Source organism: Schistocerca cancellata, chromosome 8 (genome assembly GCF_023864275.1).
Source record: "Schistocerca cancellata isolate TAMUIC-IGC-003103 chromosome 8, iqSchCanc2.1, whole genome shotgun sequence".
Taxonomy (NCBI): domain Eukaryota; kingdom Metazoa; phylum Arthropoda; class Insecta; order Orthoptera; family Acrididae; genus Schistocerca; species Schistocerca cancellata.
The window spans coordinates 527,834,328-528,122,685 of record NC_064633.1 but is presented as its reverse complement, the minus strand read 5'-3'; the positions used below and the strand labels follow the sequence as shown (position 1 = coordinate 528,122,685).

The 288,358-nt window shown below is 40.2% G+C and overlaps 3 protein-coding genes and 1 pseudogene across 3 annotated transcripts; 2 read left to right on the top strand and 2 right to left on the bottom strand.

Annotated features, from left to right (window-relative positions):
- Window positions 1-31,283: 31,283 nt before the first annotated feature.
- On the bottom strand, window positions 31,284-62,010 carry LOC126095114 (succinate dehydrogenase assembly factor 4, mitochondrial-like). Its single transcript, XM_049909823.1, has 3 exons — window positions 61,865-62,010; window positions 60,209-60,307; window positions 31,284-31,596 (listed from the first exon to the last, which is right to left on the bottom strand). The coding sequence occupies exons 1-3, from the start codon at window positions 61,938-61,940 to the stop codon at window positions 31,427-31,429; spliced, it is 345 nt and encodes a 114-aa protein (XP_049765780.1). The 5' UTR covers window positions 61,941-62,010; the 3' UTR covers window positions 31,284-31,426.
- Window positions 62,011-64,279: 2,269 nt separating this feature from the next.
- On the top strand, window positions 64,280-64,397 carry LOC126095866 (5S ribosomal RNA; annotated as a pseudogene).
- A 64,948-nt stretch (window positions 64,398-129,345) lies between these two features.
- LOC126094435 (apoptosis inhibitor 5) lies at window positions 129,346-229,448 on the top strand. The gene is made up of 10 exons (XM_049908802.1): window positions 129,346-129,610; window positions 131,460-131,621; window positions 162,624-162,789; window positions 173,500-173,663; window positions 173,742-173,948; window positions 181,401-181,595; window positions 182,062-182,231; window positions 194,648-194,873; window positions 195,084-195,237; window positions 227,809-229,448. The coding sequence occupies exons 1-10, from the start codon at window positions 129,536-129,538 to the stop codon at window positions 227,883-227,885; spliced, it is 1,596 nt and encodes a 531-aa protein (XP_049764759.1). The 5' UTR covers window positions 129,346-129,535; the 3' UTR covers window positions 227,886-229,448.
- Window positions 229,449-230,291: 843 nt separating this feature from the next.
- On the bottom strand, window positions 230,292-263,716 carry LOC126094436 (mediator of RNA polymerase II transcription subunit 7). The gene is made up of 4 exons (XM_049908803.1): window positions 263,582-263,716; window positions 262,940-263,141; window positions 232,873-233,163; window positions 230,292-232,796 (listed from the first exon to the last, which is right to left on the bottom strand). Exons 2-4 carry the CDS (start codon window positions 263,126-263,128, stop codon window positions 232,617-232,619), a joined length of 660 nt encoding a protein of 219 aa, XP_049764760.1. The 5' UTR covers window positions 263,129-263,141; window positions 263,582-263,716; the 3' UTR covers window positions 230,292-232,616.
- Window positions 263,717-288,358: the final 24,642 nt, after the last annotated feature.

The following is a 288,358-nucleotide window of genomic DNA, read 5'->3' as shown; positions in this document are numbered from 1 at the left end:
AGACTGGTTTGATGCAGCTCTCCATGCTACTCTATCCTGTGCAAGCTTCTTCATCTCCCAGTATCTACTGCAACCTACATCCTTCTGAATCTGCTTAGTGTATTCATCTCTTGGTCTCCCTCTACGATTTTTGCCCTCCACACTGCCCTCCAATGCTAAATTTGTGATCCCTTGATGCCTCAAAACATGTCCTACCAACCAATCCCTTCTTCTAGTCAAGTTGTGCCACAAACTTCTCTTCTCCCCAATCCTATTCAATACCTCCTCATTAGTTACGTGATCTACCCACCTTATCTTCAGCATTCTTCTGTAGCACCACATTTCGAAAGCTTCTATTCTCTTCTTGTCCAAACTAGTTATCGTCCATGTTTCACTTCCATACATGGCTACACTCCATACAAATACTTTCAGAAACGACTTCCTGACACTTAAATCTATACTCGATGTTAACAAATTCCTCTTCTTGAGAAACGCTTTCCTTGCCATTGCCAGTCTACATTTTATATCCTCTCTACTTCGACCATTATCGGCTATTTTACTCCCTAAATAGCAAAACTCCTTTACTACTTTAAGTGTCTCATTTCCTAATCTAATTCCCTCAGCATCACCCGACTTGTAGAGTAATGTGAATTATTTCCTCATTTTCAAAAATTCATATCTGTTCACAGATATCAATGTTGAAATTTTTAAAGTATGTTGCTAATATATAGGTATACAAACTGTGCAAAAATCATATTTTTATATTCAGTCCCACTTGAGATAAGTAACCCCAAACTATGCAAAAAATGAAAATTTTTGAATTTCAAAAATTCATAAAAAATTAAGGAAACATTTGTAAGTGTTCTTGCTGTATATGAGGTGAGTAGTGTATGATATCTAACTATAGGAAAAAAATAGACTCTCATAAATCACTCCTTGTTTGTTATTTTTGGGCCTAAAAAGTGAATTTTTGAAAATTTGGATACCAAGCTATGGAGGTAATTTTGACTGCCTATTTTTGAATTTAGGGTATTTTTTGTAATAGACAATGTAGTAGAGGATATTTTTCTAAAAACAATCATGTCAATTGCAGTGTTGTAACTTAAACTAGTGCAGAGATATTCAAATTTTTGCTAATTTCTCCGGACTGAAAAATCATCGCGCACCTACAAATAAAAATGGCCACCATCCAGTGAAGGTGCAAGATAAATTATTTTAAAAACCTGTTTTGAACTTTGCATATATAGGGCAGTCACATATAAAAAATTAAAATATTTAAAAATGGTCAAGCAACCATCACTGGACCACTTCATATGGATTGACCCACGTGTCCAATTTTAATTGATTGGAAAGAATAGCTGCTTACTGCGAATAGTTTTCATTTCATGTGTTGGTAGTATAGTTCTGTAGGTTTAATTATTGATTGTCATATTTGTTTTGAAGTTCTGATTGTAAAATTGTGCTTGGGTTTCCGTAGTTGAATTTTTCAACTGTGATTATGATTTGTTGGCCAATTCTGTGTTGTTTGAGCATGCCACACACATTTACAAATTCTGTGTATGTCAGTATGGTATTTCTGTGTGGGTTTTGTAAGAGAAACCCTGCCACTGCTTTTGGATGATTTCCTAACTGCCAAGTACAAGATTCAGGGGTGTTTACTCGTGTTTTCACTAAACTTTGTGAGACTTGTGTAGTGCCCAGCTGTCATCCTTCATTTGAACATGCAAATGAACATAGTTTGGATGAAGTAGAAGACATTGTTCAGTTAGTTGAAAATATACCTTCAACAAGCACACCCAGAAGTTACACGTGTCTCTGCGTTTCACATATAACAATATGCCTGTGGAAGCTCTCTTCTTATCATCTACAATATATTCAACATCTTCATCAAGGAAATGAAGGTAGCCAATTGGAATTTTATCAGTGGCTAGTAGCTGAGTAATCCCATGAATACTGTTTACTGATTAACCATTTCACTTGTGATGGTATCAGTGACATTCATAATCCTCATCAGTGGTCCAACAAAAACTCACATGTCTTTGTAAATGTGTGTTGTTGTGTTATAGAAAATTAGTTGACTGTGTGTGTTGTGTTGCTGCATCATCTCCCAAGGCTTCGTTATCTAGACATTATTGGATGAAGTTGCTTTGGCTACAAGGATGGGTATATTCTTCCAGAATGATGGGGCTCATGGAAATTTAGCTGTCTCACCTAAAGCTATTATTTCCTGGAAGATGGATCAGCAGAAATGGTCACATTTCTTGACCACCACAGTCCTCTGCCCCTCCAACTTTTAATTTTTGCCTCTGAAGATGGTTAAAATGTGAAGTCTACAAAGAAAAATTAAACACAAGAGGCAAGTTGATTATTCAGATCATGAATAGTGCTGCACTAATAAAAGAATGCCAAGGTGATCTCTGAAGAGCTACGCATAGTGTTGTCAAGAGAATTCAAAAGTTCACTGAAGTTGGATGTAGGATTTATGAAAATTAACTTTGAAATTAATCATTTGCGTTTGGTTCACACCTTTGGTGTGTATTTGTCTGGATTATAGTCTAACAGCTGTAATTTTGGAACAAATTAAAGTTGGACACGTTACATGAAATGTATTCAAATTAGTATATTCCGTCATCCTAAAAATATTTGCTGTTCCTGCTGAAATACTGTGTACATCATTGGTAGCCACCAAATTTCCCATGGGAGGCTGCAAATTTATGGAACTTACTCAACGACTGCCACATTGCTTAGAGAGTAATAGTTTAATAAAGGAATATTTTTGTTTCATTAATGAAGATACATTTTTTTTATTATTTTGTAATAATCCTCATTGGACAATAGCTAATTACATAAAAAGATATAAGTTACTTTTATGAGTGCTCAATTTAGCTGTTAGATGTTTGAAATGTAGTGATAACTAGATGCACAGTTTAGGGTATTTAGATTTAATGAACTTGAGGGCCGAGTACAGTGATCCGCACACAAAGTGATCCCAAAAGTCAGGATATATTGCGTCAGCATTTAAAAGCCCTCACAAGTCATTGTTAGCCGTTGTAGATAGTGCATCTTTGTTAGCAATACTGACAATCCTCTTGATAGGCAATGAATTTTCCCCTAAAACATCATCCAGGGCTTTAATGTCATAGTGTATAGTAGTCAATGTTACCAGGTCTAAGAGCTCTTCCACCACCTCCGAGTCATCCGATACACATCTTATAAATATGGCAAGTTGTGGTTGCCAAGTCCAAGACCAGACTCATCACTGAACACTCACATTTTTGTGGTGCAGATTACTTACAATATTGATATTTGAGGAGAAATACACAGGCTATAGGAATTTTCTGTTTTTGCATCCCATTTAGAGAGACTTTGCTCATTAGTTGGAGTAAACTGCAAAAATGTATTGCCATTTACTTTGGGCACAGAACAAAGAACGTTCCTCACACTAATGTGAAGATTGTCACATCATACTTTGACTGATTTGACAAGGCCATGCTGCAACGGCCAGTTGAACATGGAAATCCAGAGCTTCAGGAATAACTCAACAGATTGGGGCATTTTCTCAGAAGTGTGACTGACACATCACCCTCATACAGTCATACCACACACATGTGGTCTACATCAGTGTGTTTGTGGTAAATGGTTACTTGCATGAATAATATCCAAAAGCATTCAGTGTGACGAGAACAGTCTGTCAAATCTCTGAGTTTTCCTATATTTTAACTGGGCCTTTTTAGAGTAATTGTTTTCAGATGATAGAGTTGCTGAATAACAGACACAGTTCAGTGGACAACGAATAACAGCACAAAAGGGAACAACCATAGTACAACTCGACCTTAACATCAGAGCATAAAATGACTGCTAAACAAAAAAGATGAGCTTCTTGTATGACTACAGGGAACTAAGCAAATTCATACAGATTACCTTTCCATTAATACAGGAATAATGTAAGGAAAGGCCAAGTCACTATATACACAAAAGTGGAATAGTGCCAGGCCACTGACAGGCATGAACACAGCTCCTTGAGCTCTGTACTTTAGTAAAAGCCTTGGATAAAAACAAGATAGCAGTTGTGACAGTATACAGCCCCCCAAACAGGAAATGTTTTAAACTACATTGAGAAATTAGAGGTTACTAACAAGGATTATAAGAAATAATTGTGTAGTCATATAAGTGGAAATTTTGATATTACTTCCATCTTGGACAGTGCTGATTCAGGGGCACTTGAGGCTTAGCTCCCAGCTTTGGTTTACGCCCCTTAGTAACATTCTGAACAATGAAAAAAGAATGTAACACAACAATGACTGATGAATTATTTCTAAAACCAACTGTGTTTTAGGAACCAGATGTGAGCCCAAAATAATAAATGGTTTATCTGATCATGATGTTAAAGTATAAACAATAGAGCATCCTTGCGAATTTAGTTTCGTTAAGAAAACAAAAGCAAAATTTAACAGAATCATAAATGCTCGCCAAACTACGCTATTCAGAAAGCATTTACTGGACAAAAAATGTGAAGAAGTTTACTGGGGACACACAGTAGATGAAAAATATCTCTCCTAAAAATATTTTTACATAATTATGGATTGTGTTCTCCTTTACAACAGGACAAAGACAATCACAAAGGAAGCCAAAGAAAACTGTGGCTGACACTAGTAACAGTAGTCGCTAGTTTTGTTTACGTTTTTTAGGCGTAAATTTCGCGAGTGTACATTTTCGTTTTTGACTAGAGTTATCACTTCAAAGGCAAATGAATTTGTGTCAGTCATACAGAGTTTATGTAGTTAAAACTTTCAGAAGTAAGTTTAAAAGTTTGTTTACATTAGTGTTTATTTACGGATTAGTAGGCTACAGGTTACGAAACTAATGTGGTGGTTGCCGTAGAAATTTGAAAGAGGGGGGTGTTCTGTGTAGACTGTAAGTTATGGTTTCATTGGGATGGATGAAGCAGCGAGGAAACGAGGGTAGAAAATGAGGCTCCTCCATGGCAGTGTAGGTTATGTAGAAAGGACAGGAAAATTGCTGAACAGGAGGCAAAAATTTGTGCTCTTAAGGCTGAATTAGAAAATGTGAACTTGGAATTATATAGGTTAAGGGAGGAAAAAGAGACTGGGAACTGGGAAAAGGTAGCAAGCAAAGGCTGAAAAAGGAAAACACTTGAAAAAACTCCAGAAATTCAATTAGTAAATTAGTTTGGGTTGCTATCTGAAGTGGAGGAAGGGCCTCATCCAGATGTAGTTGAAAGTAGGTTGAAGCAGAACATTAGCTTAAAGAAAAAAAGACAGGTCGGAATCAAACCAGAATAGGAAAAGAAGAATTCTGCTTATAGGCAGCAGTCATGGGAGGGGTGTGGGCAAGCAGCTTCAGGAGAAATTAGGTTCAGGGCACCAGGTCACAAGTTTTGTGAAACCAAGTGCTAGCCTTAGCCAGGTGACAGAAAACTTAGGTCAGCTATGCAGGGACTTTGAGAAGGAAGATCAGGTAATTATAGTTGTGGGAGCAGGAAACAGTCTGGCTATGAATCCAAGATACAGTATTAAGAGTGATCTGGATAAAATAGGAGCAGAAACTGAGCACACAAATGTGGGGTTTGTGGAGGTCTTTCAGCGCCATGATCAGCCCTGGGTAAACACTGCTATACGGTATGTTAACACTGAGCTGAACAGGATGCTCCAGACACTGGCAAAATCTCAGACAAGTGTTGTTCCAGTAAATGCTGTTGGTAGGTGGGGATACACTACACATGGCCTGCACCTGAATAGGATGGGGAAAAATAAGTTAGTTTCTCTATTAGTAGAAACTGTAAGGAGGTTCACAGTCACACAAGGGGTGATCCCTGTGGTTAATGGGTCCAGGCAGACAGGTTTTTTAGGTTAAAGCCGAAGTCCAGACAGATGACAATCAAGATAAATAGAATAAAAGAAATTTCACGTACAGTAAATATGGGTAAAGCTAAGGGCAGTATAACTTACTTCATCAAAATATCAGGGGAATAAAAAATAAAGTAGATGAGGTATTAGTGTGTTTAGATGATCTCAAAAATAAGAATGAAATTGATATACTCTGTCTGTCTGAACACTATGTAACTGTGGGCATGGATATTGTCAGTATAAGCGGGTATAATTTAGCATCTTACACTTGTAGATCTAGGATGGATAAAGGAGGAGTTGCCATTTTCATAAAACAAGGGTATAAATGCAAAACTGTAGAAGTAAGCAAATTTTGTGTTGTCAGCACTTTGAGGTTTGTGCATGTGAACTTCAGCTAGATAATGTAGTATTGATATTAGCAATAGTGTACAGGTCCCCATTAGGAGACTGGGAGCTGTTCACAAAAAAGTTTGACTCCTCATTATATTGTCTGTCAGACAAAAAGAAGTAGTTATTAATCTGTGATGATTTTAATGTAGACTTTCTAAGTAATTCTCATAGGAAAAGTGAACAGTGATCAATTTTCCTACACGTACAGCTCAAGACAGTAGCACGCTAATAGAGGGGGGTTGGGTTGTTTGGGGAAGATCAGACAGCAAGGTCATCGGTCTCATCGGATTAGGGAAGGAAGTCGGCTGTGTCCTTTCAAAGGAACCATCCCGGCATTTGCCTGGAGTGATTTAGGGAAATCACGGAAAACCTAAATCAGGATGGCCGGACATGGGATTGAACTGTCATCCTCCCAAATGCGAGTCCAGTGTGCTAGCCACTGCACCACCTCGCTCGGTAGCACGCTAATAGATAATGTATTTGTACAGAAAGAGGATTTAAAACAAACACGTGCTTTCCCTGTGGTAAATGGATTGTCAGACCATGATGCACAACTGATTAGCTTACAAAACCTTAGAGGGTGTGCAGTTGGGAAACCATTAAGTAAAAGCGTGAGGTCGCTCAACCCAGTCTCTATAGAGCACTTCAGAGAAAGCTTAAGAAATGTTAATTGGGGAGATGTATATAATGAGCCAAATGCTAATGATAAATGCAACATATTTATTGATAAATTTATATCCTTTTTTGAACATTGTAACATTGTTTCCCAAAGAAAATTACGAAATGTAACACCACACACTTTTCAAAGAAACCTTGGATTACTACAGGTATTAAAGTGTCTTCAGAAAGAAAAAGAAAACTGTATGAGACAGCAAGAACTAGTAAAGATCCAGAAGTAGTTTTACACTATAAAAATGATTGTAACAGACTGAGAAAAGTTGTAAGGAAATCAAGAAATATGTATGTTAGGGAAGAAATTAACAACTGCGGCAATAAAATCAAATCAATATGGAATGTTGTTAGAAGGGAGACAGGAAAAGTAACCACTGGAGTAGCTAGTATTACTATTAGAGAGACCAAGACCATCCTAACCAACAGTACACAAGTAACTAAAGTATTCAACAACCATTTCTTAAGTGTAGGAGAAAAAATTGGTGAGAACCATTCAAAAGAAAAAGCCAGGCAGTACATGGAAGAGTCCGTTTTGCAAAAAAAATTAGTCAGATTAAGTTTCACCTAACAACCTCTTGTGAAATAAGTGTAATTATTAAATCTTTGAAAAATAAATGTTCTGTTGGAGTAGATGACATCTCTAATAAGATGTTAAAACAATGTGGAGCAATTACAGCTGATGTTCTGAGTCACATATGTAATGCATCACTAACTCAAGGTATTTTCCCAGACAGGTTAAAATATGCCATTGTCAGGCCTCTCTACAAAAAGAGGGAAACCACAGATGTCAATAATTATCATCCAGTATCCTTGCTTACAGCATTTTCAAAAATCTTCAAGAAAGTAATGTACTCGAATGGTTAGCCGTCTCAACAGTAATGGGATACTTAGTAAATCACAGTTCAGATTTCAAAAATGCTGTTCCACTGAGACAGCAATATACAATTTCACTGCCCACATAAAAGAGTCTTTAAATAGTAAAATACCATGAGTGGTTTAAGTCATACCTACCGAACAGGAAGCAAAAAGTTTCCTGGTATGGGTCAAATGATCTAAATAAGTTGACCAACTGCGACATCGTCGCGTATACAAACAGCAATCCAATACTGTCAAATGTTTTTTATTCCAGTCTTTGATCACAAAATCAATTCTTTAGACAATGACCGGTTTCAGTCTGTAATGACCATCCTCAGATCTACACCTAGTGACCAGTGTGTCTTTCAACATAATATAGCGATATGTATCACAATATACCAGGGCTTCACAACATACGAGATCGCGGAGCAAGCTGCGAGCAGCAGTGCGAGCACGCTACCCCCACTACCAGACCAGAGCGGAGAGTGGGGAAAGTCACGTGGGGCACACAACAGCTGCCGCCAGTCAATGTAAATCCACGGCCACCTGTAGGGATATCACTCACGAATTATTACTGCGACAAATGAAACAAATAAAGGAGAATGTACACATGCCACGTAATTTTATTAGCTTAGTGTATGCCTCTACATTCGCATTAATTTGTGAACTGTTACACAATAAAAGGTGTCACTGAAGTGTGGGATTCTCAGTTATCTTGTACTTTTTGCCCTTTACAATTGCGTTTATGTTCGGAGTAATTGTTCTTGTGCATTTTAGGCGCAGCGTGCAGTTTAAATTTCAATCAGACAATGCGTTTCTCAGGCGCGTCTTGTTACATTTCATTGCAGAGAACAGTTGTTCACAAACATACGTGGAACCGAACATTGATATTACTGTAGCAGCCAGTTTGTGCAAATGAGGAAATCTATCCTGAGGGAAGTGTCTGTAGAATTCCAAAATGTTTTTCTTGTTCTGAAATTTGTCTCTGTATTCTCTGTCACACTGCAGGTCAATAATTTCTTGCTGCAGCTCAGGACGAATCTCTTAAATATTCGCTGAATATGGAGAGAACAGATCAAAATCACTGTCTAGTGCTGTCAGATCTTGAAAGCGCTGATCAACTAAACTATGTGAATAACGTTCACAGTCTTTGTGAACATCTTGCATGGATGATAATTTAGGAAAATGAGCTAGGTTTCCTGTTTCCAGCTGACTCACCCAAAGTGTCAACTTCATTTTAAAAGCTCGTATTCGATCTATGAAATGAGTAATAGCAGATCTTTACCTTGTAGTGAAATGTTCAAAGTATTCAGATGGCTAGTTAAATCTGCTAAGAATGCGAGATCACATTCAAACGTGTGTGCGCATTTCCCCTCCCTCCGTACTCTGCGACCTTGCACCTGCTCGCGAGCTCGTGCCTGAGCAGACGCGAGTACTCGCGCTCAAAACCGGCCAGTTGTTAAGCCCTGCAATATACCATCATACAACCAGGGAAATGTACAGATAAAATATGGTAAAACGTGCCTTTTTTACACCATGTCCTAAAGTGATAAGGCCATGATGGCATCGTCAAAACATATAAGTATAATCAGCACAGCATCGTCACATAGATCTAAAATGAGATGTAGAATAGGCCACATTGTCCACACAGTCATTATTGCAACTGGCTACTGAAGTACAGTAGCCACCAGAAATCTGTTTGCCTGCATCCTCCCTAGATGTCGCTACTGTGGGCTTAGATGTCATCATTTACACAAAAAACATAACCTGATAAAAACACATTAGGTAAAATACATGTAGCAGACTTTTAAAATTGATAACTATCATAGAAACCAATTGTGATACATTTCCCTGGTTGTATGATAGTATATTGTGATACATATTGCTGTATTAGGTTGAATGACAGTATATGTGTATACTGTAGATCTGAGGATGGTCATTACAAACTGAAACCGGTCATCATCTAAAGGATTGATTTTATGATCAAAGACTGGAATAAAAAACATTTAAATAAGTTTGCCATTTCATCTAACTGGGGTGAAATCACATTAGGTGTTCCACAGGGTTCAATCATGAGTCCCCTTCTGTACTTGATACATGTGAACACCCTCACTTCCTATCTGAAAGAGGAAGCTGAACTGACACTGTTTGCTGATGATACGAGCAATCAAGTAAAAGAAACTCCAATTGAAATGATACAAATAAGGTCTTTGGAAAAGTCATTGGTTTTCTGCAAATGGGCTTGCTATGAACTTTGAGAAAACACAGCACATCCAGTTGTGTGTGCAGAAAGTACAGTTCCTTCAATAAATATAACACATCAACAGTAGACAGGGTAGGGCATACAAAGTTTTTGGGTGTACATATAGATGAGAATCTTAATTGGAAAATTCATATTTTGAATCTTCTAAAGCGACTAGGTTCAGCAACTTTTGCAATCAGAATAATTGCCAGTTCTGAGGATAATAAAATTTTGGGGTGACTCTACATTTAGACAAAAAGTTTTCACTGCTCAAAAGAAAGTGGTTAGAATAATATGTGGGGTTCATAGTTTCAAATCTTGTAGGCATCTTTTTTAAAAGATTGGGAATTCTTACACAGCCTCACAGTACATTTACTCACTAATGAAATTTGTTCTCAAAAACACGGACCAGTTTAAAAACAACAGTATATAATACCAGAAAAAAGAAAAACTTACGCTATCCATTACTCAACCTATCTTTGGCACAGAAAGGGGTAAATTATGCTGCTAAAAAAATTTTTGACAAATTTCCAGATGAAATAAAATGTCTGACAGACAGCAGCAATAGCTTCAAAAATAAATTGAAATCATATCACCTTGACAACTCCTCCTATACCACAGATGAATTCTTGAATATGAATAAATAAACTGTGAATATAGTATATGCATTTTGTGCCATTTAAGGGAATGGGGTAAATAATAAAAACATTAATCTTTAACTCTGTATTGTTATAAATCTTGTTTCATATATGCATTTCTTACGTTCCACATCAGAATGGCTACTGTACCATGCGATTGATCAATGGAACACGCAACCAACTAACTAACATCTGTTAGACAGTTCTGAACAAATGAAAATGACTTTACCAGAAGTAGGAATCAGTGGGCACACACTGAATGACACATCATATGTGAAGTTCTTGGCATCCAGGTGGGTAGTAAACTAAAGTGGGATCAGCACATGGACATGTTCACCAAAGAGCTTAGTTCTGCATGGGCAATGCAGCTAAGGTACACATACTATTTTTCAGCAGAAGTGTGCACTAAGAGTATTGTTTACACCAAACTTACTGTAGAAACTTCTTCATGGCCATAGGTATTTTTACACTTAGGTGTCAATACATTTATTTACTAATGGTATTTGTGGTTAGTAACAACAGTGAATTTAAGATGAACTGTGGAGTTAACACACAACCATAATACTGTAAATACAAGTAATTTCTTTGCGAACTATGCATCCTTACCCAGGAATTTTATACTGTTTAACTGGCTGTAGTCATCAGGCATGAATCTCAGTAGCATAGACTTTCAAAACTTAAGTAAAAGAGTACCTTGTTATCTCTCTCTCTCTCTCTCTCTCTCTCTCTCTCTCTCTCTCTCTCTCTCTCTCTCCCCCCCCCCCCCCCCTCCAGTACTAAACTGGTGATCCCTGATATCTTGGAAAGTGTCCTACCAACTGATCCCTTCTTCTAGTCAGGTTTCGCCACAGATTTCTTTTCTCCCCGATTCTTTCAGTACCTCCTCATTAGTTACGTGATCTACCCATCCTATCTTCAGCATTTTCTTCAAAAGATTCTATTCTCTTCTTGCCTAAACTCATTATCGTCCATGTTTCACTTCCATACATGGCTCCACTCTGTACAAATCCTCTCAGAAAAGAGTTCCTAACACTTAAATCTACATTTGATGATAACAAATTTCTCTGCTTCAGAAATACTTTCCTTGCCATTGCCAGTCTACATTTTATGTCCTCTCCATGTCTGCTAGTATCAGTTAGTTTATTGCTCAAATAACAAAATCCATCTACTACTTTAATCTTTTCCTAATCTAATTCCCTGAGCATCGCCTGATTTAATTCAACTACATTCCGTTATCCTTGTTTTGCTTTTGTTGATGTTCATCATATATTCTCCTTTCAAGACACTGTCCATTCCATTCATCTCTCTTCCAAGTTGTCTGCTGTCTCTGACAGAATTACAATGTCACTGGCAAACACAAAAGTTTTCTTCTCTCTGGACTTTAATTTCAACTCCAAATTTCTCTATGGTTTCCATTACTGCTTGCTCAATGTAGAGATTGAATAAGATCGGAGATAGGCTACAACCCGGTCTCACTCCCTTCTCAACCACTGCTTATCTTTCAGGTCCCTTGACTCATACTGCCATCTAGTTTCTGTACAAGCTGTAAATAGCTTCTTGCTACCTATCTTTTACCCCTGACACTTTCAGAATTTTGACAAGTGTATTCCAGGCAACATTGTCAAAAACTTTAAGTCTAAAAATGCTATAAACATAGGTTTGCCTTTCCCTAACCTATCTTCTAAGATAAGTCATTGGGTCAGCATTGCCCCACGTGTTCCTACATTTCTCTGGAATCCAAACTGATCTCTGAGGTTGGCTTCCACCAGTAAGAGTACCTGTTTAAGAGTACCTTATTTAACAGCTTAGGAGTAAAGGAGACCATTGACTGAACAGCAGAAGTGTTGAGTCAGCAACAGGCACAGTGCAGGGGCACATTTTTGTGTGTTTTGATTTTGCCATTGCATAGACAGCTTGTAGTTGTTTATGTAAATGTAAGAAACCTACTCACCATGTGGTGTCATAAGAAAAAACATGTAAAAGTTAAGAAGTTAAGGAAATGTGCAAGCTTTCAGAGCTAGTGGCTCCTCCTCCTGGCAGAAGGGTTGAAAGGAAAGGAAGAGGGATGAAGAAAAAAGACCAGCCAGGTTAATCAAATTGGGAGAATTACGGAAAATTCAGAGAACCCCAGATCAGGGGAGACTTACCAGACAGGATGAGAAGTTTTCCCTTTCCATCTCATCCAATAAGTCACCCATGACCCAGGTTTCAGTGTTACTTTTCCATAATTCTCCCCATTTTCTGCACCTTGCCAGTCCTTTCCATTCATCCCTCTTCCTTCCACTTCAAATCTTCTTCCAGAAGAATGCTGGCTCTGAAAGCTTGCACACTTCTCTACCTTTTATGTTTGTTTTTCTTCTGCTGTCACTGGGTGAGTAGGTTTTTTCATCAGTCCAATTATACAGAGTGCCCAGATTAAACATACAATAACATAAAATGTATAATGTGAGAAGTAATTTAAATATTTATTGATCGTATGATTCTACAAGCATGCTAACTCACCGAATACACCTCTGTATGTGCACCATTAGGGGTGTGATAAACATCTAATCTGTATTCTAGTTCTCTCATGGGGTTTTTTTTTTTTTTTTTTTTTTTTTTTTTTTTTTTTTTTTTTTTTTTTTTTGCAGCATTCAGGCACAACATTTGTAACTGCTGCACAAAAGCCATGGAGCAGATCCAGTAGTACATGAACTGTTGGTACAGTTGATTCCTTACACACTCACAGAAAAAAATCAAGTGGTGTAATGCAAATGATGGACTTTCTCTCCCAATCTAGGGATCTGGAAACTTATGATCCAGGAAATCAGTGTTTCAAAATGGCATGGTGTGCCATCTTGCTGACAGATTACATCACAAGGAATTGTGGCACGGCATACAGCTCCAACATGTTTACATACATTGCTGCATCAATTTTAGGCTCCGTGAACAAGAATGGGTCTATAATTCTGTCTTTCAGCAATCCACACCACACATTCACTTTTGCACTTTTACCTCTAGATACAGTGATTCAGTTCCCCACAGGTGGCAATTGCACAGTTTTACAATGCCATAAGTATGGGTTGTAGTCTTGTCCAAGAAACAGATGAAATTGAGGGATACTGCATTTTCATCCATTTTTGCCAGAATTCTCTCTGTAAATGCACAGATGCAACCTTTCGTGAATAACATCATGTATTGTCGAACAAAGTAACTAACTGCCTCTTTGTTTGTCGGACTGGCTTATGAGGGCTGAACTGGGAAGACATATGAATTAATTCAAAAGAGCCTCTGGAACTGCATGCTCAGCCTGGCGGTCCGACATTGTATGCAAACTCCTAGTTTCCCGAAACTGCTTGTCCCATTTCTTGATTGTTACATTAATGGAAACATCAGTTGCTCCACAGTCCATACTCACAACCAAGTCGATGTTGTACCAGTGTAACACTTTAACTCCATGGGAGAAAGCACAAAGAACACCTTCTGCTATGGAGTCCACATGACTAATTAATTTATGTTAACAAAGCAGTTATGTGCATGTGCACACAGTACTAACTGCCACAAGCACCACAGAAAACATTTTGAGTTATCATACTTGTAGAATCAAACCACCAATAAATATCTCATGTTATTAATTTCATGTTATTATCTGTTTAACCTTGGCACCTTGAATTATATTTTCAAAAAGTGACTATTCTCATTGATGAAGAAATACTACATCTGAAGTATTAGATAAAAAAAGCAGTTGAATAGTGCAAAAGAAGTTGCTGTGGCTATTTCAAGGTTGCTGCTTTTGTCCTACCATACATATAAAAATCCACAGTAATCTTAGAAATAACTCAGTTATCAGTACATGTAGATTAGCATTAATCATAATTTATTGTTAGTAGGGGCCTGCTTTCTAGAAGCAGAGGCTGCTTGTACAAACTAATGTATAATTTTGACTTGTTCGTCCCTGAAGGCTTTCCTGCATGATGGCATCCACATCTACATATGTAGTCAGCAAATCAGAGGATAGCCTGTACCATACTAATCACCTCCTTCACTGTTCCATTTGCAAATGCAGTGAGGGGAAAAAGGACTATCTATATGCCTCTGTATATGCCTTAACTTCTCTTACCTTGTATTTGCAATCCTTACGAGAGGTGTACATTGGCAGCAGTAGAATCGTTCTGCTGTCAGCTACAAACACTGGTTCTCTCTATTTTCTCAATATTGTCTCACGAAAAGAATATCATCTTCCCTATAGGGATTTCCATTTGACTTAATGAAACACCTCTGTAATACTTGTGTGTTGATTTTGAAAATAACAGTTCACCTCTGAATTGCTTCAATGTCTTCCTTTAATCTGTCCTGATGCAGATCCCAAACGCTCAAGCAGTATTCAAAAATGGGTAGCACCAGTGTTCTTTATGCGGTTTTCTTTGTAAATGAGCTACACTGTTGTAGATTTTTTTTTAAACACCAAAGTCAATCATTTGCCTTCCCTACTGCTAACCTCATGTGCTCGTTCCATTTCATATCACTTTGCAACATTAAGTCTAGATATTTAATCAAGGTGACTGTATCAAGCAGCACACCACCGTTTAAGATGGGAAAAGGTTAGCTCTGGTGCAATAATTCGGAGCGTACAAGTTACACCCAGGTGTGGGCCTGTTGACAGTAAGTTACGCTACCAGTGGTTGTGAAGTAGAATGGAGGCCACAGGACTGTAGACCCGCTGAAAAGAGTAACTGCAGCGGTTTGCATGTTACAGGCAGAAGGGACCCGCTGGCCCAACCCAGGTGTTAGAAGTACATGACTTGGAGCAGTGCATTAGCAAAACAAAGGCGCACAGCCATGTATAAATAGGTGCCGGTTCACGAACAAGACATTCAAGTGTGACAGCTTTCCTGGATGGCAGGGCGTGTCACACCACCGGCTACATGCAGCAGCAGCAGCAGACTGGGCACGAGCGTTCCAGTCCATGGCAGGTCACTGGATCGACCCTCTGAGGCCAACGTGGGGTCCGTAGCAAGCCAGTGGCGGGTCATGCCACAGCTTGCTACTGCAGGCAGTCTGGTTGGCTCCCAACACACACCGGAGGCATCCTGAGACGAGGGCCGCAGATTCAGACGCCGGATAGCAGGCACTTGTTGTTGCCGCGATCTTAGCCTCGCTGGCAAAGAAGCACGCAGCAAGCCACCCTGTGGCTCCCCGCAAGCAGCACTGAGGCGGCGGGGGCGAAAACCGCCGAGTCGACTGCCAGCGCATCCTGACATCGTCACAACTCCACGGCCGTACAAGGCCGACACATAGCAGTGTGCTGCACGGGTCACTGAGGCAGCTATCCGCGCCAGCCGTTTTGCAGACAGTGAAGTGGTGTCCTCAGCATTGTGGGACCCAGTGACGCAGACCGAGAGGAATGGGGGCACTGTAGCTGGAAATAATAAATCACTTAAGAAACTCGGACAAGTTTTAATATGGCGCATCCTGACAGCCCATCCTTGTCTAACATTCCTCTACAACTAATACTGTATTCAAACATACCAGGGTTGTTTTTCGTACTCATCTGCATTAACTTATATTTTTCTACAGTTAGGGCAAGTTACCACTCACCACACCAAATGGAAATTCCATCTAAGTCATCATGTGTCCTTCCGCAGTTACTCAATGACGATACTTTCCCGTATAATACAGCATCAACAGCAGAGTCACAGATTGCTGCTCACCCAATCTGTCAAATCATTTATGAATATAGACGAAGAGTGATACTATTACAATTACTTGGGGTACTGGTGACGATATTCTCATCTGTGGTGGACACTTGGCATTGAGGACAACATGCTGGGTTACATACTTATGAAGTCTTCGAGCCATTCACATATCTGGAAACTTATTTTGTGTGCAGGATTTTCATCAACAGTCTGCAGTGAGGCAGTGTATTAAATGCTTTCCAGAAATCTAGGGATATGGATCTACAGGAATGTGTGAAATGAATGAATGAAAAGGTGTTTTACCGTATTTACTCGAATCTAAGCCGCACTCGAATCTAAGCCGCACCTGAAAAATGAGACTCTAAATAAAGGAAAAAAAATATTTCCCGAATCTAAGCCGCACCTGAAATTTGAGACTCGAAATTCAAGGGGAGAGAAAAGTTTTAGGCCGCACCTCCAAATCGAAACAAAGTTGGTCCATCGTAATACGAGACACAATTTAGGTCGAATGAAAGACGATACAGCTACAGTAGTTTGGTTCGAGTCGTAAGCTTAGCAGTTAAGCTTTACCAGGTAGCCATTGCTATGCGTCAGGCGCTCCGTCCGTATTTATACGGGTACCCTTCCTTTTTCACGTGCTTCGTCTGGTTTGAATCGATTGCTTATTTTGCTTTGATCTGATACGTGCCGTTTTCTTTGTTATAGGTGTTTACATCACTCTAAGCTGAGAATGCATTATGTGTCATGCATTGTTTGTCGCATTCTGATAGTGCGTGTGTACAACCTGTCGCCGCTCGCGGCATGACTTGCTTTTGTGCGCGCTACCGCCGCGTTATTAAAAAAAAAAAAAAAAAAAAGAGGAGGAATCGTCTCATTAGCGAAACAATGGCAAGAGACTGCAGTTTGCTGTTACTTACACCTGCTTCCTTTGATAATGATCAACAAGAACAAAATAATAGACTGCGTATGATAGAACATGTTCTGAACGAGAGTTAGGCGCAAATTTTTCTCCGTTTGAAAATCTTTGCGGCCGCTTCTTTAGTACATCAAATTCTGCACAGAAATTAGTCCTCTTACATTTAAAATCTAGTCAGTTGCCGTGCTTCATTTCTGACTATATCACTATTAGGCATAAAATTAATACGAATATAAACATGACACGATACGTATATTCTTCCGCGTTTGCTGTTGTTTCACTCTAGTTTCGTAGTTTATTAGGCAGACAGGATTGAAATGAGAGCAGCAAACACGAAAGAATACATGGCAAAATGTTTATTTTCGTATTATTCTTATGGTGAAGAGAATACTGCATGTGATTCACATTTCATCAGGTTCCTATTAGCAACCATCTCTTCTCACGGGTCGGAAAAAACTCTGAACATAGAGTTGGCCATATTGACAAACATCCCTAACAGTCTTGCCAGTCGGATTTTCGTAGTACATTGAAATTCTGCTACATTCGAAGATGAACAATACGGAATTTGTATTTACTTCGTTGGACAATGTATGAAAATGCAGTGGTCGAAACTCGGGGCGGAGAAAAAAAAAAAAAAAAAAAAGGTTTTGGCGCCAGTATTTATCTTTGTGTCCACAAAGCATGCTTGTGTAGCGCTACATATATTCGACAGCAGAAGTTAGTTGTGGCGGCACCTAGCAACATTTTTCAGAACTTCTGCTTGCTTTGCACTCGATTCTAAGCCACAGGCGGTTTTTTGGATTACAAAAACCGGAAAAAAAGTGCGGCTTAGATTCAAGTAAATACGGTAGTTTTCTAAAAAGCAGAGTTAAATCAAAGGTAGTGTATGTTATGTTCTATGAAGTGAATGTCCTCAATGTGTATCAAGAGTGCTTCATCCTGAGAGATATTGTAAGCTGGGGTTACTTTAGCCAACTGGTCAGAAGTATTAAGTTCGTTTCCCCATGAAAATTACATCATTAGCATGGAATAAACAAGATAGTGTGCATTCACAATGTGCAAAGATCTAGAAGGCTATGAGTTTCACAAAGTGAAATTGTATTGACAGCACTGGGCTTATGTTGTGGTAAAACATTTAGCAGTTGTTACATCTCGAAAACTTCTGCCTGGAGAAATCACATCGGTGAAGCTAAAAATAATGTGAGCGTAATTTTCTATTCTGTTAGTATTAGACAATAAGGTGAGAAACCATCATTTTAAAATTTAGATAAAACATTTAACATTTCTGTAAAATGGTCAAGGGGGTTACTTTAGCCCGAACCAAAGTAACCCCAAAATAAGGATTAAGTGGTGCTAGACTCTGACAGTGATTCTGAAAATTTCTCTGATGTGCAATATTATGTACAGTAACTTAAAATGTTGAAAGATAAATTACCAGTTGAACAATAGGCTACAGTTTTAACAAAAAAGAAGAAGATACCAGAATTCAGACTGTGGTTGTGACAAGGATGCTATAGTGAACTTACGGAAAAGACAAAGTCGTACTTTAAATATCCAGAATAAAAATGTAAATTCTTTTTTCTCTCTCTTGGGAGGATTTGATAAGAATTTCAATACACTGTGACTGGCAAGTGGTGGCTACTTTCAAGTATCACAACTTCAGTTATTTGTGTAATACTGCTCATATCCATATCATACAGTATCCTTGACATATGATGTATGCTCTTTGCAAATAATTACATTAATGTAACATGTAACTTGAAAAACAATTAGTCAGTGGCTGAAATATTGTACAATTGCGTATTTACTCTAAGAGTTTCTGAATAAAGTTCAATATTTCTTGCTCTTGCCTTCAAAATTAGGTATTTTATTTTCCCCATGCTCCTTTTTGTCTCCTCTAGAGATATTCCTTGAGTTTACTTTATCCCAACATTATATTACCCCTTTTTCATGAAGAAATGACAGAGGGTCAAACTATTCCCAAGTGCGAGAAACATTGGCCCACTTTTTAGTGATGAAACATCAACAGATGTAATGTATTTAGTTTAATATCTGTTTTAAATAATAGCACAAGTCTTTGGCAACACCTAAAAGATGTATTTGAAATTTTCTCTCTGCCACTATCCATTGTTTTCTTGCTACATATAAAAAGACAGGCAAAATTGGACCAAAGTAGCACCAGTTTACAGCAGGCGAAGTGGGCAAGTCACCTAACACTGCCTTTTTGCCCGTGCCCAAATGATGTGCTAATGGACCTCCACTTAGACGCACTTGGCATTGTAGGACCCAACTAACTCAAGGGTTGGAGTCCTGCAACACCTACCTGCTTGCCACTTGTAAAAAGCACTAGCATGCAATCCACTCTCCATAACACAGGTAAACAAGGAAAAAATACCTGCTATCATTGAGGAAATGTTTTTATAGATGGGCCAATCAGAACACATTTATCTTTTGACAGGAAACTGTTTACAGTAAAATTTCGATAATTGGGACTGAGTAGAGCTTGAATTTCAGAAAGAAATTACATGAAGAGTGAAAATTTTATTTAGAGTCCTTCAATTTGAAAACAGACTCAGAGCTTGATGTTCACAATATTATTACAGTAAACAAAGTTATTTTAGCAGTTGACATATTATTTACAAGGTACATTCATGAAGTACCTCACAATACTGAAATAAAATTTATTACAATGGAAACATCGGGTGCAGACAATACTTAATGCACGAATTTTAGCTGCCCGTAGTGGTAATTATCCATGTTGGTGAGCCTTACAGACGGTGGTCTAACAATCAACAGGACAGGAAACACAGATGTAATATCATTATTTTAATCTTAGTATTATTGTATGATTGTTACCTGTACGAGATTTTCTAGATTCATAGACAGATACTATTGATGGAGTGAACATAAATCCAGAACCAAATAACACTTTGTCCCAACATCTGGGGAGAGAGTTATCCCGCCATTGTTCAAGAATATGCCTGATTTTGAAGCCGTTATGTTTACATTCGGAGGTCAGTTCACTTTTTTTGCACAAGGGGACCAAATGCACCACTTGGTTCATGGAAGACAATGAGTAGCAGAGAAAGAAGTGTACTTCCAAAGAAATAATTGGCTGAATTGCAAGGGAATCTGATATTCTAGGCAATGGAAAATCCAGTATGGAATAATGACAATATTATGAAAAGGATAGTTGCTATTCACCTTGTAAGGGAGCTGCTGAGTCACAGATAGACACAACAAATAGACTGTCGAAGAAGTAAGCTTTTGGCCAGAACAGCTTTCATTGGCATTAGACAATACATCAAAACAGACACATGGACAGAGAGAGAGAGAAACTAATCTCAGACAGTGATTGCACCCTGACAGTCATGTCTCGTTCCCCCATGCTACACAGTGTGCAGTCTCTTTGTATGTCATAATTAAATCCAGATCTTGTGTTGTCATCTTTCATTGTTTGTTTGAAAGTTTCTGTCACATATGTAAAGAGCACACACGCTCATGAAATTTGGATGTCTACGGAACCAGATACTAATATTGGTGCCTCGTCTTATATGTGGACAAGTGGGGCTTGGTGTCATTCTTGCAACAAGCCTTCAGATGAAGTCATCAGAAAGTAAAAACTGGTTGCCTAATAAAACAATATCAAAATAACTGCTGTTTGTACAGTATTATTACGTTTCATTGACTAGCCACTGTCCCATGCTCCTGAGCCCAAGATCGAGCTACCTTTACTAAATCCAAACTGGTCGGTATTTAGGACTTCAGCTGCTGAATAATTAGGGATGATGGTGTCTGTGAATTCAGCACCAAAAACAATTGCAGAATTCTCTATTTCTTCTTGTTCTTTAGCACATTTGTGTGTTACAAACTGTGTAACATAACTTTCTGACACACAATTTTGTGAACTGTCATGGAACTCCACAGCCAGGTAGATCCAGCTTTGAAATTCATCAGTTGAAGCGCTCTAGCTTTTGTGCATGCCCACTGTCTTATAACAACATTATGCACAGCCATGGAATTTGTCCTTGCCTCTTAAAAAGTAGACTGAACAAACTCCAATAGGACCTGTAGTTTCTGACATTTTGTTTCTTATTGTTCATAATATCTCTGGTAACAAGATAGATAGTGCCTGCCCTTGGCACTATTGAAGAGGTGCATAATTGCTATCAATGACCATCCATTATTTTTTGCTTCAGTTACCTTCTTGACATAATCACAAGTTGCATGTAGTCATTAGCTATGGCACCAGTAAAAGGCTCATAAATTGGTTCAACATCAGTAATGTCCTCAGAAAGCACTTACTCCTACATACAAAACATTATTTTGATGCCCACATGAAACTTTATGACTATACCTTGTTAGAGTTTGTTTCAGAAATAATGTTCTCATAGAAACTCAAACATTTACTGCAAACACAGACGTATTATAGAAACTATTGTACAATCGTTACTACCATCATGTTTTATTATTGGAAAGAATAATTAAAAGTTCCTGTTATTATTATAAACTTGATCCAGTGACACATTTTCCTTATTTACTATACTTTTTCTTTTATCACTTTGACAGCTCTGCTGTCAGTGGATAACTTTTCACCATAGACTTCAAGCTGATGCACCCCCATATCCTCTCTTCCACCTATCCATACATCCAGAACTAGCAGAAAAACTTTCTCCTCCTCCTAATTGTTTTCAAAATACAAGTACCTTCTCTTGAATCAACAGACCACTCATTGGAGTTCTTTTAGCTCACTTGAGTAAACGACAAATAAAGGGCTTCACTAAGCTTTTCATAATCTGACGTTTTCATGGTTTTACAGTCCGTGACACTTAAAAAAAAATGAACAACAAAGAGGTTCTGGCTGAATACCACTACTCTAGTTCGATTCTGTTTCATTGCCAGTACCTTATGTTTCTTCATCTTGCCTAACTCTGCCACTATGTTTTTTAGTCTCCCCACTGTCTGATCTTTTCACTGCTAAGGTACTGTCTTTGTCTCCAAAGAAACAAAATTTCCTCTTCTGTTTTGAAGAGTCATCGCTCACATTGGTAAAAAATGACAGGAACAATAATAAATACATAACACGACCTGACTAATCACTAACACCGCACTGAGTCTGAGCAGGGAGTGGCTGACCGGCTGCAGGTGAAATACTAGCGGCTAAAGTGGCACAACTGTAAACAATGTACGCCCGCACATCTCAGCTGCAAATCACATCTACACACTGCATATTTCTGATTTCATCATTATATTCTTTGAGTTTTTTTAATGTAGTAATCATGTCATCCCCCTTAGATTAAACAAAGGATCAGATTCCAGGGCCCAGATTATTGAGATTTTACTGTACTTTGAAGCACATTGGCTTTCTAGAACAACACAAGGAGCTAAGCACCTTTCCAACTACAACCATGTCTGGCACCAAAGCAGAGATAGTCGCATCAAGGTCCTGCCATGTAGGTCTTACACATTATTTCATGACATGTAAAATTTCACCAAATGGTAAAGCACTTTAGAACAGAACATTATTTATCACAGCCCAGCACTTATCAGTGATTTTAGTACTACCATCAGGAAGATGCAGACATGAAGTGCTAGCACATCAGTCACTTACATGAGGCGTGAAGTAAGTTGCAAAGCTGCATTGCCATCTCTAACACCAACAGATGATGCTACAGCTGCTGCTGGCACCAACATTGAAGCCATTTAGTGACACATGTCAGAGGAAAAATGTTTGTGACAGAGTAGTTGATAAGTGGAGAGTACCCCACTGTTGGGAGTTGTTTTAAATTTTAGGTGCTTATACCAGAGCTAACAATCCAGTACTGTACAGAAGTGGGTAAAAGTCAGATGACTCTACCTGCTGAAGTGGAGACAGGAGTTGCACGGAGTGGGTGGTACAGGAGAAAGAGCTCCATGAAATCTAAGAATGCGAAATGTGAAAGATAATAAATGTATTGCAATTGTTACTTATCAATTTGAACGTCAGATCTATTATGTATGTGGTACAAAGAGCAGTATACAATTTGGTAACTGTCGTCGTTTATCGTCTACCGAGTTGTATGTTTGAAGATAATATAAGAAAGGTGAACTGAATCTCACTTCTTATTTATGCGGTGGAGAGAATGAGAAGTTAATTTTCAGCATCTTTATCTGCAGCCTGTAAGGAGATGAAGTCTGACCCAAGTTGGAGGAAGAAGGCACATGGATTCAGAGCACAGGCTAGCTGGACCCTGATTAATAATACTTAATGGCGACCAAAAATTCGGTAACATTCATTGTACAGGGTGTCCATAAAGTCTGGGAACACTTTCAATTATTTATTGCACAAGAACTAAACATTGTACAGATGTCATAAATATCGCATTTTGAAGAGAAACTCTTAAATTTTTTAAAATTATTTACAAACATTCGATATGCGAACCATGAGTGACCCGGCAGACATCAATACGGTAATCAAATTCTTGCCATACCTGTCCCAGCATGGCATTGCTGACTGTGGCAGTAGCTTCCCGTATTCTCTCCTGGAGCTCTGCTACATCACGTGGTAGACATGGTACATACACCAGATCTTTAATGTGTCCCCACAGAAAAAAGTCACACGGAGTGAGATCTGGTGATCGGGAAGGCCATTTTATGAAACAGCTTTCCTCTTCTGAAACACGGCTGATCCATCAATGCGGCAGCTCTGTGTTCAGATACCCACAAATTTCACTATGAAAATGGGGTGCAGCCCCATCCTGTTGAAAGATGAACGAGGAGTCTGATTGCATTTGAGGCATTAGCCATTGCTGCAACATGAACAGCTATAGCACACTTATTTTTGTCAAATTTCAACACACAGAAAGCTCGCTCCACACCTGAACTTGCCACATTTGCGACTAGCGCTGACTATTGGCAAATTACCAAACTACGCTGTGAACTACGCTGTGGTGGCACATATGAAAAAAAAAAAAACTTTCTGGGTTTCTCATCAAAAGGACATATGTATGATATCTGTACAAATTTTGGTTCTTGTGCAATAAATAATTGAAAGTGTTCTCGGACTTTATGTACACCCTGTATATAAAAGGAGTGTTCAAGTGGCAACTTATGTACATGCAGCCCAAGCCAACCTGAAGCACTTCACTTGGCAATCTTAGCAGCTAAAAAGATACATAAAGTGTAACAAAAATGCCAAATCTTAACAAAATTTTGTAACACAGTGCCACAGAGAAAACACATTGCCAAGGGCAATGGAAAAAAAACAAGACGTACAGGACAGTCATCAAACTGAATCAGAAACAAATAATAAAATTGAATGCAAAACGAAGACCAACTCTTTTGGAGAGAAACAAACCAGTATTCACCAAACAGTACGCATTCTACAAGCAGCCATCAAAAGATTGCAGCGCACATGCAGTTATTGGCAAATTGCAGCCTACACTCAGTTTGCAAGCAGAATGCAGTCATTCGCAGATTGCAGACCACACATAGCACGTCGGCAGCAGGCAGCCATGAACAACTAGTAGTTGACATGCAGCCCATCAGCAGGATGCAGTATAAAGTTAACGGTGTGCTTGTGACCAATTTAAAAAGTTGTATGTGTTGTGAGTAATACAATAAGACAAGAGTAGAATACAATTAATTTTAAAATTAAAAACATCAATATCGAAATCCTTGTCATCCTGCCTGGTAAGTCTCCCCTGACCCAGGATTCTGGGTGACTTTTCTGAACTGTACTCCTTTCCCTAAACCTTTTCCTTCACCCCTCTACCTTCCCTTTTAACTCTTCAGAAGGAGGAGCCACTAGCTCCGAAAGCTTGCAAAAGTTAAACCCTTTTGGGTGTTTGTTCCCCTGCCGCTGCTTGATGAGTAAGATTTTTTATCCATCCTTTTACATTATATTATTAATAATTGATTCTTTTCGTTGTAATATCGACAATAAGCGTGTTGAGATGAGAAGTAAATTATTTGTTTATGTCTGTCATCACAATAAAGAATAAAGATGACCAGGTCAGGACAAATGAATTTAGTAATAATTTTGGAAAACTTTAGAGAGATTAATGATAAATTACAGTCATCCAAGGACGAGGCACTTAACAGTAATAGTCACAGATTTGCTCAATCTGATCAGAAAATTGAGCTTTTCAAGGAGCATTTAGTGAATACATTAGATCATAAATTAATTGTTTTTAAAAAACGAAATTCATTCTGAAATGGTTCAACACTGTGCCTTTGTAAGTAATGAAATTCAAGAACATATTAGGGAAATTCGTACTGATGCAGATAGTTTGTGAGTATCTGCAGTAAATGAGTGTAAACTTAAAGGATCAGATCTCAGATGCACAAAATCGTATTGAACTTTTAGAGTAAAAGGGCAATAACTTAGATTCCATATCTTTACGGGTTTGGAGGAAAAAGTACAGACCTTTGTAGATGAAAATTTCAAGAGAGTGCACAAACTTTAAATAGTGTACAGCTTTCCGGGGAAGAAGTAACTCATCCAAATAATGAATTCAAATTATTGTGGGATGTGTTCTAGCTAAAATGAGACAAGAAATCACAGAAACTCAGTGTAGAGGGAACTGTTTAGATACAAATACTTTATTAGAACAACTACAATTAGGCAGTAGCAAGAGCCTTTACAAGCAGCATTTCCCAAAGTTTAAACCTGATGGAGATATACACCCAACATACTACTTCTTATGAGTCATCCCCCCCCCGGAGATCTTTACTTCAAAAACTGGAGGCAGTGTATGAGTTGGTAGCACAGAACACTATGATAGCTTCTCTGTAGCTCTTGTTTTGATTGACTCCACAATACCTATCTTAGCTACCCTGTCATTTTTACTGAGAACTTCCACAGCCCTATGCAAGTGCCCGATCATACCACCTTCTTCTCGAAAATTAGAAGGTAATCCTACTTACAGCCTCATTTCAGTAAGAAGAACTAGTATTTAGACTACAGCTTTGTCTATAAATACCTAGAGACCTTAATAAAGTTAATTCCTACACCTTGCCTCACATCCTTCTCTCTAACTCTACGAAAAGCACTAGTAATATTTAAAAAAAGCTTCACACTATTTTGCCTTCCACACAAGTAAAACAGATGGTCCCTATTCTTGCAGGGAAGGAGTGTCCCCGCAGGAAATCTGCATCTGATTCTAAGGAGTCAGTGGTAGTATTACTCCACCAATGCCTCTGGAAGCCCTCCTATGGCCATGTATTCCAGAGTGAGCTGATGAACAGGTAGCAGTGTGACTGGAAGCCATAAGTAAATGCCCTTCGACTTCCTCTGAGAGATCGCCTAGACAAAGCCTTTTCTCAAGCTTTCCTTAACATGTTGTTCTGTAATGTATTTTATCTATTCTAGTGGCCACAGGGATACTCCTTTCCATAACAAAAGGGCACCCTAACCTGGAAATTATATATACTGATGGGTCTAGAGTCAGCAACACAGATGGATACAAATGGTGATCTTCACTGGGAAAATGCAGCATTTATGCATAGAAGTTTGTAAGAAGTCAAGTTTTGAAACACAAGCATACTGATCAAGACAATATTCTCCTCCTGTGCAGCTATTTGGTGAGGTATGGGCAATAACTAGAGAAGTGTCACCCTCAGGATATCACATACCCAGGCCAAGCTGGATGTGCTTGACAGCATAACATTAATATATCTTTTCTATGGATACTGAATCATGTATGTATATTAGGAAATGAACTTCAAACAGAAGGTTTAAGGAAGCTATCACAAGGAAATCATCTCAGTGATGATCTACAATTATAACTAAGGTGCCTCAGCCAAAGAATTGGGCATGGAACAACAAATCGCCATAATACACTCAGAGCCACATGTCCATCATACAGTGCAGACTACATGTGGTCCACATGGTGCTCAACCATATTTTTCCCACCTAATTGTGGCATACATGTTTACTGTCTGCTGAAACAGTTATTTTTTGGTGGGAACTGAATTTCAGCACCTCCCTGTACCTCATAGCAGTGAGTGATAAAGCAACCATCAAACCAGCTATGGTATTTGATTGAAATAAGAATATACCCCCTCCCAGTCAGCTTTTGACACCTTATGGTACCATGACTGAACCCCTTCCACTGAAGACCATATTCATAGCACATACATCACACTGCATGACGAGCTTGTGCACTGCTACCAATCCCCTGAATTTTTTGTTTGTATGTATCCTCTCAGGCAGAGTAAGATGGGGTACAACTGGTCATTTCTCCCATTTCCTTTACATTGAGACACTCAGGTTTTTCCAACATCCATGTCTAAGTGTACCACTGCAGTATATTCACCTCTGAAATAGTATGCGTTTACCCTACTTGCACACCTTTTTTGATAGCCTCTGTCACAGATAGTGTTCTGAAAAAAGCCTAAAGTCTCACTTTCACCACTGTTGGACCATTCAAAAGATAAAGGCACAGGTAATCCTGAAGCTTAGTCTCAATTGTTTTCAGTATCTTTGAGTCTTCAGATTATATCAACCGCCTCATGGCCTATTTTCACCACCTTTCAACAAAGTACACTATTATCACTGTGTCTGGGCCAAATAGAGCTGTTTGGTGCATGCACACTTTTGTTTAACAGCAGCAATAAGAGTGCTTCTAAGGTCTTCCAACAATAATCAACATCATCAGCTGCAGATGAATAACAGCTGTTCTGACACAGTGCATGAGCATTGGAAATACAGCTGAACTATGAGATATGTCCATAAAGGGAGTCTCCCACTCATCCTACAGCTAGCAAACCATATGTTTCATGAAGCAACGACATGTATGTGATAGAGTAATGACATGGCATGGTGTATGTGCTGACAGAACTTCTTGGTCTCACAGTAGCTTTACAGCAGCAGTTGAAAATAGAAGCTTGTGTTCCACATCCTGCTGTGTGTGAAGTGTGGTCGGTGATAAATGTTTTGAATCCACAAAACATAACACTGACTGAAATTCACTGTATGCTGTGCCAGGGCTAGGGACCTAACAACACGAGCAAGCAGATAGATAGAGTGTCACTGATGCAGAGACTTTGCAACAAGTCACCAAAATGTTCATGATGAGGAGCACAGCAGGAGACCGTCCATCATTAAAGGTGACTGGAGATCATGCAAGAATGCATTATGGGGAATCATCGCTTCACAGTCAAGGACTCAGCAGCCAGTTCCCACAGATGTATTGGTCCTTATTACATGCAAATGTCAGGGAGCACATGTTGTTCCAAAAACTCTGTGCCACATGGTTACCAAAGCAACTGACTCCAGAACACAAAGAAAAGCACACTGGGGCAGCTTTGAATTTTCTGTGGTGGTGCCATGGAGTGAATCATCACAGGTGATCAGATGTGGGTTGCACACAATACTCCAGAATCCAAGCAGCAGTCAATGCATTGTCATCATAGTGGCTCTCCTTGCAACACGAAATTCAGATCCAGAGATAGCTGTGTTCAGTGTTCTGGGACACACAGGGAGTTCTCCTCATCATATTCCTGACAACAGGTGAGATGGTGAATGCTGAGTGTAACAGGAAAACAAGGTGCAAATTGTGACAGGCCATTCAGTAGTGCGAAATGCTTAGTGATATTGTTGTCTTATTGCACAATAACACTCAGCCACACACAGCTTGATGGACAACAGAGCTGCAAATGTTTGGCTGGGAGATGTTTGATCACCCACCCAAAGCCCAGACCTCACATGGACAAAGTTAAGGAAAAATCCAGAATTTACTAGTACATATCCAAACAAATTATAAAAATGGATGAATGTATGCGTGTATATGTTCCACATCTCCTCCTAAACCACCAGACCAATTTCAACTGAACTTGGTATACATATCCCTTACTGTCAGGCAACAGTCACTGTGCGGGTAAGAACCACCAACTTATCATAATTCAGGAGACATGACATCATAATCACTGAGATGTATGAAAAAATGCCATACCATGAATGAAGTTTTAATACACTTATTCTTTACTGCTAAACACTGCTACAATTGAGTCAAATTAAGGAAATCCTTGACACCTGGCAGCACTTTTAACAGCTTTCAACTGCAAAGCACAAATGGGTCTAAGTGGAAACAACAGCTGTCTATAGAACTATGAAGAGGCATTGCCATTCAAATGTTTACAAAACTGTGTTTTAGACATATGGAGCAGCTGCACCCAGTGTACAGGAACAACACACGACAACCACAGTTCATTTTATTTCCATTTCCAATTTTAAAAAAATGGGCATAACAAATACCTGGGCAATGCCGGGTTCCTCAGATAGTATTATACATGCAGACGGGGGAGGAGTGGCATAGCCAGTGGGTGCGGGAAATACAGCACATTCACAGAAAAAAAGTAATAGAATCTTGTATCTCAGAGATTGTACACTGTCCTAGCAACAATATTTTGTAGAATACACTCACTGTTCAACAGTCTTAAGCAACGTTCACCCCAAAGTTTGCAGCATGTTTTTGTTGCAAACGCATTTCTAACACTGTTCACAACATTGTTTCTGCTTTAAGGTTTATGTCCACACTGGTGGCAAACATTTCTCATGACATCATCTGCATCTTCACTCCTTGTAGAGTACTCACATCATCTAGTACACTATGTCTATTGATGAGGAAACTATACTGATATGTATTGGTGTTCTCTTAACACAAAAAAATAAGCAGGCAAAGAGAAAGGCGTAGTTGTCCTAATGCTCAAAAACATACTACAGAAAAAGTTGCACAAATAACCTGTTACAGGAGCTTTCTGTAACTTCATTTTTTTGGCAACTGGAGATTTGTTTCAGAGTCTAGCACATTTAAATCACATTTTAAAGCAAGTCAAATCTCAAATAGCACGTGAAGTTTGCAGAGCACTGGTTGAAAGTGTGAGAGGTTATGTTAATGTAATAGTAATTGAATTTAAAAAATATCTTGATACACATATTTTATTGAATGATGTCAACTACATTATCAAAAGCAACTTCATTTATTTTGGCACTATTGCTTGTTGTGAATGTGACAGGAGAATTGCCACTTTTTGATGCATCTACCACATCCACAGTCACTGAAGGCACTGCACTTCTGTAATCCTATAATTCTGCTTCAAAAAGAACTCAACTAATTTTGTTCTATTACTGAACTCTAGAGTGATCCTAGTTTCCATAATTTGCATGCAACATACACTGCACAGGCGCCACACTCTTTTGTCCCACTGTTTTGTCCTCTTTGTGCCACATCAGCTTGTAAATTGTTTCAGGGGCTATATCAAACTTCTTACTGTCCTAAATCTTATTTTACTCCCACTGGTATTGCACAACCAGTAATCTAATCTTTTTGTTTACTGAGTTACTGCTGTTGTGAAATGCAGCATAATTTTTCCAGTGAGTCCTGTTTCCTATTTGCATTTCTATAACTGAAACTTCTTACATTCCCCACAATAATTTTAATTCTAACTCTAGCTGCCTCATCCAATATCTTTCAATAATAATAATCAGTGCAACCACAAATGCATCGCACAGAATCAAAACTAACAATCAGGAACACTAGAGCCATATAGTGGCGATATGTGACAGCTGGTTGGAAACAGTTACATTTGACATTCACCGATAGCTGTTACCGTGTTTGAAACATGTTGCAAACATCAATCACTCAGTTGTTTGCAGGAAAACTGTATGAATCATGTTGCAAACTTCAGTGTGAATATAACTTTACAAACTAAGGATCATAGTGTAGTACCACCATCATCTACAATAACCATGATAATCTTCATTGATTTGAATGGACACATTTACAACATCCTTATATAACAAGAGCCAGTCTACATCAAGAGCCAGTGTTACACAAAAGTAGTGTGAATGTCACAAACATGTAATGTGATCTGTAGCAGCAGCCCACTGACTGCTTTAAGAGGTAATAGATTTTGAATTGATGAAAGTATGGTTGGACTGAGGCGTCTTTGGTTTCAGTCATTCCAGTAGGGCATAATACAGAAATGGAAAAATTGTATATGCATATTTGTCTAGATTCGCATAAATATATTTACATATTAATACTATAACACACAATTAACAAATCAACAGGTTTTAATATTTTATTTAACAATGACTTACTCAATGTCCCTTATTTTTATCTACATGTACATAAAGCCAAGCATTCATTCACACAATGAACTTGCTGATGTGTCCAATTATTTAGAACTGAACAGTACTTCAGCACTCAAAAATCTGTCACACGTCCTTTTCTTTCCCAGTCCCCATAACGTGTAGGTTCAGGCCCACGAGGTCCTCCAACTTCCCCTGTGTGAGGGTTAGTATTATCTGGCCAAGGGGGAAGAGGCTCCTTTTCTTGATAAGGGTGTTTTCCAGCGTCCAGTTCATCTAGTTTTCCTGCAGGAAAATTATACACAAGCATATAGTCATAAAATTTTGATAGCCATAAGTGTAAAAAATTTAGAGTCCTTACAGGCTGCGGTAAGGCAGTGTCGATCTGCATGTATGGCTTTCATAAAACGCAAGTTAATTCAGTTATCTGACTAACAATTTACACTCTATGAATAACATGGTTTAATACAGAGTCCAACAGACAAATTTATACACTCTTTAACAGGCTCTATCGAGATATTGATATTGTCATTTGATTTGAATTGTGAGCGTGTTGTAGTACGGTCTTTAGCTCAAGAGGTATTAGTACTTTCATCTCGGTATTGAGAAAAAAAAAAGATGGCTGGAGCACATCTGACATCCGAGCAATGAAAATGTATTGCGAAGTGGTTTTTCAAGTTTGATAATACCGTTGAATTGCAATGTCAGTGGAGGTGGGAGTTTGAAACAGAACCACCAACCCCCCTAACACTTAAACACGTCACTGACAAGTTCGAATTGCATGGAATGATTAGTGATATTTACAAAGGAAGATCAGGAAGACAGTGTACAGCTATAAGTCCTGCTTCGTTGGCTCTCATGCTGGAAATGGTTGTTAATTCTCCACAGAAGTCTGCTACGCAATGTGCACGTGAAGTGAGTGTTCGTAGTACATGTGTATGAAACATTCTGAAAGGTACAAAGTGGAAAGTTTACATTCCACAATTACTGCATGCGATGAATGATGACACTCCTGATCACCAAATGCAACTTTACTGTCACTGGAGAAGCGTACCTGGAAATGTTTGCCAGGTATACGTGCACTTTATGGAGCTGATGAAGAGGTCTTCTACCAACAGGATGGGGCACTACCACCGGAGCATTGAAATGGACAAAGAGGGTGCATTGAGTTCCCTCCACGGACTTTTACTTGTGGGGAACTGTGAAAGAGAATGTCTATCGACATAAGCCACGCATGCTGGAGAAACTTCGCCAAGAGATTACAGCGACATGTTCAGCGATCTCCACTGTAACACTGACTGACGTAGTTGTGGCGACCACTCGTCATTCTGCTTTGTGTATAGCTGCCAACAGTGAACATTTTGGACATTTAAAGAAACAATGTGCTAAACTGAACGTAGTACAACATGTTTTATCAATTATTAACTGTAAAATAAACACATAAGTAATACTTTTCATTCTCTAAAGTGTGTATACCCTTTTTCACTAAAATAAGCTCATAATTAGCAAATGATAATTTACTTGATAAAACCCCAAAATTACACTAGTCAGTATGGCAGACTAATATTTACTATCAGGAGGCGTCAAATAGTAGAACTTAAAATTTCATCTCCTTAAGGTACATGCTTGCCAGCCAGTCTGTTTCCTTGTAATTTTATAATTAACAAATGGCAAAATTTTATTTCAAATGCCAAAAAAATAACTCTTTCTACCATAATGACTTTCATGTGATAAACACTCTGCACCTTTTGAGGTTTTAAATTTTCTGTTACTTGATTACCATGCATTTTGTGACATCTACATCTATTTGGATACTCGGCAAATCACATTTAAGTGCCTGGCAGAGGGTTCATCGAACCACCTTCACAATTCTCTATTATTCCAATCTCGTATAGAGTGCGGAAAGAATGAACACCTATATCTTTCTGTACGAGCTCTAATTTCCCTTATTTTATTGTGGTGATCGTTCCTCCCTCTGTAGGTCAGTGTCAACAATTGGAGGAGAAAGTTGATGATTGGAATTTCGTGAGAAGACTCCGTCGTAACGAAAAACACATTTCTTTTAATGATGTCCACCCCAAATCCTGTATCATTTCTGTGACACACTCTCCCAATTTTCGCAATAATGCAAAATGTGCTGCCTTCCTTTGAACTTTTTTGATGTACTTCGTCAGTCTTATACGGTAAGGATCCCGCATTGCGCAGCAGTATTCTAAAAGAGGACGGACAAGCATAGTGTAGGCAGTCTCCTTAGCAGGTCTGTTACATTTTCTAAGTGTCCTACCAATAAAACGCAGTCTTTGGTTAGCCTTCCCCACAACATTTTCTATGTGTTCCTTCCAATTTAAGTTGTTCGTAATTGTAATTCCTAGGTATTTAGTTGAATTTATGGCCTTTAGATTTGACTGATTTATCGTGTAACCAAAGTTTAAAGGATTTCTTTTCGCAATCATTTGGATGACCTCGTACTTTTGTTAAAATTTAGATTCAACTGCCAATTTTCGCACCATTCAAACATCTTTTCTAAATCGTTTTGCAGTTTGTTTTGATCTTCTGATGACTTTATTAGTTGATAAACAACAGTATCATCTGCAAACAACCGAAGACGGCTGCTCAGATTGTCTCCCAAATCGTTTATATAGATAAGGAACAGCAAAGGGCCTATAACACTACCTTGGGGAACACCAGAGATCTCTTCTGTTTTACTCAATGACTTTCCGTCCATTACTACAAACTGTGACCTCTCTGACAGGAAATCACAATTCCAGTCATATAACTGAGACAATATTCCATAAGCACAAAATTTCACTACGAGCCATTTGTGTGGTACCTTGTAAAAGCCTTCCAGAAATCCAGAAATACGGAATTGATCTGAAACCCCTTGTCAATAGCACTCAACACTTCATGTGAATAAAGAGCTAGTTGTGTTTCACAGGAACGACGTTTTCTAAGCCCATGTTGACCGTGTGTCAATAGACCGTTTTCTTCGAGGTAATTCATTACGTTCAAACACAATATATGTTCTAAAATCCTGCTGCATATCGACGTTAGCGATATGGACCTGTAATTTAGTGGATTACTCCTACTACCTTTCTTGAATATTGGTGTGACCTGTGCAACTTTCCAGTCTTTGGGTACGGATCTTTCGTCAAGTGAATGGTTGTATATGATTGTTAAGTATGGAGCTAATGCATCAGCATACTCCAAAAGGAACCTAACTGGTATACAGTCTCAACCAGAAGACTTGCTTTTATTAAGTGATTTAAGTTGCTTCACTACTCCATGGATATCTATTTCTACGTTACTGATGTTGGCAGCTGTTCTCGATTCGAATTCTGGAATATTTACTTCATTTTCTTTTGTGAAGGCATCTCGGAAGGCTGTGTTTAGTAACTCTGCTTTGGCAGCACTGTCTTTGATAGTATCTCCATTGCTATAGTGCTGAGAAGGCACTGATAGTTTCCTGCCGTTAACATAACTCAGGATTATTTGTTGCTAAGAGGTCAAGTGTGTTTTCATAACCGTTTACTATTCGCGTGGGCTCATGAACTAACTGCTCGAAAAAAATTTTCAAAAAATGCATTTAGAACAATTTCGGATGACATTTTATGCATACCTCCGGAGTTAATAACGAGCATCAAAACCGATTCAGGGATTAGTGAACACAGGGCTGTCGGAGCAAGATTGAATATTGTAATCCCCAAATCCTCGAAAAATAAGCGAAAAATATACCTATTCAAAAAAGCAGATAAGAACTCACTTGACGCCTTCCTGAGAGACAATCTCCACTCATTCCAAATTAATAATATAAGTGTAGATCAGATGTGGCTTAAATTCAAAGAAATAGTATCGGGAGCAATTGAGAGATTTGTACCAAATAAATTAACAAACGACGGAGCTGATCCTCCTTGGTACACAAAACGGGTTAGAACACTATTACAGAAACAACGAAACAAACATGACAAATTGAAACAGACGCACAATCCCCAAGACTGGCGATCTTTTACAGAAGCTCGAAATTCAGCGTGGACTTCTTCAATGCAAGATGCTTATAACAGTTTCCACAACGAAACTTTGTCTCAAAACTTGGGAGAAAATCTAAAGCGATTCTGGTCGTATGTGAAGTACATGAAGTATGTTAGCGGCGAGAAACAATCAATGCCTTCTCTGCGGGATAGCAATGGAGATACTACCGAAGACCGTGCTGCCAAAGCAGAGTTACTAAACATAACCTTCCAAAATGCCTTCACAAAAGAAAATGAAGTAAATATTCCAGAATTCGATTTGAGAACAGCTGCCAACATCAGTAACTTGGAAGTAAATATCCTCGGATTAGTGAAGCAACTTAAATCACTTAATTAAAGCAAGTCTTCTGGTCCAGACTGTATACCAATTAGGTTCCTTTCGGAGTATGCTGATGCATTAGCTCCATACTTAACAATCATATACAACCGTTCACTCGACAAAAGATCCGTACCCAAAGACTGGTAAGTTTCACAGGTCACACCAATATTCAAGAAAGGTAGTAGGAGTAATCCACTAAATTACAGGCCCATATCACTAACGTCGATATGCAGCAGGATTTTAGAACATATATTGTGTTCGTACATAATGAATTACCTTGAAGAAAACTGTCTATTGACACACAGGCAACATGGGTTTAGAAAACATCGTTCTTGTGAAACACAACTAGCTCTTTATTCACATGAAGTGCTGAGTGCTATTGACAAGGGATTTCAGATCGATTCCATATTTCTGGGTTTCTGGAAGGCTTTTGACACTGTACCACACAAGCAGCTCATAGTGAAATTGCTTGCTCATGGAATATTGTCTCGGTTATGTGCCTGGATCTGTGATTTCCTGTCGGAGAGATCACAGTTCATTCTTCATTGTAACTGATGGAAAATCATTGAGTAAAATAGAAGTGATTTCTGGCATTCCCCAAGGTAGTGTTATAGGCCCTTTGCTGTTCCTTATCTATGTAAACAATTTGGGAAACGATCTGAGCAGCCGTCTTCGGTTGTTTGCAGATGATGCTGTCGTTTATCAACTAATAAAGTCATCAGAAGGTCAAAACAAACTGCAAAACGATCTAGAAGAAATATCGAAATGGTGCGAAAAGTGGCAGTTGACCTTAAATAATGAAAAGTATGAGGTCATCCACATGAGTACTAAAAAGAACGCGTTGAACTTCAGTTACACAATAAATTAGTCTAATCTAAAAGCTGTAAATTCAACTAAATACCTAGGAATTACAATTACAAACAATTTAAATTGGAAGGAGCACACAAAAATTTGTGGGGAAGGCTAACCAAAGACTGCGTTTCATTGGCAGGACACTTAGAAAATGTAACAGACCTACTAAGGAGACTGCCTACACTACACTTGTCCATCCTCTTTTAGAATACTGTTGCACGGTGTGGGATCCTTACCAGATAGGACTGACTGAGTACATCGAAAAAGTTCAAAGAAAGGCAGCACGTTTTGTATTATCGCGAAATTGGGAGAGAGTGTCACTGAAATGATACAGGATTTGGGCTGGACATCATTAACAGAAAGGCGTTTTTCGTTGCGACAGAATCTTCTCACAAAATTCCAATCACCAACTTTCTCCTCTGAATGCGAAAATATTTTGTTGACACCGACTTACATAGGGAGGAATGATCACAAAGATAAAATAAGGGAAATAAGAGCTTGTGTGGAAAGATATAGATGTTCATTCTTCCCGCGCGCTATACGAGATTGGAATAATAGAGAATTGTGAAGGTGGTTCGATGAACCCCCTGCCAGGCACTTAAATGTGATTTGCAGAGTATCCTTGTAGATGTAGATGTAGTCTGAACATGTATTTTCTCCAACATATCGAGGGTAAATTAAAGTCACCACCAACCATTATCGTATGAGTCGAGAACGTGTTGGAAATCAAACTCAAGTTTTCTTTTAACCTTTCAGCAACTGTACCATCTGAATTGGGAGGTCAGTAAAAGGATCCAATTATTATTTCACTCCAGTTGCCAACAATGACCTCTGCCCATACTAACTCACAGGAAGTATCTACTTCAATTTCGCGACAAGTTAAACTACTTCTGACAGCAATAAACACGCCACCGCCAATCATGTTTAGCCTATCCTTTCGGAACACCGTTAGGTTCTTCACAACAATTTCGGCTGAGCTTATATCTGGCCTATAAGAATTTGAGCATCAGGGCTTTCTATTAGCGCTTGGAGCTCTGGTAATTTCACAACACAGCTAGCATAATTTACAACTGTTATACCACTGGTTCCCGTATCTACGTTCTTCCTGTGTTCAGCCTGCACCCTTTGTGACTGAAGCCCTTCTTGCGTTTTCTCGAGACCCTCTAACCTAAAAAACCACCCACTCCATGCCACAAAGCCCCTGCTACCCGTGTAGCTGACTCCTGCGTATAGTGGACACCTGACCTATTCAGCAGAACCCGAAATCCAACCACCCTTTGGCGCAAGTCGAGGAATATGCAACCTACACGGTCACACAACCGTCTGAGTCTCTGATTCAGACCCTCCACTCGGCTCTGTACCAGAGGTCTGCAATTGGTCCTGTCGACTATGCTGCAAATGGTCAGCTCTGCCTTCATCTTGCAAGCAAGACTGGCACCCTTTACCACTTCTGCTGCTGCTGCTTCTGCTGCTGCTGTTGTTGTTGTTGTGGTCTTCCGTCCTGAGACTGGTTTTATGCACCTCTCCATGCTACTCTATCCTGTGCAAGCTTCTTCATCTCCCAGTACTTACTGCAACCTACATCCTTCTGAATCTGCTAAGTGTATTCATATCTTGGTCTCCCTCTACGACTTTTAACCTCCACACTGCCCTCCAATGCTAAATTAGTGATCCCTTGAGGCCTCAGAACATGTCCTACTAACCGGTCCATTCTTCTTGTCAAGTTGTGCCACAAACTCCTCTTCTCCCCAATTCTATTCAATACCTCCTCATCAGTTATGTGATCTACCCAACTAATCTTCGGCATTCTTCTGTAGCACCACATTTCGAAAGCTTCTATTCTCTTCTTGTCCAAACTATTTAATGTCCGTGTTCCACTTCCATACATGGCTACACTCCATACAAATACTTTCAGAAACGACTTCCTGACACTTAAATCTATACTCGCTGTTAACAAATTTCTCTTCTTCAGAAATGCTTCCCTTGCCATTGCCAGTCTACATTTTATATCCACTCTACTTCTACCATCATCAGTTATTTTGCTCCCCAAATAGCATAATTCCTTTACTACTTTAAGTGTCTCATTTCCTAATCTAATTCCCTCAGCATCACCCGACTTAATTCGACTACATTCCATTATCCTCGTTTTGCTTTTGTTGATATTCATCTTATATCCTCCTTTCAAGACCATGTCCATTCTGTTCAGCTGCTCTTCCAGGTCCTTTGCTGTCTCTGACAGAATTACAATGTCATCGGCGAACCTCAAAGTTTTTATTTTTTCCCCATCGATTTTAATACCTACTCCGAATTTTTCTTTTGTTAACTTCACTGCTTGCTCAACATACAGATTGAATAGCATCGGGGAGAGGCTACAACCCTGTCTCACTCCCTTCCCAACCACTGTTTCCCTTTCATGCCCCTCGACTCTTATAACTGCCATCTGGTTTCTGTACAAATTGTAAATAGCCTTTCGCTCCCTGTATTTTACCCCTGCCCCCTTTAGAATTTGAAAGAGAGTATTCTAGTCAACATCATCAAAAGCTTTCCCTAAGTCTACAAATGCTAGAAACGTAGGTTTGCCTTTCCTTAATCTTTCTTCTAAGATAAGTCGAAAGGTCAGTATTTCCTCACGTGTTCCAATATTTCTACGGAATCCAAACTGATCTTCCCCGACGTCGGCTTCTACCACTTTTTCCATTCATCTGTAAAGAATTCACGTTAGTATTTTGCAGCTGTGACTTATTAAACTGATTGTTCAGTAATTTTCACATCTGTCAACACCTGCTTTCTTTGGGATTGGAATTATTATATTCTTCTTGAAGTCTGAGGGTATTTCGCCTGTCACATACATCTTGCTCACCAGATGGTAGAGTTTTGTCAGGACTGGCTCTCCCAAGGCCGTCAGTAGTTCTAATGGAATGTTGTCTACTCCCGGGGCCTTGTTTCGGTTCAGGTCTTTCAGTGCTCTGTCAAATTCTTCATGCAGTATCGTACCTCCCATTTCATCTACATTATCTTCCATTTCCATAATATTGTCCCCAAGTACATCACCCTTGTATAGACCCTCTATATACTCCTTCCACCTTTCTCCTTTCCCTTCTTTGCTTAGTACTGGGTTTCTATCTGAGCTCTTGATATTCATACAAGTGGTTCTCTTTTCTGCAAAGGTCTCTTTAATTTTCCTGTAGGCAGTATCTATCTTACCCCTAGTGAGATAAGCCTCTAAATCCTTATATTTGTCCTCTAGCCATCCCTGCTTAGCCATTTTGCACTTTCTGTCGATCTCATTTCTAAGACCTTTGTATTCCTTTTTGCCTGCTTCATTTACTGCATTTTTGTATTTTCTCCTTTCATCAATTTAATTCATTATCTCTTCTGTTACCCAAGGATTTCTACTAGCCCTCGTCTTTTTACCTACTTGATCCTCTGCTCTCTTCACAACTTCATCCCTCAGAGCCACCCATTCTTCTTCTACTGTATTTCTTTCCCCCATCTTGTCAATTGTTCCCTTATGCTCTCCCTGAAACTCTGTACAACCACTGGTTCTTTCAGTTTATCAAGATCCCATCTCCTTAAATTACCAGGTTTTTGCAGTTTCTTCAGTTTCAATCGACAGTTCATAACCAATAGATTGTGGTCAGAGTCCACATCTGCCCCTGGAAATGTCTTACAATTTAAAACCTGGTTCCTAAATCTCTGTCTTACCATTATATAATCTATCTGATACCTTCTGGTATCTCCAGGATTCTTCCATATATACAACCTTCTTTTACGATTCTTGAACCAAGTGTTAGCTATGATTAAGTTATGCTCTGTGCAAAATTCTACCAGATGGCTTCCTCTTTTATTTCTTACCCCCAATCCATATACACCTACTATGTTTCCTTCTGTCCCTTTTCCTACTCTCGAATTCCAGTCACCCATAACTATTAAATTTTTGTCTCCCTTCACTACCTGAATAATTTCTTTTATCTCATCATACATTTCATAAATTTCTTCATCATCTGCAGAGCTAGTTGGCATATAAACTTGTACTACTGTAGTAGGCATGGGCTTCGTGTCTATCTTGGCCACAATAATGTGTTCACTATGCTGTTTGTAGTAGCTTTCCCACGCTCCTCTTTTTTGTTTTTTGTTTTGTTAAACCTACTCCTGCATTACCCCTATTTGCTTTTGTATTTATAGCCCTGTATTCTCCTGACCAAAAGTCTTGTTCCTCCTGCCACCGAACTTCACTAATTCCCACTATATCTAACTTTAACCTATCCATTTCCCTTTTTAAATTTTCTAACCTGCCTGCCCGATTAAGGGATCTGACATTCCACACTCCAATCCATAGAACACCAGTTTTCTTTCTCCTGATAACGACGTCCTCTTGAGTATTCCCCGCCCGGAGATCCGAATGGGGGACTATTTTACACCCAGAATATTTTACCCAAGAGGACGGCATCATCATTTAACCACACAGTAAAGGTGCATGCCCTCAGGAAAAATTACAGCTGTAGTTTCCCCTTGCTTTCAGCCGTTCACAGTACAGCAAGGCCGTTTTGGTTAGTGTTACAAGGCCAGATCAGTCAATCATCCAGACTGTTGCCCCTGCAACTACTGAAAAGGCTACTGCCTCTCTTCAGGAACCACATGTTTGTCTGGCCTCTCAACAGATACCTCTCCATTGTGGTTGCACCTATGGTACGGCCATCTGTGTCGCTGAGGCGTGCAAGCCTCCCCACCAGCGACAAGGTCCATGGTTCATGTTAGCCACTCGAAACCAGAGATAATCTCTTCTGATCCAAAGTGACACACATCATTGGTACCGACGTAAGCAACCGCCTGCAGTTGGCTGCACCCTGTGCCCTTCATGGCATCCGGGAGGACCCTTTCCTCATCTAGAATGACTCCACCTGGTATGCACACAGAGTGCGCATTGGTTTTCTTACCCTCATTGGAGCTCCCAACTACCAATAATCCCACCCTCTGTGATTGCCCGAATCTTGCAGGCTGAGTGGTTTCCTCTGAAACAGGACAGGCAACAGCATCTGGCTCAGCGACAGTGTTAGCCACAGACAGCACCTGGAACCTATTTGTCAGACACACTAGGGCGGCCTTACATGTGGTCACCTGGAAAGTCTTTCGCCGCCTGCTTCGCCCCGGGGCGACCTCCCACTCAACCACAGGTGAGGGATCAACTTCAGTGCGAGCAGCAACTGGGTTGGCCACTGGTGAGGACTGAACGAAGGACTTGGACGTGCTGGATGTCCGTTGAATCCCCATGGCCCAGCTCACAAAGTGGTGCCCATCCACTGCAGCCTCAGCTGTGTAACCAAAGCCATCACAGCCTGAAGCTGAGAGTGAAGCGTCACCAACTCGGCTCACATCCGCATGCAACAATCGCAGTCTCTGTTCATACTAAAGACTGTGGAAAACTAAACTATGCAGCTAAATGGATTATCGGCATGTGCTGCGCGACTCTACTGTAGACCCTGACAAAAACGCAGCAACTGAGTCTAATAATACGCAGATATTCAAAAACCTAACTACCAAACACCACTTTTTATTCAATTTTTAACTTGTCCAGTAGTTAGTTTCATTTGTGTAGCCCAACATTGATTTTTCCATTCCTCTTTAGGCTACTACTAGTTTTCTAACAACAAATTCACTTAATGTCCTTGTCTCACAGCCACTAGTTATTACTGGCAGTATACACTTCTTCAGCTTCTTCTGCAGCTTCGCCAACATCTTAGACTTTGGAACTGTAGAGCATCTTGCATAAGCTTGCTAGCCAAACTTAATATGTCGAAATACTTCTGGTTTTAGAATATCCTCCAAATTTAGCAGTTGTTCCAGATAGGCATATTCTGTGACCCTTTGCAGTTGCATACTTCCAACAGATAATTTTCCTCCACTGTCCATTCATTCCTCATGATCCTTGGTTTTATCACAGTTCATTTTTACACCAACTTCATAGCAGATTAACACAAGTTCACTAACCAATATTTGAAGTTCTTCTATAGTATTTGCAAATTGAACAATATCATCAATGACCCTTGAGTAATTTAATTTGTTTCTCAGAATTTGTATTCCCTTTGTTTCCCAATCCAAAGTAGACACTGCTTTATCGAAGACAGCTGTAACTACTTTTGCACACATAGTCACATTGTTTCACACCATTTTCGATGGGAAATTCATTGGTTTCTTCAACTACATTCACAAACACTGTGGAAGTTTTATACATAGGACTTCAATATAGGTCTGTTCTATTTATTGTTCTGTTGGAGACTCAAAAACAACTGGGTGGCTAATCAAATTGAATGGCTTTTCAAAATCTATAAAGGCAAGGCAGTGAGGTAGAAGGTACACATTTGTTCCAGTAATTGTTTTGCGATGAGTCAGGATATGATCAACTGTTATTAAACCCTGATTGGAACCAGGTTGCTCAATGGGTTTGGCCACATCAAGTGCAGTGCTCAATCTAATAGTCAAAATTCTAGTAAAAACTTTGTACAGTATGGACAGGCTGGTAGGGTGACAGCTTTGTATATCTTTAGTACTACCTTTCTTATGTATTAGGATTATTACGGCTGTATTCCAGTCTCTTGGTAATTTTCGATTGTGCAAACAACTTAAATTTTTTTTAGCTACTTCCTTTATAGATCTGCCATCCATCAGCTTTAAAATATTGACTGATAGGTCATCACTACCTGGAGCAGTTCCTTTTTTGATCTTGTCTATAGCATGTTTTATGTCTGTGGGGAATATTTCCGGTATTTGGGGAACAAAGACAGTCAATTCATCTAGGATTAAAGTATCATCACTGACTTTACTGTACAGGTTACTAGAAAAATTCTCAATATATTCAAGTATTTCTTTCTTATTTGTAATTTGACCCTGATCTGTGTCTAATGCTATTAGCTGATTCTTTCAAATCGTAAGCTTCTGCTTAGTCATATTTAAACTAAATTTATTTAAAAGATTGGCCTTTAGCGCATCTGCTTCACACTTCTTGGTGTCATCTTTCATGTTGTTTTTTTCTTTTTCTTTTTTTTTCTTCTGAGAACCGCATTTTTGTTCTCTTGTCCATCAAACTTATCACTTTATCTGTCAGATTCTTTGGTCGGTCTTGAGATTTGCACAAGCCACCCACTTCTTCAGATGTTGTGATTAGTATCTTTGTTACTGCTTCTGCTTCACATTCTTTTAATTTTCTCTTAATTGTTTCTTGAAATTCCACTTTCCATCTTCAAGGTTTTTGAAATTTTAAAATCTTCATTTTCCTTTAATTTCTTTCAATCTTTCATCTTCTATATTCAGTTCAAATATTGCTCTTATTACTCCTTTTCACTATTTGTATTGAACCCATTCAGCACAGAGACATCTTTAATGTATTGAGGCCTGTTGGTAAGAATAAAGTCTATTTCATTTTTCACTTTAAAGTTAGGATCCCCAGTCCATTTGCGACTAGGGTGCTTCTTGAAGAATGTATTCATAATACGGGGTGTTCAAAAAGTCTCTCCGCAGTGCCATATGATTGTTAGCCACACGTGCCATATAACTGGTTGCCTGCCTGGGTTACTTCCCTGCATCAGTAGTATCGCTGGTGTGTGTTGTTACATGTTGATGTGAATGTTTAAGTTTAGTTCCTTTGTTCGTTTGTTTTGATTTTGTCACTGTTAAAATGCTAACCATTGAAGAATGTGTGTTTTTAGTCGAACAAGTGTTCAAAGCTGGCGGTAAATACATAGTTTCAGCTTGGCAAACATTTAATTCAGTTTTCCCGGAGACAACACTCCCACACTGCGATACTGTGTGAGATCTGATTAACAAATTTCGAAGCACAGGTTCAGTGACAGATGCACTGAGAAGTGGTCATCCTAGCATTTTGTCTGGGGATAAACTACTCGATATTTCCGATAAAATGTCCACGAGTACGAAAAAGTTAGTAAGAAACTCGCCCACGAAATCGATGTAGTGTCGGAATGGCCCACACAGCTGTTAGGAAAAAATTAAAACTTTTCCCATACAAAGTGACAGTTGTGTGAGAACTGAAAAATACTGAATACTGATCATGGCAAGAGACTGCATTATTGTCAATGGTTCAAAAATTTTGCTGAATGAAGTGGAAGGGATATTCTTAATGAAACGTTTTTCATATCCGGGTAAATGAACTCACAAAATTCTCGTATGTGGAGTACTGCAAATCCATTGTGTATTCATGAGGAACTACTTCATTCTGTGAAAATAGGAGTTTGGATTGCAATTTCTAGACGTCGGATTGTGGGTCCCATATTTTTTAATGAAACAATAAATGCACAATGATACTGCAGTGATATTCTGTACCCATTCATAGGAGAACTTGTGTTATGTGAAATAATTTACAACAAGATGGTGCAACCGTGTACACAGCTTGTGTTTCAATGTCACTGCTTGCTGATGTTTTTGGTGATCACATAATTTCACACGGACTTTGGCCTCCATGATTGCCCGACCTAACACCACCTGACTTTTTCTTCTGGGGTGCAGCGAAAGCAACTGTCTATAAAAACCGTCCAAAAGAAATGTTACAGCTTGTGTTTGGAAACATGATTAGACGAACTGAATTGTGTATTAAACAACAGGGGTGACACTTTCCACATTTAATGTGAAAATTTGTAAGTAAAAATGAATATTCAATAAATTAATAACTTGTATTTCACCGACTTTCATTTCGGTATGTTCACTGCGGCATGCAGCACGCACAGCTAACAATCATACGGCACTGTAGAGAGACTTTCTGAACAGCCTGTAGGTGTTTACATATGTTCTGCAAATTGAACTAGTCTCTCATCTCTGTCATTTCTTCCATCTGTTCCACATTTGCCAATAACTGAATCACCTTCCTTGTTTCCAACTTTGGCATTAGTCACCAATGTTACAAATTTATAAAAGCAATCTCTCCATTTTCCACAGGATTCTTGTAGGCACTCACTTTCATACGATGTGAATACAATAATAGCTTCAGTATAGACTCGGAAACACCTCACTGGCAACTTTTCCAACAAGATTAGGCACACCTTCAATTGTGCAATATCAGTGCATATAACTATATGTATGTATCTTAATAATGAGTTGTATTTGTGTGATGTGCCCTTATCAGAAAGGCAGAGGCACTGATTTTGCACAACTGAAGCCATGCCTAAACTTGTTGGAAAAATTTCCAGTGAGGTGTTTCCGAGTCTATATTGAAGCTATTATTGTACTCACATCATATGAAAGTGAGTGCCTACAAGAAACCTGTGGAAAAGGGAGAGATTGCTTTTACAAATTTGTAACATTGGTGACTAATGCCAAAGTTGGAACCAAATCATAATGGTACACAGTGTTTATAATACAGGGTAATTTAGAAGCAATACCACAACCTTGAAAATCTGTATTTGATCAAGGAAACATGATGGAATCTTGGTTAATTAATCAATGTGAAGAGTACTTAAAAGTTTTTTCAGTAGAAAACAAGTTCATAAATGTTCACTATGACTCCCTCCACACACTCAAGTGACATCAACCTCGATACTCGAACTTGTTCCACAGTCTCTGTAGCATCTCTGGTGTAACAGTTTGGATAGCTTCAGTTGTTCCTTTCTTTTAGCTCCTCAATTTTAGCTGGTAGAGGTGGTCGAGACATCATACCTTTAACATTCTCCCACAGACAAAAATCACAGGGACTGAGGTCAGGGCTTCTTGGAGGCCAGTGATGAACAGTGATGAGCCGCCTGGCAGCTGATCCACTGCTGTGGGCACCTTTCATTCAAATAGGCATGGATGGATAAGTGCCAATGAGGTTGTGTCCCATCCTGCTGGAATATGAATTGATGTGCTGCTGCTTCTTCGAGTTGAGGGAACACCCAATTCTGCAACATTTCAAGACAGGTGTGCCCAGGTACAATTGCACCTTCGAAGAAAAAAAGGGCCAAAAACTTTGTTGGCTTAAATAGAACAAAAAATGTTCACCTTAGGTGAATCACGTTCATGCTGAATTTTTTCTCACAGATTCTCGGTGCTCTACATATGGACACTGTGTCACCTGTCTTTTCCTTTTATGTGAAATGTTGCTTCATCACTAAAAACTATCTTTAAAATGAACTGGTCATCTGTTTCCATTTGTTCAAGGACAAACTTGCAGAATTTCATTCTTTTCACCTTATCAGCTTCAGAAAGGGCTTCAACCAATTGTAGACGATAAGGTTTCTTTACTAACCTTTTACTTAGGACTCTCCAAATGGTTAGTTGTGAAATTTGCAGCTCTGCTGGCTTGGTGGTTCAATTTTCCTGCCTGGGAGCAAATGCTTCCTGAATCAGGCCAACATTTTCTTCACTCGTGCGCGGTCGTCCGGATCTTTTCTCTTTGCACAAACACTCTTTTTTTGTGAACTGTTTGTACCCATGCATGATACACCACCTTTCAGGAGGCCAAACACCATACTTGGTTCAAAGTGCACACTGAACAACTGTAGCCGACTCTCTTTTTCCATTCTTGACAGCAAAAAAAGCTTTATGTTGAGCAGTCACCATCTTTGCACTGGCAACAGAAATTAAGGTTACTTGACCAACAGTGCTCTTAGTGAATAAAAATGGGCAACCAAATGAAACTTAAAAGCTTCCTTCAATTGAAGACAGAAAGAGCATAGATCACCTTTTCTTCTTTTCAAAGTTGTGGTATTCTTTTTTAATCGCCCTGTATTTACAGAATCCTGAATACTCAGAATAAAAAATATGGATTTGTAGTAATTTTCCATCTGATTGCAACTTCCACAATAGTAAGTGAGCTAAGTAGAGAGAGAGGAAAAGAGAGTTGTGGAAGGAAGCTAAGGGACAAGAGGTACTGACATACTGTGAATGATGAAGTCCTTAACCCATTCTGGTTGCTGCCCGTAGAAACTATGAGCACATTGTGGTTTCCGTAACAGTTGGCACTTGAAGAATTTCCAAATGAGGCTTTCCTGATTATTACTTTATGATGCATTATTCTGAGCAGTAATGAACTGAAGTCACTAGTTCGTTCTTTTAGTACTCTGGAGAGCCACTAAATGGATGTTCATACTTCGACAAAGTGCTATGTGACTTGAAAAAACATACTGCAGGCATCATAATCACACACATCTGCTGTTGCAGTGAGCTTCTGTAGTTGTCTTGATTGCAAAATTTTGTCATAAAATGGGGGAGAGTTTGACTGATGAAGAAATTCTGTGCCCAGTGAAGAATCTGGTTCTGAAACTGATGGTAATGGTTTGGAATCAATGACAATATTTCTGAAACGTGTGGTAATCTGCTTGAATCCCTCATCTTATAAACACGAGTCATACAAAAAAGCTGAAAAAGTTTACAGCATCTGGCGGACTGCAGCAGCCACTGTGGTCAGTCTAGAATGTGTTAAAGATGAAGCACAAGTTTAAATTGAGGAAGGAACTGGACATGGAAGCACCTCAAAGGAAACGCCTCAACGTCTGACTATAAAACAATTTTGGGAAAGCTAGGAAAGCCTAAATTTGGATGGTGAGATGGGGAACTGAATCCCAGTCATCCTGAATATGTACTCATCACTGCACTGCCTCAACTGATAAGTGGGCAATGCAATGTATCTTATAAATTATTGCAATTTAGCGCAAATCTGCTGACAACAAAAGAGTCACAATTTTTAATTCAGTTAGTGGAAAGGTAGGTAAGATGACCATACAACTTCTGTACCACCAAAGGTTAGTGAAGCTGTAAGATATTTTTTTATTTTACACGTCTAATTTCATAATACCATACTGAGAAGCAAATCCCCAGGGTCATGGAACAAGTCAATATATAAAATTGATATAAATAACATACAATATAGGCAATTCCAATGTACATGACAAGCTGTGAGTAGTATTACCATAATTAACAATGTAACTCTGGAATTTGCTTAATTTTTCCAGGAACTCCTCAATAGTGTAGATGCGAGTGATCCGTGGGGAAATTCTATAGTTAAGACTCGAATGTGCAAGGATTGCTGCTATGATTTTTTTTATTCATGTGACAGCCTACTGAAAACGGATGCAGCAGAATACTGCACACCTTTCTGCACGCGTCAAGAGTGCAATCCAAATGCACATTGGATTTCTGCCTAGTATTAATTGAGCAAAAGCTACTAATTCTTGGAACAAGCTTATATTGCTAACAACAAACTACAGTAAAGAAAAAAAATATTGAAAGGCCAGTGACAGAATCATCAGACTCCTGATCATGGCTCAACATGAAGTTAGAGAACTTATACTGCATACTGCTTGAACTGCCCATTTCTGAGGCAAAATTACACTTTGTTATACTGTTCTAATGGTAAATATAGCAACACTCAGTATTTGACCAATGCCCTGAACACAGGATTTTCATTACTGTTTCTATCTATCTGAACACTTAGAAATATTATGAAAAGAATAGCTGCTACTCACCATATAGCGGAGACGCTGAGTCACAGATAGGCACAACAAAAAGACTGCCAGAAAGTGAGCTTTCGGCCAATGAGGTCTTCTTCAAAATTAGGCACCACACACACACACACACACACACACACACACACACACACACACACACACACACACACACACACACACACAGTTTCTCGCAGCTGAAGCCAAACAGCAAGCAGCAGCGCATGATGCAAGAGGGAATCAGGTGGTGGGTGTAAGGGGGAGGCCAGACCTGGGAGGGGGAGAGACAGTATGGTAGGGATAGGAGATGGAAAGTGCTGCTTGTGGGAGCATGTAAGGACAATGTGGAGAGATGGTAGGGCAGCTAGGTCCAGTCAGGAGTTTATACAGATGGCAGGGGGGGGGGGGGGGTGGAAAAGGAGAGAAGTAAAAACACTGTGAGTATGCTGGTGGAATGGAGGGCTGTGTAGTGTTGGATTGGGAACAGGGCACGGGATAGATGGGTAAAGACAATGATTAACGAAAGTTGAGGCCAGAAGCGTTATGGGAACGTAGGATATATTGCAGGAAGAGTTCCCACCTGAACAGTTCAGAAAAGCTGGTGTTGGTGGGAAGGATCCAGATGGCACAAGATGTGAGGCTGTTTTTTGGCCACAGTTTGTTAGTGACCACTCCACAGTTTGTTAGTGACCACTCATGCGGCCAGACATTTGGTTGTCATGCCCATGTAGAATGAAGCACAGAGGTTGCTGCTCAGCTTTTAGATCACGACTGATTTCACATGTAGCTCTGCCTTTGATGGAATAGGTGGTGTTTGTGACCAGAATGGAGTAGATGGTGGTGGGAGGATGTATGGGGCAGGTCTTGTATCTAGCTCTATAACAGAGATATAGGAAATGAGGCAAGGGTTTGGGAGCAGGGATTGTGTAGGGATGGGCGAGGATATTGTGTGGGTTCTGTGGGTGGCGGAACCTCAATGTGTGAGGGGTGGGAAGGATAGAGGGTAGAGCATTTTTCACTTTAGGGTGCAATGAGAGTAGTCGAAAGCCTGGCGGAGAATGTAACTCAGTTGCTCCAGTTCTGGGCGGTACTGAGTCATGAGGGGAATGCTTCTCTGTGGCCGGACAGTGGGACTTTGGGAGGTGGTGGGTGACTGGAAAGATAAAGTACAGGAGATCTGTTTTTGTACAAGGTTGGGAAGGTAATTGCAGTCTGTGAAGGCCTCAGTGAGACCCTCGGTAAGATGTGACAGCCACAGGTGGCTAGGCTGTATGGTTAGGTTTCTTTGTATGGAGCGGGTGGCAGCTGTCGAAGTGGACATATTGATGGTGGTTGGTGGGTTTGATATGTACAGAGGTACTAATGTAGCTATCTTTGAGGTGGAGGTCAACATCGAGGATGGAGGCTTATTGGGTTCAGTAGGACCAGGTGAAGTGAATGGGGGAGGAGGAGTTGAAGTTCTAGAAGAATGTGGATAGAGTGTCCTCACCGTCAATCCAGATCACGAAGGTGTCACCAATGAATATGAATCAGATGTGGAGTTTAGGATTCTGTGCGCTCACACAAGCAGCACTTTCGTCTCCTACTCCTAACCTGCTATCCCTCCCCCTCCCCAGCCCAGCCTCTTCCTTACCCCCACCACCTGCTTGCCTTTCCCATCATACGCTGCTGCTCGCAGTCTGGCTTCAGCTGCCACAGACTATGGTCATGTGTGTGTGAGTTCTGCTGTATGCTGAGTAGCAAATATCCTTCTCATAACATTGTTACATTCAATCTTGAATTTTCCATTGTTTGAATGCTTAGAAATTTGAATCGTTGAGACACAGGGACTAGTCATATGCCCTTTCTGTGTGATCAAAATGTCAATTTTAGTAGAACAATGTGTTAGAAACTGTAAAAACAAAGTATTACTGTGACTTAGCATCAATTTATTTTCTACAAGCCATGAAATTATGTCTTGAACTGCAGGATGTGATAAACTACTTATGTTTTGTTGCACTCAACACCCTGCACTACCAAGCTAGTGTCGTCAGCAAGCAGAAAAAGAAAAGCCTCTAAATTGTCACATTTTTAAAGTGGTGCTAGGATATAACAATTATGTGAAAGTTAACATGAATAAGCAGTTCAGTAGCTTTATCTCTAATTCCTCTTATAATTTGATGCAATGTGCTAACTGCTCCATTACTCTCCATTACTCAGATGCCTGACCTTCCTCGAAGGTGGTTCCTTTGTTAAAGAAACTGCCCTTGATCGGGGATACCTATCAGCTGACTTCAGTCTAAAAGAGCTGCAGCTCTAAAACTAATTAATACAGGATTTTTTCCATGTGTGATCCCACCACTCCCCACTAAACTGTCACCTATAAGCTTTGCCAACCTCCCTTTCCTACACCTATTAAGACACAGACTTCATCCGGTAAAGACCAATCTATTAATAGACTCAATTGGCACCCCTGTAGTATGAGCCATTTCTTTGGTTATCAGTGCCCTTCCAAGTTTCACGTTAATGCGAGTAACAATAGTATTATGATGATGATGGTTTATTTGTAGAATACTGGGGAAACGTAATCATCCTACAAAGGAGACAGCTTATGAATCACTTGTGTGACCCATTCTAGAACACCACGCAAGTGTGCTGGAGCTGCACCAGATGAACTAACAGGGGATATTGAATGTGTACAGAGAAGGGCAGCACGAATGGTCACAGGTTTGTCTGGACTGTTGGAGAGTGTCACAAAGATGCTGAAGAAGCTTGGTAGATTCTTGAAGATAGACATAAACTGCACTGAGAAAGTCTACTAAAAAAGTTTGAAGAACTTAAAATGATGACTCTAGGAATATACTACAATGCCCAATGTATCACTACAACCCCCTATGTATCACGCATCCAAACAACCATTCTTCCCATCCTTCATACAGGAATGTTTGCCGATGATACAAACATTGCAATAAATAGCAAATGACGTGTAGTCTTAGAAAGATCAGCTAATAAAATATTTGTGGACATTAATCACTGGTTCCTTGCCCATTCTTTGTCATTAAACTTTGAAAAAACGCACTACATGCAGTTCAGAACTTGTAAGGGGTGTCCCACGAGTATATACCTAACATACGATGACAAGCAGATAGAAGAAGTGGAGAGTGTTAAATTCTTGGGATTACAGCTTGATAATAAATTCAACTGGGAGCAGCACACCACAGAACTGCATTTTTTGGGGTAATTCATCAAGCCAAGCTAAAGTTTTCCGGGCACAAAAACGTGCAGTAAGAGTTATATGTGGTGTGAACTGAAGAACGTCCTGCAGAAGCCTCTTTAGGGAACTAGGGATACAAACTACTGCTTCCCAATATATTTATTCTTTAATGAAATTTGTCATTAAAAATACATCACTTTTTCAAACCAACAGCTCAATTCATAGAATCAACACTAGAAATAAGAATGATCTTCACAAGGATTTAAAGTCACTTACTCTTGTACAAAAAGATGTGCATTATTCAGGAACACACATTTTCAATTTAGATTAGATTAGATTAGTACTTGTTCCATGAATAAAACACTTCGTAATGATGTGGAATGTGTCAGGTTAATGAAAGGTGTCTATACAAGATATTAAATTACACAAAATATTACATCCAAAAATTCATCTAATGAGTAGAAGGAGTTACCATTAAGAAATTCTTTTAAATGCTATATGGCTATCTGCAGACTTTGCTATTAGGTAAGTGACCAAAGACTTTAGTGGCAGCATAATTTACCCCCTTCTGAGCCAAAGTTGGATTTAACCTTGAGTAGTGAAGATCATCCTTTATCCTAGTGTTGTAGCCATGTACACTGCTATTATTTTTGAATTCACTCGGATTGTTAACAACAAATTTCATAAATGAATACATATATTGTGAGGCTACAGTGAAGATCTCTAGCTCTTTAAATAAGTGTCTGCAGGATGATCTTGGATGAGCTCCAGCAATTATTCTGATTACACGCTTTTGTGCGATGAACACTCTTTTACTCAATGATGAGTTACCCCAGAATATGATGCCATACGAAAGCAGAGAATGAAAATAGGCTCGGTAAGCTAATTTACTGAGACGTATATCACCAAAATTTGCAATGACCCTAAAAGCATAAGTAGTTGAACTCAAACGTTTCAGCAGATCCTCAGTGTGTTTTTTCCAGTTCAACCCCTCATGAATGCATACAGCTACAAATTTTGAATATTCTACCTTAGCTACCGATTTCTGATCGAAGTCTGTATTTATTACTGGTGCCAATCCATTTACTGTTGGAACTGTATGTACTATGTTTTGTAAAAGTTTAATGAGGGCCTATTTGCAGAGAACCTCTTAATGATTTTCTGAAAAACATCGTTTACAATTTCACCAGTTAATTCTTGTCTGTTGGGTGTGATAGCTATACTTGTATCATCGGCAAAAAGTACCAGCTTTGCATCTCCGTGAATATGGAATGGCAAGTCATTAATATATATTAGGAACAGCTGAGGACCCAAGACCAAACCTTGCGGTTCCCCATTCTTGATTGTCCCCCAGTTTGAGAAATCACCAGTTTTTTGCATATTATGTGAACTGCTTATTTCAACTTTCTGCACTCTTCCAGTTAAGTAGGATTTAAACCATTTGAGCGCTGTCCCATTCATACCACAGTACTTGAGCTTATCTAGAAGTATACCATGATTTACACAATCAAAAGCCTTTGAGAGATCACAAAAAATCACAACAGGTGACTTCCGGTTACGCAGAGCATTTAATATTTTATTAGTGAAAGTATATATAGCATTTTCCATTGAAAAATATTTCTGAAAACCAAACTGATATTTTGTTAAAACTTTATTATTACAAAGGTGTGAAGCTACTCTACAATACATTACTTTTTCAAGGATTTTGGATAAGGCAGTCAGAAGAGAGATTGGGCAGTAGTTGTTGACATCAGACGTATCCCCTTTTTTATGCAGTGGTTTAACAATGGCATACTTCAGTCTATCTGAGGAATTACCCTGCTTCAGAGAGCCATTACATATGTGGCTAAGAATACCACTTATCTCTTGGGAACAAGTTTTTATTATCCTGCTGAAAATGCCATCAATACCATGTGAGCTGTTATTCTTGAGAGAGTTTATTATCTTCGTAATTTCAGAAGGAGAGGTGGGTGGAATTTCAATTGTATCAATTGGTGTGGGTAAGGCCTCTTCCATTAACTGCCTTGCTTCTTCTAATGAACATTTAGATCCTATTTTCTTTACAACATTTAAAAAATGATTATTCAAAATGTTTTCAACTTCCGGCTTCTTGTTTGTCAAGTTTCCATTCGCTTTGATGGTAAGGCCGTCATCCTGTACTCTTGGCTGCCCTGTCTCCCTTGTAATAATATTCCAAATTGTTTTGATTTTGTTATCAGAGGTATTAATCTCAGACATGATGCACATGCTTCTGGACTTTTTCATAACCTTTCTTAATGGAGCACAGTAGTTATAATATTTGGCTGTTTCTGGGTCATTACCCTTTCTTGTTGTTAGATACAGTTCCCTTTTGTGGTTACAAGATATTTTTATTCCTTTAGTAAGCTAAGGTTTTTTTGTGTGGTTTCTTATAATTAGATTTAACTACTTCTTGGGGAAACAGTTTTCAAATGCTCTTACAAGTGTATCATGAAATAAGTTATATTTTAAATTAGCATCGGGTTCCCTGTACACCTCATCCCAGTCTAACTGTTTAAGATTTTCTCTGAAAGTTCTAATTGTTGAGTCATTAATTGAACGCACAGGGGTAGTTTTGAATTACTGAATGGAGCTATGTCATATACTGTAACTAGCTGAGCACCATGATCAGAAAGGCCATTCTCAACACGACAATAATTTATGTTTTTAAACTTATCTTGGTCTATAAAAGTGTTATCTATCAACTTGCTGCTGTCCTTTACTACCAGAGTACGAAAATTAATGACAGATGTCAAATTGAAAGAATTGAGGAAGACTTCCAAGTCATTCTTCCTATTACACACTTTCAGTGAATCAACACTGAAGTCCCCACAAATAATAATTTGCTTTCCCCTATCTGACAGATAGCACAACAAGGCATCCACGTTTTCCAGGAATAAATGAAAGTTTCCTGAAGGGGACCTATATACTGTTACAATTATAAAAGAGCCCTCCTTCAGTTTAAGTTGACAGACACATGCTTCTACATGTTGCTCTAGACAAAACTTTTTTGTATCTAAGCTTTTTACACAGTGAGAACTTTTGACATATATGGCAGCTCCTCCTCTCACCTTATTCTCCCTACTCTTATGTGCAGCTAGTTTATAACCACTGATATTTATCTTTTCCATATCAGACACAATGTGATGCTCAGACAGGCAAAGTATATCTATTACATTATCGGATTCAGTGTCATCTAAACAAACCAGGAGTTCATCTACTTCATTCTTCAATTCCGGAATATTTTGGTGAAAAATGGTAACATTATTTTTGACTTTTAATTTTGTGAGAATCTACTTTTTTCCAGAATGAGATTTTCACTCTGCAGCGGAGTGTGCGCTGATATAAAACTTCTTGGCAGATTAAAACTGTGTGCCGGACCGAGACTCGAACTCGGGACCTTGCCTTTTGCGGGCAAGTGCTCTACCAACTGAGCTACCCAAGCACAACTCACACCCCGTCCTCACAGCTTTACTACTGCCAGTACCTCGTCTCCTACCTTCCAAACTTTACAGAAGCTCTCCTGCGAGCCTAGAAGAACTAGCACTCCTGAAAGAAAGGATATTGCGGAGACATGGCATAGCCACAGCCTGGGGGATGTTTCCAGAATGAGATTTTCACTCTGCAGCGGAGTGTGCGCTGATATGAAACTTCCTGGCAGATTAAAACTGTGTGCCGGAGCAAGACACGATCTCGGAACCTTTGCCTTTCGCGGGCAAGTGCTCTACCAACTGAGCTACACAAGCACGACTCACGCCCTGTCCTCACAGGTTTACTACTGCCTGTACCTCGTCTCTTACCTTCCAAACTTAACAGAAGCTCTCCTGCGAGCCTAGCAGAACTAGCTATCTCATTCTGGAAACATCCCCCAGGCTGTGGCTAAGCCATGTCTCCGCAATATCCTTTCTTTCAGGAGTGCTAGTTCTGCTAGGATCGCAGGAGAGCTTCTGTCAAGTTTGGAAGGTAGGAGACGAGGTACAGGCAGTAGTAAACCTGTGAGGGCAGGGCGTGAGTCGTGCTAGGGTACCTCAGTTGGTAGAGCACTTGCCCGCGAAAGGCAAAGGTCCCGAGTTCGAGTCTCAGTCCGGCACACAGTTTTAATCTGCCAGGAAGTTTTATATCAGTGCACACTCCACTGCAGAATGAAAATCTCATTCTGGAAACATACCCCAGGCTGTGGCAAGCCATGTCTACGCAATAGTCTTTCTTTCAGGAGTGCTAGTTCTGCTAGGCTCGCAGGAGAGCTTCTGTAAAGTTTGGAAGGTAGGAGACGAGGTAATGGCAGTAGTAAAGCTGTGAGGACGGGGTGTGAGTCGTGCTTTGGTAGCTCAGTTGGTAGAGCACTTGCCCGCGAAGGCAAAGGTCCCGTGTTCGAGTCTCGGTCGGGCACACAGTTTTAATCTGCCAGGAAGTTTCAGCTACTTTTTCCTTTAATCCACCAATATTATGGTTAAATATGATAACATTATTATTTACTTTCCTGTTGTGAGAATTTTGTGAGTTTTGGACCTGTTTAGCACCTGCCTGCCTGAACTTCTCATTGGACACTGATATTAGTCCAAAAAAGAGGTGTATCCATGGGTACTAGTGCTCCCCCTTATGGATTTCACTAACAACCCTGCCAGTTTACCCTTCCATTTCCTATTGAGGTGTACACCATGCCTTGTGAAATCCCCCCTATCAATAGCCTCGACAGGAACCACTCCATGTCTGACAGAGTGGCCACCCTACGCAACTGATCCAACTCTATATTTACCCTCCTGACAGAGCGGTTCAACTGGAGCTGATCATGCCGCACGAAAGCAGGCACCAGCACAACATTGGTATGGATCATTGTAGAGGCTATTTTAACCAGGTCACACTCAATACTGTAGCCCTGATCCCTATCAATACTGTTTCCCACTCCACCCACCATCATCACATGATCCTGCTTTGTGAAACCCTTGCACAAGGAACCTATATCCTCTACCACCTTGTTAAGACATGCACTTGGCTTGAAAAAGTTTGTGACCTGGTACCTGTCACCTAATTTTTCCTGCAAAATCTGGCCCACACCTCTTCCATGGCTGCCAGCAGCCATAAAAAGCTTAACAACCAATGAAATTCATTTTAAAAGATGCCTAAAGGATTTATTGGTGGCCAACTCCTTCAACTCCATTAATGAATTTCTCATTAGAACCAACTGATAAATTCTGCACAATTTCAGTGCAGTAATGTGTTCGCTGCAAATAAGAGTGTGTGTGTGTGTGTGTGTGTGTGTGTGTGTGTGTGTGTGTGTGTGTAATTGCAATCTAACTTCAGCATCATGTCAGTGCAGTAATGTGTTCATTATAAATAAGTATTATAGTAGTTCTATTAACATGTTTATTATCTTATAAATAAATAAAACTTTTTTATTTTAAATTCAGTGCATTAGTGTTTGTAAAATGGTGCTTTCATATAGTGTTCATTAAAAAAATCGCAATCATTCCACCTGGGACCTGTGGAAGGTACATTAGTTTATTTGTTTCAGTTGTAAATATTTGTCATGTATTACTGTTTTTCCGACATGTTCTACATCCTGGAGGACCTCCTCACTACAGATCAATTGGAATGAAAGTAAATCTAATCTAATGGGAAGAAACTCTAATAACTGGTACAACAGGACATATCCTCCACCAGGCACTTCACGGTGGTTTGCAGAGTATAGATGTAGATGTAGAAAATCGTAGAACTGCAACAGCTGCACGAGGTGCACATTTGTGCCACCAGTTTGAATAGCTATATTTTCCCGGTCATCACCCATGTCATATTGCCTGTTCCTATCCAGATTATCCCCAGCTCAACCCAAAATAAGTATCTGATCCTCCTTTGTAACATTCCTACAAAACTTCCCTATGTTATCAGTCACCTGAAACAACCCTGCACTAAGCTTTGCAATGCTGATGACGTGGTACTCACTCCTCAACACTTTCTGCAACTGTTGGCTTAGACCGCTGCCATGACAACTATCTAACAGCACCACCACCTTCTTTTTATTTGAAGTTACATCTATCTTAGGTTTCATAACTGTTGAGGCCTGCTGCATCTTTCCTACACCTATAGCTACAAGTGCTTCTCTCCTCTAAACTCTCAGTTGGCCAAATCTATTGGTGGTACACCCAGTGAAACTGTCTGATATACATTTTTCCTAGCTCCCTTTTTACCACTTGCTATTTCCCATTCTCCAGCTCCCTTCTCTCTCATCATCATATTTAGTTCCTCTCTTGTGTTTTCTAACTGCAACTGAAGGGCACAGACTTTACACTTCTGATCCTCTCTTAACTTATTTCTGCTTCAAATCCTGTAGCTCTGGGAGAGGACATCCATAGAATGCCCACTGGCTTCCCCACAGCAATCCTCCCAATGAAAATATTTTCCACAAATTTTGTACCACAACCCACAAAACCTATGACAAAGCCCACACCTCTCACTCATGGTAAAAAAATTACAGTTGTCAAAAAATTGATATACCTACATTACCTAAGTTATGCTACTACAGTAAAATGATTTTATGCACTAACAGCAATTTCAAAATTTTACTCTACAAAAAGTGTAGCTATTGCTATTAACACTGATACTTCACTACTAACGCTATTACCACAAATATTTATTTAGTACGAAAGTTATTGTACATGGAAAAGTATGTTTGTTCCTTAAGTGCAACAAGAATTAATCTGTTAAGTATTTATGTTGTCAGCAACACATATTCAGTACACAGGATGAAAATTTAGTAACTGAAATTTCATATAAGCCTCATACAATAGAGAAGAAACTGACAGCTGGTATGATTTAACAACAAAACTAATAATAATAATAATAATAATAATAATAGCAAGTTGTTAATAAGTCAGAAAGAGCAACGCCAAAGTCATTGCCTCACTGACAGTAAAAGTTTAACAGACTCAAGACAAGCATAAGGTGTAATATTACACTGGCCAAGGTGAGGACAACAAGCTTCCTGTATCAGTCTCTTTTTCCTTATCTTTCAGAAGGAATGTATAAAATTCTTACAGTGGGGCAAAAATCTATGCAGATGGTAGTCATTTAAGTTGCTTCTCAAATAAAAAGATCACGTCATGCTCTCTTCTTGTTCATTGAAACAATTGGACGTCTTCAGTCTGTGTTCTCTCATTGTATTTGATTGGTCATCTTGGTCTTCAGTCTATGTAGTTGATTTTGTTTACAAATAAATTACTTTGAAGCAACAATCCCTTTATGCTGCCAACTAAGGCACATACCTATTTCAAAAGGTAGTTTCAAGAGAAGAGCTCTGTAAATTTGACAGTAAAATTTTCAAGAAATTACATCAAGTTTCAGACCAAAATAATCTGCTTATCAATTTGTTTACCCTACAGATAACACAATCATAGACAGAAGATACAGGCTGACATACTGATAGCTGACTTACAATACTGATAAAAGAATTTCAAGCAATAGTCCCTATTTCTTAGACTGTCACAGGAATGCACAGGGCAGGGCATATCAAGTTCAAATGCTACGCAAAGATGAGGCAACTGGACCAAACGCAGAGTCAGTACTGATTATGCAAGAGAACTAACCCTTTTATATACAGTTGCTGGCACAAGTTAATTACTAAGGGAATGTGTGTCACTGAAATGAATACAGATTTGGAAAACTCTGTTAAGTATGAGTACTTTAGCTCCATATGATGGTGTTACAGTAACTGTACCTTACCAAAGCAAAATGATCAGTTGCTCTACAGTTTACCATTTGTTTTGATGGGGTGTGGAAGACATCAGCAGTATCTGTATCACATTCTGTGATGTCAGAATGCATCTTACCAAAGGATCACCATAACACAGAATCTGATAAATTATAGTGTTGAATATGTAGGTATAACATCCTATTTATGTTATCAGTGTGGGTTGAAACCATATTTTTATTTCCTATTTGTTTTGATCAATGTACTGTACATGCAAAGAAATATATGGTTGCTCTGCTGATATCCACACAGTTTCAACAAAATTTCACTGCTTTCACAGAAACTACAGTTTTAATGGGCTGACATGTACAGATAGAATACCTATTGGAGTTTTCTCCCTCAGCTTCTTTGCCATTCTCTCTGTCTTTGAACATGCTGGCTCCTTCTCAGGTTTTGTCGATGCACTTCTCTGCAGAATACCTGAAAGGATACAGTAAAACTTCAATAATCATATTTTCCCTTAAATTATTACATATGATTGTGCACTACAACAACTTTAATTTAGATGTCTAGAGCAGAATATGACTTAATAAAACATCTGGAATAAGTCACAGTTCTAGTTACAGTGAGAAATTCTGAAGAAACTAAAGACCTTAACTTGAAGTGACTACTGTATGCAAGAAATAATCCAATTATGCTAGCAACTTTAACTTATTTGTTAGTTAATGGAAAAATCATTTACAGAATTGTTTGCATTAACGCTATGTTTCACTTGAGCTGAAATATGGAAACATGTGTAATTTAAAATAAGACATTATTTAATACATGATAACTTGTATTCCATTAGAAATATATTCTCATAATGAAAAATGTTTGCTTAATTTATATGAAATCCATTTTACAATATATATTTTATTTGGTGACAGCCATTTGAAATACCAGTTAACTCTCACAGTACGAACGTACTCTGCACATTTTGTGTCTATACATAGTTTTTTTGTGATGTATAAACATTGTATGAGATACTCATTACAGAATTAGGAATACTATGACAATATGTATATTCTGCTCTATGATCTTCCCACATTCACTAATACACGAAACAGTAAGGGTGTAGCGCAGTAGTGTTTTTGACACAGTACTGTGGGAATCGTGATGCCTTTATAAATCATTACATAGGAGTTTTATGAGACTCTGGAAACGAAGTGATAGTATATTGTCAAGACACAGAATTCTTTCTGTGAGCAACTGAAGACAAACCAATGCTATCCATTTGTGTGCTGTGTATACATTGTCCGGGATAGCCTGCTTACTGCCAATTAACTTTATCCATCACGCATAAGCACCAGTGCCAACAACTAGTGTGCTGTTCTATGTATACTGTGCTGTGTAATTACCCTGTCGTATTGACCCACGAGATCCAAGAATGAAAACATCCCAACCTCAATTACGTAGGACCACATTTCATTTCATATAATTATTCTCCAAAATATTGTGAATTAATTTGCAATTTAAGTTCCGCAACGACTTAATCTTGTTGTGGGGCGATCCTCTCTTTGTCAGTTAAAGCACAGTCTTTTTTCAGCAGCATCAAATTCCAGAATGCTAAGCCTGGGTAGAGTGCTATCACATAATTGAGTTATCTGTAGCCCAGACAGTAAAGATTTGCGAGATGGTAGCTGACGTACTGTAAACTTTTAACTGTTAACTCAATGTGCGTAATGAGTTCTAATTGGTTGTAGTACATTCAAATAAGTGAGGTAACCAATACTTGTGCGGGATGTGATGTGCAAAGCATTTACATTGGTTATCAAAAAAGTTTTCCATAGGCAACTTCCCTACGAGTTCGAACGGTATTTGCACATTACTTATTATATGGGGCAAACTGGTTTTGCAAAATTACATATTCTTGCTCATTGATTTACTGGCAATTACATCACACATTTTTATTCCGTTTCGAAAGTCGTATTACATCCTATGCCTGGTATATTATTTTCATAAAAAAATAATGCGATAAGCTGCTCAATTATAACGTACTGTTGATCCGTAAGCCAGTTGCTACAACAAAAGCGTTCGTCTGCTGAAACAGAAAAACATTCACCCTGAGCGCCATTCTCTAATCACAGCGGTCAGCGAAGTTACATACATACGTTACATAATTACGTCAACCATTGTTTCATAGATCATGAATACGACATTTCGTAATTATGTGGAACGTGTCACTTTAACATAAGTTTTCTTTCACAAAATAATTAATTTTATTCCTTTTTTAATTTTATTTATTTTTTCACAGTTACTACTTCATATCTAAGGATTCACCTATTGAGTAGGCGTAGTTGTCATTCAGAAATTCCTTTAATTTGCTTTTCAATGTTGGTTGGCTATGTGTCAGAGTTTTCATACTATTTGGCAAATGACCAAAGATTTTTGTGGCAGCATAATTCCATTCACCCCTTTGTGTGCCAAAGTGAGATTTAATCCAGAATAGTGAAGATCATCCTTTCTTCTAGTGTTGTAGCTATGCACTTCGCTGTTATTTTTGAATTCGGATAGGTTATTAATGACAAATTTCATAAGTAAATATATGTATTGCGAAGGTACTGTGAATATCCCGAGTTCCTTAAATAAATGTCTGCACAGTGAACTTACGACAAATCCAAAGATAATAATTTTTTACTACTGTGATTTGATTTTATTGGCTTCTAGACTAAAAACTTTGTAGCCACAGCAATTTAAGTGTATTGATACACATACACACACAGCAAGGTTGGTTGGTTGGTTGATTTGGGGGAGGGGACCAAACAGCGAGGCCATCAGTCTCATTGGATTGGGGAAGGATGGGGATGGAAGTCGGCTGTGCCCTTTCAGAGGGACCATCCTGACATTTGCCTGAAGCGATTTAGAGAAATTACGGAAAACCTAAATCACGATAGCCGGATGCGGGTTCGAACCGTCTTCTTCCCGAATGTGAGTCCAGTGTGCTAACTACTGCGCCACCTCGCTCAGTCATAGCAAGGTAACATTTGTTCTCCTTCATGCACGTATGTCTTCATATCGAGATTGTCGTACTCAAATTACAAAGACACAGTTGACAGCTACCCACTTAGTTGTTAATACATTTCTTTAGTTAAGTTCAACTGTCACATTTCTATTTAAATTTTTATGTCTTTTTTAGCTATTAATCTGGATACAGCATCGTAGGTCCTCCTGGTTGTGTCCCTGATAATTGGGATCATGCAAAGTGGTTGGCAGTGACCAAGTCTTAAGAGCACCTTTAAAAAGTTGACTTTGCCTTTCTCTCAGCGTTTACACTCAAATAACATGTGATTTATATCACCAATTGTTTCTTCTTCACACTGACAGTAGGGTGTCTACGATATGCTGATTCTACGTAAAGGCCCATATACAATGGCCATCACGCCACGTCACGCCCCATCCCATCAAAACATTCAGTGCGTTCAAATGATGGCATCCATAATGACCATCCTGTCACAGCGCTGTCAAGGTTACTCGGGCAGAAAGTTTTGATGGCTGACATCATCCATCCTTAGTTGATCACATGAGTCCCAAGCTCATTTCATCTCGATTCACAATGATGCACACATCTCCATATTTCATTTTGTCGTGGTTTTCATGGTTGCTATCAATTGTCTGTTGTTATTTGTTTTTGTTATTTGCTTTGAATTGTTCTGTTTCGTTATTTCTTTTGTTAAAATTTGTAATTTTATGAAAAATACGAAAGATTAATTGCAGCAGTGAGGCAGCAGTCTGAATTGTATGACATCAGCAGCGTACTAAATTACTTGCCATCTACCGCATTTATAAAGCGGATTTTTATGCTTACCAGTACCATATTTAATATTATACAATGAAATGGCTTGCAATATGGCTGCAACTTAAAGTGAAAAAAAGTACTATGGGTGGAATCAGATTGCCGGCCGGGGTAGCCGAGCGGTTCTAGGCGCTACAGTCCAGAACCGCGCGATCGCTGCGGTCCTGCCTCAGGCATGGTTGTGTGTGATGACCTTAGGTTAGTTAGGTTTAAGTAGTTTTAAGTTCTAGGGGACTGATGACCTCAGAAGTTAAGTCCCATAGTGCTCAGAGGCACTTGAACCATTTTTTTGGAATCAAATTGATTAGTGAGTGGAATTTATTTGTATGTTGTCAGGCATTTGTAATGTTTCATAAAGAAATGGACAGAAAACTTCAGACACTGAAACACTGGCAAAATGTATACATCAACTAATGTGTTAGAGTTCTTTGTCTAAATATATGTTAATGGTGGACTTATTTATTTTTAAGTAGCTGTCTGAATTGTGTGTGAAACAATTCTGCAAGCATTATTGGTCAATATTTATGTGGTTTCACTCCCCCCCTCCCGCCACTCACCCACATACAAATAAGGCACTTGAACTATTAAAAGCCAAATATAAGATGGAAAGAAAACCCATAGCCAATGACCTTGCTGCAGTGGTAACATCGGTTCCCGTCAGATCACCGAAGTTATGCACTGTCAGGCTGGGATAGCACTTGGATGGGTGACCATCCGGTCGGCCAAGCGCTGTTGGCAAGCGGGGTGCACTCAGCCCTTGTGAGGTAAACTGAGGAGTTATTTGATTGAGAAGTAGTGGCTCCTGTCTCGGAAACTAATGTACGGCTGGGAGAGCGGTGTGCTGACCACATGCCCCTCCATATCCGCATCCAGTGACGCCTGTGGGTTGAGGATGACACGGCGGCCAGTCGGTTCCGTTGGGCCTTCATGGCCTGTTCAGGAGGAGAGAGAGAGAAAACCCATAAATCCTGAAGGGAGAGATATTGAGGGAGACATGAATTCGATGTCAGCTTGCAACACTGTGTTCCTTTTGGTAAATCTGGGTGAAATGTGATGCAACAAATGAAAAAACTGGTGCTTCCATTTTCTAAAATACTTATAAAATGCATATTCCTCGAGCTCCATGTACAGTGTACGAAATTCTGCTTTTGTATCACACAATGACATTTCCAGACCCACACTCTTTTCTGCATTGTTTTGCACTTCTGTCTTCCTTCTCTAATATACAAGCTATCCCTGCAAGCTACAATTCGCGGGTAAAAACGGTTGAAAATCATCTTGCGAAGATCGCAATTGCAACGAAAAACAGTTGAGGACAGCCATGCGAGTTGAGATCAAGTGACCTGAATTGACTTGACGTGCAGTGACGTGACGGACAATGTAAACACGGTCTGACGTGACGGTCTGTTGACGTGACGGTACCGAGACGGCCAGAGTGAATTGGCCTCAAAAGTACAGGGAAATATTCATGACTGAGACTCATTCTCACAAGCCATGTTGTGGGAACAAGAGACAGACCAGTGAAGTGCATTGTTTATTCCTTGGAAGAGTAGCTTATTCCGATGGTTTGACGTTTATTCTTTGTTTTTTGTTTAGAGCTGTAATTCAGATTGTAATCCAATAAAACAAATGTCTCTCATTGTAAGTATATGTGGGTTTGATTTCTGACATACATAACTGGTGACCCCGAAAACAAGAACAGTTTAAATTGCAATAACATTTTTTTCGGATTACATCCGTTAAACATGGAAGGCGCAAATAATTGTTAACAAATCATTGGTGACGAGATCCTGCAGCTGCAACAAGATACCGAAGTTTTAGAACAGTCGACGTTCATAAACGCCGCGAGCGCACACCCGCACCGAAAATTTTCCGCGTGTCGATTCGTTCGTGCAAAATGCGCCGCGCCTACAATTGTGGGTACCTCCATTTACGTCCGCACAACCGGACATACGGTTTGCGATCTTGGAAAACATTTTCGCACAACGGATCACAGGAGTCCGTGAACGATTTACGCTGGCAATTAGCAATTTGGACCAGAGAGCTACGACAATAGCTTCCGATGTGATTCTACACCCACCCCAAAAACAAGCATATCACTCGCTGCACGAAGTTACCTGAGCAAAGGATTTCAAAAGTGTTTTACCAGGAGAAATGTGAGGATAGAAAGCCGTCCGAATTTTGGAGGCATTTGGGAGTGATAGTGGACTGTAGCGTAATATCTAATGAGTTGCTGCTATGTATCTGGCGACAACGGCTTCCGTTTCAAGTACAATTGACAATAATAGTGCATGACAGACAACCGTTGTATAAATTCCTGCAAGTAGCTGATAAAACATATGCCACATTGGAGTCAACCACTGTGAAATGCGTAGCAGCGACAAATACGAGCGTCACAACAGAAAGTGACAAACACGCATTGCAGTTTTTAGAGGAGCCGATACTGTGCCACCGCATCTTGTCCTCGATCGCCGGACATCGCTGGGGAAGACTGAGAGCTACGGATCACAATGAGAAAAATTATTACGCAGTGACAGAACTTGGAGTTACGGACGGACTCCAATAAAAGGACGCAGTCGTGTCGTTCATCCAACCTACAGACATTAGACACAACTCGAGGTCAAACTACTGCCGATGATATCTGCTGATACCACAGACGTTTCGGCGCCAGTGCTACAAAGTGCACGAAACCATATGAGTACCCAAATGGCAAGGGCAGTCCGAATTAGGCGCCACGGGCTGCGGCATTCACAAACGGCGCCGCTGACGTAAGAAGAGTGATATTGCAGCAACGCGCAGATGGGCACACGTCAGAGGTAAAAGGCCCATGATGGGACGCTTGCTACTTTTCCGACGAGTCGCGGCATGAAATCGCGTTCGTTGCACGCGATTGATAAGATTTTAGGCTTAAGATTTTTAATAGACACTGGTTCGGAAGTCAGCACCCTTCCGTTTACAGGCAGAGTTAAGAGACAATGCAGGGCCCCTTACAGTTGTTAGCCGTGAACAACGCCAGCATCAAAACGTATGGGAGCAAAGATATGACGATAGACATTGGTTCAAATGGCTCTGAGCACTATGGGACTCAACATCTTAGGTCATAAGTCCCCTAGAACTTAGAACTACTTAAACCTAACTAACCTAAGGACATCACACACACCCATGCCCGAAGCAGAATTCGAACCTGCGACCGTAGCAGTTAGACATTGGTTTTCCTACTCAATACAATTGGCGTTTCGTGGTGGCAGACATTACACAACCATGTTAGGTGCTGATTTTCAGTCGCACTTTATACTGGCTGTAGACTTGACAAATGCCTGCCTTAGAAGCGGGACAAATGTGAAAAGGTAAAGGCAATTCAGAGAGGTTCTGTCGACAATGTAATAGGAGTAATTAATGGTGCATGTAAACATTAGATCCCGCATACGTCCGTGCAGCTAAGCAGTGTTAAGCATAATACAGTGTATTATATACGCACGACACCAGGTCCACCAGTTTCACAGCTCGTCGTTGGAATAGCTCCAGAACGATTGGCTGAGACTGTGGCGATATTTGAGGATATGTTCCATGCTGGTGTTATATGAAGGTCAGATAGCCCATAGTGATCCCCATTACACCTATTGCCCAAAAAGGACGGCACATGGCACCCCTATGGCGATTACCGTAGGCTGAACACAAGAACAGTCCCAGATAAGTACCTGGTACTTAATATCCAAGAACTTACCCATTCTCTGTCCGGTCCAAAAGTTTTCACAGTGTTGAATTGTCTGGAAGTTAGCAATCTGATCCCATTGGCACATACCGATGTTGCAAAGACAGCAGTTATTACACGTTTCGGCTTATTTGTGATTTTGTTTATGCCATTTGGTCTTAAAAATACAGCCCAAACCTGGCAGATATTCATTAACGAAGTGTTACAGGGCTTGCTATTTTGCTCCGCATATTCAGACATATTAATATATTCAGATGATGTAAAAGTTCATGACAAACACATACATGTAGTGCAACAGAGGTTGTGTAACTATGGAATGGTACTAAATGAAGACAAGTCAATTACCCGTAAAAGCGAGGTAACTTTCCTAGGCCACAAAGCCTCGGTCGATAGGATCCGAGCTTTGCCTGAAAAGATTGCCACATTGCGTAATCTACCAAAGTTAACTGACTATAAGCAAGACGATTTTTAGGCATGGCAAATTTTTACTGCCGTCATTTGCCGGTAACGGCTGCCACCCAAGTACCACTAACGGACGCGCTAGCTGGTAAGAATGCCATGGGCAAATGACTTTTACAGTGCACACCAGAAATGAGTAACACTTTCAGCCAATTACAAACCAGACTTGAAGATATAGTGTTGCTTGCCCACCCTGTCCCAGGTGCATCATTGAATACTGTGGTCGTCGCCAGCCAGGTCGCAAGTGGAGCAGCACTACACCAAGAAGTGAATGGATATTGGCAGCCTTTGAGTTTTTCTTTTTTTTTTTTCAGAGAAGCTACAGCACAGACAGACAAAATGGAGTGCTTATGATACGGAGTTAGTGGCGATATATGACAGTGTGAGACATTTTCGCCCTTGCATTGAAGCGCGATCAGTGACAATTTTCACAGATCATAAATCTATCGTGTCAGTATTCTACATCAGCGGCAAACTTTCACCACGACAGTTCCGACACATAGAGTTCGTCAGCCAATTCACTATGGACATACCGCATATTAGAGGTGCAGAGAACATAGCTGCCAATTATTTTTCTCGAGTATGCCGCTCAGTCAGCATCTTAAATTACGACAACTTCGCCACAGCACAAGAGAGAGATCAAGAGTTACAAGACTTACTAACAGATCGGCATACAGGTCTGTGGGTGGAACAAACAGAAGTGCCAGGAAACAAGATAAAAATGTGGTGTGACGTATCACAACAGAGGCCACGGCCCTACATTGTGCAGCACTTCTGCAAAGTGTCTTTTGACAGTGTCCACAACTTAGCAACCCAGGTGCAAACGCCACTATCCAGTTGCTAACTGAGTGGTTTGTGTATCCATCGATTCAAAAGGATGCCAGGAATTAGAGTCGCTTGCGTCTTCAGCGCCATCTTTGTAAAGTAGGACGACATGTTCATGCAGAGGTGAGAAATTTTGCAGGCTCGCCGACAAGGTTTGGTCACGTTCACCTTGACATAGTTGGACCACTTCCACCCTCAGAGGGCTATAAATACTTGTTCACGCCATTAGACAGATGCACAAGATGGGCAGAGGCTGTACCAGCGACAGATGTAGCAGCTGAGACAATAGCAAAGGCATTTGTTGAATATTGGTTAACATGTTTCGGATGCCCCCTACATATTACAACAGATCAGGGTCGACTGTGTGGATTCCACCGTCGACTGTGTGGACTCCAATGTCACCACACAACCATTAATCACCCAGTAAGCAACGGGATGGTGGAAAGGTGGCACAGAACACTGAAGGTGGCCCCATGTGTCACTGAGAGTGTTGGACAGAGGCGGTACCACTAGTACGTCTAGGTTTACAGACTGTGTATAAGGTGGATATAGGTGCATCAGTGGCAGGGATGGTTTACAGAGAACCATTGAGAATTCCAGCAGACTATCTCACAATGGCACCACTACAACCACAAATGGAGCTACCACTGTTGGTACAGCGCATTCGTGACCACGTGGCAAGGATGAGAGGGCCACCGGCGTCCCCTCATGGTGAACACCCGGCCGTCTTGCACAAAACATTGGTGGATTGCTCGCATGTCATGTTGCGCACAGGCACCGTATGGGCTATCCTACAACCTCCTTATACTGGGCCCTACCAAGTACTGCGACGTAATGCCCATACTATAGACATCCTGCAAAATGGAAAAACTGTCAGTGAAACCAGCGTGGACCTTACCATCGCCAAAGCACGAAAGCACTGCTCCAGTTCAGGATGATCGAGGGTAAGACGAGCCTACACCCAGTCGAACTGAAGAGACAGTGTCAAGACGCGAGAGGACTATAGAACAACCAGTCACACCTGTGCTCACGACACATTGACCGGTCTTCCGTACAAGAGTTGGACGACAAGTCAAATTCAAGTACCCCTATATCCCAGGTACACTGCACTTCAACGGGGAAGGCTGTGTGGGAACAAGAGACTGACCAGAGAAGTGCATTGTTTATTCCTTGTTTTTTGTTTAGAGCTGTACTTCCGATTGTAATCCAAAAACATAAATGTCTCTAATATATGTGGGTTTGATATCTGATCTACAATGTTATAATTTTCCTTGAATGTTTGGACTTCCCAAACCATGACTGTCTTGGTGTGGTATACGTGCATAGCTTTGTAAGATGGCAAGAACTATGCCCCTTATATGAAGTCATTAAAGATCACCAAACTCACGTTAAGCGAACAGTAGGGCTGAACAAAAATGGCTGAGAAGGGACAATGCATCTTGTAAAGGGTATAGTATGGACGTATTGGAATAATTAATGTTGGGTGATGGTTTTAAAGTAATTCACGAGACATGACAACTTTGTGGAAACGCGTCGATTTACTGGAGGCTAGTTTATTCCAGAGAATTATTCAGAGTTGACCACGGTCGGGTGGGGCGCGCGGCTGGGGAGCGGCGAATGGAAGCAACAATAGGCAGCTTAGGGCGGCTCAAACACTGAGAAAGCGGTAACGGGATGCGGCTTCCAGCTGCCGTAATATGAGTGACAATGAGGGGGTAGTTGACCCCATGCTGGTGTACCGGGAAGTAGACGGAGAACTTGTAAGCCTGTTGATAAATGTCAGTCGTCCCATTTTCAGTGAAACATGCGAGAAAGCTGCGCAAAGCTACAGTGAAGCAGTCAACATAGGCCGAAATATGGGTGTTCGTGACTATAGCAACTTCACACTGAATTCACAGTCCGCAGAGTCTGAAGTATATCAGGTGAAGAACGACAGAATGAAATACGCCGGCCTCCAATGGGATTTGACAGTGTCTAGCAAGAAAATTAGGATTGTGTCAGTATATTTGCACTGTGAAGGGACAGATGAAGATAAGATGGATAGTTTTTATGACACACTCAGTGATGTAGTTGTTAGAGTAAAGGGCAAGGACAGTGTTCTGCTCATGGGTGATTTTAATGCCAGGATTGGAAATCGAACAGAAGGGTATGAAAAGGTTATGGGTAAATTTGGAGAGGATATGGAGGCCAACAGGAACTGGAAACAACTCTTGGATTTCTGTGCCAGTATGGGCTTAGTAATCACAAACTGCTTTTTTAAACATACGAATATTCACCAGTATACTTGGGAAGGCAGGGGAACCAGACCTGCCATTGACTATATAATAACAGATCAGGAATTCAGGAAGGCTGTGAGGGACACACGTGTATTCAGAGGATTCTTTGATGACACTGATCACTATTTAATCTGCAATGAAATTGATATTGTGAGGCTGGAAGTGCAGGAGGTCAGGTCCATATGTAGGAGGATAAGAGTGGAGAAACTTCAGGATAAGGAAATCAGGCACAAGTACATAACAGTGATCTCAGAAAAGTACCAGTTGGTTGAATGTAGTCAATTACAGTCATTGGAAAAGGAATGGACAAGGTACAGGGACACAGTACAAGAAGTGGCTAAAGAATGTCTTGGAACAGTAGTGTATAAAGGTAGGATGAAGGAAACAGCTTGGTGGAATGACACAGTCAAGGCAGCCTGTAAAAGGAAAAAGAAGGAGTATCAAAAATGGCTACCTACTAGAACTCAGGTAGACAGAGAAAGTTATGTTGAAGAAAGAAACAAAGCCAAACAGATAATTGCAGCATCCAAGAAGAAATCTCGGAAAGACTTTGGAAACAGGTTGGAGACTTTGGGTCAAGCTGCTGGAAAACCATTCTGGAGTGTAATTAGCAGTCTTCGAAAGGGAGGTAAGAAGGAAATGACAAGTATTTTTGACAGGTCAGGAAAACTGCTGGTGAATCCTGTTGATGCCTTGGGCAGATGGAGAGAATATTTTAAAGAGTTGCTCAATGTAGGTGAAAATACGATCAGTAATGTTTCAGATTTCGATGTACAATGGGATAGGAATGATGATGGAAATAGGATCACATTTGAGGAAGTGGAGAAAATGGTCAATAGAGTGTAGAGCAATAAAGTGGCTGGGGTGGATGAAATTAAGTCGGAACTCATCAAATACAGTGGAATGTCAGATCTTAAATGGAAACACAGGATAATTGAAATGGCGTGGGAGTCAGGACAGGTTCCATCAGACTGGACGAAAGCAGTAACCACACCAATCTTTAAATTTGGAAACAGAAAAGATTGTAACAACTACAGAGGTATCTCTTTAATCAGTGTTGTGGGTAAAATCTTCTCAGGTATTGTTGAAAGGAAAGTGCGAGTAGTAGTTGAGGACAAAGTGGATGAAAATCAGTGTGGGTTTAGACCTCTGAGAAGCTGTCAGGACCAGATCTTCACCTTACGGCAAATAATGGAGAAGTGTTACGATCCAGAAAAGGCATATGACCGGGTTCCTAGGAGGAAGTTATTGTCTGTTCTACGAGATTGTGGAATAGGAGGCAAACTTTTACAAGAAATTAAAGGTCTTTGCATAGATAGTCAGGCAGCAGTTAGAGTTGACGGTAAATTGAGTTCATGGTTCAGAGTAGTTTCAGGGGTAAGACAAGGCTGCAACCTGTCTCCTCTGTTGTTTATATTATTTATGGATCATATGTTGAAAACAAAAGTTGGCTGGGTGAGATTAGGATATGTGAACACAAAATAAGCAGTTTCGCATATGCGGATGACTTAGTTGTGATGGCAGATTCGATTGAAAGTTTGCAAAGTTATATTTCAGAGCTAGATCAGAAAGGTAAGGACTATGGTACGAAGATTACCATCTCCAAAACGAAAGTAATGTCAGTGGGAAAGAGATATAAATGGATTGAGTGCTAAATAGGAGAACAAAGTTAGAACAGGTGGACGGTTTCAAGTACTTAGGATGCATATTCTCACAGGATGGCAACATAGTGAAAGAACTGGAAGCGAGGTGTAGCAAAGCTAATGCAGTGAGCGCTCAGCTACGATCTACTCTCTTCTGCAAGAAGGAAGTCAGTACCAAGACTAAGTAATCTGTGCACCGTTCCATCTTTCGACCAACTTTGTTGTATGGGCGCGAAAGCTGGGTGGATTCAGGTTACCTTATCAATAAGATTGAGGTTACAGAAATGAAAGTAGCTAGGATGATTGAAGGTACTAGTAGATGGGAACAATGGCAGGAGGGTGTCCACAATGAGGAAATCAAAGAAAAACTGGGAATGAACTCTATAGATGTAGCAGTCAAGGCGATCAGGCTTAGATGGTGGGGTCATGTTACATGCATGGGAGAAGCAAGGTTACCCAAGAGACTCATGGATTCAGCAGTAGAGGATAGGAGGAGTCAGGGCAGACCGAGGAGAAGGTACCTGGATTCGGTTAAGAATGATTTTGAAGTAATAGGTTTAACATCAGAAGAGGCACCAATGTTGGCACTGAATATGGGATCATGGAAGAATTTCATAAGGGGGACTATGCTCCAGACTGAACGCTGAAAGGCATAATCAGTCTTAAATGATGACGATGATGATGATGATGATGATGATGATGACGGCCAAGCCTCGGCTAGCAGTGTCATCCCACTGTCTGGCAATAGCAAGTCAGCACAAAGGAAGGCTAACTCGGTTACGCACTTCCCTTGTGTGCTGACGAAATAACGCCGCCTATGCGACGCTGACAAGGCCATGCTCTCGAAATTTCCATGCCACCCCTGTGGGTTCCTCGGCTTCTGACCAATCAGGGTGGAGGAAGCTGATTGGCCGTGTTGCATGTACCTGGCCACCCACCACCAGGGCTCTCGCTCTTGAAAGCGAGCCATCTCCCGCTTCTCCTGGTGCTGCAGCACTGTGGACTTAGTTTCGCAGCCAGCATGCCACTCTCAATTGCCTGATTGGCAGACACCAACTTTCGTTAGCTTCACGAACTTGTTTCGCCCAACTCTACTCTCTGGCTCACCCTCACTTCCCTAGGCCTGACTGTGTGACCCTTTAGTAGGCAAAAGAACTCAGTAAAAGACCTATTACTTGAACTCTTTTAATGAATCTTTTATGCCCACCACATTCCCATCCAACCCTCTTTGAACATCACTTCTCTCGTGAATATGATATATTTGCAGGACACAATGATGGAATGCGACTTATGGTATGAGAGAAAACTCATCAGTTCAAAAAAACTACGGTTTTGATTACAAACATTTTCTCACAGTATGGAAATTTAAGGTCAATTTAGGAAAATCAGAAGTTGGTAAAACCGAAATTAAATTTATTGGTCAAACTGTCTCTACGAAATGTATATTGCCCAATCCATAAAAGCTGAAAGTTACTGAAGAAATGCCTGTACCTGTAAACAAATGACAGCATAGAGGTTTCTTAGGACTTGTGATTTTTTATCGATGTTTCATCAGCTTAGAGAGCTTATCTATATCTATAATATGTCGACTGACCGGTAAGAATAAAGTTTGGGACTGGGATGACGTCGCCCAGAAAGAACATGATTATCTGAAAACTGCATAGCTTAATGCACCAATGTTATCACATCCTGATTTATCTCATCAGTTTTGCCTTTCGACAGACAGTTCAAAATCTGGTCTTGGTGTACATTTGTTTCAAGAAATTATAGAAAATGGAATTCTTACAGACAAAAGTATAGCCTTTACCAGTCGAGCCTTAACCAAAGCTGAACGTAATAACTATTCTGTCACTGAGCTCAAAGCATTAGCCATAGTTTGAGCATTTGATACATTTCGTTACTTTCTACAAGGTAAACATCCTAAGATATATATCTATCATTGGGGGCTTCATTTCTTATGACAGCTAAACTAAATCATGATCGTTTAAGACATTGGTTTTTGTTCCTTCAGGAATTCAGTTTCACTGTGATTTACATTTCGGGATCAGAAAACAATATTGCTGATGCTCTATCACGTGCACCTGTTGGTTTAGTACAGAGTAATGAGAATGATTGCGAAGAAAGTAATGTTAGTTTGTTGTATAAGCAAAAAGTTGCCTTTGAAAACTTTATTTCACCTTCGTTATGTGATATTGATCATGAACAGGAGAAGGATCCAATCTGGAAAGACAGAAAGGAGAAATGGCAAAACAAATCAAATACTGTGATAATACAGCTCTACCTTGCACATAACAACATTTTATTCAGACATAGATGTCCTGACAGTCCTATTTGCGTATTGTGCATCTCAGACGAACTCGTCAATAAACTCATTTGGTACACACATCTCAGTTACGCACACTTTGGCGCTAATAAATTTTTTCAGAAATTACAGGATGCATGTTACTTCAATAATATGGAAAAGCGAATTTGTACTGTCTTGGCAAAATGCAAACTGTGCCAACAGGCAAAACCACCTATCTTTACGCACAGAACACCACAATTTCCGATCATTCCTCTGAAACTGAGAGAATTAACTGCTGATGATATTTTCGGTCCTATTATGAGATTTAAACATAGTCATTAATTCGTTTTTGTAGCTGTTGAGCTTACCTCTAAGTTTTTGTCATTCACACCTTTACAGGAAGCTACTGGAAAACCTGCTTCTACAGTATTCGTAAAGAATTTTCTGAAAGAAGTAGGGCATGTTGACAAAGTAATTTCTGATAAGGGTCCACAATTTCGTTCTAATACATGGCTAAAAACTTTGAGACGTTGAAGAATGAAATCAATATTTATATCATGTCCTATGCCATCTTGTAACCCTCCATAACACATTATGAAAGACTTAGGTAAACTTCACAGATTGTATTGCTATCATCAACACAGAAACTGGGATTTATACCTATCTGATTTTCAACATATCATTAACAAACTACTGAATGATTCCACAACTTTGCCTCCATTCCTTGAATTAAAGAATAAACCACCACCAGATCGTATAAAACAGATAGCAGCCTTCCCTACACAACGACGTTCAAGAACAATTAAACAATTAATTTAGCATTGTAAAACATGATGATAGCCACAGAGAAAAGGAAGTAGTTATAGAGCCCACTAGTGAACATCAAGAATTTGCAGGTAGGTCAGACAGTGTTGCTCAAATCGTATCGTTTATCTCATAAACGAAAATCTATATATAGTAAGTTTTTCTTGGTGTTTGAAGATTCTTTTCACATATGGCTAATCGCACATGCAAATACTGTGAGACTTGAAACCGTACACACACATAAATCACGAGGTCTTCATCATGTATCGAACATCAAACTGTAGAAAGAATAGTACCCTATGGGGTTTAATGTATTTTGGTAAACATATGCAGTGGCGAGCATAGATGTGTCAGCTGTTGCAGTGAATTTTCTTAACCTACAACACTGCTCCATACTCTTCAACTAATCTCTATGTCTGGTAATGTATCTCTTATTGTCAGCTGCTTTATTGGGAATTTTAATGAATAGTGAGATCTATGATTTCTGTTGTGTGAGAAAAAGTACTTTGAATTTGGTAAGCATAATCTGACAAGGTGACAATACAGTGGAAATAAACCATTTTTTTGCATTTATATTTGCACTATGGCAATATGGAATGGTAAGCCAGCTGTGAACAATCTGTATTGAGCTGGTATTATTCTGAGTATACTGGTGAAGTGTCTGATTGAAATATAATACTGTTATCTTATTTCATGAGTTTGAGACTTTTCTTTTAAAATCTTGGTATAGCAGAATAAACTTGATTTTGAGGTTCTAAGATAATCATTTTTTCTTCAGGAAAATAGTTTGCACATATAATGAAGTATCTTGAGTGTTGTGGTAACTTCTGATGTACACTTTGCTTCACATTTACCAGACAGAGTACTGCCTTATTTTTTGAGGAAAGTGTATGAGATAACTTTTCTGTAGGTACAAATTTTGTGAGGTAGGCCAAGAATTCTAGAGGTATACCTGCTGGCTTTATTTTGAATAAGATGCTGTGTATGATTGGTTCTGAATTTGAGAAAAGTATTTCTGATGGGCAGAACTTTAACCAGGAATATTTCTGACTCATGCTTGTTCCATAATTTAGGTAGTATTTTGAAGAGTGATAATTTCAGAGTTATATGCATAAACATGATGAATCTAGGGAATACTGTGCTATATAGATATGGAATATGTTGAGTAATTTTGCTTTAGGATTGCCATGTGATGCTTATGATGTTATTATGGTTTGTTATGGTGCAGCTATAGTATGTTACATGCAGTGGATTATGATTTGTAAGATATTCTCTGAAGGTTAATGAAATATTCTGAGAAGGACAGACGAGGCGTTATATACAATATAGTGAGGAAGCATTTGTTACAGCTATTTGTGGAACAACACATGGTAAGGAATGTACACTCTTTAATTGAAGCAACCCACAGCTGGACTAGATACACGGAGCTTCTGTTTGTGCACACTTCATTCGAAGGTAGAGTCACAGTGAGAGTTTGAAAAGAGATTTATTTTGTCATGAAATGATTTCTGAGAGGACAGTAGTATTAAAGTATTGTTGCTACTGATGAAACGAATTATGACGTTACAGGCTATCGATTATAGAAAGAACATGAATTACAGTTTGAGATACCAATCATATCTGCTTTACACATTGACAACTCTACAAAACACGAACTTTTACCTGTATGAAAGACCAGCGCTTGCAGATGACGCATTTTCTTTTCAGTTATTTGGAGATAAGAACGCATATGTGGATGTATCTGTCGAGTAATGAACAGGGATAGTTTTACATAGATCTTTTCTCTGCTTCTTAATTACATGAGTTATGTCTGAAATGAATTTTCTAGTTTTGCAATGTTGTAAAATGAAACTGTCTGAGTGAACAATTTTGTTTTTCTACTTGTTACTGTTTACACTTAGAATACTTTATTTTTGCATGTGACATGATCATAATTGAATTTTTCTCTATTGCAGAAGTAATAAAAAGAACATAGGCCTCTATGCATTTGTATGAACTAAACAATATTTTCAGACTGGAGTATAATGGATGTAGCGAGTGAGTTACATTTTAACAACAGAAATGTTGCAGTGGTCTGTTACAGATAATTAGATATACCAGAAGTACCCAGTCTTGTTAAAAACATTGATCCGTGACTTGCATGTAAATATGTTATTCATTTGCACAACCTTTTCTTTTGAACTTGTAGTATTTTCACACCTTGATGTAATTTGATGAGCTACATTTTTATACATGTTGTAAATAATTGTGTAAAGTAAGCTACTTCAATTCTTTAGTGTCTTTCTATTTAAAGAATTTTATTTCAGACTTTCTCTTATGGTTCTGCTACAGTAGTGATGCACTACCAATATACTGAAGCTGAAGAGAAATTATTTGCTTCATTTTCGGTTAATAATCTATTTCTTTCAGCTACTACTGAACAGTTCGAGGCTAAATCTTTTTTGTGTTGCGTCTTAGAGTAATTTATGTCATTATTAGTTGCTTTATAAGATCTTTTTTTGAATGTTGTATTTATTTTCTTGTTTTTTTAACTATGTATGGCCATACTATTCTGACTCCATAAGATTATGAGTCCATGCGATTCTGACTCCATAAGATTATGACTCCATTCAAATCTGACTCCACACAGTTCTGACTCAACACATAGACAAGTCAACATTTAACATCTGACCATATTGACCTTGTGATGCTGCTTACTTTTTCTATTGGGTGATCATCATGTAAACATTATTATGCTTTTATAAATTAAATAATTATTTTGCAATAATAAGAAAGAAACTGTGATGATCACAGACCCATTACTCATTGACTGAATGTGTGATAAGTTATGAGAATTAAACTGAGTATCCAGTTGTAAGAAATGACATTCTTTACTAACTTACGATGACTGGAGCTCAAGTCAGTTGTACTGCATAAGAAGATATTGTATGTATACTCACATATAATTTTTTCTTAAATATCTCCTACAGAAATTGGATTATATAAACTTCATATTTCGATTGTTTACCTGTAATTTTACTGTGTACGTGAATATGTCTTTGAGCAATGCTAATTTTCTATTGTATGGTAATTTAAATCACCTGTAATTACTATGTATATAACAACTTTGGGATCTACAATTGTTTATAACATTTTTTAAACATGTCACCATTAATTTCTTTGGACACATCTGTATGTCATTCAGTGCTGTCATATGTCACACATTTTGCATGTTCTGGTTCAAAACATATACTTTATGGCATGCTGTGTTCTCTAACATCAGAAAATGAATTTATATAGAACAAGTTTGCCACTATGTGGTTGGCCTGAACTTCATATTTACAAGTGTACTTCGAGAAACTTGCCACACTTATGGAATTATCTGTTGTCATATGTACTTCGAGTCATTTACTAAGCACTGAGCTTATCTGCCTATTCACATAATGTTGACTTTTATATTCAAGTGTATATTACTTACTATTATTCATTTATTCACTATGATTTGTTTCTGTTATCGTGTAATAAGAGATTTTTGATCTTCTGTGTCAATTATGAGAACATGTTTTCTCTAAAGGATACAACGTCAATACTTTTATGATCTTAATTAATTCTTTGAGAGTCAACAAGGTATACTTGTGCCTTATACTATTAATAACGATCCTTTGCAGTATCTTTATCTGAATATGAAAAGGAGTGACACATTGAAACGTTTTGATGTGATTGTCAGTGAACATAACGTCTGTAATGAGTCCATGAGTCTGCTTAAACCTCAAACGTATGTGTCATCAGATGCATATGTATATTAACATTATGATATGGTTGCCGGTGGACATAGTATGAGATGTCGTTGAGCCTGCAGCATCTAAAACGTGTGCTTCTTTACCTGGTTTTCTATTGTCAGTTGATTTTTACTCATTTGAAGAATTGCAAATAACTTTTTGTTATCCTGTCAAATGAAGTACTATCAGTTCAGATGGAGATGAGCGCTTACATGCACAAAATGAAACTTATATATTATTTTTTTCTTGACTCCCTCTTACAGCTCATTAATTTCCTATTGTGTACATAAGTTATGTTATCTGATGCCTACGTTTATATACTCTATCACCACTGTAAAACATCTGGTGGTATTTTTCTCAGTTTTGTTATGCAAGAATTTTGTGTTTGCTCCTTGCCAAAATGTTAGGCAAGAATCACTCCACAAAATTCTTAAAAGTAAGGTTAGGGATTATGAAAGTTGGATATTAATACATCTTTGCAAAGTTCACCAATGATTCTGGTGCGGTGTGCATACACAGACTCTCAGTCTGAGATAGTATCATCGTGAGTAGTAACAAGCAAACAGTTGTTGAAAGGAGTTGTTGGACGCAGCCTGCAGTGGAGAGAAGTCATGGGACATGAGAGGTCACAGCCTGCCTTGATCAGGCTAGTAGAGCCAGAGGAGACATCTCTATTAATTGAGGATTTTTTGTAAGAGGCCTTTTTGCTGCATGTAGTTGTTGCTTGCTTGCACACTGAATGGTTTTCTCTGATTTGTGTATGCATAAATTGAGAGTAATATTCATATCTTTATTGTGGCTAGAAACGTTTTTACGGAATACAGACATTGTGGAATACTTATAGTCTGCATAAAGTTCGTAAGCGTTTAAATAATCTATTTTGTGCATGTAGTAAATCAAAGTCTTTATTGGTTTCTTTCATTTTTTACACCGTTTAACTCTAGATCATTTAATTTCTCTATATAAAAAAATTTGGCAGTAGAAATTATTATAACCATGTATTGCACTCTGTATGGATTGCAGCATTGTTTTTGAGATATTTTTAGCATTTACATCTACATCTACATGACTACTCTGCAATTCACATTTAAGTGCTTGGCAGAGGGTTCGTCGAACCACAATCACACTATCTCTCTACCATTCCACTCCCGAACAGCGCGCGGGGAAAACAAACACCTAAACCTTTCTGTTCAGGCTCTGATTTCTTTTATTTTATTTTGATGATCATTCCTACCTATGTAGGTTGGGCTCAACAAAATATTTTCGCATTTGGAAGAGAAAGTTCGTGACTGAAATTTCGTAAATAAATCTCGCCGCGAGGAAAAACGTCTTTGCTGTAATGACTTCCATCCCAATTCGCGTATCATATCTGCCACACTCTCTCCCAAACTACATGGTAATACAAAACGAGCTGCCCTCTTTTGCACCCTTTCGATGTCCTCTGTCAATCCCACCTGGTAAGGATCCCACACCGCACAGCCATATTCTAACAGAGGACGAACGAGTGTAGTGTAAGCTGTCTCTTTAGTGGACTTGTTGCATCTTCTAAGTGTCCTGCCAATGAAACGCAACCTTTGGCTCGCCTTCCCCACAATATTATCTATGTGCTCTTTCCAACTGAAGTTGTTCGTAATTTTAACACCCAGGTACTTAGTTGAATTGACAGCCTTGAGAATTCTACTATTTATGGAGTAATCGAATTCCAAGGGATTTCTTTTGGAACTCATGTGGATCACCTCACACTTTTCGTTATTTAGCGTCAACTGCCACCTGCCACACCATATTGCAATCTTTTCTAAATCGCTTTGCAACTGATACTGGTCTTCGGATGACCTTACTAGACGGTAAATTACAGCATCATCTGCGAAGAACCTAAGAGAACTGCTCAGATTGTCACCCAGGTCATTTATATAGATTAGGAACAGCAGAGGTCCCAGGTCCCAGGACGCTTCCCTGGGGAACACCTGATATCTAGAAATACGGAATCAACTTGAGATCCCCTGTCAGTAGCGGCCATTATTTCGTGCGAATAAAGAGCTAGCTGCGTTGCACAAGAACGATGTTTCCTGAAACCATGCTGATTACGTATCAATAGATCGTTCCCTTCGAGGTGATTCATAATGTTTGAATACAGTATATGCTCCAAAACCCTACTGAAACCGACGTCAATGATATAGGGCTGTAGTTAGATGGATTACTCCTACTACCCTTCTTAAACACTGGTGCGACCTGCGCAATTTTCCAATCTGTAGGTACAGATCTATCGGTGAGCGAGCGGTTGTATATGAGTGCTAAGTAGGGAGCTATTGTATCAGCGTAATCTGAAAGGAACCTAATCGGTGTACAATCTGGACCTGAAGACTTGCCCGTATCAAGCGATTTGAGTTGCTTTGCAACTCCTAAGGTATCTACTTCTAAGAAACTCATGTTAGCAGCTGTTCGTGTTTCAAATTCTGGAATATTCTATTCATCTTCCCTAGTGAAGGAATTTCGGAAAACTGCGTTCAATAACTCCGCTTTAGCGGCACAGCCGTCGGTAACAGTACCACCAGCACTGCGCAGCGAAGGTATTGACTGCGTCTTGCCGCTTGTGTACTTTACATACGACCAGAATTTCTTCGGATTTTCTACTAAATTTCGAAACAATGTTTCGTTGTGGAACCTATTAAACGCATCTCGCATTGAAGTCCGTGCCAAATTTCGTGCGTCTGTAAATTTTAGCCAATCTTCGGGATTACGCGTTCCTCTGAACTTCGCATGCTTTTTCCGTTGCCTCTGCAACAGCGTTCGGACCTGTTTTGTGTACCACGGGGGATCAATTCCATCTCTTACCAATTTATGAGGTATGAATCTCTCAATTGCTGTTGCTACTATATCTTTGAATTTGAGCCACATCTCGTCTACATTTGCATAGTCAGTTCGGAAGGAATGGAGATTGTCTCTTAGGAAGGCTTCTAGTGACACTTTATCCGCTTTTTTAAATTAAAATTATTTTGCGTTTGTTTCAGGTGGATTTGGAAGAAACGGTATTGAGCCTAGCTACAACGACCTTGTGATCACTAATCCCTGTATCAGTCATGATGCTCTCTATCAGCTCTGGATTGTTTGTGGCTAAGAGGTCAAGTGTGTTTTCGCAACCATTTACAATTTGTGTGGGTTCGTGGACTAACTGCTCGAAATAATTTTCGGAGAAAGCATTTAGGACAATCTCGGAAGATGTTTTCTGCCTACCACCGGTTTTGAACAAGTATTTTTGCCAACATATCGAGGGAGGGTTGAAGTCCCCACCAACTATAACCGTATGAGTGGGGTATTTATTTGTTACGAGACTCAAGTTTTCTCTGAACTGTTCCGCAACTATATCATCGGAGTCTGGGGGTCGGTAGAAGGAGCCAATTATTAACTTAGTTCGGCTGTTAAGTATAACCTCCACCCATGCCAATTCGCACTGAGTATCTACTTCGACTTCACTACAAGATAAACCACTACTGACAGACACAAACACTCCACCACCAATTCTGCCTAATCTATCATTCCTGAACACCGTCTGAGACTTCGTAAAAATTTCTGCAGAACTTATTTCAGGCTTTAGCCAACTTTCTGTACCTATATCGATTTCAGCTTCTGTGCTTTCTATTAGCGCTTGAAGCTCAGGGACTTTCCCAGCACAACTACAACAATTTACAACTACAATTCCGACTGTTCCTTGATCCAAGCACGTCCTGTATTTGACATGCACCCTTTGAGATTGCAGCCCACCCCGTACTTTCCCGAGTCCTTCTAACCTAAAAAAAACGCCCAGTCCACGCCACACAGCCTCCGATTCCCGTGTAGCCGCCAGCTGAGTGTAGTGAACTCCTGACCTATTCAGCGGAACCCGAAACCCCACCACCCTATGGCGCAAGTCAAGGAATCTGCAGCCAACACGGCCGTAAAACCGTCTGAGCCTCTGATTCAGACGCTCCACCGGGCTCTGCACCAAAGGTCCGCAGTCGGTTCTGTCAGCGATGCTGCAGATGATGAGCTCTGCCTTCACCTCATAAGCAAGATCGGCAGCCTTCACCAAATCAGATAGCCGCTGGAATCCAGAGAGAATTTCCTCAGATCCAAAGCGACACACGTCATTAGTGCCAACATGTGCCACCACCTGCAGCTGGCTGCACCCTGTGTTCTTCATGGCATTCGGAAGGACCCTTTCCACATCAGGAGTGACTCCACCCGGAATGCACACTGGATTTCTTCCCCTCCTTAGCCGCATGTTGATGATCACGCAGTTGCAGTGGCAAGACGAGGTACGTTGTTTGTTTTTTTACAGGAGCATTGCAGAACAGTTTTTAGGAGTTGTTACAGAATATTTTAAAACTGGAAGTCAGATACTTTAGAGGTGATTTATTTACGATGCATTAGAAGAGTAATTAATTTCTGTTTCTTTTTGTTCTCAGTCAGAATTCTATTATTGTCAGAGATGCAATGTCACATATGTCTTTGATCAGAACAAACAATAATTACAGATATACATGAGTTTAATAAATAATTACGAATCTGTTTCAGGCTGAAATCGGAAATCGGTCACCTGACGTCCTTTGCTCACAGTTTGGTCTTTATCTTGACCGCCAAATTTACAAAAGCACTGTCAAGGGTTTTATCATAGCTAAATATTTGTGATAAGCAGGACAATAAATATCACTGCAGCTAATTTCATTCGCAACAGTTTAAGCTGTGCTCCTAGGCACCTGCCTAACCCCCCCCCCCCCCTTGAAATGACGACATATTCGTAAAAATTGCTAAATATATGTGATAGGTATGAACATTAATGTCACTGTTACTCGTTTCACATACTATAATTTAAGCTGTACTCTTAGATTCCTGCCTAATCAAGCCTTAAGAAATCGCAGTGTATTCGGAAAAAAACAATCAAATAATTGTGACACAAAAGAATATAAATGACATTGCTCATTGTTTCACTCACAGTTATTTCACCTTTTGTTTTTTAATCAGACTAAAGTCATGAATTTGAAGAAACTCGTTACTGAGACAGCACACTATTTTATGTAAATGACAGAATATTACGGAACATACCTCTATTACATGAATAAGAAAGTCCCATAATGTTTTACACACATGAAGATGAAAGAAATTCTATAAGCATGTACCAAGACGCATCCATACTTACTTCATCTCAGTAACTTCAAGAAATTTTACTGTTCATCTTACCAGTCTCCTAAGGAATTCTACAGCTTACGTAGAATTTAATTACAACAAATCGTACCCGGAGTGATGTGTTTGTGATAAATCTTCAATATGCTGTGGCCTTGAAATGGCGTACTGTCACAGCATATAACTAATGATATAGGAACGACGCAGATACGATGAATCCAATATGACATATCAAAAGTAGTGAGTGAGAACCGTCATCTGACCGATTCCAGCCATTCATTCACTATGAGGCCGATTTTTCATGCTCCTATTTCCATTGCGTCTGTATTTCTTCCTACAACTGCAATACTGTCAGTATAAGCACATATCAGGCTGGTTTTCACAAAGTTTGTGCCTTTTTCATTTATCTTCTATACCAGTCTGCTGAGATTCTGTAATGAAGATGAAGCTTTCACTCCTATTAACTATCTTTACTTCTGCTCTTGTCTCTATCTCTATCATTCTGATTAGATATATCAGTTTGGAACTCATACGAACTGCTTTCAGCACTCTACATAGTCCTTGTCAATGTGTGCTGTCAAAAGCTTATTTGAAATCGAGGAACAGGAAGTGCTGATCTATATTGCATTCATAGAACTTTTCCATCATTTTTCTGATCACAGATTTTTGGTCAGTTGTTCCTCTCTCTGGTCAGAAACCACACAGAAATTTCCCAAGTATGCCTCCTGCATACTTTTGCAACGTTTCATTTAGTATACTTGTGAATATCTTATACGTTATGCTTAGTAGTCAGGAATCAAGAATTTTTATTCAGCATTGAACATTTGACAATGAAATAGGCTTCATCATTGTTGTATATTATGGGATGTAGTAATACATATGGGTAAGTAGTAGTAAAATAAACTAATGTCAGTACACTTTAGTACACATATAATACAAACATGTGCAGTAATAATTGGATAAAGTATACAGGACATAATTATACATTATGGGATGTAGTAATACATATGGGTAAGTAGTAGTAAAATAAACTAATGTCAGTAAACTTTAGTATACATATGATGCAAACATGTGCAGTAATAATTGGATAAAGTATACAGGACATAATTATACAAAACATAGAAGCATAATTATACAAAAGCATAAACATACCGCATAATGATACAGCAGACTATAAGAAAATTTGTTCAATGCTAATATGCTCCTCAGGCATCTCAAAGAATTTTTTAACATGGAAAATGAGTATCACTTAATTTTAAAAAGTCTTAGATCAGTAACATGGAAAAATGAGTATCATTTAATTTTAAAAACTCTTAGATCAGTAGGCTGAACATAGATTGCTAATTTGTTGAAAATTCTGAGTGGGTTCACTTTCTATAAACTTCTAGTTCTTGCTAACCTGTGTCTTGGTATATTTAAATTAGTCTTAGCTCTGATGTTGTGTTCATAAGTTTCCCCCTACCAGCAAATTCTAAAATATTATTTTTCACATAGAGCAAAGACACATATTAGTATAAATTTATAATTCCGAGTACTAGCTTGGAAAACAGAGGACGAGAGTGCTCCATGTGCCCTTTCCACACATTATAAGTAGGTCTTTTTTTTTGTATTTTTAAAATATTTTTGATGTGAGGGAAGTGTCTACATACAAACAGACCATACAACATAAATGACTGGAATAGTCCCAAGTATGTCATCCTCAGGTGATCCAAGCTCACTAAATCCCATGGCTTCAAAATGAGATATGACACTCAAGATATTGTTTCACATACAAGATTGATATGTTCCTCCCAATGGAGTCTGGAGTCAGTGTAAATACCCAAAATTTTTATTGAATTATTTTCTATTTCATTAGACATTTCCATTACGAGTTGCTGGATTTTATTTGGATTACACAGGAGTTTACTAGCTGCAAACTCGTCCAAGGCTCTATCAAGAGGTTTTTTTTATCCTATTCAGATCTGAGATTCTCAGATGTGTGGTAAGTAGCGTAGTATTAACTGCTTAACATATGATGGAATGAGTTATGTTATTAGGCAAATCACTGATTGCTGATGGAACACTTGTGCTGATTTCCATTAAGGATGAATTTACGTTTCTGACTGAGATAAAATGTTTTCTGTTGCTTAAATAAGAAAGCATCACAGTTAATGTGCTCCCACCCATCCCACAAAACTCTAGCTTCCTTATTAGTATGCCAACAGGAATAATATTGGATACTTTGCTTAGACCACATAATAGCAACGATACCACGTTTTTCTCTTCAAGAGCCTTTAGAGCTTGATCCACAATTTCAGAAACAGCTTCTGTTCTGTTTCTCTCCCTGCGAAAATCAAACTGTTTGTTATATAGAAGATTGTGTCTTTCAAAGTAGCTGCTCATTTGTGTATGTAGCATTGCTTCAAATATCTTTTAAAACATTGGCACAATTTAGACTGATCTCTAGCTTTGGGGAAGTTGTTTGTCCTCTTTTTAGCCCTTTCAGACCCCCACCCAAACTTGAAATGAAAATTTTGAAATAAATGCATTTTTGTAACTAAAAAAATATAGAATCGTGGACCAATTGAATGGAAATTTTATTTTTTTATTTTGATACAAATTTTGAACCCACACGATTGTGTGGGTCGGGATTATCTTACATATTTATGTCATTTCTTGCAGTGATATTCACGAAAGCAATTACTGTCTTTTGACAAACACAAATAAATATTACACTTCAGACAACTTGTTCTCGTCGTCTTCTTGCAATTTTTTTGCCTGCAGCAACGAGCTGTAGGCAAATCATCAACAGTTGGCCAGTAATGATATCCGTCTAGCCGCTTCTCATCACATGGTGTGTTTGCTGATCTGTACGTTTTATTTGGTGGCTCTTCATCGGATTCACTTTCATGTTGCTGTCCTGAAGAAGAAGAGATTAGTGCTTCCCTAATCACTTGTCGGAATCCAAGAAGATCTAAAGTGTTTTTCTTTTGTACTTTATTGGCTTTGCATTCAACTTTGTATTGTAACCAGGAATTGAAGCAAGCCAGATCAAGTAAATGAATCAAAACTTTTAAAGTCCACTTTTTTGTTTTCAAGAAAGTCCTGTAGGTCTCCAACATTTGATCACAGAGGTCCACTCCTCCCATACACAGGTTGTACTTCACTATGACAGCAGGACATGGCACTAAGATGTACTTATTTTCTGGTTTACTCCATCTCTCAACATTGCTTACAAGTTCACATCCTGTACAAGTAGAGGCAAGGGTCACAGCTTTTGAATCTTTCCGCTGGACAATGACTATTTTATCATTGTCCCTGCAGAATTCTTCCATATCTCCTCTCTTCAGTATTTTTTCTTCTGTCAGGTGAACTGGTTTCACTCTGTTTTTCATTATGGTTCCTGTTCCTTCCAGCCCTAGGTCAAGTAACTGTTGCAATAATGGCAAAGCTGTAAAATATCTATCAAAATATAGTCTTGCACCTTGAGGTAATGTTTGAGCAAAGCGAAGTATTACAGATGGCCCAAGACCAAGGCCAACATCTGACAGAGGAGTTGATTTACCCTGATAAAATTCAAAATCAAGTACTAAGCCTTTCGTTGTTGCCAAAACAAAGTTTTTAATTCCCAAAGGGCACGGTTTGTTTGGAACATACTGAGACAATGTGCAGCGTCCAGTAAATGGTACCATTTGCTCATCAATGGAATAATCAATTTCAGAGGGGTGTGGAAGTCTCAAACAAACACTGCGTACAACATTAATTGCAGGTTGTACTTTCCACAATCTATTAGTTTCTGATTCATGTGGAATGTTGTTAGTGTCCACAACATGCAGTGCTGTTCTGAGAGTGAAGAATCTGTCTCTAGGCATACAATCTGCAATAGTTGGCATACGCAATGACTTCTTCCCGTACATACGTGTACGAGGATATCTAATGCAGCAACTTCCCTTTCTTCGAAAAGTAGTAACTGTTAGTGCAGTCAGATGCTAACTGAAAAAAATCTTCTGGGTAGTACTCGCTGAAATAGCTCAATGGAGTTTTAATTTCCTGTCCTACCTCACTCTCTGAGTGCGCAAAAATTTTAGAGATGAATGGTCTTTTTCTCCAAGTGGAGAAACGATGATGTGTTTCCGCTGTTTTTTTTTTAGAATTCTTTCTACTGTGTTGACTGGGAAAATTGTCCTGAACTTCTCGAGCAACTGGTAGTATTGTTGCAGAAGCATTGTTACAATTTTCCTCCTCGTCAGAAGATTCAGAGCTTTCTCCAAGTCTAGGTTTGATTGTTGAAGAGTCCAAGCTGTATCTAACAATTCGTCATCTCTACTGAAGACTTCCACTTCAGAGTCATCTAATATGGCTAGAATTTCCTCGTCCGTAAGCCCTAAAATGAAACAAACTGTGAAAATAATGCGTAAATACAATAGTAAAATGACTTATCTGTTCTTTAATCTGTTCCGAATTGTATCCACAAACATCGACCGAAAACGACCATACGCCGGTAAAATAGTCTCAACACGCACAATTGTGCATGCGGATGTTACAGTAATTGTAGCTATGAAGTATTCAAATAATTGTGGCGGACATATTTTTATTTACTTCTGTACACCTGTCGGAATCTCAAACATATTTTCCCAACTGTCAAAACGCAATAAATAAAGCACAATAAACATTTACCTCGACAGACATGCTTCCGACTCGCCATCTTGAGAATTACCAAAGATTAAGACACAATATCTCACTTCTGTAACGAGATATCGATATAAATCGAGTTGTAGATGAAACAGCGATTCCTGCACACTCGTGTGACTTGGGATTCAACTGCGTAGCGGAATAATACGATGCTTCAACGCAAATAAACCGCACCCACACAATTGTGCGTAAAAAAACTGGGATAACTTTTAATACCTTGAGCGATCACAGAAATACTCCAAATTTTAACATTTATTAAAAATAAATGTCTATGTAGGCATTCTATGTGTAGCACAGTTATTTGTACAGTATAGGCCTAATGATCATAGCATATTCATAAGTCTATTTCTCACTTGTCCCTCTGTGTTTACCATTTCTATGTTAAAATCGTCACATATAGCACTTCATAACTTATTCCTAAGGATGTTTTTAACAATTAACTCAGATTTTTCAATATACAAGTTTACATCTTATGGGCTTTCAAATAAAAAATTGATGGTGGCCTTCAACTACATATCTCAGACTCAGAGTTGAAATATTAAAAGTTTTGGCTGGTTTAGCTGTCTAGCGGGTGGGATATGTAGTTGCCACATTACATGCCAACTACTGCTGAGTCTACAGTATACAATATAAATACACACATGAATCGAATGATCGACGGTTCCTATCACTCGGTAATTGAGAATTTTGAATGTAACATAAAAATTTATAAATGAAAGACTGCAATTAAATAACATCTGCAGGTACTATTTTAACAACTTTCAATGATGAGTACGATAGCATAAGTACCTTTAAGAATGCCATTTATGACTGTAAAACACTTAGTGGTGTCGATGGTCCAGCAATTACATAGAATATTAGTTGAATAACAGGGAAACAATAGATTCCTACATAATTCCTGCATAATTAGTTATGAGCAACAACATAGCTCGCAAGATATTCACTTCTAAACGCATACTACATCTTCACTGCGGAAGCCATGGAAATCTAACAAGTGCACAAGTCGGCACTACGAAACAATTCTATCTCCCGTGACCACGCACAAACTGCTCAACACCCTCCGTGTATTTCCTGTGACTGTCCGTCGCGCCTGCCCATCCTGCACTCTCCGTGTCCTGTCGACCCAATGCTCCTCCCCCACTTCCATTGACTTCAGTAGTCTCCTACCATAGTAACGAGCACTGTGATTGGCTAGAGCGCTCCCACCATGTCTCCAAGCCAACGCACACTCACAAACATATTGAAACACATACGAAATACTGGATTTACATTTAAATAACCTGAAATTAAATAAATATTCCTACGGCTGGACCATAAACATGCTCTAACACACATTATTAAATGCATAAACAGATTAAATAAACATATATCAAAGGCATAGAAACAAAAGTAGGCCAGTAGCCTAATGCCTCTGTGCTTTCTAAAACACAGTAAATATGTGACCAGTTTCTTCATGAATAGTATATAACGGAAATAAAAAAAGACATAGACGAATAAATATATTCATAAGCATGCTGCTACCATTTTCTCGTGTCACTGTGGAGTAGTTATGGCCTGATGCGATCAATAGTAATTTGCCCTTTTGATCTCCAATAACTCATGTACTATTCAAGATACATGCCTGTAATTTATACCAATTTAGGTTTACACTAATAGCTTTCTAAAGACACATCGATAGACAAAATCGGATGAACCGTTTCGATTTTCGAAATTCCTTGCTGGGTGTTACTTGTGTAATTTACAGTCAGATACTAAACTTCAAACTAATAAAGATATTGAAAAGCTGATTACACCATGCCGGCCAGAGTGGCCGTGCGGTTCTAGGCTCTACAGCCTGGAACCTAGCGACCACTGCTGTCACAGGTTCGAATCCTGCTTTGGGCATGGATGTGTGTGATGTCCTTAGGTTAGTTAGGTTTAATTAGTTCTAAGTTCTAGGCGACTGATGACCTCAGAAGTTAAGTCGCATAGTGCTCAGAGCGATTTGATTACACCATCAGAATCGTCGTGCAAATAATAGCAATGTAAATGTTTCTTTTTAAGGTATCATGAGTCCTCTGGCTATTATTAATTTCTACATGAACTGTGAAATGTCTGCCATTGTGGTATCACAAAGTCCACCTTCTTTGGCTCTCCTGGCATACAAATCTCCTTCATTGACACGAAGTACAGTCTTCTACACAGGATCAACATGGAATTCCCAGCCATGTGGTCGACCTGAACCACAGGCTGGGCCTACCCCTCTCATTCCGGCTAATGTTTGGCACCAAGCGGTTGCTGACGAGCCCCGGCTTGCCGACCGTCCCTTGCGGCCAGGCCAACTCCGAACTTAGAATATTTTCAGGGCGCCACAACTCGCCTGTTACCTCACAATCTCCATCTGGAGACCTATACAGACTAACTGCAACTATATTTCCTTCTCTAGTTTTACACAACTTAACTCGCCATTGAGTTTTGAGCAATGTGTAGATTTATCAATTCTAGTAAATTTTACTTCTTCTTTAGCAAAAATTCCAGACCCACCATTCTTTGCCTACACATTATGTCTGCAACAAAATACTCTTGAGAAACAAATATATTTACTTGCTCTTTTATTGACCATAGCTCAGACACACATATAATATCAGCATGCTGACTGTTACGCAAATGTCCTAATTCTAAAAGCTTATTTCTAGTGGGGCATATATTAATTTGCAGAAAAGTGAGTAGTTTGCCTCCATTTGTATCCCTTTGGAAGCTATTTGTGTCTAAATCTGAACTACATCTCTGAACACCATTTTCATGGCCATTTAGCCTGTGTGAGTACAGGGAGATACTTCGTTTTCTCAGATTGATCGTAGAGGCGTTGGTTGTTTACACAATTGTTGAAAGAGCTAAAGAACTTAATGCATCTGTGTTTACAATTTTGGTGGAATTGGCTGGGTATGATACTTCATAAAAAAATCTTCACTACAGTTCCTCACATACCTGATTCAGGTAGATGAACTAGTGGCAGCACTTTCTTTCCTCTTGACTGCTGATGTGGCTGTATCTGCAGTTCTGTTGCAGTCTGTTGAAGTGGTTACTGCAGTAGGTTCAGTAGCAGCTTCTACATATGGTTCATACCACTCCATTTCACTGACCATCTTTGGGATTTACTTTTAATTGCTTTGCTTATCAACTTTCCTAGCATGCATTTTCCTTTACTATTTAAGTTTTTTTGGTGAAACATGCTGTATCAAGTGAGCCGCTATATATTAATTAACACAACTGAACATTTTGCACGTGTTTTTAAGTTTTTTATTTATTCTGTAGATTTCGTTGTTTACAGGAGAGGATGAAGTTTACAAGTATGATATTTGCATTAGTTGGAAGTAATAGAAGTTTCTAAAGTTGTTTAAACATGTTTGCAGCTTTGTTTTTGTAAATGTCATTTGCACAAATCATTATGTTGTCCTGTTTAATGTAGTCATTTTCCACGATATTTCTAGTCACTCCTTCGAAATCTACACCTGGCTTGATCATACCTGTCAGTGTCAATGTTTTACTGATGCTTCTAAGTTCTTGAGAAAGTCCTTTCGTGTGTTTGTCTTCATATACATCGATTTTGGTTTCTTTTCTTCCCAGTGCATAGTTCACTTTTATTTAGACCTTTTGTATATCTGTTTGGGTCATTTTTCGTAGAGATATTTGTAGTAACGGTAGAGACATTGTTCATTTGTTGTGTTTTCATTCTGTTGTTCGTTTCTCGTGGAGGAAAGCTATTTTTATCATTGTTCATCATTTTTCATAAATGGGGACTATTATTCAAGTTTTTCAGTTATCCGGTGTGGTTTCAGTTTCCTATAGGTCTGATGGTAGTGTCTGAAGTTTCTTTATTACAGCACGTTCAATACTTTTCATTGATTAAGCGCTTATGTCATCTTCACCAGCAGCTTGATTCTTTTTCAGCTAGTGAACTGCCAGAGAACCATTTGTAGTGTTGGCTTCCTTGTATCATTGCCTATTTCCATCTTCTCTGCCTGTGAGGCTATATGTTCTTCTTCTGCGCTGTTACTTACTTTTTCTCTAAAGTAGTCTGCCCACTTTCCCACTGTCTGTTCTTCCTTTATTATTTGTCCATTTCCACTCGACCGTGCCTTTATTTTTGACTGGAATCTATTCCTTATTTTGCCTACAGCATGACAGAATTTTGTTATTTCACCTTTTCTCGTGTAGCTCTTATGGTTCATGGATGCTCCTCTTATTCCTCTCTCTTTTCTTTCTCTTGCACAGGCTACTAGCTCTTCTTCTTAATTCTCTTTATTGCCCCATATTGTTTCTGCCTTCTCTTTGTAACAATCTCATTCTTGCCCTATTCTTTTCCTCTGTTGTAGACCAACTAGCTTCATCAAACCATTCCTGGATTCTTCTGTTTCTTCTCATTCCTGTTACGTCTTATTGCTACTTAGTGTTAGTTTTTATTTCTCTTATTTCATCAGGAATTTTAAATTTGTGTAAATTCTAGTTCATCCTCTTTTCTGTTCTATTATTTCTGACTAATGACAGTTTCTCTCTCAAGACTGATTTTCACAACATGGTCATCTGAGTCACATCTATTATTGAGGCGGAGTGGAGGGCATTAGCTAAAATATGGTCAGTCTGGTTGACTATCATTCCTTGATGTGAACTGGTGTTGTAGAACGCCAGTACCATTCTTTTCTCTGTGCAATGAATGTTTTACAGAGACTCCATGTTGCTGCTCATTTCTGCATTAAAACCTCCTACCACTAAGATCAAATCATACTTAGGTACTGCACAACAACATTTTTCTACATTTTCGTAGAATTGTTCATTTATTATGCCCTTCTATTCTTCCGTTGGTGCTTCTGCATTTGCTATTGAGATATTCCTGCATTTCTCTCTTATACCAGATCTGCACATACTTTCATTTATGAGTTCAAATTCTAATAAGCTTTTTAAAGCTTTCCTGTTTATTATAAACCCTATTTCAAAGTGGCCAGTTCTTTCCTTGGACACACTATATGTTAATGGCTCAAATGGCTCTGAGCACTATGGACTTAACTGCTGTGGTCATCAGTCCCCTAGAACTTAGAACTACTTAAACCTAACTAACCTAAGGACAACACACACATCCACGCCCGAGGCAGGATTCGAACCTGCGACTGTAGCGGTCGCGCGGCTCCAGACCTATGTTAATGAGTACTTGGGTTTGTCAATCACCCATTTCCCTGGTATGTTATTTCCTGTAACTCTACAACATCACTCATAAATTTTAGAATTTTTTTTAAGCCTGAAGTATCGTCCTTGCCATTCTAATTTTTCATGTCCTTTATCCATTTCCTTTGCCAACGCCATGACTTGAACTTTCTGCCCAGTATCTAAGGCTTCTGTTGAGTTTGCAGTTGCCTTTTTTTACAGTATTGGATTATACCCAACCTCCCCTCCCCCCCATGAACCATGGACCTTGCCGTTGGTGGGGAGGCTTGCATGCCTCAGCGACACAGATAGCCGTACCATAGGTACAACTAAAACGGAGGGGTATCTGTTGAGAGGCCACACAAATGTGTGGTTCCTGAAGAGGGGCAGCAGCATTTTAAGTAGTGCAGGGGCAACAGTCTGGATGATTGACTAATCTGGCCTTGTAACACTAACCAAAACGGCCTTGCTGTGCTGGTACTGCCAACGGCTGAAAGCAAGGGGAAACTACAGCCGTAATTTTTCCCAAGGGCATGCAGCTTTACTGTATGGTTAAATGATGATGGCCTCCTCTTGGGTAAAATATTAAGGAGGTAAAATAGTCCCCCATTCGAATCTCCAGGTACGGACTACTCAGGAGAAAGAAAACTGGCGTTCTACGGATCGGAGCGTGGAATGTCAGATCCCTTAATAAGGCAGGTAGGCTAGAAAATTTAAAAAGGGAAATGGATAGGTTAAAATTAGATATAGTGGGAATTAGTGAAGTTCGGTGGCAGGAGGAACAAGACTTCTGGTCAGGTGAATACAGGGTTATAAATACAAAATCAAATAGGGGTAATGCAGGAGTAGGTTTAATAATGAATAGGAAAATAGGAATGCGGGTAAGCTACTACAAACAGCATAGTGAACGCATTATTGTGGCCAAGATAGACACGAAGCCCACGCCTACTACAGTAGTACAAGTTTATATGCCAACTAGCTCTGCAGATGATGAAGAAATTGATGAAATGTATGATGAGATAAAACAAATTATTCAGGTAGTGAAGGGCGACGAAAATTTAATAATCATGGGTGACTGGAATTCGACAGTAGGAAAAGGAAGAGAAGGAAACGTAGAAGGTGAATATGGATTGGGGCCAAGAAATGAAAGAGGAAGCCACCTGGTAGGATTTTGCACAGAGCATAACTTAATCATAGCTAACACTTGGTTCAAGAATCACGAAAGAGGGTTGTATACATGGAAGAACCCTGGAGATACTAGAAGGTTTCAGATACATTATATAATGGTAAGACAGAGATTTAGGAACCAGATTTTAAATTGTAAGACATTTCCAGAAGCAGATGTGGACTCCGACCACTATCTATTGGTTATGAACTATAGATTAAAACTGAAGAAACTGCTAAAAGGTGGGAATTTAAGGAGATGAGACCTGGATAAACTGAAAGAACCAGAGGTTGTACAGAGTTTCAGGGAGAGCATTAGGGAAAATTCACAGGAATGGGGGAAAGAAATACAGAAAGAAATACAGTAGAAGAAGAATGGGTAGCTTTGAGGGATGAAATAGTGAAAACAGCAGAGGATCAAGTAAGTAAAAAGACGAGGGCTAGTAGAAATCCTTGGGTAACAGAAGAGATACTGAATTTAATTGATGAAAGGAGAAAGTACAAAAATGCATTAAGTGAAGCAGGCAAAAAGGAACACAAACGTCTCAAAAATGAGATCGACAGGAAGTGCAAAATGTAAGGATGTAGAGGCACATATCGCTAGGGGTAAGACAGATACAGCCTACAGGAAAATTAGAGAGACCTTTGGAGAAAAGAGAACCACTTGTATGAATAGCAAGAGCTTAGATGGAAACCCAGTTCTAAGCAAAGAAGGGAAAGCAGAAAGGTGGAAGGAGTATATAGAGGCTCTATACAGGGGCGATGTTCTTGAGGACAATATCATGTAAATGGAAGAGGCTGTAGATGAAGATGAAATGGGAGATACGATACTGCGTGAAGAGTTTGAGAGAGCACTGAAAGACCTAGGTCGAAATAAGGCCCTGGGAGTAGACAACAGTCCATTAGAACTACTCACAACCTTGGGAGAGCCAGTCCTGACAAAAATCTACCATCTGGTGAGCAAGTTGTATGAGACAGGCGAAATTCCCTTAGACTTCAAGAAGAATATAATAATTCCAACCGAAAGAAAGCAGGTGTTGACAGATGTGAAAATTACGGGACTATCAGTTTAATAAATCACAGTTGCAATATACTAACGCGAATTCTTTACAGACGAATGGAAAAACTGATAGAAGCCAACCTCGGGGAAAATCAGTTTGGATTCCGTAGAAATGTTGGAACACGTGCGGCAATACTGACCTTACGACTTATCTTAGAAGAAAGATTAAGGAAAGGCAAACCTACGTTTCTAGCATTTGTAGACTTAGAGAAAGCTTTTGACAATGTTGACTGGAATACTCTCTTTCAAATTCTGGGGGTGGCAGGGGTATAATACAGGGAACGAAAGGCTATTTACAATTTGTACAGGAACCAAATGGCAGTTATAAGAGTCGAGGGACATGAAAGGGACGCAGTGGTTGGGATGGAAGTGAGATAGGGTTGTAGCCTCTCCCCGATGCTATTCAATCTGTATATTGAGCAAGCAGTGAAGGTAACAAAAGAAAAGTTTGGAGTAGGTACTAAAATCCATGGAGAAGAAATAAAAACTTTGAGATTCGCCGATGACATTGTAATTCTGTCAGAAACAGCGAAGGACTTGGAAGAGCAGTTGAATGGAATGGACAGTATCTTGAAAGGAGGGTATAAGATGAACATCAACAAAAGCAAAACAAGGATAATGGAATGTAGTCGAATTAAGTCGGGTGATGCTGAGGGAATTAGATTAGGAAATGAGACACTTAAAGTAGTAAAGGAGGTTTCCTATTTGGGGAGCAAAATAACTGATGACGGTCGAAGTAGAGAGGATATAAAATGTAGACTGGCAATGGCAAGGAAAGCGTTACTGAAGAAGAGAAATTTGTTAACATCGAGTATTGATTTAAGTGTTAGGAAGTCGTTTCTGAAAGTATTTGTATGGAGTGTAGCAATGTATGGAAGTGAAATGTGGATGATAAATAGTTTAGACAAGAAGAGATAAGAAGCTTTCGAAATGTGGTGCTACAGAAGAATGCTGAAGATTAGATGGGTAGATCACGTAACTAATGAGGAGGTACTGAATAGAATTGGGGAGAAGAGGAGTTTGTGGCACAACTTGACTAGAGAGACCGGTTGGTAGGACATGTTCTGAGGCATCAAGGGATGATCAATTTAGTACTGGAGTGCAGCGTGGAGGGTAAAAATCGTAGAGGGAGACCAAGAGATGAGTACACTAAGCTGATTCAGAAGGATGTAGGCTCCAGTAGGTACTGGGAGATGAAGAAGCTTGCACAGGATAGAGTAGCATGGAGAGATGCTCTCAACCCAGTCTCAGGACTGAAGACCACAACAACAACAACATTGGACTATCAGCCCCCACCCAACCCCTGGCCTGGAGTACTAGGATTTTAATCAGAATTATTCTTTAGAGAACTGGGTACACCATGCCTCTCAAGCCCTCCCTGTCGTATGTTGTGGGACACACTTCATGTGGCTCCTCTGCCAAGACTACATCAGCTTAGGTGACTCTGCTGTTGGTAAGCACAGCTGTTGACTGTCGGAGCACACAAACCCTCCCGCCTGACGCTGAAGTTGCTTTTGATAATGTGGTGCTCCCCTCGGGGGGGGGGGGGACTTTTACATCAACTGTGCAGTTCAATGCAATATGCTTCACTCTAATGTTGGAATCGTAGTCTCTCTCTCTCTCTGTCTCTCTCTCATACACACATACACCCACCCTCCCACCCACACACACACTCTCACACACACACACACACACACACACACACACACACACACACACACACACACACACATACACACACACACACACACACACACACACACACACACACACACACACACACACACTCTCTCTCTCTCTCTCTCTCTCTCACACATACATGCACACACATACACACACACACACACACACACACACACACACACACGCATCATCTTCGTCTAACGAAGAGAGAGCATAAGAAATTAGAGATGTGTAACTACTTTGATTCTTATCTGCGAATTTATGTAATGTTAGATTGAAGTTGGTCATTAATTATTTCTTAGTGTCTTGCTAAACACTTATGACACAGTTTATACACATGATGGAACACGAAAGACATAAAGGCTTTTACACCAGGGGCGATGTGCACGTATTATCAGACTGCATTTTGCAAATACTGCTTGAATTCATCAATTTCTTTTTCATTTCTAATCCATGTAATTTTATAATTAATTTTTGTGTTGCGCACTATGTTACTGGTCAGAGTAGCCATTAACTAAGGGAATTATGCTATAGCTTTGCAGTCTCAATGCCTCTATAAAATGTTGTCGACAGCAGGTTGCTGTTTTCCATTACTCATGTTGTGGATTGCATGAGAATAGCTAGATAATATGAAACGACATGGGAGTAGTCTAGAATTCGTTGCGATGGTGCACATAAAAATGTTCCACCTATAGAAAACAGTTCAATTGTGACACAACAATTTCAGTTCTGATAATTGTAATGTATGGTGAGGAAATAATAAACATGGTGGAACTACAAAATTCTTATGCATCTATATTGAGAATTTAAACTGTAAAAATCACATATTGGGGGCTCCTAAAACAACCTTGTTCGACCACATTTACACTTAGAATCGTTGCAAAGGTTGGGGAGAGACAAATAAGTAAGATGAGCGATCTTGCATATTTCCACTCAATAGTGTTCAATGGAATATTTTTCTGGCGTAACTCATCTTTAAGAAAAAAAGTCGTCATTGCTCAAAAACGTGCTGTAAGAATAATATGTGCTTCAGCCACAATCATCTTGCACACAAATATATAAATAGTTATGCATTCTCGCCATTACTTCGCAGTATACGTATACCCCTCATGAAATGTGTTGTTAATAATCCTCTATAGTCCATAACGAACAATTATTTACATTACTGCAATATCAGAAGGAAAATAGCTTTCATTACTCCACATTAAGGTTGTCTTTAGTACAAAAAGGAGTGTACAATGCTGCAACATAAATTTCGATCCTTAGTCTATGCTATAAAATGTCTGACAGAAAAGTAAAATTTGAAAACAAACTGAAAAAGTTTGTCCTTGACAACTACTTCTGTTCTATGGAAGAATTTCTATTATAGTAATGTGTAAAAGATGGTGGGTAAGAAATATTAACTCATACCTGTATATTTAAAATAATAATAATAAAGAAACTTCGAAATATTCAGTGTATAACCATATTTAAAAATTTAATTTCGAATGTGAATGTAAAATGATTTGTTCTGCATCACTGTGATTTATCATACAAAATGATCCATGCAACATGAAGCTAACTAATCAACTGACTAACTTGCAGTGATCTTCCCATCTTCTGCAGATCGATCAGATGTCTCCACTGTTAGAAAATTTGTAATATATCTCGACTGGTGAGCTGTTGTAGTACCAGTCGTTTTAACTGTATCTAAAACGGGCATCAAATTTTTCTTGTATCAGCTTAGCTCAGCTATTAAAGGGCAGATAATCTATGAGTGAAAACCTCAATTTCTGTTTCTTGTTTGATGCAAAAACACTGCCAAAACCTGTGCTAGTCTTAAGTTGCAGTTTCGATACTCATACACAAGCACAGTCACTCATAATAGTCAGCTTATTGTATCCAACAGAATCTGTTGCCAAAAAGATCAGAAAACGGATTGTCTGTGACATAATGCGCTCTCTAGTATTACCCCTAAACGGATCTCGTTGTACTTTCAGTTGTCGATCACAACTTTTATAGAACTCACGGAGATTTTAATTGTTTAAGAAGTCACAGTTTATACATAATATCCGGAATTTCGCGTATTCCTCTTCAGCAATGGTTTGTGCTCACTTTTTGGCACTCAACTATTAAGTGTAACACGTAAATCAGAAAAATTACCACATATGTTCAAAGCTCCTAATACACATGATCAAGCATGATGAAGGCTAAGCTCTGAGTTTAACCTGGACTCCACACAGCACTGCTTTATCTCACAAAGTATTCACCAATGGACTCTCGTCTCTTTGCCAAGAAACATCATAGCCAGTATGGCACATTATTAAACTGCACTATTCCATATTTTTTTATTATGAATCAATCAGGACATAATATCTTTTCTAGGGAATTTGTTAAATGAACATATTCAGAAAACCCACAAATCTAAAAGAAGACTCCCAGTTTACATAACTGAATTGTCATAAAGTATTTGTTGTTCCACAGTGCCATAAAGTGGTGAACTGCACTTTACAAAACTTCCCCTGAGCATATGACTCACTCTCAGTATACAGATATATTTCTAACACTGTCATATACACATAACAGTATTCGTTTATTGTATTACTGCACATTCAACATTCATTTGTATCAATAACTAAACATATTACATCAGGAATACTAAACATAAGATATAATATTCACAGAAGATACAGTTTTGTTTCCAAAACATAACTTTTTGACTGCTTATGATTTCATAGTCTATAAGATGCTAACATCGTTTGCCACAGCAGTCACTATAAGGAACTCCTGCTGGATTGGAGTGGACATATGTCACACTAGAATTGTGACTTGTTGCCTGTCTGAAGCTATCTGCTATTGTCTTGTTTCTACAGACACATAAAAATGGGCTATGCCTCACACCCCTACGTTTATAAAACATTTTGCCAGTAAATTTATAACAATATTATAACTTTGTGTCTGTTTCCCAAATGCTAATAGTTCTCCAAAAAGCTAACTTAATAAACTAAAATACACAATGCTTACTTCAAACTTTACTTTTTCAGAACTTCATAGTTCTAGAATAAACATATCCAAGGTTTCTACAAAATCTCTTTTTGCTCAAAATTCTTATGCAATCAAGTTATATACAAACTCCCTTTCCAACAACAAATTTACTTCTGCTTTCAGAACATGTCAAATTATTTAAACCATTTTATTTATACACTGAACATTTTACTTATTTATTTTATTATCTTCACATCCAGGTTGTTCTACACATTTCGCACAGTAATGCATGAGCATATAAGCATAATTCTATTCCAAACTTATAGCTGGAACTTTATTAGTGTCCTTTTACATTTGTAACGTTTTTTCTTGTATCTTCATGACACCTTATTTTTGTGTCACATCCATAACACTCTGCCTTCACTTTAATACATTCAGGCCGGCAGTTACATGACAATTTTCTTGAAAACTTAGTATCATCTAAGGCAGTTTCCTGATAGACTGATATATGCCGCTGATAAACCATTTCATAAAAAGGGGGATAGATCTGATGTAAAAAACTGCCACTCACCCTCACTCCTGATAGCTTTGTTTCAAATTGTTGAAAAGGTAATGTATTCAAGAGTAGTTTCACATATTTCTAAAAATAAAGTACTAAAAAATGTCAATTTGATATCCAGCAAGGCTTTTCAAAAAAATGCCGTAGTCTATGTGCTTTCACTGATCGAATATGAAATGCTTTGAATAACCAAACATCACCCATTTGGATTTTGTGTGATCTCTCAAAAGCTTATGACTGTGTAAACCACAGAATGTTTCTAGATAAGCTTAAGTATCGTAGTATGAGTGGGGCAATGCACAAATGGCTTTAACTGGAAGAATGCAGATGGTTGAAATAAACAGTTTACATAATATGGAAAAAGCAAGAGATACCTTTAATTTGGGAAGTATTAAGAATGGGGTTCCATAGGGTTCGGTCTCGGGTCCCTTATTGTTCTTGATATACTGTATATCAATGACTTGCCACTCTATATTCATGAAGGTGGAAAGCCAGTTCCTTTTGTGACAATATAAGTATAGTGATCACACCCAACAGATAAGAATTAGCTGAGAAAATAGTAAATAATGTCTTTCAGAAAATTATTCAGTGGTTCTTTGCAAATGGACCTTCATAATTTGTTAATCAAACACAATAGATACCGTTCTTCACAGTAAATGTCATAACACAATTAATAAACTTAGAATTTGGACAGAAGTCTTTAGCTAAGGCAGAATATTCCAAATTTTAGGGCGTGTGTATTATAAGCGATTGAATTGGAAGAAGGACACTGATGATCAACAGAAACATTTGTGTTCTGCTACTTATGCTACTAGGTTTATTGCAAAGTTTGGTGATAAACATACAAATAAGTTGGCTTATTATGCCTCTTTTCATTCACAGCTTTCGCACAACATTTGGCATAAATGATCATCAAGCAAAAAGTATTCATTACACGAAAGTGTGTAACGATTGTAATAGTCGGAGCCTACCCAAGATCATCTTGCAGACAATTATTTAAGAAACAAGGGATATTCACAGCAGCTTCACAATATATTTATTCACTTATGAATTTTTTTTATTAATTACGCACACCAATTGAAAAGCAATAGCAATGTACACAGCTAAAAGACAAGGAGAAAGGCTAATCTGCACTATTGTGGGTTAAGTCTAATTTTGGCTGAATTAAGCTGCCACAGAAGTCTTTGGTCACTTACCAAACAGTATAAGAAAACCTGACTGGTAGCCAACTAGCATTTAAAAGTAAAGTAAAGAAATTTCTGAAAGACAACTACTTCTACTCAATAGATTTTAGAATTTTTAGAAGTAAATCAGTAATCACATATTAACTTAAAAAAAGAAAAAAAGGAAAAACTTTTGGCTTATGACATGTAAAGAATCATTTGTTTAACTGGCAGGTGCCACATCATTACAATGCAATGCATTCATGATCTGAGGAACAAGTATTAATCTAATCTAATCTTGTCTACTTCTATTGTACACATCATTTTCCTGAGAAATAAATGTCTGTATATATGTTTTCTCTAAAATTATTCTTTTTCTCTACATAATGAATTATAACATTAATTATAAGATAATTGTTCTTCTCAATGAAAGTAAATTGACAGGGAATTTTCTTTAACTAGTGCACTGAAGTCACACAATTTGAAATATGTCACAACTCCTTATCAGTTTAATAACATTAGCAAAATTGATTGCTAGTGGAAGCAACTTCTAATTTTACTTAAATGATTCAGAATCATGTCGATATTAGGATATCTATTCCATTTTCCCATCGAAACTTCTACATCAACATACAGCTCAGTTTATTTTAATAGCCACGTTTGGTAATTTTTCCCATTCAAAAGATATTACCCACTTTCAATCACAAAAATTCACTCTTTTGTATATATAAGAATGCTGGAGTCATTTGTATGAAAATTACATTTATTGGACTCAAATGATTTGCAGCTTGCAGCGACAGCTTGTATATTAGAGAAATGCTACAAACACTATGGCTCAAAAAAATATCATTACATAGTACAAAAGAAGAAGTTCACACACTGTACAGGGAGTTTAAGGAGGAGGGATCTTCATTTTATATTTCACAAAGTCGAAGCATTAGTTTTTTTTTCAATTGTTGCATAAAATTGCACTCAGAATTACTAAGAGGAACGCCATCACATCCTGTGAGAAACTGGTTTGCTTAAGTTCATGTTTAGTTGCCAGTCAAGTGCAAATATTTGTGCTGTAGTCACATTCTCTCAATACTTCTCCGTTCAGGATTTATAGGTTTTCTTTACATCTTGTATTTGGCTTCTAACAACTCAAGTGCCTTGTTTGTATTGAGGTTAGCTAGTAAAACTACATAAATATTGACATCTTGGGTTGTTGGGTGTTCTGCCGGATATCAGCGTCGTACTTGCACGATATTTCGGTCACGTAGCTCGTGACCTTCATCAGGTCGCATCTGTCTCAGATCGCACCTGATGAAGGTCACGAGCTACGTGACCGAAATATCGTGCAAGTACGACGCTGATATCCGGCAGAACACCCGACAACTCAAGATGTCATTAGATCGCCGGGAAAGCCTGAAGAGTTACATAAATATTGATCACTGATGCTTGCAAAACAGTTCCATGTACAGTCTAGAGAGCTACTAAACAATAAATAAGACTGCCAGAAACATACACTTAAACAAAAAAACTCTAATACATTACTTGATGTACACCTACAGAAAAGGACCAGTCGCAAGAAAAGTTATTGAATTGAGCCCAGAGGTTAGAACAGCTCTCATGAAACGACAAAAAGCATACATTAGATTTAGTTTCAATGTAATGAAAGAATACCTAGCAGTGAAGCGAAAAATTTTATGGTAAACAAGTAGTAATTTATGGATACTTTAGAGAAAAGGCCATATTAGGAAAGACTGCCATAAAATCAAATAAGGCTCAGTTTTTGTACCGTACAAATATACACTCCTGGAAATGGAAAAAAGAACACATTGACACCGGTGTGTCAGACCCACCATACTTGCTCCGGACACTGCGAGAGGGCTGTACAAGCAATGATCACACGCACGGCACAGCGGACACACCAGGAACCGCGGTGTTGGCCGTCGAATGGCGCTAGCTGCGCAGCATTTGTGCACCGCCGCCGTCAGTGTCAGCCAGTTTGCCGTGGCATACGGAGCTCCATCGCAGTCTTTAACACTGGTAGCATGCCGCGACAGCATGGACGTGAACCGTATGTGCAGTTGACGGACTTTGAGCGAGGGCGTATAGTGGGCATGCGGGAGGCCGGGTGGACGTACCGCCGAATTGCTCAACACGTGGGGCGTGAGGTCTCCACAGTACATCGATGTTGTCGCCAGTGGTCGGCGGAAGGTGCACGTGCCCGTCGACCTGGGACCGGACCGCAGCGACGCACGGATGCACGCCAAGACCGTAGGATCCTACGCAGTGCCGTAGGGGACCGCACCGCCACTTCCCAGCAAATTAGGGACACTGTTGCTCCTGGGGTATCGGCGAGGACCATTCGCAACCGTCTCCATGAAGCTGGGCTACGGTCCCGCACACTGTTAGGCCGTCTTCCGCTCACGCCCCAACATCGTGCAGCCCGCCTCCAGTGGTGTCGCGACAGGCGTGAATGGAGGGACGAATGGAGACGTGTCGTCTTCAGCGATGAGAGTCGCTTCTGCCTTGGTGCCAATGATGGTCGTATGCGTGTTTGGCGCCGTGCAGGTGAGCGCCACAATCAGGACTGCATACGACCGAGGTACACAGGGCCAACACCCGGCATCATGGTGTGGGGAGCGATCTCCTACACTGGCCGTACACCACTGGTGATCGTCGAGGGGACACTGAATAGTGCACGGTACATCCAAACCGTCATCGAACCCATCGTTCTACCATTCCTAGACCGGCAAGGGAACTTGCTGTTCCAACAGGACAATGCACGTCCGCATGTATCCCGTGCCACCCAACGTGCTCTAGAAGGTGTAAGTCAACTACCCTGGCCAACAAGATCTCTGGATCTGTCCCCCATTGAGCATGTTTGGGACTGGATGAAGCGTCGTCTCACGCGGTCTGCACGTCCAGCACGAACGCTGGTCCAACTGAGGCGCCAGGTGGAAATGGCATGGCAAGCCGTTCCACAGGATTACATCCAGCATCTCTACGATCGTCTCCATGGGAGAATAGCAGCCTGCATTGCTGCGAAAGGTGGATATACACTGTACTAGTGCCGACATTGTGCATGCTCTGTTGCCTGTGTCTATGTGCCTGTGGTTCTGTCAGTGTGATCATGTGATGTATCTGACCCCAGGAATGTGTCAATAAAGTTTCCCCTTCCTGGGACAATGAATTCACGGTGTTCTTATTTCAATTTCCAGGAGTGTAGGAGTAAAAGTGCAAGGGAGCAGAGATGAATGTCACACATATCAATACCTCCTAACAAGTCAGATTTTAAGAATGAATTGTGGATAGGCGTCCCAAAAACTAGAAAACAATGAGGATTCTAATAACACCATTATGTGGCATCTGCATAAAAAATAGATCGTGATCGAGGAGGAAGAGGAATGCTGAAAGAGTGAGACATTTCCGGAAAAAGTGAGCAGATAATACCATAGACAAAAGCATGTGACACAGGCCGAAGTGCTTTACCTGCCTACAAAAAATCAGGATAGAAATTTTTGGCGAAAATTCAGAACTATATGGTGTAACGGAGAACCAAGATCAACAGCGGAATTAGAACTGACATATGGTGCAGGCGAGCAAAATTTGGTACCAAAAACTAGGCAGTTTATGTAGAATGTGACAGTAACTAACCTGAGGAAATTATAGTTCTGCCTACAAAAGTAAAAGAAGATTTGGCAGTACAGGATATGAATCTGCCACGAAGACACTTCAAAGCTCACAGCCACTTAGTATGCCGCGCGACCGCTACGGTCGAAGGTTCGAATCCTGCCTCGGGAATGGATGTGTGTGATGTCCTTAGGTTAGTTACGTTTAATTAATTCTAAGTTCTAGGGGACTGATGACCTCAGAAGTTAAGTCCCATAGTACTCGGAGGCATTTTGAATTTCGTATGGAAAACAAACACCTACTACAGAGATGTAAACAGTGCAACACAGACTGGGACAGAACTGTGACAGATTTATGAAATCATAGAGAACGTGACGTAATTCACTAAGTTGGAAAAGCCGCTGACGCTTACTAAAGCGTTGAGACATCACGTAAGGAATATGCATCTGGAACGAGAGTATATTACGTTTCCTGTGCCTAATTTCGTAGACAGAATCCACTTCAAAGCGACAAATTTGCCAACAGAAGAGGAAAAACTATAGAAGTTACTGAAACATGGTTCTGGTGGAAGGTCTGAATCGTTCTCATTAGATATGTCATATAAACATTTTGAAGTGATGCATGGTCGTATAGTGTGGAAGATGAGAATATACACCCATAATCTCTAACGATAAAAATGGACAGCTGAATGCCATAAGAGGTGCCAGCATATTGCATAAGACTAGAAAAGTAGCAGAAACGTTGCAATTAGACGTATTGTAACCCAAGGGCAGCGTTCTATGGCAGCAATCATAATAATGTTCAGAACACCTAATCTGTTGGAAAGTGTTAACTAGAAAAGAGAGTTGGATCCTGGTTTCTATGTATTTTCAATTTAGTGATGAGATCGATGAGTAGCAGCTGAAGTTAAAGTATATTAGTCCCTTAAGACGAATTTAGCCTCTTCTGTACACAGCTGATGCAAACGCGAAATCAGGATTGTGGCATAGCTACCTGACTGATGATCATGGAAGACAACTACAAGAAACCATCATGGAACTTAACCTACAAGTATTGAATACGCCTCACAAGGGAAGGTTGGAGAAATGTCAAGCAGATACGTCACTCTAGCAGATATGGAAGCGGCGCGCCTAGTGAAGGGGCTGGGAGGTTGAGAGTGAAATGATATCGACTCATCACAATATCATACACTATGCCATCACAACAAGGGAAATCCAAGTTACTACAGGAGATGTGCTCATAAGGCCCAAATACAACATCAAGCAGGCTAACTGGGAAGAACTCAGAAAAATGTTTTAATGTCCAAGAACTCCACAGCTGGATTATGATGTAGACTTCAAAGTGCAAGAATTGGCGGTGGCCACCCATGCTGCAATGGAAGCATTGAGACCTCCCAGGATAAATCTCCTCCTAGAAGAGTACCTTGCATTTTGACTGAGACACTGCAAAAATTAAGATGTGTAACAAGAACAGCCAGGAACATATACCAGAGCAGCACGACCCAATTAGAAAGAATCTGAAGGTTGCATAGATATAGGCACGTTAAACAACGTTTGAAGCAAGAGTTATGGGGAAAAATGGAACGATGGATATGATTTGTAGAGACTAACTCTGAAACGAATCCATGTAGAATACCATATCAAAATGTCTGCGAGAAAATACGATCACCAACAGTCTTGTCCAGCCTCAAGAGAAATGATGGGACAATAATAGAAAAGTTGGGAACAGTCAGAGCTGCCCCACTAATGGAAATACCACTTATTGACAATGGAGAAGAAGATGGGACAGAAGATCAGTGTAGACTACGAATTATGTTAGGTGAATACTATAGAAGCAATAAGCTTGTGTACACCTTCACACAGAAAGAAATTAGACAAATAATTCTCAGGTCGAAAAAGAAAAAATCTTCATTATCAGATGGGATTCCCATTGAAGTAAAAGAATCCTTATGTGCCCAAATAGATATTTACTTGAGTAAATTGTACAATGAGTATCTCTTGCAAAGAAGGGTCCCTGTACCATGGAAGAATGCTGAAGTTGTAATTATCATTAAAGGGAAAGACAAGGATCCGATTATACCAAAATCCTATCGACTAACTTGTCTTGCGAATGTTCTTGATAAGGTAATTGAAAAAAAATTATGTAAAAGATTATAAGACCACAAATTACTACAAGGGATGAGCCCCACCTGTATAGGTTTAGAAGAGGCAAGTCAATTGAAGACGCAATTAACAAGGTTCTCTCGCTGGCGACAGGTACTGACTTTATGCACACTGTAGCGATGGCGATTAATATTACTGGAGCCTTCGATAACCCATCGTACCCATCTTTCTTTGGTCACTTTGGGAGTTGAAGTGTCTGCAAGTGTTGTACAGCTGCCTGAGGGTCAGTTGCCATGGGATACATGAAACTTTAATATGTGCAGGAAAGGAAATAACGAAGATTGTAACAAAAGGCTTTGTGTGGGAATCAATGTATGGTCTGGCATTTTAGGATATAGCATTGGAAACCATACTATAGAATTCACGTGACAGTGGTAACGAGAGTGGACTGGTAGCATTTTCAGATGATGTGCTGTTCGTTGTAAGCGGTGACTCCAGAAGAATCATACAAAATAAGTGTAATGCAGCAGTCCATGAGCCTGAAAGAGAGTGTGGAAGTGTAAAATAGTAACAAGTGCCTCATAAAACCATGTATCTCTTGCTGAAAGGGAATCCAGCAAGGATTCTTAAGCATAAAATTAAATGATGTAACTATTAGAAGAAGTTCAGTAACGAAGTATCTAGGAGTACTGACGAAGAGATGTCGTAACTTTGCACATCATATAGAGAAGGCAGCCAGAAAAGGTACTAACATGATGAACAAAACGATAATCATCGCCAACAGGCAATCTCGAATTCCCTTGAAGACTATCACAGCATACCACCATCCTATATTATCTCAGTCATAGGACATGGCGTAAGGTCCGAACGATGTATTTTTAGTAACTCTGGGAATATGCCCACTGGATTCGGAAATTGGGAAATGGGGAACACTTTATTGGTTAAAGAAAGGCTGTCAAACAGGAGTACGAAGGACCCTTGGAACTGAGGCCAGTCCAAAAAGGTTAATGCAACTTTGGCAAAATGAGTGTGACTCTGTAGGCACCAGAAGGAGGACATATAGACTGCTCTCTATCATCAGGAAGAGAATGAAAATGAGATTTCTTCAACCATCGAATGGTCTGATACTTTATATGAATGGTCATAGTACATAAATTAAAGCAACAAGAGAAAATTTTGCAAAGTTGCATTTATTTTGTCACTGAACAATATAAACAGGCGATAGTAAAGCAGGAACAATGGAAGGAAACAGAACATAAACAGCTGCAACATGCATAATGGTAGACAAAAATGTTCTTCGTGTTTTACAACTTCACAGATTTTCATACACATTCCGACAACTGGTTAATGTGTTCAGTATGGGGTGTGACCACCTCTGGCAATAATACGACGACGGGGCATGCTGTGAACGATGTTATCAATCTCATGTTGCGGCAATAACGTCCATTATTTCTGCAGAGTTGCTCACAAGTCTTGGAGAATGGTTGGTGAATGCATATGTGATGCAATCCATCTCCTTAGTGAATCCTAGACATGCTCTTTAGGATTCAAATCGGGAGAACGAGCAGGCAGTATCTTCAGTTTCCAAGAAAACATCAATTACCCACGCTCTTTGAGTTCGAGCACTATCGTTCATCTGTACGAAGTCTGGGCCGACAGAACCTCGCAACAACCACGCACAAGGTCCCAAGATCTCGTCACAATACCTGACATCAGTTAAACCTTGCCGATTCACCCATACAATTTCATGAACAGGTGTTCGAATGATCGAAATAATCCTTGCCCACTCCATTAGGAATCCGTCTCGATATTGATCTCTTTCCACATTGTTTTGGTCCTGAAATTGTGTTCCACGTTCCTCTAGATGCGAATCCGTCGAGAATCACTCACCAGACCAAACCGGGACTCTTCTGTGAAAACAACATTGGCCCAGTGTTCGACTGGTCCCGAAATTGTGTTCCACGTTCCTCTAGATGCGAATCCGTAGAGAATCACTCACCAGACCAAACTGGGACTCTTCTGTGAAAAGAACATTGGCCCACTGTTCGACTGTCCAGGCGGAATGTTGATGACTCCACTCTAGACGTTCTCTTCAGTGGAGACGTGCGACAGGTACACACACAGAAAGTCTTCGACAGTAAAGATCACTCTGTCAAAGCCTTGTGTGGACCCTTTGCCGCGATACAAGACGTCGAGTGGATGCTGCGAGGTCAGATGCCTTATGCAATGCAGTACTAAGGCGGCACCATCGTGCCCTCACAGCCAGATAATGGTCCTCTCTGTCTGATGTCACACGCTATCGACCCTGCACTGGTCGTTGGAGTACAAAAAATGGTTCAAATAGCTCTCAGCACTATGGGACTCAACTGCTGTGGTCATCAGTCCCTTAGAACTTAGAACTACTTAAACCTAACTAACCTAAGGACATCACTCACATCCATGCCCGAGGCAGGATTCGAACCTGCGGCCGTAGCGGTCACGCGGTTCCAGACTGTAGCGCCTAGAACCGCACGGCCACTCCGGCCGGCGTTAGAGTACAGTTTCAGACTCTATAAGCTGTCGCCACATTCGTGAAACAACAGAACGATTCACATTCACCCATCGTGCCAGTCTTCCTATGACCCTCCACAGCAGAGAGACTGGTAGGGATCTTCTCTGTGCCATACTACACGGTCTGTAACTGTGCACACAGCATTTGTGGGCATGGAACAACCCAGCAAACACTCCCCCCTTTTATAGGTGCCCTACTTCATCACTGGACTGGAATACTCTGCAATACTCTCTTTCAAATTCTAAAGGTGGCAGGGGTAAAATACAGGGAGCGAAAGGCTATTTACAATTTGTACAGAAACCAGATGGCAGTTATAAGAGTCGAGGGACATGAAAGGGAAGCAGTGGTTGTGAAGGGAGTAAGACAGGGTTGTAGCCTCTCCCTGATGTTATTCAATCTGTATATTGAGCAAGCAGTAAAGGAAACAAAAGAAAAATTCGGAGTAGGTATTAAAATCCATGTAGAAGAAATAAAAACCTTGAGGTTTGCCGATGACATTGTAATTCTGTCAGAGACAGCAAAGGACCTGGAAGAGCAGTTGAACGGAATGGACAGTGTCTTGAAAGGAGGATATAACATGAACATCAACAAAAGCAAAACGACGATTATGGAATGTAGTCGAATTAAGTCGGGTGATGCTGAGGGAATTCGATTAGGAAATGAGACGCTTAAAGTAGTAAAGGAGTTTTGCTATTTGGGGAGCAAAATAACTGATGATGGTCGAAGTAGAGAGGATATAAAATGTAGACTGGCAATGGCAAGGAAAGCGTTTCTGAAGAAGAGAAATTTGTTAACATCGAGTATAGATTTAAGTGTCAGGAAGTCATTTCTGAAAGTATTTTATGGAGTGTAGCCATGTATGGAAGTGAAACATGGACGATAAATAGTTTGGACAAGAAGAGAATAGAAGCTTTCGAAATGTGGCGCTACAGAAGAATGCTGAAGATAAGGTGGGTAGATCACGTAACTAATGAGGAAGTATTGAACAGGATTGGGGAGAAGAGAAGTTTGTGGCACAACTTGACCAGAAGAAGGGACCGGTTGGTAGGACATGTTCTGAGGCATCAAGGGGTCACCAATTTAGTATTGGAGGGCAGCGTGGAGGGTAAAAATCGTAGGGGGAGACCAAGAGATGAATACACTAAGCAGATTCAGAAGGATGTAGGTTGTAGTAGATACTGGGAGATGAAGAAGCTTGCACAGGATAGAGTAGCATGGAGAGCTGCATCAAACCAGTCTCAGGACTGAAGACCACAACAACAAACTTCATCACTGGCATGGTTTACCGTTGAGTGGAATGACACCTTTTGTGCAGGACTCGATTGAAAGGAGTCAGTACAGTTTGACGATTATATCGTGAATTAGACGCAGGATGGCGAAATAACGGTTTGTTGCCAATGTATGTTACATATCTGTACAAAATCAAAAGGGTGATTAACGATAGATGCGCCTGCAGCAGTATGCCCACTCCAGAGCAGATGTTGTGGGGCTGTGTACTCTATGAAGATATAATGGGTAATGGTAGTCAAGCATTAAGGTGGCTGGATTCAAGAACAGCGCTCAGGAACAAGTCAACTTTGCACATCTAGGATTATACTGCAACTATAGTATCCGGATAGGCCAAGGAAGACTTAACAAGGTACTCAGTGGCATGATAGTATGCTGCCATCCCAGTTAGATGAGATACTCTACAGATGAAGAGAAGACATCTCAGATGAGTGACGACTAAAATGAAATTGTTCTTCAAGAATCTGATGCAAGTGATCACAGAAGCGTGAATTCTAAGACATTACAGTGAAATGTGGACTTGTTTGTAAAGTGGGAATGCTGCTAATGTGCTGCCCTAAGTCAAAGGAATCCAGAATCGAACTGCTACTAACCAGGGCAGTCTGAGGGCGGACCAGGCAGTGGAAACATATTAACAGTTTAGATGACCCTAACAAAAGATCATAAACAGTGCAGGATCTGTAGCACTAAAGTAGTATTAAGTGCTGAGTAATTGATTAAGTGTTTTTTAATTGTAGTTTTAGTGGTAGACAATAATTGTGGCATTTTTGTTGAATTAGATTTTTTAAAAGTACCATAAACCGATTATTAATACATATATTTATTAATATCCTCAAAAATTTGACATTATGCCCTCTGTTAGCTATTATACAGGATGGGCGGTTGGGAAGGCGGTGGGCGTTATGGAATGAATAGGATAAAATTTAGACAAAGGCCAATTGTTGACGAAAGAATGTTAGAAAGGGGGGCACATAGCCCGGCCTAAGGAGGCGAGGGTGAGCCAGAGTGTAGAGTTTGGTGAAACATAGTTCGCGAAGCTAACGAAAGTTGGCGTCTGCAAATCGGGCCAGTCCGAGCGGCAGCACCGGGAGAGGCGGGAGACGTTCACTGCTACAGGGCGCGCGTCCAACAGAGCGAGAAGACAAGAGAACGGGCCCAGCGACGGGCGGCCGGGTATATTCGACGCAACACGCGGCTTCCTCCGCTCTGATTGGTCGGGATCGAGAAAACCGTGTGGGTGGCATGGAATTTTCCAGAGCGTCGCCTGCTAAGCGACGCCTGGGGCGGCGTTACCTCGTCAGCTTGTGAGGGAGGCGCATGGCCTAGGTGTCCTTCCTCAGTGCAGAGTTCCTGTTGCTCAACTGTGGGACGAAAGAATTTACAGGGAGCTAACACTGCCAGCTGTGGCTTGGCCGTAATGGAAAAATGAAGTTACCGTTTGAAAGTTCATATAATAAAGTAAAATCTCCTACTGGCCGGCTCATCCTTTACGCTATCTAGGTAATAGAGTGTAATGTGAATAACAAATAAATAATTAAAAATTTGCTCTCATCTAATTTCTATAGGCATGATATGACATTCTGTACATCAATGTACAATCTAAAAAATAAACTTAAATCTCCACCTAACATTACTACACTATGCTTGGAAGGCAAGAAGTTTAATAATGTGTGAAGTTGTCTCACAAATAATTCAGACTTACCAGATGGTGACCTGCATGTTATTACTGTTATTAACTTTTCCCAAAAAATATGCTTCTGTAACAGAAACCACAAGAGACTGACCTATGTAAAACCTATGAGCATTAAACCTTTTGCATATGCATCCATTCTTAATGTAAATAACAGCTCTTTCTTTCTCCATAGGCTACCTGACCTGCAGTAACAGGACTTCCATTAACATGCGTCGTCATAAATTCTATTACTAATGGTTGCCAATTCTTATGCCTACTTATAACTAACATCCACAACTTAAATAAATGTATAGTAATGATGGTGTTTTCCGTCAATTAATTTCCTTACTTCACTCAGGACTTTTCCAGCTGATTAGATGTAATGTTGGACCTAGCAGTGGTGACCGCGCATTTGGTGAGAAAATAGTGACTTTGTGGGGCAAACATTATTGGTATGGCCTACAGTCTGGCAACATTGACCAATAGATCAGCCGACCAGGCACAAGTGCGACCCACATCGCGAATATTCTATAGGAACATAGCGAAATTTTCGTGGGACTTCCCAGAAGAGGTGGGAATGAAATAAGCCGCAGGAAAATTTCTTACAGTCGCCATGTTAGCGGAAATTGTGGCATTTGCATTAGAGACAGGATTAGTGTTAGCTGCCACTGTTTGAGCATTTGTTACAGGCGTGGAGCTAGCCACAGGTATGGAAGTTCACGCACTAGCTTCCAGCGTCTGTTTCGAGACGCGGATTTGTTCACGTAGCTCCTGAATTTCAGCGAATAACTGGCGCATTTGTGCATTTATGGCTTCGAGCGGGTCTTGCGAGGCTGGTGCCTCTGTGGGATTATCCCATTCCGTCACTCGTGTTCCCATCGGCACGTTTACAAATTTTAAGGGGCAGTAGAGACCTAAACAACTGTTACAAAGGAAAAGGTCACTGAATAGCCTATTCCAGATGCGGACAATCGAAGTAGTTAATGTTGGAAGCACCGCGGCGACTTACATAGTAATGGAGTCGGCGCGACGCTTTGGTGGCGGCGACGGCGTGATAGAGCGGCAGCGGCGGGCGGCGGCAGCGTCCGGACCCTCGAGCAGCGGCAAATGTATTGGTGGCGGACGGCGCGGGCTCGGCCCGTTCGCGATGGCGGCAGGCCCCTGGCGCGTCGGGGAGGATGCTAAGTTCACCCAACCCGGATATGATGTGACGTCATTGTGACGTAACACGCTTTAGTCGATTAACACACCTATCGACTTTTACGAACGTTCGAGATTCTAAACTGTCGTCAGCTAGTGGTTTGTTTTGACACGTGCGATTCTGATAACAGCTCAGTGTGGCAGCGTATATGTATTTCGCCAAAATAAAAGTAAAAGAGCTGGATATTAATAGAAATATTCCTGACCGTGGCCTTGAAAACACCACGGACAACACGTTTCGTAAAAAAGTGAAGTCTTCTTATGTCCTGACTAGATTAGATTGTGAGATTGTTGTATTGAACGCTTACGCCGAAAATAATATTTATTTATTATCAATATTTTAGTATGGTTTCATACAATTGGTCTTGTCAGTACATACACTCCTGGAAATGGAAAAAAGAACACATTGACACCGGTGTGTCAGACCCACCATACTTGCTCCGGACACTGCGAGAGGGCTGTACAAGCAATGATCACACGCACGGCACAGCGGACACACCAGGAACCGCGGTGTTGGCCGTCGAATGGCGCTAGCTGCGCAGCATTTGTGCACCGCCGCCGTCAGTGTCAGCCAGTTTGCCGTGGCATACGGAGCTCCATCGCAGTCTTTAACACTGGTAGCATGCCGCGACAGTGTGGACGTGAACCGTATGTGCAGCTGACGGACTTTGAGCGAGGGCGTATAGTGGGCATGCGGGAGGCCGGGTGGACGTACCGCCGAATTGCTCAACACGTGGGGCGTGAGGTCTCCACAGTACATCGATGTTGTCGCCAGTGGTCGGCGGAAGGTGCACGTGCCCGTCGACCTGGGACCGGACCGCAGCGACGCACGGATGCACGCCAAGACCGTAGGATCCTACGCAGTGCCGTAAGGGACCGCACCGCCACTTCCCAGCAAATTAGGGACACTGTTGCTCCTGGGGTATCGGCGAGGACCATTCGCAACCGTCTCCATGAAGCTGGGCTACAGTCCCGCACACCGTTAGGCCGTCTTCCGCTCACGCCCCAACATCGTGCAGCCCGCTTCCAGTGGTGTCGCGACAGGCGTGAATGGAGGGACGAATGGAGACGTGTCGTCTTCAGCGATGAGAGTCGCTTCTGCCTTGGTGCCAATGATGGTCGTATGCGTGTTTGGCGCCGTGCAGGTGAGCGCCACAATCAGGACTGCATATGACCGAGGCACACAGGGCCAACACCCGACATCATGGTGTGGGGAGCGATCTCCTACACTGGCCGTCCACCACTGGTGATCGTCGAGGGGACACTGAATAGTGCACGGTACATCCAAACCGTCATCGAACCCATCGTTCTACCATTCCTAGACCGGCAAGGGAACTTGCTGTTCCAACAGGACAATGCACGTCCGCATGTATCCCGTGCCACCCAACGTGCTCTAGAAGGTGTAAGTCAACTACCCTGGCCAGCAAGATCTCCGGATCTGTCCCCCATTGAGCATGTTTGGGACTGGATGAAGCGTCGTCTCACGCGGTCTGCACGTCCAGCACGAACGCTGGTCCAACTGAGGCGCCAGGTGGAAATGGCATGGCAAGCCGTTCCACAGGACTACATCCAGCATCTCTACGATCGTCTCCATGGGAGAATAGCAGCCTGCATTGCTGCGAAAGGTGGATATACACTGTACTAGTGCCGACATTGTGCATGCTCTGTTGCCTGTGTCTATGTGCCTGTGGTTCTGTCAGTGTGATCATGTGATGTATCTGACCCCAGGAATGTGTCAATAAAGTTTCCCCTTCCTGGGACAATGAATTCACGGTGTTCTTATTTCAATTTCCAGGAGTGTATTAGATTGTAGCAGCATACTCTTGCTGACTTTTTTTCTTAATTTATATAGCTGAAAGAGAACTCGTGCAAGTTTGTTAGCTAAGTAATTTATATGTCCATCCCAAGATTGTCTTTTATCAACCATAATTCCAAGTAATTTTACACTCGGACCGCAGAGACAGGTACCTTAGTGTCCAGTAATGACTGGTGTGTAGAATGATTGAATTTCGAACTTAAAAAGAAAAATATGAGGCATTGTTGAAGAAAAATCGTCGACCGGAGATGAAATACGAGGGGAAGTGGATTTCTCAATGTAATCTTAACGAAAGGTTAGTGTCTTGACGCATCTAAAGATTTTGGCTGCTGAGTGCTTCTTCTCACCGAGTACAAATAACCGACGCACTTCAGCTGGGTCAGAAGTACATCAATTTCTGCTTGAGATTCACAATAACCACGCAATTGCCCGTCGTCATCAATGCTGAACTCTTTCAGATTTTCTCTCATTAGTCTCTCGAATGCTGAACACATAATTAGAGACGAGCAAACGAAAAACAATGCACAGGACACAAACACAGTACAATACACGATTTAAACGCAAGGAACGCAAAACACATTTCAACGAATGGTGCAGAGCACAGCGCTACCCTGTCACAACCTCTCGAAAGTTCACAAAAGTCGAATAGTCGATATACGGTTTCTATCGTTTTCGATGTAGCGTGTATACGTCATAATGACCTCACATCGTATCCAAGTCCGGTGAACTTAGCATCCTCCGCGCGTCGGCGCCAGCGGCGGGCGACGGTGGGCGGAACGCGGCGTCCCGGCGACGGCGGCGGCGGCGGCGGCTGGCCCTGCGACGGATGACGGCGGCTCGGCGGTCGCGCAGCGCAGGCCGCTCGAACTCAGGCAACGGGCAGTGGGCTGGCGTCCGGCTTAACGTGGCTCAGTAGCTTGGGCTGCATCGATGCAGCGCGCGTCCTGTATGTGTTTATTGGCGCAACCACAGTCCTCACGGAGCAAACGTGGCGGCGAGTTGGCGCATTCCGTGCGCGAAGTGCACCGCGTCTTGCCGGAGAAGAATTTAACGTAGCGACAAAGTCACTATTGGAATGGATCCGCACTTCCGACACCAGTTGTACAGGATTGGTGGTTGGGAAGGCGGTGGGCGTTATGGAATGGATAGGATAAAATTTAGACAAAGACCATTTATTGACGAAAGCATGTTAAAAAGGGGTCACATAGCCAGGCCTAAGGAGGCGAGGGTGAGCCAGAGTGTAGAGTTTGGCGAAACATAGTTCGTGAAGCTAACAAAAGTTGGCGTCTGCCAATCGGGTCTGTTCGAGTGGCATGTTGGCTGCGAAAACTAAGTCCCCGGCGCCGCAGTACTGGGAGAAGCGGGAGATGTTCACTGCTACAGGGCGCTCATCCCAGAGAGCGAGAAGACGAGAGAGCAGGCCTAGCGCCAGGCGGCTGGGTATATTTGATGCACCGTGTGGCTTCCTCCACCCTGATTGGTCGGGATCGAGAAAACCGTGCGGGTGACATAGAATTTTCCAGAGCGTCGCCTGCTAAGCGACGCCTGGGACAGCGTAACCTCGTCAGCAGGTGAGGGAGGCGTGTGACCGAGGTGCCCTTCCTCGGTGCTGGCTTCCTGTTGCTAAACCGTGGGACGAAAGAATTTACAGGCAGCTAACACTGCCGGCCGTGGCTTGGCCGTAATGGAAAAATGAAGTTAGTATTTGAAAGCTCATATAATAAAGTAAAATTCCCTACTGTCTGGCTCATCCTTAACACTCCTCCACCTTCTGTGGGAGCGAAGAATGTATGTGAATTCGCTCAATGTAATTATTATTTAAATGTAAACAATTTTAGTTTGCAAAACACAGTAGATGTTATTTGACTATTAATGGTTCTCACAGAGGACGGTACGAGCCTTAACCTATGGGAGAGTACAGAGACTCTAAAGACCTCCTAGGGGTCACAAAGAGACTTACACACGTCAACAATATTATGTGTATACAATAACCTATATAAAACATCAAAACATCATAAAACATCAAAGCAAAATTACATTAACGAAACACATGGATGAAACATATGAGAATAAAACATGATGGCTTGAATGAGGCAAACATGCCAAGTGTGTTTGTTGTTAGGATGAAGTAAAAGTGTCTTTTTTGCTTAAACAAGTTGAAAATGTAAACATATCACCACTGATGTCACACTCAAGGATTCGTGGAGCGAGGCGACGTGTCGTATTGTCCTCAGCGGGCAGTGTGCTGGCTGCCGGCAGGTAGGGGGCGTGGCTGTGGCCAGGCCTGTGCACTGGAACTCAGTGCAGTGGGGTATGAGGGGAGGTCCACACATTTCAAACACATTTAAAAAGGAAGTTATCACTAAGGGAAAACTTCACTACGCTATACTAGTTTTTCCATATTAGTTGATATCACAATTGCACTCTTAAAACTAAGGTAGGGCACATGCCTGATAGGGTTCTCTGCTATAGTTCAATTCTTTTATCTTGGCGGTTCGCTCATGCCCGCCCAGACGCAGGAGATTGCTACGTTGCCAGTTGTACACGCCAATCAAACTTACGTTTAGGGGGGGAGCGCGCAGTTTATGAAGTAAAGCCACCATGGCCGCATTAACGCTTTCGCTGCTACAGAGACGTGCTCCCCGCATTCCGCGCTGTGCACGATTTTGTCAGCACTGTACTGCTCGCCAATGCAGCCACATGGTTTTCCGACTGCTTTGACACACTTATCATTTGATTTCACAAAAACTTTTTGGTCCAAAAATTTGATTTTTACACATCTTCTTGACTGATACCTTCCCCCCATAAATGACTTAATTTTGTTTCGATGTTCAACGCAGTTGTTGTACAGCATTAAATGTAGTAAACCATTGCACGAAATTTTGAAGAGTTTGCAGAGGTAAAAGTCCATAGCGTATACTTTCCGTAGGGTCGATTTTAGTTGCCATTAGAAATTTCAAAAAATTACATTCGAACGAATAAAATTCATGAAGTAAGACATTCGATATTGTTTTTAAATAAAGAAAATATTAAGCACCAGACAAGGTTTGAACTCAGAATCTTTCGCTTATCAGCCATACACTTTAACCATTGCCCCCTATTTGCGGCATTTATATTCATCACTGTTCATTATGAATTCCATAAATCGCTAGTCAAAACCAGAAGTTTTTGTGCATCATTGTGTTGTGCTCATCGATCTTTCCCATTCAGTAACGTTATACCCTTTTTGTGACATTAATATTTGTCACTTCTCACTTTGAAGCACATACATACGATCATCAGGCGCAGGAGCCCAAGAACATGTGAAGAGAGTGTAGAATACAGACAGTGCAGTAAACAGCCTCGGTAAGCTTTATATCCCTCTCGCTCTTAAACCTTACACTTGCTTCCTGCGCCACGCACGTGCGCACTGCATGTGGCATTTGACACTCGCAGATGTCTCAGCTACCATGTGCTGCTCTGAGGTAACGTGGTCCTGAAGTTATCTGCCACGCTCCGTTCTGACTTAAGGCCTGGCCAGACAGAATACGGCCTGGCTGTCCGGCCTGTGGCCTTGAACCACAGCCAGCAGGCTGCACTGTTGAATCGCTCGTTATTGTATGGCAGCAGTCACACAAAGTGCGGCTCTGGCCTACCAGCATGCGGCCTGCCGCACCGGCCGCCGCTGGGTTGTCACAGATTATAGATTCGCCGCAAGCCGGAGCGGCTGCTTGCCTCTGTTGGCGCACTCAGCTGCTCTGTGGTCACACTGGAAGCAGCGGCGTGAGGCGGTTTTTGTCTTGCAGCTCGTAGTGCATGCATCATGGACACAGAAAGACTTATAGAGGAGGTGAGACAATACAGCTCTTTGTATGATACACGCGATCCTGATTTGGAGGTAGAATACTTTTGCCCTCGCTATACTCTTGATAGAAAGCTGAATTCTCAGAAATAGTATTGTCACTGTAACGTCCATAATTTCCAATATCAACTACTGTAAACTCGTAGTATGGATCACCAATCGCCAGGAGAACCAGCAAAAAGAACTGTTTGTAATGAAGAAGAACTGGGATCCACTATCCTTCAGGCATTTTAACCTGATATGCTTTCCGTCTATGCTTCCAAGGCAGTTCAGAATCCCCCTAAGTTCTAGAAATCCTTCTTCAGAATTCTTCCACATCTCTTTTGTAGGAGTAGGTAAATACTTGGGTTGTAGAATAGTCCATATTGCCTGGCACACTTGTTTCACAATTTCTGAGACTGTTGAACGTCCTAACGGAAAAGAAAAAGCTTTGGTCTGGTGACTGTCGCCTGTAGTCAAGTATCTAGAAAAGACTAAAATAAATTATGACGATAGAACGAACAGATAAGTTAACTACCAAAGATACGTTTGTTTAAATTCAATGGAAATGTTATGAATACAATGAAACAAAACAATCTATTAAGTAGAAAGTTCTCTCTAGTGGGACATACGGAACTAGATGTTACTATCGTTTGCTGTATTCGTAAACACTGCAGATAAATTTATCACTCCACTCATAACTACGTTGTGGGATAGCACTTTCTTACGCAGAATCTTTCATATGATACAGCAAAACTGAAATGAAATAAATTATATGACTTCTGTTTGAAGCACAAAGAGGCCACAAATCGTAAAACGTACCTCAAACAAATGGCTAGTCTGTGCCTTGTATCGATTGGCTTTCTCCAGTTCGTTGTGCACTTCTCAGTGCTACCTTTTTATCAGGCGATGCAGTTCCTCGAAACATTCACGCGACATACGAAATTATTTGAAGAACCTATCTTCGTCAGACTCTAGATCAATACACAGACGATGGTATTCTCCTAAGCTTTCTCTCTTGCTATTAATGTCGTGCACCCACTTCTTCGAGCCATTTCGTATCGCTAGTGCGAGCTACTCATTTCTGCAATTAAAAAAAAAAAAAAAAACTCGCACAAAGATAACGTGTCCCGCCTGAAGCTTCCAAATCGTCTAACGCCAAGACAATCGCACTACGCATGCAAGGTTAATAATGGGGTTCGGCCCTTTCCACAGTGTAACAGCTGACGCATCAAGAGTCGCTGCAGCCGGCCGGCCGTTGCCGGTGTGGCGTCCCTGGCTGCTGACTGGCCCGGCCTTCCGCTGCGGCGTCCGTCGCAGCGGCAGGCCCGATTCTCTCTGGCCACGCCTTTAGAGCGAGATTCGGCCTTGCAGCCAGCTGCCGCCCTAACGTGGCGTAGCCCTGAAGTCATCTGTAGCGTTCCGCTCTATCGTAGCCGCCACGCTGACTCCCGCCGCATTACTAGTGCTACCACGATATTAACGCTTCATTCCTATGAACACAATTTCCAGTCACGGACATAACCTTTCATGCCACTATAGCTTTCTCACTTAGTATTCGCGCCCCTTATGTTTTTTATACCTGGAAGCTCATTCGCGATTCCCTTGTCAACCGATTTGCCTGCTTTATCTAATATATCAGTTGATCATCTCTTAACGTCAACTAATGAATTGTTAAAACATGAAAAAGAACAAATTTCTTATGATCGCCTGTTAGTACACTTAAATGAATGGCAAACAGCCACTGAACTACATACCACATTATACCCAGCGCCACAGTAAGCCCAGTCACCGCTACTAAAGTGCACGTCATTTACGACGGCGGCCGAGTTTAGGTTCGTTCTGCGCATCTGACATCACAAAACACAGTCAGACAATGAACAGAGAACGCCGTTGCCAGAGCTCGACTGCAGTGCAGAGCACGGACGAGTGTCTTCAGTTTTAGAAACGTTCAGTCATAAATAAAGCAATTGGACAAAAGCAATGTCTTGATAGCAGAATTTCTTTTATAGAAAGTTTGGAAAAAGCATTCTTTATACCAATTGCTTCATATTCTATGAATTAATTAAACCAAACAAGCAGTAAGCCTCCTAATTCAGGCAAGGAAAGGTGTTTGTATCATTCTCACTGACCGCTTTTTCGCAATAAAGAACAGCGGTAATTGTTTATTTCCTATTATACTTCGACAAAACGTGAGTAATTCATAGTCATACCAACAGTTTTTGTCGGTATTTTGCGTCATATTTTAAAATCCTTCAGGAAGTCTATTTCCATAATGGTCAGATACAGCATTAGTAGTGTCATTTAAATATGTGGGCATAACGTTGCAAAACGATATGGAGCGGAACAAGTAAGTGAGGATTGTGATAGGGAAGGCACATGGTCGACTTGGGCCATGGGACAATTTTTGGAAAGTGTGGTTCACCTACAAAGCAGACTGCGTATAGGACACTAGTGCAACCTGTTCTTGAGTACTCCTCGAGTGCATGGGATTTGTACCAGGTCAGACTAAAGGTAGACATCGAAACAATCTAGAGGTGGGCTGGATGTGTTACCAGTAGGTTTGAACAACATACAAGTATTATGGAGTTGCTTTGGGAACTGAAATTGGAATGCCTGGAGGAAAGGCAATGTTCGTTTTGAGGAACACTATTGACAAAATAAAAAACAGGCATTTGAAGCTGACTACTGAACAATTCTACTACTGCTGCCAACATACATTGCACATATAAAGACCACAAAGATATGGTATGAGACATTAGAGCAAGTACAGAGGCATATAGATAGTCGTTTCTCCCTCACACTCTCTGTGAGTGGAACAGGAAAGGAAACGACTAGTTGCGGTACAGGGTATCCTCCACCACGCACTGTTAGTAGGCTACATATATTGATTTATTTATTTAATTTTGGTTTTGTGACATCTTGTGCAGATACAGGACAAATAAATAAAAAACATGGGGAAGGTAAAAATTACACACACACACACACACACACACAGATATATATATATATATATATATATATATATATATATATATATATATATATATATTGTGATAGGGAAGGCACATATATATATATATATATATATATATATATATATATATATATACATACTAACAGAATTTACCACAGGTGATTTCTTTGGATAAGTTTGATTTAAATGCAATACTAACTAGTGAGATGGAAGCATCTATGAAGGAGATGGAAAGGCAATGGGAATTGATGAGATTCCTGTGGAACTGTTAAAGTCACTAGAGAAAGAAAGGAAAAGGAAGTGGGCTGAATGGTGTAATCAAATATACATGACAGGAAAATGACCAAAGGACTTTGCAGAAAGTATCTTAACACCTATACAGGGTGTTACAAAAAGGTATGGCCAAACTTTCAGGAAACATTCCTCATGCACAAATAAAGAAAAGATGTTATGTGGACATGTGTCCGGAAACGCTTGATTTCCATGTTAGAGCTCATTTTAGTTTCGTCAGTATGTACTATACTTCCTCGATTCACCGCCAGTTGGCCCAATTGAAGGAAGGTAATGTTGACCTCGGTGCTTGTGTTGACATGCGACTCATTGCTCTACAGTACTAGCATCAAGCACATCAGTACATAGCATCAATAGGTTAGTGTTCATCACGAACGTGGTTTTGCAGTCAGTGCAATGTTTACAAAAGCGGAGTTGGCAGATGCCCATTTGATGTATGGATTAGCACGGGGCAATAGCCGTGGCGCGGTACGTTTGTATCGATACAGATTTCCAGAACGAAGGTGTCCCGACAGGAAGACGATCGAAGCAATTGTTCGGCGTCTTAGGGAGCACAGAACATTCCAGCCTATGACTCGCGACTGGGGAAAACCTAGAACGACGAGGACACCTGCAATGGACGAGGCAATTCTTCGTGCAGTTCACGATAACCCTAATGTCAGCGTCAGAGAAGTTGCTGCTGTACAAGGTAACGTTAACCACGCCACTGTATGGAGAGTGCTACGGGAGAACCAGTTGTTTCCATACCATGTACAGCGTGTGCAAGCACTATCAGCAGCTGATTGGCCTCCATGGGTGCACTTCTGCGAATGGTTCATCCAACAATGTGTCAATACTCATTTCGGTGCAAATGTTCTCTTTACGGATGAGGCTTCATTCCAACGTGATCAAGTTGTAAATTTTCACAATCAACATGTGTGGGCCAACGAGATTCCGCACGCAATTGTGCAATCACGTCATCAACACAGATTTTCTGTGAACGTTTGGGCAGGCATTGTTGGTGATGTCTTGATTGGGTCCCATGTTCTTCTACCTACGCTCAATGGAGCACGTTATCATGATTTCATATGGCATACTCCACCTGTGCTGCTAGAACACGTGCCTTTACAAGTACGACACAACATGTGGTTCGTGCACGATGGGAACTCCTGTACATTGCAGTCGAAGTGTTCGTACACTTCTCAACAACAGATTCGGCGACCGATGGATTGGTAGAGTCGGACCTATTCCATGGCCTCCACGCTCTCCTGACCTCAACCCTCTTGACTTTCATTTATGGGGGAATTTGAAAGCTCTTGTCTACGCAACCCCGGTACCAAAAGTAGAGATTCTTCGTGCTTGTATTGTGGACGGCTTTGATACAATACGCCATTCTCCAGGGCTGCATCAGCCCATCAGGGATTCCATGCGACGGAGGGTGGATGCATGTATCCTCGCTAAGGGACGACATTTTGAACATTTCCTGTAACAAAGTCTTTGAAGTCACGCTGGTACGTTCTGTTGCTGTGTGTTTCCATTCCATGATTAATGTGATTTGAAGACAAGTAATAAAATGAGCTCTAACATGGAAAGTAAGCGTTTCCGGAGACATGTCCACTTAACATATTTTCTTTTTTTGTGTGTGAGGAATGTTTCCTGAAAGTTTGGCCGTACCTTTTTGTAACACCCCGTAGAAAAGAAAAAGAACAACAAAAAGTATGAGGAACATAGAACAGTGAGTCTGATATTGCATGCAGCCAAAGTCTTGCTGAGGGTGCTCAACAGAAGACTACATGGAGAGCCAAATTGCATAATAGGAGATGAACAATTTGGTTTCAGGCGAGGAGTGGGAACTAGAGATGCCATTGGGCTACTGGGAGTGATAAGGGAGAGGTACGTGGAGCAGAAAATGAAGGTGTATGTTGTGTTCATTGATCTTGAGAAGGCTTTTGACTGTGTCAGATGGGACAAATTGATGGAAATCCTAAGGAAACATGGAGTTGACTGGAGGGATAGGCGGCTAATTAGAAATTTGTATTTGAACCAGAGAGCAAGAATAAGAACAGGAGGTGTGATAAGTGAAGAAATTGAACTGGGAAGAGGTTGTTGTTTATCACCAGCAGTGTTCAATATCTATCTGGAGGAAATTGTTAATGGAAATTTTGATGGAATTAGAGGAGTTTGTATAGGAAGTCAGAGAGTGGAGTGTATAAGATTTGCAGGCGACATGGTTGTGATGGCAGAGAGTGCAAGAGAGATGGAACAATTGTTAGATGATCTAAACACAAAATTAGGAGAATATGGAATGAAGATTAACAAGAAGAGAACGAAAAGCATAGCAGTTGGAGGAAAGGGGAGAAATGCCATATAAATATAGGGGGAGAGGAAATAGAGCAAGTGAATAACTTTAATTACTTGGGAAGTGTAATAATGGATGATATGCATTGCCCAACAGAAATTAGGAAAAGAATTGCAGTGGCAAAAGAAGGATTAAAGAGGAAACAGTAATTAGTTTGTGCACCACTAAACAAAGATCTGAGGAAAATACTTGTCAAATGTCACATCTGGAGCCTTGCACTGTACGGTGTGGAGATCTGGACGTTGAGGAAGGAAGTGAAAGAAGATTGGAGACACTGGAGATGTGGATATGGAGGAGAATGGAAAAAGTGAAATGGGAAGACCGAGTAAGGGATGAAGAAGTATTAAGACGAGTTGGAGAAGAAAGAAACATGCTGAAAGTCATCAGAAAGAGAAAACAGAATTAGATTGGACATTATTTGAGGAGGGACTGTTTATTGAAGGAAGGAACAGAAGGAATGGTGGAGGGGAAAAGGGGAAGAGGAAGAAGAAGATATCAAATGATGGACAATATCAAAGGAGACAAATATTCAGAAATGAAAAGATTGGCTATGGACAGACAAAAGTGGAAGAGGCTTAATCCACGACAACACCTGCCTTAAGGCAGACTACCACACTACTACTACTACTGCTACTACTACTACATTCAAATTATTGTGCACACACACACACACACACACACACACACACAGATACATATATATATGCAGGTATACAGAAATATATATATATAACAGAATTTATCAGAAGTTTGAGGTACATGCAAGTGACTTTATTAATACAGTATCATACATACAATTACTGTGATTTATCACAAACATGATTGCTACATTAAATCTGATAATTTTATATTATAAGACTCCACTTAATCGGTAAGGAATTCGTTTATAGAGTAGAAGCTGTAATTCACTAGAAATGAATTACTATTTTTTGAACAATATTTCTTCCTTTGATAATCTGATGTTGAAAGGAAGGTGATTATAGAATTGCATATTTCTATAAAGAGCACCTTTCTGAAAGGTTGGTGTGCTGGCATGGGACATGTGGATGTTATTGCCATTTCACTGCGCACAGAGCTAGTTTGCTGATATCCATTGGAGGTTCCTAAATATTCACTTATAAAGACTATAGTTTCAAATACGTGAAGGCATAGAATGTTCAGTATCTGTAATTTCAGGAAAAGAGGGCGACATGAATTCTGTGGTTCTTTACATTGCAGATGATTCTGATTGCTCGTTTTTGGGTCTGAATATTGATTGTCCACAAGTTGCATTCCCCTAAGTATTATTCCATATCTAACTGCTGATTTGAAATATACATGATATGCCTGTAATACTGTTTCTCTGTCACAACTTGTTTTAAGTATCCATAACATGTAACAGATTGATGACAGTTTAGCTGTAACAACTTCAATATGTGTGTTCCATTTTAGTTCATTCTGTACATATAGTCCTAGGAATTTCACGTCCTCGACTAACTGTAAACTTTTGTCAGTTATTATCAGTGAGTGGTCATTTTGTTGCTTAGGGTGGGATATATGAAGGTTCATAGCTACCGGTTTTTTGGTGTTTGTGATAAGTTTATTTCATTCAAACCAGTGTGTGAGGTCCAGCAATGATGTGTCTGTAGATGTTTGAAGGTCATTTTGGTTTAATCATGTAATCAAAATACTGGTGTTATCAACAAATAAACTTTCTGCTTGGCATGAGCAATTTCATTCGGTTCATCTACATCCAAAAGAAAAAGGATTGGACCTAATGTCGACCCTTGTGCCACACTATATTTCATTGTAGCTTTTTCTGATGTATATTTGTTGTTTCTGTAATGTTTCTAGTTAAGAAAACCTTTTTTGTTGGTTAGTAAGATATGATTTAACTCACTCATTTGTAACACCTCTAATTCCCTTTCTTTCCTATTTAGATAATAGGACAGTGTGATCTATAACATCCGATGCTTTGGATAGCTGAAAGAAGATTCCAGTGGCCATTTCCTTTTCATCTATAGCTTTCAGGATAGCATGCAGGAATTCGTAGACTGCTGTGATTGTGGATCTTGAGTGCCTGAAGCCATGCTGATGATTTTACAGCAAAGAATTTTTGTTGATAAATTCTAGCAATCTATTGTATAGATGTATATGTGGATATAGTACTCTGGAGTTCTTATGTTTACCTCCGTGCCCTCATTAAGGGAGTGAACGTCTCACGAAAAGTCTGAACAACAGCTCTCGAACACACTGACCAGTACTTCCAATCCGAAAGTTATGAAAACTCATTTAGAGAATACGAAGTTAAGAAAAACATTACTTATTCACCAGGGATTAACTAAATAACGCATCATAAGTTTGAATCAAAATTGCTCCAGTAAAACCTAGGATTGTGAAACACAGGCAAAGAATTGTTAGCTTGTGTAATAATCACTAAGTTTCTCCTAACACTCATGGTCAACTCAGTTAAAGTGAAACGTTTAAGGATTTGTTGCGTGAAATATATATTTTGTGTTTCAGCTTTCTATTTTTATTTGTTTGGCCCCTTTCGCTAGTCAATAATGTTACTAGTATCAAATAATGCAATGTTTTAAAAGTGAGATTAGTGCACTAGCAGAGATCACTACTTAAATCGATAGTAGATTTGGATCTTTGCCATCGGATGTCTGTGTTCGTGTTTTCCCTCTAAATGTGGAGAAACGGTGTGCTGTGGGCTGATGCTGAGCAATTCACGGTGTTTGTTTACGCAAGTGTAGCTGTGTTCGTGTAGGGCGGCCTCAGTTTATTATTTTCTACGAAACTTGATTATTTCGGAAGAAAAATAATTTACAACGTAAATTTGGTGTATGCTGAAGTGCAATGGCTACTGATAGCATAGAAAAACTTTATAAAAATTTTGGTATTTTGGCAGACGCTAAAGAGAAGATTGGAGAGGTGAGAGCGACGTTTATAAACCATAGCAGGGATTTAAAGGTTTCAAGAAGTGCATTGATACTTTCTTAAACGTGCAATAGGTGTAGTGTTCTCAAAAGATATGCATGCGCCGAAGTAATTGGAATTCCTGAAATTTGTTGTTTGATAACTCATTCTCCATTCAAGTTCCCGTTTTTTTACCTCCATTGCACTCCGTATGTATGTAGCTATAAGCGGATTCAATGTTCAGAGCGTTTAACCTTTGCGGTCGTATAATACTGTTATTACCAAATATTCCACATTAAGAATGCCACTGGTTGTGTTCCAGTCATTAAATTGCAGCAGGTCACTGAATGAAACATAAACAGTATTATAGTAGTAGTATAATTTGTTTCCCAGATCATTTAACAAAAGATATTTTCGACTGAAGTTTGTAGAATTTAAAAGCCAGCCACAGCTACAGTTTTGCATTTGTCGTATAACCATTTTCGATCTGTATGATCATCAGATTTGCCTGTCTTGACACCACTAGCTTATAATGAGACAAATTTTAAACATTGTTTAGTTGTGCTCTTCACTGTGTCCGTCGCATTTCATCCTTAGTTGGGATAAGACGTTGACTAAGAAGTATGTGAGAAGTATGTAGTTTAACTAGACCTGCTGTATCTTTTTTATTTGTTGGGTAAAACACTTTACTTTGAGGCCAGCATCTACTGTAGATATAGGTGTATGGTAGTAAAAAATTAAATGTTATTTTAAAGTGATGCTCATGGGTAAGGAGTATTTTTTTCTCTTGTTGATTGGCTTATGTCGTACGCTGACGAAATCGTTAAAGAGAAACAGTATGGTTAAGGGGTGAAGAAATGAAACATGCATGGTAGCTGGTGAAACTATATTGCGGTAGGCCAATATGAGAAATGTGAGCTTATGTTTTTGTGTACATGTTACTGATCTGGAGCCATTAGGTAAAAGTAATTGTAGCTATCACATTGAAAAGCTCATTAAAGACAACATGTTATAAACATTGTCAGAAATGCTGATAGAAGTCTTTTATAAACATAAGGAAATGTGTTCAACATGATAGTTTGTAAGTTTATTTGCCACAGGATGTTGCTTTTGCATAAGACCCTTCCCCCATCATAATAGCATTAAGTGTCCTCAGATTTATGTTTTCTTCTGCACATTAAAGTTTGTATCTCCTCATTTCTGCAATTGACAGTTGGTTCATACATGCACTGAAAGTTTTTCAGTTTTTTCTATAGTAAGATATTTTACTAATTACTCTTCATTTATGGGTTACCATAAAGGGAACAGATACCTATACTTATTCAGTCCCTTATTCAAATTTTCAAGTCTGCAGTCACACACAGTGCAACTTTGATGCAGTTTTGGCACATGAAAAGACAAGGTTTCAATACTTGTTATAATGTGGACAAAGGTGATTTTCGAAATGTTTCTCCAGTCATTTCTTTCTGTTTTGTTCTCACATTTATCCGTGTATGCCTTTTCTCATTAGAGTGATCATTATGTTTTTTAAGATCTTGTAGGTCTTTCAGATTGTCATCTTTGAAACACTGTTAAATAATCTCTGTGTTCCTCTTTGGCACATAATTACATAGATATACTCGGTCCTACAGCTAGCTGTTATTTTGTTGCAGAGTGCATTCTTGTGGAATTTTCTTCAGAATATTGTATGATATGTAAGGTTTCAACAAAGCCATGTAAGTTCATGAGAAGCATTTAATTATCGCTGTTTTGTCTTTCCGTTTAGTACCATTTGAAGAGCTTTAAAAAACTTGTAATTGTATGTAAACTTTTGTTTTTAGTTTCTATAACTGTTCAGTTTCATGACTTTCTACAACACTTTCAGCATGAAAATGAATACCTTGAAATCCTAAAAGCAGTCAAAGGTTCGCCAAAGGAAAAAAGATTGGCCTCACAGTTCATTGCAAGATTTTTCAAGCACTTCCCAGCCCTAGCTGACAAAGCAATTGAAGCACAGCTTGATTTGTGCGAAGATGAAGACATTGCTGTAAGTATACCTAATCAATCATCTGCATAGATGGAGAAAAAAAGAGCTAAAGTTTCGTATTGGATCCCATCCTGAAACCTTGGTTGTGATGACAGACTGTTCCGTTGTGCAACCTGAGGTCTAGGTTAGTTTGGAAGGTGACAATTTGGTTGTAAGCTGGCGAAGTCAGTGAATGTGAAAACAAAATCTGACTGTGGTAACAAACTGACCAGCAGCAAATCCTAATGTTTATGTCTGTGTCATATCGAAAACTGCAACTGGGGTCCAATACATAACTTTTACCATAATTCAGTACCATTTTATTAATTATTGGGGTCAATGGAAGGGTCCTATTCCACCCATGATGTAATAAGGTTGTGGCATGTGTTTGTAGATGTCGTGTTGTTGTTTTTGATGGTGTCCTCTGGTGGTGGATGCTGACATGCTGAATTTAATATGTGGTATTAGGTTCATTTGAGTTTTGGTTGTCATCATGCTAATGTGGTTTTGAGTTTTTGGTAGTTGGTGTGGTTGTGTTCAGCATTTTTGATGGGTTGGATTAGTTTGGTGCTTGTTGTGTGGAAAGAAGTCAAATTTTTCTAATGCTTTTTTTTTGTTTTTGTTAGGTTTGGATATGTCAGTGAAGTTTGTGTGTGTGTGTCAATACACTCTGAGATGGGTAATAATATCATATCTGTCATACGGTTTCTGCAGATGTTCGGTCTTGTTGCTGAATAAGTTAGGTGTCACATTTGTGGAAAGCCCCCCTGCGGGTCCGGGGATTAGAATAGGCCCGAGGTATTCCTGCCTGTCGTAAGAGGCGACTAAAAGGAGTCCATCCCCCTCATGGGGGTAGTTAGCGCCTGCGTCCAGAGACGGACGGTTCCACGACCTATAATTGTGGTCTTTTTGGTTTTTCACTTCTCGTTTCTTCCTTCCTTTGGTTGGTTCCTTTCTTTGTTCTTCTCCACCTCACTGTCTTCCTTACTCTTTTCCTTGACTTCTTCTCCTTGCCTTCTCATTGCCTTCTTTTCCTTGCCTTCTCATTGCCTTCTTTTCCTTGCCTTCTCATTGCCTTCTTTTCCTTGCCTTCTCATTGCCTTCTTTTCCTTGCCTTCTCATTGCCTTCTTTTCCTTGCCTTCTCATTGCCTTCTTTTCCTTGCCTTCTCATTGCCTTCGTTTCCTTGCCTTCTCATTGCCTTCTTTTCCTTGCCTTCTCATTGCCTTCTTTTCCTTGCCTTCTCATTGCCTTCTTTTCCTTGCCTTCTCATTGCCTTCTTCTCCTTGCCTTCTCTGGTCTCCGCCTCAGCGTTTGAGACAGTCTGTCCTCTTTCTGCCTCTCTCTCTTTTTCCTCTTCTTCCTTCCTCCCTGTGCGTGCCTGAAGGCCGACCCACGCGTTCGCACGCGTAGCCGGTGATGGGGTAACGCGTAATTCCCCGCCCTGGGTAGACATGTAAGGCACGCGCGTACCCCCTGGTAAAGGCCAGGCCCGGGGAGGGGTGATTGCCTGAGCTGATACCTTCTGACCATGCCGATTGGTCCCTCCGTCTGTTTCTCGGGAGGTGTGACCTGGGGTGTAAACATTCACCTAAGGCGGGAGTGCCCTCTGAGAGGGTCCCCACAAGGAAGGAGCGCGCCATCGGAGACGCTGGCAATCATGGGGGATTCCTCCGCAATGGATTCTACTCCATCTCTCTCGACTTCTGCCCAAAAACGGAAACGTGACCAGCCACCAGTGACAAAAGTACTACCGCCTGCCCCACAGTTCCTCGTCGTTTCTCGATCTTAGGACGGAAAGGATTTTTCCTCTGTCAACCCTTTCGTTATCCAGAAGGGCGTAGATGCCATAGCCGGATCTGTCAAATCTTGTACCAGGTTGCGTAACGGTACCTAAAAACTGCTTCGGGCCACACTCCTGTACACGTTCCCTGTCCGGGTGGAGGCCCACCGAACTTTGAATTCGTCTCGTGGTGTAGTCTATACTAGCTCCCTCGACGGATTGACTGACGAGGAGATTCAATCTTTCCTCGCTGAGCAGGGCGTGACGGCTGTCCATAGGGTCATGAAAAAGGTCAACAATGACCTTGTACCGACCCGGACACTTTTCTTGACCTTTGATAGTGTTAAGCTGCCATCGCGCATCAAGGCGGGCTACGAGGTTATTTCTGTTCGCCCCTATGTCCCGACACCTACGCGCTGCTACCAGTGTCAGCGTTTCAATCACACTCGACAGTCTTGTTCCAATGCGGCTAAATGTGTCACTTGTGGCAGGGATGCCCATGAGGGTGACTGTCCACCTCCGTCTCCTCGTTGTGTGAACTGTCAGGGCGACCATGCCGCATCCTCCCGCGACTGTCCTGTCTATAAGGAAGAACGCTGTATCCAAGAAATTCGGGTCAAAGAGAAAGTGTCCACCTCGGCTGCTCGCAAGCTATTGGCTAGTAGGAAGCCCGTGCTGCTCCCAGCGGGGAAATACAGTACTGTCCTCGCCTCTCCTTGGACTACCAGGGAGGTAGCAACCCAGACATGCGATCTGACCTTCAGCACCACGGTCGTCCGTTCGGCCAGTGCTAAGATCGCACAGTCGACGTCTCCTCTTCCTCCCATCACTCCACAGACACCAGCCCCTTCATCAGCTTCTGCTAAGACGAAGACCCCGAAGTCAGATGCACGGGCCTTCAAGAAGGAACCATCCCGTGCAGACTTCCTACGTACCTCGACCTCCCAGCCTTCGACCAGTACTTCCACCAAACGTCCCTCCAAAAAGGCTCATAGGAAGCACAGTTCTCCTTCTCCGCCACGGCGCATTTCTTCTCCTGCGCCACCCAGTGGTTTCCGCCCCAGGCCGTCATCCGTTTCGCCTGGCTGCACCGCTGGTAGCCGTACATCTGGCCGTTCACCGGCGGAGGAAGCTCCCCCTCCCGGCCATCCTCCCGAGATGGCCGATGAACCTATAGACCCAATGGATGATGACTGTCCGCCTACTGATAGCGGCGGCAGTGCTCGCTCGAAGCCAGGCCCTCAGCGGCCTTCGAGGTGACCCCTTCTTTCATCTTCCTTTTCTTACGATGGCACTTATTCACTGGAATATTCGCTCCAACCGAGAGGACTTGAAGTTGCTGCTCCGCTTGCACCGTCCGCTCGTCGTAGCCCTCCAGGAAACGAAGCTACGCCCATGCGATCAAATTGCCTTGGCACACTACACCTCTGTGCGTTTTGACCTACCCCCTGTGGTAGGTATCCCAGCTCATGGAGGGGTTATGTTGCTGGTCCGGGATGATATTTACTACGATCCCATCACGTTGCACGCCGGCCTGCAGGCAGTTGCCATCCGCATTACTCTCCCCACTTTTACGTTTTCCTTTTGTACCGTTTACACTCCATCGTCATCTGCCGTTACCAGGGCAGACATGATGCAACTTATTGCTCAGCTACCTGCACCATTTTTGTTAACTGGAGACTTCAATGCCCACCATCCCATTTGGGGCTCTCCAGCATCCTGCCCCGAGAGGCTCCTTGTTAGCAGACCTTTTCAACCAGCTCAATCTTGTCTGCCTCAATACTGGCGCCCCTACTTTTCTTTCGGACACATCTCACACTTATTACCATTTAGACCTCTCTATATGTACTCCCCAACTTGCACGCCGGTTTGAGTGGTATGCACTTTCTGATACATATTCGAGCGACCACTTCCCGTGTGTTATCCATCTCCTGCAGCATACCCCCTCTCCGTGCTCCTCTAGTTGGACCATCTCCAAGGCAGACTGGGGGCTCTTCTCTTCCAGGGCGACCTTTCAGGATCAAACCTTCACAAGCTGAGATCGTCGGGTCGCACACCTCACGGAAGTCATTCTCGCTGCTGCTGAATATTCCATCCCTCACCCTACTTCTTCTCCACGTCGCGTACCGGTCCCCTGGTGGACCGTAGCATGTAGAGACACTTTACGTGCTCGTCAACGTGCTTTACGCACATTTAAACGCCACCCTACAGTGGCGAATTGTATCAATTATAAACGATTACGTGCTCAGTGTCGTCGTATTATCAAAGAAAGCAAGAAAGCCAGCTGGGCTGCGTTCACAAGCACCTTCAACAGTTTTACTCCTCCTTCTGTTGTCTGGGGTAGCCTGCGCCGGCTATCTGGCACTAAGGTCCACTCACCAGTTTCTGGCTTGAAGGTCGCGAATGACGTCCTTGTGGCCCCTGAGGCTGTCTCCAATGCCTTCGGCCACTTTTTCGCAGAGGTTTCGAGCTCCGCTCATTACCACCCTGCCTTCCTCCCCCGCAAACAGGCAGAGGAGGCTAGGCCACCTAACTTCCGCTCCTCGAATTGTGAAAGTTATAATGCCCCATTCACCATGCGGGAACTCGAAAACGCACTTGGCCGATCACGGTCCTCTGCTCCAGGGCCTGATTCTATTCATATTCAGATGCTGAAGAACCTTTCTCCTGCGGGTAAAGGTTTTCTTCTTCGTACATACAATCGCATCTGGATTAAGGGACATGTTCCCGCATGCTGGCGCGAGTCTATTGTTGTCCCGATTCCTAAGCCGGGGAAGGACAAGCACTTGCCTTCCAGTTATCGACCTATCTCACTTACCAGCTGTGTCTGTAAAGTGATGGAGTGAATGGTTAACTCTCGATTGGTTTGGCTGCTCGAGTCTCGACGCCTACTTACCAATGTACAATGTGGATTTCGTAGGCGCCGCTCTGCTGTTGACCATCTGGTTACCTTGTCGACCTTCATTATGAATAACTACTTGCGGAAGCGCCCGACCGCGGCTGTGTTCTTTGATTTGGAGAAGGCTTACGACACCTGTTGGAGGGCGGGCATTCTCCGCACCATGCATACATGGGGCCTTCGCGGTCGCCTCCCTCTTTTTATTCGTTCCTTTTTAATGGATCGACAGTTCAGGGTACGTGTGGGTTCTGTCCTGCCCGACACCTTTCGCCAGGAGAATGGGGTGCCACAGGGCTCAGTTTTGAGCGTCGCTCTCTTCGCCATCGCGATCAATCCAATAATGGATTGCCTCCCAGCTGATGTATCAGGCTCCCTTTTCGTGGACGATTTTACCATCTATTGCAGCGCGCAGTGTACACGTGTCCTGGAGCGCTGTCTTCAGTGTTCTCTTGACCGTCTTTCCTCCTGGAGTGTCGCCAATGGCTTCCGTTTTTCTGCCGAGAAGACGGTCTGTATTAACTTCTGGCGCTACAAAGAGTTTCTCCCACCATCCTTACGACTCGGTCCCGTTGCTCTCCCAATCGTGGAGACAACCAAATTTTTAGGCCTTACATTTGACAGGAAACTTAGCTGGTCTCCACATATGTCATATTTGGCCGCCCGTTGTACCCGTTCTTTAAACATCCTCCGTGTTCTCAGTGGTATGTCGTGGGGAGCGGATCGAACCGTCCTACTTAGTCTATATCGGTCGATCGTCCACTCCAAGCTGGATTATGGGAGCTTCGTATACTCCTCTGCACGGCCATCCATCTTAAGCCGCCTCAACTCCATACAACATCGGGGTTTACGACTTGCGATCGGAGCCTTTTATACTAGTCCCGTAGAGAGTCTTCATGCTGATGCTGGCGAATTGCCGCTCACCTACCGGCGCGATATACTGCTTTGTCGGTATGCCTGTCGGCTACTGTCAATGCCCGACCATCCGTCTTATCGTTCCTTTTTTGACGACTCTCTCGACCGTCAATACGGGTTGTATGTCTCTGCCCTGCTACCCCCTGGAGTTCGCTTTCGTCGCCTCCTTCAACACCTTAATTTTTCACTCCCTGCAACCTTTCGAGTGGGCGAGAGCCACACGCCACCTTGGCTCCAGGCTCAGGTCCGCGTTCACCTTGACCTCAGCTTGCTCCCAAAAGAGGTTACCCCCGGTTCGGTCTACCACTCCCGTTTTTTGGAACTTCGTTCGAAGTTCATCAACATGACTTTCATTTATACAGATGGCTCTAAGACCAATGACGGGGTCGGGTGTTCCTTTATTGTCGGGGCACAAAGTTTCAAATACCGGCTCCATGGCCATTGTTCGGTCTTCACAGCTGAGCTCTTTGCCCTCTACCAGGCTGTTCTTTACATCTGCCGCCACCGACATTCTGCTTGTGTCATCTGCTCCGACTCCCTGAGCGCCATCCAGAGCCTCAGTGATCCGTACCCGGTTCACCCTTTCGTACACCGGATCCAACGCTCTCTTCAGCAGCTGGTGGACGTCGGTTCTCCGGTTAGCTTTATGTGGGTTCCTGGCCATGTCGGTATCCCTGGGATCGAAGCTGCAGATGGCGCGGCCAAGGCTGCGGTCCTCCAGCCTCGGACAGCTTCTTGTTGTGTCCCTTCGTCCGATTTTAGCAGAGTCATTTGTCGACGCATTTTATCGCTGTGGCATGCCGATTGGGCTGCACTTACAGACAACAAGCTTCGGGCCTTAAAACCTCTTCCCGTGGCTTGGACGTCCTCCTCACGCCCTTCTCGGCGGGAGGAGGTAGTTTTGGCCCGGTTAAGGATTGGACACTGCCGGTTCAGCCATCGCCATCTGCTGACGGCTGCGCCGGCGCCGTTCTGCCCATGTGGGCACTTGCTGACGGTTCGACACATTTTGATGTCCTGTCCAGATTTTAACACACTGCGTCTAGATCTTAACCTGCCAAGTACTTTCGATGCCATTTTAGCGGATGACCCACGAGCAGCTGCTCGTGTTCTTCGTTTTATCAATTTGACAAACCTCTCTAAGGACATTTGATGATGCTGTTTTTTAATCCTATGCCTGTCAGTCTGTCTTTTATCGTGTTTTCCCTTTTAGTTGTTGTTGTCAACTTGTGCCTCGCGGTGCATTCTTAGAGTAGTCAGGGCGCTAATGACCATTGAAGTTGTGCGCCCTAAAAAAAAAAAAAAAAAAAAAAAAAAAAAAAAAAATTTGTGGAAAGAACATGAGGTTGACGATAGTTCCGGCAGCTTGAGCCAGGGACATGTATATGTGGTGTTGTCAAGGCGCATGGGTGGGGGGTGGCCAACAGGTGATATTGCCCGAGGCTTTTGTCGGTAAATAATTTTTGTTTTGGTTTTATTCTACAGTAATTGTGATGTTTTATGTGTTATATGTTTGCAATAGGTTGGTTACATTTTAATTAGTGTAGTGAATATGGGGTATTAGGGTTTTTGATTCCACCTTTCAGAGTCATAGTTGTTGATTTTTTGGTACCAGTAGCTGTGATTGAGGTATATAGGTCGAGGGAAATCTTAGATTCCACTTTTTGGGGTTGTAGATGTTAGGTCTTTTTTAGTGGTAGCTGCATTTGGTCAACAAAAAGTGTCAGCTTCCTGTGGTTTTGTTGGTGTAGTGGAATGCTGTTAGTTAAATATTTTTGTGTTATATGTTTTGGGATGGTGCAGTGTTCTTTTGTTTATTTAGTGTGTCCCCACCTAAACCCACAATTTTCTGCTGTTGTCCTTTTAGATTCATTGTATTTTTGGAGTGAGATGTTACTGTGTCATTTTTATTTTTTTTCTTGTTTGTTGACATATGTATGTAGTGATGGTAATGTCATCACTTTACATATGCTGGAAGTAGCCATTTCAGTCATATTGATGACTTGATGGGTCAAAGCAGATGGGTGTAATGGGACGCTTCTGTAATGCGATTTATTCTTTATCTGATTGGTAAGGTGCCAACATAGTGGGATACAAAGAAATGACATTAACCTTTAGCGTTGTTTAGTATGTGTAGAATGCAGTATCGCCTGTCAGCTTTGACCCATGACATCATCGAGGAGGAGGTCGTTCTATTTAAAGTGCAACCAGTATGGTGACCATGGCATCACTCACTACATAGGCAAACACGCGTGAATAATTCTAGAAATATTTAATTGCAGAAATACAATGAAACGAACAGAACAACCACAAGTATTTGATGAAATGCTGTAGATAAGCAACCAAAATATATTACCTTCTGTATTATCCCAACAGAAACATTTTAAAAAATGGTAGTTCTGAATGAAATTTGGAAAGATATTTTTAAATATATATTTTTATAATGTATTGTGAAAGACATTTTAATTTTAACAGATGTATTCATATTTTTTGAAAGATAAGCTGATGTGAATAGATATGATATTTTTAAACCCACACCTATAAAAGAGATGATTAAAATGTAAATTTTGTTTTCTGTGGTTGTAAATTATCTCTGGATATGCTTTGCCATGGATGTTACAAGTACTGTTACTGTTGTACAGTCAATTTCTGCCACTGCTACCATAAATTAATCTGGGCTGCAGCAGACTTGCTTTTGATCTTCACTTTGACATAATTAGAACAAAAATCACACGCTAGACATTCTTTGGTGAACTTAATACTAGCACTGAATTTCATGAGTTTTATTTTGTAATTCCTGTATCAGTATACTGCTTTCAGTGTCTGGCTGGCAAATTCAATATAATTTTATCCATATTTTGCAGCTTCAAATGTGACTGTACTCAATACACTTGAGGTATGAATTAAAAAAACGCCTTCAGTCACAATTTTGTGTATTGAGTGCTGCTCCACTAGGACTGATGTTGTTAAGCAGCACCTACATGGAGCCATCCACAAGGTGCAGGCAGTCATGGGGTCTCTCCCATGGCTTCCATTTTTCGGCCGCTAAGTCGTGTGTTGTGCGCTTCTGTTGGTGTCATACCGTTCATCCGGAACCAGAACTTTACCTTCATGATGATCCACTCACTGTAGTGGAGCCATATCGATTCTTAGGACTGGTTTGTGATGCTCTAGTGATTTGGCTACCTCAGCTTAAGTGGAAGTGCTGGCAGCACCTCAATGCCCTCCGCTGATTGAGCAACACCAACTGGGGTGCAGCTCTGCAAATTCCTTGTTCAATCCCACCTTGACTATGGGAGTCTGGTTTATGGTTCGGCGGCGCTCTCAGTGTTGCATGTACTCGAGCCAGTGCACACCACTGCAGGGTTCGCCTAGCTACGGGAGCTTTTAGAACGAGTCCGGTGACCAGTGTCCTGGTGGAGGCCGGAGTCCCTCCATTGCAGATCAGATGTGCACAACTGCTCACCAGTTACGTTGCACACATTCGTAGTTCTCCTGAGCATCCGAATTACCATCTCCTTTTTCCATCCGCAGCAGTTCGTCTCCTGCATTGGCGGCCCAGGTCATGGCTAACGCTTGTGGTTCACATGCGATCTCTTCTGTCTGAACTGGAGTCCTTCCCTTTACCACCTCCCATCCAGGTCCGTCCGCATACACCTCCATGGTGTACACCTAGCCGCAGATTCGTCTGGCCCTTTTGCATGGCCGTAAGGACTCAGTTACTCCTGCCGCTCTCCACTATCACTTCCTCTCGATTCTTGACATGTTCCATGGCTCTGAAGTGATTTACACTGACGGCTTGATGGCTGATGGTCATGTTGGCTTCGCCAACGTCCACAGAGGCCATTTTGAAGAGCATTCCTTGCCCGATGGCTGCAGTGTATTCACTGCAGAGCTGGTGGCCGTCTCTCGTGCACTTCAGTATACCCGTTTATGCTCCGGGTAATTGTTTCTTCTGTGTACTGACTCATTCAGCAGCCTACAAGCTATCGACCAGTGCTACCCTCGCCAACCTTTCGTAGCGTCCATCCAGGAGTCTGTCTATGCCCTGGACCGGTCCCGTCATTCAGTGGTGTTTGTGTGGACCTCAGGACACGTCGGCATCCCAAGCAACACGATTGCTGACAGGCTGGCCAAACAGGCTACGCGGAAACTGCTTCTGGAGATGGGCATCTCTGAACCTGATCTGTGTTCTGACTTACACCATAGGGTTTTTCGGCTTCGGGAGACGGAATGGCATAACAGTACACACAACAAACTACGTGTCGTTAAGGAGACTATGAATCTGTGGAAGACTTCCGTGCAGGCCTCTCGCAGGAAATCAGCTGTCGTCTGGCAGCTCCGCATTGGCCACATTTGGGCGACCCACGGTTATCTCCTGCACTGTGAAGACCCGCCTCAGTGTCGGTGCGGTGCCCGGTTTGACTGCCCAGTGACGCAATCTTGGGTTACCCGACTTGTTGCCGCTAATTTTATCTGAAAACGCCTCATTGGTTGATTTAGTGGTACATTTTATTCATGAGGGTGGGTTTTATCATTTGATCTAAGTTTTTGCACATGTCCCTTGTCCCTCTGTGTCCTCCACCCTATTGCTTCTAGGGTGGAGGGTTTAATACGTTGCATAGTGGCTGGCTTCTCCTTTTCTATTCTCATGGTCAGTCAGCCATGGTAATCTGCTTTGTTAATTTTAATCTCCCACCCCCATGAACCATGGACCTTGCCGTTGGTGGGGAGGCTTGCGTGCCTCAGCGATACAGATAGCCGTACCGTAGGTACAACCACAACGGAGGGGTATCTGTTGAGAGGCCAGACAAACGTGTGGTTCCTGAAGAGGGGCAGCAGCCTTTTCAGTAGTTGCAAGGGCAACAGTCTGGGTGATTGACTGATCTGGCCTTGTAACAATAACCAAAACGGCCTTGCTGTGCTGTTACTGCGAATGGCTGAAAGCAAGGGGAAACTACGGCCGTAATTTTTCTCGAGGGCATGCAGCTTTACTGTATGATTAAATGATGATGGCGTCCTCTTGGGTAAAATATTCCGGAAGTAAAATAGTCCCCCATTCGGATCTCCGGGCGGGGACTACTCAAGAGGATGTCGTTATCAGGAGAAAGAAAACTGGCGTTCTACGGATCGGAGCGTGGAATGTCAGATCCCTTAATCGGGCAGGTGGGTTAGATAATTTAAAAAGGGAAATGGATAGGTTAAGGTTAGATATAGTGGGAATTAGTGAAGTTCGGTGGCAAGAGGAACAAGACTACTGGTCAGGTGACTACAGGGTTATAAACACAAAGCAAATAGGGGTGCAGGTGTAGGTTTAATAATGAATAGGAAAATAAGAATGCGGGTAAGCTACTACAAACAGCATAGTTGAACGCATTATTGTGGCCAAGATAGATACGAAGCCCACACCTACTACAGTAGTACAAGTTTATATGCCAACTAGCTCTGCAGATGACGAAGAATTTGAAGAAATGTATGATGAAATAAAAGAAATTATTCAGATAGTGAAGGAAGAAGAAAATTTAATAGTGATGGGTGACTGGAATTCGAGTGTAGGAAAAGGGAGAGAAGGAAACGTAGTAGGTGAATATGGATTGGGGCTAAGAAATGAAAGAGGAAGCCGCCTGGTAGAATTTTGCACAGAGCACAACTTAATCATAGCTAACACTTGGTTTAAGAATCATGATAGAAGGTTGTATACATGGAAGAACCCTGGAGATACTAAAAGGTATCAGATAGATTATATAATGGTAGGACAGAGATTTAGGAACCAGGTTTTAAATTGTAAGACATTTCCAGGGGCAGATGTGGACTCTGACCACAATCTATTGGTTATGACCTGTAGATTAAAACTGAAGAAACTGCAAAAAGGTGGGAATTTAAGGAGATGGGACTTGGATAAACTGAAAGAACCAGAGGTTGTACAGAGTTTCAGGGAGAGCATAAGGGAACAATTGACAGGAATGGGGGAAAGAAATACAGTAGAAGAAGAATGGGTAGCTTTGAGGGATGAAGTAGTGAAGGCAGCAGAGGATAAAGTAGGTAAAAAGACGAGGGCTAGTAGAAATCCTTGGGTAACAGAAGAAATATTGAATTTAATTGATGAAAGGAGAAAATATAAAAATGCAGTAAATGAAGCAGGCAAAAACGAATACAAACGTCTCAAAAATGAGATCGACAGGAAGTGCAAAATGGCTAAGCAGGGATGGCTAGAGGTCAAATGTAGGGATGTAGAGGCTTATCTCACTAGGGGTAAGATAGATACTGCCTACAGGAAAATTAAAGAGACCTTTGGAGATAAGAGAACCACTTGTATGAACATCAAGAGCTCAGATGGAAACCCAGTCCTAAGCAAAGAAGGGAAAGCAGAAAGGTGGAAGGAGTATGTAGAGGGACTATACAAGGGCGATGTTCTTGAGGACAATATTATGGAAATGGAAGAGGATGTAGTTGAAGATTAAATGGGAGATACGATACTGCGTGAAGAGTTTGACAGAGCACTGAAAGACCTGAGTCGAAACAAGGCCCCCGGAGTAGACAACATTCCATTGGAACTACTGACGGCCTTGGGAGAGCCAGTCCTGACAAAACTCTACCATCTGGTGAGCAAGATGTATGAAACAGGTGAAATACCCTCAGACTTCAAGAAGAATATAATAATTCCAATCTCAAAGAAAGCAGGTGTTGACAGATGTGAAAATTACCGAACAATCAGTTTAATAAGCCACAGCTGCAAAATACTAACACAAATTCTTTACAGACGAATGGAAAAACTAGTAGGAAGATCAGTTTGGATTCCGTAGAAATACTGGAACACGTGAGGCAATACTGACCTTACGACTTATCTTAGAAGAAAAATTAAGGAAAGGCAAACCTACGTTTCTAGCATTTGTAGACTTAGAGAAAGCTTTTGACAATGTTGACTGGAATACTCTCTTTCAAATTCTAAAGGTGGCAGGGGTAAAATACAGGGAGCGAAAGGCTATTTACAATTTGTACAGAAACCAGATGGCAGTTACAAGAGTCGAGGGACATGAAAGGGAAGCAGTGGTTGGGAAGGGAGTAAGACAGGGTTGTAGCCTCTCCCCGATGTTATTCAATCTGTATATTGAGCAAGTAGTAAAGGAAACAAAAGAAAAATTCGGAGTAGGTATTAAAATCCATAGAGAAGAAATAAAAACTTTGAGGTTCGCCGATGACATTGTAATTCTGTCAGAGACAGCAAAGGACTTGGAAGAGCAGTTGAACGGAATGGACATTGTCTTGAAAGGAGGATATAAGATGAACATAAACAAAATCAAAACGAGGATAATGGAATGTAGTCGAATTAAGTCGGGTGATGCTGAGTGTATTAGATTAGGAAATGAGACACTTAAAGTAGTAAAGGAATTTTGCTATTTGGGGAGCAAAATAACTGATGGTGGTCGAAGTAGAGAGGATATAAAATGTAGACTGGCAATGGCAAGGAAAGCGTTTCTGAAGAAGATAAATTTGTTAACATCGAGTATAGATTTAAGTGTCAGGAAGTCATTTCTGAAAGTATTTGTGTGGAGCGTAGCCATGTATGGAAGGGAAACATGGACGGTAAATAGTTTGGACAAGAAGAGAATAGAAGCTTTCGAAATGTGGTACTACAGAAGAATGCTGAAGATTAGATGGGTAGATCACATAACTAATGAGGAAGTATTGAATAGGATTGGGGAGAAGAGAAGTTTGTGGCACAACTTGACCAGAAGAAGGGATCGGTCGGTAGGACATGTTCTGAGGCATCAAGGGATCACCAATTTAGTATTGGAGGGCAGCGTGGAGGGTAAAAATCGTAGGGGGAGACCAAGAGATGAATACACTAAGCTGATTCAGAAGGATGTAGGTTGCAGTAGGTACTGGGAGATGAAGAAGCTTGCACAGGATAGAGTAGCATGGAGAGCTGCATCAAACCAGTCTCAGGACTGAAGACCACAACAACAACATTTTAATCTCTTCATACCATTTCTTGCGTTTCTGTGGTTGTCTTGCCCCCTTTTGTCCATTTATATGTTTGTTGCCCTTCATTGTTCTTGTGATTTTTCCTTTCATTCTGTTTTGAGTTGTCAGTCACATTTGTTTTGTTCGGAACAAGGGACTGATGACCTCTTAATTTGGTCCCTTTCCCCCTCTTTTAATCCAACCAACCAACCTTCTGATAGCAAACAGCAACTGTATTGTATAACTTGCAAGGTATCAGCCTTTTTCGAAGTAAGTTTTCTTTCTAATTTATGTGATTGTATTTAGCTGACTAAAGCCTGAATAGCATTAAGCATTGTAGCACTAGTTTATTACTATTTATATTTATTTAACATGTTCCATTACATTGTATTATAAAATTTGTGCTACTTTATTCTCAATAAGAGGTTAATTTTCTGTGATTTGTATGTCTTAGATTTGTGGGTATCTCAATGTCTATGTAGGTTTCCTCATTGATGGACTCCACAGAACATGATGACTAAATTATTACTATTTTTTATTTTTTTATTTACTTGCCGTGTTCCATGACATTGTGTTACAAAATTTGGCTACTTTATTGTTGGGTATCTTGTTGTCTGTGTAGGTTTTCGTCATTGAGGGAATTTACAGAACATGATGAATAAATTGTCCATTTGAGCATAGGTCATTAATTGGTCTTTGTATGATACTGATACTTGTTCTAGTTAAACACTGTAATGCTCATGTCAGTGTTCCTTTTGTGCACGCAAGTCTTTCATGATGCAGAATAATACATATCACTGTGTGTAATACGTACGTAAACTGTGGACCAAACACACATGAGGACTAAATTCAGTATAGTGAAGTCTCTCCAATCTCCATAATTCATAGAGTAATTTTACTAACATCCATCAGTAGTTCTAAATCAATATTTTCAAGTACATTAAAACTGGTAGCTGTTACAAATCTTTCTTACTTGAGTGTGACGTACTACAGCAAAGAAATTAGAAGTTTAGGATTGATCCCATTTTAGACTAAATGATTTAGTTGGACAACCTGTGATGATGGTTAGCCAAATCGGAGCATTCGGTGTTTAAAACATACCTTGAGTGCACTGTAGATACAAAGTCCGAGAGCGTTATAATTATCTGAGGTTGTCTTCTTCTCTGTTCTCGGTACCTACTTTTCACACAGTTTCATATTTCTTTGTACTTAAAACCATGCGCTGCTTTTTTTTTGTAGAATATTGATGTGTAATTTTATTTTTTATTAATTTTAGTTTGATCACAGCAATCAAATATACTTTCATTTAATAGTCGTACATTCAAGGTTATAGTTGCAGTGTATTGTTATGCAAATCCAGTGTCACAAACTGACTCCCAGAAACCGTGTTAAAAGTTTATAAATGGCTGCCCATGCTCACAAAAAGTAAAGCTGTCATCAATCCAAAGGTAGGCTTGAATACCACAGTGCTTTGCTGGGAATGGACCTATTCAAGGTGACAGACTCTTGCCTTTTCTCTAACCCTTGAACTAACAGACCCTTGTCTTCCTATAATCCTTAAACTAACATATCCTGCCACTTACAGGGGCTCAAAAGTTTAATGTGTACTCCAAAACATTGTGCAATTCTGCATTTTCCACAGTAACAAACATTGCGAGAGGTGGAGGAAGAGATAAGTGACAGTTAAAAATCCTTGAGCTGACTGTGCATCCAACTGCAGAACTTAAGATATGTAGTCTGACATTTAACCTCCAAGCCAAGAAATCACACTTAGCATGAAATAAATCTCTGTAACACCTCCTGTAAGCAAACATTGGAATTAAAATAGTCAACTTGACAGAAAATCCTAGCATGGCTTGGCCTTTTGTTAAGTCAGTAAATGGCTCAGTCATCTGTCCACACTCTTTGTAACCATTATGGCACCTAAATGGAGGATGACATGGATAAGGTCAAAATACTAAACTCTTTTTTTTTATAACCATTTCACTGAGGAAGATCACACTGTAGTTTTTCATTTAAATCATCGCACTAACATCAAAATGACAGATATCAAAATAAGTGTCCATGAGATAGAAAAGTGATTTTGCTCAAGAGAAAAAAGCCCATGGAACCTGGCAGGGTACCACTACTTTTCTAGCGGCAGTCCACTATAGTTTGCTTAAAGGAGTGAAGTGTTGTTGGTGTTGGGGAAGAAAGTGCAGGTCAGTCCTGTTCTTGAGAAGGGTCGTCAGATGGATGCACAAGACTGACGTCAGTCTGTTGTAGAATTTTGGAACATGTCTGCTTGCATATTATCACATTTCTGGAGAACTGTGTCAACAATTGTCCTAATTTTAAATATACTGTCGCCTCCAATTCTCACAGAGTTATCACTGAAGTGTAGCATTCTCAGAAGTAGACAAAAACAGTCTTGGGACATAATTTTGCTGAAAACTGGTGTGTTCAAAAGTGTATCCCTGGACTAATAATTACTTAATAGTGTCTTAACTTGTGCCATTAGAAGGCAAACAGCAACAAAACAATAGATTTCCTCAAATCCAGTGTCTGTCCACTTTGACAGTCGAGAATTCACAGATTCTATAGTATTTTCTGTGGTGTAAGTGTAAAAGCGATTTGTTTTGCCTGCAATAAATTGTAACAGTTCTTGAGACATAAATATCACAAAAATTGAAAGAATGCTTGGGTCAGTATCTAATTGACATTTGTGTCCTGAACTCGAGTCATTGAAGTAATGGTTTAATGGCTCGAAATCGGTTTCTTTCCAGTCAAATGTGTCACTTAAGTATGCTCTTATCCAAACCGTTTCACTGTCACTTTCTAATTCCTTGGATTCCGAGGGACTGCTGACTGTAATTCTTGCTCTCCCCTCTGATGTAAAGGACTGAGGACTACAGCCTTGAGATTCTGTTGAAGACTCATCGCTGTTAGCAACATCACTGTCGCTCTTAGTAAGCATATCTGGGATTTCTTTGTCTGTTCAACCATGGCGACGTGACATCTCACGTAGAAAACAAGAAAACTGACAAAAATACAGGAATCTAAGTCGAATCCTGCATAGAGGGAACACAGCAACAAATATATGTACACTGTTGAACTGGAAGAGCAGGGTGGAAAGACAGCTCTGCGTGTATACACATCTGTAGCTCTCAGGTAGCTGTGACTCAATGCTCCTAAACTCGTCCCTGGTGGTGGGAAGGCCGGTGGCGCGGGATGTGTTAACACGTCTTTAGTGCTCTAGGGAAGACCCAAGGGCACATCAGGTGCGCCAGGGAACAGCGAGCCATGATGAGTTTACACGTCCCCAGCAGTCAAAGGGTTAAGATTATCCTCAGTAAATGTAGTAAATCCACAAAGGAGGTAACTTGCAAAACCCTTATTCAACAAAATCAATACCAGATGGTATTGATGGAGGAAATAGAGAAGATCCAAAGAAGAGCAGTGCATTTCATTACGGATTCATTTAGTAAATGTGAAAGCATCACAGAGATGCTCAACCACCTCCATTGGCAAACATTGCCATAGACATGTTCTGCATCATGGTGTGGTTCACTGTTAAAATTCCAAAAGTGTACATTCTGTTGGTATAGTTTTAATCTGGGCACCATTAGTAGCTTGACATATATCGAAACATTACGCCATTTCTCACCACGTGTTCATAAGCAGGACAGGTGTTAATGGCGTCTGCTGTGGCGTGGTTCCATTTTTTCAAATCTGTCGGATCTGTGATCTCCGTATAGCGATGATGATGATGAGTCGCAGATAGGCACAACAAAAAGACTGTCACAAATAAAGCTTCGGCCATTAAGGACTTCGTCAAAACACACACACACACACACACACACACACACACACACACACACACACACACGCGCGCGCTCGACTGCAGTCTCACACAACTGAAACCATACACTGGATTTGTTTGTGGGTAATGCCTTTAAGGGAACGTTGTATGCCCTATGCCGCCAATGTTAAATTATCGAAATTTGTGACCCATTATCTTGGAAACTTTTTAAGACACCAACTTACAATTTTCCATAATTATTGAATGTGTCTTTCTAGGTACACTGAACTAGAATTATTATTAAAATTGTATTGTGGAGCATGTTACCTTTTTTTTAACACTCAATTTTTTTGACAGAATTTTGTAAATAAATGAACATAAAAACAAAACAACTCGGAATATTTTAATTATTCTTGTTACGTATGTGTTGAATCTCACACTTCGCATGCTGTGAAAATTTCATTTCTCTACCATCAGTACTTTTTTAGAATTTTGATAAAAATTTTTGGAAACAGTGATCAATAGAGTATTATATTTTAACTAAAGTTCAGTCCTGATCACAACACTTATGTCTCAATAACATAGGTGACCGGTTTCGGTTATATTTGTATAACCATCTTCAGACCTGTGAATTAATTTTAGAAAATACTAGAGACCAATCTTAAAATAAAATGAAAAGTGTCTAATGATGACAAAATTTTAACAAGGTAAAATAAAACTTATTATACCCATGGCTTCCTTGGAGGATGGTAGGCGGAGCTCTCCTCAGCTGCTATGAAGTCAACTGATGGTTATGAGTGCTGAGCATGAGCTTAAATATGCAGGGGGCTCCACCTACTTCCTCTCGTACTACTTCACAACTGTCAATCAGCATTCATAATATGACACTATCATCAAAGTATAAAAGTACGAAATACACTAATAACATAAAATTGATTCATTTAAAATGTCTGATTAACAGATGGCTAGTATGTGTAAAACTTATTTATATTTTACATAAAAATGGTAAACTACGATGTGTAATAGCTGTGCCCTCTGTGGGCAACTTCAATACTATTACAGTGTCAGTTAAATCAAAGATGTAAAAGTCATGGAGTTGTGGAATATATCGATTATACCAAGTCGCCTACATCACAATTGCATCTTTGATGGATGTTGCAGAATCGTCTTGCTGTAACTGTAGTTTTCATAGTGACATTCTTTATAACAGTAGGGTAGCAGCCAAGAGTACGTTCCGCATTATATATGTCTGAATAACTGATGAGACCGCTGATTAAATATTTAGAACTCATCGATCTAATAGTTTTTATAATAATCAATCTCAATTTAATGAAAATTTTATATGTTGTGTAGCATATTTTTCATACATAGCTTTTGCCATGGGTTTAACTAATCTTATATTTTAAAACAAAAGAGTAGGTGCATTTTCTCTATAAAAGTTTGTCAAAAAGGTCGTAAAAATATTTTTCGTGAAAATCTAATTGTTCATTGAGCAGCATTGATGATTTGGTTTTCAAATGAGCATATATCTCGATTTCTTCTAAGATTTTCATAAGTAAGCCTTTATTTGCGTAATGAAGAACTTGTAGATTCTGCTCTACTGTCCCCTCAGCGTGGTTGTTAAATGTTATGTGATGGCCGAATACAGATTTTGTTCGTGAGGTACCCGACGTATGTTCTTTGTACCTTACTGCAAAATTTTGACCTGTTTGGCTGATATATATTTTCTCACAGTCTTTACATTGGATCTTATACACTCCTGATCTGGTAAATTTTTCATTATCTTTACTTATGGTATGTCTTAATTTTTGTAGTAAAGTATTGTCAGTTGTGAATGCTAATGTTATTCCAGAATTTTTGAATAAATTAGTAATTCTATCTGATATGTTTCCCATATGTCATCTTCATATATTTTGGATTACCTATTAGTGGAGTACTTTGTGATTGTTGCACTTTATTAAAAATGATATCTACCTGTCATGTGTCGAAAGAGTTGGTTTTCGCAATTTGTTTTAAGATGGTCATTTCCTTTTTGAACTCATTAGCCTCCAGCGGTAATTTTAGTATTCGGTGTATCATAGACTTGAAAAATGCCTTTTTATATTTGTCAGGATGACGTGATGTGGCAATAATAATAACAGCAGTGGTTGTAGGTTTTCTGTATATGGTGAAGCAATGTTTCCCATTGTTATTAATTATAGTGAAATCTAGATAGTTAATAGACTTTTGATTTTCATGCTCAACCGTAAATTGTAACTTCGGATGCATAGAGTTTAATTTTACAGGAAGCTTCTCAATTTCATCTTTTGAACCATTATAAAGCACTAACGTATCATCTACATATCGCTTGTAATATATGATTTTGTTTGTGATATCAGGGTTATTTTTCAGGCATTGCATCTCAATGTGGTTCACAAAAATGTCTGCAACTGTCCCAGCCAAAGAATTGCCCATTGCTAAGCCATCTTTCTGACAATAGATTTTAGTATTAAAAGAGAAATAATTGTAGTCTAAAGTGAACCACATTGAGATGCAACTCGCCTAACTTTGATGATTTTTTTCTTACTCAAGTAAGTCTTTTCACCACCTGCAGTTAAGGAAAAAACTTAAACAACTTTTTGGTTCTCTTTCCAGTCTTTAATGATTGTCACTCCAACATCCATTTCAAAGGCTAATTTAGTAACTGAGTCACCTTTGTCAAATCTTTTCAGAACACATGGTTTCTGTTCAGTTGGGCACACATCACATGTCCTTGTCTGATTTGTAGCCTTTTTTAGTCTTTCAGAATCCCTTACGCTTCTGAATCACAACTTAATAAACTATAAAACTACACTGTAAATTAAAAATTGAAATGAATACAGTAATGAACTTAAAAAGCATGTGTATAAAACAACATATTAAAGAGTACAGTAAAGCAAACATCTACTTCTACATGATTACTCTGCTATTCACAATAAAGTGCCTGGCGGAGGGTTCAGTGAACCACCTTCAAGCTGTCTCTCGACCGTTCCACTTTCTAACAGCGTGTGGGGAAAAACGAGCACTTAAATTTTTCTGTGTGACCTCTGATGTCTCTTATTTTATTGTGATGATCATTTCTCCCCATGTAGGTGGGCACCAACAGAATGTTTTCGCAATCGGAGGAGAAAACTGGTGATTGACATTTCATGAGAGGACCCCGTCACAATGAAAAACGCTTTTGTTTTAATGATTGCCAGTCCAATTCACGTATCATGTCTGTGGCACTATCTCCCCTACTTCATGATAATACAAAACGAGCTGCCCTTTTTTGTGCAGTCTGGCTGTACAGTAGTCTTTCATCTGAGTATTTGTGAGATGTGTGGACACCTGTTGTGACAAGAGTAAAATCAATTGATAATGGCGGCACACTGTTCTGTATGGGCTGCAGATGGATTGTTGGATAATCCAAGAAGCCAGGAAACCAAAGATGGGATAATCAAGTTTCTATTATAGTCCTGCAGAAAGTCTCTTGCTGAAGCAGGAATCTTCCCTATTGAATCCCTGTCGTACCACCCTTTGATGTCCTACACAGTCACTGTTCGACAGTTTTCTGATCAGGCCATGTATATTCCATCCTTTTTGCATGTCAGTATCCAAGGGAATAAAATGGCCAACCATTTGGCAAGAGGAGTGATTATTTGCCCTCCATTAGTTCTGACGATCCCAGGCGAAGGTTTGCGCGTGCAATTAAAACCTCTGCTTATTCAAAAATGGAATGACATCTGGTTGGCTACTGCCCCCTCTAATACATTCCACACCATCAAAACATGCTGCTGCATGTAGCTCTCCCCTTCTGCATGGAAGGAATCCATCATACTATGTTGCCTTCATATTGGCCGTACTGGGCTAATCGATAGGGTGTGTGTGTGTGTGTGTGTGTGTGTGTGTGTGTAATTGGCTACTCCTACACTATGACTGTGTCACTCTACAGATAGTAGCTCATATCCTTGCGAAATGCTCCCTCCTTTTGGCCCACCATGCTAATAATGGCCTTTCAGATTCTTTGCATGTAACATTGACAGACAGTTCATGGACAGTTGAAATGGTTTTCAGTTTTCAGTGAAGGTGGTTGTTATTCTGAGATGTAAGGTTTTAAACTACCTTAGGGGCAGGGGTGGGGTGGTTAAGGTTGAGGTGTCTCCTGCTGCAGGCTGGGTCTGAGGGACCCCTGATCTTACATCTTTGACCAGCTCACTTTTTTATCCCACTTTTTCTCTGTTGCAATTGCTTTTAGATATGGCTTACCTTAATTTCTTCCACACCATATTTCTGTTTTAGAGGGTAAACTCTGCTGAATAGTTGTTCTTTTATGCCTTGACCACTATTTGGAGCAGGGATTGGACAGCTTTGACTGGGACGACACCTGTTGCATGCTGACTCTCGGTAATACCTGCTTGCCGCATTACCTATTTATCTCCTCTTCTTTTTATAGTTGACAGTACAATTGAAGTCCATTATATTTTTAGCCTTCTTACTTTTAATGGTTATGAATCTGCCAACTTGAAGAAATTCTTTGCTTTGTTGCTGTCCTTGCCCTTCATCAGGTTAGCAGGGCTCAATGCGGATTGGGGTTTTTCTCACCATTGGATGAGTCATGGGAGACCCATTGTCCACTCTGACCTACTTATTAGCCCGATCCAAATACTTGTCTGTAATTTATTTGTCATTCCTGGTTATTCCCTTGTTTTACTGCTCATATGTAGTTTCATCACCAGAATTCAGACCTGGCAGTCACCAACTCTGGATGAACTCCCCTGGATCTAGGAACTGACAACCTTGCTGTTTAGTCCTTTAAGCCCCCGGTCAACCAACTGGAGGAGGATGTGCTAAGTGGGTGAGCCTGACAGGTGTTACACCTGGACGTTCTGAGTGATATGACCCATTGGCAAACAGTGGGAGTGATTGTAGCATAGAGATGGAGTGGAATATTGCATAGTATGGAAGGGGGGGGGGGGGCAGAGGAATGCCGCTTCAGGATGTGTGAGAAGGATTGTGAATAGCATGTTTCTAATTTCTGAGCACAATGATAGAGGGCCAAATCATTGGCAGAGGATATGTTTGATCTTTTCCAGTCTGGGATGACATTCTTGTGTAACTTATTTAATTTCTTAAAAAGGGGCTAAACCAGGGACATGTTGTGCTAATATCTCATTAGAACTTAGATCAAATGCTGTCAATAGATCACTGAGAATCCTAGCTGAAGATTATTTGCCCTATTATTTATGTCCTCTGTCAATGAAATAATTTACTGAAACGCCCTTCCATCTGTTTCTTAATTGTTTGAAGTCTTGTGAAATAGAATTTACATCCAGTGTATTACATCCTTCAAAAGTCACACTTCAGTATTTCTTTTGTGTGACACTATTAGTAACTGTAATTAGGATGATACTGAGTTATGGATAATTCTGTAAGAAATGATTTTGTTTGACATCTGCATTATCCAGTGAGTGACCTCCTGAACTATGACCTCACTGTATTCAAAGTGCTTCCTACTAACATGGTTTTTAATGAGCCCACACATGTAGGTTTTATTTGATGATGTAACATTGTTGCTCTGTATTTTCCCAGTGAAATGATTGCAATAATTCTTTTGTTTGCCTTTGTGGGTGAGGGCAAGCATTTTCATCCAGAAGAATCACACACATTGTCAGGACAGTGTACTGCTTGTTGTAAGATTCCTACAGAATGTGTAGTGGTTTCTTCTTTTGTTGTCCTCGGTATAGACCTACTGCATTGCTACACTGGCTGAAAAATGGGGTTTGGGGTAAACATTGACTACATAGAATGATGTAACCGACAGACGCACATTTGCATTTCACAGATGTTTACTTTTGATTTTCACAACCCCCCATATACACATTTAATATGGCCAGAGCACTATTGATAAGCCTCATTAATAGTTTTCAAGCAAACATCTGCATACTGCTACAATATTTTACTATTGAACATCTACGAGCAGTAAAAACCTAACCACAAAGTTCACAGTTCTTGAAGGATAGAAAGGTACATATGGAGCAGACACTGTCACTGTTTTAACACACAGCCTAATTGTGTAACACTTATTTCACAGTTACCTTGAAGTGTTGTTGTTGGTGTTGTTGTTCTAACCAACATAGGTTTCTCATCTGAAACTCATCCATGGACTGACGGACTTGTGACCAAAAATCGGGCCCTTATGTATCCTCACAGAAATAGATGCTAAAACTACACATTGTTCAAAGTTAAATTTACAGAAATTACAATTAAAACTTACTCATTAAATTAACTGACTACATCGAAAAATTGTCTTTTTAACAGTTTCTTCTACTACAAGGATTAAACTGAATTATTTGTTTAAATCAAGAAATTAACATATATAGTTACTCAAACAATACTTTTGAAAAAACTGTTAATTACTTTGGAATTAATTAAGGGCTGGTTTTGCTAACATGTTTTCAAATACAGCAAAATAAATACTTAAAGACTGCTAGTATTTCGTCTTCCAAATGTTTATAATTATTATAGAATTATATTTGTTCAACAGTAGAATTTAAGTTACGAAACAATTACTGATTTTGCCCTATAATGAAAGATGCTAACTAGGAATATTCAAAATAAATTAGAAAAATCAATAACATACATAAAGCTAAGCATAAAATCAGGTCAGGTGTTATCGTCTTTAAAACTGAGGGCCAACCTTTCTCTTTTATGAAAATGAAGATTGTATTCATGTACGTTAATGGTACTTAATTCAAAAATGAAAAAAATGAATTTTTAGGGGGGCAGATGGCAAAACAAGACGAGAAATAAAAATATCCCAGCTTGCTTTATCACAAATGGTGCAGTAGGAATGTGGCTTTCACTGTCGCAACTGAGATAATAATGTAAATGATCTTCACAGATTGTTCCTGACTCATTGCAGCGTGGCATCAGTAGAAAATTGCACAGGACCACCAGTTTTTCTCATCTTTTGCTGAATTACTGTAGTGAATTGAACTTAACTTTCTGTGAAATACAAACTATCACCAGATACAGGATGCATTGCGTGTTGAACATCTCTTGGAGGTTACCATTGACAGCAAAACCCCAGGGGGTCCACAACTCTTTTGTGGATACGTGCGTAGCGAGCACGGGGCCCCGAGCTAATGTGGCCTTCCTTCCTTTCCGGACTGCATACCTTCCCTTTCCGCATCCTTCCCCATCCCTATCTTCGCCCCTCCTCCCCTCACCTCTGGCTCTTTCCTCCCTTTTCTCCGCTGCGGCGTTTGAGACCTCTCTTCTTTCCTTTCCCTTTCTCTTTCTTCCTCCCTGTGCGTGTCTGAAGGCCGACCCACGCCTTTTGTGCGTAGCCGGTGACGGGGGTAACGCGTAATTCCCCGCCCCGGGTAGACAGGTAGGACACGTACGTACCCTCTGGTAACGGCCAGGCCCAGGGAGGGGTGATTACCCGAGCTGATGCCTTCCGAAAGTGCCGATTGGTCCCTCCGTCCGTTTGTCGGGAGGTGTGACCTGAGGTGTGAACAATCACCTAAGGCGGGAGTGCCCTCAGAGAGGGCCCCCACAAGGGAAGAGCGCGCCATCGGAGACGCCGGTAATCATGGGGGATTCTTCCGCAATGGTTTCCTCACCTTCCACTATGTCTGCTCACAAACGTAAGTATACTGAGTCTCAGCCACAGACGATTCTTCCATCGTTGCCACAGTTCCTTGTTGTTTCTCGGTCTGATGAAGGTCACGACTTCTCCACGGTCAACCCTTTCATTATTCAGAAAGGTGTCGACGCAATTGCAGGTCCTGTAAAGTCTTGTTCCAGATTACGGAATGGCACCCTGGCCCGCTTCTCGTGGTCGTGCGGTAGCGTTCTCGCTTCCCACGCCCGGGTTCCCGGGTTCGATTCCCGGCGGGGTCGGGGATTTTCTCTGCCTCGTGATGGCTGGGTGTTGTGTGCTGTCCTTAGGTTAGTTAGGTTTAAGTAGTTCTAAGTTCTAGGGGACTTATGACCACAGCAGTTGAGTCCCATAGTGCTCAGAGCCATTTGAACCATTTTAATGGCACCCTGTTGTTAGAAACACACAGTGCCCTCCAGGCACAAAAATTGCTGCGTACTTCTCTGCTCCACACCTTCCCTGTCCGGGTGGAACCGCACCGTACCTTAAATTCCTCGCGTGGAGTCGTTTATACACGCTCCCTCGATGGATTGTCTGACGAAGAAATTCAGCACTATCTGTCTGACCAGGGCGTAACGGCAGTTCATAGAGTTATGAAACGGGTTGACACGAACATCATTCCAACCCGCACTGTCTTCTTGACATTTGACAAAGTTCAACTCCCATCGAAAATCAAAGCAGGCTATGAGATAATTTCCGTTCGCCCTTACGTCCCAAACCCTACGCGTTGCTATCGATGTCAGCGGTTCAATCACACCAGCCAGTCCTGTTCCAATCCGGCCAAATGTGTTACGTGTGGCAAGGATGCCCATGAGGGTGCTTGTCCACCTCCATCCCCTCGCTGCATCAACTGTATGGGTGACCACCCTACTTCCTCTCGAGATTGCCCCGTTTTTAAGGACGAAAAGCTCATCCAGGAAATAAGAATGAAGGAAAAGGTGTCGACCTTTGCTGTTCGAAAATTATTCGCCAGTCGACAGCCCATCGTGCCCCAGACAGGAAAATACAGCACTGTCCTTGCTTCTCCTCAGCCAACAAAGGAGGCGGCCACGCAGACTTGTGACCTCACCTTTAGTACCACGGTCGTCAGATCGGCCAGCGCAAAGGTCGCCCGTTCAACCTCACCACTTTCGCCTGCCCACTCTATGGCTCACCCTTCGTTGGGTTCTGCTAAATCTCGAGCCCAAAAGTCAGACGCCAAGTCTTCGAAAAAAGAGCATACTCGTGAAGAGTTTTTACGTACCGCAACTTCACAACCATCGGTTCCTCCTTCATCTAAACATCATACTTCCAAGAAGGCTACAAAGAAACCCAGTTCCTCTCCTTCTCCGCCAAGGCGTGTCCCATCTACAGCACCACCTGGCGGAAATCGCCCTCGGCCGTCTTCTGTGTCGCCGAGGCGCACTGCTGGTGGCCGGTCAACCGGCCGATCGCTGGTGGCAGGGGCTGCTCCTGACCAACCTATGGATCAGGATCTTCTGCCTACGGCTGAATGCCATTCCATGCTGTCGGTCGCAAGCTCTGAGCAGTCGTTGAGTTGACAGCACCCTTGGTCACATTCCTCCATTTTCTGTTCACCCTATGTCCATTATCCACTGGAATATCCGCGGCATTCGAGCCAATCGGGATGAATTGACGGTCCTCTTACGATCCTACTCGCCGGTCATCTTCTGTCTTCAGGAAACAAAGCTGCGTCCCCATGACCGCTTTGTTCTCCCTCATTTTCCGTCCGTCCGATATGACCTCCCCTCTGTTGAAGGCACTCCATCCCATGGAGGACTCATGATTCTTCTCCATGATACTCTCCATTATCACCCAATCCCCTTAAACAGTTCCTTCCAAGCTGTCGCCATCCGTCTTTCCCTTTCTGGATACACGTTCTCTCTTTGTACTGTATACATTCCATCATCCACACCAATGGCACGAGCTGATCTCCTTTATCTTCTTGGTCAGCTTCCACCCCCCTATTTGCTGGTTGGGGACTTCAATGCCCACCACCCGCTTTGGGGATCTCCACATACTTGTCCACGTGGCTCTCTATTGCTAGACGTCTTCCACCAAGCGGATCTAGTTTGCCTCAACACTGGGGTCCCCACATTTTTGTCTGCCTCCACGACAAATTTATCTCATTTGGACCTTGCGGTCGGTACTGTTCCGCTAGCTTGGCGCTTCGAATGGTTCGCCCTTGATGATACACACTCGAGTGACCACTTTCCATGTGTCCTTAGACTGCAGCCTCCACTGCCATATATGCGCTCGCGACGCTGGAAATTTGCCCAAGCCGATTGGACACTTTTTTCGTCTCTAGCGACATTCGATGACCGTCACTTTCCCAGTGTCGACGATGAGGTCATATATATTACCGACGTTATTCTTACAGCTGCGGAACGTTCAATACCACGCACCTCTGAATTGCCCCGGCGCCCCCCAGTTCCTTGGTGGAACGAGGCATGCCGTGACGCAATACGTGAGCGGCGACGTGCTCTTCGCATTTTCCGTCACCATCCTACTTTGGCCAACTGTATCCGCTATAAGCAGCTCCGTGCGCGATGCCGTCGCGTCATCCGCGATAGCAAGAAGGCAAGCTGGAAATTCTTTATTAGCTCATTTAACACCTTCACTCCCTCCTCGGAAGTTTGGAGTCGGCTTCAACGGTTCTCAGGCGCGCCTAGTTTCTCCCCGGTCTCTGGGCTCACTGTCGCGCATGATACCATAGTGGACCCCGTCGCAATTTCTAACTCGTTGGGTCAGCACTTTGCTGAGATTTCGAGCTCTTCCAATTACCCGCCGACGTTTCTCCCGAAGAAACGTGCAGCGGAAGTGCGACATCTTGCTTTCTCCTCTCAAAATCACGAAAGCTACAATACTGTTTTCTCCATGCGGGAACTCCAACATACACTCTCTTCTTCTCGCTCCTCCACCCCAGGACCGGATGGTATCCATGTCCAAAAATTGCTGCATTTATCAACCCATAGTCTGCGTTACCTCCTTCGCCTTTATAATCGAATTTGGACCGACAGTACCTTTCCCAGACGGTGGCGGGAAGCTGTTGTTGTTCCCGTTCCGAAACCTGGAAAGGACAAACATCTCCCCTCTAGCTATCGCCCCATTTCTCTCACGAGTAGTGTCTGTAAGGTTTTGGAGCGTATGGTGAATTACCGTTTAGCTTGGTGGCTGGAATCCCGCAGTCTTTTAACACCAGCCCAATGCGGATTTCGGAAGCATCGTTCTGCAGTTGACCATCTTGTTGCTCTCTCCACTTATATCATGAACAATTTTCTCCGGAAACGCCAAACGGTAGCAATATTTTTTGATCTGGAGAGAGCATACGATACCTGTTGGAGGACAGGCATCCTCCGCACACTGTTCTCTTGGGGCTTTCGAGGCCGGCTGCCCCTTTTTCTTCGCGAATTTATGGCAGAGCGCACTTTTAGGGTGCAGGTGAACACTACTCTCTCCCGTACTTTCTTCCAAGAAAACGGGGTACCCCAGGGATCCGTGCTGAGTGTTGTACTGTTTGCCATCACCATAAATCCAATTATGGATTGTCTCCTTCCTGATGTCTCGGGCTCCCTCTTTGTGGACGATTTTGCGATCTACTACAGCTCTCAACGGACCAGCCTTCTTGAACGACGTCTTCAAGGATGTCTCGATCGCCTCCACTCGTGGAGCATCGAAACCGGCTTCCGTTTCTCACCCAGTAAGACCGTTTGTGTCAATTTTTGGCGACGTAAGGAGTTTCTTCCGCCCTCCTTACATCTAGGTCCTGTCAACCTTCCGTTTTCAGACGTCGCTAAATTCTTGGGTCTTATGTTTGACAGAAAACTGTGCTGGTCCTCCCACGTTTCCTATCTTTCGGCTCGCTGTCTGCGATCGCTTAACACCCTCCGTGTCCTGAATGGTACCTCCTGGGGAGCGGACCGAGTGGTCCTCCGCCTCTGTCGCGCCTTAGTGCGCTCGAAATTGGATTATGGAAGCATAGTCTACTCCTCTGCTCGGCCGTCTATTCTTCGGCGTCTCGACTCTATCAACCACCGTGGATTACGTTTAGTGTCCGGAGCTTTTTACACTAGCCCTTTATGCTGAGACTGCTGAACCTCCGCTGTCCAATCGGCGAGCAGTCCTCCTGAGTCGTTATGCTAGCCATCTGTCTTCCATGCCTGCTAATCCATCCCATGACCTTTTTTTCGACGCCTCCTTTGATGTAGGGTATGCAGGCCGCTCCTCCTCCCTACTACCCCCGGGAGTCCGCTTCCGTCAACTGCTCCATTCTCTTTCCTTCCGCTTTCCTAAAACCTTCTTGACAACTTGGGGTACAGCACCGCCTTGGCTCCGTCCCCGGATCTGCCTGCTCCGTGACCTTTGTCAATTTCCCAAGGATGGTACCCCTACACTTGTTTATCATCGGGCATTTGCTGCTCTATGTGCACAAATGACGGACGCCACATTTATTTACACCGATGGCTCGAAAACATCGTTAGGTGTAGGGAGTGCCTATATTGTTGGCGACACCCCAAATCGCTTTCGGCTTCCCGACCAGTGTTCGGTTTATACTGCGGAGCTTTACGCTGTTCTCCAGGCTGTCCACTACATCCGCCGCCATCAGCGGATACAGTACGTTATCTGCTCAGATTCTCTTAGCTCTCTCCTCAGTCTCCTCTGGTCCACCGGATTCAGGACTGTCTGCGCTTGTTCCACCTGGGGGGCGTCTCGGTGGCGTTCCTCTGGCTCCCGGGACACGCTGGTATCTGTGGGAATGATGCGGCCGATATAGCGGCCAAGGCTGCAGTCTCTCTTCCTCGGTCAGCTATTCAGTCGCTTCCCTTCACCGATCTACGGAGCGGTTTATGTCGCAAAGTTGCTCATTTATGGCATGCGCATTGGTCAACACTTTCCCGTAATAAATTGCGGGAAGTGAAAGCCCTTCCTTGCGCTTGGACCTCTTCCTCCCGAACGCGTCGTCGGGAGGAGGTAATTTTAGCTAGACTCCGGATAGGGCACTGTCTTTTTAGCCATCGACATCTTTTAAGCGGCGATCCTCCCCCGCTCTGTCCCCACTGCTTTCAGCTGTGGACGGTAAGACACCTTTTAATTGAATGCCCCTATTTTAATCCGTTACGCTCCCGTCTACAGCTATCGCCTGATCTATCGTCGAATTTAGCAGATGACACGCGCTCAGCTGACCGCGTTCTCCATTTTATTAGTGACAGTGAAATGACGTCAGTCATTTGAAGCTTTTTTTGGGGACAACCGCCCCCTTTCTGTAGTGGATTTTTAAGCATTTCTTCTATTTTTAGTTTCTCCAATTTTATGACTTTGTTCCCATTGCTGCTGGTTTTCAATTACGGTTTTTTACTGTCTTAAGTCACGGGCTGGGCGCTAATGACCATAGAAGTTTTGCGCCCTAAAAAAAAAAAAATTGACAGCAAAAATTGCACAGCTGCGTACTGTTTTAATCATATATATTCCATTGATGCACCTGCTGTCTTACTCTGGCTGCAGTTCATTGTCCCAGAGCATTGGAACACTTGTTGTCTTTCAAATGAAATGTGCTTCCATCTTCTAGAACCACATGAATATGAAATTTAAAACATCTTGCAGTATTCTGGCTTTTGCTACATATTCATTGAATCACCTTTGTAGAGCCTTCTTTATGTTTACCTTATCTGACGCTCATTTAATTGTGGCTAGGATAGTTCTATAAGAAACGTGTTTAATTTCAGTTTTAACACTGTTTAAAAATAGTAGCAGAAACTTGCACTTGGAACTAGAATGGAGCATCAGTCAAGGTACAGAAGTAGAAAATATTATGCACAAGATTCCATGGGAGAAAGAAGTATATAATTCATGGCAGTTAGTCATTGTTCTTAGAAGTTTTACTGTTTTATGACTTTATTGAGGGTTTTTGTAAATTTTGTTTGAGGCTTGGCTTTGGGGCAATGTCATATGAGAACTGCCCAATGAGCAGCTTTAGTGTGTGTATTGTAAATGGCCAAACAAATCGTTTTCTTTCCACAGATACGAAAACAAGCTGTAAAAGACCTACCAAATTTGTGTAAGGATAACAACAAGCACACAAGGAAAATAGCAGACATTCTGGCTCAATTGCTGCAAGTTGGAGATCCTACAGAACTTAGCGTGGTTCATAACTCACTGATGACACTTTTTAAAATGGACGCTAAAGGTAAGGAGACTTTGGTTCGTATTATCAGTTTACTGTTAAGTTACTGAATGATTGAAAGAATAGCTAGTATGCTTATTTCCATATTTTGCTTATACCTGCCTTCATTTTTGAGTATTTCAAATGGTATCTACTAGCTCTCAGAGATGCAGCAAAACTTCGTATTAGAATTACCTGGAAAATAATGATGCAAAACAAAGTAAATTTTCTGAGACACCATTCTTTTATTTTAATATGATGAATCTCAAGAATATACCTTCAGTTGCTTTCCCATGTAATAATCACTAATGCCCATACATTTTTTTCCTGCCCAAGTGTGTACTTACTTATCCCAAATTCATATTTTGTTCCGTCATCCACTTTATCACTGCCTCTTTTTAGTATCTTCATTGTCTGAAAAATACTTTTTCACCTTTGTATTCCTTAAACTTTGGCAATAAATGATAGTCACTCTGTGAGAATAGGAGCACCAGATGCTCCCACCAAAGATTACCAACAGTTACTATGTGCAATACACAGACAGCCGTTATCATAAGCTGTTAACATATTTTTCCCAGCTGAAAACCTCATCTTGTGTTTAGAGTATCCTGGCACCATTTTATAACTCTCGCAAGAGACATGACCATCAGTTTGTGTCCATGTGACAAAACTTAGTACATTTCCATTGACTGCCATTTGTTGTTAACTTGCAACCCATCCCAGCTTTGCGAGATAGTATTTAGTACCTACAGCCAGATGACTTCTCTGGCAAGCATATTTTGTTTGTGGTCCACTGGGTAAAGTTATGCATAAATTTCAAAGAACAGCATAAGTAACTGCATATCATCATTTTCAGATAACTTCACCCATGTAAGCAGCACATGCCAGGAAAGCTGTCTGGTGGCATGATGTGTGTCGCATATTAATTTGGTATTTGGAATGACACCTCATTTAAGTGTGGTAGCACATTGTGGTGTAAATGATATTTTTACAACCATTCTAAATATTGTATGCTAATCTTGTGTGTGTGTGTGACTCTGTGTGTGTGTGTGTGTGTGTGTGTGACTGTGTGTGTTAAAGAAAAAATAAGAAAAAACATGGATGATGTATGGGGTGTCAATATTAAAGTTGCAGTTTCAGAACACTGTAGAAAGATGACCATTGCTCAGAATATCAAATTTGAAGAGCATATTAATGACACAGGAGGAAATGTCATGGAAAAAAAGAACAAAAATTTTACCAATAGGTGGCACTGTCATCTTGCATAAAAGTGATCCTACCCACACAGCCACACTGTTGGAGGGCTAGAATGACATCGGCGCACAGAAAAATCTCTTATTACCAGTGATGGTACAGGTAACAAGACCCGCAGAGCTCATCTCAAAAAAATACGGCCGTTTGATGATGCAAGCCAGTGACACAACACTGTCACCTTTGTAGAATGAAGTGGTACTGGTTGATGTGCATGCAAACTTTCCATTACCCATATTCTGCAATTCTGTGTATTGGCTTGTCCTTGAGGATAGAAGTGGGCTTCATCCGTCCACAGAAGGTTCCATTGCCATTCATTGTCCGCTTCCATGTGAGCAAGAAATTCCAGAGTGAACGTTTTTCTTGCTAGCAGGTCAGCAGGAAGCAACTTCTGAATATGGGTGATATTGTATGGATAGCAATGCAGGATGTTTGGTAGAATTTTATGCTTTGTCCTTGCAGGAATGTCCAACATTCCGGGAGGACGACGGTTCAATCCCGTCTCCAGCCATCCTGATTTAGGTTTTCCGTGATTTCCCTAAATCGTTTCAGGCAAATGCCGGGATGGTTCCTTTGAAAGGGCATGGCCGATTTCCTTCCCAATCCTTCCCTAACCCGAGCTTGCGCTCCGTCTCTAATGACCTCGTTGTCGACGGGACGTTAAACACTAACCTAACCTAACCTAACCTAAATCCAACATTCCGTCTATTGCCCGTCCATTGCAAGTTTGCACACTACTACTTGACCCCTCATGAAATGCTGTGACCACATCTTTGACAGACATCGGATCAACTACTTTCCTCCCTCTGCCACATTGCACTTTAAAAGAACTTGTCCTTTTGAATTTTATAATCTTTTCTCCAGACTCTTAGCAGACATTGGACCAATTTGCCAGCAGTGTGCGATCCTTCATGGGAGGTATAACCGTGTGCCGTGTGTCTCTTGGTGTCCATATTCTGACACTTAACAGTGCCATGTACTGGTAAAATTTTTGTTAGAGTTGTTTTTATTCCATGATGTTTCCCAATGTGACAGTAATATTGTTGATGTTGTGATCTTTAGTCAGAAGACTGTTTGATGCAGCTCTCCATGCTATTCTATCCTGTGCAAGCCTCTTCATCTATGAATAACTACTGCAACCTACATGCTTCTGAATTTGCTTACTGTATTCATCTCTTGGTCTCCCTCTGTGATTTTCACCCCTCTCTACATCTACATCTACATTTATACTCCGCAAGCCACCTAACGGTGTGTGGCGGAGGGTACTTTACGTGCCACTGTCATTACCTCCCTTTCCTGTTCCAGTCGCGTATGGTTCTCAAGAAGAACGACTGCCGGAAAGCCTCCGTGCACGCTCAAATCTCTGTAATTTTACATTCGTGATCTCCTCGGGAGGTATAAGTAGGGGAAAGCAATATATTTGATACCTCATCCAGAAACGCACCCTTTCGAAACCTGGACAGCAAGCTACACCGCGATGCAGAGCGCCTCTCTTGCAGAGTCTGCCACTTGAGTTTGCTAAACATCTCTGTAACGCTATCATGCTTAACAAATAACACTGTGATGAAATGTGCTGCTCTTCTTTGGATCTTCTCTATCTCTTCCGTCAACCCGATCTGGTACGGATCCCACACTGATGAGCAATACTCAAGTATAGGTCGAACGAGTGTTTTGTAAGCCACCTCCTTTGTTGATGGACTACATTTTCTAAGGACTCTCCCAATGAATCTCAACCTGGTACCCGTCTTACCAACAATTAATTTTATATAATCATTCTACTTCAAATTGTTCCGCACGCATACTTCCAGATATTTTACAGAAGTAACTGCTACCAGTGTTTGTTCCGCTATCATATAATCATACAATAAAGGATCCTTCTTTCTTTGTATTCGCAATACATTTCATTTGTGTATGTTAAGGGTCAGTTGCCACTCCCTGCACCAAGTGCCTATCCGCTTCAGATCTTCCTGCATTTTGCTACAATTTTATAATGCTGCAACTTCTCTGTATACTACAGCATCATCCGCGAAAAGCCGCATGGAACTTCTGACACTATCTACTAGGTCATTTATATATATTGTGTAAAGCAGTGGTCCCATAACACTCCCCTGTGGCACGCCAGAGGTTACTTTAATGTCTGTAGACATCTCTCCATTGAGAACAACATGCTGTGTTCTGTTTGCTAAAAACTCTTCAATCCAGCCACACAGCTGGTCTGATATTCCGTAGGCTCTTACTTTGTTTATCAGGTGATTTCATTTGTTTCTGTTAATGTTTGCTCAGTGTACAGATTGAATAACATAAGGGATAGGCTGCAACCCTGTCTCCCTTCTCAACCATTGCTTCCCTTTCATACCCCTCAACTCTTATAACTGCCGTCTCGTTTCTGTACAAGAAGTAAATAGCCTTTTTCTCCTCGTGTTTTACCCTTCTACCTTTAGAATTTCAGAGAGAATGTTCCAGTCAACATCATCAAAAGCTTTCTCAAAGTCTACATTTATCCTCTAGCCATTCCTGCTTAGCCATTTTGCATTTCCTGTTAGTCTCATTATTTAACTTTTGTATTGCCTTTCGCCTGCTTCATTTGTGCTGCATTTTTAAATTTTCTGCTTTCATCCATTAAATTCAATGTCTCTTGAGTTATCCGAGGATTTCTACTAGACTTGTCTTTTAACTTGTTTTGGACCTCTGCTACCTTCACTATTTTGTCTTGTAAAGCTGTTCGTTTGTCTTCTTGTGTGTTCTATTCCCCTGTTCTAGTCAGCTGTTGCTCATTGCTCCTGAAACTCTCGACAACCTCTGGTTATTTCAACTTATCCAAATCCTTTTGTACTATTGCTTCAGTTTTAACCTACAGTTAATCAATAAATTATGGCCAGAGTCCAGATCTGCCCCTGGACATGCCTTACAATTTAAATTGGTTCCTAAATCTCTAACCGTTGAATGATTAATCTGAAACCTTCCAGTGCCCTTAGGCCTCGTCCCCTTCTTTTATAATTTTTAAACAAAGTGTTAGTGATGATTAAATTGTGGTCTGTGTGAAATTCAACCAGGCGGCGTCCACTTACATTCCTTTCCCCTAGTCCATATTCACGTATTATTTTTCCTTCCCTCCCTTTTCCTATTATTGAATTCCAGTCCCCTAATCAGAGTTAGATTTTCGCCTCCTTTAACTATCCGAATACTCTTTTTATCTCATTATACATTTCATCAATCTCTTCATGTGCAGAGCTAGTTGGCATATAAACTTGTGGGCTTCATGGCTGTCTTTGCTGCGGTAATGTGTTCACTATGCTGTTTGTAGTAGGTTACTTGTATTCTGTTTTAGTATTATGAAAAGGAAAGTTGCTACTCACCATATATTGGAGATGCTGAGTCACAGATAGGCACAACAAAAAAGATTGTCACAGTACAAGCTTTCGGTCAACAAGGTCTTTGTCAAAACTGGACGACTGACTCGAATGTCACCCCTGTTGGCTGATTTCTTAAACCATGTCAATGTCTCCTCATATTTGGGTGCATTTGTAGTTGTATCAAAGTACACGATATCAACAAAGGTCGTTTTACGAATGCCCCAGAATACAGTTGTGGTTACCTTTGTTACAGCTCTGTCTATCAGTATGTTGTCGATTTTGGATGTCACTGTCTTCTACCCAGACTGTGTTTTTCACTGTATTTTAACTGTGTAATTGTACGTAAATGATAAAGGTTGATCTCACGAAAACTTGGGGGGGGGGGGGGGGGGGGGGGGGGAGTGTAAAGAGGGTACACAACCCAAAGTAGTGTCTGCTTAACATCAAACAAAGCTTATTTTGTGTCAGTCTTTTTTTTATGCCTATGTGCGACTTGGCATATCCACTGTGTAGCGAGTAGCAACTATCCTTTCATAATATGGCTGCCAACATTAGTAATTTAGAAGTAGATATACTCGACATAGCAAAGCCTCTTATGGTGTTCCAGGTGGAATGTTAAATAATTTGTGTGGTGTGCTACTTATGAAAATAAACAGAAAAAGTCCTATGAACATGAGTTTGGTTTTCAATCATTTGGGAACTGGACCGAGCTGAGGACTACACACATCCATGAATGATTATGAAGTCAAATGTATGGTGTATGACAAATGTGTCAGTTAGGAAAGTGCAGTGAACTGTGACAGTAGTGGGCTATGGAAGCAGACAACTAATACGAGTGCCTTTGCTAACAGCGCGACATCACCTCTCCTCAACTTGTGACCATATTGGTTGGACCCTTGATGACTGGAAAACTATGGGCTGATCAGAGGAGTCCCTATTTCAGTTGGTCAGACTTGAGAGTAGGGTTAAAGTGTGGCACAGACCCTATGAAGCTGTGAATCCATGTTGTCAACAAGGCACAGTGCATGCTGATGGTGGCTTCACAATGGTGTGGGCTGTGTTTACATGGAATGGACTGGGTCCTCTGGTCCACCTGAACTGATTATTGACTGGAAATGGTAATTTTTGGCTTCTTGAAAACCATTTGTATCATTCAAGGATTTAATGTTGCCAGTCAATGATGGAATTTTTATGGATGACAGTGCTCCATGTCACTGGGCCACAGCTGTTCGTGATTGATTTAAAGAACATTCTAGAAAGTTCGAGCGAATGATTTGGCCCTACAGATCGCTGGATGCAAATCCCATTGAACATTTATGGTATATAATCAAGTTTGTGCACAAAATCTTACACTGGCAACATTTTCACAGTTATGAGTGACAGTAGAGGCAACATGGGCAACTACTCCTGCAGGAGATTTCCGACAACCTGTGCAGTCCTTGCGATGTTAAGTTGCTGCACTATGCTGGGCAAAAGGAGCTCCAACTCAATATTAGGAGGTATCCCATGACTTTTGTCTTTACAGGATGCCCGAGCTTTCAGCGTCAGTAGCTCGTTGTTGTGACAGAAGGGTTGAAGGGGAAGGAATAGGGATGAAGGAGAAGGACCCCGCAAGGTTTAGGAAAGACTGATCAGTATTTCCTTCTCACCCTATCTGGTAATCTCCCCCGACCTAGGACTCTAGGCGACTCTCCCCATTTCCTAAACCTTGCCACCCTTTTTCTTTGTCCCTCTTCCTTCCCCTTCAACCCTTCTGCCAGAAGGAGGCGCCACTAGCCCTGAAAGCTTGTGCATTTAGTTAACCTTTATGCGTGTTTTGTCTGGCGCCACTTGGTGGTTAGATTCTTTTGAAGCTATACAACTGCCTCTGTATTTGCAAAGAGTAGTGAGTGCAACTGACAGGGTCTTCTCAGCTTGATTCTATTTGTCTAGATATCCATAAGACTTTCGACACCATTCCTCACAAGTAATTATTAAGTCAAATTATGTTCCTGTGGAGTATTGTCTTGGTTGTGTGACTGGAGTCATGATTTCCTGGCAGGAAGGACACAGTTTGTACTAATTGATGGAAAGTCGTAGAGTGGAACAGAATTAATATCTGGCATTCCTTAGGGAAGTGTTATAGCTCCTCTGCTGTGTTAATATAAATTATTTGGGGAGGCAGCGTGAACAGTCTTTTCAGTTTGTTTGCAGTTGCTGGTGCTGTTCATTAGAAGAAGAAGAACTACAAAATGGTTTAGAAAAGTTATCTTTGGTGTAATGTTGTGAAGCGATATGAAATGGAATGACCATGTGAGGATTGGGGTAGGGAAGGCGAATGGTCGACTTCTGTGTATTGGGAGAATTTTAGGAGACACTGTGTCATCTGTAAAGGAGACCGCATACAGGATGCTTGTGCAACCTAGTCTTGATTACTGCTAGTGTGTGTGGGATCTGCAGCAGGTCAGATTGAAAGAAGACAGCAAAGCAGTTCAGAGGCAAGTTGCTAGATTGGTTACCGGGAGGTTGATCAGCATGCAGGTATTATGGTTATGCTTCAAGTGGGAAGCCCTGGAGGGAAGAAGACAAATCATTTTGAAGAACACTGCTATGAAAGGTTAGAGAACCGGCATTTGAAGCTGACTGCAGAACCAATCCTACTGCCAACAGCATACATTTTGCATAGCGACCACAAATTTCAGATATGAGAAATTAAGATTCATACGGAGGCATATAGACAGTCGTTTTTTCCTTGCTCTATCTGCGGGTGGAATAGGAAAGGAAACTATTAGTACTGGTACAGCGTACCTTCTGCCATGCACTGTATGGTGGCTTGTGGGGTTATGTATGTAGGTGTAGAATTGACCTAAAACTCTGAAAAATGTGAAGTGATTCACATGATTACTTAAAACTGTTGGTTTCAGTTAAATGATAAATTGCACAAAAGTAATACTTGCCAATTCAACTAAATACCTAGGGATTACAATTACAAACAACTTAAATATTGGAATCATCACATAGAAAATGTTGTGGAGAAGGTGAATTGCATTTTATTGGCAGAGTACATAGAAGGTGCAACAAATGTACTGCACTGCCTACATTACACTCGTGTGTCCTCTTTCCTGGAGTATTGGTGCATAGTGTAGAATTGTTACCAGATAGGATTGACAGTTGTCATCAGAATAGTTCAAAGAACAACAACTCATTCTGTATTGTCACAAAACGGGGGAGAGAGAGCCACAGATAGCATAAGATACTTGGTGTGACAATCATGAAAACAAAGGTGTTTTTCTTGCAGCAAGATCTTTTCTTGAAAATTCAGTCACTAACTTTTTTCCTCAGAATGTGAAAATATTTTGCTGGCTCCCATCTGCATAGGGAGAAATTAACCATCTTAATAAAATACTAGAAATCATATCTGGCATGGAAATTTTTTGCTGTTTGTTTTTCGCTTGTGCTATTCAAGAGTGGAATGGTCGAGAAATAGTCTGGGAATGGTTCTATGAAACATTTGCGAGACATTCAAGTGTTAATTCCAGAGCAGTTATGTAGAAGGCTCAGTTGAGACCAATTGACACCCCTGTGCCATCTGCCATCACTTTGGTCTGTCATTGGCACATCCTATGCCATTAAGAAGGTGTTCTTTTGTGAAGGCAGCTGTGCCACACATGAATTTTGCTGCAAACATTGCATGGCTTTCAGTGTGCACTGTGGACACATTGTCTGTATGAGTTGTCAGCTGCCCTATTGCCACCAAGGGCAATCTTGACAACTCAAGAGAAACTCATCACACAGTTTGGTCCATTTAAAAAGCTAATTCACAGTGGATACATTACGTCCTCATTGCTGTTAGTTCTTGTTGCTTCCAGTTGCGAACATGTTGGCCTAAGTATTCACTGTTCCTACCCCCATTTCAACCTCCTGCCCTCACTAGCTATATTTTTCTGCTTCTGCACTGCTTTAATTATTTTGTAATTTTTCCTGTGAGGGTATTGCTGTCCTCACGGTGTGTTTTTTTCCTACATCAAACAAAGTCTTCAGCAGACTCCCTACCTTTCCATTTTACCCTTCCTGTGCACTCCTCTCTATAGACTGGAGGCAGCACAGTGGTAAGACACTGGATTTGCATGCAGTAGGATAGTGGTTCAAATCCCCATCCAGCCATCCTTATATAGGTTTTCTGTGGTTTCACTAAATCACTAAAGGCAACTGCTGAGATAGTTCCTTTGAAAAAGGACTTGGCTGATGTGCAGATTACAATGGTACTGGGCACTATGCACTGTAGTTTGAATAGTTACTTTGAGCTCCCGTGTGCTATGGCACAAAAATATATGTATATTTGTTACACTCAACACTCAGCTTAATTGCGCAGCCCAGAGATGTGGTTGGTCTAGATGTTTGATTAGGTTTTTTGTCATAGGGTGCCAGCTCACACCTGCCGTAAAATCAATTTTCAAGCTGAAATAAAATTTAAGAAGCAATGCAGGCAGGTATTGCAGTGAAATTTAAAAATATTGAGTCACTCACATTGATTTATAATTTGAACAAGTAGTATATTTCTGTTTTTTCACGAATAGTCTTCAGTATATTGACTAAACACTTAAAATGCAGTCTGTGAGGGGCTTTTACGTAAGGGTGGCCATTAATAACTGAGGCTACAACACTTCACTATAAGATTCACATGTCGTGATCACAGAACTCGACAGTCAGTTCACAGTTCACAAAATACACTGTTGTCTGCTGTCCTAAAGCACTATATTGTGCTCAACTTGATCATTTTCAAATGTCGCTACATACATACTACATACATACATACTTGTCCCCGATTGTGGCTACCAACCCAATACTACTCCCAGATGGGCAGCACATCCGGCTCTTAGCATTGCTCAAACTCAACTGTCCAAAGAAGGCCTCCCTATATGCCCTTGAAATGACTGCCTAACTCAAAACAATGTTTGACAAAAAAAAAAGCGAATATTCTAAAACTAAACACAAAAACACACGATACGTTGAAAAATATGTAAATTTTCTGGGCAATAACAATGTAAAGTCCAATTTTTTGTATCTGTCACCGCTTTTTTTTTTTCCAAATAGTTTTCTTGTGGCGTGATTTTGCTTTTCGCGGATTTTTTATACTAAACATAAATAAGCAAATAAGAATACATACTTAATTACTCACCTTCCACTTTAAACTTTAGAATGCTGCCACTAGCTTTGTCTCTTTAAATTTATTTATTAACAAAAACTCAACAGTTTCTCTCAGTCAAATCCCATATTCCGACCTCTAGTTCAAAAATGGTACATATTCTGCCAAATCAGCTATGATTGCTCAATGCAGCTCTACTAGCTGCATTCATAAACACTTTGTTCGTATTGATCGGCCAAAACGTTGCTGAGGTATTAGCTTTTGAACGTTCATAAATTTACAATTTTTAAGACAACAATAACTTTTAAATTATTATATATTTTTGTGGCACATCTAGATAATTTAGCTTTACATATTTTTCTGTCCATGCGTGCCATTTCACATCTCTGTGGCACTGTTAGTTCTGTTTTTATAAATTTTTCTTTGGCATATAAATTCCTCCAAATGCTCCAACACAGCCATACGCTCCCCTGCTAAGCTTCCACTCGGGTTTTTCCTAGGCTGCATAATTGTTAGTCGCTCGCCACGTCCCTGTAGCAACCACCAGCCATGTGCTCTGCAGCAGAAAACTGCCACTCTAATGTCCGTCTCCCCCCCCCCCCCCCCCCCCTTCCTCCCCCAGCGTGTACACTCACAAGATGGTGGTATTTTTGGTTAGCATTGCTGACTGCTTGTGTAGTTCCCAAGTAAAATTCTTTCGTGAGCTATAAGAGTTAAAATTGGTACATGAGCTTCAGAGTCAGAAGGTTCCACTAAACATTTGAGCTGCATGACTACCAAAAGTGGATATCTACTGATCCCTGCACAGAAAGTTTTGGTAAATTGACCACATAATCCACTTAGTAAGTCAATTGTGTTGAGTGGTAATATTTCCTTGCAAGTGGAGTTTGTTACACAACATTATAAGAATTACAAAATTCAGCCTGTCTTGTCACAGGGTATGAAAATATTGCAGTATTTTTAAGGTTTAAGTTCCATTATAAACATAATTATTTTCCTCCTCAGGTACCCTCGATGGAATTTTTTCACAAATTTTTGGAGAAAATGAACTTGGCAGAGAAAAATGTATCAAATTTCTAAATGCAAAAATAAAAGTACTAGGTCGTGATGTTATTGACAAAGAAGCTGAAGATATTCTAATTTCGGAATGTAAGAAAGTGCTAATGCAGGTGAGTTTGTAATGAGACAGTAGCAAAGAGAAAGATAATTTGTTTTGAAGTTTAGGATTGGTCATTCTTCTTTTACAGGCAGTGACAGAAGACGAATTTCGTCACATAATGGAACTGTTAGGTTGGTCACGCTTAAGCCAGACAGTGAGTGGACAGCAAGAACTGGTAGATTTGGTTGCAGAACAAGCTGATATTGGCCAACCTTTTGATCCTCACGATCCTGAGATTGAGAACGTTGTTGACAGGCTCATACAATGTGTTCGGCATGCGTTGCCGTATTTTTCAGTGAGTGAAATAATGATATGCAAGCACTGTTTGTTCTTCATAATCACTACCATCTGCTCAAGTTACAGGACTTGCACATCAGTCTTCTAATTTTTTGCTGCATGTCGTTAGTATACAGGGTGGACAGAAACAGTCTGAAAAGCCTGTATTTTGCGGGTATGTTCAGCTGAGAAATAATTTTAAGAAAAAAAAATTAGACATGTTTCACTGTTTTTGAGTCGGTTGTCATTGAAGTTAGCCATACAGACCATTGTGTGTGCATATTCAAGCAGCCTGCCAGAGACAAGGTTGCCAAATGTGTGCTTCATTTAGTTTCCCAAGACTGAACAAGAGAGCAAATCACAAATTGGACATAAGACAGTAATAAGGACTGAACGTGAGCCAAAGGCAGAGCAGTCTTGTGTGCTATCATTTATGCTACGAAGAACAACTGACACTAAATGTATGTGGCAGTCTGCTTGAATTTGTGCTCTTAACATACTGGTTAGTTAACTTCAGTGCCAATCTGCCTGAAAACAGAACAACATTTATTGCTCAGCACAGCCTTCTGTGCAACACATTGATCAGCTTTTCAGACTGTTTCTGGTTACCCTGTATATGGATGGTTTACTTTAGTAGTTGTAATTCTTCTCTCCAAAATAAGTTACGTACAGGATGGCAATTACTGAACTATATGAAATATAAATAAATTAGTTACAAACTATGGCGCACACACATTGTATTTAGCTTCTAAATGTCATGTTCGATATGCCTGCCATCTTTGGCGATGACATGCTGCAGACAAATATCGAAATTCTGCATGACCCGCTGAAGTGTCGGAACATTGATGCTGTCGATGAGCTCCTGAATAGCTATTTTCAGCTCAGCAATGGCTTTGGGGTTATTGCTGTACACCTTGTCTTGCCCCACAAAAAGGAGTCGCATGTGTTCAGATCTGGAGAATAAGATGGCCAATCAAGGTCTGTGTCAGTGGCCTCTGGGTGCCCCAGAGCCAGATTTCGGTCCCCAAAGTGCTCCTCCAAAACATCAAACACTTTCCTGCTTTGATGGGGTCGAGCTCCATCTTGTAGGAACCACATCTTGTTGAAGTCAGGGTAACTTTGGATAATGGGGATGAAATCATCTTCCAAAACCCTCATGTACTGTTCGGTAGTCACTGATTATTCCGTGACCCAACATTGCACTTGACACAGTCACCCATTGAAGGTGAAGAGACTTCTCGATCGCAAAATGCGGATTCTCAGTCCACCAAATGCGCCATTTTTTTCTTATTGACGAACCCTTCCAAATGAAAGTGGGCTTTGTTGCTAAACCAAACCATACGAATTCCCACCATGCCCCATGGCCAACCATGCAATTTGAACATCCTAATGTGTTTAAATGTTCTCTGGGGGTCCATGTTCTATTTGGCCAGCTTCCAAGTGTGAGCTATGTGATGACAAGAAAAGAAAGGCGCAGGTAGAGCTCTATGCTGACAAGAGAATATGTGCCACCATTACCAGGCGCAATCTGCAAGGCAACATGAAATTTGACAGTCAACAAGAAATATGGGGCAGTATTCATGACAGAGTGAATACTCAAATTGCCATATACTCCTGCTGCTCCAGATGAGACTAGTACCTACTGTCCAGACAAGTACCCTCATTTTACACTGCCTGGAAAAATTATATTGAAGTACCCAGGACGAGAAAAAAATTAAACTTCTTGGGCTGAGAGGGTATGTGATGTAATTTCAATGATTACAAAATTCAGTCAAATTTACAAAGAACCTGACAGTGTATGCCCATTTATCACGACGACGTTGCAGCATGCTCTGGCCTTGCTGCATGAACCAGTTCAGTTGGTAAGGGTGTCTAAATGTCGTGGTACCCTCTCCTGAGGCAAGCTAGTCCAAAAGTGATGTAAGAGTTAAATGTTATATGTTGCATTGTGGAAGGAAAAAGTTTCAATAATTCAGTTATTTCGTGGACAGACACACTCACAGTGTTGTAGCCGCACTGAGGCGTTAATATGGCTGAGTGTTTTAAATTCTGTTCTGTATCAGATGATGGTGTGGAGAGGTGGTTAAGCACGTCTCAAAAAATTCAGCGCTCTGTTGTACAGTGTAAATCTCCATCTTGTTATTAACATCATTTCTGTTTATTTTTATATTATTAATTTTGTTGCTATCAGAATCCAGTATGGGAGCCTTATGTAGAGAAGACGCATCATAGTGAAATAAACCTGACCCTGTGCTTAATACGAAAACTTGGCTATTATACTTTTCAGATATTAATGTTGTTCAGTTAAAGAATGGAAAATATCATGTGGAAATAATAACTGTCCAGTTCAAATTATGTTTTGTTTTATTACCGTTTTAGTATGTAACAAACCTCTCTAACAATGCATAAGCATATCCAATCACATGTTTGGAATTATACTTTTTTACATTCACAGTGAAGTAACCATTACTACATTGCATCTCCATGTTAATTAAACAGATGATCACTGATCATGAAAGCATTTTCTTTTACATTCTATTATTGATATGTTCCTCCACGACAATTACTGATTCACAAGCACGACACAGTTTCAGCTATCAAACTCAGCCATATTAACGCCTCAGTGCGGCTACAACACTGTGAGTGTGCCTGTCCATGAAATGACTGAATTATTGAAACTTTTTCCTCCACAATGCAACATATAACATTTAACTCTTACATCACTTTTGGACTAGCTTGCCTCAGGAGAGGGTACCACGACATTTAGACACCCTTACCAACTGAACTGGTTCATGCAGCAAGGCCAGAGCGTGCTGCAACGTCGTAGTGATAAATGGGCATACACTGTCAGGTTCTTTGTAAATTTGACTGAATTTTGTAATCATTGAAATTACATCACATACCCTCTCAGCCCAAGAAGTTTAATTTTTTTCTCGTCCTGGGTACTTCAATATAATTTTTCCAGGCAGTGTAAAATGAGGGTACTTGTCTGGACAGTAGGTACTAGTCTCATCTGGAGCAGCAGGAGTATATGGCAATTTGAGTATTCACTCTGTCATGAATACTGCCCCATATTTCTTGTTGACTGTCAAATTTCATGTTGCCTTGTAGATTGCGCCTGGTATTGGTGGCACATATTCTCTTGTCAGCATAGTGCTCTACCTGTGCCTTTCTTTTCTTTAGATTCTACATAAAATGTCCAGGACAGGTGAACCACAAACCCTTGTTACACATCTCCTTCACAAGGAACCTGTGTGAAAATTTTATGAGGGCACTGAAATAAAGTTGTTACTGTCATGAATACGTCTTAGTTCAGCCAGTCTGTGTCTGAGAAATGTCAATTTGTAAGAGAAAACATGTTTTATCTGTGAACATGTCATACAGAGAAACTTATTTTTGTGAAGTAAGTAATCTAGAAAAATTTAAAAATTTTATTTTCTTTGTGTGGCTGCATCTGTTGGGAGACAAGTTCCATGTTAGTGAAATTACAATGGGATATGAACTCATTGACTGTGTGTGTTGCACAGAGGTAGAAGAATAATACCTACAGGTGTCTTTGTTGTGATGCTCATCTACTGCTCATGGATTTACATCTTTTGCCGGACATTGGTACTTAAAGATGGAAACTGATGCTCGATGATCATTTCATAGATGGATAATCAAAAACTCTATCGAGATTATTACACAGCACATGACTCCAGTAGACTGTGCTTATGTAGACAACCAATGTGGATAGGTTCAGATAATTTTTTCCCAGATAAACCCAATTGTTTCTATGGTATTTCTCAGTAATTGATTACAGTTATTATCAGCATTAAAAATAACTTGTTTACTTTATTATTCATGTAAAATGTGAAGTCAAAGTCAGTGCTTTGCAGCAACATATTAGTCAAAAAATTAAATTGCATGATATGCAGAGTTACCACTAGTCAGTCCCTAATACGGACAAAGACAGTAAATAAGAAAAGCGATTTTGCAAGAAAATCTGTGTTACATGTTGGCTTGACAGTGACTGCGAGTTAGGGAGTTTTCCCCAAATTATATAACAATATAGTGCAGCTCTTTGACTTCGGTGTGATAGGTGTATATATTTTTCCATTTCAAACTATTAGTAATAATTGTTAATTGCTCTGTATCAGTCCGCAGCTCGTGGTCTCACGGTAGCATTCTCGCTTCCCGAGCAATGAGTCCCGGATTCGATTTCTGGTGGGGTCAGGGATTTTCACCTGCCCCAAGATGACTGGGTGTCGTCGTTGTCATCATCATCATCATCATCATCATCATTCATCCCCATTACGGTTGGAGGAAGGCAACAGCAAACTACCTCCACTAGGACCTTGTCTAGTACGGCAGTGCGGATCTCCTGCATCGTTCCCCTACACTCTGTTAAGAAGCATGGGACTTCATTTCCATTTCCACTCTGTATAAGAAGCAGATGAATGATTATGGAAAGATTAAATGAAGCAGTGAAACATCTAGATTGGTCATACTTATCTTATGTACAGCCTCGCCTGTTATGATAAAGTTTATGTCCACCTTCCTTTCTATTTGTAATTCAGAATGTTCTTGGATAATCATTCATCTCTCACTCTATTTGTATGTTGTTTCCACCTATCTGTGCCCTGTACTTGCCTCAAGAAGCTCACATCAGTGCTGTTTATTATTTTACTGCTATCTTTGTCTCTCTTGCTGATTTCCCTTGAAGCAATAATCTTTTCTAAGAAGATTTTAATATTGTATTAAATACGTATTTTCTTCAACTTATGTACTGCTAGCTGGAGATCATTTTCCCTCTCTTGTATTATTTCATCATCTGCAAATAATAGTGCACTTATGTGAGTATATTTCATCTAATTATTGGAAAATTCTCTAATTTCTAATACTGAAGAGCATCATCAGTATGAATGTTGATAAGAGAAAATGATGCTTGTCTCACTAATTTTTATCCCATCAATACTTTTCTCCTTTGTATTTATTACCATTTTTGTTTCACAATATGAGCTTTTATTAGCCCTTACAAGATGTGGTAGGTTGTCACTGTCACTCATTTTTGCCCATAATCCACTTCAGTCAAAAGCTTTCCTAAAATCTAAGAAAACAGTGTGTGTTTGAAGATCAAATTCTCTTTGTGGTTCTGTGAGTTATTTTGTTGTAAAAATGTTGGGACTACTCAAATACCCTTTTCTAAGTCCACTGTGATCATCCTGAAGTTTCTCAGCTAGAACCATTATTTATGGTTCAAGATTGTTTAGTAGTTATGTGCAGCATTCAACAAGCCTCTGTAATTTCCAAATTTAGTTATGTTGTCTTATTTGAACAAGAAGAGAATGTCTGCTCTCTCACAAAAGTATACATTATTACCATGTTTTCCAGTTCTGCGATTGTTATGATGTCACTTTTTAGGATTTATTTTTCATCACTAAAATACAAATAATTCCCCAACAGCAACGTCTTCGTACCAGTACTCTTGATAATGTCTTGTCCATAGATCTCTTTTTAATATTAACTAGATTTTGTGTCTAATTACCGTGTGTGTTAGTGTTTGTCTTTTGTGTTTATTGCGTTCAACGTTGGAAGATGAATCTGTCCCTAGGTTCCTTATGTGCCTATCATGAAAGCAGGCTAGCATAATTTTACTGTTGTGTATAATGGTATTAAATGCAGTGAGACACCTATTATGCAAATGCTAGTATTCATGTTAGTGATACTTTTTGAAAGTTAGATAGTGTCTCGTATAACACACTGTAGCAGCAAGACCCTTGCACCATTGCTACAGGCTCATTGAAATTATTGTTCTTTATATTAAGTTAATGTAACCACCATAAACAAGACAATCAGTAGAATTGTAATGTTGTGTTACATATATATTTATAGGTATATGCTGAAAGATGTAATACAGCAGTACTAGTTATTCAGAAGCTGATTTGAGATATTGGTGATGTACCATTCTGTTGACGAACACTAGTATCATGCATTTCAAATATTATGTAACAAGTAGCAAAAAGGTTTCTTTGTCATAGTGCCTTCTATTTGACTGTCCAGTGTCGTCATTGTTTTGTGTCTTTCAAATGCTTATGTGGAAAATATTAGGAAACTTTTGTATGTGCTGTTGCTAATATATTTGCATAGGAGACTTGACTGTTAACCAATAGCCACAATTATATTTAACAATGACTGCACATAGCACATACAAGGTTGGACAAATAAGGAAACATCGGGAGAAATGCTTGCTTGAACATAAATGTGGGTGCTAGCTAAGCTTGAAGGTTGTGCTGTTGTATTTGATCATGACCACTACCTGTGCAATGTCCTCAGTACATTGCAAATGACAGTTGTAATCAGTTTTCTGTTTAGTTGGGAGTGCATTATGTCTGAGCATAGTGAATTTGAATGTGGGGAAATTGTTGGCACTCGTATGGTGGGTGCTTTCCTAACCGAGGTAGTCGAAGTATTTGGTATTTCAAGAGGCATCATATTGAAGATTTATACTGCCCATAGGGAAATCAGAAAACATTGTTGGCTAAGTCACAACATAGAGACAAGTTTGTGTTAAGAGATCATTGTGGACGGTCATTGAAGGCAATAGCGGTGAAAAATATGATGATGGCAGCAGAAAAAGGCACAACATAGCTGAATGTTGAGCACATGAATACTCTTGCACCAAAACAACGCAAAAGGAGCTCCATAAGCAGGGAATTGCAGGATGTGCTGTAATTCCGAAACCATTTTTAGTGATGGAAACGCCTGCAACAGGAAAATGTTGTGCTGAAGCCTTGACTATGGCAGTGGGAGAAAGTGATTGGGTCGGATGAGTCTTGGTTCACAGTTTCCATCTTCTGGCCTAATTTAGCTACCAAGAGTGAAACATGGTGGGGGTTCAGTGATGATTGGGGTCAGCTGTATCATAGTATTCCTTGGGCTCCGTGGTTACTGTGCAAGATTGCCTTACTGCCATGGATTATGTTGGACATTTTGGCTGAACAGGTCAAACCCATGGTACAGTGTTTGTTCCCCAATAGTGATGCTGCCTTTCAAGATGACATGACCACTGTTCACATCATCCAGGATTAGTTTTGTGAGCACAAAGATGAATTATTGCATTTTCTCCCCTGGCCACTGCAGTCGCCAGATCACAGTATTATTGGGCCTTTATGCTCTACTTTGGTGAGAAGGGTGTGAGATCGCTCTTCACCTCCATCATCCCTAATTGAACTTGCCACTATTTTGCAGGAAAGATATAAGATTCTGTCGGAAACTATACAGGACATGTATTTATCCATTCTGAGACTCCTTGAAGTAGTTTTCAATGCCAGTTGTTTTCCTACAATGCAGTAGGCATGGTAATGTGTTCTGTTCATGGTGTTTCCATATTTTTGTTCATGCCCTGTACTTTATGTATATTTACCGATTTTATACTGTGTTTTTCTCGTTACAAAGAAAAATTTATGATGACTTCTTGTTTTTAAAATAGTCGCAGGTTGACTCGTCAAAGTTTGTTACTTACTTCTGCGAGCAAGTACTTCGCCAGTTTGGTGAGATAGTATCAAATGAAGATGGAGTAGATTCACAGCTGGAGATTCTTAAGCTGTTTGCTGAACTGTGCACACATTGTGGACCTCTAGAAAATGCTGAATCAAAAGTTGATAAGGTCTTCCAAAGGCTAGTGGTAAGTGAAGATCAGAGAGTGACCTTCCATTAGTACATACTTCATGAAACACTGAATGCCACCATAATCATCAGTTTAGTGGTTGTTAGTCGACTGTAAAACAAATCTTGCAATATAACCTTGGTAAACTCAAAAGTTGTACTTCTGCTATGTATTTTTCTATTTGTTTTTTAGCATGGTTTTACTTGTACTGTTAACTGGTTTTTGGTGTTGCTTTTATCATGTGGAATAGAGCTTTTGCACATTGGTTAGCCACAATAAGTTTCTTTGCAGCTGTGTTCAATGTACTAACCAGAAGTAAGTTCCTAATAAAAGCTGAAACTGTAAAGATAATAATGCTGTTACATTGCTCATTAGTATGTCTCTCTTTTGGGATATTTTCAATGTTACATGCCTGTCATTGTTTTACTTATATTGTTATTACGTGTAGTTAAATAAAATCAAATTTGCAATTTTCTTTTTAAAGGAATACATGCCGTTACCTCCAGATACTGAAGTTGAAGGGTCAACGCAGGAGCAGCCACGACTGGAATTTTCTTATGTCGAATGCCTTATGTATGGCTTTCATCGTTTGGGACGTCAGTGTCCAGAGTACCTGACAAAGGACCTGGAAAGACTGAAGGATTTTCGGTTTAGGTATGTTACAACATAACCATATAGTAAAAATCATATGATAAGCACCTGCTATTGTGAACAGCCATCCATTTTTATGTACTGTTCTTCAGGGTGATTATAATTAAAGCTAAACTTCCAAACCACCGTAGAAATAACACTACTGTTTGAAATGCCGTAAAATTGCAACAGAGTTTTATAGGAGAAGGGAGAAAACATATGGCAGAAGAAAAATAAATACACTCTTGGAAATTGAAATAAGAACACAGTGAATTCATTGTCCCAGGAAGGGGAAACTTATTGACACATTCCTGGGGTCAGATACATCACATGATCACACTGACAGAATCACAGGCACATAGACACAGGCAACAGAGCATGCACAATGTCGGCACTAGTACAGTGTATATCCACCTTTCGCAGCAATGCAGGCTGCTATTCTCCCATGGAGACGATCGTAGAGATGCTGGATGTAGTCCTGTGGAACGGCTTGCCATGCCATTTCCACCTGGCGCCTCAGTTGGACCAGCGTTCGTGCTGGACGTGCAGACCGCGTGAGATGACGCTTCATCCAGTCCCAAACATGCTCAATGGGGGACAGATCCGGAGATCTTGCTGGCCAGGGTAGTTGACTTACACCTTCTAGAGCACGTTGGGTGGCACGGGATACATGCGGACGTGCATTGTCCTGTTGGAACAGCAAGTTCCCTTGCCGGTCTAGGAATGGTAGAACGATGGGTTCGATGACGGTTTGGATGTACCGTGCACTATTCAGTGTCCCCTCGACAATCACCAGTGGTGTACGGCCAGTGTAGGAGATCGCTCCCCACACCATGATGCCGGGTGTTGGCCCTGTGTGCCTCGGTCGTATGCAGTCCAGATTGTGGCGCTCACCTGCACGGCGCCAAACGCGCATACGACCATCATTGGCACCAAGGCAGAAGCGACTCTCATCGCTGAAGACGACACGTCTCCATTCGTCCCTCCATTCACGCCTGTCGCGACACCACTGGAGGCGGGCTGCACGATGTTGGGGCGTGAGCGGAAGACGGCCTAACGGTGTGCGGGACCGTAGCCCAGCTTCATGGAGACGGTTGCGAATGGTCCTCGCCGATACCCCAGGAGCAACAGTGTCCCTAATTTGCTGGGAAGTGGCAGTGCGGTCCCCTACGGCACTGCGTAGGATCCTACGGTCTTGGCGTGCATCCGTGCGTCGCTGCGGTCCGGTCCCAGGTCGACGGGCACGTGCACCTTCCGCCGACCACTGGCGACAACATCGATGTACTGTGGAGACCTCACGCCCCACGTGTTGAGCAATTCGGCGGTACGTCCACCCGGCCTCCCGCATGCCCACTATACGCCCTCGCTCAAAGTCCGTCAACTGCACATACGGTTCACGTCCACGCTGTCGCGGCATGCTACCAGTGTTAAAGACTGCGATGGAGCTCCGTATGCCACGGCAAACTGGCTGACACTGACGGCGGCGGTGCACAAATGCTGCGCAGCTAGCGCCATTCGACGGCCAACACCGCGGTTCCTGGTGTGTCCGCTGTGCCGTGCGTGTGATCATTGCTTGTACAGCCCTCTCGCAGTGTCCGGAGCAAGTATGGTTGGTCTGACACACCGGTGTCAATGTGTTCTTTTTTCCATTTCCAGGAGTGTAGTTACAATATGTAGCAATAGCTGGCACTGTAAGTATCATAACTTAATAGTGGTAGACTACAAATGACAAATGAATCATACAACAATCATAAGGTGTACATGTGGCGTTAAACAAACTGTACTACTTAGTGTGCATGGGTGTACAGGTGTGATACTGTTAGCTATGTAAGCGCATCCACCATGGCAAGCTCATATCACATTGGATGAGAAAAATCAGTTTTTAATTGTCGTAAGGCCAAAAACTGCATAAAAAGTATCAACTACAGTGGATTTTAATTGTCCTGGGGCCAAAAACTGCATAAAAAGTATCAACTACATCGGTTTTTAATTGTCCTAAGGCCAAAAAAGCATAAATAGCAGCAATCAAAATCAGAATGGATTATTAATTTCTGTGTGACTAGCGCAAAACATGTTAAATATGCTGTTCATCATTTCCTGCAACAAGTTGAAATCGAGAAACAGCATGTTCCACAACTGATCAGAGTGTTTCTGGGGTCACGTTCAGAATGTGTTGCACAGTGCATGCCTTCAGTGCAGCTAAGTTTGCAGTCGGAACATTGAACACAGCATCTTTCAGGTAGTCCCACAGCCGGAAGTCACACGGATTAAGTTCCGGTGATCGGGATGGCCAGGCTGCAGGGAAATGGCGGCTGATAATTCTAGCTTTTCTGAAATGGCACTTCAGCTGCTGCTCAATTGGATTTGCAATCTATGGAGTTGCACCATCGTGCATAAAAATGATCCCATCCAAACATCCATATGTTGGAGAGCTGGAATGACGTGGTTGCGCAAAAGACACTCATAGCACTTACCAGTGACAGTACAAATAACAGGACCAGAAGCACCTGTCTCTTCGAAAAAATATGGCCCTATAATCAATGATGCTGTAAACCCGCACCACACAGTGACCTTTTCAGGATGAAGTGGTACTGGTTGATTTGTGTGTGGATTTTCCATTGCCCATATTCGACAATTCTGTGTATTGACATATCCTGTCGGATGGAAGTGGGCTTTGTCTGCCCACAAAATCTTCCATGGCCAATCATTGTCCACTTCCATGCGAGCTAGAAATTATAAAGAAAAGGTCTACCTTGCTGGCAAGTCAGCAGGAAGCAACTCGTGTACATGGGTAATTTTCAATTGATAGCAAAGAAGGATGTTTTATAGGATTTTACGCACCATGCTCACGCGTACGTCCAATGCTCGGGCAATTCTCTATGCACTACATGTTTGCACACCACCATTCGCCTCCTCCTGCATTGCTGTGGCTACTGCTTCCACTGACGTTGAATCAGTTCGTTTCCTCCCTCTACCAGGTTGCACACCAAAAGAACCCGTCTTTTCGAATTTCCGAATCATTTTCTCCAGACCCACAGCAGTCATCGGACCAATGCCTTTTATCAAAACCTTCAGTGTTTGGAACTTGTGCAGAGTGATGTGTGCACAGTCATTCTTCTAATAAAGCTTTAGAAGCAGAGCATGATCCTGCAGTGACACAGTCTTGGCAAACGTTGCAGACGCGAAAGGAGGAAAAGGCGTGTACCCAGAGTGTTTATACCAACTTCAATGGGTCGTGTGCATGACACGTGTTTTCATTTATGTATTCTGACACATGCAGTGCCATCTATTGACCAAATTTCACACATTTTTTTTCCTCTCTTTTTTTTCTGCCATATGTTTTCCCCCTTGTCCGATAACATTCCATTGCAATTTGATGTCATTTTGACCAGTGGTGTTATTTCTATAGCATTTTGAAAGTTTAACTTAAACTATACTCACACTGTATATTGTAGCAGTGTTGTTGCCATTATCTTATAAGTTTCATTATTTTTTCTTGTATGCTGGACATTGTCCTACCACAAACAGAATTCCAACCTGGGAATGAAGAGCTGATAAAGCATTTAAATATGTTGTCAACATGAAGCATCAAGAGCCAGTAGAACATTTTCTATAGAAACATGATATATGTTTACAGTTTTTAGCAGTCCATTCCAGCTACAAATGAAATTGAGGCAACAAGCAAAATAAAATAGTTTGTAACAGCCCACTGGAGATTTGACATTAATTCATAAAATTGTTTAGCATAGAATCCATATCAACCTGTGAAAGGTTATGGGAAATTGTAGGCTCAGCCTGTGTACACTAGTAAATCCAATGAGTAGTGCTCACATTCAGTAATGGTTACTTAAGAGCACGACATCCTACTTGGGTGCTACATACCACATTTATAGAGGGCTGTTGTAGCAAAAACAGCCATTACATGGTATAACTATCACAACTCAATTGTTTTGGGGTTAACCAGTGCAGTGGGATTGTTTGGATGAACACTTAATTCCCATGCTGCTCTTAGGCTTGAATACAGAGCAATTCAATTCAAAATATCAGCTTCACAAGGGATTGAGTGGCCATGTGGCCATGTAACCCAAATGAAGCTCAGATGTCAGCTGTCTTCTATTGATATAAAAGCTGGTTTAAGTACTAGGACACAGTTGTCTAAAGTTTGTATCATATCTACAGGAGAGGGAATGTCTAAGAAAATGTAGAATATTTATGTCTCTAAAGAATTGTCTTTAGTACATGAGATAAGGGAAAGGCAACTACTTGCATGCAGTACATTGAGTGCAGAACACAGTTAACTTGTAACAGAAAACAGCAGTAACACTAGCTTTCTGCCGTAGGCATGGGACTGTGCATTTAGGTGTGCGTGCTGTTGCTGGAAAAATGGCTAGTGCTTCAAGGCTAGTGTAAACACTGTTTTCTGTTAAATGTTACTGCACTCTACACATTGACGAGTGGTTGCCTTTCCTTTATTTTAGGTGTTGCTCCATACAGGAATTTCCAGAATTATATTCAGTGCAGCACAAAAATCACAAAATGGTATTTTCCTAAAAAAAATTACTAGTGCATTACAGATCACGAAATTTCTAAATCAGAGAAAGTTGAGTATTTTATCATGATGGAATTGTGCCTTGAAGGGGTTTAATGTCTTTAGATCCTCTGAAGTTACAAGCAGAATGGGTAGATGGGTGTGTTATAGAAGTAGCAAACATTTTGAAACAAGTGCATGAAAATGCGGAGAAGATGTGCCTATATTCTAACATTTTTTTGTCCTGCTTGAACATATTGCGAACGGATGATTATTCAGTTGAAAGTACACTAATGGATTCAAAATAATCTTCTGCATCATAAATACTAGAAGTATGGTCATTCTTTGTGTATGTGCGATGGCTGTACTACCTGCAGGAAATTTGATCAGAGAAGAGTCGCTGGCTTCTCCTCCCTCAGTATCTGTTTGAACTGAATCAGGTGTGATGTCTCAAGCGTCAAAAATTTGCTTATTCTACACCCGCATGTGCAGAGTAAACATCCCCATCATCACATATTAATGAGTGCTCCACATCTGACCTGAACACCCATGGCTCCTTTCGCTTATGGTGTTCGATTTGGTATGTGGGCTAAATAAACTTAAGATTTGAAAACAATAAATAAGGGTTTGTCACTATGGGTTATCTGTCTGGAGCAGGCTGTGATCTAATAAATAAGAGTACTTATTTCTTTATTAAATGTTGACACAGCACATTGTAATCAACTTGTAATGTTATTACTTTATATTGTTGCAATGGAATCCATGGGAAATGATGAGATTGCAATTCACATCTCTTTCTCTACATTAACTCGTGATCTGTAGTTCATGTTGATGACTTCCAGTTCTGAAAAACCTACCTCATACGAGTAAAATGCTGCAGAAGGTATCAAAAATCATATGCTTTGTTATCTGTTTGTGGATACTGTTGCTTCACCAAGCTCCAAACTTCAGGTAGTGATGAGAAAATGAATTTTGATTTCATTGTGCAATCTGAAGAAATGTCAACAAATTGGTCTTATTCGTCAGTGGTAAGTGTTGATGAAAGGTCTGTACTGAAAGAATCTTTGATCTAGTTGCATTGATCAACTTTTTCTGGAACGTATTCAGAAAGTAATCACGGAGTTAAATGGTCCACGAAGACAGGCTACAATTCTTCACTCAAGTGAAAGTCCGTCATCTAAAACTGCGTGAAGAGCAGGGAAAATGTAATGTTATCTTTATCATCGAACTTTTTCTTCCACAATAGTAAGTTCTTTGAGAAAGGTGAAATTTTGCCTGACAATTGTAGAATGTTGGCCCCATTACCTTGAAGTAAAGTGATACATGCAACTAATTGAATGTTTCAAAGATAAGCCATCATCATAACAGTCACTATCTATGAACTTCTCAGAACTCAAATATTTCTCGTGAACAAGGTAAAAGTAAAGTTCATGTCTGAATCCACACGCCCATTTCAAGAATTTCACACGTGAAATCCACCGAGAATTGCTGTAATAAAATAGGGAAATGTGCTCAGCCTCCATATCAACAAATATTTGTTGAAAACATCTCGACTTCAGTGGTTGACGTTTACTGAAGTTTACCTCTTCGATTACCGATTTAAGAACTTCATCAAGGAGAGGGCCCATGCATTTTGATGCCAGGACTCCATAAATAAAAAAGAAAATGTGTCCAAGTAGCATGAGAAGGCTCTTTACAAATCAGAGCCTTTAATCCAGTGTAACAACCAATCATACTACACTCTCCATCTGTACATACACGTACATAATTTCTGCAGTTAGTATTTTCTACCATAAGAGGATGTAGTATTTAGAGAGTTGTGTTGATTTTGTTCAAAGAGTTACTTTCCTGCAGAAAAGATCTTATTCACGAATATTGTTGTCACATATATACCACTTGTAACAAATTCGATGTGCATCATTGTAGTTGTCTGTAGCTTCATTCAAATGAATAGCGACTTCACCATTACATGTGAGTTTTTCAATCGATTGATCATTAATGTCGTAAGCCATATAGAGTTTTTGATGACCAAGAGAGTTTTTACACAAAAGCACACTTGCCAGCTGCTTAGCAATTGGCTCACCTATCATCATAGACATTTTGTCCAGGGCAGCTGGTAAAATAAGATCTTCCGCTATGATGTGAGGTTTTTTGTTCTTTGCTACTTGGTAGTCAACTTTTTAAGATGAAAGAAGAGCTAGTAAGAGTCACAGCTTGTTTAGTGAAAGTTTCTTTGTCCTCTCGTTTTCATTAACTTGCAGGAAAAGTATTTTTGTGGTTTGTTTACCAAATTACTATGAATTGACTCCAAATGTCATTTCATGTTATTAAGAAGTGTGCTCTCAGAAGCTAGACCCCTACCGTAAGGCAGAGACGCCCCTAGGAACTGCGATTCAAGTTTGAAAACTCCTGCAATACAAGACAAATGGGTAGCTTTGAGACATGAAGTAGTGAAGGCAGTAGAGGATCACAGAAGTGAGAAGGCCTAATACGATATCCTTGAACAACTTTGAAGAAATTGAATTTAATTGATGAAAGGAGGTAATATAAAAACGCAACAAGGTGACAGGTGAAAGGGAATACATGCATTTAATAAATGAGATGACAGAAAGTACGAAATGCTTAGGCAGGAATGGTTGAAGGACAAATTCAAGCGTGCGTGACTGAGGGAAAGATCGATGCAGCATACAGGAAAAATAAAGATGTCTTTGGAAATAAGAGAAGCAATTCTGTAAATATCAAGAATTCAGTGACAAGCCAGTACTAAGCAAAGAAGAGAGCTGCTTGTGGAGACCTGTGTAACAAGGAAATCGATTCTGAAATAAATACTTGGAGAAATCTGGATTTTCATCATATTTCCTGTTGCATTACAGATCATTATTTTTATTCAACTAATTGATTTAAATGTAAGATTTTTATTTCTATTCCTTTGTCACATCTTTTTAATCATTGTATCAGTTTTTTCATTTGCTCTCATTTTTCTTCCTATCATTCTTTTTCCGCTTGTAACCTTTGTTCATGAGATTTAAATTAATTTTATGTATTAATTTTGTTTTAATTTCTTTTGTTTTATTATCCTGTATTTCTATCCATGGTACTGTAGTCAACATTTCTTTTCCTCATTTTGCTTGAATTTCGTTACACTTATAATCCCTTCTTTCGTTAAAATCTTCATCCGCGTTATTTTGTCCATAGAGCAGCAGGAATTTATATTTTAAATGTTTGTGTACTATCACCATAAAAAAATCGCATTTTGTAATGAAAAATACATTTTTGACACAATTGCACAGTGGTTAGAAATATTGTTCTGTCTTTTGTTTTTTAATCATTATCAGCATTTTCAAATTTTTAAATATTATAATAGGTAAATAAATATAATTTAATTCACATTCAAAAGAATTATGAGAAGAAACACAATTATGTAAAGAAAAAAATTAGAATAAATGAAAAAGTTCATATGGTTTTGAAATGATGTGACAAAGGTGTAGAAATAAGAAATTGCGTGTAAACCAAGTAACTGAACAAAAGTAATGATTAAAGTCATTTCAATAAAGATTTTAAGAAAACTTAAAGCGGCTCATGAGATTCAAACCAAAACCTTCTGCAGGAGAGCCCCTTCCCTATCCATTACGCTATGCGACCAGTCCATAGTTTTCAATTTTTTTAAAGCTATTGAACATCACACAAAATTCTGAAATTTTTTTTTTCCTCTGTTAATCTCAAATACCCCCCCATGAACCATGGACCTTGCCGTTGGTGGGGGGGCTTGCGTGCCTCAGCGTTACAGATAGCCGTACCATAGGTGCAACCCCACAACGGGGGGAGGGGGGGGGGGGGTTGTATCTGTTGAGAGGCCAGACAAATGCGTGGCTCCTGAAGAGGGGCAGCGGCCTTTTCAGTAGTTGCAGGGTCAACAGTCTGGATGATTGACTGATCTGGCCTTGTAACACTAACCAAAACGGCCTTGCTGTGCTGGTACTGCGAACGGCTGAAAGCAACGGGAAACTACGGCCGTAATTTTTCCCGAGGGCATGCAGCTTTACTGTATGGTTAAATGATGATGGCGTCCTTATGGGTAAAATATTCTGGAGGTAAAATAGTCCCCCATTCGGATCTCCGGGCGGGGACTACTCAGGAGGACGTCATTATCAGGAGAAAGAAAACTGCATTCTACGGATCGGAGCGTGGAATGTCTGATCCCTTAATCGGGCAGGTAGGTTAGAAAATTTAAAAAGGGAAATGGATAGGTTATAGTGGGAATTAGTGAAGTTCGGTGCCAGGAGGAACAAGACTTTTGGTCAGGCGAATACAGGGTTATAAATACAAAATCAAAACGGGGGAACACAGGAGTAGGTTTAATAATGAATAAAAAAATAGGAGTGCGGGTAAGCTACTACAAACAGCATAGTGAACGCATTATTGTAGCCAAGATAGACACGAAGCCCACGCCTACCACAGTAGTAAAAGTTTATATGCCAACTAGCTCTGCAGATGACGAAGAAATTGAAGAAATGTATGATGAAATAAAAGCAATCATTCAGAAAGTGAAGGGAGACAAAAATTTAATAGTCATGGGTGACTGGAATTCGGTAGTAGGAAAAGCAAGAGAAGGAAACGTAGTAGGTGAATATGGATTGGGGGGAAGAAATGAGAGGAAGCCGTCTGGTAGAATTTTGCACAGAGCACAACTTAATCATAGCTAACACTTGGTTCAAGACTCATAAAAGAAGGTTGTATACATGGAAGAAGCCTGGAGATACTGACAGGTTTCAGATAGATTATATAATGGCAAGACAGAGATTTAGGAACCAGGTTTTAAATTGTAAGACATTTCCAGGGGCAGATGTGGACTCTGACCACAATCTATTGGTTATGACCTGTAGATTAAAACTGAAGAAACTGCAAGAAGGTGGGAATTTAAGGAGATGGGACCTGGATAAACTGAAAGAACCAGAGGTTGTACAGAGTTTAAAGGAGAGCATAAGGGAACAATTGACAGGAATGGGGGAAAGAAATACAGTAGAAGAAGAATGGGTAGCTTTGAGGGATGAAGTAGTGACGGCAGCAGAGGATAAAGTAGGTAAAAAGACGAGGGCTAGTAGAAATCCTTGGGTAACAGGAGAAATATTGAACTTAATTGATCAAAGGAGAAAATATAAAAATGCAGTAAATGAAGCAGGAAAAAAGGAATACAAACGTCTCAAAAATGAGATCGACAGGAAGTGCAAAATGGCGAAGCAGGGATGGCTAGAGGACAAATGTAAGGATGTAGAGGCTTGTCTCACCAGGGGTAAGATAGATACTGCCTGCAGGAAAATTAAAGAGACCTTTGGAGAAAAGAGAACTACTTGTATGAATATCAAGAGCTCAGATGGAAACCCAGTTCTAAGCAAAGAGGGGAAAGCAGGAAGGTGGAAGGAGTATATAGAGGGTCTATACAAGGGCGATGTACTTGAGGACAATATTATGGAAATGGAAGAGGATGTAGATGAAGATGAAATGGGAGATGTGATACTGCGTGAAGGGTGCAGGTGTTGACAGATTTGAAAATTACCGAACTATCAGTTTAATAAGTCACGGCTGCAAAATACTAACACGAATTCTTTACAGATGAATGGAGAAACTAGTAGAAGCCGAGCTTGGGGAATATCAGTTTAGATTCCGTAGAAGTATAGGAACACGTGAGGCAATATTGACCCTACGACTTATCTTAGAAGCTAGACTATGGAAAGGCAAACCTACGTTTCTAGCATTTGTAGACTTAGAGAAAGCTTTTGACAATGTTGACTGGAATACTCTCTTTCAAATTCTGAAGGTGGGGTGGCAGGGGTAAAATACAGGGATTGAAAGGCTATTTACAACTTGTACAGAAACCAGATGGCAGTTATAAGAGTCGAGGGACATGAAAGGGAAGCAGTGATTGGGAAGGGAGTGAGACAGGGTTGTAGCCTCTCCCCAATGTTATTCAATCTGTATATTGAGCAAGCAGTGAAGGAAACAAAAGAAAAATTCAGAGTAGGTATTAAAATCCATGGAGAAGAAATAAAAACTTTGAGGTTTGCCGATGACATTGTAATTCTGTCAGAGACAGCAAAGGACTTGGAAGAGCAGTTGAACGGAATGGATAGTGTCTTGAAACGAGGATATAAGATGAACATCAACAAAAGTAAAACGAGGATAATGGAATGCAATTGAATTAAGTGGAGTGATGCTGAGGGAATTAGAGTAGGAAATGAGACACTTAAAGTAGTAAAGGAGTTTTGCTATTTGGGGAGCAAAATAGCTGATGGTGGTGGAAGTAGAGAGGATATAAAATGTAGACTGGCAATGGGAAGGAGAGTGTTTCTGAAGAAGAGAAGTTTGTTAACATCGAGTATAAATTTGAATGTCAGGAAGTCGTTTCTGAAAGTATTTGTATGGAGTGTAGCCATGTATGGAAGTGAAATATGGTCGATAAATAATTTGGACAAGAAGAGAATAGAAGCTTTTGAAATGTGGTGCTACAGAAGAATGCTGAAGATTGGATGGGTAGATCACATAACTAATGAGGAGGTATTGAATAGGATTGGGGAGAAGAGAAATTTGTGGCACAACTTGACTAGTAGAAGGGATCAGTTGGTAGGACATGTTCTGAGGCATCAAGAGGTCACCAATTTAGTATTGGAGGGCAGCGTGGAGGGTAAAATTCGTAGAGGGAGACGAAGAGATGAATACACTAAGCAGATTCAGAAGGATGTAGGTTGCAGTAGTTACTGGGAGATGAAGCAGCTTGCACAGGATAGAGTAGCATGGAGAGCTGCATCAAACCAGTCTCAGGACTGAAGACCACAACAACAACAATCTCAAATAAGGACCCACCATAGTGTTGAACTGCTGCAGGTTGTGGTATCTGCGACCTTAAGCTACATCAAGTACAGATGGTTTCAAAATGTTGATCCCACAACTGGGGACATCTCCTTGTAAGAATGCCACATCCAGTGGTATGCCTGTGATACCTACACTTTCACACTCTGATAACAAAACACCCAGTGTAACATCCATGGAAAAATGTTTAATCAGAAGGAATTAAGACATTTCTTGGTATAGTATTGATCACAGCTCTTAATGTAAAGATGTATATTGCTGACTGTTTTACTGGAGGTTGGCTAGACTGACCCCTTTTCTTCAAGGATTTTCTGTCATGCTAATTTTTATGAATGTCCACCAACTTGTTACCAGCTCGAAATAATTAAAAGCTGTGGAATTGATGGGTAACATAAAAATGAGAGTATTAAGTGTTGAAGTGGTCATTGCATTGTTAACTCACCTCCCTTGTCCCATTCAATGAAGGAGTGTATGATGCACTGTTTACATAGACAAATTGTATACGCTAATTAGTGTTGCTTTCTAACAATTCACTCAAAAAACATTATGATTTTATGTACGGATCAGCTGTAGAACTCTGCAATGGTTGAAGAGTTTAATGATGAGAGAATTCATAAGGAATTTCATCAGATCAATAATGTGTTTTGATACCACCATTTTGTGTCTGCAACTATTCACATGTAGGTTAGGAATCATGAGAGAAATTAAAGCGAAATTTTCTGTCAGAAGTATTTCCAGTGGTAAAAGTTGAAAATACAAAATGCAAAATTTGTATAGCAGTACTGTGAGTTGAGTGATCAGAATGTTTCTCATTATTAGTGGTCAGTTAATTCTTCTAACACTCCGAAGCAGAACAATTTCAAATGTGCTACTGAAAATTTAAAAAAATGTATGTTTTGTAATGTTAAATCACTTTTACTATGGTTTGTTATAACAGTATTTCCAATGAAAGTGAACAGTGGTGCTATTCCCAATTGTTAAATGTTAAGACATTATAATGCTTTGAAAATTCAGAGTTTGTTTGATACCAAAATGTATTCTTTTCCAGGCTACAGTACTTTGCCCGTGGAATCCAAGGTTACATTAAAAAACTAAGAGAAGCCCTTCAAGGCAAGAGCCCTGAAGATCTACGGAGTGAAGAAAACAAAATAAAAGTTGTGGCTTTGAAGACGACATCTAACATAAATACGCTTATTAAAGATCTGTTCCATAGCCCACCAAGCTATAAGAGTGACATAATTCTTTCATGGAAACATACAAATTCATCAGCTGCTGTAAGTGAATGTTAAGCTAGTAACTCTAAAAACAAATATTGATAAGTATTAAAAACTTATTTAATCAGGCATTTATTGTTCTTGCAATAATTATCTGAGTAAATGATAGTAAATTTTTAATGAGGTATACACTCCTCCAGAAAGCAGATTTGTGAATATCCTATTTTATCATATTGTTCTCAGAGTAATAAGCAATATTTCAATTCCCAGAAAGAAAGTACTTCACCTGGTCAGAAACGTCACACACCGATAACTTTTACAAGTGGAGATTCAAGTGCTTCCAAGCAACCTAAGACTGATAAATCTCCAAGGGAGCTTTACCAGCCACCTAGTGGGAAATACAGCAACAAAGTTTCAAGTTACAGTAAGTGTGAACTTACTTTTTCATAATACTTTCTTTATTTCTATCTTTAAGCATTAAATGTGTTAAGCAATGAATTGAAAATTATTGTACTCCTTTTACAAATCATTAATGAGATTTCCTGTGCCACACATTGTAGTTATCAACATTCCTTTTAAATCCCTGGTTCAATATACTTTTCTTGTAAGTATTGAAGAATACGATATAAGCTGTCAACATTGACCAGTGACACCAGCATGGCAAACTTTCTTTGGACATGAAAATATTTTTAAAAAACATCTGGCTTACTTAACCTGTATTCATTCACTGGTGTCTTACTGCATCATATTCGGTGGCAACTCTTCATTGAAGCAGAAAGTGTTTGTTGCACGGAAGCGAGTAGGATGGATGCTATGTGGTGTCCACGCCAGAACTTCTTGTAGATAGTTCTTGAATCAGTTAAGCATACTGCCTAGAGCTTCATAGTAAACATATTCTCTTATGGAGTTCATTATCAGCATTCAGTGACAGTTGAAAAACACCAGTAACATTTATATATATAATATTAAAAGGAGAAATTATTTGTTCTTTGCTGTCTCTGACAGAAATACATTGTCATCAGAAAAACTTTTCATTCCTTCTCCCAGTCAGTATTCATATTTAGTTACCTGTACTGGTTGCTGGTTGTGCAGGTAAAGTTACATGGGGTTAGACTCGAACCCTGTCTCATTTCTTTCTCAACTTCTGTGCCACTTCCATTTCCGTAATATCAGTCGAGCTACTTTTCGAGTTGTAGGTAACCTTTCGCTCGTCTGTGATCACTTTTGAGCTTTCAATAATGTTGGTTAGAATGCACTCATTGTAATTCTGTAGGTACCAGGCATGAAATACAAGAGAGCAAAAGGTCATCTATAATTTGCACAGAAGCCAGGTTGCAATTCTAAGTGTTCAAGAACATAAAATGGGAAGGCAGTAATTGAGAAGGGGGTGAGACAGGGTTGTAGCCTGTTCCCAGTGTTACTATGTTACTCAATCTGTGCACTGATCAAGTAGTAAAGGTAACAAAGGTGAAATTTGGAAATAGAATTATAGTTCAGGAAGAAGGGATAAAAACTTCGAGGTTTGCAGCTGACGTAATACTGCCAGACAGTGAATGACTTTTGATAACAGTTTAACAGAATAGACAGAATAGATAGTGTCTTCAAATGGGGTTATAAGATTAATATTAAAAGTAGAAAAGGATGATGAAATATAGTTTAATTTAATCAGGCTATGAGGAGGAAATTAAGTTAGGAAATGAGGCACCAGAAGTAGACGAGGTTCACTATTTGGGCAGCAAAATAACTGACAATGACTGAAGTAGAGAGGATATAAAATGCAGACTGGCAATAACAAGAAAAGTGTTTCTGACAGAGAAATTTGGCCACATATACATAATAAATTAAAGTTCCCTGTCATGTTTTGCTGTGTGTATGTGAAGGCTAATCCCAGGAACTACTGCGGGGATTTTGGTATGTCTTTCACTAACAGATAGACTCATTTATGAGGAAGGTTTGTGAGCACAGAAGATAGACATAAGGCCACACGACAGCACCACCAAGTAGGTATGAGACCACGGCATGATCTGCACAGATATTTTGGTACAGAGTTAGTGTTAAACATTAAGGGATGTGAATAGAAATCCAGGAAAAGGTTACCCACAAAATCTATACAGGACTGCTGTGTAGTTGAACAGCCAGCAAGTGGCCGTCACTTGGGCTGAACTCCATTGTTGCTGGGCAGACCAGGCTGAACTGGTGCTGCACATGGGCAGCTGGCAACTGGCTATAGTTCTCATTGAACTGGCAATGTGGTCTGGTAGACCGGGACGGGCATTGTGGTTGGGTAGACCGAACAGTGCAGTAGCTTGCAGTTACTGTCATAGCCATGAGATGAGATGTCACTCTGAACTCCAGTTAAATATGGAACCGTTAATATTTGTGCCTGCTGAGAATATTTCAGACTTGTGCTACATAAATTGGTTAAGTTATATTGAAAGCAAGGATATTCAGTTACCTAACATTGTTCTCTGAATTTTAATAGTAATTCCATGCTGTGGCACATAAACCAGTTTACAGCTAACACTAGACTAGTAGCCCAGCCATAGATACTTAATATTACCTGTACAAGGCCAGGGTGGATGATTAGTAAGGTATAAATTTAAATGTTAAAATGTGTGTTCTAAAGTTATTTGCGGAAGTATTGCCTGTACGGAAGTAAAATATGGACAATAAATGGTTCAGGTAAGAATAGAATGGGAGCATTTGAAATATGATGCTACAGAAGAAGTTGAATTTGGAAATCAAGTCTCCAGAAGCAAGTTTATCGTGCATCAACTATGGATTTAGAGTTGCAATGCCCATCTAATGATAAAATTACTTTATGTAATATTTTTGGGGAAATTTTCCAGTTGCATAATTTGTCGTGCACTGGTCAGCTAAGTTAACACACCCATTGTATCATTGTCTTTGAGGATAACTTCTTGCTTTATAGCCATTGTTTTTTCTTCTCAATTTGTTGTAGTTCATCATAGTAAACACTACAAAGTGTGTAAACATTTTTCTTATCTCATCATCATGTCATCAATAATTTATCATTCTAAAGGTCTTACACTAATGAGTCTCCTATAATGTTTTCATAGTGCTCTGCTTTTGTGGAGCCTTCTTCTCAAATACTTCAAACCTAGCAATGTAGTGTACTTGCAGTGAACGGCAAGAACCAGTATGTTCAGTCAGAGTGATTATGCTATAAACTTTATCCTTTCCGAGGCTTGCCGACTTCGAAGCAGCTGGCATGTCCTTCCTGTTATTTATAACTGTACCAATACTGTCATTAATTTAAGAGATTGGAAGCTCAAATAACTGGGGACTTGTATTACCCTTCTTGGTAAAAACGGTATACACTTTGTCAAAATATCATTCAAGGAGAACAAAAGTTTCAGGTGCAAGAGAACATTCATTATATTGTGACTCAAATGCAGTGTCCTTTTCTGTGTATACTATAAAGCAACATAAATAGCCACAACTTGCTTTGCAGAAGTAGAATGATTTGATCCCAAAACGAGCAAGTTTCAATGGTATATACTGTTTTCACAGTAACAAGTACTTATCAGTGGATAATCCTGATTTAGGAGTATAAGTCTTTTCAAATTTTATATGGAAATTGGTAACTGCAATTTTCACTTTGTATAATTCAGCAAAATACCATGTAGCTCAGACCGAGTGAGATGGCGCAGTGGTTAGCACACTGGACTCTCATTCGGGAGGACGACGGTTCAATCCCGTCTCCGGCCATCCTGATTTAGGTTTTCCGTGATTTCCCTAAATCGCTTCAGGCAAATGCCGGGATGGTTCCTTTGAAAGGGCACGGCCGATTTCATTCCCCATCCTTCCCTCACCCGAGCTTGCGCTCCGTCTCTAATGACCTTGTTGTCGACGGGACGTTAAACACTAATCTCCTCCTCCTCCTCCTCCTCCACCATGTAGCTCAGAATCGAAGATGAGGTTTTTCCCAAAATTTCGTGCACATGAAAAAAGCCTATGTTTGGAGGTAACGAAAGGGCAAAGGACATCTGAAAAACATGAAGTTATCTAGGATAGCTTTCAGTGGCTCACCGATTGAATGTTTTGAAAATATTAAAATGAAAGTAGTGGCTGTTATGCATGAGAAACATAAAGAAGGAATGGCAGTTTCCTGTGATGTCATCTGAAATAAAGCATGTGTATTGGCACAGGAAAATGATGTCCAATTTAAAGCCCGCTCTGGGTGGTGTACAAGGATGATGTGGCGCAATGGACATTGTACTACAATGTCATACATTATTTACTCGGTGTCTTCCAGCATTGTATGTGGAGAAGTTGCTAGAGCATCAGCAACACTTTTTAAGACTGAGAAGGGAACATGCATGCCTTTAAGGGCAAATCAGAAATGCCGATGAGACTTACATTTACTTCGACATGGCATGCAATAGAACAGTTGAAGAGAAGAGTGCTAAAAGTGCATTGGTTTGCACACTGTAGTCAGTGAGAAATCTCTAAATCACCGTAGTGTTGTGTGCGCTTGCCAGTGGAATAAACATGTTGTCGTGGTTCCACCTGCTTATTTGTTTGTTGATTGATGATTGTCCTCAGTGTCGATGTACTGCATTACTACACTGGATGAAAAAATGTGTTGTGGATTCCGACACTGACTACTGCTAATTATGTAGCCAACAGGTGCACAGTTGTGTTTCGTAGTACTTTAATTTCACTGTTCACAACCCCCCAATAATACAAAGTTATATGGCCAGTGCACTATTGTTTAAACTTTCCATAAGCCTCATTAATAGTTTGCAGGTGAAACTCCACATACTGTTACAATAGTTTAATATTGAACAGCTGCAAGCAGTAAAACCTAACCACAAAGTTCACAGTTCTTGAAGAATAATCGGGTACGTATGGAGCAGACACTGTCACTTTTTTTTACACATGGCCTAATTGTTTAACACTTATTCCACAGTTAATTTGGAGCACTGTTGTTCTAACAAGGTTACTTGTCTGAAACTCTGCCATACACTGACTGTCTCATGACCAAAAATTGGGCCCTTATATATTGTCACAATAATCGGTACTGAAACTACACATTATTTGAAGGTAAATTTACAGAAATTACAATTAAAACTTAACTCACTAGACTAACTGAATACTTCGAAAAATTGCGCCTTTTTAACAGTTTCTTCTACTGTGGGGTTTAGGCTGAATTATTTGTTTAAATCATGAAATTAACAAATATAGTTATGCAAACAATACTTTCGACAAAACTGTTAATTACTTTGTAATTAATGAGGGGCTGGTTTTGCTAACATGTTTTCAAATGGATCCAAATACATACTCTAAGGTTGCTATTGTTTCGTCTCCCAAATGTTTATACAGTGAAAGGTGTATTGGATACCCCCTTGCACTTAATGTGTGATGTATGTAGATAACAAGCATCAAAAGACTTGTCAGGGACTTTTTTATTATCTAGGAAAGGTTTATCATCTAATAAAAACTGCTTATGTAACTGGGATTGATAACTGTCTAGGAAGTGGAAACATTTGACTTAATTTCAAACCTCATAATCGATGTTTTTGAAAAGCCTGCAGCTGTCATTCGTTATTTAAATAATGAAATACTGCACTAGCTATGTATTTTTTCTTGCTTAGCATGACGCGTTTCGAGAATTGTTTCTCGTTGTCAAGTGCAAATATGTAAATAAGTATTTTGTATAGTGTTTGAATATGTGTTACTCTGCGTCTCTTGAACTGTACTCGTCTTTTTGAGGTTATCAGGTACTGTGCTTCATCAGTTATGTAGAAAACCACGAAACTGCATTTGCGCAATACAGTCAGTTTGAAAATGGTTGTGATTGGTCATGATATCTTCATTTGAATGAACCTAGTTACTCCCATCAGCTACCACACCACCTAGAGCTAGGCAGCGGCGGGAGATACGGCACGAATTGTTACAACTTTTACTCGTTTACTCATTCAAATCCGCTGAATAGAGTGCCCTGGTGTCAAGAAACTTAACCATTTAATATTTGTAAACACTACTGGGCATCCAACGTTATGCCAGCATCATATTTTCTCCACAAACATTTTTTTCGTAATGCGTAAATCGCGGAAAAACTATAAATATGTTGACGCAAAATCAGGTGCAAGCTAACATTGTGGGCATAGGAAATTTGATGGGACTGATATAAAATGTCGTAAACAGTGGGAAAACGTTAATTCCGGCAATGTAAAAGCGGGGTTATACTGTAATTAGTACAGAATTTATATTTGTTTATATGTCAGCAATAGAATTTAAGTTATGAAACAATTACTGATTCTGCCCTAAAACAAAAGATACTAACTAGCAATAGTCAAAATAAATTAGAAAATCAATTACATACATACAACTAAGCACAAAATTAGATCTGATGTTATTCACTTTAAAACTGAGGGGCAACCTTTCTCTATTCATGAAAATACAGATGTTAATGGTAAATAGTTAAAAGTAACAAAACGAATTTAAGGAGGCATATGGCTTGACAAGAGGGGAATTAAAATTATCCCAGCTTGCTTCATCACAATGTGACCCTACATCATCCTCAGTCGTAAAATTATACCAAAGGAAATGCTGCCACCTGGTGTCATATTTCGTTGCAGTGGAGAAGAATGGATTGCCAATAATTTGGTTGTAATAAATGAAAAGCATTAGTTTGCTTTTGTTCTGCAATATTGTTGAACTGACGGAAGATTCTGTTAATACGATTTGGTTGTAGATTGGCTCCTACATTCAGAAGCAGGAGGCCAGATGCTCTCTTAGAGAATCATGGTATGTTGATCCTTTATGCTTTCAATGGTCACCTGCCCCCCAGCAGTGAATGCAGAAATCATGAAATTAAACACACATCTTGTCATCATTCCAGGAGGCATGCTTTTGCAACTAAAAGTGTTACATATGGTGGTGAATATGCCATTTAACAACCATCTTAAACAGCTGTACAGCTGTTGGTTAGTTCAAGGTGGTCAATACCTGATCCTTACTGGGCAGTTGATGAAGCCCCCAGTATCTCTATGGAATGAATCCAGACTGCTTGGACACACATATCCTTTGCATCAATTGTGAATGGCTTTAAGAAGTGCTATGTAACAAATACATTATACAGAAGTGAAGATGATCTACTGTGGGAAGAAATGCAAGGTAATCATGACAGTGACAGTGCAGATTCTGCAGACCATTCCAGTGAGGATGACTAAGAAGCACCTGTATCTGACTAAGGGAGGGCACTATCTAGTTTTATTTTGTGTGTACCAGTACTTTTATTGTCTCCTTCAGTTACTGTAATACGGTAACCATTTATAAGTTTTCAAAATAAACCTAGTATGTGTATATGTGTTCGTTTGTCACTCCTTGTCAAACAGTGGGGAGTCATCTTGCTTTAGGAGTCATTTTGGATTCGGAGGTATGCAGTACAGTTTTTAATAAAATTAAGAAACGTCAGCAGAAAACTAATTCTACTTTCTGACTTTAAGTTTCAGAAAATCGCTATTTCAAGAATTTGTGTCATTGAGTAGCATATTTCAAAATAAAGTTCTGAACCAAGTCTTGTAGGAATGACATCGCTGGCAAAAATTCCCTTTTGTTTGTTGGTACCCATTTCTCCACACATGATCATTGTTTCAGTGTGTCCACATGTTAACTTGCAGATGGTTCAGCATATTTGTTTGTCTCATTTGTTACCATCATTTCATGAAAAAAGAATGTGAAAAAAACAAATGGATTTGGAGAATCTACAAAACAAATTTTTAAACCTTCTGTCTTTGTAAGTGCAAATGTGCTCCTATCTGCAAAACAATTAAGACATACATCTTGTGGAATCAGTGGCAACAGTCAGCACTTCTTTGACATCACCCTTGGCACTTAATGTTTCTGTACCACTGTCATTAGTCATCATCATTGCCTTCTTCCATGCTAGCAGTAGCTGCTCATTACCACTTTTCATTCAACCACCTTTCAATATTTCCATCACACAAATACAAGGACGATGCACCCATGTTTACTCCTGCACAAACAACATACGTACTACTTGACGAAACAGTTGCTTCACATAACAAAAATGTGTTTGGAATTTGTTAGAAGACATTTAACACTACTCAGTGTGACTGATACATAACTCTAAATACATTTTGTAGAGTCTCCTGAATGTTGCTGACTTTGGGCCCAAATGCTCTTCGTAGAGCATGCAAAGCAGCTCAAACTCAGTTCAAAGGGTACATGTACTGAAGTAATCTGTGTAACCGAGGCCAATTCGTAGAGATAGCAGCTGTGCCGCAACAGAACCTGAGGCCAGCTCATAGAGCATGGTCAAGGGGTTAATAATAAGGTGCTTGTGACTAACAGGTCAAAGATGAAAAAGGCTCTTAAACCCTTAACCTGCGATTTAAGTTCCAACAGCCTAAGCCCAAAATGTAAACACGATCACCCACCCTTCAAGCCATTCCACAGTTTGGCAGATTGTTTTGATGTTGTACCAGTTGTGTGTAGTGGTGTCTCACTGGTACTTCCTGGGGAGCAGATCAGACCAACATCCTCCATTTGTACCGGTCCTTTGTCCGTTTGAAACTAGTATTTTGTTTATGCATCTGCACGTCCATCCATCTTATGTCATTGTGCCATTGTAGTATTTGTTTGGTCACTGGCTCCTTTTGTACTAGCCCAGTTGAGAGTCTGTCAGCAGAAGCAACCGAAATACTGCTGTCTTACTGCCGTGATTTTCTCTTTAGCAGATACTCATGCCATTTGTCTGCCATGCCTGGCTACCCATCCCATCCCATTGCCTCCTTTTTTGATGACTCCTTTGATCGCGAGTATGGCCCATGTCTCTCTTCTCTGTTACCAGGAAAGCTTTCACTTGCTCACTGTTGATGGAACCACTGTGATGTTTACATGGGTCCCTAGACCTGCTGGTCTGACAGAAAAAGATGATGATGAGGCTGCTGTCAAGGCTGTTGTCCTCCTACCTTGGCCCACTAGTTCTTCCATTCCCTCTGATGATCTCTGTGTTGCCGTCTGTCAGCAGATGGTGTCACTTTGGCATCGCCATTGGACCTCCGTTCGTGGGAACAAGCTCTGGAGAATAAAGTCACTCCCAGCAGCTTGGACGACCCCCTCTTCATCCTAGGAGATCATTTTAGCTAGGTTGCATATTGGGCACTGTCTTTTTTGCCATTGCCATTTGTTAGATGGTGCTCCCCCACCACTTTGTGCTCATTGCCCTCGACCTTTGATGGTTCGCCATTTCCTAGAGGAATGCCCTTTTTTTAACCATTTACGCTCTTATTTATGTTTGCCATCTGAGTTATCAGCCTTTTAGTGAACGATGCGTGGGCTGTTGACCATGTTTTACGTTTTGTCTGTCGTAGTAATATGGCAAAGGACATTTAATTTTTAGTTCAGGACCTCCATTTCTCTATAGTGTATTTTATAGACCTTTCTCCAAGTTCCTGTTTTTAGTTCTCTTTCCTTCCATTGATTCGACTTCATGTGTAGTCATTTTTAACTCCTTTTTCATCTTAGTGTTCTACGGTTCCGACATGTTCGTGTATGACCCTAGTTGATTTTGCACCCTAAAACAAAACAAAACAAAACGAACAATCTCTGCAATACTACTGAAACCTACATCCACTTGAATCTGCATATTGCAGTCAAGCCTTGGTCCCCCTTTACAATTTTTACCACCCATAATCATGCCTGCACCCAAATGGATTACACCTTGAAGCCTCAGTGTAGCTCTTCTGTTAGTCAAGTTGTACCATAACAGTAGTTTCTCTCCAGTTTGATCATTAGTTAACTGATCTACCCTATGTGATCTTCCGCATTCTTCTGTAGCAACACACTGCAAAAGCTTCTATTCTCTTCTCCTCTGCTCTGCTTGTAATAACCAGCCAACACTGTGTTAAGGTGTGTGTGTGTGTGTGTGTGTGTGTGTGTGGTCTTAGCTTAATAAAGGATTGATTTTGAAAGCTAGCAAGTTTTCAAGTTGAATAAAACATTCTCAGTTTTCAAGCCCCGTCAATTCGAATAAAATCCTCGAGCTTTTGATGACCATCTCCGCAATCATCATCAGTTCACCGACTGCCAGGGCTGCTACGGTTTCTCGCTTATATAGGCATGATGACATCAGCAGCAGCCAATCAGATAGACCCAATGTGGTGGGTGCACGTAAGTTGACACAGGCAGCTAGCAGAACTATTGCCCAAGGCAGCATCGATGACATCAGGTGGTGCTAGGTGCAGGCGCTACGTTTGAAATTGCCACTCCTGCGTCACGAATCTGTCTTTGCTTTCTTTTGATGTCCAGCGCCCACCCCCATGCCCTGCTGTGTGTGTACCCCTGGTCTCTGTTGAAATTGTTGTTTAAACAAATCTCGGCCGCTTCCTTTATAACCGGAGTCCCAATATGTAGGCGCATGAGCCAACACTTTTTGTATTTTCGAACTGCATTTTATGTCTGTTTTCTAGGCAATGCTCTGCAATGTCAGACTTGTCAAGCTCCCTTTGTTTTATATGCCGCTTGTGCTCAGTAAAACACTCCACAATCGTGTGAATTGTTTGTCCGATATACATGCTGCTACAAGAAAGCAAAGACAGATGCGTGACGCGGGAGCAGCAATTTCAGACGTGGCGCCTGCCCCTGGCGCCACCTGATGTCTTCGGTGCTGCCACGGGCAATAGCTCAGTTACCTGCCGGGGTCGACTTACGCGCACGCGCCACATTGGGTCTATCTGATTGGCTGCTGATGACGTCGTCATGCCTATATAAGCGAGAAACCAGAGCAGCCCTGGCAGTCAGTGAACTCCTAACGACGATGGCGGAGATGGTCATTGAAAGCTTGAGGATTTTATTCGAATTGACGCGACATGAAAACGAGAACGTTTTATTCATGTATGCCATTGCAAAAGACTCCGAGGACACAAAGTTTTCAAGTTTTAATTCTCTTTTGGTGCGCCAGTTGAAGACTTGAAGCTTCTACTATTTGGTGAGTGGTCTCCTTTATTCTTAAATTAATTACATTTATATTAGATGTTAACATCTGTGGCATGCGCATCGGGGTTTTTGAGGCTAGGCAGTAGTGCGAGGTGTCCTGATGAATACTCACCAGTCGACATGCAGGCAGGGAAATCAGGACGTGCTCAGTGTGAAGACACTTCAGCTATCAAGGTATTAGCTGTAAATTTTTAGAGTGTTCGGAATAAAGTTCCTGAATTTACTGCCCTCCAGGAAGCGTGTGGCGGGCAAATTATTCTCGGGACTGAGACCTGGCTGAACCCTGAGATAGGAAGTTCTGAAATATTTAGTGAGGGTTGGAACGTGTATCGGAAAGACAGATTAGACACCATAGGAGGTAGTGTCTTCATTGCAGTCGACAAAAATATTGTGTCTACTGAGGTCAAAGTAGAGTGAGATTGTGAAGTTATCTGGACACGTTTAACAGGGCTAGGAGAAATAAAGTTAATTGTTGGATGTTATTACCGGCCACCAGGTTCCACCATGACAGTTCTAGAATCATTCAAAGGGAGTCTACACTCTGTATCGCAGAAGTACCCGAATCATGCTATATTAGTTGGAGGCGACTTCAACCTACCTAGTATACACTGGGATGTCTGTGGATTCATTACAGGTAGTACAGACAAGCCCTTGTGTGAATTACTTTTGAACACATTATCCGAAAACTGTCTTGAGCAGCTAAATCGACAGCCAATGTGTAATGGAAATATTTTAGATTTGGTAGCCATGAACAGACCAGACCTCATCGACGGTGTCAGTGTTGATACAGGGATTAGTGATCGTGATGTTGTCATTACGACTATGGCTACGAAAGTTAAAAAGTCGGTCAAAATGACTAGGAGAGTATTCTTACTAGAAAGAGCAGATAAGCAGTTGTTAGCATCCCACATAGTAAACGAATCGACTTCATTTACTTCTGGTACGATGGGCATGGAAGAATTATTGGCAAATTTTAAACACATTGTAAATCATGCATTGGAGAAGTATGTGCTGAAAAAGTGGATTACGGACGGAAAAGACCCACCGTAGTTTAACAGCGCAATTCGGAGAAGGCTCAGGAAGCAGACACAGTTGCACTCGCGGTACAAGAAAGATCGGGAGAACGAGGACAGGCAATAGTTAGTAGAGATTTGTGCTGCTGTAAAAAGAGTGATGCGCGAAGCATACAACCACTACCACCATCATACCTTAGTAAAAGATCTTGCTGAAAACCCAGGGAAATTGTGGTCTTACGTAAAATCGGTAAGCGGGTCAAAGGCTTCCATCCAGTCACTCACTGATCAGTCTGGCCTGGCAGCGGAAGACAGCAAAACGAAAGCTGAAGTTTTAAATTTAGCATTTGAGAAAACTTTCAAGCAGGAGGATCGTACAAACATACCGCCATTTGAGTCTTGTACAGATTCCCATATGGAGGGCGTAATGATAAACATTCCCGGGGTGGTGAAGCAGCTAAATGGGTTGAAAATAAATAAATCGCCAGGTCCTGATGGGATTCCAATTCGGTTTTACAGAGAGTACTCTACCGCATTGGCTCCTTATTTAGCTTGCATTTATCGCGAATCTCTTGCCCAACGTAAAGTCCTGAAAGACTGGAAGAAAGCACAGGTGACACCTTTATATAAGAAAGGTAGAAGGACTGATCCTCAAAATTACAGACCAATATCCTTAACATCTTGGCTTTAGAAAGCATCGCTCCTGCGAAACGCAACTCGCCCTTTTTTCACATGATATCTTGCAAACCATGGATGAAGGGTATCAGACGGATGCCATATTCCTTGACTTCAGGAAAGCGTTTGACTTGGTGCCCCACTGCAGACTCGTAACTAAGGTACGAGCGTATGGGATTGGTTCCCAAATATGTGAGTGGCTCGAAGAATTCTTAAGTAATAGAACCCAGTACGTTTTCCTCAATAGTGAGTGTTCATCGGAGGTGAGGGTATCATCTGGAGTGGCCCAGGGAAGTGTGGTAGGTCCGCTGTTGTTTTCTATCTACATAAATGATCTTTTGGATAAGGTGGATAGCAATGTGCGGCTGTTTGCTGATGATGCTGTGGTGTACGGGAAGGTGTCGTCGTTGAGTGACTGTAGGAGGATACAAGATGACTTGAACAGGATTTGTGATTGGTGTAAATGACAGCTAACTCTAAAAATAGATAAATGTAAATTAATGCAGATGAATAGGAAAAAGTATCCTGTAATGTTTGAATACTCCATTAGTAGTGTAGCGCTTGACACAGTCACGTCGATTAAATATTTGGGTGTAACATTGCAGAGCGATATGAAGTGGGACAAGCATGTAATGGCAGTTGTGGGGAAGGCGGTTAATCGTCTTCGATTCATTGGTAGAATTTTGGGAAGATGTGGCTCATCTGTAAAGGAGAGCGCTTATAAAACACTAATACGACCTATTCTTTAATACTGCTCGAGCGTTTGGGATCCCTATTAGGTCGGATTGAGGGAGGACATGAAGCATTTCAGAGGCGGGCTGCTAGATTTGTTACTGGTAGGTTTGATCATCACGCGAGTGTTACGGAAATGCTTCAGGAACTCGGGTGGGAGTCTCTGGAGGAAAGGAGGTGTTCTTTTCATGAATCTCTACTGAGGAAATTTGGAGAACCAGCATTTGAGGCTGACTGCAGTACAATTTTACTGCCACCAACTTATATTATAAAGATAAGAGAGATTAGGGCTCGTACAGAGGCATATAGGCAGTAATTTTTCCCTCGTTCTGTTTGGGAGTGGAACAGGGAGAGAAGGTGCTAGTTGTGGTACAAGGTACCCTCTGCCACACACCGTATGGTGGATTGCGGAGTATGTACGTAGATGTAGAACATATTTCTCTCTTTCAGAAATGCTTTATGCTAATGCCAGCCTGTATTTTATGTTCTCTGTACTAAGACCATCCATCATTTATCTTGCTGCTCAAATAACAAACCTTGTCTATTCCGTTCAGTGTCCCTCATCCTACAAGAAGACTTGAAAAATTAAGTTAAACATTATCATGGCAGGCCAAGTAACTATTATTAAATGCTTCACTGCAGTTGAAAGTTTCACAGTACATGACACTATTTTTCAACTTAGTCACCAAGTATCTGTAAACAATGATCAGAATGTTCTAACTATAATTCTGTTCCTCAACAATAGAAATCTGCTCCTTGGGCACAGAGCGATTCAAAAACGGATGTGGAAATTGCTTGATGATGCAAGATCTGAACTGCATGGCACATCAGCGTTACCCATGCCTGTGCGGCCTGGTTCGAATTGTTGGTTCCGTTTCACTACGTCATATACAGACTTGCATTTGGTCCATACCCTGGCAAATTTTGGCACTGAATCTTGTGCCCAGTTTAGACTTTTGCCTACAAGAATCATACTGTCCCTTGTACTCGAGCTTTGATGTATGTTTCTAGTTGATTTCATGTGTACGCTGTGATGTACCTGTTACTCATCCCACAGTAGAGCTGTGTCTGAAGGACACCTCTCCTGACAACACTCTGCTCTTTTTGCATAATGGCATTAGCATGGGCTGACATGTGTAACTTACTTTTTTACATCCCTGTGTAATTTAATTCCCGTAGCAGCACATGACTTAATTTTACTGTACTGCATCACCATTGTTGTAATTTTGTTGATACTTATTTTGCAACCTATTTTCAAGAAAAATCCATTCCATTCATAATCATCATTTGCGATTATCGTTCTTGTGGTTTAGATACAATTGCTACATATTCCAACTGAGTTCTGGAAACCTATCAGTTTGCATGTACTGTTATTTGGCATCTTAACGACTCTTTTATAATATTCTTAAAATGTAGCCCAATATGACGTGTAAATGAGGGGACTTAGTCTTCCAACACTGAAGTCCAGCATGAAACACTGGCTGAAACTGTTGAATGGTTTCATGTTCGCACATTTCAGATTTAATGGTATTCGTGTGTAAAAGATAATCATGCCCATGAAAATACTGAAATGTTTTCTAAAATTGGCAGCACTACTGTGAAAGTTCATGAGAATCTTGAATTTGAGGTTTTAATCTGGGCCTATTAGTATGTTATTATTCAGCAAGGTGAGGATAACCTGGCCATAGTTGGAACCAACTAGGCTATGTGATTAGGTACAGTCATGTTTCAATTAAAAATAGCATAGTTTGTTACCTTACTGTGCAAGTGTGAAAAGTGACCACTAAAAGCAGTCACAGAAAATACTATTATGGGAGGCCACGACAACTTGCTGCCAGCATCAGCATCAGTATTATAACTGACACTGTGAACGAGAAAGGTGTGGTAGAAAGACAGAGAAGGCAAATTGTAAAAAGGAAATATTAAGTTAGTCAGTGGTATCCAAATCACAGGAGGAAGGATGTGATGCTGGATGGAGCAGGATTCAGGTATCAGGCCCAGAGCAGAACAAGTAAAATGCACGTACTAAATATTTCATTGATGACATAGATTAAAGTATCATTAGTCAGTGACATTTTGAATAATACAAAAAACAATCTCTGCAAAACACTTCAGAGCTTTTGTCATACAGAACTGGACTTCCGGGCTAGCAAAGGCACTCTGAGAGAAAACTGTACTATCTATAGGGTTCATGAATAAGAGTGTCATTATTTATTTTCCATACACACTGTATTGTGAATAAATGTTGAAAAATGACAACTTTTGGTGTTAATCCTCAAACAGGTGTGCCATTATTGCTTTAGCTAACACAGTGATAAGTTGTATTGTCTTGTTATAAGTCCAAGTGAGAAGCAGTAGTATAAAATAAAAACAGCAAACTAGGTGAGAAAAAATTTATGATCCATGCAAAAAATGGCCAGATTCTGGGCTAGCAGCACAATCCTATAATGAGGCAGTTATCTATGAGATAATTAGTACTCAAATAAGCGTTTTGGAGGGATCTGATGTAGCTGCGCTGTTTAATGCTTCGAGTGGGTCATTACTGTGGGGTAACACTTGTGTGTGGCAAAAAAGTAATACAGGGAAACATTTGTTGTATTATTCGTTAATGAAACAGTGATATAGCTCATATAATGTTACTTTATTGTATTGTTGATTAATTGAACTAAGATTAAATAATAATTTTGTTCATATGTGTTTACCTTGGAAACATAAAGACAGCTATTCTTTACATGAGTACAAGGTGAACTGCATGCCCACTTGTTTTATGAGAAATGGTGTGCCTGCTCGAGTGTTAATTAAGGGGAACCAAATGCCCTCACCAGGCTGAATGGGCCTCCTTCCAGACCTTTTGATGGTTTTGCCATGGATTGATCTAAGACCTTGGCAGTACTACTCAGTAATTTTGACTACTATTTCAGGCAGTCAGTTTGCTTTTGCAGCTGTGATGTTGACTTTCACTGTTGTGACGTCAGAAGACTTGAATGGTTGTGTATCACATTAGTGTGATGACAACTGTGAAAAGAGATACTGCAATGGGCAATGGGCAGTGAAACTAAAAACATAATAAAATCAGTAGCCATATAAGTAGATTCGGACAAAGAATCATTGTTATCATTATTGACTGAAACAGTAGAGGACAAATCAGCAGTCACCAATGGTTTTACAGATGCTGTCATTGGAGTGTCATGAGCAGCTAATCTGAGAAGCATTATACTTCCTATTTTGAATAAGTATTATACTTTCTGTTTCTGTTCTTGTTCTAAGAAACTACATTCATTGGCACTTAAAGATGAGCAACCTATCACAGTCCTCCACTTTTAAAGGCATTGGAGTGTATGCAGTTGCTACCTCCTTTCCCTGACTCTCTGGTGTAAACACGACAGTGCTGCTACTGTGGCCAGGTTACCAGTTTGTTTTGCCAAGTAATAACTTAATGATGAAGTGCCTTTTTTTGGGGGGGGGGGGGGGGGCATAATTATTAGCTACTGCTGTTGATGTTGATGTTACTCACAAGTCTGGAAGGGTGCTAGTTTCAAAATAGGGAGATCATATGTTGCATAAAGGAATACATTATCTGTTATTTTGGCAAGTGAATTTTTCTGCATCACTGACTGTATCCTGCATAAACAAACAGAAGAGACCATCAAACTGGTGTCCTTTTCCTGTCAGATGAGCAAGGAAGTGTTCACAACTCTTATTTATTCAGCTATTTATGTGCAATGGTGAAATGAAGCACTGCTAAGAACTTTGAATTAGCAGTTTCTTGCCTAATGCTCTACAAAGCATTGTATTTATAATTTAGTAGTAAAGGTAACAGCTCACCAGATAGTAAAGGCACTGAGTTAACAGGCTCACAAACAAGACTGTAAACTTTACTAGCAGTTGGACAGATTCTTTCTTCTTGAGCTAGAGTACTCGTGTGCATGTGTGTGCCCCCCTCCCCCCCCCCCCCCCCCTCCCACACGCGCACGCGCACACACACACACACACACACACACACACACACACACACACACACACACACACACACACACTCTGTACAGCTTCATTGTGCAGGCTAAATACATAAGTGCCGAGACTGCAGTTCGGCTGGCAGGCTGGGATGAGGGGTGGTGTCGGGTCGAGTAAGTGAGCAGAGACGAGAGGTGGGGAGTAGGAGAGATGGTGGGGAAGGATTGCGGACAGCTCTGGGGGAGTCAGTAGTTGTATTAGATAGAAACGTGGAATAGAGAGGAATGCAAATTCACAGGCAGCCAGAACCAGTGAGTAGTATAGCATACAATAACATAAACAAATGTAAGCGTTTTAGGTAAAATTGTGTAAGTCACTTTTGCTCATTTTGAGAAATTGAATGTTTTGCAAAACAAACAGAAAACTCAGGAAAGCCTAATAGAAGTATGTACAGTAATAATGAGTCTAATAAAATATCAGTATTAATACGGAACATCAGTTAAGTGCAGTAATGTTAATATTATCACCATAATTAGTATAAATTCCATGAATTTCACTTCGAATAACAGTTTCACTTTGAATTCAGCAAAATTAAGTGTAGTGTTACTAATATTACGTTCATAATGGTGTATATATTACAGAAATTTGTTTGAATTGACTCAGAAATAAATATGTCACCTTTGTTCTCAGAAGTTTGTTTCAGAGAATGAAAAATGTATGGTGAACAGGAAGGATGTATGGTAATGAGTCTTAACATGTCTTTTTTCTTCAAATTTTTCACTTTTCATGTTTCATTGTAGAGTGGTTCCTGTTTTATACTGTTGAGTTGAATTGGACATCCCTTCTGTCCTGTTTGTATGTCTAAGGTGAGAAACTCTACATCAACATTTGGAGTTGACTTGCAATGTATCTTCGTAAATTCAAATCTTCCATACTGCAACCAGTGAATTTGTAACCAAGATACTGGACACTTTAATTTGTTAGTTTTGCTGTTAAATACTGCCTTCTCCAAAGCTACCATCTATACAATTCTTGATTCATTTGTGCTACCATTAGTGGCTTTTTTCTTCATACTTGAGCAATGATTTTATATTAGTCTGATGGTGTAGGTAGTTTTTCCTTTTTCCCGGAATTCCACAGAGCTAAACTCGGTATCGTTTGGTGGATACAAGTGCACACTTGTCATAAAAATACAGTCAAGAACATCCACTTGATCTACATCTACATCCATACTCCGCAAGCCACCTGACGGTGTGTGGCGGAGAGTACCTTGAGTGCCTCTATCAGTTCTCCCTTCTGTTCCAGTCTCTTATTGTTCGTGGAAAGGAGGATTGTCGGTATGCCTCTGTGTAGGCTCTAATCTCTCTGATTTTATCCTCACGGTCTCTTTGCGAGATATACGTAGGAGGGAGCAATATACTGCTTGACTCCTCGGTGAAGGTATGTTCTCGAAACTTCAACAAAAGCCCGTACCAAGCTACTGAGCGTCTCCTGCAGAGTCTTCCACTGGAGTTTATCTATCATCACCATAACACTTTCGTGATTACTAAATGATCCTGTAACGAAGCGCGCTGCTCTCCGTTGGATCTTCTCTATCTCTTCTATCAACCCTATCTGATACGGATCCCACACTGCTGAGCAGTATTCAAGTAGTGGGCGAACAAGTGTACTGTAACCTACTTCCTTTGTTTTCGGATTGCATTTCCTTAGGATTCTTCCAATGAATCTGTCTGGCATCTGCTTTACCGACGATCAACTTTATATGGTCATTCCATTTTAAATCACTCCTAATGCGTACTCCCAGATAATTTATGGAATTAACTGCTTCCAGTTGCTGACTAGCTATATTGTAGCTAAATGTTAAGGGATCTTTCTTTCTGTGTATTCGTAGGACATTACACTTGTGTACATTGAGATTCAATTGCCATTCCCTGCATCATGCGTCAATTCGCTGCAGATCCTCCTGCATTTCAGTACAATTTTCCATTGTTACAACCTCTTGTTATACCACAGCATCATCCGCAAAAAGCCTCAGTAAACTTCCGATGTCATCCACAAGGTCATTTATGTATATGGTGAATAGCAACGGTCCTACAACACTCCCCTGCGACACACCTGAAATCACTCTTACTTCAGAAGACTTTTCTCCATTGAGAATGACCTGCTGCGCTCTGTTATCTAGGAACTCTACAATCCAATCACCCTATTGGTCTGATAGTCCATATGCTCTTACTTTGTTCATTAAATGACTGTGGGGAACTGTATCGAACGCCTTGCGGAAGTCAAGAAACATGGCATCTACCTGTGGACCCGTGTCTATGGCCCTCAGAGTCTTGTGGACGAATAGCGCGAACTGGGTTTCACATGATCGTCTTTTTCGAAAGCCATGCTGATTCCTACAGAGTAGATTTCTAGTCTCCAGAAAAGTCATTATACTCTAACATAATACATGTTCCAAAATTCTACAACTGATCGACGTTAGAGATATAGGTCTATAGTTCTGCACATCTGTTCGACGTCCCTTCTTGAAAATGGGGATGACCTGTGCCCTTTTCCAATCCTTTGGAACGCTACGCTCTTCTAGAGACCTACGGTACACCGCTGCAAGAAGGGGGGCAAGTTCCTTCGCGTACTCTGTGTAAAATCGAACTGGTATCCCGTCAGGTCCAGCGGCCTTTCCTCTTTTGAGCGATTTTAATTGTTTCTCTATCCCTCTGTCGTCTATTTCGATATCTACCATTTTGTCATATGTGCGACAATCTCGAGTGCAGTCTTCCTCTGTGAAACAGCTTTGGAAAAAGACATTTAGTATTTCGGCCTTTAGTTTGTCATCCTCTGTTTCATTACCATTTTGATCACATAGTGTCTGGACATTTTGTTTTGATCCACCTACCACTTTGACATAAGACCAAAATTTCTTAGGATTTTCTGCCAAGTCAGTACATAGAACTTTACTTTCGAATTCATTGAATGCTTCTCGCATAGCCCTCCTCACACTACATTTCGCTTCTCGTAATTATTGTTTGTCTGCAAGGCTTTGGCTATGTTTATGTTTGCTGTGAAGTTCCCTTTGCTTCTGCAGCAGTTTTCTAACTTGGTTGTTGTACCATGGTGGCTCTTTTCCATCTCTTACGATCTTGCTTGGCACATACTCATCTAACGGATATTGTATGATGGTTTTGAATATTGTCCACTGATCAACAACACTATCTGTACTTGAGACAAAACTTTTGTGTTGAGCTGTCAGGTACTCTGAAATCTGCTTTTTGTCACTTTTGCTAAACAGAAAAATCTTCATACCTTTTTTAATATTTCTATTTACGGCTGAAATCGTCGATGCAGTAACCACTTTATTATCGCTGATTTCCTGTTCTGCGTTAACTGTTTCAAATAGTTCGGGTCTGTTTGTCACCAGGTCTAATATGTTATCGCCACGAGTCGGTTCTCTGTTTAACTGCTCGAGGTAGTTTTTAGATAAAGCAGTTAAAAATATTTCACTGGATTCTTTTTCCTACCACCCGTTATGAGCATTTGAGTCTTCCAGTCTATATCCGGCAAATTAAAATCTCCACCGAGAACTATAACATGGTGGGGAAACCTATTCGAAATATTTTCCGAATTATCCTTCAAGTGCTCAGCCAGAACAGCTGCTAAGCCAGAGGACCTACAGAGACATCCAATTACCATGTCTGATGTAGTGCATCTGCCAGGAGGTTCAAACAGGGAAGTGCCTTTTTAAAACTTCTCTTTTGTCCAGTGCAGTTACAGTGTTGTTTGTTTTCTTGTACTTGCAACTTTTGTATGTTTCACAATGCATGATGAAATTTATAATATGCTACCGAATATGTTAACTTTGGAAATACCAAGGCTTTTTCCAAATCAGATATAAAAGCATAAACTTTGGTTGTTGTTGTTGTTGTTGTTGTTGTTGTGGTGGTGGTCTTCAGTCCTGAGACTGGTTTGATGCAGCTCTCCATGCTATTCTATCCTGTGCATGCTTCATCTCCCGGTACCTGCTGCAGCCTACATCCTTCTGAATCTGCTTAGTGTATTCATCTCTTGATTTCCCTCTATGATATTTACCCTCCGTGCTGTCCTCCAATACTAAATTGGCGATCACTTGATGGCTCAGAACATGTCCTACCAACCGATTCCTTCTTCTAGTCAAGTTGTGCCACAAACTCCTCTTCTCCCCAATTCTATTCAATACCTCCTCATTAGTTACATGATCTACCCATCTAATCTTTAGCATTTTTCTGTAGCACCACATTTTGAAAGCTTCTATTCTCTTCTTGTCTAAACTATTTATCGTCCATGTTTCACTTCCGTACATGGCTACACTCCATACAAATACTTTCAGAAATGACTTCCTGACACTTAAATCTATACTCGATGTAAACAAATTTCTCTTCTTCAGAAACGCTTTCCTTGCCATTGCCAGTCTACATTTTATATCCTCTCTACTTCGACCATCATCAGTTATTTTGCTCCCCAAATAGCGAAACTCCTTTACTACTTTAAGTGTCTCATTTCCTAATCTAATTCCCTCAGCATCACCCGACTTAATTCGACTAAATTCCATTATCCTTGTTTTGCTTAGTTGATATTCATCTTGTACCCTCCCTTCAAGACACTGTCCATTCCATTCAACTGCTCTTCCTAGTCCTTCGCTGTCTCTGACAGAATTACAATGTCATCGGCGAACCTCAAAGTTTATATTTCTTCTCCATGAATTTTAATACCTACTCCAAACTTTTCTTATGTTTCCTTTACTGCTTGCTCAATATACAGATTGAATAGCATCGGGGAGAGGCTACAACCCTGTCTCACTCCCTTCCCAACCACTGCTTCCTTTTCATGTCCCTCGACTCTTATAACTGCCATCTGCTTTCTGTACAAATTGTAAATAGCCGTTCAAACCCTCTATTTTACCCCTGCCACCCCACCTTCAGAATTTGAAAGAGAGTATTCCAGTCAACATTGTCAAAAGCGTTCTCTAAGTCTACAATTGCTAGAAACGTAGGTTTGCCTTCCCTTAACCTTTCTTCTAAGATAAGTCGTAGGGTCAGTATTGTCTCACGTGTTCCAACATTTCTACGGAATCCAAACTGATCTTCCCCGAGGTCGGCTTCTACCAGTTTTTCCATTCGTCTGTAAAGAATTCGCGTTAGTATTTTGTAGCTGTGACTTATTAAACTGATAGTTCGGGAATTTCGCCTGTCTCATACATCTTGCGCACCAGATGGTAGAGTTTTTTCAGGACTGGCTCTCCCAAGGCTGTCAGTAGTTCTAATGGATTGTTGTCTACTCCCGGGGTCTTGTTTCGACTTAGGTCTTTCAGTGCTCTGTCAAACTCTTTGCACAGTATCATATCTCCCATTTCATCTTCATTTACATCCTCTTCCATTTCCATAATATTGTCCTCAAGAACATCGCCCCTGTATAGAGCTTCTATATACTCCTTCCACCTTTCTGCTTTCCCTTCTTTGCTTAGAACTGAGTTTCCATCTTAGCTTTTGATATTCATGCAAGTGGTTCTCTTTTCTCCAAAGGTCTCTTTAATTTTTCTGTAGGCAGTGTCTATCTTACCCCTAGTGAGATAAGCCTCTACATCCTTACATTTGTCCTCTAGCAGTTCCTGCTTAGCCATTTTGCACTTCCTGTCGATCTCATTTTTGAGACGTTTATATTCCTTTTTGCTTGCTTCATTTACTGCATTTTTTTACTTTCTCCTTTCATCAGTTAAATTCAGTATCTCTTATGTTACCCAAGGATTTCTACTAGCCCTTGTCTTTTTACCTACTTGATCCTCTGCTGCCTTCACTACTTCATCCCTCAGAGCTACCCATTCTTCTTCTACTGTATTTCTTTCCCCCATTCCTGTCAATTGTTCCCTTATGCTCTCCCTGAAACTCAGTACAACCTCTGGTTCTTCCAGTTTATCCAGGTCCCATCTCCTTAAATTCCCATCTTTTTGCAGTTTCTTCAGTTGTAATCTACAGTTCATAACCAATAGATTGTGGTCAGAGTCCACATCTGCCCCTGGAAACGTCTTACAATTTAAAACCTGGTTCCTAAATCTCTGTCTTACCATTATATAATGTATCTGAAACCTTCCAGTGTCTACAGGGTTGTTCCATGTATACAACCTTCTTTCATGATTCTTGATCCAAGTATTAGCTATGATTAAGTTATTCTCTGTGCAAAATTCTACCAGGGGGCTTCCTCTTGCATTTCTTAGCCTCAACCCATATTCACCTACTACGTTTCCTTCTCTTCCTTTTCCTACTGTCGAATTCGTCACCCATGACTATTAAATTTTTGTCTTCCTTCACTACCTGAATAATTTTTTTTTATTTCATCATACATTTCATCAATTTCTTCATCATCTGCAGAGCTAGTTGGCATATAAACTTGTACTACTGTAGTAGGCGTGGTCTTCATGTCTATCTTGGCCACAATAATGCGTTCACAATGCTGTTTGTAGTAGCTTACCCCTACTCCTATCTTTTTATTCATTATTAAACCTACTCCTGCAGTACCCCTATTTGATTTTGTATTTATAACCCTGTATTCACCTGACCAAAAGTCTTGTTCCTCCTGCCACCGAGCTTCACTAATTCCCACTATATCTAACTTTAACCTACCCATTTCCCCTTTTTAAATTTTCTAACCTGCCTGCCCGATTAAGGGATCTGACATTCCACACTCCAATCCATAGAACGCCAGTTTTCTTTCTCCTGATAACGACATCCTCTTGAGTAGTCCCCGCCCGGAGATCTGAATGGGGGACTATTTTACCTCCAGAATATTTTACCCAAGACGATGCCATCATCATTTAATCATACAGTAAAGCTGCATGTTGTTCTCAATGGAGAGACGTCTACAGATGTTGAAGTAACCTCTGGCATGCCACAGGGGAGTGTTGTGGGACCATTGCTTTTTACAATATATATGAATGACCTAGTAGATAGTGTCGGACGTTCCATGCGGCTTTTCGTGGATGATGCTGTAGTATACAGAGAAGTTGCAGCATTATAAAATTGCAGTGAAATGCTGAAAGATCTGCAGCGGATAGGCACTTGGTGCAGGGAGTGGCAACTGACCCTTAACATACACAAATGTAATGTATTGTGAATACATAGAAAGAAGGATCCTTTATTGTATGATTATATAATAGCGGAACAAACACTGGTAGCAGTTACTTCTGTAAAATATCTGGGAGTATGCGTGCGGAACGATTTGAAGTGGAATGATCATATAAAATTAATTGTTGGTAAGGCGGGTACCAGGTTGAGATTCATTGGGAGTGTCCTTAGAAAATGTAGTCCATCAACAAAGGAGGTGGCTTACAAAACACTCGTTCGACATATACTTGAGTATTGCTCATCAGTGTGGGATCCGTACCAGATCGGGTTGACGGAAGAGATAGAGAAGATCCAAAGAAGAGCGGCGCATTTCGTCACAGCATTATTTGGTAAGCGTGATAGCGTTACGGAGATATTTAGCAAACTCAAGTGGCAGACTCTGCAAGAGAGGCGCTCTGGATCGCGGTGTAGCTTGCTGTCCAGGTTTCGAGAAGGTGCGTTTCTGGATGAGGTATCGAACATTTTGCTTTGCTCTACTTATACCTCCCGTGGAGGTGACGAATGTAAAATTAGAGAGATTCGAGCGCGATCAGAGGCTTTCCAGCAGTCGTTCTTCCTGCGAACCATACGCGATTGGAAGAGGAAAGGGAGGTGATGAAAGTGGCACGTAAAGCGCCCTCTGCCACACACCATTGGGTGGCTTGTGGAGTATAAATGTAGATGTAGAAAAAGTACAGCTGTAGTTTCCCCTTGCTTTCAGCCTTTCGCAGTACCAGCACAGCAACGCCATTTGGGTTAGTGTTACAAGGCCAGGTCAGTCAGTCATCCAGACTGTTGCCCCTTTAACTACTGAAAAGGCTGCTGCCCCTCTTCAGGAACCACACGTTTGTCTGGCCTCTCAACAGATACCCCTCCGTTGTGGTTGCACCCACCTATCTGTATCATTGAGGCATGCAAGCCTCCCCACCAATGGCAAGGTCCATGGTTCGTGGGGGGTAGATTTTGATAATTCTTTATACACTTCCATTGAATTTCATGCAGATTTGGCTCTCCTTAAATGTAATTAATGTTACACTTTTAATTCCCCCTTCCCCCATCTTTAGCAACTGATACCTGTATGTGGTATTTATCATATGTTGGGTATGTATCTCTTCTTGCTGGATGAAAACTTAAGATTGAAATTGTGATTGAAAATGTATATATACAGAGCCTTTGACGATGGTTTTATGTTATCTTCAACATACTTTCCTTTATATAAATTGTACACAAGTCTGATGTTCAATTTAGGACTCAAGTAATATCTGTTAAGAGTTGTCCGATCGAGAATAATATCACTGATGACATGAAAAACTTTTAATGTGGGTTTGAGCATGAGTAACTGTACTTTCTGGAGCTATATTGGAAGGTTTATGATGATCCGTTAAATCACTATCAGTTTCCTCTCTTTTCTTTACTTTTTTTGTATATCTTGTCATCCTGCCATTGGAAATCTGAAAACTTTTTTTCAGAAAATACTTTTTACAGCTTTAACTGAACGATTCTAAACATGTAAATAGTACCTGTTCAAGACTTTAGATGTTGAGATGCTGTTTGTGGTCTGCTTGTTGCAGGAGATTCTGATTTGGTTAGTCCACATATGTAGGCATTTTGAGAGTTGAAAGATATCATTTTCGAAAACTTACCAAAAATTCCTTACCTTTCTTCTTTTGTTATTTTTGAAGCATATTATCATCAGTGACAAGACCAAGTCTATCTTCAAAAGTCTGTCAGTTCAGTTTCTTCAGAGCCTCTGACACTGTCCCACAGGTAAAACAAACCTATCACCATTCATGCTGACTTTCTCTGTATATGTTGAATATCCTCTGTTAGTTCTATTTGGTACGTGTCCCACACACTTGAGCATTATTCCAGTATAGATCACATGAGTGATTTGTAAGCAATCGTGTTTGCAGACTTACTACATTTTCCCAGTATTCTACCAATAAACTAAATTCTACTGCCTGCTATACCCATGTCTGAGCCTATGTGATCATTCCATTTCATATTTCTACAAAATGTTACACCCAGGTATTTGTAGGGAATTGGCCGATTCGAACTATGACTCATCGATACTATTGTCATAATAGTCATAGCATACTACATTTTTTGTTTCGTCAAGTGCACAGTTTTACATTTCTGAACATTTAAAGCAAGTTGCCAGTCGTTGCACCACTTCAAAGACTTCTCAAGATCTGACAGAATATTAATGCAGTTTCTTTCAGACATGTTTCCTTGTAGATAACTGCGTCATCTGCAAAAAGTCTGAGGTTACTATTAATGTTGTCTGCACAGTCATTAATATACAAAATGAACAGCAGTGGTCCTAACACACTTCTCTGGGGCACACCCGAAGTTACTTCTACATCTGATGATGAATCTCCATCTGAGATAACATGCTGTGTCCTCCGTACAAAAAAAACTCTCAATCCAGTCACAAATTTCAATTGATACTCCATATGATAGTACATTTGAAAATAAATGTAGGTGTGATAATGAATCTAATGCTTTTCAGAAATCAAGAAATACTGCATCTATCTGACTGCTTGACCCAAAGCTTTCAATATGTCCTGTGAGCAAAGTGCGAGTCAGGTTTCACATTATACATGTTTTGGAATCCATGCTAGTGGGCATGGAGAAGGTAATTCTGTTAGAGGTAAATTCATTAGGTTTGAGCTCACATTATGGTGTAAGATTCTACAACAAATTGACATAAAGGATATTCCAGAGTAGGTTTGTGGATCACTTCTATTACTATTGTTGTAAATGGATGTGACCTACGCTTCCTTCCAACTTTTGGCCATGGTTTTTTGTTTAATGGATCTATGGTAGATTATAGTTAGAAGACGGACTAATCAGCTGCAAATTTAATCTGGAATCTGATAGATATTCAATTGGTCCCTGGAGCTTCGTTCCATTTTAATGATTTCAGCTGTTTGTCAACACTACTGATCCTAACATGGATTTCATTCATCTTTTCAGTGGGTTTTCCCTTGTGAAGAAACATTTGAAAATGGAGTTAAGCAATTAAGCTTATGCTTTGCTGTCCTTCAGCCCCGGTCTCATTTGTGTGTCTGGGCACTAACTTAGATGCCATTAACAGCCTTTACAGATGACCAGAATTTCTTCGGTTTTTGTAAAAGATTTTACTGCTACATTAGTTATTGAAGCCCAATGCTTTTACACTCATTCTGCAGTACTCTTTGTTTGACAGTGTACCATGGAGGGTCCTTTCCATCATGACCTGTTCTGCTGGTTACATATCTGTCCAGTGCACAATTTAAAAAACTTGAGCTGTAGTTCCTTACTTTTTATAAAGTTCACTGAACAGAAATAATTTTCTACTTGTTTTAGTAGGCCTTTGTACTTTGTTAATGATTGTTGCCACAGCCATCTCATTGTCACCGATATCAGTTTTGATGTGGATATCCTGAAAGAGGTCAGGTGTATTTGTTGCCATTAATCTAATATTTCCATCATGCGTAGGGTTACAAAGTATCTGTTCTAGGTAGTTTTCAGAAAAGGCATTTAGTAACATTCACAGGATGTCTTATAATCCCCACCACAAAGACTCCACTGGTGATTTCAGTATGATTGGGGAACTGAGGATTTCTCTAAAGTCTGGTGGGTAATAGAAGGATTCAGTTACCGTTTTCTGCCCACCCCTAATACTGAGTTGCCCAAACAATTTCACATGCACATTCAATTTCTATCTCAGTGTATTTGAGTCTCTTGTCTACTGAGAGAAATGCACCACCTCAATTTCCCATTAGCATAACCTTTCAACAAACACTCAAAAAGCTTACTACTACTATAGATTTCAGGTTTCAGCCAGCTTTCTGTATCTAGTATTATGTGGGCTTCACTTCTTTTCAGAATGCTTCAAACTCCGGCACTTTGTTGGAATGCTTTGGCAGTTAACCATTAGGATTTTGATACTCTTATGTACAGGGGGTGTTCTTTTTGATCTTAACACTTATAATTCTGGGTCTCCTACAACTGTTACCTGGACTGGATGTAGAGTCATCTACTCAAAAATTCCTTGTGTGCACCTCACAAGCAGTCAAGTTGTAGTCTATCTTGTTACAGAACCCTCAAAGTCTCTGGTTCAGATCTTCCTCTCGGCTCAGAACCAGAGGCCCATGATCAGTTCTTGGGACAATGCTACAAATTGTGAGCTTTGTTGAGACTGTATGCAAGGCAGGTCTTCTCAGCCTTCTCTGCCAGTCACTGAAATGAAATGACCCAAGTGTGACCTTGGAGCCCAGCCGACTGGCATCATGTGCTCCAACGTGCACCACAATTTGCAGCCAGTTGCACCCTATTCCCTCAGTGGGTCCCAGAATAGCCTGTTTAACATGTTGAATGAGACCCCCCAGGCATACACACAGTACATCTTGTGCCCCTTCCTGTCCCCCGTTGCCATTTCCCTGGTGAGTACAATTATTCACCATACATTTGAACAGCCCAATAATGACTAGATCCCTATCCATTTTTGTTTGCTTCTCTTGACACAGGACAAAGCAAGTTTCCCCAAACAGGTGAAGTGAGTCAGACTGGCTCAGATTCAGTGAAAAACAGTGCCTCCAACTTGTTGGTTAGGGGAATCGGTATAACACCTTGAGTCTTCCCTTGTCCCAGTCTACCATGCAAAGGACTCCTAGATCTATCTTTGACACACAGTATCAGTCAAGTAGTTGAGTACTGACAAATTCCCAACTTCCTGCAGATGAGACAGGATCCACTGGAAGAGAATAGTACACGACTATAGAGAGCTCTTCCAATATAATGACTCACAGCAGCCGCTGATCATTTTACAGTAATCAGGACAATTTACAGCTACTTACAAACTTCAACTAACTCTTCTGGTATTTGAGAACAGAATTCACAGTGAGGCTGCATTGTGACTGGTGCAGTCTTTTGAGGACAGTAAACAGATAACTTTAAACTAAACCTGCTGACCATCTTTTTATCAGATGAGCTAAAAAAATTACTAATTTGCCATAAGAATTAAAGCAAATACACAAAGAGAGATTTATATTAAGGCAACAGAAAAACCTATGGTAAAAATTAATAGTTTCCTAAAACTTTTTGAGGTTAATTATAGTCACTGACAAATTCAAAAATAGAATTAATTTACTATAAATTTAGATAATATATAGCCTACTCCTCATGTAAAGGAAAACTAAATGTAACATAATATGTTCATTTAAATATCTGCAGTTTACTAAATCACAAATTGTTTTGAATGAAGATAGATAGGCTTACTGTTCTCAAAAAATTTAAAATAGCACAAATTAGTTTAAGCCAGCAGTTGACAATAACAGTAAAAGTTTATCATGCTACTTGCAGACGTTCGAAATTCCACACTGTATTACAATACAAACAAGTTTTGATACAATCAGTAAAAGATTATGCAGAAACGATGATAACGATAAAATACCTTTTACTGTAGAATTTCAGATCAGCACATGAATCTGGCACACATGGTCTCACACAATAGAAAATTCTAAAGCTGAAATTCAAATATAACTAAATTTCCGAATAGCACAGATTTTTTACATAGTTGATTTTGTGACGCTTCTACACTGGCATGCCGAAGTTGAACACCTAAGTGTCAGTTTCTCAGTCAAAATCACCAAAATGTGCAGCACTAACAAAGCACGTCATCTGCCTAGAGCAACTGACAGTGCTAGGACACTAAGAACATTTTGCCGATTGTTCAAATCTTCAACGACAAAAATTAGCTCTTGGATTATGGACTCTTTCTTGAACCACTGTGTGAATGTCCTCCTCATTAGAAAATATGCAAATCAGTTTGTCTATTGCCTGTGCATTACTGTCTGTAGTTGGTGTTGATGGCCTTTCTTCCCACTCCGTGTCACACGTCTGTGTGGCCTTGATCAAAATTGGCACCATTTCACCTAGGCGGGATGCGACACTGCATTTGTTGCATATAATGCCAGAATTTCATGGTGAATCTGTGTGCATGACTATGGAGGCTTCTACAGCAAGTGTCATGATGATTAAAATTCTTCTGGATGTTGTACCAGATCATGTTGTTGTGGTCTTCAGTCCAGAGACTGGTTTGATGCAGCTCTCCATGCTACTCTATCCTGTGCAAGCTTCTTCAGCACCAGATCATAAGATAAAATATTTTGATTATAAACTTAACACAGGTTCACAGTGAAATTCTGGCATTATATAGAGCAAATGCAGTGTCATATCCAGCCTAAGTGAAATAGCGCCAATTTTGATAGAGATGCTGAGCCAGAAGGAAGGCCATCAACATCAGCTACAGACAATAATTCACAGGCAATTGGTGATCTGATTTGCAGATTTTCTAACAGTGAAGACACTCACACAGTGGTTCTTGAATGGCTACATGACCCAAGAATTGTGCCCAGAGGAAGCCTGTTGTAATACATCCAAAACATTGGTTTTAAGTTTATAATCAAAGTATTTCATACTACGGTGTGGTACAAGCAGAAGAATCCATGTGCGCTTTAGACATTTTGCCCACAACAACCGTACTGTTCTGCATACATAAACTTTCGAGTACATTTCCAGTCACCACACCGTTTCACTTTCGCATTGTGGTGAATCTTTCACCTGTACTGCAGCCAAATTGTCTCTGTAGGAAACCCAGAACATGTACTATCTTTGACAATGTGCCACTCTTGTTGGACAGTGGTCTTTGTGTGGGATGACATGTTTAATTTACTTTTTAAAGTCCCCTTGTACTTCTCATTTGGGAAAAGATAAATCCACAGCACTGCCTTGAGCATCCACGTCACCCTCCTTTGCCAATCCGTTCATGGGACATCTAGAGGAACTCTTCCTAGTCTTTCAAAACCCTTTGTCTGGTTCAGGTTCATTGATGACATATTCATGATCTGTTCTCAGAGCCAAGACACCCTATCCTCATTTGTGCACAGCTTTAACAGCACTCCCATTCACCTCACCTGGCCCTCCTCAGTCCAACATGCCACCTTCCTGAATGTCAACCTCCACTACTCTGATGGGTTCATCAATACTTCTCTGCATATCAAGCCCACTAACCATTAAACATGCCTGGATTTGGATAGCTGTCATCCATTCCACACCAAAAAATCACACCCATATAAGTCTGGCCACCTGTTGGCACATTTGCAGTGACAAAAATCCTCTTGCCCAGTCTGCTGATGGTCTCAAAGTTTCACTAAGGCCTTCAAAGACAGACATTATCCCACAAACAGAGTATCAAACAGCTTTCCTGTGCAATTTCCTCACATGTCCCCACTGTCGCCCTCCACATGCAAGAACCAGCAGCAAAGGAGCACCCCGTCATCAGTCAGTGTCATCCCTGTGAACTGCTTCCTTCACCAAGGCTCCGACTATCATTGTGCCCGGAAACAAGGGACATACTACCAACACTTCCCCTATGAGCACCCAACCTACAATATATCTCGCACCCACTCCCCGCCCCTTACCGTGGAAGACCAGGTCCGAGACCTTCCCAATGCACCCATCCAGCACATCCTGCTCCAGTCCTGTTAAAGGTTTACCTTATCCTGTCAGAGGCAGGACCACCTGTGAAAGCAGTCACATCATGTACCAGCCACTCTGCAATTTCTGCAAAGCATTGTATGTAAGCATGACTACCAACCAACTTTCCACAAAAATTAATGGCCACTGCCAAACTGTGGCCAGGAGCTGACTCAATCATTCAGTTGTGGAGCACACTATTGAGCATAACATAATGATTTCAGTGGCTGCTTCACAATCGTTGCCATATGGTTCTTTACCCCCACCACTGGCTTTTCTGGACCACCTTCCTACCATTGTAGCCCTTCCTTAATTTTCGCAGTCCACCTGGCTTCAAGCTCCACTAACCCCCTGCACCCACACACTCTTCCCTGTAATTCCCTTTTGTCTACTGTGCCACTCCCTCCCAATCCGCTTGCCCACAACATTGTCATCGTGTACTGCACGAACTCACTGTGTGTCGCTTTCTTATCCTTTGCACCACCCCTCACCCAAGTCTTATCTGCCAAACTTCAGTCCCAACATTGCATATTCAGTCACATCGAGCCGTGCGTGTGTGGGCTAGCACAACTGTACTCTACCTCAAGAAAGGATTTGTCAAAGAACTAGCAGAGTTTTCGGCCTTGCCTCTATTGTCTGGTTAATTGTTACCTGGATACCAAAATTACTTTTATTCTGCAGAGCTTTCCATAGCTTGTTTAAATATGTTATATGCATTAAACACATTGATACCTACTAGGTAATATTTGTAGCACCCAGAAACTGGTTAGTGTCATTAAAGTAATATCTGTGCAGTTACCCCCATCAGCCATGGTCTTCATAGATTATGTATAATGTCAATAGTTGATAGTTTTATGGGCTTCATCATTTTAGTGAGAGATGTAATAGCATGTAGACATGCGTAAAATTTGACCAGAAAATAATTAATTTTTGTCCATGTGAAGCTGTATTTTTTACACACAATCTCTTCTTTTTCAGCTCCTACCAGAGGCCGAGGTAGAGGTAGAGGTAGAGGAGGATTTCGTGGAAATCGTGGATGGCGGCGTGGGTTCTAGGATCACAGTCTGTACAATGTGCTTTCTGTGTTAAATCGTCTCATGTTCTGCTTAATTGTGAAGAGATGGTAGCAACCAGGAAACTGTTTGGCTGAATAGACTGAAGACGTATGTTCTGGAACAGACTTAAGAAGAGGTTCTGATGTGCTGCAGTAAATCGTGGGACTTTTACTCTGTAGCTTTATTTTGAGCCGAAAAAAATTATCAGTTCAAAACTTTTGTTTGCATTCTAGAGATAACTGGTAAGTTATAAGAAAACCATTGACAATATTAACTCTTCTGGAAGAGCAAGACAAACTGCAAGAAGCTGTAAAAGATCGTCTCAAGAAACTCGTGTGACATACGTCTGTGACCTGGGATAGAACAGAAATTTAAGTGCCACCGACTTCCAACTTCAGTCATTTGGGAGAACTTACGTAAAACCAGCTCTTGTCCTTCGCCATTTAATCCAGAACTGACCTACATGAAGTGGCTTTGCAGTTTTGTTGCACAAAAATTCATTATTGTAGTCTTGTCATTGTATGTAATCTTGTCCAAATAACAATTGTGAAATTTAGAGTAACTCAGATGCAAAGAGAAATCATATCAACACACAGTTGGCTTTTTGTTTCTGTTTAAGAAAAGTTATAGCCATATTAGTAGGTTGTATAACTACTCAGTTATGATCATTGTCTTTTTTTACAAAATTGAAGATACTTGCGCTCCCCAAGATTAATACACTACATCTTATAAATTACTCTTTTTTTCTGTGCATTGTCTGTTGAGACAATAGTCAGTTATTGTTTTCAACATTGGCTCATCATAAAAAATCATGTAAGATGTGTGTTATCACGGTCACCGTCTTTGTATGTAGTAGCACTGTAACTTAAGTGAGGAAGGTTGCAGCTTTCCAATGAAATTGGTCATTGTATTACATCTAACATTGAACTTCTAGCTCCTTATAATGATTTTTGGATATTCATTTGAAATCGTGTATTGATCTGTTTGTGTGCAGTACCAGTCAGATATGTATTTGAAGTTTTGAATGTGTCATTACTTGCTTTTTGTAGAATCATAATGAGTAGAAGTCTACACATTCATATTGTTAAGAGGAGTAAGCCTTTTTGATGTTACCACGTTGATTGAAAGAGCTGTAAGGAAATGTAAACTGTTAATACAAAGACTGCTCCGGCGCATTCTTGCATATTGTTATGAATTGTGAACAAAAGAATGATGTAGCTGCGCCCTTGCAATGCACTTTATTTGTATAAAAACTGGAAGTTCTGTATGTTGTCATTGTGGTCACTTGGCCTATGTTGTATGCAAATTGATGACGGTGGTAGTAGTAATGTTGATGACTGAATAATGCACTGATTAACAGAGCTATATGTGAATGACCTTTGAATGTCTAAGCTCACAAAAAGCAACACATTGATTATTAATTGTTGCAGTTTTGGAACCAAAGTGTTGTTGCAGAATGTGTGCTTTGTGTCAGCTTAGGACCCATTAAATGAGGGGGGGGATGATGATGATTGTGTGTGCGTGTGTGCGTGCTTTGTTTGCTTAGCACCCATTAAATGGCGGTGATTTGTGTGTGTGTGTGTGTGTGTGTGTGTGTGTGTGTGTGTGTGTGTGAGAGAGAGAGAGAGAGAGAGACACTTTACTGAAATTCGTGCAATTTTACTTATTTTAGAATATTACTCACATTACCATCAATATTATTTTTCAGTTCCTGCAAACTGACTTGTGCCCCAGCTGATGGGGTGTGCACCATTGAGATAAATCTGGTGAATAATAAAAAGTTCTATTACAGGAAGGTGCAGACTGGCAATTTATTTCTGCAGGGTGGCAATACAACTTACGGGCAAAAAAATTATTTATTTGTTCAACTAATCAGTCATTTCAGCAAACTGTGAAGAAAAAGGAGAAGACTGTGACAAGGTTATGTGTGTGTTTTGATGCCTTTGAGTAGAGAAGGAAAATGATTATATTTTATAACATGATGAGTGGGCTTCTAAACTCCATGTACACATGAACGATACGCACAACAGCATGCAACCATGTGCACATATCATATCTGTATTATGAGATTAACAGACAAAAGTGAATTAAAACCAAGTGTGACAACTGGAAATTACAGAATAAATACTATATGCAGTGGTTCGTGTGCATAACGCCCCCCCTTTTAGTATTTAGTTTATAAAACAGTTATCCATTTTCCTTCTCGTAACTTTCAAAGGAAATATAAACTTCCCTTGATTAGCACAAGAAATACCAAGCTGGTATTAGCTGCATATATTCTCAATTCTGTTTTATATTGTCAAGTTTATTTGATGTTACAGTGTTTTGGTGTTTATTTTCCTCTTCTCCTAAGTGTGAGCAATCACTTAAATAGAAGCATTTTGTCATATGCAGTTTCTTGTTGTATCCATTCTCAGTTTCTAATTTTCAACCTTTGCAAAGAAAGATGGGGAAGTGTACTAAAATGAATGTTGCACATATGAGCAATTGCACCAAGAACAGACAAAGTTCAAATGTAAAAATGTATTTAGTAAATAGTAGGAAAAGAAATAAACATAAATATGTGCGAATGAAATGCAGCAATCAAAACGAGCTGTTGGCATAGTGTATTGTTGTAGTGTCTTCCACCGGGTGTGGGTGGCTTGTTTTGTTTTGTTCATGTGTCGTCTTGTACTTGTGTAGGAGCATTACTGAATAGTAATAATAGCAAGAGCTATTTATTCCAAAGGTCATGACTCCAGAATCAAGTCTTCCTATCTATCATACTGCATATGACTGAAGGATGTGGTCTCTGAGCTAGAAATAATTCTGTGCAGGGTTTCTCAGTTGAGGCACTAAAGTGATTACCCACCCCAAAACTTACACATTGTTCTAAAGCAGTCAGTGATCGTTCTTTAGGCTACTGAAGGACCCAGATGTGCTATGCCCAAATGCAGTTGATGCTCTTTTCCTTCTTGTAGACATGAGTGTATGGGTTTCCATGTTCTACTGTAGCTAGAAACTTATGATCTGTGAAGAAACATTTTTGTAATTTGCATTGAAATTATGTTCTGCACTTGAGGGATTTCAAGTGTGCAAAATCCAGAGTATAATTATTCAACCTATGATTCTCGGGTCTGCCACTGGAACATGTTTTGTGTATCTGTCAGTATTTTCTCAAGGCAACTGCTTGACATAGTCAGGTGGTGTCTGTTGCTGGCAAATAGCAACACTTATCAGCTGTAACCAGCAGTGATTACCTGAACACGTCGATCAGTTGCGCCGAGGAAGTGTAGTCTGATGCATAAAATGTGATCCTGTAGTACACCCAGGAGCCATATATAGAACATATCTCCCACGAAAGCTTGAAGAGTCAAATCCAAATTACTCTTGTCACACTGTTTGACTAAATTCCTGTCTAATGTGACACTCCTGACTGCAGAAATGTAAAATCGTGGGGAGACTTCAGTTATCCGTGTTTTATATCAACGCGTTTTTCCTGTAAAGTAGTTATGCAAGCAAGAAAAAGTGCGGTATTGTTTCTTTCCGTAATAATCATTCTTCCTAAATTAAATTTCTACTCCATTTTTTATTATAAAAAGTAAATTGCATCTTTTCCCCTCTTTGAAGTTAGTATTTGTTGCAGTGGCTACACTAGGGTATGATAATGATGTTGGATATTGCATATGAAGAATTTCTGTATCCTGACAAAAAAAATCTTGTTTAATAATGTGGTTTTCATGCAGTCAATTCTAATAATTTTATTATATTTGTTAGGATAGCCTGCAATGCACAATACTCCATGTTTTAATTGTGAGCTTTTATTTATTTCTCTATTAACATGAGGTGCAAAAGGTTACAAAATAATCTCCACAGAGGTCCTTGGAATATTTTTCAGGCATACCAAAAACAGAGTTGGGATACTAAAGCATTTAACATGAGAGAGTTTTGGAGTTCAAAAATTTTATTCTGTATGCTCATGTATTAAACGTGTATCTAAAATATGGGATTGAGTAAGAGGGGACTGAAAGGAATTACATTTAGGGATATATTAATAATGTTACTCACTGTTAACATTTGTTGGAGTATTGTGTGTTGCATATTTCTCTTTAAGTTATAATTAATTCACATCTTTTTCATGCAGCTGGTCCAGAACATAACTACTTGTCTTTCTTTCAGCTGTTTACATGTTCTGTTCCTACCCAATGTACCTGGATTGTTACACACATCTACTGTATTATTTAAATTTGTGTAGTTTTCCTTTCCAGATTTGCCAAAACTACTATGGATACTGCAGAGATACAAAAAGCTAGATGTGGGAGCAGCTTCAGTGGAAATAAGTGTGCTTGCATAGCACATAAAAATATTGTACATTACCAGTGAAATGAAATGAAATTAATATCTTTCTTTATTGATATAGCAAAACACTGTTGTCCCTATAGCATCCCCGTATATGTTAAATTATGATTTTCTTTCTTAGCATTTCTGAGGACTGCCATATTGTTTATAAGGTGAGTCAACCCATACCTAACACACAATTTTTTTTCATAGAAAAACGATGTTCATACAACCTAACTGTAACTCAAATGATTTATGTACACAATTGTGAATAAAAGTTTTATATTGATATGTTACATTTACTTGCATTGCATCCATCCTGTTCCACAAGAGTATTTTATCTTATCATAAACTGAACAATATAACTTAGTCTGTACATCCATTGACCTGAGCACTGAAATGACTTCAAAGACTTCACATAGAATCTACTATCTCACACATGAGTCTGTCAAGAGGATTGCAAGATTCTTTGTCAGAATCTTCCTTGTTTGAAGTGTCCATATTCTCAAACAGCTCAGTGGGCACCAGCAACTTTGAGTCTGTTTCACTGTTATCAGGAAGCATTTGTAACGCCTGCTGTAGTATCTCCATCACCTGGAAAAGATTTGGAGATTATTTCTTAATCTTGTTTCCTAATACAATCAAGTAAACTCTATTAATGTATGCACACCTTCTCCAGATGTTTTTGAAACCGTTGAGCTGTTTCAATCCGTTGCCGACGCTGCAGTTCCATCATTACTCTAAGCGTCTCTCGTGCCTGATGAGGTCTGAATTCATTTAGCAAGTGATGAATGTGAATAAAGAGTAGACTTAAATCTTCAACCTTCTCCGCTCTGCGAGGTGACTCTGGACACTGGACGAGCAAATCAAGAAGGTCCAGAAAATTGACAAGAAGTGAATGGTTCAACTTTCTCAGTTCTCGTCGGCGATCAAAGTGCTGCGGGTACAGGCGTTTAATACCCTGCAAAGAGAAAAGACATCTGAAACAAAACTTTTAACCAAGTCTATCAATAAGTTATTGGGCATAATAATATTTGCTGTGTGGCTGGAGTGGTGTTACAATGCCCAACAGCTGCTGGCCATGAATGGTGTAAACTGTTAATATGATAGGCAGCAATTTGAGGGAGAAATTACATTTGGACATGAAAGGAATTCATTAATTAAGTGAGACAGACAGGGTTGTAGCCTATACTCCATACAATTCAATCTGCACACTGACCTAACAGCAACAGAATCACTGGGAAAATCTGGCAAAGGAATTGTTGAGGTAGAAGAAATTACACTAAAGTTTGTTGATGATTTTTTTTCTTCTGTCTGAGACAGCAAACGACTTGGAAGATCAGCTGAACAGATTGAATAGTGATTAGAAAAGACACATTGCAGAATTAATGACACTGATTTACATCAATGGGGGCAGTCAAAAATTTGTGCCGGTTTGGGATTCGAACCCAAGTCACCTGACCACTAAACCATTTGGTCACAGTGGTCATTGCAGCTTGGGGGCTTTCAATTAATAAAATGAAATTAGTGACCCTGAACTATCTACCCTCTGACTCAGTGTTGAAATATTAGAAGTTTTGTCTGGTTTCGTTGTGTAGGGACTGGGATATGTAGTTGCCGTATTACAAGGCAAATACTGCTGAGTCTACAGTATACAATATGAATATGCACATGGTCGAAGGTTCCTATCACTTGGCAACTAAAGAATTTTGAATGTTATATAGAAATTCGTAGATGAAAGATTGCAATTAAGTAAATTCTGGAGGTACTATTTTAACGACGGGTACAATAGCAGAAGTACTTTTAAGAATGCCCTTTATTACTGTAAAACACTTATTGGTGTCGATGGTCCAGCAATTAAATAAACAATAAGTTGAATAACAGGGAAACAATAGATTCCTACTTCACGCAATAACCACGGAGATCTCACAAGTTGGCACTCCAAAGTATTTCCATCTCTCGTGATCAGGCACAAACTGCTCCACTCTCCACATCTTTCCCAACCATGCATCCATCGCGCCCTACTGTCCAGGACTCTCCTGTCCCCTCTCGAAAGAATTGCTGTAATTGGCTAGAGCGTTCCTGCCCTGTCTCCAAGCCAACGCACTCTCACGAACATAATGAAACACATTCAAAATACTGGATTTACATTTAAATAACTTGAAATTGAATAAATATTCCTACGGCTGGACCATAAACACGCTCTAACACACATTACTAAATACGTAAACAAATTAAACAATAGAAAAGAGGTAAGCCAGTAGCCTAATGTCTCTGTGCTTTCTAAAACACAGTAAATAATTGACCAATTTCTTCATGAATAGTATATATCAGATATAAATAAAGACACAGATGAATAAATATATTTATAAGCATGCTGCTACAGTTTTTTCGTGTAACTGTGGAGTACTAATGGCCTCATGCAATCGATAGTAATTGGCCACTTTGACCTCCAACAACGTGTACTATTCAAGTTACATGCCTGTAATTTATACCAATTTAGGTTTACACTAATAGCTCTCTAAAGACACGCCAATCAACAAAATCAGATGAACCGTTTGGATTTTGCAAATTCGTTGCTGGGTGCTACTTGTATCATTTATCGTCAGATACTAAACTTTAAACTAATAAAGATATTGAAAATCTGATTACACCATCAGAATAGTTGTGCAAATAATGGTAACGTGCATGTTTCTTTTTGAGGTATCTGACTACTATTAATTTCAGCCACACTGTCGGCTGGACCCCATGGTCCAGCCATTTTGCGGCATCACGCGGTTGCTAATGAGCCGCAGCTTGCCAAGTGGCCCGAGCAGTGGTCGCCAACTCTGAACTTGAAATATTTCCAGAGCGCCACAACTCGCCTGTTACCTCACAAACTGCTTGGGCTACCCTAGCATGCCTCCCATCAGACCCAAATTGTCAAGTTATCAACACATTATTGACATAGTGCAAGAAGAAAAACATCTTTCCCACTGCATAGCAGTCATACTGACTTGCTTTCTGCCGCTAAACCACCTTCCCGTTTGTGGCAGGGTTCTGTTATCCCCATCATTTTAAATAAAGACTGCAGCTTTTAGTGCACTATTTGTTTACAACATGATGTGAATGAAGGTTATTAGCTCTAAGGAAGTTAGCTTTGAGGATGCGTCTTCTAGTAGTGTGAAACCGGTTGTGACTTTTAATAATAGTATTCTATAGCCAGTGCAGATTATTTCTTTCAAAATGTAGAAGTTTGGCTGCAGTTGCCTGCAATTTAAAATAACTACTGCCAAATAGTTTAAAAAGAGTTTATGAAAAAAGGATAATATTTTGTAAACTAATATAAATGCGTTTGGAAGTCCTTTCTGAAAGTATCTGAGGGGGTAGTCCGTTACAGAAGTGAAACATGGATGTTAAGCAGTAGAGACGAGAAAAGAATGAGATTTTGAAATTTGGTGGCACAGAAGAATGCAGAGTACATGGGTAAAACAGGTAATTAAGAAGTACTGAATGAAGTACAGGAGGAGAAAGGTCTGTAGCACTATTTCACTAAAAGAAGAGTTAGGTTATAGGACATATCCTTAGGCATCAAAGACTAGACAGTATGGCAAAGTAAATAACGAGGGGTGGGTGGGGGGGTTGGAGCTTCAGAGGGTAACCAAGGTACCACCGGATGAAGGTTGCAGTAGTTACGCAGAAATGAAAAGACTTCAGGTAGATAGCTTTTAGAGTCGGTATGATTTAAGTTTACCAGTGGTTCCCTAAAATAACACAAGTGCTGGGAAGGGTTCTTTGACAAGTAAGCAGCCAAATTTCTCCCTCATTCTTTTCCAAACTTGTGAGTTGGTGCTGCATCTCTAAAAGCCTTGATGTTGACAGAGTATTGATATATTTAACCTCCCTTCCTCAAAAATGGTGTTGCCATATTCACAAATGAGAAAACGGAGGCTTTGAAAAATTATCACTAACACTTGTTCTTTAAGGAGATGGCTTGGTGCCTTAAGACAGCATTAGCTGTAAGGCAGGGCTTAACAACTGGCCGGTTTTGAGCGCGTGCACTCGCGTCTGCTCAAGCACGTGCTCGCGAGCAGGTGCAAGGTCGTGGAGTAGGGAGGGAGGGGAAATGCGCGCGCACGTATGAATAAAGCCGCAGCATGCCTATTGAATTCGCACCGACTGTGTAACGTTTAAAGTACTACGATCAGCTCTAACAGTCACTTCGCTGGTGAAGAATCATGTCAAGTCGCCGTTGTGTAATCCCAACCATGCTTTCGCAGTTTAACCCCCATTGGCAGGTATTGTATCTGTTTACAGAAAAAGATGGAGTTGCAAAATGTTTAGTATGTCACAAAATGCTGAATTCTTTTAGGAAATTTAATTTGCAGCGACATTATATGTCGTACCACGCGAAAGACTACGGAAGTGGAAAATGTAATGGACCTGATCGTGCACAGGAAGTTATTTAACTTAAAAGGAAGCTATCCGAAGAAGATCTGGACGACGAAGAAAAATCAACTGAGGCAGCTCTCAGAGTGAGTTACAAAATTGCTTTGCTTTTAGCAAAATCCCTGCACCCCTTCACTGATGGCGATTTAATAAAAGAATGTTTGGTAGCTGCAGCGGGACATTTGTGTCCATCTCAAGTTGAACAGTTTCTGATTGTGCCATTATCTAACATGACCATTATGCGTCGCATACAGGACATGGCAGACGACGTCCAGAGCCAGCTTGCAAATATCTGTAAAGATTTTATAGCGTATTCTCTAGCTCTGGACGAAAGTGTTGATATCACTGGAACAGACAGCTTGCCATATTTATTAGTGGTGTTAATAGAGATCTTCGGGGAGGGAGGAGCTCCTCGATGTAGTAGTCATGAAGAACACTGCAACTGGAGGTGATATTTTAAGTAGTGTTGAAGAAAGTGTTGAAAATATAGGATTGTCGTGGAATTCTTTAGTTTCAGTGTCTACAGACGGTGCACCAGCGATGACAGGGAAAAAATCAGGTTTCGTTGCGCTGTTGAAGGAGAAAATGCAAAAACTGACCGTGCCGAATGGAATAAGCGGCGTTCACTGTGTGATCCACCAGGAAAACTTATGTGCAAAGAGTATCACTAAAAAATGTGATGAGTGTTGTTGTTCGTACAACCAATTATATAAGGAAGCATGGGCTACAACACAGACAACTGAAAAGCTTTCTTGAGGATGTAGAAAACCAGTATGGTAGCCTGCCTTATTACAGCGAGGTCCGCTGGCTTAGTCTGGCGAATTATTAAATCGATTTTTTTGCCTGTTAGATGAGATAAGTATGCTCATGGAAATAAATAACGTGTGTGTTCCTGAATTGAAAGAGCCTTCATGGAAATGTGATCTCGCGTTCTTAGCAGATTTAACTAGCCATCTGAATGCTTTGAACATTTCACTACAAGGTAAAGATCTGCTAATTACTCATTTCATAGATCGAATACGAGCTTTTAAAATGAAATTGACACTTTGGGTGAGTCATCTGGAAACAGGAAATCTAGCTCATTTTCCTAAATTATCATCCATACAAGATGTTCACAAAAACCGTGAACGTTATTCACATAGTTTAGTTGCCCTTAAGGAAGAATTTGTTCAACGCTTTCAAGATCTGACAGCACTAGACAGTGACTTCGATCTGTTCTCCTCTCCATATTCAGCGAATATTGAAGAGATTCGTCCTGAGCTGCAACTAGAAATTATTGACCTGCAGTGTGACACAGAATACAGAGACAAATTTCAGAACAAGAAAAACATTTTGGAATTCTACACACGCTTTCCTCAGGATAGATTTCCTCGTTTGCACAAACTGGCGGCTACAATAATATCAATGTTCGGTTCCATTTATGTTTCTGAACAACTGTTCTCTGCAATGAAATGTAACAAGACGCGCCTGAGTAACGCATTGTCTGATCGAAATTTAAACTACACGCTGCGCCTACAATGCACAAGAACAATTACTCCGAACATAGACGCAATTGTAAAGGGCAAAAAGTACAAGATAACCGAGAATTCCACACTTCAGTGACATCTTTTATTGTGTAACAGTTCACAAATTAATACGAATGTAGAGGCATACACTACGCTAATAAAATTATCTGGCACGTGTACATTCTCCTTTATTTGTTTCATTTGTCGCAGTATAATTCGTGAGTGATATCCCTGCAGGTGGCCGCGGATTTACATTGACAGGCGGCAGCTGTTGTGTGCCTCACATGACTCTCCCCACTCTCCGCTCTGGTCCGGTAGTGGGGGGTAGCGTGCTCGCGCTGCTCCGTCTCGCGCCTTGCTGCTCACAGCTTGCTCCGCGAGCATGTATGTTGTGAAGCCCTGCTGTAAGGCGTCTATTGGAGGAAAGGAACACACCGTTTTTATTACCAAATGGTACTTATAATAGTTAACATATGTATGCTTTGTTCTGGCAATTGAAGACTGACTATGAAAGAGAGAAATAAATCCCTCTAAATGGGTACAATAGCTCTCTGTTATGACCTTTGGAGATCTACTTTCAAGCCATAAAGTCAGAAATAAATGCCTCTTATAATGGTGGTACAAGCTCTCTCACTCATGACCATTAAAGATCAACTGCTCAAACATAAAACAAGGTTATAAATTTTTGCTGTGCTTCGAGAGCTGCCAAAACTGCACATGAATAACTTTTTATGCTGGCCAGAGGCCAGGCGATAAAATCTTACATCCAAGTTAACAATTACAGAAATTCCTGGATGGAGCAATATGTAAAATAAGGGAAAGGCAACCACTCACCTCTACACCTACACTCTGCAAACCACTGTGAGGTGCATGGCAGAGGTATGGTCCATTGTACCAGTTATTAGAATTCTTCCTATACCATTCATGTATGGAGCACGGCAAGAATGATTGACTGAATGCCTCTCCGCATGCAGTAATTATTCAAATCTTATCCTCACGATCCCTATGTGAGTGAGGTTTGGGGGGTTGTAATATACTCCTATAGTCATCATTTAAAGATGGTTCTTGAGAGGTCGTCAGTAGTATACTAGATGTTTATGTCTATCTTTTAAGTCTTTCAGTTAAGTTCCTTCAGCATTTCTGTGACACACAACCGTGGATCAAACAAGCCTGTGACTATTCATGCTGCCCTTCTTCGCATACGTTCAATATCCTCATTTAGTCCCAACAGGTATGAGTCTCTCACACTTTAGCAATATTCTAGAACTGGTCTCTCGTATGATTTGTAAGCAATCTTCTTTGTCAACTGATTGCACTTCCCCAGTATTCTACCAATAAACTGATGACTACCACCTGTTTTACCCCAATTGAGGCTATGCGATCATTCCATTTGATATCCCTACAAAGTGTTACACCCAGGTATTTGTATGAGTTGGCCAATTCCAACAGTGGTTCACTGACATTGTATTCATAGGATGCTTTTTCGTTTTCTGAAATGCACAATTTTACATTTTTGAACATTTAAAGCAAGCTGCCAATCTTTCCACCACTTTGAAATCCTATCACGATCTGACTGACTCACTATAGATGGCTGTTGCATTTCCCGTATTTTACATAATATTACCTAAGAAAGGTGGAAGGAGTATATAGAGGGTCTATACAAGGCCGATGTACTTGAGGACAATATGATGGAAATGGAAGAGGATGCAGATGAAGATGAAATGGGAGATATGATACTGTGTAAAGAGTATGACAGAGCACTGAAAGACCTGAGTCGAAACAAGGCCCCGGGAGTAGACAACATTCCATTATAACTACTGATGGCCTTGGAAGAGCCAGTCCTGACAAAACTCTACTATCCAGTGAGCAAGATGTATGAGACAGGTGAAATACCCTCAGACTTCAAGAAGAATATAATAATTCCAATCCCAAAGAAAGCAGGTGTTGACAGATGTGAAAATTACCAAACTATCAGTTTAATAAGTCACAGCTGCAAAATACTAACACAAATTCTTTACAGACGAGTGGAAAAACTGGTAGAAGCCGACCTTGGGAAGATCAGTTTGGATTCTGTAGAAATATTGGAATATGTGAGGCGATACTGACCCTGCGACTTATTATAGAAGATAGATTAAGGAAAGGCAAACCTACCTTTCTAGCATTTGTAGACTTAGAGAAAGCTTTTGACAATGTTGACTGGAATACTCTCTTTCAAAATTCTGAATGTGGCAGGGGTAAAATACAGGGAGTGAAAGGCTATTTAAATTTTGTACAGAAACCAGATGGCAGTTTGAGTCGAAGGGCACGAAAGGGAAGCAGTGGTTGAGGAGGGAGTGAGACAGGGTTGTAGCCTATCCCCGATGTTATTCAGTCTGTATATTGAGCAAGCAGTAAAGGAAACAAAAGAAAAATTCAGAGTAGGTATTAAAATCCGTGGAGAAGAGGTTCGCCGATGACATTGTAATTCTGTCAGAGACAGCGAAGGACTTGGAAGAGCAGCTGAACGGAATGGACAGTGTCTTGAAAGGAGGGTATAAGATGAACATCAACAAAAGCAAAACGAGGATAATGGAATTTAGTCGAATTAAATCGGGTGATGCTGAGAGAATTAGATTAGGAAATGAGACACTTAAAGTAGTAAAGGAGTTTTGCTATTTGGGGTGCAAAATAACTGATGGTGGTCAAAGTAGAGAGGATATAAAATGTAGACTGGCAATGGCAAGAAAAGCATTTCTGAAGAAGAGAAATTTGTTAACATCGAGTATACATTTAAGTGTCAGGAAGTCGTTTCTGAAAGTATTTGTATGGAGTGTAGCCATGTATAGAAGTGAAACATGGACAATATCTGGTTTGGACAAGAAGAGAATAGAAGCTTTCGAAATGTGGTGCTACAGAAGAATGCTGAAGATAAGATGGGTAGATCATATAACTAATGAGGAGGTTTTGCAAAAACAGACATAATGTCTTATGGGATAACAGCAATCAGTGATTTTATAATGTTGCTTAAAATCCGTCTTGATTGCAATTTTTTTTTTAAATATATATATATATATATATATATATATATATATATATATATATATATATATATATGACCGGTTTCGGTTCATTCAGAACCATCTTCAGATCTGTAAAAATAATTATACTAATTTACCATTTCACGGAAGCAAATGTTTTTCATCCTATCTAATCAACATCAAATGTACCAGAACGTACCTGATATTTCAGTTACAGGAGTAACCCGTCCAAATCCAGCAACTTTCACATGCTACGTCACATAAAATTGGTTGGCAGAGTGCACATCATTTACATTAATTATAGCACTATTACCGACAGGTGGCGTCTGGTACATTTGTTACATTCCATTTGTACATACTGTATTCAGTAGATCTTTTTATATTAAAAATATTTGGCTAAAATATGTAGATGTCAAAGTTAAAATCTGTACTTGTCAGGATAAAAAACAGTAAAATTATCATTTTTATACAATCTAAAAACATAGGGCGATATAAATATCGTTTTTAGATCGTATAAAAATGATGATTTTACTGTTTTTTATCCTGACAAGTACAGATTTTAACTTTGACATCTACATATTTTAGCCGAATATTTTTAATATAAAAAGATCTACTGAATACAGTATGTACAAATGGAATGTAACAAATGTACCAGACGCCACCTGTCGGTAATAGTGCTATAATTAATATAAATGACGTGCACTCTGCCAACCAATTTTATGTGACGTAGCATGTGAAAGTTGCTGGATTTGGACGGGTTACTCCTGTAACTGAAATATCAGGTACGTTCTGGTACGTTTGATGTTGATTAGATAGGATGAAAAACATTTGCTTCCGTGAAATGGTAAATTAGTATAATTATTTTTACAGATCTGAAGATGGTTCTGAACGAACCGAAACCGGTCATATGAATAATAAAAAAAATTTTTTTTTGCAATCAAGACGGATTTTAAGCAACATAATGGGGAGGTATTGAATAGGATTGGGGAGAAGAGAAGTTTATGGCACAACTTGACTAGAAGAAGCGATCGGTTGGTAGGACATGTTCTGAGGCATCAAGGGATCACCAATTTAGTATTGGAGGGCAGCTTGGAGGGTAAAAATCGTAGAGGGAGACCAAGAAATGAATACACTAAACAGATACAGAAGGATGTAGGTTGCAGTAGGTACTGGGAGATGAAACAGCTTGCACAGGATAGAGTAGGATGGAGAGCTGCATCGAACCAGTCTCAGGACTGAAGACCACCACAACAACAACAACAACAACAACAACAACATGCTATTATTATTATTATTATTATTATTATTATTATTATTTCTTTACTTTCTCAGACGTTAAGTCTGGTTAAAAATGGAAAGTGATGCGGACCTTAATCAAGCGTGACTTCCTTTTAACAGTACGGTACATGTTACATTGCAGTTAGGAACTTTCGGGTAATTGAACTTGTATCAATAATTACAGATTTCTGTAGTTGCATATATACGTTTGGATGTAGCTGTATTGCGTTGGTGTACTGGTGGATATTGTGTGGTATGACTCCTGTTTTGGTATATTGTCAACTTTATCCTGATGCCACATGTCCTTGACATCCTCAGCCAGTTGGATGTATTTTTCAATTTTTTCTCCTGTTTTCTTCTGTGTATTTGTTGTATTGGGTATGGATATTTCGATTAGTTGTGTTAATTTCTTTCTTTTTATTGGTGAGTATGATGTCAGGTTTTTTATGTTGTGTTGTTTTATCTGTTATAATGGTTCTGTTCTAGTATAATTTGTATTCATCATTCTCCAGTACATTTTGTGGTGCATACTTGTATGTGGGAACGTGTTGTTTTATTAGTTTATGTTGTATGGCAAGTTGTTGATGTATTATTTTTGATACATTGTCATGTCTTCTGGTGTATTCTGTATTTGCTAGTATTGTACATCCACTTGTGATGTGATCTACTGTTTCTATTTGTTGTTTGCAAAGTCTGCCTTTACCTGTTGTGGTATTGGGATCTTGAATAATGTGCTTGCTGTAATATCTGGTGTTTATTGTTTGATCCACTACTGCAATCATGAATCCTTCCGTTCACTGTATATATTGCCTTTTCTTAGGCATGTGTTGGATGTGTCTTGATCGATGTGTGGCTGTGTTAGATGATATGGGTGCTTGCCATGTAGTGTTTTCTTTTTCCAATTTACTTTCTTCGTATCTGTTGAAGTTATGTGATCTAAAGGGTTGTAAAAGTGGTGTAGCCGATGTATTTATATGAGTGATTGCTTTGTGTATTTTGCTAGTTTCTGCTCGTTCTATAAAGAATTTTCTTAAATTTCTACCTTTCCATAAAGTAGGTCTTTTATGTCGAGAAATCCCCTTCCTTCTTCCTTTCTGCTTAATGTGAATCTTTCTGTTGCTGAATGTATGTGATGTATTCTATATTTGTGGCATTGTGATCGTGTAAGTGTATTGAGTGCTTCTGGGTCTGTGTTACTCCATTTCACTACTCCAAATGAGTAGGTCAATATTGGTATAGCATAAGTATTTATAGCTTTGGTCTTGTTTCTTGCTGTCAATTGTGTTTTTAGTATTTTTGTTAGTCTTTGTCTATATTTTTCTTTTAGTTCTTCTTTAATATCTGTATTATCTATTCCTATTTTTTGTCTGTATCCTAGATATTTATAGGCATCTGTTTTATCCATCGCTTCTATGCAGTCACTGTGGTTACCCAATATGTAATCATCTTGTTTAGTGTGTTTTCCCTTGACTATGGTATTTTTCTTACATTTGTCTGTTCCAAAAGCCATATTTATATCTTTGCTGAATATTTCTGTTATCTTTAGTAATTGGTTGAGTTGTTGATTTGTTGCTGCCAGAAGTTTTAGATCATCCGTGTATAGCAAATATGTGATTTTGTGTTGGTATGTTCCAGTAATATTATATCCATTATTTGTATTATTTAGCATATTGGATAGGGGGTTCAGAGCAAGGCAGAACCAGCCAGCGCTTTTGTTTGGTAAGTCTCATCATCTTTGTTTTTAGATATATTTTTCCCACGTGGAATGTTTCCCTCTATTATATTCATATCATTAATGTTAAATAATTTAGTTAGATGTGAATGTGTTGAGGTGAACTTCTTTAGCCAGAAATGTGCTATTTTATCTTTTGCAGGGGCTTTCCAATTGTGCACAGAATTAATTGCTCGGGTGACTTCATGTTGCAAAATTATCACTTCAGGCATTTGTGGTATCATCTTGTATGTGTCTGTTTCTGCTTGTATCCACCGTGCGTGTCTGTTATGTTGTACCGGGTTTGACCATATGTTGCTCCAGAAGTGTTCCGTGTCTGTCATGTTTGGTGGATTGTCTATTTTAATGTGTGTGTTATCTATTGTCTGGTAAAATTTCTTTTGGTTTGTGTTGAATGTTTGGTTTTGTTTCCCTCTATTTTCACTTTTTTTGGTATCTTCTAAGTCGTTTGGCCAATGCTTGTAATTTCTGCTTCTTTTCATGTAATTGCTCTATCGCTTCTTGTTGAGAGATTTTACCTAACCTTTTTCATTTTTTGTCTGATATTTGCTTTCTTATAAATTGTGTTAGCTGTCCAATGTCTTTTCCAGTTTTTCTATTCTGATCTGTAGCCTGTGTTTTGTGGGTTTCTTCTGTGTGTTGGTTGGTTCTGATCTCTGCCTAGTGTGTATATTTAGTGTAGTGAGTGCTCCTGTATAAACCAGTAGTTGCAACTCTTCCATAGTTGTATTTTCATTTATTTTGTTGTGTATGATTGTGTTGATAGTTGCTATTGTTGTTTCGACTTATTATTATTATTTCTTTCCTTTCTCAGACGTTATGTCTGGTTAAAAATGGAAAGTGACGCAGACCTTGATCAAGTGTGACTTCCTTTTAACTGTGCGGTATATGTTACATTGCATTTAGGAACTTTCGGGTAATTGAACATGTATCGATAATTACAGAAGGGGAAACTACAGCTGTAATTTTTCCTGAGGGCATGCGGCTTTACTGTATGGTTAAATGATGATGGCGTCCTCTTCGGTAAAATATTCCAGAGGTAAAATAGTCCCCCATTCGGATCTCCGGGCAGGGACTACTCAGGAGGACGTTGTTATCAGGAGAAAGAAAACTGGCATTCTACGAATCGGAGCGTGAATGTCAGATCCCTTAATCGAGCAGGTAGGTTAGAAAATTTAAAAAGGGAAATGGATTCAGAAGGATGTAGGTTGCAGTAGGTATTGGGAGATGAAGAAGCTTGCACAGGATAGAGTAGCATGGAAAGCTGCATCAAACCAGTCTCAGGACTGAAGACCACAACAACAAATATATACGTTTGGATGTAGCTGCATTGCATTGATGTACTGGTAGATATTGTGTGGTATGACTCCTGTAGTTGATAGTATAATTGGTACAATGTCAACTTTATCCTGATGCCACATGTCCTTGACTTCCTTATTATTATTATTATTATTATTATCATTATTAAATCTAAATATGTGAGTTAGCTAAGTCCTACTCACCATCATTTACACATTACAATAACAGAAATTATTCTACGTAATAGGAGGAGTTGCCAAGAACAAAATTTTTCAGTTTGTTTTCAAGTTTTATTTCGCTATCTGTCGAACATTTAATGTCACTGGGTCAGTTACCAAAACATTTACTGCAGCGTTGTGCACTTCTTTTTGTGGAGCAATGAATGTAATTTTTTCTTCTGCGATTATAATTATGCACATCATTGTACCTACTGAGCTGCAGTGGATAATTTATAACAAGCTTCTTTTGTGTGTGTAATTTCCTGCCGCCGCTTTGTGAGTAGATTTTTTTATCTATCCATTTACATTATATAACAATGCAAACAATCAATTATTGACAAAATTATTTAATTGGTGTGTGCATGTTTTGGGGTTTTATGGCCACCCAGCGGTGAGGTTATCAGTCCCTGAGATCTATTAAAACAAACGACTGGGGATAAGAACTAAAATTGTCGTACACGCGTACACTCAAAATGACCACACAATCTCTCTATCGCACAGGCACTGTCACGTGCACTAAAACCAATGAGGAGGGAAGATAGCTAATCAAGAAAGTAAAACAGACGGAAAACAAAACACAGAAGAGCTACAAGAACAACACAGGAAAATGTGACTGGCTGACCACTTACAAAAAACTTGGGTGAGCCAGCCACCCTGTTGACACATTAAAATATCTTCCCAAGATCTTGTTAAAAATGTGGGACAAATCACAAAACTTTAAAATGCAAACCATATTCATTTGATCATTACATAAAATAGACTGCAGGTCCACCAGCAAATCCACTGCAGTCCAGTAAAATGTGGCACGTCATAGGGCTGTGGCTGATGCGAAGACGAGTAAGAAGGATCTTGTTCCATTGACGTGGCTGGGAGGAAGTACGCCACGGCCGAGTTGTGGGCTTGACGACACGGAGCTTGTTGGTCAGCTGCAGCCACTCGTCTTCCCATCGACACAGGACTTTATACTTCAACAGCGAGGCGAGAGTATGCAGGGGGATAGCACACCGAAAGACATGACAGTCACAACTTTGGATAGATAAAAAATCTACTCACAAAGCGGCGGCACACACATAAAAGGCAGTTATAAATGGCAAGCTTTCGGAGCCAGTAGTTCCTTCTTCAGGCAGAAGGGTTGAAGGGGAAGAAAGAGGTGTGAAGGAAAAGGACTGGGAGGTCTAGGAAAAGGGGTAGATTTCCGGAAAGTCACCTAGAACCACAGGTCAGGGGAGGCTTACCAAACACGATGAGAAGGAAAGACTGATTGTGGGGACTGCATCAGACGAGATTTGAAAACCTGAGAGCTTAAAGGTGGAAGACAGGGTAATAAGCAGACAGAGAGTGAAAAGCTAAGTGCATTGTACGTAAGAGAGGTGGGGCGCAGTGAAAAATAGACAGGAAAGACAATGAAAGATGTAGAAAACAAATGGAGTGAAGCAAAGAGTAGTTACAGTGAAGAAATGCTGAGACAGAAGAAACTAATGTAATGCAGTACTAATCTTGGTACTGCTGATCTCTCTACAAAACAGCTTCCGAGCACAACATTGGTGACTCATTATTATCCTGGTCTGGAATGTGTTAATCAGCCACTTCGACAGGGCCATGACTTCCTAAAATCATGCCCTGAAATGAGATCCATTCTAGCTGAAATTTTGCACACCACACCTGGAATAGCTTTCCGTCGCCCTCCCAATCTCCATGTACGCATATTACCCTGTCTTCCACCTTTAAGCACTCAGGTTTTCAAATCTCGTCTGATGCAATCCCCAACAATCAGTCTTTCCTTCTCGTCCTGTACGGTAAGTCTCCCCTGGCCTGCGGTTGTGGATGACTTTTCTGAAATCTACCACTTTTCCTAGACCTCTCCAGTCCTTTCCCTTCACCCCTCTTCCTTCCCCTTCAACCCTTCTGCCTGAAGGAGCAGCCACTGTCTCTGAAAGCTTGCCAATTACAACCGCCTTTTATGTGTGTATTCTGCCGCTTTTTACATTATGTTGTCAATAACTGATTATTTTCATCGTTATATACGCTTCACAAAGAAATAGATGTATTGTGACGCAATAGTCAGAATGCCCAACTCCTTAAATAGATGTCTACAAGATGACTGGATGGGCACCACATATTATTCTCACAGCATGTTTTTGAGCAACAGATACTTTCTTAAATATGAGTTGCCCCCAGAACATTATTCCATATGAAATTATTGAATGAAAATATGTCAACCTAATGATTTGTCTCTGCCAAAGATTTGCAATGATTCAAAGTGTAAATGTGGCTGAACTAAGTTGTTTTAGGAGTTCCAAAATGTGCTTCTTCCCAGTCATGTGGCACCCCTAGATGTGGAGAACTGAATATGTTGTCTTTTTAAAATAGAGGGTGACACAATTTTCAGAAAACCAGTCAATGATACTTTTAAGAATGTCGTTTATCATTTCTTCTGTTGCTGTCTGTATGCTTAGATTGATTACAATACTAGTATTATCGGCTAGAAGAATTAATTGTGCTAGTTGTATATTAGATGGAAGATTATTTCCGTGTATGAGGAACACTAGCAGACCTGAGACGGAGCCTCGGGGACCCCCATACACGATTTATCCCGAGTCAGACTTACATCTCCGGACTACATTGGTTGGATTACCAAATACAACTTTCTGCATTCTTTTGGCTAGATAAGACCTTATCCATTGGTTGGATATACCATTAATTCTATAAAACTTCAGTTTATCTTGGAAAATACTACGATTCATGCAGCCAAATGCCTTAGACAGGTCACAGCAAATACCAAACCAGCACTATTTTGTTATTTAATGCCTGCAAAATTTGATGAGTGAACATGTAAATGGCATTCTCAGTAGAGCAACTCTTCTGTAACACAAACTGTGATTTGCTGAGGATATTATTGTTGCTCAGGTGAGATACTATTCTAGAATACATAATCTTCTCAAAAATTTTGGACAATGCCAGAAGTCAAACTGCTCAATAGCTACTGACATCTATCACCTTTCTTAAAGACAACAGCATACTTCAGTCTCTCTGCAAAAATGCCATGAGTCAGTGACCCACTACATATTTCAGATACGACAGGGCTTTTTATATGGGAACAAATCTTTAGTACTCTACTGAAAGCACCACCAAAACCAGATGAGCTTTTATTTTTGATAGAGTATATATTTATTTCAGAAGTTGGCAATACATTCAGATGACTGAATTTTCTGTGGCTTGTTTTTTCAACATACTGCTGTGATTTTTCTCTTGAACTATTTGTCCCTATACTTTCTACTACATTTACACAATTATTATTAAATATATTTGTAACCTGAAACACATCATTTATAACCTTCCATTTAGTTCAACAGTGGTATTATCCTGTTCTGTGGCTGTTGTTCTGTCATTTGTTTCACTACCCTATGGTGACCAGACATCCCACATTTTACAGGATAGTCTCACATTTAGCTTAAGTGTCCTGTTGTCCTGACAAAATATGTATCGGATTTATATTGTCCCAGTTTTCATTATATTATGAAATAGCTTGTTTTTAAGTAACGTGCAGCATAACCAAATGAAGAGCAAATGTGGTCATACCCAAAGAATAAATGAAATACAATCTTGGATTAAACCAAACTGAACCACGTCTATCATTTTCAGTTTCCTTAAGTCTCAAGACAACAGCTGCAAGAATTTGTAGCTCACTACTGTGTTTGTGCTAGCTGTAACTTGCCCTAATGCTACTGCAGAATGTGTGTTCTCAATAACAAATGGTTTATGAATTGAGGAAAAGAAGAGGTTTAGTGTCGAAGTCATTTTGACAATGATTATAACTAAGACTCATTTTCAGGACACTTCTCGGTTTGATTTTTATAAAATTCTATTTGAAAACATCAAACTCCTGAATGACATACATTCTTCTGCAAAATATAACAAGAAAGATTTTTCAGAAACTTCCAGGCCAATTGAGAGTAAATAATGTAAAGGTATTTTGATCAATAGGCAACTGAAACCACACTGCTAGCCCTGCTTGTCACTATTGCTGCCACCTTCCTTTATACTAACATTCCTAAATCCCATGGCCTTACTGCTACTGAACACTACCTTTCCCAATGCCCGATGGATTTCAAACCAACAACCACTTTCCTAGTTGCGATGATTAACTATATCCTCACCCACAGTTACTTCTCCTTTGAAGGCATTACCTGCAAACAAATTCAGGGTATGGCTATGGGTACCCACATGGCACCATCCTATGCCAACCTATTCATGGGCCATCTAGAAGAATCCTTCCTAAAAACCCAGGATCCTACACCCCTCACCTGGTTCAGACTCGATGACATTTTGCTATCTGGATTGAGGGTAAGGACACCCTATCCACATTCTACCCACTGCACCAGTACTCCAACAGCTTCTCCCCCATTTGCTTCACCTGGTCCTACTCAACCCAACAAGCCACCTTCCTAGATGTTGATATCCACCTTAAAGATCGCTACATCAGTACCTCTGTCCATATCAAACCTACTAATCACCAGCAGTATCTCCACTTCAACAGCTGCCACCCATTCCATACCAAGAAGTCCCTTCCATACAGCCCAGCCATCTTTGGTCGTCACATCTTCAGAGACGAGTGGTCCCTCTTGAAATATACTGAAGGTCTCACTGAAGCCTTCAAAGACCATAATTATCCTCCCAACGTTGTACAAAAACAAATCTCCCGTGCCTTATGTTTCCAGTCTCCCACCACCTCCCAAAGTTCCACTGGCCAGCCACAAAAGAGCATTCCCCCTCATAACTCAGTACCAACCAGGACTGGAGCAAGCGAATTATATTCTCCACCAGGGTTTCAACTACCTTTCATCATGCTTTGAAATGAGATATGTCCTGCCCACTATCATTCCCACGCCTCACACAGTAGTAGTCTGCCATCCACCGAACTTACACAACATACCCATCCACCTTACACAAACTCTGCTCCCAACACCTTACCTCATGGCTCATACCCCCAAATAGACCTAGATGTAAGATGTGTCCCATACATGCTTCCACCACCACTTACTCCAGTCCAATTACGGACATTGCCTATCCCATCAAAGGCAGGGCTAGCTGTGAAAGCAGTCATGTGATCTACAAGCTACCGTATTTACTCGAATCTAAGCCGCACTTTTCTTCCGGTTTTTGTAATCCAAAAAACCGCCTGCGGCTTAGAATCGAGTGCAAAGCAAGCGGAAGTTCTGAAAAATGTTCGTAGGTGCCGCCACAACTAACTTCTGCCGTCGAATATATGTAGCGCTACACGGGCATGCTTTGTAGGCACAAAGATAAATACTGGCGCCAAAACCTCTGCGTCAGTAAATGAATTAAAAAAAAATGTGGAAGACGAGCTTTTTTCTCCGCCCCGAGTTTCGACCACGGCATTTTCATACATTACTCAACGAAGTAAATACAAATTCCGTATTGTTCATCTTCGAATGTAGCAGAATTTCAATGTAATACGAAAATCCGACTGGCAAGACTGTTTGGGATGTTTGTCAATATGGCCAACTCTACGTTCTGAATTTTTTCCTACCTGTGAGAAGAGATGGTTGCTAATAGAAACCTGATGAAATGTGAATCACATGCAGTATTCTCTTCACCATAAGAATAATAGGAATATAAACATTTTGCCATGTATTCTTTCGTGTTTGCTGCTATCTCATTTAAATCCTGCCTGCCTAATAAACTACGAAACTAGAGTGAGACAACAGCAAACGCGGAAGAATATACGTATCGTCTCATGTTTATATTCGTATTATTCTTATGCCTAATAGTGATACAGTCAGAAATGAAGCACTGCAACTGACTAGATTTTTAATTCTAAGATGACTCTAATTTCTGTGCAGAATTTGATGTACTAAAGAAGCGGCCGCAAAGATTTTCAAACGGAGAAAAATTTTCGCCTAACTCTCTTTCAGAACTATGTTCTATCATACGCAGTCTATTATTTGGTTCTTGTTGATCATTATCAAAGAAAGCAGCAGTGTAAGTAACAACAAATAGCAGTCTCTTGCCGTTGTTTCGGTTATGAGACAATTCCTCTCTTTGTTTTAATTGTAAGCGGCAGTAGCGCGCACAAAAGCAAGCCATGCCGCGAGCGGCAACAGGCCGTAAACACGCACTATCGGAATGCGACAAACAATGCATGACACAGTACAGTAATGCATTTTCAGCTTAGAGTGACGTAAACACCTATAACAAAGAAAACGGCACTTATCAGCTCAAAGCAAAATAAGCAATCGATTCAAACCAGACGAAGCACGTGAAAAAGGAAGGGTACCCGTATAAATACGGGCGGAGTGCCTGACGCATAGCAATGGCTACCTGGTAGAGCTTAACTGCCAAGCTTACGACTCGAACCAAACTACTGTAGCTGCATCGTCATTCATTCGACCTAAATTGTGTCTCATATTAGAATGTACCAACTTTGTTTCGATTTGGAGGTGCGGCCTAAAACTTTTTTCTCCCCTTAAATTTCGAGTCTCAGATTTCAGGTGCGGCTTAGATTCGAGAATTTTTTTTTTCCTTTATTTCGAGTCTCATTTTTCAAGTGCGGCTTAGATTCGAGTGCGGCTTAGATTCGAGTAAATACGGTAAGCTGCAATCACTGTGCTTCATTCTATGTGGGCATGGCAACCAACAAGCTGTCTGTCCACGTGAATAGCCACCAACAAACTGTGGCCAAGAAACAAGTGGACCACCTTGTTGCTGAACATGCTGCCAAACATGACACCCTTCATTTCAATGACTGCTTCACAGCTTGTGCCATATGGATCCTTCCCAACCAACACTAGCTCTTCTGAATTGCGCAGGTGGTAACTCTCTCTGCAATACATCCTACGTTCCCTTAACACTTGCAAGCTAACATCCCAAAGATGTCCGGGCTCACAAGCAGTTCCTCTTCGTCGAAATGTCTTGGCTCAAACTCGTCTAGGGGTTGAACCGCATATCACGGTACGTGCCCTAAATTAGACACTTGTGACCCTATGGTTAAATTGTCTGGCAGAAGGCAAGTAAGCGAAACTGTATCTTTAATATAACATATAACAACAGCAATAATAACATCAGGAACTAAATTAACGACTCATAAATGATGTAGCCCACACACTTGCGATTTGGTTACGATAGCGTTTATTCAGAAATCAAACTAATAGCGGAAGAGGTCATATTTGGAATTACTATTACACTCGAGCGCATATCCATTTGACACAGTTCGATCATTCACAATCTCATCACAAATTACAAGTCCAATACTCCACCTCGTTAACTACGTGAAAAGTTGAGAGTTCACACCAGGCGCTCACTGCTCAGAGACTAAGTCCTGCGATACCAGAAAACGTGAAATTTGCTAAGTCATTTAACTCCCTAGCTACCTAAAGACATACCATCCACTTTCGCGTCTCCACCGGCACTATTCCTCTTTGTTGTCTAGACCAGAACTGTCCGCCTTTGTGTCTGCACCAGCACTGTCTACTTTGGTGTCTCCAGCCGCGTCCCCTGCATGCCAAACATCGTCGCTCGACTGACTAGGGTAGTTCCCTTTCCTGAAGGCATCAGTCTGATTGGCTACAGCTTATTCTACATTACTTTACATTATAATATATTTAAATAATCAAAGCCTGGCCACTTCCACGTGCTAAATAAAGTAACATAATATCCATCACATAATAAACAACATAAAACCAATACGATTTCCTTCTTAACTTTGAATGTCATAGCCAGTAGCCTTGCACCAATGTGCTTCCTGATAAATAAATAAAGAACAAAAGTAACTATTATGCACTAAACATTACAACAAATATTCTATTACCTAACGATTCAATAAGGTGTCATGCTGTCATCATTCAGTGTGTTTAGTGTGGAGGAAATGATGATCTGAAGCTTAACTGAAAATACCGATAATTTAAATTTACTACATCTGTTAAACAAATAAAGTTACAGAGTTGATATTTACAACATTTGTCATTTTAATGATGCGCTTCTATAAGAAATTTTGATCATTAAGATCGACCAAAGCATTCAGGTCTTTGTTACAAAACTTGTTAATTTCAATTTAACAGTAAATCTTAAACTATTATAGATATGAACAATATTCAAGATTTATCGGGAACACCAAGAAAATTTATGAAGGATGGTAGATTAAAATTACTGTGGCTTCATTCCATGAATTACTAAAGAATTAAATGTTGTTGTTGTTGTTGTGGTCTTCAGTCCTGAGACTGGTTTGATGCAGCTCTCCATGCTACTCTATCCTGTGCAAGCCTCTTCATCTCCCAGTACTTATTGCAACCTACGTCCTTCTGAATCTGCCTAGTGTATTCATCTCTTGGTTTCCCTCTATGATTTTTACCCTCCACGTGGCCCTCCAATACTAAATTGGTGATTCCTTGATGTCTCAGAACATGTCCTACCAACCGATCGCTTCTTCTAGTCAAGTTGTGCCACAAACTCCTCTTCTCCCCAATTCTATTCAATACCTCCTCATTAGTTACGTGATCTACCCATCTAATCTTCAGCATTCTTCCGTAGCACCACATTTCGATAGCTTCTATTCTCTTCTTGTCTAAACTATTTATCATCCATGTTTCACTTCCATACATGGCTACACTCCATACAAATACTTTCAGAAACGACTTCCTCTGACACTTAAATCTATACTCGATGTTAACAAATTTCTCTTCTTCAGAAACACTTTTCTTGCCATTGCCAGTCTGCATTTTATATCCTCTCTACTTCGACAATCATCAGTTATTTTGCTCCCCAAATAGCAAAACTCCTTTACTATTTTAAGCATCTCATTTCCTAATCTAATTCCCTCAGCATCACCAGACTTAATTCGACTACATTCCATTATCCTCGTTTTGCTTTTGTTGATGTTTATCTTATATCCTCCTTTCAAGACACTGTCCATTCCATTCAACTGCTCTTCCAAGTCCTTTGCTGTCTCTGACAGAATTACAATGTCATAGGCGAACCTAAAAGTTTTTATTTCTTCCCCATGGATTTTAATACCTACTCCGAATTTTTCTTTTGTTGCTCAATATACAGATTGAATAACATTGTGGAGAGGCTACAACCCTGTCTCACTCCCTTCCCAACCACTGCTTCCCTTTCATGTCCCTCGACTCTTATAACTGCCGTCTGGTTTCTGTAAAAATTGTAAATAGCCCTTCGCTCCCTGTATTTTACCCCTGCCACCCCACCTTCAGAATTTGAAAGAGAGTATTCCAGTGAACATTGTCCAAAGCTTTCTCTAAGTCTACAAATGCTAGAAACGTAGGTTTGCCTTACCATAATCTAGCTTCTAAGATAAGTCGTAGGGTCAGTATTGCCTCATGTGTTCCAACATTTCTATGGAATCCAAACTGATCTAACCCGAGGTCGGCTTCTACCAGTTTTTCCATTCGTCTGTAAAGAATTCCCGTTAGTATTTTGCAGCCGTGACTTATAAAACTGATAGTTCGATAATTTTCACATCTGTCAGCACCTGCTTTCTTTGGGATTGGAATTATTATATTCTTCTTGAAGTCTGAGGGTATTTCGCCTGTCTCATACATCTTGCTCACCAGATGGTAGAGTTTTGTCAGGACTGGCTCTCCCAAGGCCTCAGTAGTTCTAATGGAATGTTATCTACTCCCGGGGCCTTGTTTCGACTCAGGTCTTTCAGTGCTCTGTCAAACTCTTCACGCAGTATGGTATCTCCCATTTCGTCTTTATCCACATTCTCTTCCATTCCCAGAATATTGTCCTCAAGTACGTCGCCCTTGTATAGACCCTCTATATACTCCTTCCACCTTTCTGCTTTCCCTTCTTTGCTTAGAACTGGGTTTCCATCTGAGCTCTTGATATTCATACAAGTGGTTCTCTTTTCTCCAAAGGTCTCTTTAATTTTCCTGTAGGCAGTATCTATCTTACCACTAGTGAGATAAGCCTCTACATCCTTACATTTTCCCTCTAGCCATCCCTGCTTAGCCATTTTGCACTTCCTGTCGATCTCATTTTTGAGACGTTTGTATTCCCTTTTGCCTGCTTCATTTACTGCGTTTTTATATTTTCTCCTTTCATCAATTAAATTCAATATTTCTTCTGTTACCCAAGGATTTCTACTAGCCCTCGTCTTTTTACCTACTTGATCCTCTGCTGCCTTCACTACTTCATTCCTCAGAGCTACCCATTCTTCTTCTACTGTGTATCTTTCCCCCATTTGTGACAATTGCTCCCTTATGCTCTCCCTGAAACTCTGTACAACCACTTGTTCTTTCAGTTTATCCAGGTCCCATCTCCTTAAATTCCCACCTTTTTGTAGTTTCTTCAGTTGTAATCTACAGTTCATAACCAATAGATTGTGGTCAGAGTCCACATCTGCCCCTGGAAATGTCTTACAATTTAATACCTGGTTCCTAAATCTCTGTCTTACCATTATATAATCTATCTGATACCTTCTAGTATTTCCAGGATTCTTCCATGTGTACAACCTTCTTTTATGATTCTTGAACCAAGTGTTAGCTATGATTAAGTTATGCAAAGTGCAAAATTCTACCAGACGGCTTTCTCTTTCATTTCTTTCCCCCAATCCATATTCACCTACTATGTTTCCTTCTCTCCCTTTTCCTACTCTCGAATTCCAGTCACCCATGACTATTAAATTATCGTCTCCCTTCACTACCTGAATAATTACTTTTATCTCATCATACATTCATCAATTTCTTCATCATCTGCAGAGCTAGTTGGCATATAAACTTGTACTATTGTGTAGGTGTGGGCTTTGTGTCTAAAGAATTAAATAGTTTTCATAAATGTTTCCCTTTATGGCCAATCTTAGGTCCACCATATTTAACACTGCTACGTCTCCTTGGTCACAAACAGCTTCTACAGGGTTTCCCTATGATGTAGGTTCTCGTCTGCCTCATGCGTACACTACAGCTCTTAGGCCTCGTTCAGCACAACAGACATCTGGGAATTTCCCCATCTCGTGGCGTACCTGTGCTCCTTGTGGCACAAGGTCCTGGACGACAGGGTTCATTACACAATTCCTGAGGGCTGACTCTTTAGGCCATATACTTAAATGAGAGTGAAATGCTTGTTAACTCACACCTTGCTGGCCTCAACCTTCATTAGTCATTGTCCTCACCCATCCAGCCCCTTACCTGTTCCCATTCCAGCACTACACAGCCATCATTCGACCATCACACTCAGTCTTTTTATTTCTCTCCTTTTCTGTTACTTCCCCCCCCCCCCCCTTCTGCCATGCCCTCCGCCTAACCTGCAGCATGTCACTGTCCGCCACCCCCACCATACTAAACCTCCCCCTCCCCGCCCCAACTGACTCCTTACCCCCACCCAGTCGCCACCCCATGATGCACTGGTGCTGCTGCTCGCAGTGTGGTTTCAGTTGCCTGAGACTGCGGTCATGTTTGTTTGTGTTTGTGTGTGTGTGTGTGTGTGTGTGTGTGTGTGTGTGAGTTGTTGACAAAAGCCTTACTGGTCGAAAGCTTTATTTATTTATGACATAAACAAACTCAAAAATAACAAAGCATCAGGAGAAGATGGAATTGTAGCCGAATTTCTCAAAAGTCTAGGGTCTAACTCAAGAAATGAGCTAGTTAAAATTATTCAAAACATATGGGTTACTGAAGAAATACCAGAAGATTGGAAATGTGCCCTAATACATCCGTTACATAAAAAAGGGGATAAATCGGATGTGAACAACTATAGAGGAATCTCCTTACTTGCCGTCACATACAAGATATTATCAGCTTGTCTTCTTGAAAGAACACAAAAACTGCTAGAACCCAAAATCTCGGATTTCCAAGCTGGTTTCAGACCAAACAGATCATGTCCAGAACAAATTTTAAACTTGAAATTGATTACAAGGATGAGACAAATGCGAAGGAAGCCTACAGTATATGTCTTTGTCGACTTTAAAAAGGCATATGATTCAATTCACAGACCCACACTATTTAAAATTCTTGAAGAACAAGGACTGGATAAGAAGACACGGAACATCATAGAGCAGACATTAACAAATACAAAATGCAAAGTGAAATTCATGGGAAAACTTTCAAAATCATTTGAGATAAAAACTGGGGTTAGACAAGGTGATGGATTATCACCTCTGTTATTTAACTTAGTTCTGGATAGAGTCATGGCAGAATGGGAAAAAGAACTCAAAAAAGAAAAGTACTGGAAACCAATATCACTGGGAACCAAAAAAGATGACCTACAAATCCCCTACTTAGCCTACGCAGACGATCTTGCAATAATGGCAGATTCTAGTGAAATGGCAGTCAAACAGATAGAAACCTTAAAAGAGTGTGCAGGAAAAGTTGGCCTACAAATATCTTTTGAGAAAACGGTGTTTACAACAACAAATCTAGAAATTTCTAAGTTACAAACCAAATATGGAGAAATTAAGAGGGTACCATACTTTAAATATTTAGGAGAGATAATTTCTGAAAAATACTCACAACAAGAAAGAATATTAAAAGCTCGTAGGGGTCTAGGGCTGGTCCAAAACATTTACAATAAAAAATGTCTATCTATAAATACAAAAATTAAACATTATAAGTCGGTAATTAAACCAATAATGCTATATGCCAGCGAAACCTTGACACTTAAAAGAAAAACAGATATGGAAAACCTGAAGAAAGAGGAAAGGAAAATCATTAGGAAAATTCTGGGACCAAGATGGACCAAAGAGGGGTATAGATTACAGAAAAATTCTAAAATTGAAGAATATTCTAACATAGAGATAGACATGAGGAAGAGGCGTCTAAAATTCTATGGCCACATAATGAGACTTCCCGATCACAGACTTACAAAAAGAATAGTAAGATACGTAGCATCCCTTGTTAATGGAGGAGAATGGATCAAAAATGTAAAGAAAGATCTGGAATTAGCCAACATTACTACTGAAGACATGAACAAAAGAAACAATTTCAAACTTAAAATTGACAAATGGGAGGTCAAACCAGAGACAAAAGCGCCGAGAACTGGAACAAAATGGAGCGAAGAAAGAAAAGCTGAATTCTCGCAAAGGATGAAGACCTGGTGGGCAAACAAGAAGAATAAGAAGCCCCAGAAGTGAACCATCTTTACTTAGCATCTTCCATGTTGGGAGATTTACGACTAATAATAATAATAATAAAGGTATTTTGATGTTTTTTTTTTTTTTTGTTTTGTATAAATTTTAAGAAATTGGTATGTTGATCTATATAGTTGTAGCATAAATCAAGTAGTTTAACACAAATCTTAACAAAACCTTCCACAAAATGTCAGCTCATTTCAACTTGTAATTTGGGTCCCATATTTAGATTCTGGAAATCTGGTCTCCCTAAACAATACTCCATATAGTCTTAAGTTTGTTGTCGAAATTACTTAGTTCTGAAATTATGTGCATGTACACTGATTTTGTAATAACTTTTTTTAAGTAATTTTGAGTAATTTTTGTAGAGTGCAACTACTGCAGGATCTCTCTATTTGTTCTTGCCAGCAAACACAGTTCCCTTTTACTTTCACAAAATACTTCAATCCTTCTAGTGATACAAGGTTTTTTTACACAGCTGCTTAATGCCCTTTCTGGTTATCTTATGCTGAACACTATTTTCAAATAGTGATATGAATTTAGAGTACATTTGATGTTAGAATATGACTCATAATAAATTTCATCCCAGGTCATCTCTTGTAAAGCATTCTTAAAAAAAAAAAAAAAAAAAATCTGTCTTGGAGTCATTAATTATTCTAACTGATTACATTGAGGAGTAACAATATTGTAAGGCACTATGTTATTTATTTTAACTAATTGTGCATCATTATCAGACAGAGCATTTGTTAATGGGTAAGCTCCACCAAAGAAAAAATTATCAATTAGGGTGACAATAAAGATTCTATTCTATTCTATTCCTACTGGCTCTATCCACGCTTGTTGTAAAGTTAATTTCTGATATCAAATTGTAGGGTACAATTTAGGTTTCCAGATCATTTTTCCAATCAGAATCCTTTCGAAAAGGTACACTGAAATCACCACAGACTATTAACTGGTTGCTGTTGACTGATAGATAACATAGCAGGGAATTCAGATTCCTAAAAACAGTTCAAAATTTCCCATTGGAGATTTGCATACAGTTACAATTAAAAGTGAACTGATTTTCAGTTTTAATTTACAAGCATGCATTTCTATATGCTGATCACTAAAAGTTTCAATGTTTCGAAACTTGTATTCTGTTTTATAAATGCAACAACTCCTCCTTTTCCCATACTAGTTCTGCATGAGTAAGATACTAGAGTGAAATCTTTACTATGTAACTTATCTAATCCTCTGGTTTTTGTTGCTCAGATAGGCACAGGATGTCTGCAATAATAGCAGGGTCATTCCACGTCAAGGGGACCAGCCATCTGCAGTTCAGTGTCACCAGAAGCATCCGATACCACCTGTCAGCTTTGACCCGTGACGTAAGTCTGTTGTGGTGTGTGACGTCACGACGGCATGAAGTTCAGTTTGCAAGTGTCGCATGTTTGTAGATGTCTTGTTGTGCTGTCGGTAGTGCTCTCTGGTAGCGTGTCTGTAGGTTGCGGGTAAGGTTATGTTGTTGGTTTAGTGTGTGCTTGTGATGTGTTTGTAGGTGGCGCGTCATTGCAGTTCGGTGGTGCTCTCTGGTGGGGTTTCTGGGTTGTGTGGTGTGTGTTGTATTGGGTTCATTTGAGTTGTTGACATTGTCAGGTGTTGTTGTGGTTGTAAGTGAAGATTAGTGGCATACTGTGCACTGAGTTGATGGTTTAATTTTTTTTTTTTTCTATGGTGATGTAGTGTCATGTGTGGTTTGTCGTGTTTGAATTTTTCAGATTACTTTTTTTATGTTGTTGTTAGGAATGGATATGACCGATAAATTGAACAGTTTTTGGCTGTGGGGAATGATGGGTGACACTGCTATGTCACTCATCAAATTTTTGCAGCTCTTTGGACTACTGGCTGAGCTGCTGAAGTGCTCTGTATGTGGTGAGTATATGAAGTTAACAAAAGTTCCGGCATCTTGGACCAGGGACAGCTATATGTGGAGGTGCCGGCGTGACAACTTTGGCGTTCCATTCGCTGGGGTACCTGGTTTCAGAAGTCTAGGTTGGGCGTGCATGAAATTGTGTTGATGAGTTACCATTTCTGTTATCAGTCCTCACACAGTTTTTGCACGCATGAGGTGGGTGTGAGTGAGTGAATGGTCCTTGATTGGTATTCTTTTTTGTCGGGAGGTCTGTTCAGAATACATTAAATACAGGGGTAATGTTGGGTGGGTCTGGAGTAAAGGTTGAGATTGATGAGTCACAGTTTGGTAGGTGGAAGTATGGGAGGGATAATCCTGTGGTTGGTTTATGGGTGTGGAGGGGCTGTGGTATCGGGGTCTCATTCTTCTGAGAGTGTGTTTAGGGTTGTGGAAAATCATACAAAGAGGGAGTTAGTGGGGTTGATTCAAGATTATGTAGAACAGGGGAGCACAGTGGGGGGGAGGGGTGTTGGGAAGTTTGTTTATAGTTTATTCTGTTTGTGTGTGCATGTGGGGGCGGGGCGGGGGCTGTGTGTGATTATGGTGTCCGATCTAGTAGGCAGCGCCAAAGCTTTCATGTGGTGAGTTTTCGTTTCCCCCCCCCCCCCCCCCCCCTTCATGTTTTTATCTCGATAGATGATATGTGGATCATGCATGGGGGGGGGGGGGGGTTGCTGGTATTGGTGAGTTGATTTTGTGTTGTTGTTGTTGACCCTGTGAGGTTAAGGGAAGTGTTCAATTCCCGATTTGGTGTTTTCTTGTAGTTTTTGAGGTAGTGATGATTGTGGAAGGGGTTGTAGGTTTTGGAGTTTATGAACTTGTATCGGTAGTTGCCGCTGACCTATATAGGTCAATGGAAGTGTTCGATTCCATTGGATATTGTTTCTAGTTGATTTTGCGAATGTTGTGGTCGGTTCACTTTACCGGTTTTGTCATATGGTTTAGTGGCGTATGTTTATTGTAAGTTTGTCCCCACCCAAAAACCCCCAATTTCCGCCGCTTTTCCCGCTAGTTTCATTATATTATAGGTGGAATACGTGTTTGATTGTTTTTCGATCTATTTTCGTGTTTGTTGTCATGTTTACGTAATGACGCCATAGTCGCAATATGGGAGTAGTTGTGAATGGTCGTTTCCGCCATATTGGTGACGTCATTGGTCAAAGCAAACAGATGGAATCGTATGTTTCCGTTAACCCAAAGTTCAGGCATGATTGGCTAAACCCATGGCTCTCAGAATAGCATGACGAATTTTTTTAGCCACTTTAGAGGCTTGTAGCTAAATTTGTTGTTGTTGTTGTTGTTGTGGTGGTCTTCAGTCCTGAGACTGGTCTGATGCAGCATTCCATGCTACTCTATCCTGTGCAAGCTTTTTCATCTCCCAGTACTTACTGCAACCTACATCCTTCTGAATCTGCTTAGTGTATTCATCTCTTGATTTCCCTCTATGATATTTACCCTCCGTGCTGTCCTCCAATACTAAATTGGCGATCACTTGATGGCTCAGAACATGTCCTACCAACCGATCCCTTCTTCTAGTCAAGTTTTGCCACAAACTCCTCTTCTCCCCAATTCTATTCAATACCTCCTCATTAGTTACATGGTCTACCCATCTAATCTTTAGCATTTTTCTGTAGCACCACATTTCGAAAGCTTCTATTCTCTTCTTGTCCAAATTATTTATTGTCCATGTTTCATTTCCATACATGGCTACACTCCATACAAATACTTTCAGAAATGACTTCCTGTCATTTAAATCTATACTCGATGTTAACAAATTTCTCTTCTTCAGAAATGCTTTCCTTGACATTGCTAAAATTAAGTATGGCTAAATCCCTAATTTTTGCCATGGTATGATTCAGCATAAAAAGTTTTCTATGTGTATCAAAGCAAATGACCAAATGTTTGCTAGAACTTTTAAAAAAGCCTAGCAAAGTTGGCACATTTGCACCTTCATACATGATATGGAGGTGAGTAGCCTCTCTTTAAAATCACCTACGAATTCAACCACTGAAGATACTTGCCTGAAACTTGGTATATAACCATCAAAGACCATGCAGATAGAACCTTCACACCAAATTTCATTAGATTTACAGATGGTGGAGTGGGGCCATTTTTTAATATTGGTCCCTTTGTCTTTGAATGACCCAGCGTTCACCATTTTTTTATTTATTTTTTAAGTAACTTTTCATGAATTTGTGGTACATTACCTGACTTTCCAATGGCCGGATAATGACGTCTTCTGCAGTGAATGGGTTACCAAACATGGAATAATTGTCATGTATTGGTGGTGGTGGTCTTGGGGCACGTCCTCTTCGAATGTTTTCATCTGTGTATTGGCTGATGTACTGGACCGGTGGTAATGGCAGTGAACTGACCTGGGCCGTTTCCGATGCCATGGTAGGTTATTTACTGCAAAACAATACATGTATTCGATGAATATGTATAGCTTAAGAGACAGAAAATAATGGTATAAAAGAATCATCGATACACTGCTGTTAACCTATCCGTCAGACACCTAACTGCTCTCCCCCTGGTTCGACAATTTATTACATTTGAATGAATGTCGTCTGTGAGACTGTCCTCCCAAGATATATATAATTTTAACCACCTGCTGCGGTATTACGAAACGTGATTTTCTGTATACAAATACTAAGAGTGAGTTTTCACTTGCTTCTATGCGGAGCAGGTATCAGTATCACGAGGTCTACGCTGGATGTTGTTCATTCGTACAATTATAATTTCACAATAAATCATTAGTAACTTCGTGTTAAGCGGCACTACTATTACACACCACGAGTACAAAAGTTTATATATTTATAAAAGCGATAACAGAAATCGCAGGAACTGACCATTTCTCGTGGGCTGACTCTAAACGAAAAGCCACGCATTTTCGTTGCAGTGTTTACTATAACAAAACAATTGACTGATTCAAAACATGCTTCCGCACGTAAACTGGAGACAACAATTGTTTTGAAGACTGCTTTAGTCGACTGTGAACTTGGATAATAATTATGAACTTGTGCCATTTCCATTTCACGAAGAGTTTTGATATGTTTTTCAAACTGCTTAAATAAAATAAAATAAACATTCTTGAATCGATGGTGCATAGCACGCTAATGACTCGTATAGGTCGTACATTCGGGTTACGTTGTACGTATATTTCCGACTTCCTCGTACGAAGTTGAATGAAAATATTGTAGTCGTATGCTGAATGGAAGTTTGAATGAGAAATCTGAAAAAGCAAACTTTTGCTGGAGTAATTTAATGATGTAGAGTTTCGTGAAATCTAGTACAGCTGGGTTTCCTGTATAAGAAAAAGTGATGTAAGTTAAATGACAATCAAACCTGTTTATATGCGGTTGAAATGTCAAAACACGTTGTCCCATATTTTGACATCTATATGTCCATATGATTTGATGTTCCTTCTCAGTGTGTATGATAAAACCCAAAAGAATTATTGCATAGTGAAAAATTACGCAAAAGCAATGGAACTATTGCCTCCAAAAGATTTTGAAATGTTAACTCATAGCTTAGAGCACTTGTCTGAGAAATGACCGAAGATGCAGCATATTTGAGAAGTTATCTGTCAAAATAAACTATAAACCTAAATACATACGTACGAAACAAAATATTTGGGGAAATAATGTGCCATTGTGTTCACTTAAAGAAACTGTATCATTTTGAACAAATACATAACTTATATTTTGACAAATTGTTAAGAACAATTCGCATAAATGCTTATAGCAAGATTTTTGAGCAAATTTTCAGTGAGAAACACCCATAAATTGCACTGATAAATGGCACCGTTTGCCTACCTTGGGTAGTTGCTTACTCATTAACATTAATCATGATCTTTGCAGAATCGTGAGAGAAAACCTAATGTTATCCTTTATTTCACATATATTCCCATGGTTTTTAGGAGTTATTCTTTGTTCAAGGAACGGTACCATTTCAGTAGGCCTACTTATTTGTTTAACTGTATTCAGATGCACATTTCCAAATTTTGTAGCTAGTAACCATTAAGTTGTGGAACATTCACAGATTTGTTTGGTGCTTCTACATGGTGGTCAAACTATGGCAGGAAAAGATGGTGCAGATGAAGTAGTTAAACAAGGTTTAATGATAAAACGGTCTCAAAATAAAAAGAGGTTCACACCAGTGAATTACAAGCAGCGATGGTTCGTCCTCACAAGGCGTTTTTTGATATATTACGACAGTGATGGCGAGGTGAGTACCTTTTACTGTGTTTCATTGTACTGTTACTATAACATAACAACTAAAATTATGAAATGTGATTTCTCATTGTATAGCACATTCAGATGCACCCACGAAGTAATCGTACAATTAGAGAAGAGTTGACATTTACATTATGACCTTCACCTATTTCTTATCATATCAGTATTTCTGTAAACAAAACTATATGCTTCTCTTGATTCTGTGTGCTATTTTGTAAAGAAATTTCTTAGAAACAGAAGCTCTGTGTATGTTTTCGGGTATGTTCAATTATATTTTACCAAGATGCCTTGTAACACAACTAAATACTTAAACCTCTGTTGAGTTTGCCTATTATGTCAAGTTAGTGACTTGGCACAATCCATTGAAAGAAACTTCATCTACAATGATGAAAATATTTCCAGTTTTTGTATCATCATGTTTAACGATGTTGAGAAGAGTTTTATTCATCAGCTTTGAGAAGTCACAAAGCCATCAAATACTTATTGGTGTAATCCAGCATTATTTCACTTTGTGATTTAAGTTAACAAGAAATGGAAACAAAACAGGATACATGAATGTTTTAATCAGTTCTAAGAATTATCACCTGCAACCTGTGAACATTATAATAATACTGATGTATGGGTGTCATGTATTTTCATGTACTCAAATCACGGGATATTCCCCCTGTTTAATTCTTACAGTACTTAAAATATAAGTGGTGTAGACATTATTGTCAGTGGTGTTGTGATACAGCTGAAGTCACTAAAATTGAACAAAGCTCCAGGGTCCGACTGTGCCCTTATCAGATTCTGTACAAGATTTGTGGCTGAGTATGCCCCTCTTGTAACCATAATCTACCACATATCTGTGGTAGATTATGGGTGGGGAGGAGAGAATGTGCCAGTAATTGGGAGAACACATGGATCACACTAGTTTATAAGAAAGGTAGCAGACATCATCCACAAAACTACCCTCTAGTATTCCCAATGTCCAGTTGTTGTAAAATCTTAGAACATATTCTGAGATCAAACATAATGAGGCATCTCAAACAGAAGAGGTCCACCATTCTGAGCAGCATGGATTCCAAGAATATCAATCATGTGTAACGTGACTTGCATTGTTCCCTCTTAACATCTTGAAAGTCATGGAACAAGGAAGTCAGGTATCTGTAGCATCTTGATTTCTGAAAGGGTTTGACTTGCTATCACATCTACTCTTATTATTGAAAGTACGACTGTGTGGGATATCAAGCAGAATTTGTGACTGGTTTGCGGATTTGTTGTAAGGGAGAACGTAACATGTTGTCTTAGATGGAGAGTCATCAACAGATATAGAAGTAACTTCAGGTGTGCCCCAGGGAGGTGCACTGGGATCCTTTCTGTGCATGTTGTATATTAATGATCTTGCTGACAACATTAATAGTAACCTATAACTTTTCGCATTTGATACATTTATCTATAATGAAGTACTGCATGAAAAAGATGCAGAAATATTCATTCAGATTTTGACAAAATATCGAACTGGGGTAAAATGGTGGCAACTTTCTTTAATTGTGCAGAAATGTAAAACTGTTCACTTCACAAAACTTAAAATATAGTACCCTGCGACTACAGTATCAATGAGTCACCATTGGAAACATTCAACACTCACAAATACCTGGGAATAACAATTTGTAGTTGCTCTAGTTTGAAATTGAGTGGAAGTGTTTGTTACACTGTGAAAACAGTGTAGGTGACATAAATTATGCATGTACTTTACAAAATGTGTGTGTATTTATTGTTCAGCTAATTCAATCTTTACAGTGTGTAGCCTCTTTAACATTATGCTAACAAATTCAATTCAGTCAGTGGTTCAGTGCCTCTCAGTCTCTTGCCATCCCCTGCCTGTTGAAGCATGCAACATTTCCTCAGTTCTTTATCCCAATGGTTGGTTAATCTGTCTTATGGTCTTTGTCTTTCTGTGGGACTCCACTCTAGTACTGCCTTTGTCCATCTTCCATTATTTCTTCGTGCAATTGTTGTGCCCATTTCATTACTCTTTTCACAACATCCTGCTATTGCTCTTATTTTTTCACATTTTATCCAATCTTTTAGTGACTTTTTCATAGTTCTTCGCGTGCGCGCACGTACACACACACACACACACACACACACACACACACACACACACACACATTTTGAACAAAAAAGTAGTTAGCCTGGGAACACTTATGTCCAATTATAAAGTGGTCACCACTAAAAATGATCTGGTCACTTTTTCTTCAAAAAATTTTTATGTACACATTTCAGGTGCAGCCCATCTTCAGAACATCAAATGGAATAGCCTTCATTCAAAGTCTGGTATCATTTGTGTTTGTTTTTGCCGTCAGTGCTCAATTAGCTATCCACGTGATTGAGTTCTGACACAATATAAAATTGAATATTGCCTATATAGAGTTCTTATATTCTGTGTTGCCCGCCCGGTTGTCCGTGCAGTCTAACGCATGGCTTTCCGGGCGGGAAGGAGCGATGGTCCCCGGCGTAAATCTGCCTGGCGGATTTGTGTCGAGGTCCGGTGAACCGGCCAGTCTGTGAATGGTTTTTAGGCGGTTTCCCATCTGCCTCGGCGAATGCAGGCTGGTTCCCCTTATTCCACCTCAGCTACACTATGTCGGCGATTGCTGCACAAACAAGTTCTCCACTTACGCATACACCACCATTACTCTACTACACAAACATAGGGGTTACACTCGTCTGGTGTGAGATGTTCCCTGGGGGGTCCACTGGGGGCCGAACCGCACAATAACCCAGGGTTCGGTGTAGGGCGGCAGAGGGGTGAAGTAGACTGCGGTAGTCGTTGTGGGGTTGCGGACCACTGTGGCTGCGGCGGGGATGGAGCCTCTCCATAGTTTCTAGGTCCCCGGTTAACATAACATAACATATATATTCTGTGTTACAAAGTGGAACTGAGACTTTAAAACATAGTATGCTCAGCATCTGACACAGTCAAGATGCGTTGGTAATTACATGGAGGCTGAGTAAATGAGGAGGTTGACAAATTCACTTTGTAATGGACATAAAAAAGGCTGTCCCTAATTTAGTTTATAATTTTTTGAATTTTGCATGTTAAGAGCGAAGAACAGAAAAAAAAGTGCAGCAGACTATATATTGTTGTTGTGGCTGTCAACCCCGAGATAAGGCTTATACCGCTCTAGAGTTCTGTCACTTCCTTGTACAGTCCATTAATCTACATCGTTCCTGCAGCTACTTTCTCCATCTGTTTGATTTCCTAAATAGCAGACTTTATACCAAGGACATTATACAGATTAGCAGATCCAGATTCTCCGCCAGTGAAACCAAAGTGAATAGTCACAGAAATTGTTGCTTAATAAGTTGTTGATGTATGTTGTTGTAAACAAGTGTTATGTAAAGGCTTGCATTGTTTTTCATAGTTTTTCCTCTTAGAATAAGACACACAAAGATTGCCTTTGTTAGTCACTGAAAAAAAAAAGACACCATTATGTGAAGAATAATGTGTAGTCATAAATCAAAGAATAGAAACAGTGATGTTTTATAATGTTTTTAATCTGTGGGTTTTCACGGTGATGAACAGTACAGCTAGATACGTTTTCGAAATATTGAGCTATCTTCACAGCTATAAGCCTGGCACTATAAGTTTGAAACATAAAATTTCAAGCTGGTGTTTCAGTAGCACAAGAAGAGTTAGCACTTCAGCGAGCTACAGTCTGCAGTAGTAATGTTAGGAGTAGTCCAAAAACCTGGATTACATCCAAGCCTTCCAGTTCAGTGAAAAGATCCAGTAGGCATTTTAAATCTGGTAGCTTCAGTGTATCTGTCTCCAGCAGCTTCAGTGCTTTGTAGAGTGAAGACAAAAACATGCAGACAGTCCAAGAAGCAGTCTGATGGTACACAGCATGAAGCGCAAGCTCAAAGTGCAGAAAGAAAAGATTTAAAAAGATAAAAAACAGTATTACTGCTGTGTAATAGTCACGGGAAGGGATTTTCAGAACTGTTACAGAACTCTTTGAGTTGGTTAATTAGTTAGTTACATATTCCATGGATCATTTTGCATGATAGATGATGATGACAGGGAAAGATGCAGTAATAGAAATTCATCTACGGAATAGGAGGAGTTGTCAAGGAAGAACTTTCTCAGTTTATCAAATTTACTTTGCTGTTTGTTAGGCATTTTATATCACTGAGTAAGTGATCAAAATTTTTTGTGGCAGCATTGTGCACTCCTTTTTGTGCTAAAGACAACCTTTCCTTCTGGTATTGAATTATGTACATCATTGTTCCTTTTGAACGGTAGTGGGTTATTTACAACAAACTTCATTAGGGAATAAGTATACTGTGAAGCAGTAGTCAGAATGCCTAAATCCTTAAACAGATATCTCCAATATGATCGTGGGGAGCACTGCAAATTATTTTCACAGCATGTTTTTGTGCAATGAAGACTTTCTTTCTTAAAGATGAGTTACCCCAGAACATTATTCCATGTAACATTACTGATTGGAAATATTGAAAATATGTCAACTTAATGATTTGTCTCTCCTGGAGATTTGCAATGATTCTAAGTGCAAATGTGGCTGAATTAAGTTGTTTTAGGAGTTCCAAAATGTGTTTTTTTCCTATTTAAGTTCTCATCAACCTGAACCCTTAAGAATTTTCCTCACCATGTGTTACACTTACTACTAGTGTAGTACCTTTAGATGTGCAGAACTGAATATGTTGGGTCATTTTAAAATTGAGGGTGAGACCAATCACAGAAAACCAGTCAATGATACTTTTAAGAACTTTGTTTGCCATGTCTTCTGTTTCTCTACATATGCTTGGATTGGTTATAATACTAGTGTCATCTGGAAAAAGAGCTAATTTGGCTTGTTGTATACTAGACGGAAGATCATTTACAAGTACAAGGAATGGTAGTGGACCTAAGATTGAAGCTTGTGGAACCGCATACGTGATTCCTACCCAGTCAGAATTATGTCTCTGGACTACATTGCTGGAATTACTTTCTGAATTCTTTCGGTTAGATAAGGCATTATCCATTGGTTGGCTACATCGTCAGTCCAATAAAATGTCACTGTATCAAGGAAAATACTGTGATTCACACAGTCAATTGCCTTAGAGAGGTTGCAGAAAATACTAACCGGCGCTATTTTATTATTCAATGCTTGTAAAATCTGGTGAGAGAATGTGTAAATAGCATTCCTAGTGGAACAGCCTTTCTGAAACCCAAACTGTGATTAGCTAAGCATACTATTGTTGCCAAGCTGAGAAACTATTCAAGAGTACATCATATCTCAAACATTGTGGAGAATGATGTCAGCAGTGAAAGAGGGTGGTAGTTATTGACATACCTCTTATCACCTTTGATAAAGAGTGGTTAAATGATGACATATTTTAGTCTCTCTGGAAAAATGACTTGTGTTAGTGATCTGTTGTTGTTGTGGTCTTCAGTCCTGAGACTGGTTTGATGCAGCTCTCCATGCTACTCTATCCTGTGCAAGCTTCTTCATCTACCAGTACCTACTACAACCTACATCCTTCTGAATCTGCTTGGTGTGTTCATCTCTTGGTGCCTCAGAACATGTCCTACCAACCAATCACTTCTTCTAGTCAAGTTGTGCCACAAACTTCTCTTCTCCCCAATCCTATTCAACACCTCCTCATTAGTTATGTGATCTACCCATCTAATCTTCAGCATTCTTCTGTAGCACCACATTTCGAAAGCTTCTATTCTCTTCTTGTCTAAACTATTTATCGTCTATGTTTCACTTCCATACATGGCTACACTCCATACAAATACTTTCAGAAACGACTTCCTGACACTTAAATCTATACTCGATGTTAACAAATTTCTCTTCTTCAGAAACGCTTTTCTTGCCATTGCCAGTCTACATTTTATATCCTCTCTACTTCGACCATCACCAGTTATTTTGCTCCCCAAATAACAAAACTCATTTACTACTTTAAGCGTCTCATTCCCTAATCGAATTCCCTCAGCATCACCCGATATAGTTCGACTACATTCCATAATCGTCATTTTGCTTTTGTTGATGTTCATGTTATATCCTCCTTTCAAGACACTGTCCATTCCGTTCAACTGCTCTTCCAAGTCCTTTGCTGTCTCTGACAGAATTACAATGTCATCGGCGAACCTCAAAGTTTTTATTTCTTCTCCATGGATTTGAATACCTACACTGAACTTTTCTTTTGTTTCCTTTATTGCTTGCTCAATATACAGATTGAATAACATCAGGGATAGGCTACAACCCTGTGTTACTCCCTTCCCAATCACTGCTTCCCTTTCATGTCCCTCGACTCTTGTAACTGCCATCTGGTTTCTGTACAAATTGTAAATAGCCTTTCGCTCCCTGTATTTTATCCCTGCCACCTTCAGAATTTGAAAGAGAGTATTCCAGTCAACATTGTCAAAAGCTGTCTCTAAGTCAACAAATGCTAGAAACGTAGGTTTGCGTTTCCTTAATCTTTCTTCTAATATAAGTCGTAAGGTCAGTATTGCCTCACGTATTCCAACATTTCTACGGAGTCCAAACTGATCTTACCCGAGGTCAGCTTCTACCAGTCTTTCCATTCGTCTGTAAAGAATTCGCATTAGATTTTGCAGCCGTGACTTATTAAACTGATAGTTCGGTAATTTTCACATCTGTCAACACCTGCTGTCTTTGGGATTGGAATTATTATATTCTTCTTGAAATCTGAGGGTATTTCGCCTGTCTCATACATCTTGCTCACCAGATGATAGAGTTTTGTCAGGACTGGCTCTCCCAAGGTTATCAGTAGTTCTAATGGAATGTTGTTTACTCCCGGAGCGTTGTTTCGACGTAGGTCTTTCAGTGCTCTGTCAAACTCTTCACGCAGTATCCCATTTCATCTTCATCTACCTCCTCTTGCATTTCCATAATATTGTCCTCAAGAACATCGCCCCTGTATAGACCCTCTATATACTCCTTCCACCTTTCTTCTTTCCCTTCTTTGCTTAGAACTGGGTTTCCATCTGAGCTCTTGATATTCATACGAGTGGTTCTCTTTTCTCCAAAGGTCTCTTTAATTTTCCTGTAGGCAGTATCTATCTTACCCCTAGTGAGATAAGCCTCTACATCCTTATATTTGTCCTCTAGCCATCCCTGCTTAGCCATTTTGCACTTCCTGTCGATCTCGTTTTTGAGACGTTTGTATTCCTTTTTGCCAGCTTCATTTATTGCATTTTTATATTTTTTTCCTTTCATCAATTAAATTCAATATTTCTTCTGTTACCCAAGGATTTCTACTAGCCCTCGTCTTTTTACCTACTTGATCCTCTGCTGCCTTCAATACTTCATCCCTCAAAGCTACCCATTCTTCTTCTACTGTATTTCTTTCCCCCATTCCTGCCATTTGTTCCCTTACACTCTCCCTGAAGCTCTGTACAACCTCTGGTTTAGTCAGTTTATCCAGGTTCCATCTCCTTAAATTCCCACCTTTTTGCATTTTCTTCAGTTTTAATCTACAGTTCATAACCAATAGATTGTGGTCAGAGTCCACATCTGCCCCTGGAATGTCTTACAATTTAAAACCTGGTTACTAAATCTCTGTCTTACCATTATATAATGTATCTGAAATCTGTCAGTATCTCCAGGCTTCTTCCATGTATACAACCTTCTTTAATGATTCTTGAACCAAGTGTTAGCTATGATTAAGTTGTGCTCTGTGCAAAATTCTACCAGGCGACTTCCTCTTTCATTTCTTAGCCCCAATCGATATTCACCTACTACGTTTCCTTCTCTCCTTTTTCCTACTACTGAATTCCAGTCATCCATGACTATTAAATTTTCGTCTCCTTTCACTATCTGAATAATTCCATTTATTTCTTCAATTTCTTTGTCATCTGCAGAGCTAGTTGGCATATAAACTTGTACTACTGTAGTAAGTGTGGGCTTCGTGTCTATCTTGGCCACAATAATGCATTCACTATGCTGTTTGTAGTAGCTTACCCGCATTCCTATTTTTTTAATCATTATTAAACCTACTCCTGCATTACCCCTATTTGACTTTGTATTTATAACCCTGTATTCACCTGACCAAAGGTCTTGTTCCTCCTGCCACCGAACTTCTCTAATTCCCACTATATCTAACTTTAACCTATCCATTTCCCTTTTTAAATTTTCTAACCTACCTGCCCGATTAAGGGATCTGACATTCCACGCTCCGATCCGTAGAACGCCAGTTTTCTTTCTCCTGATAACAATGTCCTCTTGAGTAGTCCCCACCCGGAGATCCGAATGGGGGACTATTTTACCTCCGGAATATTTTACCCAAGAGGACGCCATCATCATTAACCATACAGTAAAGCTGCATGCCCTCGGGAAAAATTACGGCTGTAGTTTTCCCTTGCTTTCAACCGTTCGCAGTACCAGCACAGCAAGGCCGTTTTGATTAGTGTTACAAGGCCAGATTAGTCAATCATCCAGACTGTTGCACCTGCAACTACTGAAAAGGCTGCTGCCCCTCAGGCTGCTGCCCCTCTTCAGGAACCACGCATTTGTCTGGCCTCTCAACAGATACCCCTCTGTTGTGATTGCACCTACGGTACGGCTATCTGTATCGCTGAGGTGATCTATCACATATTTAAGATAAGACAGGGCTTATTATATGGGAACAAATCTTTAGTGCTCTACTGGGAACACCATGTCCAGGGCTCAGTGATGTCACTTGTTATTTAAGCCCTTTAGTGAATGATTTTTGAAAAAAGATGGTGATGTAATAGTGATAGAAATTAATGCAGGGAACAGTTTGGAGGTAACTTTAATCATACAATTGAGAATAATGTCAGGCACATTGCTGAGAATGCTCATGACACTACTGTGAAGATCGTGCAACTTTTCAGGTGCTGTGGTAAGACCTGGATGAAGCATTCTTTGGTATATATTAATGCAAAACTTGGAAAATCTCCAAGGGAAAGCCGTTCACATGTTTGTGATTGAAGCATTGCCCCTCAGTTGCTCGCATCATATGCACTGTGGTTTGCATCTGGTAGTTTGCGGTTAAGAGGCTATTTGCATTGGCTAACTGCCAGAAACAAAAGCTATGACTAAAGCAGTATCAATCCTAGCCCAATAATATGCAGCGTGTTCTTGAGGTTTTTATTCATTATTTTTTAAGGCTAAATTCATCTACATATACATACATACTCCATAACACAATGCAGGGTGTGCTCGGAGGGTACGTTGTACCACAGCTAATCATTTCCTTTCCTGTCCCACTTGCAAATCGATTGTGGGAAAAATGACTGTATTCTGTATGAGCAGCAGTAATTTCTCTTATCTCATATTTGCTTTCCTTATGTGAAATGTATGTTGGCAGTAGTAGATTCATTGTGCAGACAGCCACAAATGCCGGTTCTCTAAAGTTTTTCAATGATGTCTCACGAACAGAACGTCATCTTCCCTCCAGGGTCCCATTTGAGTTCACGAAGCATTACTGTAACACTCTTGTGTTCATTGAACCTACCAATAACAGATCTAGCAGGATGCCTCTGAATTGCTTCAACGTCTCCTTTAATAGAAAATGGTGGGGACGCAAACATTTGAGAGGTACTCAAAAATGGGTCACTCTGGTTTCCATGTGTGATCTCATTTTTAGGTGAGCTACACTTTGAAAAATCCTTCCAATAAATTGAAGTGGATCATCTGTCCACAATATGCCAGCCTTATGTGCTCATTCAGTTTCATTCACTTTGCAGAGTTACGCATAGATATTTAATCAACTTGATTGCATCAGCAATGCACCATTAATACAGTATTATATCATTACAGGTTTGTTTTTTCTACTCATGTCCATTAGTTTCAATTTTTCTACATTTGCAGCAAGCTGCCATTCATCACAGAAAATAGAAAGTCCCAAAGTCACTCAACAATAATTTTTTTCCATCTGTTACATCGTCATCAGCAAACAGTCAAGATTGTTGTTAATTCTGTTCATCAGATCATTTATGTATGCAAAGAACAAGAATGGTCCTATCACAATTCCTTAGGGCACTTTTGACAATATCCTTGTCTATAATGAACACTCTCTATCAAGGAGAATGTACTGGTTTGTATTCCTTGAAAAAGTCTCTCATTACTTAAAAAACTCTCACTGAGTACTTAAAAAAGCCACTCAACTATCTGGGAATCTGTTCCTTGTGCTTGGACCTTCATTAACCGTCTGCAGTGGGTCACTGTTTCAAACATTTTCTGGAAATCTAGGGATATGGAATCTTCCTGTTGCCCTTCATCCATGGTTCACAGGGTATTGTGCGAGAAAAGGGCGAGCTGAATTTTGTGCAAATGTGGCTTTCTAAATCTGTGATGATGTATGGACAGAAGTAGACAAGTGTAATGTGCTGCGAATACACAGAAAGATAGATCCTTTATCATTTAGCTACAAAATTGCAGGTCAGCAACTGGAAGCAGTTAATACCATAAATTATCTGGGAGTACGCATTAGGAGTGATTTAAAATGGAATGATCATATAATGTTGATCGTCGGTAGGGCAGATGCCAGACTGAGATTCATTGGAAGAATCCTAAGGAAATGAAATCCGAAAACAAAGGAAGTAGGTTACAGTACGCTTGTTCGCCCACTGCTTGAATACTGCTCAGCAGTGTCGGATCCGTACCAGATAGGGTTGATAGAAGATATAGAGAAGATCCAACGGAGAGCAGCGCGCTTCGTTACAGGATCATTTAGTAATCGCGAAAGCGTTACGGAGATGATAGATGAACTCCAGTGGAAGACTGTGCAGGAGAGACGCTCAGTAGCTCGGTACGGGCTTTTATCAAAGTTTCGAGAACATACCTTCACTGAAGAGTCAAGCAGTATATTGCTCCCTCCTAAGTATATCTCGCAAAGAGACCATGAGGATAAAATCAGAGAGATTAGAGCCCACACAGAGGCATACCGACAATCCTTCTTTCCACGAACAATACGAGACTTGAATAGAAGGGAGAACCGACAGAGGTACTCAAGGTACCCTCCGCCACACACCATCAGGTGGCTTGCGGAGTATGGATGTAGATGTAGATGTAGATGTAAGGAAATTTATTATATCTGAACTTAGAATTTGCTCAAGAATTCTGCAGGAAACCGATGTTTAAGATATTGGGCTGTAGATTTGCAGGTCATTACTTCACCCTTCTTATACACAGGAGTAACCTGTGATTTTTTCCATTTGCTCGGGACATTGCACCGGTTGAGAGATTTGTGATAAATGCAAGCCAAGTGTGCTCTCTGCAAAACTGAATTGTAATTCTATTCAGACCTAGCAAGTTATTTGTTTTCAACTCTTTCATTTGCTTCTGTACATCAAGAATACCTGTCGCAGTGACCTATTGGGAGCCCGCGTCTGCATGGTCCTCCTGCATGGATGATTTCTTGAACACAAAATGTTAAACTTCAGCTTTCCTTTTGGTGTCTGTTATTGCCATATCAGACTGGTCAACAACTGACTGAATAGAAGCCATCACACCACTTATTGATTTTGTGTAGGACCAGAATTTTCTCAGATTCTCATGAATATCTTTTGCTAAGGTATAATTAACTGGATAAATTAAAAAATCTACACACCAAGTGGCAGCAGAATAACACATACATAAAAAAAGGTTAAACTTATTCTAGGTTTCAGAGCCAGTGGCTCCTTCTTCTGGCAGAAGGGTTGAAGGAGAAGGAAGAGGGCTGAAGGAAAAGGATTGGAGAGGTTTAGGAAAAGGGGTACAATTCAGTAAAGTCACCTAGAATCCCATGTCATGGGAAAAGTATAGGATAGGATGAGAAGGAAAGGCTGATGGCTGGAGACTGAACCAGATGAGATTTGAGAACCCGAGAGCTTAAACATGTAAGAAAGGGTTATATGTAAGACAGAGATTACTGCTAAAACATTGTGCATGAGTTAAAAAGAGTGAAAAGCTAAGTGCATTGTATGCAACAGAGGAGGGGGAGGGCGGATGGCGAAAAATAGACAGGTCAGAAAATGAAAGATGTAGAAAACTGAAGTGGAGTTAACACAGGATTAATTACTGTGAAGATATGCTGGAATGGAAGAAATTAAATTGAGGATAAGCAGGTGGCGAGAACCAAGGACACGTTGTAGTGTTGGTTCCCACCTGCTGAGTTCTGAGAAACTGGTGTCTGGAGGAAGAATCCAGATGGCGCATGTGGTGAAACAGGCACCGCAGTCATAATTGTCATGTTGTAGAGCATGCTATGCAACAGGATATTGTGTGTTGCCAAAATACATCCTCTGCTTATGCTCATTCAACTTTGCTGATAGCTTGGTGGTATTCATGTCGATGTATAAGGCCAAACATTGTTCAGATAACAGCTGCTACGTGACGTGTCATTTCACAGGTGGCTCTCCCTTTGATAGTATACATTTTGCCAGTTACAGATCTTAATGTACTTTAATTTCTTTTCTTCACAGTAACTACTCCTGTCTTCCCTCCATTTTAGTTTTCTACACCTTTCATTTTCTGACCTGTCTATTTTCCACCATCCGCCCTCCCACCTCTGTTACATACAATGCGCTTAACTTTTCACTCTTAACTCATGCAAAATGTTTTAGTTGTAATCTCTATCTTGCATATTACTTTGTCTTCCACCTTTAAGCTCTCAGGTCTTCAAATCACGGTGAAAGTTGTTGTATGCTTCACACACCTTTTTTTTTTTTTTTTTTTAATATAAATGCACAAATTTCTACTAACTTTTTCCTGTTGACACTCGTGTGTTCATTTTTGAACCAAAAGTGCAACAGTCTCTGCTTCCTGAGCATTTTCCGAATTCTGTTATTAAACCATAGTGAGTCTTTTGCATTCATAACCCACACGCTCTCCAAAGCAAAATTCACAATCAGTCTAAGTTTTTTCCATAATTTTTCTATATCCACCATGTTGGAGCTCAGTGTTGTCTGTTTATTGTCTTAAGTAAGATGCCAACTCTTGCTTATATGCTCTTTACAGCATAAATACTATTGTAGCCTTCTTGGTGGATTTATTAACTTTAGTAACTGTCATCACTATGATAATATCATGATGACTAATCCCTGTCTCTATACTGATGCTGGCAACAAGGTCATGCCTGTTAGTGGCTTTATGCAAAAGACAGAGGTGCAGAATAAATATAGTACAATTGAAACAGCACTAGCTGCAGCTTCATCAAAGCTGTGGATATTAAGGGAAAGGCATATAATGTCCACCAGAAACTCCACAAATGAAACGGATGAACTTCTCATATCCATAAAGAAAAATGGATGGATGGATGGAATTTCAGTAGATTTACTGTGCGTAATAGAACATCACGTGGCAATTACTGAAGCTAACAGATTCATCTTTTTGGATACAAGCTAGTGTCATACTGCTGTAGGACCAACAGGGAGAAAGGTAAAGTGGCTATAAATGAAAAAAAGGGAGTGTTAAAACCCAGGCCTTTAAGGTTATCACATGTTATACTGAACAGCATTTTGAATGCTGTGCAACTATAGTGCATCAGGAAACACAAAAACTTGTAGTAATAACATTTTACAGGTCATCAGTAGGAAGTATTGTAAACTTTACAGAGCAGTTGTAAGTAGTTTTAATGAGGCTATGCAGACTTAAATGGAGAATCGTTCTTTGTGGAGATATAAATGTTCATTCTGTGGCAGATAGTGTAGAAGGCGGACACATACAGTTTTTGAAATCCAGCTTTGGATTAATGTATTTTCAGTGAAACTCACACACACACAATGATGGCCCAACAGAAGGTTACTAAAAGTGGGTCTATTCCATCACAAGTTGAATAATGATAATTGTACTGAGTGGAATTAATTGGCATAAAATAACAAACTATTTGGCAGAGTCTCGTACCCATTTAGCTAACGCTGTTGTAATATTAAGTCCAAATCACAGTGAAACAATACAATGAAATAATCTCTGTTATACTGCTCTACTATACATAAAAACTCATCAAAATATACAATGACTCTCACGAAGCTAATTTCCTCCACAAACACAACACTCAAAATTAGTGCTCCAGTTGCAAGAAAAACACAACACTCAAAAAACCCGCAGCTGCTAAAATTCTGTCACCTGTGAATTTTTAGAGTGTGGTAACAGTTTGGCTTGGAAACAGTTTGGCTGTCATGTCACTCAGAAAATGTAAGTCCAACTTCTGGTCAAACACTATCCAGCCTCTCCGTGTTTGGCCCTGTCCATCAGCTGCAACCCACAAAAGACTGCGAGACACTCCAAGGCGGCCTATTTCAAACCTTAGATATCAGACCATGGTAGTTAAATTCTTCATGACTTTGTAGCGGCTCGCCTACTTTTGTTCTTCATTTGATTGTCCTCGGTTTCGACGTAATGTCTGAAAAACATAGTGTGGGAATGCAAGTACTGTCTATTGTAATTTATGTAGCCAACAGAAGCACAGTTGCATTTCACAGTACTTTACTTTCACTGTTCACAACCCCCATATACACATTTATATGACCAGCGCACTGTCGTTTAAACTTTCGATAAGACTCATTAATAGTTTTCAGGCAAACATCCACATACTGCTACAATAGTTTCCTGTTGAACATCTACGAGCTGTAAAAACCTAACCACAAAGTACACAGTTCTTGAGGCATAGAAAGGTATGTATGGAGCAGACAATGTCATTGTTTTAACACATGGCCTAATTGTGTAATACTTATTTCACAGTTACATTGAAGCATTGTTGTTCTAACCAGCACAGGTTTCTCGTCTGAAACTAGGGCGTGGACTGACTGTCTCATGACCAAAAATCGGACCCTTATATATCTTCACAATGATAGGTGCTGAAACTACACATTGTTCGAAGTTTAATTTACATCATCATCATCATCATCATCATCATCATCATCATCATCATTTAAGACTGATTATGCCTTTCAGTGTTCAGTCTGGAGCATAGCCCCCCTTATACAGTTCCTCCATGATCCCCTATTCGGTGCTAACATTGGTGCCTCTTCTGATGTTAAACCTATTACTTCAAAATCATTCTTAACCGAATCCAGGTACCTTCTCCTCAGTCTGCCCCAACTCCTCCTACCCTCTACTGCTGAATCCATGAGTCTCTTGGGTAACCTTGCTTCTCCCATGCGTGTAACATGACCCCACCATCTAAGCCTGTTCGCCCTGACTGCTACATCTATAGAGTTCATTCCCAGTTTTTCTTTGATTTCCTCATTGTGGACACCCTCCTGCCATTGTTCCCATCTACTAGTACCTGCAATCATCCTAGCTACTTTCATATCCGTAACCTCAACCTTGTTGATAAGGTAACCTGAATCCACCCAGCTTTCGCTCCCATACAACAAAGTTGGTCGAAAGATTGAACGGTGCACAGATAACTTAGTCTTGGTACTGACTTCCTTCTTGCAGAAGAGAGTAGATCGTAGCTGAGCGCTCACTGCATTAGCTTTGCTACACCTCGCTTCCAGTTCTTTCACTATGTTGCCATCCTGTGAGAATATGCATCCTAAGTACTTGAAACCATCCACCTGTTCTAACTTTGTTCCTCCTATTTGGCACTCAATCCGTTTATATTTCTTTCCCATGGACATTACTTTCGTTTTGGAGATGCTAATCTTCATACCATAGTCCTTACATTTCTGATCTAGCTCTGAAATATTACTTTGCAAACTTTCAATCGAATCTGCCATCACAACTAAGTCATCCGCATATGCAAGACTGCTTATTTTGTGTTCACATATCTTAATCTCACCCAGCCAGTCTATTGTTTTCAACATATGATCCATAAATAATATGAACAACAGTGGAGATAGGTTGCAGCCTTGTCTTACCCCTGAAACTACTCTGAACCATGAACTCAATTTACTGTCAACTCTAACTGCTGCCTGACTATCCATGTAAACACCTTTAATTGCTTGCAAAAGTTTGACTCCTATTCCATAATCTTGTAGAACAGACAATAACTTCCTCCTAGGAACCCGGTCATATGCCTTTTCTAGATCTATAAAGCATAGATACAATTCCCTGTTCCACTCATAACACTTCTCCATTATTTGCCGTAAGCTAAAGATCTGGTCCTGACAACCTCTAAGAGGCCTAAACCCACACTGATTTTCATCCAATTGGTCCTCAACTAATACTCGCACTTTCCTTTTAACAATACCTGAGAAGATTTTACCCACAACGCTGATTAAAGAGATACCTCTTTAGTTGTTACAATCTTTTCTGTTTCCATGTTTAAAGATTGGTGTGATTACTGCTTTTGTCCAGTCTGATGGAACCGGTCCCGACTCCCAGGCCATTTCAGTTATCCTGTATAGCCATTTAAGACCTGACATTCCACTGTATTTGATGAGTTCCGACTTAATTTCATCCACCCCAGTCGCTTTATTGTGCTGCAATCTATTGACCATTTTTTCCACTTCCTCAAATGTGATCCTATTTCCATCATCATTCCTATCCCATTCTACCTCAAAATCTGAAACATTACTGATCGCATTTTCACCTACATTGAGCAACTCTTCAAAATATTCCCTCCATCTGCCCAAGGCATCCACAGGATTCACCAGCAGTTTTCCTGACCTGTCCAAAATACTTGTCATTTCCTTCTTACCGCCCTTTCGAAGACTGCTAATTACACTCCAGAATGGTTTTCCAGCAGCTTGACCCATAGTCTCCAACCTGTTTCCAAAGTCTTCCCACGATTTCTTCTTGGATGCTGCAATTATCTGTTTGGCTTTGTTTCTTTCTTCAACATAACTTTCTCTGTCTACCTGGGTTCTGGTATGTAGCCATTTTTGATACACCTTCTTTTTCCTTTTACAGGCTGCCTTGACTGTATCATTCCACCAAGCTGTTTGCTTCATCCTAGCTTTACACACTACTGTTCCAAGACATTCTTTAGCCACTTCTAGTACTGTGTCCCTGTACCTTGTCCATTCCTTTTCCAATGACTGTAATTGACTACATTCAACTAACTGGTACCTTTCTGAGATCACTGTTATGTACTTGTGCCTGATTTCCTTATCCTGAAGTTTCTCCACTCTTATCCTCCTACATATGGACCTGACCTCCTGCACTTTCGGCCTAACAATCCCAATTTCACTGCAGATTAAATAATGATCAGTGTCATCAAAGAATCCCCTGAATACACGTGTGTCCCTCACAGCATTCCTGAATTCCTGATCTGTTATTATATAGTCAATGACAGATCTGGTTCCCCTGCCTTCCCAAGTATACCGGTGAATGTTCTTATGTATAAAAAAGGAGTTTGTGATTACTAAGCCCATACTGGCACAGAAATCCAAGAGTTGTTTCCCGTTCCTGTTGGCCTCCATATCTTCTCCAAATTTACCCATAACCTTTTCATACCCTTCTGTTCGATTTCCGATCCTGGCGTTAAAATCACCCATGAGCAGAACACTATCCTTGTCCTTTACTCTAACAACTACATCACTGAGTGCCTCATAAAAACTATCCATCTTATCTTGATCTGTCCCTTCACAATGCGAATATACTGACACAATCCTAATTTTCTTGCTAGACACTGTCAGATCTATCCACATCAGTCGTTCGTTTACATACCTTATTGCAACTACGCTGGGTTCCATTTCTTTCCTGATGTAAAGCCCTACACCCCATTGTGCTATTCCTGCTTTGACTCCCGACAGGTAGACCTTGTATTCTCCCACTTCCTCTTCTTTCTCACCCCTTACCCGAATGTCACTAACAACTAAAACGTCCCGCCCCATCTTACTTGCAGCCTCTGCCAGCTCTACCTTCTTCCCAGAGTAGCCCCCATTGATATTAATAGCTCCCCATCTCATTACCATTTGTTTGCCAAGTCGTATCTTAGGAGTCCCTGGTTTGTCAGTTAGAGGTGGGACTCCGTCACCTCCAAAGGTCCGAGGCATTTTGCTCTGATTGTTGCCAGCATCATATTTAAAGTACCAGGGAAGCAGGTTGCTAGCCTTACTTGCCCCGAGTCCCATTGGGTTTTACCCCTAACGGCTGAGGGACTAACCGGTGGATTTGGTAGTATTTGCCGTATGAGCACAAAGGTGACCACGACTCAGAATATGTCCGAGATGCCCAGCCTTATTCCAAAGTAACTGGTATCCCGACTGTCAGGACCACTTACTTGGCCACTCATACGTTGCCCGTGGTTCATGAACTAGGACATGACTACAGGAACCCACACCATGAACCACAATTTACAGCAATTACAATTAAAACTTAAATCATTAAATTAACTGAATACATCAAAACATTGGTTCTTTTTAACAGTTTATTGTAGTACAAGAGTTAGGCCGAATTATTTGTTTAAATGATGAAATTAACAAATGCAAACAATACTTTAGACAAAACTGTTAATTACTGTGGAATTAATGAAGGGCTGGTTTTGCTAACATGTTTTTGAATAGAGCTAAATAGGTACTTAAAGAATGCCTTGTTGTCTTCCAAACATTTATAATGATTACAGAATTTATATTTGTTTATATGCCAAGAATAGAATTTAAGTTACGGAACAGTTACTGATTTCACCCTGTAACAAAAGATACTAACTAGGAACAGTCGAAATAAATTAGAAGATCAATTACATACATAAAACTAAGCACAAATTAGATTGGGTGTTATATTCTTTAAAACTGAGGGCCAAGCTTTCTGTATTATGAAAATACAGATTATATGTGCGTATGTTAATGGTAATTAGTTAAAAGTGAAAAAACGAATTTAAGGAGGCAGATGGCAAAACAAGAGGGGAAGTAAAATATCCCAGCTTGCTTCATCACAACTTGGTACAGAATTGTTAAAATTACCATCATCAGCAGTGATTTCATTACAGTAGGACATATGATAATATTTTTGAAAAGTGCAACCTGTAAGGAGGTTGCAGAAATCATCAGGTCACTAAAAAGTTTGATTGTGTTTCTATGATTGTGTTTCTAGCAGAACATTAAAATCTTGTGCCAACTTGTTAGGATTATCCCTAAGCTGTCATTTTAATCAATCAACAACTTGGGGCATATTTTATAACAGATTTAAACATGCTGTAGTGACACTTATCTACAGAATTGGAGATAAGGAAACCATCTTTAACTACAGACCTGTATCACTCCCTCCAGTAATTTTAAAAGTTTTTTAGAATGTGGCCTATGACAGAATACTTACTCATATAATGAAGGAAAAATTGTTAACTACCTCTCAGTTTGGCTTTTGTAGATGATTCTCCACAGAGAAAGCAATACAAACTGTGACACATGAAGTGTTAGTTGTGTTAAACAAATAAAAACTGTCCTGTTAATGTATTCTGTGACCTTACTGAAGCTGTTGATTGTGTGGATCACATAACTTTACGTAGGAAACTAAAATGTTATTGTATTAATGGCATTTGTCTTGCATGGATAATCTTCCTTCAGAACAGAAAGTAGAGGCTTCCATTAACAGACTGTGTCACAGATATGAAACTAACTTCTGAATGGAAAAACATAATATCTTGAGTGTCACAAGGACTATTACTAGGCCTACTTTTGTTTCTGACCTACATAGTAATGATCTTCCAATAACCTCAAAGTGTGATTCACAAACTGTAATGTTTGCCGGTAACACCATCGTGCTAATTGAGGGTCTGAACTCAACTTTAGCACACGCAACTCAATGATATCTGAACAGATGTACACTCAGGTGACAAAAGTCATGAGATACCTTCTAATGTCCTGTCATATGTCCTTTTGACGGGCATAGTACAGCAACTCAGTATGGCGTGGACTCAACAAGTCATTGGAGATCCCTTGCAGAAATATTTACCTATGCTGCCTCTATAGCAATCCATAATTGCAAAAGTGTTGCTAGTGCAGGATTTTGTGCGCAAGCTGACCTCTCGATTGTGTCCCATAAGTGTTTGATAGGTTTCATGTCAGGCGATCTGGGTGGCCAGATCATTCTCTTCAGTTGTCCAGAATGTTCTTCAATCCAATCAAGAGCAATTGTGGCCCAGTGACATGGTGCATTGTCACCTATAAAAATTCTATCATTGTTTGGGAATGTGAAGTCCATGAATGGCTGTAGATGGTCTCTAAGTAGTCGAACATAATCATTTCTGGTCATTGATCAGTTCAGTTGGACCACAAGATCCACTCCATTCCTTGTAAACACAGCCCACCTGTATAGAGCCACCACCAGCTTGCACAGTGCCTTGTCAACTTGGATTTGTGGCTTCATTGGGTCTGCATCACACCCAAACCCACTCATCAGCTGCTACTAACAGGAATCGGGACTCATCTGATCAGGCCGCAGTTTTCTAGTTGTCTGGGGTCCAACCAATATGGTCATGAGCCCAGGAGAGTCGCAGCTGGCTTTGTCGTGCCGTTAGCAAAGGGACTCCTGTCAGTTGTCTGCTGCTGTAGCATATTAATGCCAAATTTTGGCACACTGTTCTAACAGATATGTTCATCTTATGCCACTCATTGATTTCTGTAGTTATTTCATGCAGTGTCACTTGTCTGTTAGCACTGACAATGCTGTGCAAATCCTGCTGCTCTTAGTCATTAAGTGAAAGCCATCGCCTACTGCATTGTCTGTGATGAGAGATAATGCCTGAAATTTGGTGTTCTCGGCACCCTCTAGACACTGTGGATCTTGGAATATTGAGTTCCCTAACATTTCCAAAATGGAATATTCCATGTGTTTAGCTCCAACTACCATTCTAGGTTCAAAGTCCATTAATTCCCACCGTGTGGCCATAATCAAGCCTGAAGCCTTTTCACATGAAACACCTGAGTACAAATGACAGCTCTGCTAAAGTACTGCCCTTTTATCCGTGTGTAGGCAAAACTTCTGCCATCTGTATATGTGCACGTCGCTGTCCCATGACTTTTGTCACCTCACCGTATGTACATATTTTCTTTGAAATATACCATTGTAGTTGTGAAAATATTAAGCTATTAATAGCTGATAAACAGCATCTGTGTAGTATAGCTGAAAAGGCAGAAGCTTTTTTCAAAGTATAAGCTCACTTTCTAATTTACTTGATGCCATTAAAACAGATTGAGTGTGCAGAACATTAAGCAGTGTGCTGATAGTTGTTTAATTCAGTATATTAAATCCATTCATATGATGTCCTTTCCTTTTGTTAATGAATACTTTTACTTGTTCCTCATCCCTAGAGGTTCTCCTTCTTGATAAATATACAGAACACGATGAATGAGTAAATGGAAGGAAATAGTGTGAATATTGATGTGAATGTGGAAAAATCAGGAGGCCGGCCGCGGTGGTCTAGCGGTTCTGGCGCTGCAGTCCGGAACCGCGGGACTGCTACGGTCGCAGGTTCGAATCCTGTCTCGGGCATGGGTGTGTGTGATGTCCTTAGGTTAGTTAGGTTTAAGTACTTCTAAGTTCTAGGGGACTTATGACCTAAGATGTTGAGTCCCATAGTGCTCAGAGCCATTTGAACCATTTGAAAAATCAGGAGGAAAGATGACAGCCAGAACCTGATAAGTTGATGCAGATTTAGATGATTAGCATCAATTATATTGAATGAAGGAAGAATAGGGTTTGACATCTTGTGAACAGTGATGTCATTAGAGATGGAGTATTAACAACAATTTTGGAAAAAGTCGACCATGTCCTTACAAAGGAAACATTCTACCATTTGCCATTAGCAATTCAGGGTAAACCTGAATTAGAATGTCCATGTTTGAACGACCATCATCCTGAATATCTACATCGAAATACATATTCCGAAAGCTGTTGCATAGTGCATGGCTTAGGGTACATTGTTTAAATGTTATCAATTTTCTGTCCTCTTTCAGTCATATATTGAACAAGGGGGAAAACGATTGACTGTATACCTCTGTACGCATTCTAATCCCCCAAAACTTATTCTCTCGATTCCTACATAAGATTTACATTGCTGGGAGGATAATGCTCGCTCAGTCTTCTTCAAATGCATATTCTCTGTATCTACCCAACCAACACGGTCTACATCATCTTCCTTCCAAGGATTCACACTTTTAAGTTCCTGAAGCATTTCGGCTAAACTTTTGTATGGGGTGAACTCGAACTGTTGATGAATCTAGCAACATGTCTGAATTTGTTCAATGGTTGTTGTCATGCCTCTTTGCTAAGGATTCTGAACATTACCTGCCACCACAGCTGATGTCGCTGACACATGCTTGTGCAGTGGCACTCGATTCAGAGGTAATCCGGTTGAAATCCTGGTGGTGGATAAAATTTTCAATTTCAGTATTTGGGCGGCACAGGGAGGAGAGGTTGTGATGTAAGGTCTTTGCATGTGCATGTCATGGATTAAATTGCAAACCTCTCCGCAGTGAGGGCTTGTGACACTGTTAGTGCTCATCTGTCTGTTGAATGGGGATCTCTCTCTCTCTCTCTCTCTCTCTCTCTCTCTCTCTCTCACACACACACACACACACACACACACGCGCATTACAGTCAGCTAAACGTAACAGATACACTTGCATACACTGCTCATACTTCGTGAAGGAAAGGTGTCTGTGGGTGCAAAGGACAGGAAAAACATTCCCAGTTAGGCAGCTGACCCCTTTGGGGTCTCTCAGTCATTTGGGCCATATGAGTGTACTTTACTCCAAGCACTGGAACAATATTCTGGGCTTGGTCACACTAGCGTCTTGCATGTTATTTCCTGTACAGGTGTATTACATTTTCACAGAACCCTTCCAACAAGTCTTCAGTTTATCACTTTGTTTTCCTAGTATGATTTTATGTGATCATCCAATTTCGTGTCGCTTCTTAGTGTTCTCCCAAAAACCTGTACAGTGTGATGGGCTCAATATGAGACCAGCATCGTATCACTGTTCCATTTTGCTTGATTAGTCACTTAAGACAGTAGGATACATGATCACTGAGAGCTTTACCTTTGGAATGTTAAACACAGCCCACACATATAGAACAGAAGACAGAAATATACTCTCATAGTAGCAAACCTAAGATTACATAGTTTTCTCATCCTTCCATAGTGAACTACATACAGTGTCCCATGTCTCCAGCTGTGTGTACAAACAGTGTTGCCACTGAATGTTATCTGATTCTAGTTGTTGGTGGATGGATATGTGATAGATAAAGGACAGTGCCATTATTTCTGTGTTTTGTTAAGCAATGTTGGCAGCACATGGGATGAGCTGTGATGAGAATATGGGGGGAGAGAGCAGACAGTCAGATGATGAGTTCTGTTGCAGTAAGTTAAAGTAATTCTCCCAAATAGTGGTGGGAGTATTAACAACAGAATGCATAATGAATTTGGGGAAATAGTCATAATAATAAAATAATAATAATTATTTATAATAATATAACAATGATAATAATTATTTTATTATTATGACTATTTCTACGAATTCATTGTGCATTCTGTTGTTAA

Bases quoted from the DNA above. Each gene is read 5' to 3' on its own strand.
- LOC126094435 (XM_049908802.1), top strand. From the start codon at position 129,536: ATGGCTACTGATAGCATAGAAAAACTTTATAAAAATTTTGGTATTTTG. The intron at 131,622-162,623 runs GTAAGTATACCT...TTCTTTCCACAG, and splicing joins GCGAAGATGAAGACATTGCT to ATACGAAAACAAGCTGTAAA. The intron at 162,790-173,499 runs GTAAGGAGACTT...TTTCCTCCTCAG, and splicing joins TTTTAAAATGGACGCTAAAG to GTACCCTCGATGGAATTTTT.
- LOC126095114 (XM_049909823.1), bottom strand. From the start codon at position 61,940: ATGGCGCTCAGGGTGAATGTTTTTCTGTTTCAGCAGACGAACGCTTTT. The intron at 60,308-61,864 runs GTACGTTATAAT...GTATCCTTTCAG, and splicing joins AACTGGCTTACGGATCAACA to GTATTCTGCAGAGAAGTGCA. The intron at 31,597-60,208 runs GTATTCTATCTG...ATTTTCCTGCAG, and splicing joins GAGGGAGAAAACTCCAATAG to GAAAACTAGATGAACTGGAC.
- LOC126094436 (XM_049908803.1), bottom strand. From the start codon at position 263,128: ATGGCATCGGAAACGGCCCAGGTCAGTTCACTGCCATTACCACCGGTC. The intron at 233,164-262,939 runs GTAATGTACCAC...TTCTCTTTGCAG, and splicing joins TCCGGCCATTGGAAAGTCAG to GGTATTAAACGCCTGTACCC. The intron at 232,797-232,872 runs GTGTGCATACAT...AATCTTTTCCAG, and splicing joins TTCAAAAACATCTGGAGAAG to GTGATGGAGATACTACAGCA.